The sequence below is a fragment of the Amblyraja radiata genome, chromosome 1, assembly GCF_010909765.2.
Source record: "Amblyraja radiata isolate CabotCenter1 chromosome 1, sAmbRad1.1.pri, whole genome shotgun sequence".
Lineage (NCBI taxonomy): Eukaryota > Metazoa > Chordata > Chondrichthyes > Rajiformes > Rajidae > Amblyraja > Amblyraja radiata.
The window spans coordinates 87,804,970-88,093,327 of record NC_045956.1 but is presented as its reverse complement, the minus strand read 5'-3'; the positions used below and the strand labels follow the sequence as shown (position 1 = coordinate 88,093,327).

The window sequence follows — 288,358 nt, the reverse complement described above, 5'->3', positions numbered from 1 at the left end:
TTATTAGATATCGTTATTATATAGACAGACACTCAACATCTACCCAGGCGCAGTGGTTATAAAGCAGGCAATAGATTAATCCATGATTAACTGGGTGTAAACTTCTGATATCTGCAGTTGGAGATAAATGTAGATACCAGTCTCCCAATATAATTAGATTTAAGCATCTGATAAAATACCAAAAATGTATGCATTCCTTTTTGCACCCATTTCAAGTTTACCTCAAGATCTAAATGAAGTCTTTCAACATGGTCACTTCAGCTAGATTCCAGTTAGTACTCCGAGTTCTCCAATTCAAGTTGTGGTGCTTTTTAAAGACCTTGACGTCAAGGTCACTTAGGTCACAAATGTATGGACATATTTATTTAAATTTGATTAAGGGACTGCCTGCAGTTTAGGTTTGAGGTATTAACTTCTGACAGGCCAGTGCGTTCTTCCCCAAAGGCTGCTGACTGTTCTAAAAACATTTCCAATGATCACTCACACTAGAATTTAAAACTTTGCGTATCATGCAACATGATGCTCAGAAATGAGTGAACTTGAGATTCTGATATTCAGATCTTTTGGCTTTGAAATTAAGTCTAGTTTAGTTTAGTTTAGAGATGCAGCATGGAAACAGGCCTTTTGGTCCCCCAAGTGGCATCGACCAGCGATCCCCATACACTAGCACTATCCTACACACTAGGGACGAGTTATGGGCCTGTCCCACAGGCAATTTTGCAGGCGACACTTCACACTGCCATCCAGCTTTGTGTCATCTGCAAATTTGCTAATGTTACTTTGAATTCCTTCATCTAAATCATTGATGTATATTGTAAATAGCTGCGGTCCCAGCACCGAGCCTTGCAGTACCCCACTAATCACTGCCATTCAATGTGATCACCCTCAAGCAGCTGCGCCACTGGGCTGTCCCTTGTTCGGTTGTTGACATCTCTCCAATTGTAGGTGCATTTCTTTGCTGCAACTAATGCTTCTACTCCTGGGAGTGAAATGTCGGCCCACAGGTTTACAAGATAAACGTTTACATGGGTCAGCTTTTGCAAACCGATGTGCTGCATAATAAGCGAGTTCAGTATTCCGTATTCAGTATTCCGACTGTGCATGCCCAGGTCAAAGGTCACTATGCATAAACATTGCTGGAAAGCAGTGGAGCTGTGCACCTTCATTTCTTCCTTTTTTTCCAGTTTTTATTCTTTGAGGTAAGAAAATACTGCTTTCAAACTATGAATTAGTTGTACTTATTGTTCATTTGTTAAAAGCTAAGATTATTTTGTCGTTTTTATTGCTTTATGCTTTGGTGAAATCGTGCACGTTCGTGATCGGAGGTCAGACACGAGTCTCTGGAAATGCAGGCACTGTTCAGTTGTTGCTGGGCCATCCCGTGCCCGTCCCCTCCCGGGTGTCCCGTCCCTGTCCGGGGGCAGCCGGAGGTGTCGGGCCGGGCTTGCAGCCGGCGCGGGGAGGATGCAGCTGAGTTGTTGCAGCTTTTTGTGTGTATCCCCGTTGATGGCTGGTGCTCGGCTTTCACCGGTGCCGGGAAGGCTGGCTTGATGGCTGGCGGTCCCCGGCCCATTGGGGAAGGGGTTCCTTGGGAGTTGGACTGGAGTAGGTGCTTCTTTTCTGCGTTGGCTGTGGGCCTGGGGCCGCTGGTGTCGTCGATCTGGGGTCGCCGCCTACGTTTCGGGCCACCTCCTGGGCGGGGATGGGACACTCAGTGGGGGAACGGGGTGGTTCAGTGGTGGTTCGGCAAAGCTTGTGGCACCGGGGACCCGGTTCGATCCTGGCTGCAGATGAGGCATGGGTCTGTGTGCGCGCTCTCCCCTGTCTCCCACTCGCATCTGCTCCCTCTCTCTCTCTCTGCCTCCTGTTACACCCTGCTGTCCCGCAACCTGTTCCTTTGTGGGCATGATGAGTTGACCATTTACTCAGTGTGGCGGCACCTTGTGGCTGAGGCTCACCTGCAGTCCGTCTGCCTTTTTTTCTTTTTTTTCATCTTGTTATAGTATTTTTTCAGTTTATTTTTAGTTGCGTATATGTGGGGGGGGGGGGGGGGTTTTTAACTTTTTAATCTCTTCCTTGGAGAGAGACGTGACCTTTTTCCTTGTCTTGTCTCCGTTTTGCTGGGGCCTAACATCGTGGAGCTGGCAGCCTCCAAACGGAATCAACCTGAAGGCTCCAGTCACAGAGCCTACGGACTCATCTACTACTCACCTACCATCATGGAGCTGGCTGGCGCGGAGCCTGAGGTCGTGCGGAGGCCGAGGTGGTGCGGCGGCGGCGGCGACTCGACTGCGGAGCTACGGAGGCCTCGGCCGCAGGCCCTGTGGACGGTAAAATCGGAGGCTCGCAGGTCCCTGGTGGGAGACCAATTTACGAGAGCTCCCGCATGGGCAACTTCACCCGCCCCGAATCGCGGGGTTTGAATCGGCCCGTCGCAGGGTCTGACATCGCCCGGTACGGCTTAATTGGCCGCGGGACTTACCAACGCCCGCCGGGGGCTTTAACATCAGGAGCCTCGATCGCCTCGACGCGGGAGAAGAATATAGAACAGGGAAGAGAAAAGACTTTTGCCTTCCATCACAGTGAGGAGGTGTTTGGAGATTCACTGTGATGTGTGAAACTGTGCTAATTGTGTATTATATTTATTTTATTGTTATGGCAGCAGGGAACAAAATTTAGTTCAAACCTCTGTCCGTTTGAATGACAGTAAAGGCAATTTGTATTTGTATTTGTGTTTATGGGAGTCTCTCTCGAATCGAGAATGTCATTGCTCATTCGTATTCATAGATGAGGCAGAAGAATTCCATTGCCTTGAAATTAGCAGAATAGTGAAATTTGACATAAAATATAATTGTTGTGTTCGAGTCTAGAATACATTAATTTTCCTATAATGTGACCACACGGCACCCCCGTTCCTCAGATTAAATATATTTTTACACATAAATTATGAAAAAAGATAAGAATTTATACACAGTTTCTTCAGCCACTCTTCATTCGCTTTTTCTTTATGGTGAATTACCTTTGACAAATCCCATGATTCCTTGCATTTTTTGGAATACGGAACTCGCTTATTGAATGAATGAATGAATGAATGAATGAATGAATGAATGAATGAATGAATGAATGAATACGTTTATTGGCCAAGTATTCACATACAAGGAATTTGTCTTGGTGCTCCGCCCACAAGTGACAACATGACATACAGTGACAGTTAGGAATGACACATAAAACATTAAACATTAATAATAAAACATTATTGATTAAACATGTGAATTAAATAAAATACCAGAGCATAAGGAGGCGACAGATTTTTGGTTATTGAGTAGAGCTACCATTCATGGAAAAAAAGATTTTTATGTCTGGCTGTGGCAGCTTTGACAGTCCGGAGTCTCCTTCCAGAGGGAAGTGATTCAAAGAGTTTGTGGCCAGGGTGAAAGGGGTCAGAGATGATCTTACCTGCTCGCTTCCTGGCCCTTGTAGTGTACAGTTCATCAATGGAGGGAAGGTTGCAGCTTGTGGGAGTGGCGGCGCCTAACGGCAGCGGCTCGACTACAGTCGTCTGTCTTTTTTTTTTTTATTTTTTTTTTATTTTTGTCTTGTTAAATGTATGTCTTTGAGTTAGTTTTTATTATTTTTTTAGCTGTGTATATGTGGGGGGTGGTGGGGGGGGGGGGCTGTGGGGGAAACCGTTTAAATCTCTTCCCTGTGCGGGGACCCGACTATTCCCTGTCGGGTCTTGGATGTCATTGGGCCTAACATCGTGGAGCCAGCGGCGACCTCCGGCCAGGACTAACCTGAGGACTCCAGTTGCAGAGCCTGCGGAACTGACATCACGGAGCTGGCCAACTTCGGAGCGGGAAGAGCTCTTGTGGCGTGCGGCTGCGACCCGACTTTTGGAGTTCGGAGGCACCGGCCGCAGACCCGGTGGATGGGAACATCGGGAGCTCGCAGGTCCCTGGTGGGAGACCGCTTTTCCGAGCTCCGCAACGGCGACTTCTCCCGCTGGAACCGCGGGTTTAAGGACATGGAGCAGGGGCCTAACATCGCCCGGCGTGGCTTAAACGGCCTCAGGACTTACCATCGCCCGCCGGGGGCTTTAACATCGGAGCCCCAGTTCGCCTCGACACTGCAGTTGGACTGCTGAACCACGGGAGAAGGAACAAAGGGAAGAGATAAAGACTTTGCCTTCCATCACAGTGAGGAGATGTTGGAGACTCACTGAGATGGATGTTTATGTAAACTGTGTTAAGTGTGGGTCTTGGATTGTTTTGTAATGTAAAAAACTGTAGAAATGAAATTTCGTTCAAACCTAGGTTTGAATGACAATAAATAGCATTCTATTCTATAACCTTCTCAGCTGATCGGATGATTTGCTGCAACCTCCGGATGTCGTGCTTGGTGGCTGAGTCAAACCAGACCATGATGGACAAGGTGAGGACAGACTCTACAATGGCAGTATAGAATTGTACCAATTGCCGCAGGAAGTACATCCTCTGTTGTGCCATTTTGACTGTGGAGTCGATGGTGGCTCCTCACTTAAGGTCCTTGGAGATGATGGTTCCCAGGAAATTAAAAGACTCCATGGATGTGACCGTGGTGTTGTTGATGGTGAGTGGGGTCAGGGAGCTCTCCTAACGTCTACTATCAATTCCACTGTCTTAAGAGCATTGAGCTCCAGATTGTTGCAATGGCACCAGGACGCCAGCTGTGTCACTTCCTGTCTGTAGGCAGATTCCTTCCCATCCTGGATCAGTCCAATCAGGGTTTTGTCATCCGCAAACTTGAGAAGCTTAGAGGAGTCAGTGGAGGTGCAGTCATTGGTGTAGAGAGAGTAGAGGAGAGGGGAGAGTACGCAGTCTTGTGGTGCTCCTTTGCTGAGGGTTTGCGGGTCTGAGATGTGCTTTCCCAGCCTCACATGCTGCTTCCTGTCTGTCAGGGAGCTGGTGATCCACCGACAGAGGGGTTCAGGCACAGTCAACTGGGAGAGTTTGAAGTTTAGTAGCTCTGGCACAAAGGTGTTGGATGCAGAGCTAAAATCAACAAGCAAAATCCTCGCATAGGTCCCCTCGTGGTCTAGGTGCTGTAGGATGAAGTGCAGGCCCAGGTTGACTGCATCATCCACAGATCTATTGGCCCGATATGCAAACTGCAGAGGGTCCAGGAGGGGGTTTGTGATATTTTTCAGCTTGGCCAGCACAAGCCTTTCAAGGGTCTTCATGACTACAGAGGTCAGTGCGACAGGCCTGTAGTCATTAAGACCAGTAATCCTTGCTTTTTGGGGTAAAGGAACAATAGTGGAGGCTTTGAAGCAGACAGGGACAGTACAGGTTTGCAGGGACTGGTTGAAAATGTCTGTGTAGACCGGTGCCAGTTGTTTGGCACTAAGCTTGAGGATAGAGGGGGAAACTGGAGATTTCCGGCTTTTCTGACTTCTGAAAAGCCTCTCCACCTCCTCTGTTTTTATTGTTGATGATGGAGAAGTGGTGTTGTGCAGCACAGAGGGGATGGGTAATTGGGTGTTAAGTGGTGATTGGAGAGGGGTGGGTTGGAAAGGGTCCAGTCTTTTCAGACTGGAGTCTTGCTTTAAGTATGTGTGAAGTGGTGAATGGGGAGGTGTGGGTGTAGAAGGGTCCAGTCTTTGCAGACTGGGGTCTGGCTGTGTTGGTTGGGGAGGGGGGGAAGGGGGTACCAGGGTTACGTTTCTGATTTTCAAACCAGCAGTTGAACTCATTCTGGTCGTTAGTCAGCTGACGATTGTCCAAAGAGCGGGGGGCTTTCCTCTTGTAACTGGTGATTTCTTGCAAGCCCTTCCAAACTGAAGAAGAGTCATTAGTTGAGAACTTGCTCCTCAATTTCTCATAGTACGTTTCCTTGGCAGCTCTGATTCCTCTTCTCAACTTGTACTTGGCCTGCCTGTAGAGGTCTGCATCCCCGCTCCTGTAGGCCTCCTGTTTAGACTGTCGGAGCTGTCTGAGTTCTGCAGTAAACTAGGGCTTGTTGTTGTTGTACCAGGTCCGGGTCTTAGTTGCAATGCAACTGTCCTCGCAAAAGCTGACATATGATGATACAGTGTCCATATACTCATCAGGCTTGTGGTTTCTTTTCTGAACACAATCCATGCAGTCAAAGCAGGATTGTAGGTTCTCAATGCACTCGCTTGTCCACCTTTTCGTTGTTCTGACCACAGGCTTAGCAGGTTTTAGTTTCTGCCTGTAGGTCGGAATAAGGTGAACTAGACAATGACCAGAGAGACCCAGACCCGCCCGGGGAACAGAGCGATATGCGTTCTTGATTGACGTGTAACAGTGGTCATATTTCAAATTTGAATCAAATTACTGCCGCTCAAGCCGACCAATCACATCTATCGGGAAACTATATTTCTGATCTGAAAATTAATTTTTAGAATATCAGTAAAATTTGGTTCATCCTTATGAAGAAAGAGGGAAAGAAAGATTTTCCAGAAATCACATTAGCTATAAATGAGTTTTCATTGGTTGCACATTACTATAGAAGTTAAGTTTTTCACTCATTCATTGAATAATTTACAGCAATGGATTAACATAGAGGAAATGTTGGTCTTAAATTTTTAATAATACTTTATAATGACAACTCAGATGGCTAGCCTGGTTAGATCATCTGTCTGAGTGAGACGCATTTAGTGATCAAAAGCCAAACAGCAGTACGGATTGGGAGAGGACTTGACCAATTATTGGACTTCACATGTAGCCATCCATTACAGGAACTGAAAATTCTGGCTCTGGTTGGGAAATCTACCATAGTTAATGGAATTTTCATGAATATTTTATTATAATGTTTTAAACTATATGCAATAAATATCTTTTCACAGGGAATTTGAAATAACAAAACTTTTGGACTCAGAAGCTTCAGGGACTTCATATATCTATTACCCATATCTAAATACAATGTAATAAATAATGCCCGAAATTCAGCATCAATTTATTTTTTGCTTTTCCATTTCTTTGTAAACTTATACAACGATACTTATTTAATCTACAGCTTTATCTGAGTATCTAATTACATCAATTCCATTATCAACATTATTTCATTCCACCTTTGGTTGACTTTACAATCCATTTCTGTGTTTTTTAATGTTAGCTAAATCCTCGTGCATGCATGCACACACTAAATATTCATTAATTTACCTCTTTTCCCTGAGAGTAAAACTGCAGGGGGTCTGTTCGTAATGTACCTATAAATTTGTACTAATCTACATCATATTTTCTTCACTCCTTGCCTGTCTCAATTCTGATTCTCTCTCATTCTCTCTTGTCTTGTTACCAATAATTAAAATTATAGGGGGATGCAATACGGAAGCAGGCCTTTACACCTGTCCCACCATCAACCAGCATTTAGATAAATCCTACATTAATCCTACTTTTTTTAAATTCTTCCCTCATTCTCGTCAATTCTACCCAGATTCTACCTTTCACCTACACACGATGCAATTTACAAATGGCATTGTGGATTTTGTGTATACAAAATCATGAGAGGAATAGATCAGGTAGATGTACAGTATTTTGCCCAGAGTAGGGGAAATGAGGATCAGAGGACATAGGTTGAAGGTGAAGGGGAAAACATTGAATAGGAATCCGACGGGTAACTTTTTCACACAGAGTGTGGTGGGTGTATGGAACAAGCTGCCAGGGGAGGTATTTGAGGCTGGGACTATCCCATCGTTTAGGAAACAGTTGGACAGGTACATGGATAGGACAGGTTTGGAGGGATATGGACCAAATGCGGGCAGGTGGGACTAGTGTAGCTGGGACATTGTTAGCGGGTGTGGGCGAGTTGGGCCGAAGGGCCTGTTTCCACACTGTATCACTTTATGACTCTATGACTATAGCAATGAAACTAGCAACTCTCACTTCTTTGGGGTGTGGGGAGAAACCAGAGGATGTGGAGGAAGCAAATGAAATCACAGGGAGAAATTGCAAACACCACACAGACCGCTCACAAGGTTAGGATTGAAAAGAGATGTTGTTCTGCGACGCTGTGGCTCTAGTAACAGTTCCACTGTGACACCTTTAGACTGTTCACATTTTTAATGTTAGGGTTCCAGGAGTAACAATTAATTCAGATACCTAAGCCTAAAGTTTATTGTAGTACCACACTAACTACTTTGATAATTAAGAGACTCTTTTCATTTGCCGATTAATTTATAAGATGGGGAATGCTCCCAGAAATCAAAGGATACAAATTTATAAAAGTTTGTAATTGATCAACCACTTTTTCGTAAATTATTTTCAAAGGCCTTCAATAAATTTGTATTGATATTTTAACTAGAATCATTTTTGATGACTCTTAGAAATAATGTTACGTTGTCTCAATTGAATAAAATAAAATGGGTTTCTTTTGGTATTAGACAATTTTACTGTAATATAAATATTGCACTTTAACTTCCCCATTTGTTTTGAAATAAATGGCTATGAAAATAATTCAAAATACAAAGGAACTATGAAAGTGACCCAGTGTCACAATTCATATTAAAAGAAGCCTTCAGAGAAACCTAAACAAATTGTGTTTGTGAGCCTTCTCATAGAATCTGGCAGCTCCGAAGTTTGAAAGTTAAATTTAAGGTTACTAGTTTAAGATAGCAAACAAATAGTGTAAATAGTTCGCATTTGTCTGAATGCATGAAGAACAAACTTAGTATCAGACACATTCACATCATGCTTATGTGCTTTATTGAAAATAAGACAGGCAACTGTTTAATGATTGGAATTTTCTTTAGAAGAATAAAAAAACATGTTGAGCTAAATTCAAGTTAATTTGACCCGAGGACTTGCTATATACCAATTAAAGTTAAGTTAATTTGAGTTTCACTGCACCTTAATCGGTACACGTGACAATAAACTGACCTTTGAACCTTTAAAGTCATAAAAGAATATGAGCCTTCAGCAGCTTATATTACCCACAATTTAAAAGTGTTAGACTTCAAATGTCAGAAACAGGAGCATGTAAGAACAGGGAAAAAAAGGGAGTCAGTTATCAATTGTGGTTGAGGAGTTGTTGTGTAGGTGAATGGTACTGTGATTGTCAGTTTTTTTGAGGCTCAGTCCCATTCAGGTATGACTGATGGAATGAGAAGTTGTTTCAATGATTAGACACACATTGATCATGATACGTGTCATTTGTGTTGGTGGGGTACAAAAGTGCAAGGACTTTTAATGCACAGTCCCACTTCGATCGCCGGAGCCATATGGAGTGCGGAGATGGTCCCGACATCGCGCGGGGCTCCGAAAAACTGACCGTGTTCAAAATTCCACGCGGCAACGGACTGCCGGCCCGCAGCCGCCTCAACGCCGTACGTCACGCGCAAACTTCACGCGGACTTCGCTCGAACTTCATGTCACTCACTCGACCTCCGCGCAGCCCCCGCTTCTGGTTTGGTCGCGCTTGCCGCATGCAGTCGCATGCTCATGGGACAGGCCCTTTAGGTCGCGCTTGCCGCATGCAAGATGCATGCTCATGGGACAGGCCCTTAAGGAAGTGCCATTTGTACGATGATGCGGCAGACATCGTTTGGAAGGAAATCTGAAGATTCATATGCACTCAGGAGGAGGACACAGACTGACTTGAAATAAATTAAGTCATCACACCAACTCATTCAAAGCAAAGGTATACTTCCAGGTTATTACATTTCTGTGTCTAACAATTTCATTGACTAGCCACCTATACTGCATTAATAAGCTGCATTACTGCATTAAGACCATTAGTAAGTTATCTCCAGTCTACTTAAGGAAGTGCAGTGCTTACAATATCTTCATCCTTTGTTCTCCAGAACCTCAGAAGATTTATTTCACTCCTTTTCTGTTGTGAATTCAATGTACAAAAAAACAGTATACATGTATTATGGCTGGAATTTATTTATCTCAACTTGGTGAAGTACTAATGTATATTGTGTGGCAAATTTTAAAATATAGTGAAATGGAAAAGGGATAGTATTGCAGAATTACAGTGAGTGTATGGGAAAGCATTAGTACATGAGTGGTAACTTGCTTTGTCTCAAGTTTTTCAGGAATTATAGGTTATAGATTTGACTATGGAAAGGGATGGAAGAATGGGCAACAACACAGATGGAGGGAATTCACACCCACAAAAATTCGGGAGGTAAAGACTCATCAGACGGAAATTATGAAGCTACCCCCACGAAAACTCAGGAAGCTTGACAAGATTCTTGGAAGAAACATCATCGTCTTGTTGTTGTTAATAGAGGGAGACTGTAATAGACACACATATGTATATCTGGTTATTTGATTAACGGATTATTTGGTTATCATAAATGATGGTTTATCATATATGATAAAAGGAAGGAATGTTAATTCTTGCCAAATTGGAGAGGCCAGGACATTAAAATTGAGTAAAGGTTTCTGGGCTGCTAGGCCATTTGGTCAATTTAAATGTGTCTTCTGCAGAAATAGGATAAGCTGCAGAATGGTGCCAGTTTGTCTAGAGCCTAGATAAGAGCTGCAGGAAGAGAATGAAACATCTGCAGATCCTGACAATTAGGTGCAAATTGCATGGAATGGATTGCATGTATGCAAACCAGACATATACATTGTACATAACATTGCAAAGCTTTACTTTGCTAGATGATGATTAGATTAAGTGTTGAGCCTTGTCTGGGTTTCTTGAATATCTGGGCAAATGTTGGTATGTTTGCTTCCTTTCAGAAGCTCCGTTTGAATACATTGTATTAGTCACTGTATTATTGGGTTAGGGAAATGTCTATCATGTACTGTGTTAATTGATATCTGTTATTGGACTGTATAGAGACCACCCCAATGTGGTTCGGCCCCTCAAGGTTTGGGGACCTATAAAAGACCGCTCACACAAGGTCCCGTGTCGATCTTCTGGGAGAACGCTTAGGACTGCGTGACCTTCTGGAGTGTCTCTGCTTGAGCGAGGCTAAAGAGGGCTTGGTCAGGCAGATACGAAGATTGAAACAGTGGTGGTTAGGTATAGTAGTGGGAATTGTAATTGTGTCTTGTCAAAATAAAGATTAGTTGCACAAGTGCTTGACAGTGATTTTTGACTGAAACTAGACTGGGGAGGAAGCTTAGAACGAGCTATTTACAGAACAAAATGATGGCGCTAAAGAAGAAGCGCTAATTAATACATACATTAAACAATTAAGGTAGTAGTAAGGGGGCGTGTGTAACCACACAAGGACAAAGGAGGGAGTTTATATCTGTAGCCAGAGAAAATGGGTGAAAAACTAAATAAGTACTTTACATTAGGGAGATGGACACGGAAGATAGTGAGGTCTGGGAGGAATATGCTGATATTCTGCAGAATAGTGAAGAAAAATGATTTATGTGTTTTTTTTAATAGTGGAGATTGTTGAAGTTTGTAAGATAAATCGTTGTCTTCTTTAGCTATGTTCCTTTGTTTAAGAAGGGCAATGGAGACCAACCAGGAAATAATAGGTCATGGATAGACAGGCTGATTAGGGATAGTCAGCATGGTTTTGTATGTGGGAGATCATCTTATAAATATGAAGAATTTGAATGTGAGTTATTTGAAGAACTAAGCAAAAAGGTTGATGAGGGCAAAGCCACAGACAGCATTGGTATGGGCTTCAGCAAGGCATTGGATAAGGTTCCACATAGTAGGCTGCTCTGGAAGGTTAGATTGCATTGGATCCAGAGAGAGCTAGCCAACTGGATTAAAAAATGGCTTCCTGCAAAGAAGCAGAGGGTGATGGTGGAAGGTTGTTTTTCCGACCGGAGGCCTGTGATTAGTGATGTGCTGCGCATAATGCTGCTTGTTGTTAATAGTAATGATTTAGATGAGGCCATACAAGGCATGATTAATACGTTTGCAGATGACACTAAAGTAGGTGGTATCCTAGACAGTGAAGATGGTTATCAAAAATTACAACAGGACCTTGATCGGCTGGGCAAGTGGGCTAAGGAATGGTTAATTGGATTTTGGGAAGTCAAACCAGGGCAGCATCTTCACAGTGAATGGCAGTGCCCTGGGTAATGTTGTAGAGAGAGGGATGTAGGTCAAGTGCATATTCCCCTGAAAGTGACATCACAGTTAGATTGGGTGGTAACAAAAGGTTTTTGGTTCATTGCCCTTTATCAGTCAGGATATTGGGTATAGATGTTAGGACATTATGTTACATTTGTACAGGATGTTGGCGAGGTTGCCACTGGGGTACTGTGTTCAGTTATGGTCACCATGCTATAGGAAGGATGTCATGAAGCTGGAAAAAATGCAGAGAAGATTTACGAGGATGTTGTCGGGACCTGAGTGACTGAACTACAGGGAGAGGTTGAGCAGGCTAGGACTTTTTTCCTTGGAGCTCACGAGGCCGACGGGTGGTGTTATAGAGGTACACAAACTCATAAGGGGAATAGATAGGTTGAATGCACAGAATCTTTTACCCAAGGTAGGGGAATGAATGAATACGTTTACTGGCCAAGTATGTACACATACAAGGAATTTGCCTTTGTGCTCCGCTCGCAAGTAACAATACGACATACAGTAACAATCAAGAATGGCACATAAAACATTAAAAATTGATTATAAAATGTTACAGTTTAAACATGTGAATGAAATAAAATACCAGAGCAAAAGGAGGCTACAGACTTTTGGTTATTGAGTAGAGCTACTACTCGTGAAAAAAAGCTGTTTTTATGTTTAGGTGTGGCAGCTTTGACAGTCCGGAGTCGCCTTCCAGAGGGAAGTGATTCAAAGAGTTTGTGGCCAGGGTGAGAAGGGTCACCCTGAAGAATGAAGAACGAGAGGACGTAGGTTTAAGGTGAGAGGGGAAAGATTTAATAGGAAATTGAGTGGCAACATTTTCATTCAGAGGGTGGTGGGTATATGGAACAAGTTGCCAGAGGAGAGAGTTGAGGCAGGTACTACAACTGCATTATAGTAAACTTGAGCACTTGGTCAAGTATATGAATAGGAAAGGTTTAGCAGGATACAGGACAAATACATGGTCGGCATGGACAAGTTGGAATGAAGGGCCGTGCTCTATGTATGACAGTAGCAAGGAAATTATGGGAGATAAATTTTAGGGATAGGCTTTACACACATTTGGAAAAGCATGAACTTATTAATGATGGTCAATGTGACTTTAGATATGGGAGGTCATGTCTTACAAATTTGATAGAGTTTTTCGGGGGTGACGAAGATGATTGATGAGGGTCGGGCAGTGGATGTCAATATGAAATTCAGTAAACCAATGGACAAGGTTAAATGGAGGACAAATAAGGCATATGGTATACTTACTTTTATAAGTAGGGCCATTGAGTATAAAAATTGGGAAGTCATGTAGCTGTATAAAACTTTAGTTAAGCATCATTTGGAGCATTCTGTGCAGCTTTGCTTTCTGCATTACATGAAGGATGTAGAGGCTTTGTAGAAGGAGCAAAGGAGTTCCACCACAACCTTTCCTTAATCATCATTGCTGGCTTTGATTTGTTTTCGAATTGTGTTTTGCACAAATGTCTTAGTTTTTGTAAACACTTGTTCCCTTTACTGTTTTGCAGAATTTTATGAATAATTTATATACAGTTCATGTTTTAGTGCATTTACCTGAATCTACAGTATGTGCCATTGATGCGGCTGTCACCCATTCTTTCTCTCCAGAGATGCTGCCTGACGCGCTGAGTTGCTCCAGCATTTATGGTCTATCTTTGGTGTAAACCAGCATCTGTAGCTCCTTCCTAAACATTCCTTCACCACAATGTTACCCGGATTATAGTATATTCAGAAAAGGATGAAGTTGAACAAACATGGATTGCTTTCTTTTGAGTGTCAGAGGCTGAGGGGTGACCTGATAGAAGTTTATACATTTCTGAGAGGCATAGATAGGGTAGATATTCAGAGCCTTTATCCCAGAGTGGAGTTGAGGGCATACATTTAAAGTGAAAGGGTGAAAGTTTAAAGGGGGTGTGCAATGCAAGTCTTTTCACACAGACTGGAATGCACTTACAAGGGAAATGGTGAAAACCGAAACAATAGCAATCATAAAGAGATCATTAAACAAGCACGTGAACAGACAGGGGATGGAGGGATATAGACCATGTGCAGGCAGATGGGATTTTTGTTTAATTGGCATCATGGTTGACACAGTACAGGGATCTGTTCCTCCCCTGTACTATTCTATTTCCTATGTTCTATTAAGGGTAGCCAAGAAGTTATTAAGTGGTTGAGCAGGCTTGAGAAACCAAATAGCCTACTCCTGATCATGTTTCTATGTTGCACACTGATGAAGTTTTTGAGGTGCACCATCAAGGGCGATTCTTCATACAATCTGGTGTGTAAATGTGATTTTTGTTTGTCAGCATTTATTTAATGCACTACTGAATAAGTGTAAAATAATAGAAAGGATACAGATTTAAATGATACAAGCAGCCAGTCTAATTTGTCCACACAAAGTACACGTTAACATTAAAGCAATAGTTCCCAACATTAAAGAGATGTTATGTTACATTAGCCATTTGGTATCGGCTCGAGGGACGGCTTACCAGCAATATTTATGGAGACTGATCTCTTCACATATTTTCCAGTTAACCCAGCCAGCACTCGCTTCTTTGCCAAGAGATCAACAGGTCAGTCTTGGCTGCAGCAGCTTAGATTGCTTGCCAATTGGAGATCATGCGATACGACTCAAGTCAGCATGGATACTTCTTTAGGCAGTTTGTTTTTTTGTTGTCCATTTCAAAACATTCTATTTTCACTGCAATTTTCTGGAAAACCGTTCATTGAAAAAGATAATAAAAATATGGCTAATTTTATTTGCATTTTTATCAATAATGTTCGTTTCTATGTTAAAAAAATAAGACACCTTGTGCTGTGGCCAATATTATGCTCTTTGTGAAAACATGACTCTCATGACGAGATTTCACACAATCTTCAAACCAAATCCAGCATCTTTACTTATAACTTCTTCTTCCACAATGTCCTTCAATTGTCTCTCCCATTTTGTGGCCATAAAATTCTACCTTCCTTGGATGTTCATGTCAAGTCACGTCAAGCCTATTGTCATATGCACCATGAGGTACAGGTACAGGTACAAACAAAATCTTGCTCGCAGCAGCATCACAGGAACATAGATAAATGCACACATATTAGATATCAATTACTCATAAAACTCTGCAAGACAGTAAAGAGAAAAAGTGTGCAAAAAAAGACATGAATGCAAAACACAACTAGAAAATAATCTTCCCTCATATTGGCTGAGATGGGTAATCTTGAATTATCATGAGTTTACTTTCTGATTCAAGGATGATGGCATGGTGAGCTATCTTAAAATGAACTTTAAGTGGCAGTTTCCAGCAAAGTGAGTCTTCACAATGTTTAGTTTAGTTTATTATCATTGTCACGTGTACAGTGGAAAGCTTTTGTTTACATGTTATCCAGTCAAAGAAAAGATTATACATTAATCCAATCAAGCCATCCGCAGTATACAGATAAAGGATAAAGGCCACAACGTTTAGTGCAAGATACAACATTGTAGTCCGATAAAGTTCAATTAAAGATAGTTCAAAGGTCTCCGAAGGTCTGGTCAGAAACAGGTTGCACGTGTGTTAATGGTTCACAGTACAGAGATCAAATTCATGTTTGTCTGTGAGTCCCCAGGCTTTGGAAATTCGGCATCTCTGCCCAGTCATGCTACTGCTCTGTTGGGAAATAGGTGAAATTGCTAGCTCTGCCAGAATTATGCATCTTTGACATGCTAATTACATCTGTGCACAGTTGATTGGCAACTGCTAGTGATATTTCCTGTGTGATTTAAAAGTTAGGTTGCTAAAGTGAGCTTTACTTGGATGTAAGCAGTGTAATTCCCGAGGTATTAATCCCAGAAAAGCATGTGACAGTGATAGTTTACTTGGTAAAACAGTGCGCTCAGCACACTAAGGTAGATTTACTTTCCCATTCACACCTAACATCCCATATGCTCACTTTATATGAGTAGGCAACAGGATCCATATAAAAATGTAGAATTGGGAAGAAATGGAAAGTAAGATGCCACTTTTACTACAAACATTAGATTAAAAGCAGCATAAAAGTAATGAATAGCTGTAAAACAACCCTTGCGATGAAAATAAAAACGCTTTCTCAATCAACATATAAGTAAAGCAGAAATGTTCTCTCCAATCCGCTTAAAGGAGGTAAAATGACTTCTGACAGGACACAAAGGGTTAAGTAATTGGATTGTCTTAGTTAGCTGGTTATGTTGTAAATGCCAATCTCTTTCTAAACCATTTCACTCTGTAGCTAGTTTAAAGTGGGGATGAAACTTGTCCCCAGATTAAAATAACAAATGGAGAACTTGAATAAAATATTTCTGCGATTTCAGATTCAAGTTATGCTTCTGAATAAATGTATGAGGATTTAATTCTTCACGTAGATATCTGGCTATGGTAACCACTATCTTGAATTGACTGTACGTAAACAAACCTTGAATCAGTGTCAATTGGCAAACCTCTGTTCTAATAAGTTTTATGTGTCATTATGTTTAAGAAAGAACTGCAGATGCTGGTAAAATCGAAGGTAGACACAAAAAGCTGGAATAACTCCAGGTGAGGCAATTATTTGCCATTATTATGACTTTGCTCAGGAATCATCAGAAATTGTTTTATACAGTTGGAACAGCTCTTTGAAATATATGATTATGATGTATTTTCCATGTGAATTTCTCCAAATAATGGGCCATGAGAGGAAATATATGGAGAAAGAAATATAACCCATAGATTAATATGTCTTTCACAAGATTAATTTCTCCACTGCTTTAATTTGTAAAGAAAATTGATATAAAACGAGACCTCACATGTTATAAATTATGGTATTGGTCACTACGTTTTGGATCCAGTTCAAAATCAAAGTTCTAAATTAAAATATATGTGTTATCCAACATCATTGCTATTAGGGTCTATCAAGAAGTAAACAGGGCAGATTTATTCAAAACCATTTAACTGCCTGAAATGTATCATGCAAGTGTTACTTATGAACTAATATTTATTATGAAATGAAGTGGTCCTATTTCAACAATGGAACACAAATGTCGATCTCTTGCACAACTATTACGTTTTTAAATTATGTTTTTGCATTAATGCCTTGTTTTTTACAGTCTTCCAATTGCATAAATGTATGCATACATTTTATGCACAATGTACGTATAATTTGTATATAAATTGTTTTCGTGGGTTTGAACATGTGCCTGTGATGCTGCTGCAAACATGATTTTCTACTGTAGCTCAATGCCAGTGTGCATATGACAACAAACTCGACTTGACTTGGCTTGGCTTTATAAGTTTCCTCTGGTATTGCACTTCTTTAAGATCGTACTATGCTCAATTCATGTTTTACAATAAGTAACCAATTAGTTGCAGTTTGTAAGAATTGGTCTGATGATGAATTATTGGCGTTAGATATTCTTCAAGTTTTTTAAACTGATGTTGGTTGAGTGATAAATGTTCGTCAGTCTACCATAAAAAGTAATTATTCTTCAAACACTGTGATGGAACCTTTTACATAAATTTGCAAGAGCAAATTAGATTCAAATGTAATGTCTCATCTGAAAGATGATTCACATATTGATAATGTATCATAATGATGTACTGTTAAAGAGAATGTACGAATTTATATGCATGTACCCGGACGTGGAGCCGACAGACAAGAAGCCGAAGCAAAGAAGTCGACGCCAAATAACGGAATGGAAACGAGGCCAAAACGCCAATAACCGAAAGTCCGAAGACGAAACGCCTACTAACCAAAAGGATGGGACGCCTAAATGCAAACTAACAGAAAGGGCGGGACGCCTAATTCCCAAGTAACCAAAAAGCTGCGTCGCCTAAATGGTCAGTGACTGTGGGACGCTCCCGTGGGTGGAGATGGAGGAGAGAGAGAAGGGGGAGAGAAGGAGAGAGAGAGAGAGAAGGGAGAGAGAGAGAAGGGAGGAAGAAAGATGGGGGAAGAGAGGAGGGAAAGACAGAGAGAAGAGTGGAGAGAGAGGAGGAGAGAGAGAAGAGGGGAGAGAGAAGGGAGAGAGAGAGAGAAGGGAGAGAGAGAGAGAGAGAGAGAGGGGAGAGAGAGAAGAGGGGAGAGAGAAGGGGGAGACAGGAGCGTGGGGTTCATTTTCCCACACAAGCCATAGGTGACTGGGCAATCTGAGCCCAAGCACCAAGTTGAAAGCGGCCGAAGGTGTGTATTCCTCGGGACAGCCCCCACTCTCCCACGGCCACCCTCCGCGGGCTGCGGGTCGGGTGGAGCGGAGGTTTGGGACAATGTTCATGCCTTCACAGTGATGTGATGAACGTGCGGGTCTGGACCAATCGCTGACAAGTCCCGCCCACCGGCAACGTCAAGTCCGTTATTGGACTTTTCTGTTGAGCGGCTGTCGGTCCTTTGGCTTGCAGGCGACACCGCCTTTCGGGTAGGTGGCGTTTCGACAGAGCGGCCATTCGGTAAATTTGCTTTTAGGCGACGCAGCTTTTCAGTTCCTTGGGTTTTAGGCGTCGAGCCCTTTCGGTTAATTTGCATTTAGGCGTCCCATCCTTTCGGTTAGTAGGCGTTTCATCTTCAGACTCCTTCGGCTTATTGTCATTTCGGCCTCGTTTCCATTCCGTTCTTTGGCTTCGACTTCTTTGCTTCGGCCTCTCGTCCGTCGGCGCCACGTCAGCACACGGTGTTATTCAAAACTGCGTAGGTCATGATCCATCCACAACACAATAATCATATAAAAATAAGATCCTGGATGCTTTACGCTTTGATAAATATGCTTCAGTGTACAATGATAATAATTTTAATGTCGGTCATCAAATGCAAGAGGTGCCTTACTGAGCAATGAGTGAAAATTAGTCTGTCAATTAGGAAAAGAGAGGAAGAACAAAGCTGAGAAGTCATTATTGCTGAGGACGATCTTAAGAAACATATGAGATTTGGGGGGGAAATGATAAATATGTGTGAAGAGACCACCAAAGCACAGAGTCCGTGCAAATGGCAGTGACCACGTTGGAGAAAAATAAAAGACATAAAGGTTAGAGACCAGGTTTTCCACCATTGACTCCATCCACACTTCATGCTGCCTCGGAAAAACAGCCAACATAATTAAAGACTTGTCCCACCCTGGTCATTCTTTCTTCTCCCTGATCCCATACGGCAGAAGGTACAGAAGCTTGAAAGAGCACCATCAGACTCAGGAACAGCTTGTTCCCCTCCGGACTATCAAGCTTCTGAATGGTCCTTCCAAAAGCAAGTGTATTGTTCGATTCACATCTACCCCATTGAGGACATTAAACATTGTCTACGAACCTGGACTCTCCTCTGCACTGTATCTTCCCCTTCGCTCTATCTCTCGGTTTTGTCGTCCAGATTTTAAAATTTAGTGAAAAAATAAATCTATAAAAATCTCCACTTTTCGCGAAACAGTGAGGGTGGGACTGATGATCGAGGGCGCCGATTGGATGAGAGAGACGTCGGTCAGCAGGCAATGGGGAGGGGGGTGACCATGTTGATTCAGCACGAAGTGTCGGTCAGAGGCGGAAATAGGGGTGTGGGACTGAGGATAAAGCATGGTCATTGGAGGAAGGAGACGTCCTGGTGGAGCAAAGATCATAGTGGAGCTTGAATCAGCCCGTTCACGGGGCTTTTCATTGCCCGGCGCGGCATAAAATCGGCCACGGGATCTTCCACCGCCCCGCGGTCAAATTGTTGCATCGAGGCGATCGAGGTTCCTGATGTTGAACCCCCCGCCGGGCATTGAAAGGCCCCGCGAATGGGCCGATTGAAGCCCCATGATTCGGGGCAGACGAAGCTGCTGTTGCTGGAGTTCGGAGTCAGTCACCAACCAGGTCAGCTTCCGATGTTATCATGCACAGGGCCCACGGCTGAAGCCCCCAGAGCCTCGCGCGTGAGTGTGTGTGCGCATGCGCGCGCGGCGCTAAGAAATTGTGTCCCCCCCATGTTGTGATAGCGGTTTCCACCCCTGTCTCAATGTGCAGTATATCTGATCTGTTTGGATAAAGTGCAGCAACACAGTGCACTGTTTCTCGATACATGTGACAATAGAGGAGCAGGAATTAGTGGTGGCAGGAGTTATCTACAGAAAACTGGGTCAAGTTATACAGTGAGCTGGGAAATATGTCAATCAATTAATCAACCAGTTTTATTCATCACATATGCAGTGAAATGATTTTGCCAGCTGCGGTACAATAAAAAAAGAACACACAATACACAATAAAATTAAACACAAACATCCACCACAGCATTGTTCATTGTGGTGGATGGCACAAAGTACAGTCAGTCCTCCTCCATTGTTCACCCATGGTCGGGGTCATCAAAGCATTTAAAGGTAATTTGTCGGAATAGGAGAACCCAGTAGCATAGAGTGGAGTGGTGGAGATTGGAGTATTGATGTGAAATAGATGTGGCCCACAGAACATTGGATAAACTGCAGTGTGTAGAAGGTGTAAGTGTGAAAAATAATGAACAGACTGTTGGAGAAATTGAGCCCTGAGGTCAGATAAGAATTTCCCTAGCAGAGCAACAGCTGATGTTACCGAGCTGAGAAAATAAATGCTTTGATAACAGATTGAGTTTGGGGATAAGTGCTGAGATGAATGATGCCGCCAATAAATGTTGCCAATCCAAAACAAAAGGCCAAACATCTCTCCTCTCAATATTTTCTGGATACCTATCAGTTTATAGCATGTTTTACAGTACAATCCCCTTCCCTGCTGGCATCCTGCAGTGTTAAAGGTGATGGGGATTAGAGTTTAGATGTAAAGTGAATGAGGGTGGGACCCACAAGAGTAAAAAGGTAAATTAAACTGAAAAAAAAAATTGTGTATATTTATTGTGTATATCATTCAGCAGGCAAGGGGTAATTCACCATGTAATATCCCTAGTAACATTATTAAAGGAAGAATAATATGCTTCATAAATGAATATTTGAAAGTAAAATAACAGAAATGGATGAAGATTTGTACGACAATCCAGTGTGCCAGGATGAGGTGTGGTTTATGTACTGTAGCACCCTCTTGTGGTCAGTTCACAACTGTTAACGCAGAAGCAAAATATTGTTGACACTGGAAATCTGATCTAAAGATATTCAGCAAATAGACAGCATGTGTGGCAAAAGTAAAACAGTTAAACTTTCAAGGCAATAGCCTATCTTTGATGACAGGATGAGGTATTTGTGTAAAAGTGGCCAATAGGATAATTGAACATTCATCTGTTTGCTTACATATCAGAATTAGGAAATGTTGGAGGTGTTACAGATATTTAGCAAGTACAGAAATTCAGAAATGTGGTTTGGATGAAAGAACATCCCTCCCCTCTCTACATCTTAAAAGTTGTTTTCTCACTTTTCCAATTCTAACGAAGGGTCATTAACATGAAATCTTAATTCTGTTTCTCCCTCCACAGATATTGGCTGACTAATGACTGTTTCTAGCACTTTCTGTTTGTAATTTTAGGTTAAATTAATTTATGATTAATAGTAGGCCCCAGACTGGTCAATAAAAGACTAAAACATCCAAGATAGACGCAAAATGCTGGAGTAACTCAGGGGGACAGGCAGTGTCTCTGGAGAGAAGGATTGGATGATATTTCGGGTCAAGACTCTAAAACATCTAACCATATATGTTTAAACACTCCATAAATTTCTTGGTCACTCTTTTTTTTAAGATCCATGTCTGTCCAAACTTAGTTAAGCTTCTCACCTCCATACATTGAGTTTGGTTACAATGCAAAAGTTGCCAATTGTCATTGTTGCTGCTTTTGTTTCTCCATACTAACATTATAGCTTTGAGTTTGGATAGGTATGCAAATGAACATTCCCAATCACCTTCAGGAGTTGCACTTAAGGATGAGACATTTATGTGGCAGTGGCCAGCAAGATGAATGAGGGTTTGCCTAACAGCAAATTGTTTTTCTGAGCATCAATTAGGGAGAGTTAAAGCATGTTAATCACAACTTGTATTATCTGAGGTCAGTTGTTATAAAGCCAAATGCAGAATAAGATAGGTTAATCGGCCAAACAACCTGACACTACTCAATTTAAATACATTTTATCATCCAATCTGGGTACTCACAACTCAGTACTGCTGTTTTCTCTCAGGTCACATTTTACCGCCAAGTAATACTGACATGCATTACCCTCACTGGTTTCTGATTGTTCTGTGCATTCCTAACATTCTTACAACAACAGACAATCTAGATTTTCATTTGCTCAGCCTTGATGTAAAAGGCACACATGCGCTATTTATTTCCTCAAGAAACGCGAGAATTTTAAAACTAAAAAAAAAGCCTTCCTTTACGTAGCATTTTCATAAAAGAGTCACAAATATATTAGTAGAATAGTGTTAATTGTGCCATAGATGGAGTACTGTGTACAGTTCTGGCCACCCTGTCATATGAAGGATGTCATTGTATTGGAAAGGCAACAAAAAAGGTTTATGAGGATGTTAGCGCGTCTGGAGGGTTTGAATTATCGATATAGGCTGAATAGGCTCGGAGCTTTTTCCTGTAGAATGTTGATTACTGAAATAGAGTGTTATAAAATCATGAGGGGCGCAGATAGTGCAGCGTATTATCAGAATAACAGAGATTAAAACTAGAAGGTTTAAGGTGAGAGGGGAAAGCCAACTTTTTCACACACAGGGTTATAATGTGGAATGAACTAACAAAGGAAGTGGTAGTGGCAGGTTTAATTCCCACATTTAAAATACACGATGGTTACATGGATAGAAAAAGATTTAGAGGTTAAAGGTCAGGAGCAGGCATGTGGGATTAGATTAGTTAGGCAATTTGGTCAGCATGAACAAGTTGGGCCGGGGAGCCTGCTTATGTGTTGTATATATCTCTATAGCTCTGAATACAACAACTCTGAGCAGCTTATTTTAATGTGCCACAATTTGCTCACCACAGCAAGATAACTGTTCATTTTACTGTCTGATGTTTCACTTTTGCAGAATGCTGAGTAGTATTTTCATTACTGAAGCTGCCCAGGCCCTTGTCGGTAAGGCCCTTACCAAAGGCAAGACCTTACAGACATATGTGTCATCACAAGGTGTGTCCAGAACAAACCCTAACCACATAAAGCGTGAGTCAAAACCTTGGCTATACCATGACTCTGGATTAGCTGGTTTACAAATCTTTCTAAAACATTGAGATCTAGATATTTCATTCGAGATCCGATCACACTGTTACTTTCAACACAATCAGTCCAATGTGGCTGCACAAATGACAAAAAGGGGGCAAGGAAAGAGCATTCACGTCGCGGCCCTGTTTCTACTCATCTTTCCACCACCACGCACAAGAAGCGCAAGGCAGACACCATTGTGCAGATGCCAAGAAGTGCGTTCAGCTCTGACTCAACAACTTCTAGTCTTGTGTGTGGACTCGACAAGAAGAAAAATAACAAAACTGCAGCTGAAACTTTCCTTAATTGCAGTTAGTATTGCGTCAGTAGTTCAACCAATTGCTTCTGGTTATGTTTTACACATAACCAGAGTACTTTAATGATTCGGACACCATGTGCTGGAGTAACTCAGCAGCTCAGGCAGATCTCTAGAGAATGTGGATAGGGGACGTTTCGGGTCAGGACTCGTCTTATCCCCACCCGAAACGTCACCTATCCATATTCTCCAGAGATGCTGTCTGACCTGCTGAGTTACTCCAGCACTTTGTGTCTTTTTGTGTACATCAGCATCTGCAGTTCCTTCAGCCCACCGGATCCGTGCTGACAAGCAATCGCCGCATGTTAACACTCTCCCACATACACTAGGGACAAATTTCATATTTACCAAGCCTATTTACCTACATACTTGTACGTCTTTGGAGTGTGTGAGGAAACCGAAGATCTCGGAGAAAACCCACGCAGGTCACGGGGAGAATGTACAAACTCCGTACAGACAGCACCCGTAGTCGGGATCGAACCCGGGTCTCCGGCGTTGCAAGTGCTGCAAGCACTACCACTGAGCTACCATGCACCACCATACCATGATGATTATATATGCAAATTTATTTACATCATTTTGTAACATTCCGATTGCTGATCACTCCAAACACAATTATGTTTTCTTAATATTACACAGGATGAACTTCGCTAACAAGAGAATTGCTTGCATGAAATCATTTCTATCCATCCCACCACCCCGACACCTAAAACCATGAGTTTTGTGCACTTGGATTTTGTCCTCCAATTCCCAACCTCACCTGACTCTTAATCCACCCTCCCTTCACTAGACCCAATGCACCAGGCTATCGATCATAGATGCCAGACCTCTAAAATCTCAACCACACCTTTTCCCCATGAACTCTCGATCCCTTCTTTTCATCCTCACCCATCATTTCCCCCCATCTTCTCCAGTCCACAATCTCTAACCACAGAGGCCTTGAACACTCAACTCAAATCTCCCGCCCATCACCAGAGTAGGATTAGGAAAACCTTGCTCCATCTACCTTTGACTTCCTAGCAGCACCCACCATCTGGATCCAATGACACCTGGATCCAGATTGTTTATGTTTAGAGATACAGCGTGGAAACAGGCCCACCGAGTCTGCGCCGACCAGCAATCCCCGCATATTAACACTATCCTATACGGACTCGGGACAATTTTTACATTTACCAAGCCAATTTACCTACATTCCTGTACGTCTTTGGAGTGTGGGAGGAAACTGAAGATCTTGGAGAAATCGATCAAAGCAGGGTCTCTGGCACTGCATTCGCTGTAAGGCAGCAACTCTACCACAGCGCCACCGTGACCGCTCTGCACCACCGTGACCGCTCTGCGCCACCGTGACCGCTGAAGATTGAGACAATCAGCACTGCTCGGTATTATGACGATGGATCCACAACATACACAGTTATAGGGCCCTTTATGTCTGTGCACTGTTAGGGCAACACTCTTCTCCAAATTAATGAAGTATGTGCAGAATTAAAATGTTGTAAAACTTCAAATTAATGCAACAAAATTAATACTTAAAATTGATTGAAATATTCCAGCACAGCTAAATGTGAAATATTTCAATTACATGAGGCTTATCATAGTCCTTCACAGCTATTTATCTTTATTGAAATGAATGGAGCCCACTGTTTATACACCAGCTATAAATTGAAACAGGATGAGCAGGCTGATTCAATGTTATTACCACGGGGAGAAGCATACAGTAGGAAGTTGACATTCTGTGATTAGACACAAGGAAGTGCAGTTGAAATAAACATGGCTTGGGAGCTGTCAAGAGTGTTAGATATGCTTTGATTTAAACATGTGTGGAAATCCTGAACTTGCCTACATTTATTTAGGGAACAGCAGCAATTCCACATGGGGAATTTCTCAGAAAAAAACAAGATAATGGGTTTGGAAGTGCTTGTGATCAAACCAGAAAAACAAGATATTTCAAGATTTAAATGTAAAACAGATACTTCAAACAACAATAATAACTGTAAATATTTTCATTTTTAACAGGTTTGGTGTATCTTTCTGTCCTGATCAGTTGTTAAGACGATACACCTATAGTTATTGTACATCAACATGTATAAAGACATGCAACTTTTTACCAACTCCAGTCTGTATATTCCCATTTATACTTCTTAAAGTCCTTCGTTTACAAACTCATTCGAGTTTAATCGGGAAGGATTGGGCTTTAATCTCTCTGCTGCGGGAATGTCAAGCATTCGTAAATCAAGCAATTCATTGATAATAGGGAAGCTCTTACAAAAATATTATTTAAATGGAAATATATGACAACTTACACTTGAGTATTACAAGTATTAACGTGAGCGATGACAGAACAAGGAGCAGCAGAGTAATGACACTGCCAATACTTGAGGTTAGTTAGTAACAAACAGAAAATGAATGACCATCAGTTTGGCAGCACAGGTCTATAACTATTGGCTTCTTACCATTTAATCGTTATGTTGTATCTATTTCTTATAATGTCATCCAAGATAGGGGAGTGGTTGACTAACAGAAGCCAGATAAATGGAATACATGGGGCATTTTCAGTTTGGCAAGGTATAACTAGTAGGATGCCACTAGCATGGGTGGTTGCACCTCAACTACTTACAATCTGCTTTGATGACTCAGATGAAGGGATCAAATGTAGCCAAATGTACTGATGATACAAAGGTTAGAACTTGTGATTATGCAAAAAGACACATATTTTAAGTAATGAACAAGCAAGTGGCAGATGGAATATAACATGAAAAATGAGAGGTTTGAAATCTATACATAACTAAAACTCTGATCTTGTGCTCTTCCATTTTGCGTGGTTTTTCTATTTGCGCAAAAACAGTACACGATAGCGCTACGATTTTTTGCCACCGTTCGTCACCATTTTCCTGTGCTGCAGTGCAACAGGTTTTATTCCAATCAGTGGTATATTTTAAAAGTTATTAAGGTTGAAAGATCTTAAAAACCATGCATGCACAGATTGGTCTCTTCTCCTGTCAGTCAGTGCCACGCAGATTGGTCTCCTCTCCTCTCCGAGCGGCGGCTGTGGTGGTGTGGGCAGAGGGAGGGAGGGAGAGTCAGGTTGCAGGGTGGCCGAGCAGTTTGCGCGAAGTTTGAGTAACTCACACGCACACACAATGCAAACTGGCCCAATCATCAAGTCAACGGGATCTAAACCACAGCTAACAATGAATGACCTGTGGAGGAAGGAACTGCAGATGCTGCTTTTTATGGAAGGAGGGAGGGGGTGACGGAGGTTAGGGGAAAGGAGAGGGAGGGAGAGGTGAGGGAGGGATTGGGGGAGGGGAAGAGGAGAGGGGATAGATCCTGGTGAGGTGAGAAGGGAGAGTGGGAGGTTTGAGGGAGAGGAGGGGGTAGGGAGGGAGTGGGGGGAAAGTGGGGGAGGTGAGGAGGGAGAATGGGGAAGAGTGGGGGAGGTAAGGAGTGGAGAATAGAGTGAGAGTGGGGGAGGTCAGAAGGGATAGTGGGGGGGGATAGGGGAGGTGAGGAGTGGGGGATAGAGGGACAGGACGGGAGTAGGGGGTGGAAGAGGGGGGGAGGAGAGGGGAAAGAAGAGGGAGAGTGAAGAGGAGGGGAGGGAATGCTGGGGGATGAGAGGAAATGAGCCGTGTCTGCGCAATTGGGGGCTATGAATGAGTGGTGGAATATTGCATCGGGGGAACGAGTTACGTTGGGGGAATGGGTGACTGGTGGAATATTGTGTTGGGGGAGCAGACTAGTAAAGAATTAAAAAAAACAACCTATTATTTAAATGAAGTATGACTGCAAAACATTGTGGTGCAAAGGGGTCTAGTGACCCTAATACAAAATATTAGCAGACAGACACGGCAATTAATCAAGCCGATTCATAATTTGGTGGATAAAAGCTGGAAAGTTTTGATGCAACTTTACAAAACATTGGTGACATTTCACCTGGAGTAAAGAATGCAGTATTGGTCTCCAATCTTAAAAAATGATATACTCGTATTGGAGGGAGTGGAGACAAGGCGATTGATTGATTCCTGGGATAAACATTTTGATATATGAAGTGAAGTTTAACACGTTGGGCAGTAACTCATTGAATTTTTGAGTCTAGAGAATGAGAGATGAAACCTGAAAGATTCTGAAAGCATTTTTCATGGCGGATGCAAAGATGATATTTTCCCCATGACGGGATCTCGAACTAGGAGGGTGGAGGTGTCAGAACAAACACTTAACCATTTAAGATAGAAATGAGGAAGAATTTATTACCACAGAGGGCTGTGAATATCTGGAATTCTCTAACCCCAGTGAGTTTAGGAGGTGATGTCATTGAATGTAGTCAAGGTGAGGTCTGACAGACATTGGAAATACAAGGTGGTATGAAGAAAGAGTGACAAAAGCAGTTAGGTCAGCATGCTCTCATTAAATGACAAAGCAGGCTCAAGTGGCCAATAGGCCTATTTCTGCTCTTATTCCTTATCTTCCAATTTAATCTACTAGGACGTGCCTTGCTCCTCCTGGATTTGCCACCATATGGAACTAGATGATTTCTGGGGGACTATTTGGGCAACAAAAAGAGCAAGTTAGCCACACACTGTCTCACCCATTGTATCTAATCAGTAAATTAATGTGTACTTTCAATCACTCTTGGAAACTGGGCTGCTTTGCTTGGGTTTTACATTTTCGATTATAGTACCAAAGTTCTAGAAATAAGGTTTTAGACTTGCCCATTTAATCAGGATTTCTTGGGCTTGAGTAGAATGCAGGGTAAGAGAGGGAGCTGAGAAGTTCCAGCGATCAGAGAAATTTCATTCCTTTCAATAAAGAAGAAGTAACAGCAGTGGAAGAACTACAATAAATAAAAGCTGCAAGGGGAGCTGCAGGGCAGCATGGTGGCACAGCGGTAGAGTTGCTGCCTTACAGCACCGGGGACCCAGGTTCGATCCTGACTACAGGGGTGCGGCTGTACGGAGTTTGAACATTCTCCCTCTGACCTGCATAGGTTTTCTCCGAGATCTTCAGTTTCCTCCCACGCTCCAAAGACGTACGCATTTGTAGGTTAATTGGCTTGTCGTAAATGTAAATTGTCCCTAGTGTGTGTAGGATAGCGTTAATGTGTGGAAATCGCTAGTCGGCGTCGACTTAGTGGGCCGAAGGGCCTGTTTTCATGCTGTATCTCTATACTATACTAAACTAAACTAATAGTAAACAGTCAAAGACCAACATTTAAATAATTAGTATTGTTCTTCATCAGCATTTTCAAAATGAATTGGTATCCTGCAATCGTAGAGATGCTTGGCACAGGAGGGGCCATTAAACCCATTACATAATGTTATTTTTTTAACAGAGGTGTCCTGTCAACCTTGTTCTGTCATTATTCCTCCATGGCGCTGCAATCAATTATTTCTCCATTACCTATCCAATTTCCTTTCTGAACTTGTTTCCACCACTTATATAGGCAATGAATTGCAGATCATGGCTACCCTTTGTTTAAAAAGCTTTTTCTTCACAGACTCCTTGCCTAAAATTTTACGGCTGCAGTCCGTCATCTTAACCCATCTGATCATGGGAACAGCTTCCCCCTATTTTCCTGTCGAAGCCAGTAATTCACTTCTACACCCCTGTCATTCTCCGCTTAACCGTGTTTGCTCAAAGCAGCTTCTCCACTATCATTCCTTGTGAAAGTTTTTCAGCTTTGAACCACACGAGTAAATTTTTTCTGTATCTTCGCCAAATGTGACACTGCGAATTGGATACAGTTGTCCAGTTGTGACCCAATCAGTGTTTGCACAGGTTCAATATCCCTGTCCTTGTATTTTTGAATCCCAAGATCCTACCTACTTCATTAACAATGCCATCAGCATGCCCGGCCATGTTCACAGATTTATGTACCCATACCTGCAGGTGCTCTGTTCCTTACATAATTTAGAACTGTGCATTATGTCTATGTTGTCTCTCTTTTTTCACATGTTTGGACCAGGAATACATCATCACAATGTTACCTCAATTATTCATAAAGTACATATCAATATTTCTGGAGAAACTTTCATAGTTCTGAATTTTGGGGATAGCAACAGAATTGGGAGAATAATGTGCGGTCATTATGAATTGTTAGAAACAGAATGAGAAGAGCAGAGGGAATAGTGGAGACTGGGAGAGAATTGGTCGGGCTGCTTCATTGTTTCTTGAGCACACATTTTGATTTGATTTGTTTTAATAAACTGGGATCCCCACAGACAATCTGTGCAAGAATAGACATGATATTTAATTTGCATGTTTGACAAGTTAATGGGGAAAATACCATACAGGTTACAATCAATAGCAGTGAACAAGAACTAAATTAAATGTGTGACTTTTGGAATAGCGTTTGGGATTACAAACTTAATAATAATCCCTTCTAATATTGCAATATTTTTCATAACTCTCTTAGTTTTGGGAGAACAACAGATGCAGTTCTCTTTTTCAAAAGCTATCAGGAACTGATTCAAATCAAATTATGAAAAGATTTTGTAAGCATTGCAAGAAATATAATTGATTTATCAAAAAAAATCCTTGGCAACTACATATTACCTGGTAAACTACGGAACATAAATGACTATTTTTGGTTTAGTAAGTGTCTATAAACCACCAATGATTTCCAGTGAGAGGCAAAGCTGAAACAATTCAATTTATTTAGATAAAATAAATGATTTACATTTCTTTGTAATTTTGCCAGTCGGAGACAACAATGTGGAATTAAATCGTCCTCGTAATGACAATCACAAACTATCGGATTACAATTACAACCCATCTGGTTCAATCATTCCCTCAGGGGAAAAAAACAAATCTGCCACCCGTAAAAGATTGGCCTATTTTGGGAAAGCAAGTACCGCTTTTCCTCTCATGAGAAATTAATGTTCCTCAGAAAGTTAGAAATAAGACCTCTACTCTCAGATGGGCTTTCTGATCAGAATCCTTCAACATGTATTCTTGCCTCTTGTGACCCTCAGCCTTTTTTCCTGTCATGGCAATTAACAAAGTGCCTACTTATCTGAGCAAGTGATTCTCCATGAGGCACAGTGGTTGTACCATCAGACAATTGAAATGTGTCTTACGTCCTCCAAAATGTTCTGTTCCCTAAATCTCACTAAGCAATTTAATCACCAACAAATCTGCATATTATTGAAATGCCCCTTCAACAGTGCAGACTTGTAACAGTGGAGAACTATTCCAACAGCTAAATGGGAAAAATATTCATTTCTGGGCAGTATATTCAATTAGCACATGTAATAGTGACATTTGGCATGAACAAATATTAATATCACTAACTACCTGTTGCACATACATCTGTATGCATCCTGAGCAGTAAAATATAATGTAACAACAGGAAGCAGATAATTTCTTGATTCACCACTCCATGTTCTTATACTGTGGCCCGACTTGCATGAGCAAAGAGTCCAATAGTTCTTTCAAGCTTATATCCTTGGCACCCATGAGAAACTTACTGATTATGTAGAGGATAATACTTTGAGTGTAGAATGTATTTCATGCGCTACCCAGTAAATAAGGAATTTATTCACACCTGTAAAACAAAGTTATGTGTTCTACCCTAAGTACAACTGTTCAAAACTGAAATTTCTCATTGCGACATTAAAAATATAGAAAATTCTTTAGATCTGCTTCCATTCCATCAGACATACAGTAGATGAACTAGTTTTCAATTGAACGCCTGGCAAAATGTACCAGACATTGAGTTTAATTGTTTTCTTTAATTTTTCCCCATGGTATGAAGGCTGACCTTAAAGGTAAACATTGATTCTTAGAACAGCTGTCATTCCTACTGTTAATAGAGTAATATCATTGAAATTGCTTTGATAATCCCGTGCTCTGATATATGCATTTTGTCTCAAATCTTTTCCTATTATCTTGATTAGTTATTGTCAATATGCTCAAATTGGAGAAAACAATAGCCTGATGGGCCTGTCCCACTTAGGCGATTTTTCCACGGCCTTCCGGCGACTGTCAAGTTGCCGGCAGTCGCCTGAAAAACTGGGAACTGGAACGGCGACTGTCAGAGTGAAACACACACAAACACATCGCATCTTTCACCAGCCCATGTGAATTTTTTAGACAGCGCTCCCCCTGGTTCCCCCGTCTAAAACATTCACACGGTGCAAAGCCAAGGTGATACAGACACACACCGCGATGAACAGGATGGTTGGCGCTGTAAAAAGATGGCAAAAGCACTGTGTGCGGTAAGTCCTTTAAAAGAGGGGGGGGGGGGAGAAGGGAGGAGAAGGAGTGGAGACAACTTTTAAGAAGCCAGAGATACACGACTGTGAAGCTCGGCGGACATTTAACATTATCGGTTATCCTTGGTTCTGAAAACCACTGCTTACCTTTTTTTCCCAATGAGCCAATGAAATTCACCGGTCAGCACTGGCTCCAACCTACGAGAACCTCCGAGAACCTTCGACCTCCTGGCAACCCAATAGGACCTCCTGGCGACCCACTTACGGCTCGAGAATTCTCGCTACTCTCCATGGCGGCTTCATTCTAGTCTCCGCTAATTTTTCAACATGTTGAAAAATTCACAGCAACCATTATGAGGCCGCGACTAGTTCCCAAAATGCGGGTACTCTTCACGAGCATGAAGGCGACTCCCTGGCAACCACCCGTGAACATGTGGCAGCCATGTGGCAACTGCATAGTCTCCTGCAGTCGCCTAAAAAGTCGCCTAAGTGGGACATGCCTATAAAGAATCCCTTATTCTCAACTCTTACTCAGTACTAAGTGCCAGGAATTAATTTTGAGATGAAGAAAGTAGTATTTATATGCAAAAATGAAGGACAGCAGCAACACACATGTATATACACATCACCAAATGTGATTGCATCTACAATTTGCTGAACAACAAAAGTGTCAGCTGTTTAAGTTCACACATTAGAAAATGAGGATAAGCTTCATCTCCTGCAACAGAAAATGGATAAGAAACGTCTGTTACTGAGGAAGTTTCAAAGTCTACTGAGGTAAACTTTATCCAGAAATAAATAGGTGGCTAATTTGTATGGAATTTTCCATCAATGTAACAAGATAAATTGATGCCGCCCTGACATTAATGGTAAGAATGGAACTACAAAGGATTATGAAGTCATAGCAGGAAAGTGATGTGACGAAGTTGCTTATTGATGAGAATTGGAAACTAAGTTGGGATTTGGTTCATCGGAAATGTAACCTTGTTTTACCAGGTTTGTTAAATGTGAGAGACACGCCCAGTGAACTACCCCTCAAACTTGATGGTCACCTACTGGTAAACTGGGACAGCAAGAAGCCCTTAAGGGACAAAGAACACAGAAATGGAGGAACTCAGAAAGTTGAGCAATATTCTATAGCTGCAGATGCTGCTTCAATGTTTCAAGGTCAGTTTATTGTCACGTGTACCTTCTTCTTCTTGCGTTTGAGGCAGCAGAAGTTATGTAACGCCTTCCAGACGCTGTAGCCAGTTCAATGTGCTGTTGTCGAGGGCCGTGAGGTCTACACCTCCACCAGGGGTACCAATTAAATTACAATTAAGTTACAGTGATATTCAAATTACCACACAGCCATTCTAAAAAAAGCAACAAGACACACAACTACATAAAAGTTAACATAAACATCCACTAAAGCAGATTTCCCTCGTTCCTCACTGTGATGGAAGGCAATAAACTCCAACCTTCATCCTCTTTATTCTCCCGCGGTCGGGGCAGTTAAACCATCTGCAGTAGGGGCGATCAAAGCTCTCGTGTCAGGGCGAAGCTGCTGCGGCTTGGAGTTCCCGAAGTCGGTCTCTGACCAGAGACCACGAGCCCCATGATGTTAAAGTCCGCAGGTACCCATGGTGGAGCTTGGAGGTCGATTCCTAGCCAAGGGATCGCGAGCTCCGTGTTGTTAAGTCCCGCAGGCACCCGCGGTGGAGCTCTAGAAGTTGGTCTCCAGCAAAGGCCGCCAACTCCTCGATGTTAGGCCGCAGTGCGGATGGAGATACGATACAGAAAAATATTGCATCTCCATCGAGATAAGAGATTAGGAAGAGTTTCCCTCCAACCCACTGCCACGTAAAACAAGCTAAAGAACTCTAAAAACATACATTTAACACATACAAACAAACAACAAAAGCAGGAAGGGACAGACAGATTGTTGGTGAGGCAGCCATTGCTGGCACCACCCGGTAGATAGCTTGACCTGCTGAGATCCTCTAGCAGTTTGATTTTTACTCCAGATCCTAGCATCTGCAGTCCCTAATGTTTCCATTCTTAAGGGACAATTTTGGCTGCAAAGCATGATGCAGACTCAAACTGAGCCAAGAACAATCCGTCGAATATGTCTTCAAGGTTTAATTCGTTTCATATGATATATTCTTGACTGTTGTAGATTGTTCTGCCTTGCGGCAATAATTCATCACCTAATATGGGAAGCTGTTATCTCACTCACACAGCAGAGGGAGCCCTTGTTCTAACCAACAGCAGTTGATCAGGGGTTAAGCACATTTTATTTTGTGATCAGTTATTCCTCTAAGAAATACTGATTTAAAACACCACAAATATACTCTATTGTAGATATAAAATGCATAAGTAGTTCATAAATTTACTGAAAAGAATGCCAAAAACAAATTCCTTACACACTGTCAGCAAATGAGATTATAAATTCGTTAGAAGCAATGCACCTTAGAAATATTTACACTGACTTTTTATAGACTTGTCAAAATAGTATATTTTATAGATCATCTGAGTACTCCTATTTTCATGACCCCACAAGTAAAGATTATTTTTACACTTTCCTATCTTCTGATTTCATCCCAGGCCTATTCCTGCTCCGATGCACCTGGTGTCATAGCTATTAAGCCACCCGGTTGAGTTCACTATTTAAAATTGCAGTCTGGATTCAGTGACGGAATTTAGCACAGCTAAAGAATCTTCAGCCAAATGCCCTTGCCATCTGTTCAAAATAGCTGGTTAAAATTAGAAGACAGCATGAACAAGATGGGATGTAATAAAGGAAAAGTTGCCTGCTTGCCTGTTTTCCACTCTTTGTATGGTGTTAAAAACATCCCCTGGTGTTTAACTGAATGTTGTCAGGATTGATGTTGTGATGATTTGTATGCTAGAAGGTTACAGATGTTTTAAAATAATCTTAGCTGCCCATCAGCCAGATCAAAGTATGCCACAAATGGCCGATGTCTCTCATTGAGTTATGTAGCACAGAAACAGGACCTCCAACCCAGGAAGTCTAACACAACCAGCAAGCATCCGTCAACACAAAGCCCATTTTTTTTTGTCCCCACATTCCCAGATCCCACTGCTGATCCACACGCCAGCGACAATTTAAGTAGCAAATTAAACTACTAGCCTGGGCTGTGGGAGAAAACTGAAAATAACCCAAGCATCACAGGGAGAATATACAAACACCACACAGACAGTTCCAGATGTCACGGTTGAACCTGTGTCACTGGAGCTGCATGGCAGCAACTCTACTGCCTGAGGCAATGCCATAAGAGCCATAGAGAAATACAGCACAGAAACAGGCCCTTTGTCTTACGCTGACCATCAACCGCCTAGTTACACGAATCCTACGTTAATCCCTCAGAGTTTTAAGATTTCCCATGTTCTCACCAACTCCTTCAAAATGTTACCAGTCACCTACATACGAGGGATAATTTACAGTGGCAAATTAACTTACCAATTTTTTGCATGTCTTTGGGTTGTAGTGGAAATCCATGCTGCCACAGGGAGAAGGTGCAAATAGAGGCAGGACCTGAGAGCAGGATTGGACCCAGGTCTCTAGCGCCGTGAGACAATGTGTCTTCTAGCTGCACCACTGTGCTGCTTCAGTATTTTATGTCTGTCCTGCCACAGAAAAGGACCTGCCTTTCCCAAGCAGCACCTGCTGGCAGTTCCAGAGCCAGGTTATGAAAGGTAAAGACTGGTGTCGCGCATGGTCTTCCAGCACTTTGTGGAATACTCTGCTTTGACACATTTCCAAGCTTAATTGCTGTCAAAACTGTCAAAGAACTGGGACGTTTCTGGCATTCACAAACATACAAAGAGTATTAAAAATTCATAATTTTATATAATAGTTACTACTATCATGGAGCATGGAGCATGTTATATAATAGTTACTACTATCATGGATCATGGAGCAAATCAACTCCTACCTCGGCAAAAACCTGGACCCACTGCAGTTCGCTTACCGCCACAACAGATCAACGGTGGATGCGATCTCGCTGGCCCTCCACTCCGCTCTGGACCACTTGGACAACAAAAACTCATATGTCAGGTTGTTATTCATCGATTACAGCTCGGCATTTAACACAATCATCCCCTCCAAGCTGGTTACCAAACTCGCAGAACTGGGTCTCTGCGCATCCCTCTGCATTGGATCCTCGACTTCCTCATTCACAGACCACAGTCTGTTCGTATTGGTGGAAATGTGTCAGCCTCGATAACAATCAGCACAGGAGCAGCTCAAGGCTGTGTGCTCAGCCCCCTGCTGTACTCACTCTATACTCATGACTGCGTAGCCAGTCACAGTGCGAACTCCATCATCAAGTTCGCTGATGACACCACTGTTGTGGGACGTATCACTGCTGGGGTTGAGTCAGAGTATAGAAGATAGATCGAGCAACTGTCCATATGGTGCCAGCGCAATAACCTGGCCCTCAACACCAGCAAAACCAAGGAACTGATTGTAGACTTTGGAAGGAGAGGGAGGGGGACCCACAGCCCCATTTATATCAACGGGTCGATGGTTGAAAGGGTCAAGATCTTCAAATTCCTGGGCGTGCACATCTCTGAAGATCTTTCTTGGTCCGAGAACACTAATGCAATTATCAAGAAAGCTCATCAGCGCCTCTACTTCCTGAGAAGATTACGGAGAGTCGGAGGACTCTCTCTAACTTCTACAGGTGCACAGTAGAGAGCATGCTGACCGGTTGCATCGTGGCTTGGTTCAGCAATTTGAGCGCCCTGGAGAGGAAAAGACTACAAGAAGTAGTAAACACAGCCTAGTCCATCATCGGCTCTGACCTTCCTTCCATCGAGGGGATTTATCGCAGTCGCTGCCTCAAAAGGGCTGGCAGTATCATCAAAGACCCACACCATCCTGGCCACACACTCATCTCCCTGCTACCTTCATTTAGAAGGTACAGGAGCCTGAGACTGCAACAACTAGGTTCAGGAATAGCTACTTCCCCACAGCCATCAGGCTATTAAACCTGGCTCGGACAAAACTCTGATTATTAATAACCCATTATCTGTTATTTGCACTTTATCAGTTTATTTATTCATGTGTGTATATATTTATACTAGACTAAATGGGACCCGTTGGGTCCCAGCATCACACGGGAGGGCTGGTCACCAACACAATATTCCACCTCTCCACCAATTTCAATACTGCTCGCCAGTGGGGGGGGGGGGCTGTCTGTTGCGCTAGTATGGATGTTACGGGCTGACGGTACTGGTTTCCAGAGGGCTAATATAGACATTGTGGGCCGTATGAATGCTTGGGCAGGCATCCAACTGTTGCAATGATTTTAAAAGCCAAGCCAAGGCAAACAATTGGGCTGCAGCCACCAGACAACCAAAATTCATTTTGTGAACACAAACTTGTTTAAAAAGGCGAGGCAAACAATTGGGCTGCAGACACCCGACAACCAAAACTCATTTTGTGAACACAAGCTTGTTAAAAAAGGCGAGGCAAACAATTGGGCTGCAGACACCCGACAACCAAAATTCATTTTGTGAACACAAGCTTGTTAAAAATGGCGAGGCAAACAATTGGGCTGCAGACACCCGCAACCAAAATTCATTTTGTGAACACAAACTTGTTAAAAAAGGCGAGGAAAACAATTGGGCTGCAGACACCCGACAACCAAAATTCATTTTGTGAACACAAACTTGTTAAAAAAGGTGAGGCAAACAATTGGGCTGCAGACACCCGACAACCAAAATTTATTTTGTGAACACAAACTTGTTAAAAAAGGCGAGGCAAACAATTGGGCTGCAGCCACCATACAACCAAAATTCATTTTGTGAACACAAACTTGTTTAAAAAGGCGAGGCAAACAATTGGGCTGCAGCCACCCGACAACCAAAATTCATTTTGTGAACACAAACTTTTTAAAAAGGGCTGCAGCCACTTTACAGCCGCATCGAGGGGACTCACCGTGGAGTAGACGTGCGTTCAGTGTTATTTGCAGCTCAGAGAGCCGTGACCATCTCGCTTCCTGGTCTGGCAGAGACTGAGTGAGGCACGACACTTCCTGGTTTTATAGTCCCTCCCCCTGCTGCCAGCGTGGGGCAGCAGAGGGAATGGGGAATTTTGTAAAAACATTAATATCTCTCTGATTTTTCATCGACGGAAAAAGTCCTCCGCACTCATACGGCGGAGGGGGGCTCCGAGCGAGGTGGCCAAAAATGACGGCCGTAGGTGGCGGCATTCTCTCGGAAATCGCAGCACAGTTGGCCAAAAGCGGTCAAGATCAGAGATTTAGTAATATAGATAGATTATGGTATATGGACACACTTATCTGTTTTGTAGTAAATGCCTACATTCTGTTCTGTGTGCTGAAGCAAAGCAAGAATTTCATTGTCCTATACAGTGACACATGACAATAAACTCACTTGAACTACACAAAATGAACTTTGTAAAAGTAAAATAGACAAAATAGGAGAAAACATTAAGACATTAAATTCACTTAATTATATTTGAATAGATTTAAGTTAAATCAGCTAATTTAAAAAAAATGTAATAGACATGGCACAGGTTCCCAGACTTCACTGCGAAGAAACTTTGGGCAGCTGACATTCACCCACCAGACTCCATGAAGAGGGCAGCATCAGGGCAAAGTCAGAAGGGCAACACTGTGAGGATCTTTCAGGAAGTTAATTTGTGTAAGTGGTATTCAGATGTAATCCAAATTGTCAACCCAGCTCTTTCTGCTAAATGGCTGCACAGCGAATGAAACACTGGAAATCCCAGTTTCCAAAAGAAGCTTGTCAGAAACAACTTTCAAGTTCTGCGCCAAGGTCCAATGTCGACCACTATTATGTGAAATGTAGGTAAATAATGATTCATTTCTAATTAAGCACCAGACCGAATGATATGCAAGGAGACCTTCAGAGAATGTTATTGAAACAAATAAAATATTACATGCTAATGTATTAAATTATAATAAATGATCAATTCTTCACCTTTCCATTTATTTCTTCAGAGACATTTTTACCTCCTTTGGTATACACAAAATTCTGAACTCTAATATCACTTGTACTTGGAACTGACAATTCCAGTTATTAGGATGACAGTACTGCAAGGCCCAGCTCCTGTAGTTCCTTGTCCTCTCATCCTCACCATTATTAAAGAGACAATTGAACTCCAGCATATTTAGACCAATTCTACATTATTCATTCCTGACTCAATACCTCCCTCGGAAAAAAACATTTTTATTCACGACAATCCAAGAATAATTAGCACATCATTGAGAAATATCCAAATTATGCAAGAATTTCTGCATGTGGATTTTCATTACTTGAAAAATTCTGAAAAATTAAGTTTCTTTGAACATTTCCAAAAAGTCAAGAGTTTGCCTCCATAGTTTTTTGATAGAAAGTGAAAGAAAATAATGCATGAGGTAGATGAGTCAATTTGGTTGCTTAACTTAACGTTCTCCTTGAATTCATCTGTACCTCAAAAAAATAATCAGAGTTTAGGTTACCAAACAGCAGCATTTAAGGGCGCCGACTCTATTACCATTTACTGCAAAGCCCAGAGAATGGTGAATGACATCCTCAACTGTGTGAACTTTCATCTCCAGTCTCCATCTCGAACAAGGATTCCCATTCCATTAACTTGCACCTTGAATGTAATCATAGCAATAGAAAAGCTGCTGTCAATATCTCATGTAACCAAAAGCTCAGATGACATCCCAGGAAACAAAATGATGCTCTTCTGCACAGCACCTTCAGGCAGCCTTGAAAAATTATTGGTGGTCAGATCATTGGATCATTGGAGAAGAGTTTCAACCCGAAACGTTGCCTATTTCCTTCGCTCCATAGATGCTGCTTTTGTTTCTCCAGCATTTTTGTCTACCTTCGCTTTTCCAGCATCTGCAGTTCCTTCTTAAACATCATTGGAGCAAATTATTGGGTTATTATTGAGTTATTGAACACACTCTATTCCCTGAACATCTAAGGGAAATTTTGTAGTAGGAAGTTGTGTCTGCACACCCTGGCAAAAGTGTCCAAGAGCACTGTGCATTGCAGCTTCTTTCAGATGTAAAAGATCCATCTATCACTAATGGCAAAAGCGGACAAGAATTCAAGTGTACAGAACCTTCTTTTTAGACAAACAAATTCAGGAGATTATATCTTACTGCTCCCATTAACTCTTGTAATGCAAAATGCAACAGATACGTTCCCAATTAATCCCAGTGAATCAAAATCTCACATTTGACCTCAGATTTACATCAAGTATCCAGTGTAGCATTGAGCTGAATAATCAGTCAAGGTATATTTCAGTTATCCAATTTTTTTAAAATCTTCTTTGTGTACATGGCATAAATGCTGAGCGTTTCTCTGTCCATTGAATTCTCTTTGTAACGTGTGCCGTGGTGCATCTTTACTTTCTTTGTTATAATGTTTTGTGATGGAAAAATAAGCGTTGGTTACCTACTGATTATCAATGTAAGTCACTGGAGCTAGATGTGGTCCATGATCTATTTATTTAAGATGAATGCATGTGCATGCAAGTGCTGGTGTCATAAGTGATTCTGCACACAATTGATCACAACATAACTATTTGAGTAGCACAGCTAATTGGTATGGACGTGGTGGTTACAAATGTGAGGTAGTTTTGCCTCCATGCTATTTTTCTGTAGGTGGGCCTTCTGGCTGCTAAACCAATGACCTGTGTGTGACCATACCACTGAGGAGTTATGTAGCCATTCGAGCTATTTAACTCTATAACTGACACCATGGTTTATTAGTGACTCTTTCGTTTCTTGAACTTCAAATAGGTTATCCTGTCTGTATTGGTGTGAAAGAGCACTATCGCTACTATTGTGGTATTCATTAATGCAACTGTTATAGTGGATGAGGCTCCATTGCTGTATACCATTGACAGAAATGCTACTAGTAGTAATCTATATTGCAGCTTGCACCCATAAAATAAAAAAACAGATATAATTTCCTGCTCACCTATATACTCTCAAATACCTACATAATATGCAGCTTCAAAAGGGCCTGTCCGACGAGCATGCGACTCCATGCGGCAAGCGCGACCTAAAGGGCTTGTCCCACGAGCAAGCGCGACCAAACCAGAAGCAGGGGCCGCGAGGAGGTCGAGTGAGTGACATGAAGTTCGAGCGAAGTCCGCGGGAAATTCGCGCGTGATGTACGGCATCGAGGCGGTGCGTACGGCGTCGAGGCGGCTGCGGACCGGCAGGCCATTGCTGCGCGGAATTTTTTCAGAGCCCCGCGCGATGTCGGGACCAGCTCCGCACAATTTGGCTCCGGCGATCGAAGTGGGACTGGCCCCGCGAGGCCGTACGGCTCAAGCGACCACGTTAGGTCGCGCTTGCCGCATGGAGTCGCATGTTCGTGAGACAGGCCCTTTAGGTCGCGCTTGCCGCATGCAGGTCGCATGCTCGTGGGATAGGCCCTTAACTCCTCGAACATCACTTGGATTGGTCCCTGTGAGATCTCCATGTCCTTAGCATATGAAAGACCTTTGGTGCTAACCTATTGGCCAGCAAGTTTCTGATCTTGCAGCGTCATTTCCATTTGGTACTTTGAAAGTTCCTCTTCCAAATGAATATTTGAACCCTTGTGATGGATGCACCTGGCCTGATTGACACTGAAATTATCTTGAGAAGCACAGGCTAATGTGCGAGCAAATAGATAATCATCTTGACTAGATCCTCTGATCAAGCAAAGCCAATGTATATTTAAGAATTTACTCCATTCCATCTTAATGTAATACTGGGATTATATTCACAAGCAAATATAAATGGTATTAAATGTAAGATCTCACTCATGCCTGCAGATTATATCTGTCTGTAAGTGGAACCTTGCAACTGCCTTTCAAACCCGAGCCACTACAGTACACAACTTGTGATAAATCATAAAGACATTGCCTAATCATGTGCATGTGAAGGAAAATGGAAAATTCATTATTATTAAGTAGACTTTATTTCTGTGCAGCTTAAATCTATTTACCAGAGTAGTTCCATTACACATGGGACGTATGCCAGAGAGCAAATTCATTAGATTCAATACATACGTTGATTGATATACTGTTCTAATTCCAAATATCATGGTAGGTTTAACATAATATAACTTTAATATTAAATGTTAGGATGACTTTTGCCAGAAGTGAGCTAATTATGGTGAATTCAAACTGACGTGTATTGTGCTGCCAAAATGGCTGCAGATATAATTGGATGAAATATGAATTGAGATCAGTATAAAGGCATAGCCATCACTTGCTGAGGGCTATTTCTGTTTTCATCTTATCTTAAAATATGAAAGTATGTTTTTGTTTTGACTGCCTGGATGGCTATCTGGCCAACTTGCTCACCAGCCTATCTGCATTAAATTCAGTCCAACATTGACTTTAAATTAACCCCCTGCTGATGAACTTGGAAGATTTCACTGTGCTGTTAGTATAGTCACATATTGCCAACATGCAAATACAATTGTTACTCAGTTTGCGACAGAGCCAAATCATGGGTAATAACCATTTATTAAAAGTAAATGGAAACATTTCAATCCATTCAAATTTCCCAGCTCCATTAGTTCCTCCTCCCAAAAAAAGTGTCACATTTGTCAAATTTCTAAAGACTCTGGTAATGTTCCAGCTTCTGTCAGGGACCAGCAAAGTCTGTTTCAATTGATTAATTTCAACACCCAGACCAGCCATGAATGAGTTCTTTTTTCTCCTGTCATTTTTGAGATTATCCATTTTTTCTTGCGATGCCAAAACATCTATTACAGTGTGCTCAGCTTCGAGAATCATTTCTGTTTGAGAGCTTATTATTTTACACAGTAGTATAACTTCTCATAGCTGAACTATTATTTTTACTAATTTTTGGTGAGGCTTTCAGGTTTGCAGTAAGCAATAGGGTTCATCAATCCTCACTGACGCTAATAGTAGATGAAATATCTTCCTTATCACAGTGACATTTGGCCAATAGGAACAAAAGGTCAAATTGAAATTATGGGAAGTGGTGACTTTGGGAACTATAAAAACAAATCGTTGGAGTGACTACTATATGCCTTACAATCTGGTATTATTTATTATAACAAAAGCCATTACTGCCATACCAGTTGAGGAAGGAAACTATATTCCCTTCTTGCGACTGTTCTTGTTTCCTTGTCACATGTTATTCTTATTGATCACCACTGCAACTGAGCATGTGATTGTAATAGCAAATGATTCCAATCCCATTTCATTCGCAAACTCATTTTTATCAAATTAAACAAACAAAAATGGTTTCATGCTCATACAGAGAAGAAAAGAAAAGACGATACAGGGTAAAGTAGTCACTTTTATGGATATTATGTGATATTCCTTGAAAACACTATAATATCACATGAAGTAGCAGTCAGGGTACAATGTCCAGCATTTAATAATGATAATAAATACATTTCTGCTCTCCATTGAAAATCATCAAAATGATGTTGGGAATCTGAAATAAACAAAAATAAAATGCTGGAAAAACTCAGCAGGTCATATAGCATTAGTGGAAATTATTTCTGGCCTTTATAAATCATTGCAGAAACTTTGTAGTGGCAAAGCCACATGTCAGTTTTTAAGATATTTGAGATTTCTGATATAAAACACCACCTTCTGCATTAATTAATTGATTACACGTAGATATGTGTGATTTAGTTTAGTTTAGTGTAGAAAAACAGTGCGGAACCAGGGCCTTCGGCCCACCGAGTCAACACCAACAATCGATCCCTGCACATTAACAAAATCCTACACACAAACTAGGGACAATTTACACATACACCAGGCCAATTAACCTACAAAGCTGAACATCTTTGGAGTATGGGAGGAAACCGAAGATCTTAGAAAAAAACCCACGCAGTCATGGGGAGAATGTACAAACTCCATACAGACAGCACCCGTATTCGGGATTGAACCCGGGTCTCCGGCGCTGCAAGCGCTGTAAGGCAGCAACTCTACCGCTGCTCCACTGTGCCGCACAGTTACAGAATGACCCCACAGTCTTCAGACCCATTGATGACCACACAAAAAGTTCTGCATAGATTTAACTTTATTGGTGCAATGCAGTACACCCATGTACTGCTGATTGTGCAGTTTCACATACTGTATCAGCACACAATCACAAGGTGCGATTTCTAGAGCTTCTGAGCGAGAGAATCCAACCGGCATTGACTGAAGTGATCTTGCATCTCTTTAAAAAGAAGGTCCCATAATCTCCAAAATAAAAACGGAAAGTGCTGGAGAACTCAGCCAGTCAAAAGATTTCGAGGAATGAGAACACTGGACAACTTGGGTCAGGAACGCTTCCTGAGATGTGGAAGAAGCGTGTAGAGTTTACAGTTTTCATAAGAGCTGGAGGTAGGAGTGAGGTGTAAGACAAAAAACTACCTGGAAATTCAGTGAGACAAATCAGGTGATAAGAGGCATATGTTTTCCATAACCTCCAATCTCTCTGGAAGTCACTGAGCCGATCATTTGATTGGATGTCCGCCTATCACTCACCAATAGTTTGTGACCGCAAAGACTGCCACTCGCCATTTGCCAATAAACCTTCTCGGTGCCAAATGGGGTTGGTAGGTTGAGCCTGTGGAAAGATCAGATGCACTTGCCAATCTCCAGGGTGTGGGGAAAACCACTTGTCCTGTTTCCTCGGCACCGATAACGAGCAAAGCTCAGCCCTGCCAGGGGATTGACAACAAACTAACGACAAAAACTCTCAGAAAACTCAGCAAACTCTCAGTACGTCCTTTGTGAGAGTGGGGTGGGGTCGCTCATCTTCTCTCACCCTAAACAAGGGCACAGCTGTGAAATGATGTCAAGGTTTTGGATGCCAATCACTGAAGAGGGAGGATACACGGCCTGATAATCTGACATTCTCAGGACTTTGCTGGTGCTGGATGGGAAGATTTTCCAGGCTGTTCGATGTTAGTCCTATTAATATCCCAACACAATTTTAATTTACCATTTTAAAGATTTTACACAGGAATATAATTAACTTCCCAGAGAACCGTGTGAATTTAAAGGCTGGCTAGACACTGGACCCTAGTGTGTTCAAAGGGCTGGAAATAGAACCCTGGTGAATTTAAGAGCAGCACAGAAAACAGAGCCCCACTGAATCCATAGCGCTTGGTGACTTTAAAGGGAGCACAGGAACCGTAGCCCCAGTGAGAGCAGGAAACAGAGTCCTGGTGAGGTTAAAAGATCGCGGGAAATAGTGCCTGTAGGTTTAAAGTGAGCATGGGAAATGGGGCCCCAGTGAGTTTGGAAAGGAAAGGAAAATGCATCCGGTGAGCAAATGCTAATCCATCAAGAGTTCTGAACAACGATAGTGAGTTAGTGCATTTTTACTGCATTTAGAAACTGATCATGCAAGATCATGTTTTGTCCACTTTTAAATGCAGAAATACCCCTGATCCCCACTCTGCATTGTGCCTCTTTCCTGTAATCATCCCTACCCCTTCCAGCTATCTCCATCCCAGAACACCCTATCCCTCACACCTCTCAGGTGCCAGAGTCCCAGATGGAATCATAAAGCCCAGTCCTTCCCAGGATCTCACTCCATCAGGAGTCTCTCGCCATTCAGGGATCCAGGTGGGCGGAGAATCCTCAGCAGCGACTGGGTCACTGAAAGAACAGGCAGTCCACCAATGTACAGCCCAGGAGATTATGCTCTCAATGGAGTGGCAAGGCCCTGACACGTTAGAAAAGTGAAAGGCTTGGTTGTTCAATGATTCACCAAGAACTCTGCGGATGGCACCACCCTCTGACCCAAGGTGGACATGCGCCTGCCCGCAAGTCGAACAATCAGTCGAACAAGTCGAGGTCCAGTCTTTGTTTTATAAAGTATTTCTGATATTTATGACAAACACCAGATTCTCAAGCACCACACCAAGCAATATCATGTTCAGGGTGGAGAATGCTCTCCAGTCCAACGTAAAAGTAGTGGTGAAAGAAAGTGGTCAAGAAAATTAGAACCAACAGAAGGCTGCACCTTGAGAGAGGTTCAATGTCCTTCTGCCTGCAGTTAAAGTCGATGAAAACCAACAACAAACCCTTTTGACCAAAACTCACACACACACATTTCCATCGTTCATTCAGCAGCAGCCTCAATACATCACCAATCCGACTGAACAATCATAAGGCATATCTTCACACACGTTTCGTTTCTTGGCAGTAGAATACACATCAAACAGCTTTCACATACTGTACCGCCAGCCCTCTACACACGGCAGGTAGATCATGTAGGCGCATTGCTTTCTGCTCAATCATGCCGCACAAGTCTGGCCTGCAGAAGAAGTGACACATAACCAGCTTCAACAACAGCATAGTGGTGGCTGAATAACTGTGTGTGCAGCCTGACTGCCCTGGAATAAAGGCAGCAGCTGCCACACAGACTGTGGCCAACAACAATGCACTGAAGATTTCTGTCAGATTTATTACAGAAGCTTTTTTCCCACATCTTTCTTCACTCCTCTTCAACCATTTTTCTCTAGTAGAAGGTGCAGATGGTTTGACTATCCATCTATCACTTACTCCATTCTCTTCCCAATCACTACCCAGTTTTCTCAGTGAACTCCAGAGTGGACGATAGTAACTTTACGGCAGGATATGTGGTTAGTGATTAGATACAGTTGGCCTGTGGTTGGGACTCCGTGGAGGGGAGAGAGGAAGGATAGCTTACATGACAACCTCTTGCAGGGTGAGGTTGTGAGTGCTGCTCTAGCTCCTAAAATGCGTGGAATTTTTCTTGACTTCGAACTAGTGTTTTCCTGCTTGGAAATAGCAGCTCATCCATGCCAACACATGTGGATTGAGACATAATGGAGCATTGATGGATGAAGTCTTGGCATAGGCATGCAGCGTACTCAGAAGCCAATGTCTGAATACACCAGTGGGAGCTCTGGCTTTCAGTCTCGGACTGTTGAGGCCCCACTATGGAGCAATGGGAACAATTCCATGGATTGTGAATAAGCAATCGTCTGTCATGGAAGCAGCATTTGTCAGGTTCACTCCAACAGTACCCTCATTGTTGGCCTTCAGTCAGTTGCTCCAGACTGTAGCTGATCATTTGGAGAAAGTGCAGTGAGAAGCCAAGTCACCTCAGCTCAGAATTACTCAAGTCATCTGTCACAACCTGCAGCCTCCTTCATGCAAGGAAATAATTCTGCATCAGTTTGCTAATCCCCACTTTTGCACCTAAGTATTGCGATGGTCAAAGACACATGAACGAGTGGCACCAGGGGTTTACTAAAGCATGATTGACACGTTGAAGAATTTGGTTTCACAAATTGTGGCAAAATGGCATTGAAATGATCGGTGGCATTGGAAAAGTATTGGTATGGAGATTTGAGTTTCTCTCTACTAGTGTACATACATAGAATGAGCACGTGGCTGGTATGCCAGTGTGCAATGATTGTCTCTGATTGCTCGTGGGGAGGTGCTGAGAAATACTTATTGACCATGCTTGTGGTGAGCTGAATTAAAGTTGTAATGTAGTGATCATGAGGAGTGACAATGTCTTTACAACTCAAAATGATATTAGTGCTGTGATGGAACATTTGGTAAATAATTGTCATTTGTAAATGGTGTACATTGTTGCCTCTGTGCATTGGTAGTGGCTATCAGTTCAAAATAAAGATAAGAACTAAGCAGGGCGATTGACCTGAATGAAGTCAAGCTTCTTAAATATCTTTGGAGCTTCAACCAAGGTAAGCAGAGAATATTTTCCAGTGTGGTTGGAGCTGCACGTGGAACATATTTTTCACCATGTCTAACTTCTGTCTTGTAAATAACATTAAAAAAAATGTGAAGTCAAAAGTTAAGTCTCTCAGTGAAGAATAGACAACCTCAGAGATGTTGTTTTATTTTCTCATAGAAATAAATTAATTACTGGATTGAGGTCAGTTTCTGGTTAATGGTGGTCCTTGGGAAGCTGGCAGTGGGAGACTGGGCAATGGTAATTGTGTTGATTGCATAATCATCAACTGGTACTTGTGTAGTGAAAATATTCATTTCTAAATTATCCTACATCTGAATATTGTCAAGGCCCTGGAATGTGCAGGCATGGTTGTCTCTTTTTCTGAGCTTCTTTTCAGTGGACTGTTATAGATTGGCCCATGAGTACTTCCAGGCACACCCGTTGGAGAGGGAATCTGTGGATCCACTATAACACATCTGATAGACAAGAACAATGAGTGAAATGTGGAAGGCATGGACTGCTTTGGAATGACAGTCTTCAAAGCCTCCGTGGTGTACAATCATATCAAGACAATTTGGACTCTCCTAGTTGCGGCATGCTATAAAGGTTGCAAATAAGGTTTGCTCCCTTAACTTTTAACTTTTGCTTACCACTCTTTGAATGTTACTTGTTATTACTTGATTTCAAGGCCTAACTTCCCTTAAAGTGTTGATAACACTTTTATACCTTTTAATTGTGTAAAGGATGGAGACAAGAGGGAAAGGAGCTTCTCCAAGGAAGGAGCGTGGGAAAGGTACAGCTTCTGACTGGTATCTTAGAAGCAATATCGAAAATGAACGATGAACTGAAAAATGAAATGAAAACAAGATTTTGCAGTTTGGAAAAAATGGTGAAAGAAATTTCGAGCAAATTGAAGGAAGTTCAAGACAAGCTGATTATGTTACAAGATGAATCTCGTGTACAGGAGGACCCAATTGATAACTTGGGAACCCTGGGCCAGGAGAGAGATTTGAAGATTGAAAAACTGGAACTGAGAATGAATGAAAATACTCGGGCACTCCAGCAATACAAGATTAAAAATATGGATCTGGAAAACAGAAGCCGTCGGCAGAATTTGCGAATTACAATACAATACAATACAATATTACAATATTTACTCAATGTCATTTGAACCTCAGTGAGGCTCAAACAAAACAATTCCTACAAGACACACAAACAATTCAATTCACACAATCATCCATCACAGTGAATCTCCTCCTCACTGTGATGGAAAGCAAGTCTTTTCTCTACCCTGTACAAGGAAAGAGCGTTCACGTCGCGGCCCTGTTTCAACCAATCTTTCCACCACCACGCACAAGAAGCACAAGAAGCGCAAGACAGACACCATTGGGCAGATGCCAAGAAGTGTGTTCAGCTCTGGCTGAACAACTTCTAATCTTGTGTGTGGACTCGATAAGAAGAAGAAGACCCGATGTTGAAGCCCCAGGCGGGCGATGGTAAGTCCCACGGCCATAAAGGCCGTGCCGGGCGATGTACGGCCCCGCTCCAGGTCGTTCCAACCTCGCGACACGGGCTGGAGAAGTTGCGTTGCGGGAGCTCCGAAAAGTGGTCTCCACCCGGACCCGCGAGCTCCCGATATCACAGTCCACAGGCCTGCAGCTGGAGCCTCCGAGCTCCGGAGTCGGGCCGCAGCAGCGAGCCACCACCACTCCCCACGCTCCGAGGCCGGCCAGCCCCACGATGGTAAGTAGTCCGCAGCTCCGCAGGCTCCGCAACTGGAGCTTCCGGTTGGAGGCCGCTCCACGTTTCCCCCGCCCCCCCCCCCCCCCCCCCCCCCACACACATATACACAGTTAAAAACAATATAAAAAAACACGACAACTACATTTAACTAGAGCAAAATATATAAAAAGACAGACAGGCTGTAGGGGCCGCTGCAACGTGAGTCCCATCGCCAACCAATTGTTGGTTTGCCGGAAGGTCAAGAAGGAGATAATGTTATAAAATATGCTTCTTAAATGATAAAGGAGACTTTCAACATCGAGCACTATGAAAATCTTCCAATTTTGGATAACGCACATAGGATCGGGAAGAAATCTGGTCCCCAAGATAAACCGAGACATTTGATTGTTCAGTTTCACTTCTTGCAGGTGAAGGAGAATATCCTCCAGGCAGCAAAAAAAGTTGGGCATGGTTGAATATGAAGGATGTAAGTTTCGGTTTGTTCCTGAATACAGCCATGAGCTTTTAGAATTAAGAAAGTCTTTCCATAATGTAATGTCTGAGTTGTTTAAGAAAAAGTTGCGCCCTGCGTTACTTTATCCAGCTAGACTGTGTATACGACTCTTTAATGGTAACAATCGATTTTTTAATAATCCTCAAGAGGCTTCCGGCTTTCTGGAGGCTTAGGAGGGTGAAGCCGTGACTGGGAGCTACTGATAGCTGATTAAGTTATAATTGGAGATTTACTGTTCCTATTTTGACAATATATCATTTTGTAATGATTAAGAATTTAATTGGATGAGTTGGGTTTTTTTTAGTTTACTTTTTAGAATTTTAGTATGATGGGATCAAACAGCAACTTTTATCTTCTCTAAGATACTGTTAATTTAATGTAATGGTATTATATATTAATTTTTAAGATTTTCTTTGTTAGGTTTTCTATTTTTAAAATTGAAGGAATTTTTTTTTCTTCCCTGTCTTTAGACAAACAAAGTGAATGCAGTTCTTGTTTTTCATATTCTGACCTTGGATAAATAATATTAAGTAGCTCCTGTGTTCCACAGTTAACATGTACTTTTTAACCATAACATTAGTTTTGTTTTGGTTATTGAGTGGTAAATATGCCTTCTTTTTATGTTGGGTGCTGTCTTTAGGAGAGATGGGGGCAGGGAAGGGATTAGGTAGCGTACTGACTATCTACTGGTCAGTTTCTGGCTTTGTATGGGTGTGGGGGGGTCTTTCACTTCTACCGTAGTTTTTTTTATCTGTGCAGAATCTGAACTACAAAAATGTCTGAAATGTCGTCACTTTTGGCTCTGCCCTAGATTTCTCTCCTTCCAGTATCATGAACTATTATGCTTTAAGAAATTAACCTTTTACATTCCACATGATTTTTACAAACAATATGGATAAAGTTATTAACTTCCTTTCATGGAATGTGAATGGTTTGAACCATCCCATTTAGAGGACATTTTTTTTTAAAGTTCTTCGTAGACTAAATGCTCAGATTATCTTTGTTCAGGAAACTCATGTAAGGCAAGATGACAATCAACGATTTTTCATATTTTGGAGAGGACAGCAGTTTCATTCAAATTCACAGGCTAAGGTGAAAGGAGTTTTTACTTTTATTGACTCCTCAATTCCGTTTGTTCATTATGAAAATTTCTGATTCCTATGGTAGATTTTTGGTGATTACTGGTGTTCTTCATAACCAAAATGTTACTGGTTGTTCTTCATAACCAAAATGTTGCTATGGTGAATGTTTATGCACCAAATATTGATTACCCTGAGTTTTTTAAACAGTTAATCGCATCCTTTCCTAATTTGGTGGAGATTTTAACTGCTGTTTGAACCCCTCGATGGACAGATCTGCATCTGATCATGTGCTTCCAAATAAATCAGTTTGATCTATTCTTTTTTACTTGACACTGGAATGTTAGAAGTCTACAGATTCTTACACCCAAATGACAAAGAATTCTCTTTTTTCTCTCATGTATATCATAGTTACTCTAGGATTGACTACTTTATAATCGATTCTCGGTTAGTTTCATCAGTCACTGCATGTGAGTATGATGCAATTTCTATTTCTGATCATGCACCATTGAAACTATCAATCAAACTACCTGATTCCAAGTTTAGTGCTAAACAATGGCGATTTAATGCTACTTTGCTTCAAGATCTAAATTTTGTCAATTTTATTAAAGATCTGATTGTTTTTTTCTTCTTAACAAATTCTACTGAAGGAATATCCAATGGTGTAGTCTGGGATGCTTTTAAGGCAAATATTCGTGGACAAATTATTTCATACTTCGCGGGATTAGAAAAACAAACTCAAACTGAAATACCTATATTGGCTGATGAGATTAAAGAAATTGATAAAAAATATTCAAAAGCTCCTAGTTTAGAGCTCTATATGAATTGAGTTGAACTTCAATTGGGACATGATTTGTTATTAGTATCACCGATTGGGAATCAGTTACTTAAAACCAAAATTCAATTTTATATACATGATGAAAAATCGGGTAAATTACTCGCTAATCAGTTGAAAGTGGTGTTGGCCAAGTGTCAGATTACTAAAGTGAGTAGACGGGATGGTACATTGGCTGTAGACCATGATGAAATTATTAAATCCTTTCAGGAATTTATACCTCCCGATATCAATCAGAATTTCCTACTGATTCCAATATAATGCATGAGTTTTTAAAGAAACTGAACTTGCCAAATTTACCACATAATGAGTCTCTGTTGTTAGATGAACTCATCACGGAGGAAGAAATACAGAAAGCAATCCTTTTGATGAATTCTGGTAAAGCTCCTGGTTTAGATGGGCTCACATTGGAATTTTTTAAGTATTTCTCAAGTTTACTGTCTTTCTGGCTATACAAGATTTTTAAAGAAGCCTTTTTAATGAATAGATTACCACAATCCTTTTATGAAGCATTTATTTCTTTAATTCTTAAAAAACACAAAGATCCTATAGAACTGACATCATATAGACCTATATCACTGTTAAATGTAGATTACAAAATTTTTCCAAAATATTAGCTATGAGATTGGAAAATATTTTACCGCATATTATTTCTGAAGATCAGACAGGTTTTATTAAAAATCATTACTCATACTTTAACATTAGTAGATTAATGAATATTGTATATACAGCGTCAAATATAACTTCAGAATGTGTCATTTCACTTGATGCTGAGAAGGCATTTGATAGAGTAGTATGGGAATATTTATGCAATACATTTGAAAAATTTAAGATTGGTCCAAAATGTATTTATTGGATCAAGCCAATATATCATATACCTCAGGCTTCTGTACTTACCAATAATCAGAGATCCCCTTTTTTCAGGTTATTTCGAGGTACTAGACAGGGCTGTCCTTTAAGGTGTGTGACGGAGAGAAAGGGTGGAAATTGTGGAGTGCAGAAGAGTCAGGTACGCCCTCTTGGGAACTGTCTGGGAAGATGATGTTTCCAGTCCGAGCGGCGGACAGGTCGGTGGCTCCAATCCTAGAGATGGGACTCGACCGAAGAGACCGACGTCGGGCAGAGCCCTAGTGGTGGGTGACTCCATTGCCCGATGAGTGGACAGGAGATTCTGTGGCGGCAGACGAGATGGTCTGTTGCCTCCCTGGTGCCAGGGTTCAGAATGTCACGAGCCGAATTCAGAACATCCTCGAGGGAGAGAAGGTGAACAGCTGGCAGTAGTTGTGCACGTAGGCACAAACGACATCGGGAAGAAGAGGAAGGAGGTTCTCCAACATGACTTCAAAGAGTTGGGAAGAAGACTGAAATGCTGGACTTCTAGGGTGGTTATCTCTGGATTGCTTCCAGTACCTCGTGCAAGTGCGAACAGGAACAGGGAAATAGGGGATCTGAATGTGTGGCTGAGGGGCTGGAGCAGGCAGCAAGGATTTAGATTTATAGACCACTGGGATCTCTTCTGAGGTAGGGGTGGCCTGTACAAAAGGGACGGGTTACACCTTAACTGGAGGGGGACGGACATTCTGGCAGGCAGGTTTGCTAGGGCTACACGTGTGGGTTTAAACTAAATAGTGGGGGGTAGGGATTGACAAATTGGGAGTATAAAGATGGAGTTGAAGGGGAAGTGGCTACAGGAAAAATTACAAAAGATTCTCGAATTAATGGGAAGGAAAGCTCGAGAATCGACAATCAAACCGATATCTTGGGGAAAAAAATACATTTGAACCCTTATCTAAAGGGCTTAATAACGACTATTTATGAATTGATTTTGAAATTTAAAAAGGATACATTTGATAAAATTAAGAATGAATGGGAAAGAGAACTTCAAATTTCTTTAACTACAGAGAAATGGGAGAGGATTCTTCAATTAGTTAATACTTCCTCAATGTGTGCAAGACATTGATACAATTCAAGTGGCTCACAGAGCTCATATGTCAAAAGATAAGTTGGCTCGTTTTTATGGTCAAATAAATCCTACCGGTGACAGATGTAATTCTGAAGTGGCCTCATTGACTAATATGTTTTGGTCCTGACCACTTTTGGAAAAATATTGGTAATAAATTTTTGATACTATCTCTGTAGTTTTAGGTATTGATTTACAACCTCATCCTATTACTGCATTTTTGGGCTACCAATGTTAGATTCTATTCATCTGTCTCATTCTGCCCATCGGCTGATTGCTTTTACCACATTCATTGCCAGAAGATCTATTTTATTTAAATGGAAAGATTCAAATCCTCCTACCACACTTCATTGGTACTCTGAAACGATATCATGTTTAAATTTAGAAAACATTAGGAGTGACATTGTTGAACCCTTGGTTAAATTTGATAGGACTTGGGGAAGATTTATTCAATATTTTCATATAACATAAACTGTCCCCTCTCCAACTGTTATAATACATTTCTTTACTGGTATAAGGTGGAATGGACTTGACGACAAACAGGGACTTAAATTGTTGAAACTCTTTGCTGCCCAGATTCTGTTTTGCTTTTTTTTCCTCTTTCGTTTAGGGGGATTTTGTTTTTTCATTTTTTCTCTATTTTTTCTTTTTATCTTTTTGTTTTTATACATATGTTTTCTTTTAAACACTTAACTATATTTACATAGAGACCGGGAGGTCTATATTCAATGTGTATTTTGACACTGGACTCATATTAGATTATACCTGCCATTAATTTAACCCTGATCCCTATAGATCAATATCACTGTGATGTTTATCATTACTTTTTTGTTGTTTTGTGTTTGCTTTTGAAAAAAACAAATAAAAAGATTTTAAAAGAAAGAAAGACATTTTCAGGAAGACACACGGCTTTGCAAAATCAGGTATGCCATAGCCTTTGCACTTAATGAACTGATTAGGGTTCCTGTACAACATTTATCATGTGCAGGATTGCAGTCTGTGATTTGTTTGAATCATCAAGTTCAGATTATGTTGTATTCTCAGACATAGGTTTTGCAATGCATGGTTTGTCAGGTCTTTCAGATCCAATCTTTTTATAATGAGAACTTGATAATTACGCCGCTTCAAATATCATTACCTCAGAAAATCAGTCTGTTCAAGCTACCTCCTCTTGTCAATTCAAGGAAAAAGAAGAATTAATTTCTTGAATGGAGATTTACTCTGAAAATTCAGCAATACAATGTGAACAACAACATGACAAAACAGGAACAAAGCCCAAAATAAAAGCATTACAATGTACTTCAGTTTCAGCTTCATCACTTCATATTCAATGTATCACATGATTTATGTTAAACATGGAGGACACATGCCATTAATCGAAAACATTTAGTATCTGTGAAATTTGGTTTGATAAGAAGTAGCAATTTCCATTCAGTCTGTTTTTTTTATTTTCTCTTATTACGCTTGCTTTAATGAAATGACTTAGGGAACAAATAAAAATTGATTTAATCAACTCTTGTACCTGCCTGAAGGGAGATCTGAAAGAAAGCAAAGCAATGAATTGTGAAACAGCAGAGGATGTCCATTAACTGCAAATGTAAAAATCATTCCCTAATTTATTGGAATGTTCCGATTATATTGTACTCTCAGAAGTTTTACAATGCATCATTTATCTGGATTAGCAGGTTAAATATTTTTTATGACATGAACTCCATAATTCTACTGCTTAATTATCGTTGTCCTTTTCTTTTTAATATTTGGATTGTCCATAAACCGATGTCAACTATGGCAAAGTCGAAACAAGTTAACCTTAGTCACTACTAATAGTTTTACAAGATGGCCAGTGGTTTGGTTATGGCTATGTGACTGGAATTTTATAATGAGTTCTGATATCCTGCAAAGTCTATGAGTCATGTAGGAAGGAACTGCAGATGCTGGTTTACACCGAATATAGACGCAAAATGCTGCAGTAACTCAATGGGACAGGCAGCATCTCTGGGGAGAAGGAATGGGGGACGTTTCAGGTTGAGACCCTGTTTGAGGCAGATTTAGCTTTTAGGGTCATATATCCTGATCTTAAAACCAGGCTTTGTTTTAATGGGTAATTAGAGTTAGAAAGTAACTCATTATTGCTGCATCCTGCTGTGACACCAGTAAATTTTGGTGAGAATGTTGTCACTTCTGGTGAGAAGCCAATAAACTGAGGCAGCCTTTGAAGGGTAGGATTAACTGCCCAGTCATCTAACGAGAATCTCCCAATCAGTTGGTGCAGTTGAATGAATGAATGATTTATTGTCACATGTGACAAATCACAGTGAAATTATTTTCTTGCATATCCAATGTATGTAAACAGTCGCCAATAAAGGACGCTTGCAAAGTTACAAAGTTACAAACTACCCCCGCGCCAGTTCCCCCTTTGTTCTCCCCCCTCCCCCATGCCGGGTCCTCCATTGTCCATTGTTCTTTCCTCGCCCTCACGGCGGTCTCTCCACGCCAGATCCTCCTTTGTTCCTTGCCCCGGCAAAAGTGTCCTCACTTCCACGTGGTCCATCCTCATCCGTCGATCGGCCATGCGTCCATCGCTGCCGGGTCTCCTCCTGTCGCCTCCGTGGTGCCAACCCAGGCAACAGCCGCGGACTCCACAGACCCAGGACCTGTCGACTTGCGAGGCTCCACCTCCCACCCGCGAGGCCCAGCCTCCGATCTTCGACCCGCGAGGCTCCAGCCCGTGAGCTCTGACCCGCGAGGTTCCGGGTGATGGTGAGATGCTTTTTATTTAAACTACTGCAGCTGAAGGTCCTTCCACAGTGTTATTGAAAAATGATTTCCAAATCTCTGACTCAACAATGGCAGCGAAAAGCTCAGAGGTATTCCAAATGGATCTCCTGCCTTTTCCCTTGAAAAAGCAGAGGTTACGGGTTTTGGATAAACTATTGGACCTGATGTCCTGCACTTGCTTTGAAGGAAATGAACATAGGAAAGAGTGGATTGCTTGCTTGTCTATCAGTAGGGTACATTTTTACTTATTGGGGTGGAACAATGAATGTCTGAAGAAGGGTCTCGACCCAAAACGTCGCCTTCTCTCCAGAGATGCTGGCTCACCTGCTGAGTTACTCCAGCATTTTGTGTCTACCTTCGATTTAAACCAGTATCTGCAGTTCTTTCTTACGATGAATGTTGTTGGATCTCCCCTCATCATGATGTAGAGAGTTTTCCATCACACTCCTGAATTGTGCTTAATAGATGGTCAAAAGGCTCTAGCATCTCAAGAGTTGAGTTACCTGTAACAGAATATCCACATTTGTACTTTTATTTGTGTTTATTTGTCTTAAGGTTTATAGTCAACAACCCACAGGATGGATTCAGCAAGCGATGCCAACAGTTATCAAAGTGAGGTAGTTTATCCCTATTTTGGATGGTAATTGTGTAGCAATTTAGTGTTGCAGCAGCTGCTTGTCTTATATTATATGGTTATATTGTCCAGGTCTTATTGCTTGCAGGCAATAGCAGTTTCATTATCTGAGAAGCAATGAATATATTTCAGTGCAATAAAATTGAACTGTGCAAACAACACCAAAACAAAACCAATTTCTGATAAGATTAAATGAAAAAAACCCCATTTAAGCTCTAAAGTGGTGCAATCTTGGCTGACAAGAAAAAGTCAAGGTATTTTTAAATCCAAGGAAGAAGCTTATAAAAGCTCCAAGAAATTGATAAGGAGAGGGAAGATCGACACGAGGCTCCATAGATACGCAAAAAGGAAAAGATTAGAGAGGGCAAATTTACAAACAGAGATTGGTGGATTTATATTATGGACCAAGAAAATAGTGTAGGAATAGAAACCTACGTTGTGTCACTTTTCATGTCATCGTCGTGGCTATCCCTTGAGGTCGAGGATGATGATCTACGTTCTGTTGTTTTTATGGTCTCTCAGGTGGCTTATGAGTCCAATCCTGGCTTTGAAAGTTCCTCGGCATTCAGGACAGGTAATTCCAGATGGCAGATCGAGCTTTGGTTGTTGCTGCCTTTCTTACCGTTTTCTTCTCTTATCTTCTAGTTCTGCACATTTCTTGGCTTTGAAGGTCGCTGTTCCTTCTTGGATGATGGTTCGCCAAAGTTTTCTGTTCTTGGAATTGGTCTCCCAATTGTCGATGTTGATGTCGATTTCACATTTCTTCACGCTGGCTTTTAAGGCGTCTTTGAATCTCTTCTTTTGTCCACCTCTTTAACGTTTGCCTTCTTTAAGATGGGAATAGAAGGTTTGCTTTGGTAGACGCTCGTCTTCCATCTGAACAACATGATCGACCCATCTTAGTTGGTTCTTGATGACGAAGGCTTCGATGCTAGATGTTTTTGCTTCATTCAGCACGCTGACGTTGGTTCTTCTGTCTTCCCAGCTGATATTTAAGCTGCTTCGAAGACATCATTGATGGAGCATTTGAAGTGTTTTCAGATGGTGTCGGTATATTGTCCAGGTTTTTGATACATACAGGAGTGTTGGAATCACCACTGCCTTGTACACTAACATTTTGGTGTCTGTTCAGATGTCACGATTATGAAAGACTCTCGTTCGAAGACGTCCAAAAGCTGTTCCAGCACACTTAAGACGATGTTGGATCTCGTCATCAAGGTCGACATTGGAGGAGTGGTGACTTCCAAGGTACGGAAAGTGATCCACATTTTCCAGGGTTGTTTCACCAAGTTGAATTACAGCTATAAAGCTGTAAGAAGGTGCAAAAAAGAGTCCTGTCAGAAACTGCCATTTGTGGCAGAGTCTGGTGTGGTGATGCAGTAGCTGCACCTGGTGCTCCATTATGGAGCACCAGGTGCACCAATGTGCCACATCTGGTCGAGTCGCTGCCTCACAGCCCCAGAAACCCAAGTTCAATCCAGATTATGGTGCTGTCTGTGTGGAGTTTGCACGTTCTCCCTGTGACCTTGTGAAGGGGAGATCTTACGTGATAAAGCTATCCCCTCTAGTCTTGGGGAAAGGCTCTGAATGTTCACTCTATCTATGTCTCTCCTCAGTTGCTGACACTTTAGAGGGAACAATGTAAGTTTATTCAACTTTTCTTTATAGCTGCAGGAAGGAACTGAAGATGCTGGTTTACACTGAAGAGAGACGCAAAATGCTGGAGTAACTCAGCAGGTCAGGCAGCATCTCTGGAGAAAAGGAACAGGTGATGTTTCAGGTCGTGACTCGAACACTCGGGTCTGAAGAAGGGTCTCGACCCGAAACGTCACCTATTCTGTTTCTCCAGAGATGCTGCCCGATCCACTGAGTTACTCCAGCATTTTGTGTCGTTTTTATAGCTTACAGTATACCTTCTAATCCAGGCAGCATTCCAAAAAAACTTATTCTGCACCCACTCCTAAGCCTCCAAATCCTACAGTTAATGGGGCAAACAGAATTGCACACAATACTCCAAATGCGGCCTGATCAAAGTTCTATAAAGCTGCAAGGTGGCTTCCTGATTCTTGTACCTCAATGCCTTGATCAATAAAGGTGTATCTACTTGTGTTAGGTAGGTTACTTAAAATTGGAGAATTCAATGTCTATGCCATTGGTTGTAAGCTACTCAAGCAGAATATGAGAAGCTGTTGCTCCAGTTTGCATGTGGCCTTGCTCTTGCAATGGACAAGGCCCAGGACAGAGAGGAGAGTATGGGAATAAAATCCAGTAGGATTTAGTTGGCCATGCGCAATGTTTGGTGAAGTTCACTGAGTCTATGCTTGGTTTCTCCAATGTAACGGAGACAACATTGAGATAGTACATGAGGTTAGAGGAGATGCACATAAACCTCTGTCTCACCTCAATGGACAGTCGGATTCCTGGATGGAGGGAGGAGGTGTTGGGTTACATCTCATGTGGTTGCAGGGGAAAGTACCTAGCCTCTCATTTGCATGTAATCCTGCCATAGCAATAGAGGAAACCCAGGACAAAAAGATTAGTATGGGAATGGGGAGAGGAGTTAAAATGGTTAGCAACCAGGAGATCCAGTAGGCATCAATGAAAAATATTCTTGAAGTATCTGGGAGATTCTGAAAACAAGCTAAGTTTAAAGTATTGCTTGTAGGACATTCCAAATATAGAATATTGTGATTGAGGAAATGTTTGATGAAAGTTGGCATGCCAAAGAAATCAATAGATTCCCCACTTAGAGTGCTCTATTGTTACCATAATTGCCGAGGATTTCTGAGATCCTGATTCGCAAAATACCATGAAAATTGCCTGAACCTTCTTGGCCATGAACTTTGATTTATTGGTACACACAACTAAGCAAGATAAAGTTTGAGTTCCCTATTGCTGCATTTCTGTTTTTATCTTATCTAAGCCTGTCATAAATGGTCGTTGTTATTAATTTTGATGTTACAATTAGATGTTGCAAGACTAATTGACTCTCCATCAGAAAAAATCAGATTTCTCCAAGTGAAGTCCAAGTAGAGTCCTACAGCACAGAAACAGACTCTTCAACTTGTCCATGCCGACCAATATTAATAAAGTTAATATAGCAACTTTAGTACATAACTTTTAAAAAAATGTGGTCTTTAAAAATTTGATAGAATAGAATCACTGTGAGCATATCCATTCATTGGAATATAGGTCCTCCCATGCTGTGAACACCCAACTTATGTACAACCTCTACATATGAACAAGCTTTTGGGAGACCGGCGGGATGAAATTGCCTTCGCTGCCGTGTGGGAACTCGGCAATGTTACTGCATCTTGCAATGTAATCTTGAATGATCGAGTTAAATGCCCTAGCTTATCTACACATCGGCCCTTGGTTGGCCTATGTTTTTTTTAAATATATTGTCGTGCGGCCATATTTCCAACTTGTGAACTGTTGGGGTTTTACGAACAGTTCTCAGGAACACAACCCTGTCCTAACCTGGGGAGGATCAGTACACAAAACTGGAGGCTGTCAATATAATAGAGTCGCCAGAGAGCAATTGGGATATTCACAACTTCTTCTTTAACCAGAGAATGGTGAAAGTGGAACTTGTTTCTGTGAGTAATGGATGAGGAGGATAGCATAGGTGTGTATATTCAAAGTGAACCTTGATAAACATATCACAGACCTTCACAAAGGTATTTTCACCCACCCCTTTCCCCATCATTTTAAAGTAGGCTTTATCCCCATTTTTTTTTTTTACATTTCTGATGAAAAGTTATTGACATTAAATATTTACTCTATATACACAGATGCTGCCTTAGCAGCCAAGTATTTCTAATAATTCTCGTTTTCATATCAGATTCCCACAGCTGCAATATTTTGCATTTGGATAGAAGAATTCAACTAATGTACCCGTTCTCGATTCAGCTGTCAGACCTCTAGACAGAGTGCTAATAAAGTTTCTGACCAACTTTCTATTTTCCACATATTTCATTTTATAATGTGCCATGAGCTATTATATTCAGTCATTATGTAGCATAAACACATTTTCCACTATACCCTTCAATTCTGCATCAAAGTGTTATTCCAAGTAATATTTCCAAGTTACATTCCGCGTATGGAATCATTTCAATTCTGAAAATAAATCCCTTCCCATTATATGTGAACTAACTTAAATTGATATTCTTGTGTATTTATTGTATCCATATAAGGGGCATTTTCTCTGGTCTCTGTTCCTTTGCAAGTCCTGTGCAAGTCCTTCAAGAGCACAGTGAGCACAGACATATGGAAGGAGTTTAATGGGCAGTGGCATCAGGTTCATAAGACAATTACATTTTCTGCACTGCTCCTGCAGGGTGGGTAGTGCTCCCATTAAGTTACTAATATCGGCTGCATCATTAAGAATAAGGAGTAAGCCATTTGGAACAGAGATGAGGAAACACTTTTTCTCACAGAGTGGTGAGTGTGGAATTCTCTGCCTCAGAGGGTGGTGGAGACGGGTTCTCTGGATGCTTTCAAGAGAGAGCTCGATAGGGCTCTTAAAAATAGCGGAGTCGGGGTATGTGGAGAAGGCAGGAACGGGGTACTGATTGGGGATGATCAGCCATGATCACATTGAATGGCGGTGCTGGCTTGAAGGGCCGAATGGCCTACTCCTGCACCTATTGTCTATTGTCTATTGTCATCCACGATCTGACTATCATGAGGGACCAGCCCTTCAAGAGTGTGGAGCAGCAGGAAAAGGGAGGTGGCAGACAGTGAACGGAGGCACTTGGATGTTCTATTCAGAACATTAAGGTGGATCCTATCATTTACATTAGGATGCAGAAGGTCTGTTGTTACCTTGTGTTTAGAGTTCAAGGTCACAAACATTTGGTCATCTCATTATCTGAGGCTGAGCCAAATAACCAGAAGTATGACAAATTCAGGCACAAGCTGAGAGATAGGAATGCAGAACCTTACCACCATTCAGTCTTGGAATGGTCGCCTGCAGCTGTTTGTCCTTTAATCCTTTTAGTCTGTCAAAAGTTTTGTTTTGGAGGTCTTTTAGTCTTTTTATGTGGGGGATGGGGGGGGGGGGGGGGTGGTGGCGGGAAGGGGGAAACTGTTTTCCAAAGTCCCTACCTGGTCGAGGATGCGTCTTTCCTCCGAGCCGCATCTTCGCCCTCTCCTCGCGGTCGACCATCTGGATTGGCGCGGCCTTTCCTGCCGGAGACCGGCCACAGCTTCAGCACAGCAACGGCGCAGCATTGAAGTACCATCGCAGAGCGGGCGATGCCCTACCGGGGTCGCCCTGATGGAAGGCTGATTTATCGCAGTCGCTGCCTCAAAAAGGCTGGCAGTATCATCAAAGACCCACACCATCCTGGCCACACACTCATCTCCCTGCTATCTTCAGGTAGAAGGTACAGGACCCTGAAGACTGCAACAACCAGGTTCAGGAATAGCTACTTCCCCACAGCCATCAGGCTATTAAACCTGGCTCGGACAAAACTCATTATTAATAACCCATTTTCTGTTATTTGCACTATCAGTTTATTTATTCATGTGTGTATATATTTATATTATGGTATATGGACACACTTATCTGTTTTGTAGTAAATGCCTACTATGTTCTGTGTGCTGAAGCAAAGCAAGAATTTAATTGTCCTATACAGGGACACATGACAATAAACTCACATGAATTTGAGCTTGAACTTGAAGCTCCGGAGTGCTGGGCCTGCCAACTATAATACCGTGGAGCTGTGGTCTGCTTAAAATAAAGTAAATAATTAATTATATAAACAATAATTAATTGTATATCAGTGAATATTCTGTTTAATGGATCACCATTAATTAGAAAAATGTGATTGCTGAGATCTATAATTTATATTACTAAAAGTCTGATCTTGACCACTTCCTGTAGTTCTGTATATTGATTTTAGAAAATGCTAAAGGAAGAGAGAAGGTGGGAGACAGTGAGAAAGGGGGGGAAGCATGGAATGCAAACGTCCACGGGTGTTGTACCTCTTGTGAACAGGTTCACCCACTTAGGAGCTGTCGGGACAGAAGACGTTTTTACACTGAGCGGCGGACTGGCTTGCGATGCGAATAGGGCTGTTGAGCCAAAACCAAAAAGGGCAAAGTCAGGCAACGCCATTGTAGTGGGAGGCTCCATTGTGAGAGATATGGACAGGCGTTTCTGCGGCAACAGACGGGATTCGAGGATGGTGTGCTTCCCTCCTGGTGCCAGGATCCAGGATGTCACGGACAGAGTGCAGAAAATCCTCAAGGGCGAAGGTGAACAGCCGGAAGTGGTAGTGCATGTCGGCACAAACGATGCCGGAAAGAAGGGAATGAATATTCTGCAGCGTGACTTCAGAGAGCTCGGAAAAATGCTGAAAAGCAGGACCTCCAGGGTTGTTATCTCCGGTTTGCTTCCAGTTCCTCATGCTGGCGAGAGCAGAAACAGGGAGATACGGGACCTAAATGTGTGGCTGAGGAACTGGTGCAGGGGGGCAGCGATTTAGATATTTAGATCACTGGGATCTGTTTTGGAGTAAGGGGGAACTGTACAAAAGGGACGGATTGCATCTTAACAGGTGGGGGACCAGCATTCTGGCAGGCAGGTTTGCCACTGCTACACGGGTGGTTTTAAACTGAATAAGGGGGGTGGGGTGTCGAATGGGATCGTTGAGGATGGAGGTAAAGGGAAAGGGTTTCTTAAATGTGTGAGCGTAGAGACAGAGGGGTGTAAAATGAGGGTAGAAGCAATAGGTAGCAAGGTGAAAAGTAAAAGTGGCAGGCAGACAAATCCAAGGCAAAAATCAAAAAGGGCCACTTTTCAACATAATTGTATAAGGGGTAAGAGTGTTGTAAAAACAAGCTTGAAGGCTTTGTGTATCAATGCAAGGAGCATTCGTAATAAGGTGGATGAGTTGAATGTGCAGATAGCTATTAATGACTATGATATAGTTGGGATCACGGAGACATGGCTCCAGGGTGACCAAGGCTGGGAGCTGAACATCCAGGGATATTCAATATTCAGGAGGGATAGACAGAAAGGGAAAGGAGGTGTGGTAGCGTTGCTGGTTAGAGAGCAGATTAAGGCAATAGAAAGGAAGGACATTAGCTTGGAGGATGTGGAATCGATATGGGTAGAGCTGCGAAACACTAAGGGGCAGAAAACGCTAGTGGGAGTTGTGTACAGGCCACCTAACAGTAGTAGTGGAGTTGGGGATGGCATCAAACAGGAAATTAGACATGCGTGCAACAAAGGTAAAACAGTTATAATGGGTGACTTCAATCTACATATAGATTGGGTGAATCAAATTGGCAAGGGTGCTGAGGAAGAGGATTTCTTGGAATGTATACGGGATAGTTTTCTAAACCAACATGTAGAGGAACCAACGAGATAGCAGGCTATTCTAGATTGGGTATTGAGTAATGAGGAAGGGTTAGTTAGCAGTCTTGTTGTGCGTGGCCCCTTGGGCAAGAGTGACCATAATATGGTTGAGTTCTTCATTAGGATGGAGAGTGACATTGTTAAATCAGAAACAAGGGTCCTGAACTTCAAGAAAGGTAACTTTGAGGATATGAGACATGAATTGGCCAAGATAGACTGTCAATTGATTCTTAATGGGTTGACGGTGGATATGCAATGGAAGGCATTTAAAGACTGCATGGATGAACTACAACAATTGTTCATCCCAGTTTGGCAAAAAAATAAATCAGGGAAGGTAGTGCATCCGTGGATAACAAGGGAAATCAGGGATAGTATCAAAACAAAAGATACAAATTAGCCAGAAAAAGCAGCCTACCAGAGGACTGGGAGAAGTTCAGAGTCCAGCAGAGGAGGACAAAGGGCTCAATTAGGAAAGGGAAAATAGATTATGAAAGAAAACTGGCAGGGAACATAAAAACTGACTGCAAAAGCATTTATAGATATGTGAAGAGAAAAAGATTAGTTAAAACAAATGTAGGTCCCTTGCAGTCAGAAACAGGTGAATTGATCATGGGGAACAAGGACATGGCAGACCAATTGAATAACTACTTTGGTTCTGTCTTCACTAAGGAAGACATAAATAATCTGCCGGAAATAGCAGGGGACCGGGGGTCAAATGAGATGGAGGAACTGAGTGAAATCCAGGTTAGCCGGGAAGTGGTGTTAGGTAAATTGAATGGATTAAAGGCCGATAAATCCCCAGGGCCAGATAGGCTGCATCCCAGAGTACTTAAGGAAGTAGCCCCAGAAATAGTGGATGCATTAGTGATAATTTTTCAAAACTCTTTAGATTCTGGAGTAGTTCCTGAGGATTGGAGGGTAGCTAATGTAACCCCACTTTTAAAAAAGGGAGGGAGATAGAAAACGGGGAATTACAGACCATTAGTCTAACATCAGTAGTGGGGAAACTGCTAGAATCAGTTATTAAAGATGGGATAGCAGCACATTTGGAAAGTGGTGAAATCATTGGACAAAGTCAGCATGGATTTATGAAAGGTAAATCATGTCTGACGAATCTTATAGAATTTTTCGAGGATGTAACTAGTAGAGTGGATAGGGGAGAACCAGTGGATGTGTTATATCTGGACTTTCAGAAGGCTTTCGACAAGGTCCCACATAAGAGATTAGTATACGAACTTAAAGCACACGGTATTGGGGGTTCAGTATTGATGTGGATAGAGAACTGGCTGGCAGGCAGGAAGCAAAAACTTCCTGAGGAGGCTCAAGAAAGCTCACCTGTCACCACAGATCCTGACCAACTTTTACCGCTGTACCATCGAAAGCATCCTGACCACCTGCTTCACGGTATGGTACAGCAGTTGCACCGCAGGTGACAGGAAGGCACTACAACGGGTGGTGAAAACCGCTCAGCACATCATCGGTGCCCCGCTCCCTGCCATGGATGCCCTCCACCGAAAACGGTGTCTGAGACGGGCCGGGAAAATCATCAAGGACCCCTCCCACCCTAACCATGGACTGTTTGCCCTCCTCCCATCAGGGAGGCGGTACAGGAGCCTCAGCTCTCGCACAAGCAGGATGAGGAACAGCTTTTTCAATAACACTATTACACTGCTGAACTCGGAGTCCCGTCGCTAGATTTCTTTAGTCTCTCCCATTTGTATACAGTATTTGCCTATGTACCAGTTTTTTTCTAATCCATCCACATTCCACACATTGTTAACCAGTACTCTTTTACTCTATTGTATGCTTATTCTGTATTTTTATTTTCTACTTCTACTATCTTGCACTATGACTATGACCAGACGCTAAACTGCATTTCGTTGTACCTATACTTGTATCTGTGCAATGACAATAAAGTTGAATTGAATTGAAGAGTAGGAGTAAACGGGTCTTTTTCACAATGGCAGGCAGTGACTAGTGGGGTACCGCAAGGCTCAGTGCTGGGACCCCAGCTATTTACGATATATATTAATGATTTGGACGAGGGAATTGAATGCAACATCTCCAAGTTTGCGGATGACACGAAGCTGGGGGGCAGTGTTAGCTGTGTGGAGGATGCTAGGAGGCTGCAAGGTGACTTGGATAGGCAAATGCATGGCAGATGCAGTATAATGTGGACAAATGCATGGCAGATGCAGTATAATGTGGATAAATGTGAAGTTATCCACTTTGGTGGCAAAAACAGGAAAGTAGACTATTATCTGAATTGTGGCCAATTAGGAAAGGGGGAGATGCAACGAGACCTGGGTGTCATGGTACACCAGTCATTAAAAGTAGGCATGCAGGTGCAGCAGGCAGTGAAGAAGGCGAATGGTATGTTAGCATTCATAGCAAAAGGATTTGAGTATAGGAGCACGGAGGTTCTACTGCAGTTGTACAGGGTCTTGGTGAGACCACACCTGGAGTATTGCGTACAGTTTTGGTCTCCTAATCTGAGGAAAGACATTCTTGCCATAGAGGCAGTACAGAGAAGGTTCACCAGACTGATTCCTGGGATGTCAGGACTTTCATATGAAGAAAGACTGGATAGACTCGGTTTGTACTCGCTAGAATTTAGAAGATTGAGGGGGTATCTTATAGTAACTTACAAAATTCTTAAGGGGTTGGACAGGCTAGATGCAGGAAGATTGTTCCCGATGTTGGGGAAGTCCAGAACAAGGGGTCACAGTTTAAGGATAAGGGGGAAATCTTTTAGGATCGAGATGAAGAAAACATTTCTCACACAGAGAGTGGTGAATCTCTAGAATTCTCTGCCACAGAAGGTAGTTGAGGCCAGTTCATTGGCTATATTTAAGAGGGAGTTAGATGTGGCCCTTGTGGTTAAAGGGATCAGGGGGTATGGAGAGAAGGCAGGTACATGATACTGAGTTGGATGATCAGCCATGATCATATTGAATGGTGGTGCAGGCTCGACGGGCCGAATGGCCTACTCCTGCACCTATTTTCTATGTTTCTATGTTGCCTTTGGTTTGGAAATCCTAATTAAAGTTGCCTTGCCTAATTAAAGTTGCCTTGCCTTCTAAATAATTGAAAGTCTAATCTTGACCACTTCCTGTTTGCGCTTTATATTGATTTTAGAAAAAACGCTACCACGTACGGCTGTGATTTTTGGCCATCTTACTCAGAGTCCACCTCCGCTCATCAGGTGCCGAGGATTTTTCCCATCGATGAAAAATAAGTTATTAGTGTTTAAAAAATGTTGAGATTCTCTCTCCTGTCAATCACGCCATGAAGGCCACGCCCCTTTTGGTGGGGCGTGGGGAGGGACTATTAAACCCAGAAGTGTGGGCGTTGCTCAGTCTCTGCAAGATGGAGGAGGGAGAGGTCACGACTCGCTGTCTTTAGTGTCCTTGCACTCTGCTAGAAGTGGTAAGAAACTGCACTTGAATTTGGTGGCCTTGTACCATGCTTGAAATGGAATTTCAAGGAATAGCCGTGAATCAACTGCCAGCCCACCAGCCGTGTGTGAGTGAGCTGACAGCACAACAGGCTTGAGTGACTGAGCCGCCAGCCCAAGAATCCATTCGGCCCATAGTGTGCATACTAGTCATCTGGAAACAATAGACAATAGACAATAGGTGCAGGAGTAGGCCATTCGGCCCTTCGAGCCAGCACCACCATTCAATGTGTGGCTGTTCATCCCCAATCAGTACCCCGTTCCTGCTTTCTCCCCATATTCCCTGACTCCACTATTTTTAAGAGCCCTATCTAGCTCTCTCTTGAAAGCATCCAGAGAACCTGCCTCCACCGCCCTCTGAGGCCGGAAATTCCACAGACTCACCACTCTCTGTGAGAAACAGTGTTTCCTCGTCTCCGTTCTAAATGGCTTACTCCTTATTCTTAAACTGTGGCCCCTGGTTCTGGACTCCCCCAACATCGGGAACATGTTTCCTGCCTCTAGCATGTCCACAGCCTTAACAATCTTATATGTCTCAACTAGATGCCCTCTCATCCTTCTAAACTCCAGAGTGTACAAGCCCAGCTACTCCGTTCTCTCAGAAACCAGTCCCTTCAGCCCACAACACCCATACTAGCGCTCCAGAAAGCCCCCCCCCCCCCCCCCACTGGCCACCAATATTGGAATTAGTGGAGAGGTGGAATATTGCGTTGGGGAACTAGCCCTCCCATGTGATGCTGGGACCCAATGGGTCCCACTTAGTCTAATTTTCCATAAATATTTCACAAGTTGCAGATGCTGCACATCTGCCATCTCTGCAGTGAAGCCTCGGCGGCGGCAGCGGTGAAGCCTCGCGACGATGGGAGCCTCGGCGGTGGTGAAATCTCATGGGTTGACCCACGGTTGACGGTCGATGAGAGCGTGGAGGACCACCGTGAGGTGGGGAGGGGAAGTGAAATGGAGGACCCGGCGTGGGGGAACTGTCGTGAGGGAGGAGAGGGGAGAACAATGGACAATGGGGAGGGGGGGGGAAACAAAGAACTATTTGTATACATTGTGTATGCAAGCAAAAAATATCACTGTGCCTGGTCACATGACAATAAAGTATTCATATTGAATCTTTGATAAATGTAATTATTATTTATATAATTAATTTAATTTGTTCAGCCCTGCCCATGTTTACAAACCAGTCCCCCAGCTCTTGCACTTTTCATCAGGAAATTGGGTTTTGATATAAGCTGACTTGCGTCAGTGCAGCATCTTTACATGGAGTGCACTGAACATGCGGGGGTTAACCTCCTGAATGTGTAACCGAGAGGTCTGGTGTAACAATTGATTTAAAATGCTATAATGTCTGCTGTGCAATTTTAATTCAGTTAATAATCAGATATTTTTTTTAAAACAACTTTTCAAAACTAGTGGATAATTGTGAAAACTCATGTGGCTTAGGAACAGGAATACTTTATTGTCACATGTGACTAGGCACAGTGAGATTCTCTGCTTGCATACACAATGTATACCAATAGCAGCCACCTACGACGCTGACAAAGTTACAAAGCACGCCGGCTTCTCCTTTGCTCTCCCCTCTCCCCCCACCGAGTCCCCAATGTCCTTTGTCCCCCACCGCTATTGTCCATTGTTCTCCCCCACATCCCCGCTCACGGTGGTCCCCCCACGCCAGGTCCTCCATTGTTCTTCACCACCTACCTCACGGAGGTTCTCCACGCTCTCATCGACCGTCGACCGCAGATCGATCCGTGAGGCATCCCTGCCGCCACGAGGCTTCTCCGCCGCCAAGTCCTCATCGTCACAAGACTTCACCGCTGCCACAGCCTCACTCTCACCGTCGAGGCCTCCATTGTCAAGGATCTCCACCATGTAGGCAATCCGCTCTTCCCGCTGCTACCATTGGACAGCCAGGTCCCACGCGAGCAGGTTCACGAATAATTATTTTCCTACAATCCAACGGTTATTGAACCAATCCACATAACTCCAGGTCCACATCGTCAAAGGAAAGCTATGAACCACTTCTTACACTACGATAGACTTTATAAGCGTAATGTGTTCTTTCCTGAAGTCTTTTTCTTTTTATTGTCTTGCAGTATTTATATGTAATTTATGAACAATTTATGTATCATATACATTTTGGTGTTAGTCTATGTGCGTGTAATGTTGTTGAAAGCAATATTTTCATTGTACCTGTACCTTACTGGAATTGTGCATATGACATTAAACTCAGCTCGACTTGCTCTGGCATACATGTGACACCAGACCACAACAATGGTTTGGCAAGTCACTCTTATCAGGGAAATTAGGGATGAGCAATAAATGCAAGAGTTCCTGACATCGCCCATAACAGTATGAATATAAGAAAACATAATTATTTTTGGTACGTACGGTCAAGCTCTCAGACTAATTGATTGCAGTCGCCTATGCTGTGTTGAGGTTAAGCTTCTCCACGATAAACACATTGAGGTAGACGTTTGTTTTCAAACAATATTCACTATTTTAGCGGGTTTGTGCTCAATTTCCAGAATATGGTTCATTAATTTGGTTGTAACTAAATTTCAAAAGCCGAGTATACTATGCAACTGCAGCTCACTTGTAAATTTAAAATTGACCCCTCTAGGTCTGCATACATGTTGAAGTCGCGTAGAGTGCAATGCCATCTTTGATATATGCTATGATTTTTCCAACAGTAGTCATTATTTATTTAATTAGGTTTCGGCTCAAGCTCAAGGCTTTACTCAGGAGGAACTGATTATGGTACAATTACTAGGCAAGATGCTGATCTCCCACTTCCAATTATGTGGTGACATACTTCTTTCAACTCTTTCCCCTGACTGGTTACAGATGCAATGATCTGAAAAACAGCTTAATTTTATCCTGGCATTAAATTCCCAAACACGATCAAAAGGGAGGGACAGGGACACCACAGCACAAAGGATGTCAGTGAAATTGGAATAATAGAAAAATGTGTTATACCTGGGGATTTCACTCTTCCACAGCATGTTGGGTCATGGTCATATGGCTAAGATTAGATCAGACCAAGTATATTCCTAATCAAAATATTCATATTGAACAGGCTTCTCAGGATACCCATATGGTTTAACAAATTAATTATATAAGGTGGCACTGAATTATGTAAACAAGAAATATGCCAGGACCAATCTCCGTTCTCTAGTGAGTTGGATACGATATTCCAGCCTGTGAATGGCATATAGGAAAGAAATTAAAACTATTATAGTGTTGTATTATGAAAATTTGGCCAATTTCATGGGATAAAGTTCTATCGTATATCAACAAAAATAAAACAAAATTAAGTTTTGGGTTTATTTTAACTATTTTGTGTCATGTGCTTTTGTCCACTATTTCAAAATATTTTGTTGGATGAACCCTTATTGCCTTCTTTCTCTAGGGTTGATGTTAGGTTAAAGTCAACAGATGTTTGGGCAAGGAACACAGATTTCCTTCACAGATTGTATTGGTTGTTTGATCCACCATCATACGATCCACAGAATTTTCAGTTGGTGACAGAATAATAACACAGTAGATTTTGTCTTGTGATTTATCGGATAGATAACATTCAATAAATAATATTAGCAGAAATGAAAAGTTGGAACAAATATTTTTACAACTGATCTAGTTATGTGTATATCATAAGTTTTTTTGAAACTTAACCAGAAGCTGCTGGAAATACATTGTAAGTCGATAATAATATATAATAATAATAAACTTTATTTATAGAGCGCTTTAAACAACCGCAGTTGCCACAAAGTGCTGTACATGAGAACTCATGGACAAAAAAGCTATTACAAACCATTAAAAACCGTAAAACGAAGGACTAAAAACAGTAAAAATTAAAAGACATTAAAAGCACTAAGAACAGGAGCAATGTCTCAGCCAGTGTCGAAAGCCAGAGAATAAAAATGAGTTTTTAGGGAGGATTTGAAGATGGACAGTGAGTGATAGACAATAGACAATAGACAATAGGTGCAGGAATAGGGCATTCGGCCCTTCGAGCCAACACCGCCATTCAATGTGATCATGGCTGATCATCCCCAATCAGTACCCCGTTCCTGCTTTCTCCCCATATCCCCTGACTGCTATTTTTAAGAGCCCTATCTAGCTCTCTCTTGAAAGCATCCAGAGAACCAGCCTCCACCGCCCTCTGAGGCAGAGAATTCCACAGACTCACCACTCGCTGTGAGAAAAAGTGTTTCCTCGTCTCCGTTCAAAATGGCTTACTCCTTATTCTTAAACTGTGGCCCCTGGTTCTGGACTCCCCCAACATCGGGAACATGTTTCCTGCCTCTAGCATGTCCAAACCCTTAACAATCTTATACATTAAACTTCATCTTCAATGCATCTGCCCACTCCCCCAACCTGTCCAAGTCACCCTGCATTCTCATAGCATCCTCCTCACAGTTCACACTGTCACCCAGCTTTGTGTCATCTGCAAATTTGCTAATGTTACTTTGAATCCCTTCATCCAAATCATTGATGTATATTGTAAATACCTGCAGTCCCAGCACCGAGCCTTGCGGTACCCCACTAGTCACTGCCTGCCATTCTGAAAGGGACCTGTTAATCCCTACTCTTTGTTTCATGTCTGCCAACCACTTCTCTATCGATGTCAGCACTCTACCCCCAATACCATGTGCCCTAATTTTTCCCACTAATCTCCTATGTGGGACCTTATCAAATGCTTTCTGCAAGTCCAGGTACACTACATCCACTGGCTTTCCCTTGCCCATTTTCCTAGTTACATCTTCAAAAAATTCCAAAAGATTAGTCAAGCATGATTTCCCCTTCGTAAATCCATGCTGACTCGGACCGATCCTGTTACTGCTATCCAAATGTTCGGCTATCTCATCTTATATAATTGATGAGATAGCCGAACTCCAGCATCTTACCCACCACCGATGTCAGGCTAACTGGTCTACAATTCCCTGTTTTCTCTCTCCCGCCTTTCTTAAAAAGTGGGATAACATTAGCTACCCTCCAATCCACAGGAACTGATCCTGAGTCTATAGAACATTGCAAAATTATCACCAATGCATCCACGATTTCTAGAGCCACTTCCTTAAGTACCCTGGGATGCAGACCATCAGGCCCTGGGGATTTAACAGCCTTCAGTCCCATCAGACTATCCAACACCATTTCCTGCCTAATGTGGATTTCCTTCAGTTCCTCTGTCACCCCATATCCTCTGGCCACTACTATGTCAGGAAGATTGTTTGTATCCTCCTTAGTGAAGACAGATCCAAAGTACCTGTTCAACTCATCTGCCATTTCCTTGTTCCCCATAATAAATTCACCTTTTTCAGTCTTCAAGGGCCCAACTTTTGGTCCTACTAATTTTTTCCTCTTCACATACCTAAGGAAGCTTTTACTATCCTGCTTTATATTCTTGGTTAACTTAACTTCGTACCATGCAGAATGCGGATGAGGGGTCTGACAAAAGGTCTTCTATCTGAAATATTAACATGTTTTATTTGCACAATGCTGCATGAGTGGTCGAGGTGTTGTTAATTTGCATAACAGCCTCTTGAAAAAACTTTTCTAAGTATCTGTGGCTTGAACCCAAAGGGCATTATGTTTAAAATCAAATGCAAAATCACTCCATTTATAGCTCACTTTTGTTCCATAAGAGTGCTCTCAAAGTGCATCACTTCACACTTCTCCATATGAATTCCAATCAAACAATTGAATACGCCGAAGAAGGGTCTAGAACCAAAAGGTCGCCAATTCCTTCTCTCCATAGATGCTGCCTCACCCGCTAAGTGTCTCCAGCATTTTGTGTCTACCTTTGATTTTACCAGCATCTGCAGTTCTTTCTTAAACAATTGAATTCGGTGGGCGGCGCGACTCACGTCGCAGCGGCCTCTGCAGTCCGTTTGTCTTTTTGTTTTTTTTTGTCCCGTTTTTATGTAGTTTATTGTAGTTCTTATTATTTTTTTGATGGGGTATGTGTGTGTGTGTGTGTGTGTGTGGGGGCGGGGGAAACTTTTAAAATCTTTCCCCTGCACGGAGAACCCGACCTTTTCCCTGTCGGGTCTCCGTTGTCGTTGAGGCTGCAACGTGGAGCGGCCTCCAGCAGGAACGTCCTGGGGCTCCAGTCACGGAGCTGCGGAGCTACTCACCATCATGGAGCTGGCCGAGTCCGGAGCGGGTGGAGCTGTGGTGGCGCGCTGCTGTGACCCGACCCCCGGAGATTCGGAGGCTTACCACAGGTCTGGCAGACAGTGACACCGGGAGCCCGCGAGTCCCTGCTGGGAGACCGCTTTTCGAGACTTCTGCAACGGCGACTTCACCCGCCCGAGTCGCGGGGTCGAGGAGTGCCTGGAGCGGGGCCTTACATCACCGCCCGGCGCGGCTTCAATGACTGCGGGACTTTGCTAGAGCCCGCCGGGGGCTCCAACAACAAGACCCGGAGCGCAGCCTTGCATCGCCCAGCGTGGCTTTAATGGCCGCGGGACAATTGCCATCGCCCGCCGGGGGCTTTGACTCTGACATCGGGAGGGGAATGGGGAGTGCAGGGGAGAGATAAGTTTTTTTGCCTTCCATCACAGCGAGGAGGAGATGCGCTGTGATGGATGTCTGTGTAAACTGTGTTGTGTCTTGGGTCTTTTTTTTCATGTGTATATGACTGTAGAAACAACATTTCATTTGAGCCTCTATGAGGTTCAAGTGACAAATAAATTGTATTGTGTTGTGAATATGCTGCATATGATGTTTGTATCTTTTTTTTGTTATGAAGCTGAATGTCGGAAACATTTAAAGAACTGTTCAAATAAACTCTAAGGTTTACAACAGGCAAAGGTCTGCTCCCAGTTGCAGTAGCTATTGAAATCTATTTAACTTCTCAGCAGAGTTGGAGGCCCAAGACAGGAGAGAAGAGCCTTCAGCACCAACATAAGGTAAATTTAGCCATGTATGGACTGTTGGTGGTTATTCCGAGATGGTAATGGGTAGACTGGGTCAGCAAGACCTGGCTCAATATGCATGCACATTGAATTTGCTGCACTACAAACATAACAGAAAAGTGTATCCTGCAAATGCATTCACTTTTACAACAAATTCCAATTCTAATACTATGCCAGCTTAAAACAAAGCCAAATGATCTTGAGTAATCAAACTCCTCAGAAAAAACTGCTTTAACAAACATCTCAATCAGACATGATTCCCATGACTAAAAATTAAAAATATCTTTAATTATCTACCTCCACAAATAAAGGTAAAGTGCTTTATATTTAATAATCACCAGGAGCATAACAGAGTACTTTCCAATTGCCAAGACCTACATGTAGGTTCAACACTCATGAGAATGGACTCATCCATGATAAAGCACCTTAACCACTATCCTAGACATTCATTCATTCATTCCCTCCATCACTGCACACAGTGGCTGCAGGTTGTATCGTTTACAAAGTGCATTGCAGTGACTCGACAGACAACTGACAGCATCTCTTAAAGCCATAACATTTGCCAAAAATAAACACACCTGGAGGTCACTTTACAAATCTCACTTTATTCTAATTTGGAAATATATTTAAATTTCTTTGCTGGCACACTGGCAAAACTGTGTAATTCTAGAGGTTCATCAGAGTTTGCAGCACTGGGCAATAAAACCCTAGCTTGCCACCAAAGCCCAGATCCACCCAATTATCAAATCATCACAGAAAATAACTTGCGAGTGTGATAATTAATTGCTTCCTCTAATCCATTGTGCAAAACTGTATGAGAGGAGAGGGAGACAAAAATGCTGGAGAAACTCAGCGGGTGAGGCAGCATCTATGGAGCGAAGGAAATAGGCAAAGTTTCGGGCCGAAACCCTTCTTCAGACTGATGTGAGGGTGGGGGGGAGGGAAGAAGAAAGGAAGAGGAGGAGCTAGAGGGCTGAGGGAGAGGGACTTTGGTTCACGGGAACTGCTCCTGTACATCGAACACGCAGATCAACCGGACTTTGAATAATGGCATCAAAAATGGCGCGCCTGCATGCGTAATGTATTGAAAAAGATTTTCACAGCGCAGTTGCATATATGACAAATAGAGCTCCATCGAACCATTCAAGACAGATTTGTAAAATACAATTTTTGTCTAACTGGATACTGCTTTTTAAGGAAGTAACAGATATGGCTGATCAAAATGATGCATTAAATGCATGCCGACTTTCAAAAGCTATTCAGCAAAGTGCCACATATAGCATAGCGATGTTACAAAACCTACCTTCAGCGGCGCTGCAGATCTGTCATGGGCTGTGTGCGCGACTTTGGCGCCTTTGAGGGGTGGGGGGGGTGGATTAAAATGCAGGTTTGTATCACTTGTCGGAGAGGGATTTCCTCGGGCTGCTAGTCGATGAAGAAAAATCGATTGGACTTCCGTTCCCGGTTTTTTTTTTTTAAATCGCTGGCCAATTTAATAGTTGGATTAAAGTAAAAAGCGACATCGAACGCCCTCAACGCCTACAACGTGATGGATCGCATAAACAGGACAAAACAAAGGGTAAGTCGTTTAATTTACATATAATCTTGCTTCTTGGGGTGGCTTTAATCTAATTTTACATTGCGAAAATGTTATTTGGGCCCCATATGATTCGGCAGTGTCTTTCCTGCCGATATGGGGTTCAAATTCACGGCAAATGCAATGTTCCAATCGATCACATTCCAGAAACACCCACTCGCAAGATGATTTAAATCCTCTTTTTTTTTGGACAATCATGTCATAAGAGCATCTAAATCGTCTATATTTTGTGTAATTGTCTATCCATAGTCAATATTTTTATACTAAATATCCACAACAGGGTTATTGTGCAAAAAAAGAATAATTTTGATTATATTGAAAGTGGATGTTTCTAGATTAATTTATGGGAATTAAACATTACATTCCTTCCATCTGGCATATAAGTTTGTGAGAGTGAGATTTAAAAATCATGTTATATTGTGAATTCTTGTGTGAATGGGGTTAGTTTGTTATTTGGATACTTAGGCTATTTAAAAAATTATCCTTTTCTTAAGAAATGGAATCTACAGGACATTCTTAATGGGAAAGTAGTGGGCAGAAAGGCATGTCATGCGTGGTTTGTGAAGCAGAACATGGCAACACCGTAGACAGTGTCGCGGACAGTTATGCACATGAACAGTATGGTGAAATGGCTGAAGCCTTGCAGATAGAGTTCATATGGAGACGTGCAAAGTGATGTACTGTGGGAGCAGTGACGGAAATCATTGTCAAAACATGGAGGGGATCGGGGGACTGGGGGACACAATTTCTTGGCGGCCGCTCGCGCATGCGCACACTCACAAACACACGCGAGGCTTCGGAAGCTTCAGCCGTGCGCCCTGTGGACGGTAATTAGCTCGGGATTCTTCAAGTTTCCAGCCCCGCGACGTGGCTGCTTCTACTACGGAGCCGTTACCGTTAGAATGCGTCAATTAGTGCAGGTCTGTACCACAGATTTAAAAAACACTGGACATCGTGCTGGACAACATAATATAGGACAGGACACTCTCAAGCTGCTTGATGCCCGGTGTTTTTTAAATCTGTGGTAGCTGTAGTATGGAAACCGAGCAATATATAAATTATCTGCAATATATACAACCTGTGGAAGTGGCGGCGCTGTGATACGGCTGCGGCTCGCCTGCAGTCTGTCTGTTTTTACTTTTTTGTGTTGTTTTTTTTTGTCTAGTTAAGTAAATTTTTTGGTTATTAGGTGGTGTTATGTGTGTGGGGGGGGGGGGGTGAAACAGGGCTTTCTGTCTCTCCCTTCGGGGGAATGCAACTTTTTTTGTCGTATCCCCCTTCTCTTCCCCCGTCTGTGCTGAGGCCTAATGGCGGAGCTGGCGGCCTCCAACCTGCGACCGACCTCGAGGATCCGGAGGTAGAGCCAGCCAGGACTCACCAACGCGAGGCTGGCCGTCTTCGAGCTGTGGCGACGTCCGGGCAGTGGCACGACTCGGTGCTCCGGTGAGGGCGGACGGCACGGGGCTGAGGCACTCCCGTGCGGGCGGCACGGCTACCGGCTGGAAGGCGCTCCCGTGTGAGCTGCCTGGGTCCCGGCTGGAAGGCGCTCCCATGGGGGCAGCCCGGTGCGGGGCTGAGACGCTGCCGTGTGGGCGGCCTGGCTACCGGCTGGAAGGCGCTCCGGTGAGGGCGGACCGGCTCCCGGCTGGAAGGCGCTCCCGTGGGGGCAGCCCGGTGCGGGGCTGAGACGCTGCCGTGTGGGCGGCCCGGTGCGGGGCGGAGACGGTGCTCCGGCGGCTGAGGCGGCGTTCTGGCGGCGGCGACCAGGATCCGGGGCTCGGCCGCGGGCCAGTGGACGACATAGTCGGGAGCTCGCAGGGCACAGGCTGGTGCCTGTTTTTCCGGAGCTCCCGTTGCAACAGCTGCGTCCGCTGGACTGGAGAGCGGCAGCTTCGACCACCCCCGGGCCGCGGAGCTTGAACCGCGGGACTGATACCATCGCCCGGTGGGGTATCGCCTCGGCGCAGAGGGAGAAGAGGAGGGAAGAGACAGTAACTCTAAGACTTTTGCCTCCATCACAGTGAGGAGGTGTTTGGTGAACTCACTGTGGTGGATGTTAATTTGTGTTTATTGTGTGTTGTTATTATTACATGTATGGCTGCAGGCAACAGCATTTCGTTCAGACCGAAAGGTCTGAATGACAATAAAGGAAATCTAATCATCTAATCTAATCTAATCTAAAACTTTATATTCTTGGATGTATTAAACATTTTTTCCCTAATTGCCAGCTGTAAAAATAGAGCGTGTCAATTAGTTAATAAAATTGCTTTATAATCTGCAGAATGCATTTGGCTCCTGTAATTGTGTGTTTTGTTGCCTTTGTTACTGTCATGCACGAAATTTTGTTCAAACTTGTTTGAATTACAATAAAGGAAATTCAATTCAATCTACAGGTGGAGATTCCCTCTCTCTATCTGCCAAAGGCATTTTAGATTCTCATGTGGCACTGGGATACGGTTTATAGGGTGAAACATTTAGCTTGTGTGTTTGCCAACATGTGGATAGCTCACCGCTGAAGATGACGTCAGTGATTGTACTATAGCAGTTTGGAAACTACTTTGGCATTGGGCTTGGTTTTCTTGCTTGAGCGCTTATCCTGATGTTATAGCACAATCACTATGTGTCTTAATGGTAAATCATAATTGATATTAGCTCGATGATACTGAGCATGTTATCAAACCAGGAGACGCCAGGAACTGCAGCAAACCATAAACTGCTGGAGGAACTCAGCGGGTCAGGCAGCATTTCCGGAGAAGGGAATAGGTTACATTTTGGGTCTGAAAAAGGGCCTCGACCCAAAACGTCGCCTTTTCCTTTTCTTCAGAGATGCTGCCTGACCTGTTGAGTTACTCCAGCTTTGTGTCTATGAAAGAACGTACTCGTTCTTTTCTACATTGTTCCACTCCAAATTAAAAACTAAACTAGAAATTGAACAGCATTGTATGTTTTGCTAATTATCAAATGATTGGGGCGTGGAACATAGGTTCTCACAAACATTGCAACAGCGGGTTAGGCTGTTAATGTTAAACAGCATTAGGAAAATAGCCAGCCCGGAAAACAAAACCATTGCGGTTTGAGTTGATGAAAATATAACTGTTTACATCATTCATTGTGTGGGAAGGAACTGCAGATGCTGGTTTACACCAAAGACAGACACAAAACGTTGGAGTAACTCAGCGGGCCAGGCTGCATCTCTGGAGAGGAGTGGGCGATGTGTCTGGTCAGGACCTTTCCTTCACAAATGCTGCCTGACCCGCTGAGTTACACCAGCATTTTGTGTCTACTATTTGCACCATTAGTGTCAGTGGGACGATTCTTACAGACTCGCCTGTACCCTGGGAGGTGCATCGAATGTTGTAACTTGTCTGCCCTGTGTATCGGTTGAGTTTTTGTTTCAGACCGTGTTTGTTCGTGAAAGTGATCACTAAAAAATGCAACCGAGTGTACCCTTCCCGATTAACATCGTGTCCCCCCACCCCCACCCCCCTCCCGGAGCATGCGGCTTTGCTCTCAAAAACATCTACCAAGTAAAAGGAAGAGACTTTGAGACTAGCCCGGGCCTCCAGCGATAACAGGCAGAGCGAACTAAATCCCCAGGAGAATATCGATACAGCGAGCAACAACTTCGAAATAGGACCGTGCTCTAAAAACAGAGCAAGCTTTAAAACTCGCTTTAAAACACGCGTTTGATTTCCACAGCGTGTATCAACAACTGTTCCGATCAGTCACAACTACACGTTAAGTTAGAAAGTGGAGCAATATTGAGTCTACGCTGCACGCAGTATTGAAAGTAAATTATTCATCCAAACAGCAGAAGATAGCGGTTTGAAGACCCGAAACATCACCCATTCCTTCTCTCCAGAGATGCTGCCTGTCCCGCTCAGTGACTCCAGCTATGTGTGTCTATCTTCTGTTTCTGGTGTCCCCGCTGAGTTTCTCCAGCAGTTTTGTCTACCTTCGATTTTCCAGCATCTGCAGTTCCTTCTTAAACAGTATTTCATCAAGTTGAGATAAACATTAGATACTGCAATTGATACTGGAAAATCATGCTATAACAATATGAAGTTGTATCTCATGATTAACTAGCTAAATCTAGAACGAGGTGAAATTGATGAAAATGAGACCGAATCTTACTGAATCTAACCTAAATAAGTGCAAGTCCCAGGTAAAGTATATGATTAATTAACATTCTTTCATGATATCACTGAACAAGAACGGACTGCTCGCACATGATATGGTAGATTTTCTGCAGTTTCCTCATGCAATAATATTCATACAAAAAATAAAAAAGTGAAATGAGAAAAGATATGTAGTTGATCACCACTTAAAATATACCTTTTGGAAAGTGGTACCCGCACGAAAAATGTTCTTTGTTTCTCCTTTTGAGATGAAGTATTGTCTGGATGCCTTCTCTTCAAACATCTCCGCATTGGACCGTCAGGCATTTCGATGTTCACAAAAGGTCTGAAGAAGGGTCTCGACCCAAAGACCCAAGCCTATTCCTTCTCTAGGTAAATCTACCTCCAAAGTTCAAATGATAATTGTACCCACATCTGACTGTTTAAAAAAAAATCCTATAGGATCTTTGTTTAAATGCATCTCCCGTTAATTTTATTCAAAAGAAAGCATCATACTTGAAGCAAGGTCAGTTCACACAATTATATTATAAGGATTAATGAATGCATATTGATCTAGCAGTTAACAATGACAGTTAACACATCGTTTTCGTGAAGTGACCTTGCTTCAAGTATTTCTCGTTCCTTTGAATAAAATTAACGGGAGGTCATTAAAACTCAGATGCAGGTACCTGTACAACGATTTGAGGCGTTTAACACTTCATTCCTTGGACTCCCGAAAACAATGTGACACAATTATACTTACTAAGGATGAAGGAATGGATATCAGTGTAGCAGTTAACAGTGACATAGACAGTTAACACATCGTTTTTGTAAGTCAGAGGAATGAAGTGATGAACGAACGACTCGAATCGAACAACTTGACTCGAAACGAATGATAACTTATTAAACATACCTTACAAAGCTTGTAAAGTTGGGGGGGGGGGGGGGGCGTCCCCCACCTCTGAAAACATGGAGGGGACACGTCCGCCCCTGCCCCCACCCCCAGGGATTTCCGCCACGGTGTGGGAGCACTCGTATGGAACAAAGGTGAGGTATAAATGGCGTGCTTTTGCATTTGATTTTAAACATAATGCCCTTTGTGTTCAAGCCACAGATACGTAGAAATATTTAAAATCTGGAAAAAATGAAACTATAACTAAAAATAATTAAAAATAACAAAATCACTCTATTGTACCTTAAAATATATATTTTAAACAATCAGAGTGCAATTAATGTAAAACATGCCAACGTCCCTCATTCAAACCTTTCTTCCTCATGCGTATACAATACCAGTTCATATAAATATGATTGTGAATTCTGTGCCAGCTTTAATCCTGCATTGGATCAGTGAACAGATTACGTAGTGTGATGGAGGGAAACTACAGCAGCTTCCTGCTCCATCAGTGCACCCCATGAGATGTGGTATAGTGCAAATGGAAAACAGCCAGCAGAACTTGGCTAGCAAACCCAGGACTTTCCACATTTGCATGGGAGTCTCAAACTTGCCAAATGTTACCTATTCCACCTACAATTCCAATAAAATCCAGGCCAATTTTAAAACTTTAGAAAATACTGGTTAGCTATAGGTTGAGCATTTATGGATAATTCAGGAAAGCGCACATTATAGCGAGACACGTGTTGTCAAACAAAGTGATCTTTATTAGGTTAACACAGAACAGCTCTCAGAAACACAAGGGACAAAGGTGTTAACAGCTGTATATATACCCCAAGGGAGACCCGTGACCCGCTCTCTCCTGCCAAACCAAGTCACATGACCCAACCCCCAGAGCTGAGGATTCACACCATGAGTGGCTAACCACCAGGGGCTGCTACAAGACTCCCCCCCCAAAAACCAGAGGCACAGAACCAAAAGATAAGACAAACGAGGTGTTGATCCCTCACATCGACTAACAGTGATTGATCCCGCAGGAAATCGATGTTACTGAGCAACGGCTGGGATACGTCGGCAATGGTGAATGACCAGGTAAAATGTAAAGAACCAAAAATGAGCGGGATGGTGCAGGCACCATAAGTCCTTATGGTGCTGCCATTCGCGGCAGTTAACAAGGGCCCCCGCTTCCCAGAATGAGTGTCCACCTCCAATGGGGGCAAAACACGGACTTCCGCCCCTATGTCCACCAGGAATCATCGTCCTGAGTGCCGGTCCCATACGTACACAGAGAGTGGTGAATCTCTGGAATTTTCTGCCACAGATTGTAGTTGAGGCCAGTTCATTGGCTATATTTAATGTGACCCTTGTGGCTAAAGGGATCAGGGGGTATGGAGAGAAAGCAGGTACAGGATACTGAGTTGGAAGATCAGCCATGATTACATTGAATGGCGGTGCAGGTTCGAAGGGCCGAATGGCCTACTCCTGCACCTATTTTCTATGTTTCTATGTATAGGCGGTGTATCTGGCCGACTACCGAGGTGATTACTGGCGGCCAGCCCCGGCATTTCCTGGAAATGAGCAAAGCAAGCGGTATTGGTGGGCCGCGGAACACCAGCACCACTTCATTTACCAGCTTCCCCCGAAGCGGGAGACTCAGCTATGCCCCCCGAGGGCACGGCCCCTGTTCGCTGTGTTTTCCAAGGCGCTGTCGACACCAGATTGTGCTTGGACAGCCACAGCTCGTCGGCGCGTTCTGCTAGCTGCAGGGGATCGTCAACGTTCTCACCTGAGAGGAGCACGCGGATGTCGTCTGGCAACTGCTCAAGGAAGGCGTATTCAAAGAGCAGGCTGTCCATCAGCATGAGCATTTCGCTCATGAGGACTGTTGTGTATTTGGGTGTTTGGAAATGACTTAAAATAACACTCAGATACGGGAGTAAACTAACAAGCTTCTTTATTCCAGGACGCCACCTTGAGTCTCCCCCGCACATGTGCACAAGACATAACATATGCTAATTATATCACATACTAGATGAAGTGGGACCCGTTGGGTCCCATGTTCACACGGGAGGGCTGGTCCGCCGACACAATATTCCACCACTCCACCAATTCCAATATTGGTGGCCAGTGGTGGGGTTTTCTGGAGCGCTGGTATGGGTTCTTGGGGTGGCAGCTCAGTCCCTCAAGCCTGATCTGCTGGCAGCTCACTCACGGCTGGTGGGCTGGCAGATGACTCATGACTATTCCTTGAAATTCCATTTCAAGCAGGGTGCAAGGCCACCAAATTCAAATCCATGTTCCTACCATTTCAAGCAGGATGCAAGGCCACCAAATTCAAGTGCAGTTTCTTACCACTTTGAGCAGGGTGCAAAGCCACCAAATTCAAATGCAGTTTCCTGCCACTTGAAGCAGGGTGCAAGGACACCAAATTAAAGAGCAGTTGCCTACCACTTCAAGCAGGGTGCAAGGCCACCGAATTCAAGTGCCGTTTCCAACCACTTCAAGCAGGGTGCAAGGCAACCAAATTCAAGTGCAGTTTCATACCACTTCAAGCTGGAACCAAGGCCACCAAATTCAAATGCAGTTTCATACTACTTTCAGCAGGGTGCAAGGCCACCAGATTCAGTGCAGTTTCATACCACTTCAAGCAGAATGCAAAGTCGTCAAATTCAAGTGCAGTTTCATTCCACTTCAAGCAGGGTGCAAGGCCACCAAATTCAAGTGCAGTTTCATTCCATTTCAATAATGATGCAAGGCCACCAAATTCAAATGCAGCTTCGTATCATTTGATGCAGGGTGAAACCACCATAAAACCAACAAAATACCAAACTCACAGTTCAGTAGACATTCAGTGTGTTCAGTTGATTCACAGCTCAGACAGAGTCATGAACTCTCCTTCCCCCATTATGCAGGGATTGAGCCACACCCACACTTCCGGGTTTTATAACCCCTCCCCCTCCCACCGGAAAAAGTGTGACTTTCATGGCGTGAATGACAGGAGCGAGATTCTCAACATTTTTTAAACACTAATAACACTTTTATTTTTCATTGATGGGAAGAATTCTCTGCACCTGCTCAGTGGAGGGGGGCTGAGTAAGATGGCCAAAAATCACAGCTGTAAGTGGTAGCGTTTTATCTAAAATCAATATACAGTGCAAACAGGAAGTAAGTGCATTTGCAGTAGTGTCTTTTAACTTCAAGCTAAAGCACCCAAGCCGCCATTTGCAGAAAGTAGTGCCTTTCGACTTCAAGCCAAAGCACCCAAGCCACCATTTGCAGTAAGTAGTGCCTTTCAACTTCAAGCTAAAGCACCCAAGCCGCCATTTGCAGAAAGTAGTGCCTTTCGACTTCAAGCCAAAGCACCCAAGCCACCATTTGCAGTAAGTAGTGCCTTTCAACTTCAAGCCAAAGCACCCAAGCCACCATTTGCAGTAAGTAGTGCCTTTCAACTTCAAGCAAAAGCACCCAAGCCACCATTTGCAGTGCCTTTCAACTTCATGCCACCATATGCAGTAAGTAGTGCCTTTCAACTTCAAGCCAACACACCCACACCACCATTTGCAGTAAGTAGTGCCTTTCAACTTAAAGCCAAAGCACCCAAGCCACCATTTGCAGTAAATAGTGCCTTTCAACTTCATGCCACCATTTGCAGTAAGTAGTGCCTTTCAACTTCAAGCCAAAGCAACCAAGCCAACATTTGCAATACGAAGTGCCTTTCAACTTCAAGCCAAAGCACCCAAGCCACCATTTGCAGTAAGCAGTGCCTTTCAACTTCAAGCCAAAGCACCCAAGCCACCATTTGCAGTAAGTAGTGCCTTTCAACTTTAAGTCAAAGCACCCAAGCCACCATTTGCAGTAAGTAGTGCATTTCAACTTCAAGCCAAAGCACCCAAGCCACAATTTGCAGTAAGTAGTGCCATTCAACTTCAAGCCAAAGCACCCGCCACCATTTGCAGTTGGTAGTGCCTTTCAACCTCAAGCCACCATTTGCAGTAAGTAGTGCCTTTCAACTTCATGTCACCATTTGCAGTAAGTACTGCTTTTTAACTTCAAGCCAAAACATCAAGCCACCATTTGCAGTAAGTAGTGCCTTTCAACTTCATGCCACCATTTGCAGTAATTAGTGCCTTTCAACTTCAAGCCAAAGCACCCAAGCCACCATTTACAGTAAGGTGCCTTTCAACTTCAAGCCAAACCACCCGCCACCATTTGCAGTAAGTAGTGCCTTTCAACTTCAAGCCAAAACACCCAAGCCACCATTTGCAGTAAGTAGTGCCTTTCAACCTCATGCCATCATTTGCAGTAAGTAGTGCCTTTCAACTTCAAGCCAAAGCACCCAAGCCACCATTTGCAGTATGTAGTGCCTTTCAACTTCAAGCCAAAGTACCCAAGCCACCATTTGCAGTGTAGTGCCTTTCAACTTCAAGCCAAAGCACCCAAGCCACCCAAGCCACCATTTGCAGTAAGTAGTGCCTTTGATCTTCAAGCCAAAGCACCCAAGCCACCATTTGCAGTAAGTAATACCTTTCAACTTCAAGCCAAAGCACCCACACCACAATTTGCAGTAAGTAGTGCCTTTCAACTTCAAGCCAAAGCACCCAAGCCACCATTTGCAGTAAGTAGTGCCTTTCAACTTCAAGCCAAATCACCCAAGCCACCATTTGCAGCAAGTAGTGCCTTTCAACTTCAAGCCAAAGAACCCAAGCCACCATTTGCAGTAAGTAGTGCCTTTCAACTTCAAGCCAAAACACCCGCCACCATTTGCAGTATGTAGTGCCTTTCAACTTCAAGCCAAAGCACCCAAGCAACCATTTGCAGTTAGTGCCTTTCAACTTCAAGCCAACGCGCCCAAGCAACCCAAGCCACCATTTGCAGTAAGTAGTGCCTTTCAACTTCTAGCCAAAGCACCCAAGCCATCATTTACAGTAAGAAGTGCCTTTCAACTTCAAGCCAAACACCCGCCACCATTTGCAGTAAGTAGTGCCTTTCAACTTCAAGCCAAAACACCCAATCCACCATTTGCAGTAAGTAGTGCCTTTCAACTTCATGCCACCATTTGCAGTAAGTAGTGCCTTTCAACTTCAAGCCAAAGCACCCAAGCCACCATTTACAGTAAGAAGTGCCTTTCAACTTCAAGCGAAATCACCCAAGCCACCATTTGCAGTAAGTAGTGCCTTTCAACTTCAAGCCAAAACACCCGCCACCATTTGCAGTAGGTAGTGCCTTTCAACTTCAAGCCAAAGCACCTAAGCCACCATTTGCAGTATGTAGTGCCTTTCAACTTCAAGCCAAAGCACCCAAGCCACCCAAGCCACCATTTGCATTAAGTAGTGCCTTTGAACTTCAAGCCAAAGCACCCACACCACCATTTGCAGTAAGTAGTGCCTTTCAACTTCAAGCCATAGCACCGTCACCATTTGCAGTAAGTAGTGCCTTTCAACTTCAAGCCAAAACACCCGCCACCATTTGCAGTAAGTAGTGCCTTTCAACTTCAAGCCAAAGCACCTAAGCCACCATTTGCAGTATGTAGTGCCTTTCAACTTCAAGCCAAAGCACCCAAGCCACCATTTGCAGTAAGTAGTGCCTTTCAACTTCAAGCCAAAGCACCCAAGCCACCCAAGCCACCATTTGCAGTAAGTAGTGCCTTTGAACTTCAAGCCAAAGCACCCAAGCCACCATTTGCAGTAAGTAGTGCCTTTCAACTTCAAGCCAAAGCACCCAAACAACCATTTGCAGGCAGTGCCTTTTTACTTCAAACAAACCATATTTTCATTTTCAAACCACATTAAGGGGACTCACAGTTGAGTAGACATTTGTTCAGTGTTATACAGAGCTCAGAGAGACATGACCCTTTGGCTTCATCCATCTTGCAGAGACTGAGTGAGGCACACCACTTCCTGGTTTTATAGTCCCTCCCCCTCCTTCCAGCAGGGTCAGCAGAGAGAATGGTGATTAAAAAAAACACATTAATATCTCTCTGATTTTTCATCGATGGGAAACATCCTCCGCACTCGGAATGCGGAGGGGGGCTCTGAGCGAGGTGGCCAAAAATGATGGCTATAGGTGGCGGCTTTCTGTCGGAAATCGCAGCACAGTGGGCCAAAAGCGGTCAAGATCAGAGTTTTATTAATATAGACATCACATTGCTCCCCCTTTAACTTGATGGCAGGTAACACCATTTATATAATATACACCACACTGCTCCCCCTTTAACTTGGAGGTGGGTAACACCATTTCGATTACATTAAATATAATTAAATATAATTGATTAACACACATCATCTTACATTACATCCTCATAACTGTAATAATCGTATCTAAACTTATACTTTTTCATTCCACTCATCTTCATTAAACCAAATACATTACCCCTTGCTTTATGTGTTATCATTTTCCGTTCCTTTATGTGTAAATTGCGAACACTTTCTAATCTCTCTAGCTCTGCCTGTATCTCTGCTTCTTCCCTTTTTAAATGTCCTAATCTAATTTGAAAATGTCTTCCTGTTCCTGATATTCTGTGTTTCATTTTCTGGTTCATGTATTTGCTTTGTTTTCCTCTTTGTAGATGGGATCTGACCCATGGCTGCAGGTTTTCGTTTTCTAGCAGCTTCCTTTGTCACTCAATTTCCTGGCACTGCGTATTTATCTGCTCTTGTTGTTTAATGAGATTCTGCAATACATAACCATTTGTCCATTGCTCAGTGAAGGGAGTTCCATGTAGCAATGTTACAAAATTTTGAGATTTTAAAAATCAAGTCTGTAATTTATCCCATCAGATAAAGCATAAAATGAAGTTTAAATTGTCACCTAATTCACTTTCATATCTTCAGTATTAAAACAGTTATGGCCATTTTCATACTCGGAAATTAGCATCTTGTTCCCTATTGCTTTTCCATTGACTTAACACAAAAGCTGTGACCGAGGACAGTCAAATGGCCATAACTTTCTTAAAAATTAAGAGAACTAAAATAAATGTTCAGTTATTATGGATTGAAGCATTCTGAAACAAATATGAAACAATCTTACTTAGATGACTTGAAATTAAAGCATATAATTAGTTAGTTACCTAATTGTAGCTAATTACAAAATTCAATTACTAGATCTAAACATCTATCAATTTCTTAAGAATAGATTAACAGTTTTAAATAGCCTAAGTGTCCAAATAACATTCACACAAGAATTCACAATATAACATAATTTTAAAATCTCATTGTCATGGGTTTATAGGCCAAATGGAAGGAATTTAATGTTTTATACCTGTAAATTAATGGCCATTTAAATCAACTTGCGAGTGGGTTTTTCTGGAACGCGACCATTTGGAACGTTGCGGTTTGCAGTGATTTAGACCACCATATCGTCATGAAAAACACTGCCGGTATGGGGACTAAATCACCGTTTCGCAACTTAAAATGTGAACTAAAGGCATCTTAAGGACCACTTTTATACATAAAAATAAACAGCTTTCTTTTACCTGTCACCTACATGAAATCCGTCCCCGTTGTCGCCGTTGACGGCTTTAGAAGCTGATTTTAAAATGACTCCAGCGGTGAACGAGTCGGGCGATTAAAAAAAAAAAATACACAGAACGCCCGTCGGAACGATTCTTCAGTAAAAGCTTGCACTCCCACCAAGTAAAATCCAAGACAAGGTAGGAAAAACACGTGTTTTAACCCCGCACCCCCCTTCACAGGCGCCAAAATCGCGCACACGGCCAGTGGCAGAATTGCAGCGCCGCTGAAGGTAAGTATTGTAACATACCTACTCCATGCTGGACTATAGTGAAGTGTCCTAATCACAATCGGTCCTGCATACTTTTGTCTCGACCGACAAGCCTCTCTTCTTTAGACTTTTTTATTAACAGGTTTTTGGTCACTGTCACACATTTATTTAACTATTCTTTGTATCGTTTAAGCCTTTTTTGTTGTTCATCTATTTGTCCACTTAAGTCACATCTCTAGTTCTTCATCAAGAAGTAAGATCTATATTGTCTTTGCAGTACAAAAGTGGCTTTGAATTGCGCTCCATATAGTTTTCTTACTGCATAAGCATGGTAGTGAGACTGCACTACAACTGCTGCATAATTCAGTTTGAGGAAGTCTCTCCTATATTGTTAAAGCCTTTTGTATCGTTTCAGCCTTTTCTGTTGTGCATCTATTTGGCTTCTTAGGTCTTTCCTATACCAATTCATACAAAGTACTGACTGAACTTTTACAGTAGCCCTCTTTTGCTTAACCCACTGCCTATCCACCATTGTAGGCAGCCTGAATGGTAATGGTTGCATACCTCATTGACTGATATTGCACAAACAGGGAATGCCCTATATTGCATGCTTTGTACCATCTCTGGATCGAAATGACTGCTTGTCGCATAGCTCTGTAGCGTACCCTTGATCGGTAATCATGGTATGCAGCTTGCAGAGTGACTACAGCCGCCTTTTGCATCAAGAAATGCTTTCTAGTAATGCACATCATTAAGACTGACTTGCTGCCTTGACTTTCTCAACCAATTATCTGGCTTTATTCCCGCGGTAGAAGGCCTGAATACAAACCACTGCTTTTCTCATACTATTCTAATGTCTCACTTGGACATTTCTTATATGGCAACCTTTGTATCGTTGCTGTACCGCAATGGCAGACCAGCGTAGTTTCTTGAAATACTGACGCTGTTTATGCATCTGATAATAAGTCTGCATTTGTGCATGCACCGCAATTGCTTTCGAACAAGCATTCCTCGGTAGGCAGCCTGAAGCAGTACAACGCTTCTGCGTACCCTCATGTAAGTCTTGCGATCACTTTCCATTTGAAGGTGTGTCCTATAATGGGTTTGTACTATTATAGCTGCTAATTTCATTGCCCTGTATGGACGGTATACTCTGTGCCTTCTAAATGCTGCTTATATTACCGTTGCTGCCTTCTTTTTGTTCTGTATCTCTCTCCGTACCTTCATACCCTTGAATGCAGCTTGGATAGTTAGGGTTGCCCTCTTAATTGCAATGTCCCTTTGCATTTGACTTTTGTCCCTTTGCCTTTGACCTTTGGCCTTTTGCACTTGACCTTCGTCACTTTGCACTTGACCTTTGTCGCTTTGTCATTCACTTTTGTCACTTTGCCCTTGACTTTTGCCACTTTGCACCTCCTGTTTGTCCTTTGAGGGACTCCCTGCCCTCTTTAGTTCAGGCTCCTTGCCTCTGGATGCCCTTGGAGGTTTTGGCAAGAAATGAGCCATTAATTCCTACTTACACTCCTCGTACATTTTGTCTGTGGGCTTTGCTGGCTGCAGTAACATACGTAAGGTCTGATAACCCTCTCTTCCTAAGCCTAATATGAACCATTCTCTCTTCTTCTCCTCTGCAGTGATATAATTGGAAACGAAATAAGCCTCCAGGACTTCGGTCCATTTCTCAAAATTACACCCAGAATCTAACTGGGGCACCTTTCCTACAATTTGAAAAGCCATGCTACCCTGTTGCTATTCAGGTGCACTATCTTCTGTTCTCTCACTGTGTTTTCTGCACTGGACTCAATCCTTTTACACACTAAAAAGTGATCCAGCACACTGACTATTACTAATTCTTATAATAATAGATTTATACTATTAACCAACATTTCATGTTAATAGCCAACTAGAACATTTTAAACCATATTCCTTCTATGCACACAGATTTACTATTAATAACAGTGACCATTGCATAACATTCAAACAGTCCCGGTTTTACTTTGAAGGATTTCACCAGTCCAGCTTGTCGGCCTTTGGACTCGGCGCCTCCTCGACCTCTCGAGTTGCCCCCACCGTTACTTTTGAAGATGCTGGAGGATTCTCTAGAGCTTCTCTAGAGGATACCGTTACTGCTGGCCACTCCGGACCTCCGCTGCTGCCTCCGCTGGCTCCACCGGGCCTCACAGGGCCTCCCGGGCCGCTGCTAGCTTCACTGCTGTTCTGGCTGTCGCCGACTCCCGCTACTCCGCCGACTTGCTTGCCTGCTGTCTCCTTTGGACGCCCTGCGGAAGGTGAGTCTCTGGCTCTCCACGGCTCCGCCCGTTGCTGGCTCCACAGCGCGGCCTCACTCTTCTGGGCCCCAATGCTCGGCTCGTCGCTGGCTCCACGGCCCGCCTGGATGCTCGGCTCGTTGGGTCTGTGCCCCGCCGTCGGGGGCTGGGTAAGCGCTGTGTCCTGCTTCTCTCGCGCGGACCCGCTTCTCACTCGGCCGCCTTTCTCACTCGGCCCAAGTGCTGTGTGCTGTGTGCTTGAGTGCTGTGTCCTGCTTCTCTCGCGCAGACCCACTCTTCGCTCGGGGCCGGACTTCCTCTCACGTCCGGGCTTTCCCCTCTCTCGGCCGCCTCTTGCGACCGGGCTTTCTCGGCACTTGGCCGTTACTTGCACGACCAGGCTTTCTCTGCTTTCTCCCCCCACCGGGCTGACTGTTCCCGGCTGGGCTGAAGACTCGGCTTTCGTCGGTGGCTTCTCTGGACCTGTCCGTGGCCTGCATGGTACTAGGCCCTCACTCGACGTCGGTGGCAGCTCCTGGGCCTGGCTGAGCGTTACACAGCCCTGGAAAACGTTCCAGGACATTCGAAGTCGGTGGCGGTCACTGGAACTGTCCGTGGCCTACACGGTACATGGCCCTGGAACTCAGATGCGGAAAACCCGGGGGGGCCAGAGGGGACACGTCCCCTCCATGTTTTGAGAGGTTTTTGTAATCCGGATTTTAAAACCCGGTGAAATCTCTGCTTTCTGCAAGACAGTGGGGGTGGGACTGAAGATCGAGGGCGCCGATTGGATAAGAGAGACGTCGGTCAGCAGGCAATGGGGGCGGGACATATATCAGTGTGATGATTGGAGGAGTGGGGGTGGGTGGGACTGAGGATAGAGCGCGGTGATTGGAGGAGGGAGACGTGGCACAGACCTGCGCCTCATCTGCAGCCAGGATTGATCTGCAGCCGGGTCTCTGGCGCTGTCCTGAGTGCCCCCCCCCCCCACGGGTGGCCAGAGAGGTCGGCAGCAAAGATCCTCCGCTATAGGATCTTTCGTCGGGAATTAGATGGGCCAGCGCAGAGAAAGAGCGCTAAACCCAGCTAACTCTGCCTGTCCTGCCAGGTGAGCCTACAGCCCTTCCTGGACTTGCGGGAAATTACGGCCAGCGCGGAGAAGCAGCGCTGGTATCCCGTCAGTCCAGACAGGGCTGTAGTTAACCCGGTGAGACATGCAGAGTTGAGCTGCATTTAGCACTGGATTGAGCCTCCGAAGACTCGCGCGTGTGTGTGTGAGTGTGCGCATGCGCGCGTTGCCGCAAAAAAATGGTGTCCCCCATCCCCTCCATGTTTTGATAGCGAGTTACGCTCTTGCTGGAACTCACCCGAAGTCGGTGGTGGCTGATGGGGCTGGCCGTGGGTTGACACCGTCGCTGTTCTGCTGGTTAGGCTTCCAGCATTCGGCTGCGTTCTTCGGTGACACTTACTTACTGCCCCACTTGTTTTCCTTGTGCACTTGCTTCCCATTCCGACCTTTCTTTTATTTGCCGCCAATTCAAAACCATTTGACGCCAAATCTATTTGCTTGGTGCCGTTCCACTTTGTTTCCAAACACATCCTCTTCTTTTTAACTTTTTTTTTTCTTGACATCCCTTCTTCTTTGTTCTTTTATCCTCGTCGCCAATTGTTGTGTATTTGGGTGCTTGGAACTGAATTAAAATAACACTCAGATACGGGAGTAAACTAACAAGCTTCTTTATTCCAGAACGCCACCTTGAGTCTCCCCCAGCACATGCGTCCCCTCGCACAAGACATAACATATGCTAATTATATCACATACATCACAAGGACCGATGGCTTGCAGTCGCTGAGCCCGCCCATGTGGAGGAGCCGATCAATCCAGGCGGCTGAGCCCGAAGGTGCGGAGAAACAGTGCCTTGAGGCCCTCATACTTATCAGCAGCTGGTGGCTCACGTAGGTAAGGAACCAAGCAACCGGCCGTCTCCTAATCGAGTGCGCCGACCACGTAATAGTAGTGGGCGTCGTCCGCTATGATTTGGCGGATGTGGAACTCGGCCTTGGCTTGCTACAACCACACCAGGGGCTGTGAGGTCCAGAAAACCGGCAGCTTAAGTGTGACAGCATTTTGTTGGGCCGGATCGGGGAGGAGATGGGGGGAGGGGGCGGGGAGGGGAAGGGGAGGGTAAGGGGGGGAGGAAGAGGGGGCAGAGAGGGGAGGAGGGGGATAAGGGGGAGTGAGAGAGAGGGGATGGGGAGAGAGGGGGAGAGTGGTGACGTAACTTGCCCAGCGTATGGAAAACAGTGCCCAGCAGGCTGCACTTGAAAACTATGCGCAGCGGGCCGCGAGTAGCAGCTAATTGTTGACTGTCATCAAACTCGTTAAACTTGTTAAAAAGATTTCAGATTTATGAACAATTTTAATAAATAACTCAAGAAATAATGTATCAAATTTTCAGATAGGCGATTTTTGACATCATGGCGTAAATCTCTATCGGAATATGGTAAAAATTTCCCCGTTAGCGCGTCGTGTATTTCGAGGATGTGAATCACAGCAAACAGCACACAAAAAATACACACATCCAAGATCAGAATTATTAATGGTTACTAGACCAGTGCAGAAACCGTTGGGTCTGTTCCCCCAACGCTCGGGGTTGCGGTGGGGGGGGGGGGGCGGCATGCAGCGTCACACACACACACACTAACCACCCCCACACACACACTAACTACCCCCCGCACACACGATAACAACTCCCCTTGATATTGTATTAATATTATTCATTTGCTCCTTTTACTCCATAAACGCCCTATCCACTGACGCATAGCCCCCAACTCGCAGGCGCATCTAGAGAGGGGGGGGGGTAGAGAATGAGGGCAGAGAGAGAAGGGGCAGAGACAGAGAGAGAGGGGCAGTGACAGAGAGAGAGGGGCAGAGACAGAGTGAGAGGGGAGAGAGAGCGGGGAGGAGGGAGAGAGGGAGAGAGGGGAGGAGAGAGGGAGGGCTGAGAGAGGCGGGGGGGGGGGGGGGCACAAGCAAGGTGGGCCATGAGCAAAGGTATTGTGTGGTCAGCAGCTGGGCAGCCGTTATATTTTTTTTAATGTCAGTTTGGTGATAACTTTAGTAAATAACTCGTGAAATAATTAACCAAATTTACAGAGGATTTATGAAATCATAAGGTAAATGTCTACCAGAATATGTAAACATTTCACCGTTATTGTAAAGTCAGCAGCTGGGCAGCGGTCAGATTCTAAAAAAAGGTCAGATTGGTCATCAATTTTAATTAAAGTCGGGGAAATAATTGACCAAATTTAGAGGAGTGGTTTTCTAAAATCATAAGGAAAATTTCTACTGAAATATGTAAAAATGTCCCCGTAACACACGCACACACACACACACACACACACACACACACACACACACACACACACACACACACACACACACACACACACACACACACACACACACACACACACACTCACACAGTTTTAAAAGTATATAGATAATCCATGCATTAGTCACCTCCAACAAGACTGCTGACATCCACTGGTCTCTGTTGACTTGACAAAGGCAATTAACACTGGCACTTGCATGTAGATTTAGTCACTGAGAGAAATTAATTGAAAGGACTGAATAAATCTATGATGGTTCAAGTGATTAGAAGATAGGAATGATTCAATTAGTGTCTCATGGTAGTGTCAAGCAAAGATATTTACTCACAGCATTATATTTCACTTGCACAGAACTGCGGCATATATATTTTTAGTATCTTTATGGACTCTAACAGGTTATGCATCTTAGGCATTCTGTAATTGTGAAAGAGGATCAGTTTAGGATTGATGGACAGCAATCAAATAAAATAAGCATTTTATCTGGATGCCTCAGAGTATGGTTTAGGAACAACTCCACCCAAGATCGCAAGAAATTACAGAGTATTGTGGACGTAGCCCAGACCATCATGCAAACCAACCTCCCTTCCATTGATTCCATCTACTCTTCACGCTGCATCAGCAAGCCCCCGGAATAATCAAGGATCAGTCTCAGCCTGGTCATTCTCTCTTCTCCCCTCTCCCAAATTCACAAGTTATAGAATTCGACCATTCAGCCCATTGAGTCTACACCGCCATTCAATCATGGCTGATATCTGTCCCCAATCCCATTTTCTTGACTTTGCCCCATGACCCTTGACACCCATTCTAATCAAGAATTTGCCTATCTCTGCCTTAAAAATATCCACTGATTTGGCCTCCAAAGCCCTCTGTGGCAATGAGTTATACAGATTAACTACCCTCTGACTAAATAAGTTCCTCCTCACCTCCTTTCTAAAAGAGCACCCTTTAATTCTGAGGCTTTGACCTCTGGTCCTAGACTCTCCCACCAGTGGAAATATCCTTTCCACATCCATTCTATCGATGCCTTCATGTTTCAATGAAGTCTCCCCTCAACCTTCTAAACTCCAGCAAGTACAAGCCCAGTGCTGTCATATCGCTAGAATTTAGAAGATTGAGGGGGGATCTTATAGAAACTTACAAAAATGTTAAGGTGTTGGACAGGCTAGATGCAGGAAGATTGTTCCCGATGTTGGGGAAGTCCAGAACAAGGGGTCACAGTTTAAGGATAAGGGGGAAATCTTTTAGGACCGAGATGAGGAAAATATTTTTCACACAGAGAGTGGTGAATCTCTGGAATTCTCTGCCACAGAAGGTAGTTGAGGCCAGTTCATTGGCTATATTTAAGAGGGAGTTAGATGTGGCCCTTGTGGCTAAAGGGATCAGGGGGTATGGAGAGAAGGCAGGTACAGGATACTGAGTTGGATGATCAGCCATGATCATATTGAATGGCGGTGCAGGCTCGAAGGGCCGAATGGCCTACTCCTGCACCTATTTTCTATGTCTATGTTTCTATATGCTCATCATATGCTAACCCACTAACTAGTGGGGTACCGCAAGGCTCGGTGCTGGGACTGCAGCTATTTACAATATACATCTATATAACTAAATGTCTCATCTTGACCACTTCGGGTCTGCGCTGTAGGTTGATTTTTAGAAAAGACTACCCTATATCGCTATGATTTTTGGCCATCTTACTCACAGTCCTCCTCCACTGAGACAGCCCTGAGGATTTTTCCGATCGATGAAAAATATAAAGGTTATGAGTGTTTAAAAAACCTTGAGATTAGCTGATTGGTCCTCTCGCCTGTCAATCCACCATGATGAATGTATCACCCCTTCCAGTGCGGGGAGGAGGGAGGGGGGGGGGGGGTAGGACTATAAAACACCGATGCCTGGACGTGTCAGTCACTCTGGAAGAACGCGAGGGAGAGGCCACAACTGTGATTCTAAGCTGTGAATCAACTGAACTGTGAGTCTGCAATGTACTTGCAATAAATTATTTGTTAGCCCTTAATGAAAATGAAATGAGTTGTTTGGCCTGCCCTGTGCTTGAAATTGCACTGGAAATGAAATGAAAATGCAATGAGCTGTTTGGCCTGCACTGTGCTTGAAACTGCAATGGAAATGGAAATGAAATGAAAATGCAATGAGCTGTTTGGCCTGCCCTATGCTTGAAACTGCAATGGAGATGGAAATGAACATGCAATGAGCTGTTTGGCCTGCCCTGTGCTTAAACCTGCACTGGAAATGGAAATTAAATGAAAATGAAATGTGCTGTTTGGCCTGCCCTGAGCTTGAAACTGCAGTGGAAATGGAAATGAAATGAAAATGCAATGATCTGTTTGGCCTGCCCTGTGCTTGAAATTGCAGTGGAACTGGAAATGAAAAGAAAATGCAATGAGTTGTTTGGCCTGCCCTGTGCTTGAAACTGCAGTGGAAATGGAAATGAAATGAAATGCAATGAGCTGTTTGGCCTGCCCTGAGCTTGAAACTGCAGTGGAAATGGAAATGAAAATGCAATGAGCTGTTTGGCCTGCCCTGTGCTCGAAACTGCAGTGGAAATGGAAACAAAATGAAAATGCAATGAACTGTTTGGCTGTCCTGTGCTTGAAATTGCAGTGGAAATGGAAATGAAAAGAAAACACAATGAGCTGTTTGGCCTGCCCTGTGCTTGAAATTGAACTGGAAATGGAAATGAAATTGCAAGAAGCTGTTTGGCCTGCCCTGTGCCTGAAACTGCACTGGAAATGGAAATTACATGAAAATGCAATGAGTTGTGTGGCCTGTCCTGTGCTTGAAACTGCAATGGAGATGGAAATGAACATGCAATGAGCTGTTTGGCCTGCCCTGTGCTTAAACCTGCACTGGAAATGGAAATGAAATGAAATGCAATGAGCTGTTTGGCCTGCCCTGAGCTTGAAACTGCAGTGGAAATGGAAATGAAAATGCAATGAGCTGTTTGGCCTGCCCTGTGCTCGAAACTGCAGTGGAAATGGAAACAAAATGAAAATGCAATGAACTGTTTGGCTGTCCTGTGCTTGAAATTGCAGTGGAAATGGAAATGAAAAGAAAACACAATGAGCTGTTTGGCCTGCCCTGTGCTTGAAATTGAACTGGAAATGGAAATGAAATTGCAAGAAGCTGTTTGGCCTGCCCTGTGCCTGAAACTGCACTGGAAATGGAAATTACATGAAAATGCAATGAGTTGTGTGGCCTGTCCTGTGCTTGAAACTGCAATGGAGATGGAAATGAACATGCAATGAGCTGTTTGGCCTGCCCTGTGCTTAAACCTGCACTGGAAATGGAAATTAAATGAAAATGCAATGAGCTGTTTGGCCTGCCCTATGCTTGAAACTGCAATGGAGATGGAAATGAACATGCAATGAGCTGTTTGGCCTGCCCTGTGCTTAAACCTGCACTGGAAATGGAAATTAAATGAAAATGCAATGAGCTGTTTGGCCTGCCCTGAGCTTGAAACTGCAGTGGAAATGGAAATGAAATGAAAATGCAATGAGCTGTTTGGCCTGCCCTGTGCTTGAAATTGCAGTGGAAATGGAAATGAAAAGAAAATGCAATGAGCTGTTTGGCCTGCCCTGTGCTTGAAACTGCAGTGGAAATGGAAATGAAAAGAAAACACAATGAGCTGTTTGGCCTGCCCTGTGCTTGAAACTGCACTGGAAATGGAAATGAAATTGCAAGAAGCTGTTTGGTCTGCCCTGTGCCTGAAACTGCACTGGAAATGGAAATTACATGAAAATGCAATGAGTTGTGTGGCCTGTCCTGTGCTTGAAACTGCATTGGATATGGAAATGGAAATTACATGAAAACGCAATGATTTGTTTGGCCTGCCCTGTGCTTGAAACTGCAATGGAAATGAAAATGCAATTAGCTGTTTGACCTGCCCTTTGCTTGAAACTGCAATCGAAATGGAAAATAAACGAAAATGCAATGAGTTGTTTGGCCTGCCCATAGCTTGAAACTGGAATGGAAATGGAAATGAAAATGCAATGAGTTGTTTGACCTGCCCTGTGCTTGAAACTATAATTGAAATGCAAATTAATTGAAAATGAAATGAATTGTTTGGCCTGCCCAGTGCTTGAAATTGAAATGGAAATGAAATGAGTTGTTTGGCCTGCCTGAAACCACTTATTTCGGCCCACAATGCCCCTATTAGCCGAGAAACCAGTCCCTTTTGCCCAAAATGCTCGTAAGCCCAGGGGGAGCATTTTGGCCCAAAAGACCCATGCCAGGCCAGGAAAAGTCCAGCAAAAGTACCTTTCACTGTTATTTCACTCAGATCTATTTATTTATTTTTAAATTTTATTTTTATTAGAAGTACTGTAAGTTACAATAATACACAACACATATGTCTTAATACATTTTTTTGTACCGCTTCATTTTTTGAGCTTTAAAAAAAAGATAGAAGTAAAGGAAGTAAGGAAAGTGCGCAAGAGTCGTGAAGGTTCAGGAGAGTGTTGAGAAAAGAAAGCCCCTTAGAAAAGAAGTTAGAGAAGGAAGTAAAGAAAGAAAGTAGACCCTAGAAAAGAAGGAAAAAGAAAGGAGAAACAATCGCTCTATTATAACATTAAACTCCGCAGAAAGGGGACTACCAACCAAGTCTGTTTTTGTTGGGGTTTTTTTTACCCCCTGTTGCCAGATCCTGGCACCTTTTATTTATTTATTTTTTAGATTACTATTGCACCTTATGCTTGTAATAGTTCCAAAAACGTAGACCACGTCTTTTGGAAGTGGTCTGCTTTGCCTGCTAAGAGGAATCTCATCTCTTCCAGATGTAGTGTTTCAAACATATTTGATATCCACATTTTTATTGTTGGTGTAGGCGCATTTTTCCAGAATTTAAGTATGAGCTTTTTTCCCATTATTAGCCCTTAATTGAGTAAATTCTTCTGAAACACGTTTAGTTCAGGGTTACCTTCCGATATTCCAAAAATGATCCATTCTGGTTTTGGTACCAGTTTTATTTTAATTAATTTTGTAAAGATGTCAAATATTTCATTCCAGAATTTTTGGATTTTTGTACAAAAAACAAAAGAATGCGCTATGGTAGCTTCTTGACACAGACATTTATCACAGATGGGTGAGACATTAGGGAAGAGTTTATTTATTTTAGTTTTTGAATAATATAGTATATGTAATGTTTTGAATTGGATGAGAGTATGTCGTACGTTGATCGAAAATTTATGCACCTGTAGTAAGTGATTATCCCAGCTCTCTTTTGAAATTTTTATAGCTAATTCTTGTTCCCAGTCTCTTCTAATTCCATCAGTTGTGGGTATTTCTATGTTTAAGATGATGTTATATAAGTACGATATTAGATTCGCTGATTCCGCCTTTGTCTTCATTGCTTCATCCAGTAAGTCTGTAGGCATATTATGATAGTCTTTTGTGTATTTTTTCAGATAATCACGAATTTGAAGATATTTAAAATATTGATTCTTTTTCAAATTATATTTCAGTTGTAGTTGTTGAAATGATAGTAATTTTCCCAATTCATACAGATCTCCGAGCGTTTTGATTCCCATTCTTTCCCATTGTATAAATGATTTGTCTATAATTGATGGTTTAAACGATGGATTATTAACTATTGGTATTAAAAGAGATAGGTTTCTTAATTTTAGATTCTGTTTTATTTGTTTCCATGTTCTAATTGTGCTATGTATAATTGGATTTTTATTATAATTTTTGTTATTCAGATGTATTGGTGAGAGGAGAGTCGCTCCTATATTACACATTATAATATTACATATTATAATATTACATATTATATTACATTATAGTCCTCTCTTTCCATTACAATCCAGTCCACCTGCTGGGCAGAATTGTCCAGCAGGTGAATCATATTTTTAATATTTACTGCCCAATTATAATACATAAAGTTAGGGAGCGCTAGACCACCCAACTCTTTTCGTTTATTAAGGTGTGCTCTTTGTATTCTATGGGATTTATAATCCCATATAAAATTTGTAATGTCTGAGTCCAATTTTTTGAAAAACTTTTTTGGGAGATATATATGTATTGATTGAAATAGGTATAGGATTTGTGGTAAAAATATCATTTTTATAGCGTTTATTCTGCCTATTAGGGACATCGGAAGTGTTTTCCAGAATTTAATCAAATTATTTAGTTTCTTAAGTAAGGGATTATAATTGGCTTTAAACATATCATGGTAGTTTCTAGTAATTTCAATTCCCAAATATTTGAATTTTTCTGTGGCTATTTTAAAGGGGAATTTCCGGAGGTGTGTTGAGTCTTTTGGTTTTATCGACATAATTTCACTTTTGCTTCAGTTTATTCTATATCCCGAGAAGGATCCAAAGTCCTCAATTAAATTGAATATGTTTGGTATACTAATTTGTGGTTTTGTGATGTACAATAGTACATCATCGGCGTATAAAGATATTATGTTATTTGAGTATTTTGTATTATAACCATAAATATCCGGGTGTGTTCTTATTTTTTCAGCAAGGGGTTCAATTACCAAAGCAAATAACAGCGGTGATGGTGAACATCCTTGTCTATTGCCCCTTGATAATTCAAATTTCGTGGATAGTATATTATTAGTTATTATTCTAGCCGTGGGTTTGTTATATAATAATTTTATCCATGCGATGAATTTCTCTCCCATTTGGAATTTTTGCAATACTTTAATCATATAATCCCATTCTACTTGATCAAACGCTTTTTCTGCGTCCAGTGAAATGATAGATAACTCTTGGTCATGAGATTTATGTGAGTGCATTATGTTAAGCAAGCGTCTCAGATTATTGAATGAGTGTCTCTTAGGTATAAATCCTGTTTGATCCTCATTTATCAATCTACTAACATACTTGCTTAGTCTTCTGGCTAGTGTTTTCGCTATTATTTTTTGATCCGTATTTAACAAAGCAATAGCTCTATATGATCCTGGTTCTTCTATATTTTTATCTTTTATAAGTATTAATGTGATCGTTGATTCTCAGATTAAAAAAAAAAAAAACCTTTGGCCCATCAAGCCTGTACTAGCCCAGGAGGAGTCCCTTCGGTCCATCAGTAATTATTCCCCTTGCAAGTATTAAACCTCACCCCAGTATTTTTCTCCCTCCCTTCATTGACTCCAGGCCAGGATAGACTTTCCTCCTTCATTGCTGTGATCTGCAGGAAAAGATGAAACATTTCTAAAATTCATTCTCCACCCTCTCCCCCATCTCTGCACAGAGTCTCTCACCTGTTTTGGGCAGAATTTCTGGCAGTTTCTGAGCTGCCAGCCCACCAGGCCTGAGTGACTGAGCTGCCAGCCAACCAGGCCTGAGTGACTGAGCTGCCAGCCCACCAGGCCTGAGCGACTGAGCTGCCAGCCCACCAGGCCTGAGTGACTGAGCTGGCCGCCCACCAGGCCTGAGTGACTGAGCTGCCAGCCCAATAATCCATTTGGCTCACAATGTCCATACCAGCCCACAATGTCCTGAAAATCTAGGTAAACAACATCTACAGCCTTCTCTCTGCCTGTCCTGTCATTAACTTCCTCAAAGAACTGCAGTAGTTTTGTCAGGCAAGATCTTCCCTTCACAAAACCATGCTGACTTTGGCATATTTTATCATGAACTTCTAAGTACTGCGTAACCTTATCCTTTATAATTGAATCTAAAATCACCAACCACCGAAGTCAGACTAACTGGCCTATAGTTTTCGCTCTTCTGATTTGCTCCCTTCTTGAACAGCGGGGTGATATTCACAATTTTCCAACCTTCAGGAACCACCCCTAACTCTAGTGATTCTTGAAATTTCACACCAAATGCCTACACAATCTCTGAGGCCACCTCTTTCAGAACCCTGGGGTGCAGTCCATCCGGTCCAGGTGACTTATCCAACCTCAGACCTTTCACCTTAGCACTTTCTCCTTATTAATCGCCACTTCGCTAACCTCCACCCCCTGACTCTCTAGGATTGCAGGCACTGCTGGTGTCTCCCACTTTGAAGATTGATGCAAAAAAGTTAATTAATTCCTCTGCCATTTCTTGATTTCCCGTTATCACTTCTCCTGCATCATTCTCCAGCGGCCCAACTCCACTCTTGCCTCTTTTTTACTCTTTATATATCCGTAGAAACTTGCTATCCTCTTTTATATTATTGGCTAGCTTACATTCGTACTTCATCTTTTCTCTCCGAATTGTCCTTTTAGTTACCTTTTGTTGTTCTTTCAAAATATCCCAATCCTTTGGGATTTCCACTAATCTTTGCAATGTTATGTCTTCTCTTTTGCTTTTATGTTGGCCTTGACCGCCCTTGTCAGCCATGGTCATCTTATTCTTCCCCTGGAATCTTCCTTCCTCTTTGGAATGAAATTGTGAGGGATAAGACAAGCCGAACGGTTGTAGTCACCGACCTTGTGATGGGCCGAGTAACTGGAAACACCAACCTTGTGATTCGAACAAACAGTCAGACCTTCAGAGCTGTTGATAACATTGTCCCATAACAAGATGAGGTAAGGAATGTAGCTGACAACACAGAAGCTATTCTTTAGGTCAAAGGCAATTAAGTAGGTTAGGGCACAGATACTGCGCATGCTTAATCAGTTAAATGAATATTAACTTTACGCCCCTCATGACAAAGAACCTAATTTAAATGTACATGCGATGTATGATGTGGGAGGAGAGGGAATGATTGATGACGCACGGAGGAGAGGGTTGGAAGATTGTGAACCTCGGTACCCTGATTGGAAGGGGTCAGAAGGGGAGGCGTCCGATCAATAAAGACTGTATACTGAATTGTATAAAACAAGATGTTTTTCCTTTGCTCGGTGTGTCTCAACTTGGAGAGGCACCCGATTCTGCAGACTCGCAAATAAAGCATTTCTTGTTTCCACGATTTAGTCTCTGAGTAGTGATTGTGAGCACAAACAATATATCTCACAAAATGATCCTGTACTTTCTGAATTACCTGCAGAAATGCCTCCCATTGCTGCTCTACCGTCATTCATATTAATGCCTCTTTTCAGTCAATCTTTGCCAGCTCCTCACTCATTTCACCCAGAGTTGTGAATCACCCAGACAGTTGTGAATCTGTGGAATTCTTTGCTGCAGAAGGCAGTAGAGGCCAATTCACTGGATGTTTTCAAGAGAGAGTTAGATTTAGCTCTTTGGGCAAAGGGAATCAACGGATATGGGGAAAAAGCCGGAACGGGGTACTGATTTTAGATGATCAGCCATGATCATATATGGAATGGCGGTGCTGGCTCAAAGGGCCGAATGGCCTACCCCTACACATTTTCTATGTTTCTTTGCCTCAGTAGTCCCCTATGCTCAGCTGTGATACTGACACATCCAAATTCACCTTCTTCCTTTCAAAACATAGGTTAAATCTTATCATATTGTGGTCACTACCTCCTAGTGGATCATTTACCTCAAATTCTCTTTTAAAATCTGGTTCATTGCACAACACTAAATCTAGAATTACCGTACCCATGGTAGGCACCACTACAATAGACAATAGACAATAGGTGCAGGTGTAGGCCATTCGGCCCTCCGAGCCAGCACCGCCATTCACGGTGATCATGGCTGCTCTATGAAACTATCTCGGAGGCACTACAAATTCTCTCGCTTAGGGTCCAATGCCAGCCTGATTTGCCCAGTCTACCTGCATATTAAAATCTCCCATGACCAATGCCTTTCCTACACGTCAATTTTATTTCCTGATGCAACTTGTAATACCCTATCCTGGCTGCTGTTTGTGGGCCTGTAAATAACTCCCATTAGAGTATTTTTACCCTTGCAGTTTTTCAGCTATGCCCACAGGGACTCTACATCTTCTGATCCTCCCATCAGGAAAGGGACACAGATGTTTGAAAATGCACACCTCCAGATTTAGAGTTTCTTCCCAGCAGTTATTGGGCAACTGAACTGTCCTCTCAACATCTAGGGAGCAGACCTGAACTTCCATCTACCTCACTGGAGACCTTCAAACTATTAATCAGACCTTATTGGATGTTATTTTGCAGTAAACTTATTCTCTTGACCCTGTATCTGTACACTGTGAATGGCTTGATTGTCTGACTGGATAGCATGCAACAAAAAGCTTTTCACCTCGGTACACGTGACAATAATAAACTAAACTAAACTAGATCATGATGTGGATTATTCTGAATGGGTCATGAATAATGTCACAGCTCTTGCTTTCTATTTTGTAGATTTTTAATAGGTCTTCTTTACCATTATGACCAGGGCTCTCTGCACTCTACTCATGACTGCATAGCCAGACTCCATTATCTCAAGTTCGCCGACGACACCACTCCGGACGAGTCAGAGTATAGAAGTGAGATCGGCCTTGGTTCTTGGTTCTTGGTTTCTTGGCCCTCCAAAATATTCCAAATGGAATTTAAACTGGAGGTGATGAAGGGAGGTCTCTACTTCCTGAGAAGGTTACGGAGAGTCGGTCTGTCAAGGAGGACTCTCTCGAACTTCTACAGGTGCACAGTAGAGAGCATGCTGACCGGTTGCATCGTGGCTTGGTACGGCAACCTGAGCGTCCAGGAGCGGAAAAGGCTGCAAAAAGTTGTAAACACTGCCCAGTCCATCATCGGCTCTGACCTCCCTACCATCGAGGGGATCTATCGCAGTTGCTGCCTCAAAAAGGTTGCCAGCATCATCAAGGACCCACACCATCTTGGCCACACACTCATCTCTCCACTGCCATCAGGTAGAAGGTACAGGAGCCTGAAATCTGCAACATCCAGGTTCAGGAACAGTTTCTTCCCCATAGCCATCAGACTATTAAACACAACTTCAAACAAACTCTGAACTATAACAGCCTATTGCACTTCATCTGTTTATTTATGTGTGCGTATATATATATATATATATATTATATGGTATATGGACACACTAATCTGATCTGTATTTATGCCTACAATATTCTGTTGTGCTGCAGCAAGCAAGAATTTCATTGTCCTATCTGGGACACATGACAATAAACTCTCTTGACTTGCACTGTCATTTATATCCCATTGGAATAGTCTTAAATGCTTTTTGAGTCTTTCACTGTTGCCTTATTTCTAAATCCATGAAATTCCCATATTGAATCCCAAAGTGCAATTCCTCAAAAACTAATACCAATCACAGAATCTGACTCTTATACAAAAACAACCGGGTCAATTCATTCATCACTTCGTAACTAAATTAGAAAATAAAATGAGACTGTTGTTTTCATCCCTCATGACTTCAAGACGTCTTAATTGATTTGCGCGCAACTTTGATGAAAGGTAATTGACCTAAACCGTCCACTCGTGTTTCTATAATTTGGAGAATCAGTGCACATACTGTAAACATATTTTTGAAATATCTATTTATATATATTATATGGGATGTCATGAAAGGGTCATGAACCTTGTTACATGTCTTGCTTCCATCTCTCCTATTGCTGAACGCGTTGAGTTCCTGCAGCACATGAAGGGCCCTGACAGAAAACATCGTTTATCCCCTCTTCAAATGTTAATTGACCCGCTGAATCCCTCCAGCACGTCAACCTGCGAAAACTCTTGGCGTGCTTTGACTGGGGGATAAAAGTTGATTGGAACAGTTTAAAGACTGAGTACAACTGATAAAGTCGAGAACCCTCCCGGACTTGTGGGTTCCTGTGTCCAGAGACGTTAATAAATACCATCCTCGTCTAGCAAGTCGCCGATTGCTTTGTTGGGGGTGAAGCCGGGCGCTCACCAACGCCAAGGCGGGCTCGATCCCGACGTCCTGAGAAACAGCGCAGCGTGGAGGCGGCCGCCCGGTCGGAAATGGGCTCTTCGCTGACGGGAAGTTTTGTTTCCAACCATCGAGCTGACCAAAGATCATAGATGACTGCGTAAACAAAAGACCAGTAGCCAACCGTCTGCACGGCTCGCAACTGCTCGGCGGGGGTGTGAAAACCAACTCCAATCCCCACCTCCCTCCCACCAGAAAATCCCCAGGAGGAAAACAAAGGCACCAAGTGAAATTTGCGCCCACTGCGTGCGTTTTCTTTGCTAATTTTTCTTTGCTAATCCCCCCTCCCTAGTTGCAACGTTTCCAGCCGAGCTTTCCCAAACACGGGCGAGGAGGGGAGGTATCTGTCCTGTCCTGAGGTGTGAGGTCTGCGGGCGCCCCTGCAGGTGGTTCGCTGGGCCGGTGTGTGGGAGGTGCGGGCAAGGCCGTGGTGTGAATGATCGGGATCCCTTTGTGTGGCAGCAGGCTCGGCTCGGCTCGGCACTGCACGGCACTGCTCTGCGGCTGCTGTACCACTGGTGCGGCCGCCCACTGCCGTCTCTGCTGGATACAAGCGGCCAAGAAGACGCTTCTCCACTGTCCCGCTGGCACAAAGGATTGCGGACTGAGGACTGATTCCGGGGCTGCTACAGTCATGATGCGGGGAGCCCAGTCCGGCTCCGGCGCAGGCGGTGCTTCCACGGGCATTTAAGTTTTGCCTTCGGACGCGTGGATGTTTTGTAGCCGGACGTAGTGCAGTTTCGGACTTTGAATGGAGAATCACGGCGCATCATCGCAGGGGCCTGGTGGTGGTTGTTGGGTTTTCTGCCCGTTTCTTTTAGCGATATAGAAGGCGCCCACAAAAGTTTGCTGCCTTGTACTGAGATTTTTTTTTTTTTTACGGCGGCCCAAAAGAAAATGAAACCTCGCACTGCAGACGTGGAGTTGTCAGGGGTGGTTTTGCTGCTGGTGGTCGGGGCTTGCGTTGCTGTGCCGAGTGGTTGCAAGCACTTGGATGAACGTCCGAAAAACGCCTGGAAGCTTTCGTCCGCCGCTGTCCCGCCGGCCACCCCAGTCCCCGGGGCAGCCGACAAGAAAGTTGTTTGCACCAATTTGGAGCTGACAGAGATTTTCCCACTCGACACCCTCCCCAACAAGACAGTTACATTGTAAGTATCGCAACTTCTCATGTTACTACATGTAGAAAAATATATCGGCACGGACACTTTGTAATGTAAAGGTTTGAAGTTGCGGCCTTTTGGACGTCGCCATCGGCGTGTTTCTGAACATTTAATTCTAGGATTTGAGAGCCCATTTAATTGCTAAGATATGCATGCCATTTAATGAAGATGCAAAAAAAAGTCACACATAAACTAGAGCAATACATCAACATAGTCGAAAAATTGAATGAAACTCGAGAGGCGCTGCACCTCATCGATGTAAACTTAGTAAAAACTCAGTAACCTCTAAACAGAATAGAGGATAGACACTTCGGTGAGCAAGAGCTGAGGAGACATTGAACTGAGCCTCTTCCACCTCTCAGGTCACTGTGAAAGATCTCACATCCGTGATGGCCACGAGGATTTTCATGGATGTGGAATGTATCCCTGTTATCCTTTTCAGAGTGGATTTCTCAACTCACACTTTAAACAAAGATATTCTGATCGTCATGGCAGTGTGGCATGGTGCTTGTGGAAGTTTGTTGCACTCAAATTGTTCACCGTTTTTTTCCAAAACATGTTAGTATAAATTATAAAGTAAACATTTAGTTGTTCCATTGCCATTAGATAGGACAACTAAACACTTGACTCTTGATTCTTAAATCAAGTGTACCTAAATGAGTTGACAATGTTTGGGAAAACGGCTCTATACAATCATGGTTTTAAAAAGGGCCATTCAGTCGTCTGCTGAGCAAAATCTAATTAATAAAATCAATCAAGATCGTGAAACACGGTTACCGAGAATAGTACGATTTGCACTCGTTTCTTTTTAATATATTCAGCCACGGCACTTTAGAAACCCACTCGCAGCTTCTCCTGCGAGGGTGACGAATGCCTAATCAACCAATGCATAAAAATGGAATTAGTTAGGCTATGGAGAAAATAATTTGCTGTGTTATGGGAGAATACAATTGTGAGATTGCACTACTAAAGGTTGACATAGATTCGATAGAGTAAATGACAGCCCTCCTATAATTAATTTCTATGATTGCCTGATCATCGAATAGTCCATTCACCATCATGTCATTATAAATTCTATCAGATCAACAATGTAAAAACATTTTTGGGGTTTTGGGTGGAATGCAGTGACTGCAAATATAGAATATTTTTTCCTAGGTTACAGTTCCCAAAAACCTTCATATTACTAAACAATCCAAATTATTCCTGCACATTAATGAGTAGCTAATTGCTTTGGGGAATTATTGGCTACAGACTTTGACGTTTTAAGTACAATATCTGTAGACAATGGGCAACAACATTGGAGTGAAGTTTTGACTGTACCTGCTTACATAAGTGGATTTGTGTCGTCATTTTCACATCTGGCTCAATTTAGCATATATTTATGTGTAAGAAGGAACTGCAGATACTGGTTTAAACCAAAGATAGACACAACAAGCTGGAGTAACTCAGCAGGACAGGCAGCATCTCTGGAGAGAAGGAATGGGTGGCATTTCGGGTCGAGACCCTTCTTCAGACATAATCAGCATATATTTATCATTGATAAGAAGCGGAAATTGTTTTGCAGCAATATTATATGTGTATAATGAATGCAACCTAGAATATTTAAAATACATTTTGAATAATATGTGATAGGAAGACTTTTCATGAATGATATTGAATTAATTTTCCTTCTTGATTTTAATTGTACAATGAATGTTCTACTTGACCAAATCCGACAATGCTTTAATAACTCTAGATTTACATGCTTAAGTCAACAATACTCAACGTGGTGTAGTGGACTGAAAATGATAGAGATTATTTTTCATATAGAAATAACACAGCAAGCTGCTAGCAGGTAATTAGAAAAAAAAAAACACAATAAAATCAGTGCGTTCACCTGAAAAACATTTGTGGCTCGCCTCTCAAATAGAATTTAGGTGTGCCATCTTGGATTCATCGCAATATATTACCAGTCTTGTATTTGTAAATATAAAAACAAGATCTACATCAGGCCACTTGGGGACATCTAAACTCATTCACCCAGCAGCATATCCTTTAAGTATCTGAGCATGAGAATCTGATAAAGCAAAGAATAGCCAATAACTGGAATTCCATCGTCACAAAATATTTGACAAACTGCTTTATACGAGGATGCAATTTTTGACCTCCCACTCTGCAAATGTGAGTCTGAAACGCATCAGAGAAACAAAGTTCATCACTTGCATATTGTAGAGATGATTGAGCTAGGATGGCAGCAGTGGTGTGATACAGAGTTTAGAGATCCTATGTCCAGCAAGGTATTTATTAGAGGTAGGATGTGAATTTTCATGGCTTCACAAAATAAAGTTATTTGAACTAATCTGAAATGTTGCAATTTCAATGCTTAGTCATGGGTCGTTGAGATGGTTTATGATAATAAATTGGATAGATAATGGATTGTTTACAAATAATTATGGTCTGGAATATCAAGAGATATTCTGGGTTGACCAATTAACATAGGGATCCGGAGATTTTACTTTTTCTCTGGCATAATAATTTTGAAGGCATTTACAAAACTGGGTATAGTCCTATTCTTTAAGTTGAAATGAATGTTTATGAAGATGCAGGCAAATATGTTATCTGCAGTCTGGGAAAGCCAAAGGAAAAGATTAGAGATTGGGAGTTTACAATGAGGCATTCTTTTAGACACTAGTCCTCTCTTTCACAATTTAGACATTTGGGCCAATGAAATGTCTGTATCTGTTTATTTGAAGTGTTGACTGTGCAGCATATATCAGATGCAAGAGGCAGGCATTAGCATTGAACAGTAAGCTACATGCCTCTAAGCTTTGGCTTCCACCTCCGGATGGGCTTCCGGTTGACTAAATATCCCCCAGAGATGCTGGCAGCAGGCAGTTCTGTGAGTGGCGTGCGCACCAAACCTCGAGCACTTCTGGAATTCTGCAGTCTGAAGAAGGGTCTCGACCCGAAACGTCACCCATTCCTTCTCTCCAGAGATGCTGCCTGTCCCGCTGAGTTACTCCAGCATTTTGTGTCTACTTTCTGGAATAAAACAGCCATTTAGACAATAGATAATAGACAATAGGTGCAGGAGTATGCCATTTGGCCCTTCGAGCCAGCACCGACATTCAATGTGATCATGGCTGATCATCCCCAATCAGTACCCCGTTCCTGCCTTCTCCCCATATCCCCTGACTCCGCTATTTTTAAGAGCCCTATCTAGCTCTCTCTTTAGGTAATGCTCCATAGGTAAATAGAGAAAGTCTGCAGGGGTCCGAGTGGTGGTTACCCAGCTTGGACACGTGCTTCACGGCTCAAGTTGTCATCCCTCGCTTGACGTGGGAGCTGCAGTTCTTTCCTGTTTAAGACCATATGCCTGGGGGGGGGGGGGGGGTTCATTTGATCCCTGGCATTTGTCCGTCACTAATTTGGACCGCAGATGGGGCGCATAAAACCCGGCATTGTAAATGTGCGTAATGTAAGAATGGTTGACAATATTCTAATAACTGATGCCTTTACTTTATAAGTGAGAGTGTAAATGCAGGAATCTGTAGCAAAAAAAAGTTGAGCAGCTGGAAGGAAGGAATCCGATGGGCCAGGTAGCATCTGTGGAGGGGAATAGACAGTTGACCTTTCTGGTCTAGTGGAGAGGGTATACAAAAATGCTGGAGAAACTCAGCGGGTGCAGCAGCATCTATGGAGCAAAGGAAATAGGCGACGTTTCGGGCCGAAACCCTTCTTCAGACTCAGTGGAGTGGTCTGGAACCAGTTCTCTACTTGTATTACAATATTGGAGATCGCTTAGTATCAGTCCTTTTGTTGTGATGGCCACCGACAGTCCTGTTTGGGGCACTCTGGCCTCCTCCTTGGCCCTTATTGGATCATCTGCCTCATTTCTGGCTGCCCCCGAGACAGCTGACCTTTCTGCAATTAAACAAAAGCAAACCCTTTCCTGTTTTGTCTATTGTTTATATACAAAATAGCCTTTATTCAGAAGAAAAAATGTATACAAAACTGAAAACTTTTCATACATTCTCTGTCTATACACTCAATAGTTCCATACACTGGTGTTTGCACTTATCTTGAAAAAAAAAACACCCTTGCTGCTCATCTCTGGAGTGATATTCCTCTCCTTGTTTGAGGGGTGTTCCCACTCGACTCTATCCCTCAACGTCCTGCCGTGGAAGGACTCTAATCTGTAGTCCTCTCGCACAGACCCTTTGTATTGGCTGTACCAAGTCCGTTAGCTACTTCTACAGTATGGAATGCGCAACTCGGCAACATTCCCTGATGGACATCTCACTGTGCGAGATGACCAAAGGTTTCGGGCAGATCAAAGAGCATCTTTCACCAGGTTAATGGTCTCCCAGCAGCACTGGAAGTCAATCTCCCCGGGAACTGTCTTTAAATCAGAGAGTCCACTGTTACAGAACTGTTTGGGATGAACTGTGACAAGGACCCTTGCGTCCTTCTCCAAATATCTATTTCATCTGAAATTTTATGAAGCGAATTGTACAATGTTTGTTGTACCATATGTAAAACAGAAGCAAGGACAAGTCGCTCCCTGGCCACTCCCTCTCCCATCAGGCAAAAGGTTTAGAAGTGTGGAAACGCACACCAACAGATTTAGGGACAGTTTCTTCCCAGCTGTTACCCGGCAGCTGAATCATCCTACCCCAACCAACCAGAGCAGTGCTGAACTAATAGCAATTCTTATCTTTGAATTTGTCAGATTATTTATTTGTGATGTTAAATATTCTGTTACCGTCCAATTATAGGATAATACCACACAACCTAAATTACTCAGTTTAACAAACTGCTTTCATGTTCATTTGCATTAACATCTGTGCTGTTTGTTGAACTCATTAGACTGAAGAGCTAGTTAGATATTGTAAAGACTGAATATAGCATGCATGAAGATATTTCCATTTTCTATCATCATGTGAAAACAGTGTTTTTGATGTGTTAACTTTCAGAAACCATTGACATTATCTTTCATGTCAAACTTAAAGCCAAGGAAGAGGTTGCCAGACAATAGAAAGGTGTGCTTAGTCATTGGGAACTGTTCCGGTTCAGTGGTGGTGAATGGAACCTCAATCTGTGGTTACGGTTCTGTGTTATTAATGGCTGTTTTGAGGATATTGTTATCAGATGATAACCATCTGTGGGAAGAAACAGTCTGCAGATAAAGATATTAGAGGAATTTAGATTTAAACATTGATGAATAAAGACAAGGCTAAGTGTAAGTTTGAAGTTATACTGAAAGAATAAGGTTGTGTGGTAATATTGCAAAATTAACTTGTAAATTGTGTATATATCTGCTGCAAATTATATACAATAGAAGACTGATTTATTCTGCAACGAGTCCATTTGAAAGTGTGTTCACTGTCAACCTGTTTACCGAAAGGTACCAGGTTGTTTGAAATATTAATGATGACACAACTAAATATTTGGAGGTGCTTTGAATATTCATAATTTTCAATGTTTACTATTCCACTTCAAAGGTTCAATTTAGACTAATAGAAGAGAAGCAAAAAACAGATATTTTAAGAGTCCAGTTAAAATTACAAATAACTGTTTATTTGGTTAAAGGAATACCACAGTGGAAAGTTTAATGATGTATCTATTTTTGAATCTGCTTTGTAACTTTGGCATCTAACACCCTCAATTGGATCAACAATCAGATTGCATTTAGTAGCCTTGATTGAAGTAATGGCTCTGTCCCACGGTACGAGTTCATTCCAAGAGCTCTCCCGAGTTTAAAAAAAAACGTAGCGGGTACGTCGGAGCTCGGGGGCGTCTCTTAGCGCTAATGGTAGGTACTCGGGAAGACTCGCTAACGGCAGGTAAGCACGGGAAGACTCGTGAAGATTTTTCAACATGATGAAAAATGTCCACGAGAGCCCCGAGTACCGACGAGTGGCCATTACCGTAAATCTCCGAGTTCGAATCAGGGCAAACTCGGGAGAACTCTTGGAATGAACTTGTACCATGGGACAGGGGTTTTAGTATGACTTTTTTTTAATTTGAAGGCTTAACCAGATATAATTGGATGACTGATCTTCTTTCAACTAAATGAATATCTAGTAATTTGCAATTTCCAGTTCACTCATCCCTCTTCACCCCCTCTCCAGGTACTTCCCCTGCAATCACAGTAACACCTGTCCCTACACCTCCTCTCTGTCCAGGGAACCCAGCGGACATTCCAGGTGTGACTGAGGTTCATGCACACCTCTTCAAATCTCAACTACTGCATTGACTCCTGGTGTGGCCTCCTTTATATCGGTGCGACCAAGTGTAGACTAGGTGACCGTTTCATCAAACACTTCAGGTCTGTCCGTCAAGGCTTGCTGGATCACCGAGTAGCCAGCTGCCCTTCCTATTCCCTCACTAACCTTTCTGTTCATTGCCTAAGTGAGGCCACAATCAAACTTGAGGATTAGCACGTATTCCATTCAGGTAGTCTACAAAATCAATGGTATGAACATTGAACTCTCCAGTTTCAAGTAATATCCCTCCCCCATCTCTTTCCTGGGCTCACCCTCACCCCGTGTGCACACATTTCTCCCTTTTCCCCTGACCACTCTGCTCCTTTCCACTCCTCCATTGTGCATTCATGTCCCATGACTGAGTTGCCTGCTTCTCTTTATCCGCCGTCCCCGTCCCCTTGCATCCATATCCCATCCTGTGGTTTTACATTTCCTTCCTCCTCCTTATCTGACACCCTTTTAACTTTTCACCTGTCTTTCCCAGTTTTCTATTCCATTAGACTGAAGAAGAGTCCCAACCTGAAATGTTATTTGTCCATCCCATCCTCAGATGCTGCCTGACCCGTTGAGATCCTCCAGCTCTTTGTGTGTTGATCATTGGTTAAAAGATCATCCTAGTTTTAAGTTACATTTCCGATATTATAACAATGACTACATTTCAAAAGTACTTAATTTACTGTAAAGTATTTTTGATAACTTGAGATTAAAAAGGCTACAGTACAAACAGAAGTGAGCCATAATGTCCTTTGCTCTCTTTCTTTTTTATATTATTTTGTGCTCTTTCTCATTCCCCTTCCTTCTCTTTCCTTCCTCTCATTGTTCATCTCAACCAAGTCTTATCAAGTTAATCATTGAACGTATCGTATGTTTTCTCTAAGAGACATTCTTGGAGTGTTGCACCTAGCCATATATAAGGTATAGAGACAAAGAAGCTGTAGACAGGAGAAGCACACGCACACTGTCATGTCTGTGCCTGCTTGTTGCTAGATCAGACTAGAATGATATCCACTGGCCTGATCTTTCCTCATACCCACCTGTTCTTCTTTGCCAAAAGGTTTATTTACTTTTCAATTAAGTTAAATCCGGTCTGACTCCATTCATTATTGTGGAATTTTTTATGATTCTATAGTTTGTTTCTCTTAACCTCCCTGAAGTTATATTGTTGATGTCTCATTCTTATCTCTTCAATGATGGAAATTTTAAAAATGAAGCATACGCACGAGACTAGGTCAATTTTAGCTGCTTGTGAGCAACTGAAAGATTTTAAAAAAAAACAATTGTAAATGTCTGGGATAACTGTTCCTTGTGGTGCATTAAAGGAAGGCAGGCACTAGCAGAGCAGTCATTTGAGAGTTCCATTTCGGGAGAGGTGAAGTGCTGTGTTTGAGGGTACGCATTGAGGCTTTGGGTCGAGAGGTTTTGGCCAGGAGGCTGAGCAGTAGGTATCACCAGTTTCACTTTTAGTCTTGGTGCTGGTGGTATGATAGTCATGGCAGTGGTATTGTCCACCTGCAGGATGTGGGAAGTCCTGGAAACTGAGTCCCCAGTGCCACTGAGGACTACACCTGTGGGAAGTGCATCCAGCTGCAGCTCCTGACTAACCGCATGAAGAAACTGCAGTTACAGCTGGACAATCTCAGGATCATCTGGAAGATTGAGAGTGTCTTAGTGAAGTGATCGCACCTGAGGGGCAGGCAGAAGGTAGATGACTGACCACCAGGAAAGGGAGTGGACAAAGAGTGCAGGAATCCCCTGTGGCCATTTCCCTAAAAAGTTTTCCCTTTTAGAATTTATTTTGGGGGGGAAATTATCATTCGGAGGAGAGCAGCAGTGTCAGTCAGGAATGTGTCACCAGCTCTGAGGCACAGCAGGGTAGAGTGACGTCAGATTTGTGATAGCAGACTCATTATTCATCAGTTAAAGGGACAGAAAAGATATTATGTGATGAGACCCAGGATAGTGTCTTGCCTCTTGGTGCCAGGGTTCAGGATATCTCAGAGTGAATGCAGGACATTTTCTAGGGGTGGGCGAGCAGCTAGAAGTTATTGCACACCTTGACCCAAATGACATAGGTCGGAAAAGGGATTTGACCTGCAGAGTGACTATAGGGAGTTAGGCAGAAGTTAAAACTCAGGACCTCGAGGGTAGTAATCTCTGGATTACTCCCTGTGCCATGTGCTAGTGAGGGTAGAAATAAGAAGATAGGATGGTTGAATGCATGGCTGAGCAGTTGGGGCAAGGAAGACTGGTACAAGAGGAACAGATTGGACCTGAACTGGGAGGGATGCATTAATAATAATAATAAACTTTATTACGGACTCGAGGTCCAGACAAGGGGCAACATTACATAAAATAAAATAAAAAATGCACTGCATATTAAATATCATAAAGTACATATAAAATCTTAGTATATCACTTATAAAAGCATCATAAATTATATTTTAAAAAAACACAATACATAAGTTAAAAATCCAGATTAAAAGAATGATCAGTGTCCTACAAAGAGACAACGATACCAGTGTCTCCACAGCTGGGATTCATAGCGTGTAGTGCTAACCCTTATGTTTGACAAGGCCACAATAATTACATTTTTAGAGTCATTTATCCTGCAAATGAATTTATACATGTGATGTCTTCGGATAGCTTCTAAAGTAGACTCCTGCAGCCACAAACATATTACTGGCACTACACCATCTAGGTTTCCTTAGCAGTGTTCTCATGGCATCGTTATATGCCACCTTTAGTCTCTGCAAACTTGTCTTTCCATAGTTCGACCACAGGTGCGCAGTGTAGAGTGGTGTGCAGTATACTCTAAATAGCGACATCTTAGAGAACGGGAATTGTCTAAATCCCATTATCGTGGCAGACAGTTTTGTAAGTCCTACTATGGAGGGTTTAAACTATAGTGGCAGGGAGATGGGATAAAATGCAATAGTAGGGTAGGTGGAAGACTGGAAGGCAATTCAGAAATCACCAACAGGGCAGCATAATGGGGAGCAGTGATCGACTGTTTGATTAATTGCTTTTATTTCAATACAAAGAAAGACAGTTTAGGTGGATAAACTCAGGGTGTGGATAGGTGGAACTCAGAATAGGGTATTGTAGCCGTTATGGAAACCTGGCTAAGGAATGGACTGGATTGGAATGTTTCAGTATATTGGTGTAACAGGTGAGATGAAGGTGTGGATAAGAGAGGTGAAGAAATTGTTTTATCGATTAAGGAGAACATCAGGGCAGCAGTCCGAGATGACATTAACTGAAATAATCCAGTGAGGCTATAGGGCGAGGATGAAATATAATAGAGGAAAGATCACGTTGTTGGGATTGTACTATAGGCTTCCAAATGGTCAATGGGATTTAGAAGAGCAGATATGCTGGGAGATTGCAGACAGCTTCAAGATTAATAGAGTTGGCATTGTATGATATTTTAACTTTCCCAATATAAAGTGGGACTGCCATATTGCCAATGGCTTAGATGGGGTGGAATTTATCAAACGGGTTCAGGAATGTTTCCTCTGGCAAGGTGTTGAGGGTCCGACAAGTAAGGGGGGGGGGCAAAGATTGACCTATTCTTTGGGAATTGTGCAGGGCAAATGACTGAAGTGTCAGTGGGTGAGGACTTTGGGGACACTGACCAAAGTCTACTTATTCTACAGGTTATTCTACATTCTACTTATTCTACAGGTTGCAATAAAGTTCCTTTATTCACATGAAACTCACAGAGTAAACAGTATACACATAATAATGATAAGTACAATAAGTACAGCGACAAGTTCAGAAGAGCAGAATGATGCAAGATTGTGGTGCTATCTGAATTAGTGTAAAGATCATTAAAGTAGATTAACAAAATAACCAAATGAGGTCGAGTTCAGAATGTGGCATGTTGATAGGCATGTGGCAGCACCCCTAGGGAAGGATTATGAAAGATATGAAGAGTTCAGGCACCGGCTAGCAGCGGAGAAGAAGCTGTTCTTGAACGTTGACATCTATACTTTCAAGCTCCTGTATCTTCTCCCAAAAGGACAAAGAGAGAATGGGAATTGCCTGGATGGAAGGACGTGGCGAGCCGGTGATAGACTGGGCTGTATTCATCACTCTCTGAATGTTGAGTAGTTGCCATTAGCAGGCTGAGATGCATCCTGTGTTTACTTTCTATAGTGCATCTGTAGACGTCAGAGAGACTCCTCGTGATCTTTTGATTGGAAAGGAATTTCTGTGAGGAACAGAGGGGTAGATGATCATGTGCTTTTGACCTAATTGTGTTTAGTTAAATGAGTTAGTTTAATTTCAGTGACCTTTTACCATATTTCACTTTCTCAGGATTGATAGGCAGGTGAGCTGGGAAAATGGCTTAGCAGAGAATCAGTGTTGTTTTTGCTGTTTTATGCGTGCTAGCATGCAAGTCGTTGCCATGTAGGATTATGGCATTTTTGAATAGCATTTTGATCATGGTAGATACAGGACAGGTGAATGCACATATTGGGGATTACCAGTGAGCCTCTTGATATTGCACTCTACTTTCAAGTATGACTAGGATATTGCCATATCATTTAAAGTGTGCTCTTTGCCTTGCATTTCCTATTAGTCTCTGTGAAACATAAAATGCTATTGAGCTTTTGTTGCATTAGCTGGAGTTATTTGTCCTCGATGTGACCTACATTGGTGCGGCTGCAATTATTCCTTGCTAGTGAGAGTGCACCTATTGGAACCACTGCTGTGATGCTTCTCCAAGTAGTTATTGTATAAATAATTTTAGTTGGTTAATACCAACTTTAAAAAAATGGTTGTAGTAATTGGGTTGTTGTCTAAATTGAAAGGAAGAACTGAGTCTAATGATTTGCCCTCCTGTCAACCACAGTGGTCGAGATCTCTGAGCGAGGTGATTTTGTGGTTTCAGAGAAAAATACTTTTGAATCCATCATTTTGTTTATTCATGGGGTGCATATTTATTATGAACTAGACTAAGTGGGACCCGTTGGGTCCCAGCATCACACAGGAGGGCTGGTCATCCAACGCAATATTCCACCTCTCCACCAATTCTAATATTGGTGGCCAGTTGGGGGGGGGACTTTCTGGAGCGCTAGTATGGGTGTTGTGGGCTGAAGGGACTGGTTTCCAGAGGGCTAGTATGCAAATTGTGCGCCAAATGGATTCTTGGGCTGGCGTCTCAGTCAAACAAGCCTGTTGTGCTGGCAACTCACTCACTCACGGCTGGTGGGCTGGTAGTTGACCCACGGCTAATCCTTGAAATTCTATTTCAAGCAGGGTATAAGGCCACCAAATTCAAGTGCAGTTTCATACCATTTGAAGTAGGGTGCAAAGCCACTAAAGACAGCGAGTCATGACCTCTCCCTTCTCCATCTTGCAGAGACTGAGCCACACCCACATTTCCGGGTTTTATAACCCCTCCCCCCCCCCCCCCCCCCCCACCGGAAAAGGTATGGCTTTCATGGAGTGATTGACAGGAGAGAGATTCTCAACATTTAAAAAAAAAACTAATAACACTTTTATTTTTCATTGATGGGAAGAATTCTCTCCATCTGCTCAGCGGAGGGGGACTGAGTAAGATGGCCAAAAATCACAGCCGTAAGTGGTAGCGTTTTATCTAAAATCAATATACAGTGCAAACAGGAAACATAGAAACATAGAAACATAGAAAGTAGGTGCGAGAGTAGACCACCAGGTCCGTCGAGCCCGCACCGCCATTCGCTCATGGCTGAACACTAAACAGACACACTTACCCACAAACAGTAGACACAAGACACAGAACACAAGACACTACCCTCCCCTTTATACCGCTATCACCCCTCTCCACCCCAAGAACCGCGTGATCTCCTGGGGGAGGCAAAAAAACCGGATAAAAACCCAGGTCCAATTCGGGAAAAAAAATCCGGGAAATTCCTCCCCGACCCCAATCCAGGCGATCGACACTTGTCCAGGAGATCACTCAGGTCTTACTATACTAACCATACCTAGGTCCATATCCCTGCCCTCTCCCCGTAGCCCCTTATCCCCTCGGCAGCTAAAAAAACATCTATTTTAGACTTAAATATATTTAACGTTTCTGCTTCCACTGCTCCCTGGGGCAGTGAATTCCATAAATTAACCACCCTCTTGGTGAAGAAGTTCTTCCTCATCTCAGTTTTAAAAGAGCCCCCCCTTATTCTGCAACTATGTCCCCTAGTTCTAGTAAATAAGTAAGTGCATTTACAGTAGTGCCTTTTAACTTCAAGCCAAAGCACCCAAGCCGCCATTTGCAGTAAGTAGTGCATTTCAACTTCATGCCACCATTTGCAGTAAGTGGTGCCTTTCAACTTCAAGCCAATGCACCCAAGCCACCATTTGCAGTAAGTACTGGCTTTCAACTTCAAGCCAAAGCAACCAAGCCACCATTTGCAGTAAGTAGTGCCTTTCAACTTCAAACCAAAGCTCCCAAGCCACCGTTTGCAGTAAGTAGTGCTTTCAACTTCAAGCCAAAGCACCCAAGCCACCATTTGCAGTAAGTAGTGCCTTTCAATTTCATGCCACCATTTGCAGTAAGAGGTGCCTTTCAACTTCAAACCAAAGCACCCAAGCCACCATCTGCAGGAAGTAGTGCCTTTCAACTTCAAGCCAAAGCACCCAAGCCACCATTTGCAGTAAGTAGTGCCTTTCAACTTCATGCCAAAGCAACCAATCAACCATTTGCAGTAAGTAGTGCCTTTCAACTTCAAGCCACCATTTGCAGTAAGTAGTGCCTTTCAACTTCAAGCCAAAGCAACCAAGCCACCATTTGCAGTAATAGTGCCTTTCAACTTCAAGCCAAAGCTCCCAACCAACCATTTGCAGTAAGTAGTGCCTTTCAACTTCATGCCACCATTTGCAGTAAGTGGTGTATTTCAACTGCAAGCCACACCCAAGCCATCATTTGCAGTAAGTAGTGTCTTTCAACTTCAAGCCACACCAAAGCCATCATTTGCAGTAAGTGGTGTCTTTCAACTTCAAGCCACACCCAAGCCATCATTTGCAGTAAGTAGTGCCTTTCAACTTCAAAGCTCCCAAGCCACCATTTGCAGTGGTCTTTCAACTTCAAGCCAAAGCAACCAAGCCACCATTTGCAGTAAGTCGTGCCTTTCAACTTCAAACCAAAGCTCCCAAGCCACCATTTGCAGTAAGTAGTGCCTTTCAACTTCAAGCCAAAGCAACCAATCCACCATTTGCAGTAAGTAGTGCCCTTCAACTTCATGCCACCATTTGCAGTAAGTGGTGTCTTTCAACTTCAAGCCACACCCAAGCCACCATTTGCAGTGCCTTTCAACTTCAAGCCAAAGCAACCAAGCCACCATTTGCAGTAAGTAGTGCCTTTCAACTTCAAGCCAAAGCAACCAAGCCACCATTTGCAGTAATAGTGCCTTTCAACTTCAAGCCAAAGCTCCCAAGCTACCATTTGCAGTAAGTAGTGCCTTTCAACTTCATGCCACCATTTGCAGTAAGTAGTGCCTTTCAACTTCAAGCCAATGCACCCACGCCCCCATTTGCAGTAAGTACTGTATTTTAACTTCAAGCCATTGCACCCAAGCCACCATCTGCAGAAAGTAGTGCCTTTCAACTTCAAGCCACACCCAAGCTTTAGAAACAATAGTCATTTTTTTTGCAAGCTTTAGAACCAATAGAGACACTTTTTGCAAGCTTTAGAACCAATAGACATTTTTTGCAAGCTTTAGAACCAATAGACATTTTTTTGCAAGCTTGAGAACCAATAGACATTTTTTTGCAAGCTTGAGAACCAATAGACATTTTTTTGCAAGCTTTAGAACCAATAGACATATTTTTTGCAAGTTTAGAACCAATAGACATATTTTTGCCAGCTTTAGAACCAATAGACATATTTTTGCAAGCTTTAGGACCAATAGACATATTTTTGCAAGCTTCGAACCAATAGACACTTTTTTTGCAAGCTTTAGAACCAATAGACACTTTTTTTGCAAGCTTTAGAACCAATAGAGACACTTTTTGCAAGCCATAGAACCAATAGACATTTTTTGAAAGCTTTAGAACCAATAGACATTTTTTTGCAAGCTTTAGAACCAATAGACATTTTTTTGCAAGCTTTAGAACCAATAGACATTTTTTTGCAAGCTTTAGAACCAATAGACACTTTTTTGCAAGCTTTAGAACCAATAGACACATTCTGCAAGTATTGTAGAACCAAAAGAGACACTTTTTGCAAACATTTTAGAACCAATAGACACTTTCTGCAAACATTTTAGAACCAATAGACACTTTTTGCAAACATTTTAGAACCAATAGACACATTCTGCAAGCATTTTAGAACCACTAAGGACACTTACATTTGAGTAGACATGTGTTCAGTGTTATTCATAGCTCAGAGAAACGTGACCCTCTGCCTTCCTCCATCTTGAAGAGACTGTGTGGCACACCACTTCCTGGTTTTATAGTCCCTCCCCCCTGCCGCCAGCGGGGGCAGCAGAGAGAATGGGGAATTTTGTAAAAACATTAATGTCTCTGTCATTTTTAATCGACGGGAAAAATCCTCGGCACACATGCGGCGGAGGGGGGCTCTGAGCAAGGTGGCCAAAAATGACGGCCGTAGGTTGCGGCGTTCTCTCGGAAATCGCAGCACAGATGGCCAAAACCGGTCAAGAACGGACTTTTAGTAATATAGATAGATGATATACATTTGCTACATTTTCTCTTCTGCAGATTACATAAATATTTTTAACTCACCCCCTCCATGACACACTGGTCAACCTGAGGAGTACCTTCAGCAACAGACTGGTTCCACCAAGATGCAGGACAGAATGCCACAAGAGATCCTTCCTACCTGTGGCTATTAAACTGTACAACCCGTCCCCCTTCTGTCATGGGGTAGACTGAGACTGCCCCCCCCACCTCAATCTTTGCACATCCCCAAAGCCTCACCACTCTTCACTTTATTTTCATGTTTCATGTATTTTGTGTTTTCATGACTGTTGGCAAATTAATTTTCTTCCCGGGATAACTAAAGTTCTATCGTATCGTAAACCGTAGTTTGTAGCTTGCTGAATAGCATTTAAGAAACATTTAAATAAAACTTAATCCTGATTTCCTTTATCTTTAAAAGTGTGACATTCAGCCAATGCCTCTTGCCACTGGTATATCCAAGTTCAAGATTAGCCCATATGTTCCTAAATTATCTTCATCATCCAAACAAATAAATTAAAAAATAACCCCAAATGAATGTTAAGCCAACTTGGCTAATGATTACTTCATTTATTTTTGTTGAACAAAATTATTACAATACCACTGCTCAATCCAATGGCAAAGATTTCTTATTTATTGCTCTGCTTTTCTGGGCACAATGGGTCAGATCGCCCTGCTGTTTGTGCATGCCCTCACCCCCTCCACAGTTCACATAGCCACACATACAATTTGCACCTGGGTGCTTCCATTTGAGTCTTGATCATGGTGGCCAAACCACAAGATAACTAGCCCTCCGATGGTGAAATCCAAACTCTCTCTCCCCCCCCCCCCCCCCCCCCCCAACCTCCTCCTGGCCTGGAATGATCTGTTGGTCTTTTGGGAGCTTGTTACCCTTCAATAGCCTTTGAGCTACTTTTAGAAGCTTCTGATATTAAGGGAAATTTGCAAACAATTGAAATAGATCTTTATTAAGTTTTAAATGAATTAAGTTAAATTATTTAAAAAAAAAAATAGTTTAAGCTACTAGGAATTAAATAAAATGCAACGTTTAGCACACTTGCCTGCACCTATCTGCTTAATGAAGGGCTGTAAAGCCTTTCAAATGAATAGGTCACGCGCTTTTCACCAAACATCCCAGACTCACCGCTCATGCACTTGGCATTCATCCCATCAGCTGAGCACGTTTGTGCCCTGTCCTGGGTTTTGGTCAGCCCTGTGACATGGGGAGGTCAGATGTCTCTGTCTTCCGCATTGGAATGCACAGAAGCAGAAGTATGGAGCAAGTTAACGTGCCTGGAGGGTCTCTGTGGTACTTTGGGGAACCCTTTGGTTAGCTGCATCAGAATTTTAGCCTATTAATTTTTCTCAGTTTTGTTAATTATTTCAGATCCTGCCACTTTTCCTGTTTAATATCAAAGCCAATACTTAAATTTATTCTCAATAAAAAGTGTGACTTTTTCACCTTGGGTGGTCTTACCATCATTTTCATTTTTATATGTTCTATATTGTTTGAAAAGCTATATTTTAAATTTTATTGAAATACAAGTAACTCTTGTATACACGTCCTTTGAAGCTCTGTTCAAGAAAGCTCTGTTCAACTCTCTTCTTTTTCTACTCTTTGCTCCCCTGGTAGCTAGGTGTCAGGTTAAATTAGACGTGATCCTTCCTGTCTTCAAGTAACATTTGACACTTCAATTAAAGCTTCTTCCCATTGGACCAGAAAGCTTTTAATTTAGCAATCAGGTTTAGGATGCAGCCTAAAATGGTTCCACTCTGATATTATACTATTTTGTAGTGATTGTAGGCTTTGAAGTCTAAAGGAAATATAATCTAGCTGTTCACATCACAGGCCATTAATCAAATTGTGTACCATTCATGGTGATATAAATTGCCTTTGGAAGGGAAATGTGAAAGTGTCTTTTTTACTTGCACTTTCCGATGTTTTACTGTGTCACCCTTCACATGAAGTTGACCTGTAGCATCTTTAAAACTTGACTTCTCCACCATCAGCTGTAATGAGGTATGTTAGATACATATATCACACCACATTAACCAATGGTAATGGTAACCATGAATATCCTGTTTTAGGATTGTAGGTTTTTCTGTCTAGTGTGTATGTCATTTGTTGTAGTTTGGGGAAACAGAAGGCCCACGAAGGAGAAATGTTGAAAAATGTCATCCTCAAAACTAAAATAATGGAAAGTACTTGTGACTAGTGCTGTTGGAGTAGATTTAGTTCAAATACAGTGCTTAAACAGGAGACATCTCTGGAGAGAAGGAATGTGACGTTTCGGGTCGAGACCATTTCTTAAGACTCACCCGGCCCGACCTCGACTCGAAATGTCACCCATTCCTTCTCTCCAGAGATGCTGCCTGTCCCGTTGAGTTACTCCAGCATTTTGTGTCTACCTTCAGTTTAAACCAGCATCTGCAGTTCTTTCCTACACGCTAAAAAAGGATAGTTCAGTTAAATACTTTAATTATTGTTGCACTTCCTTTGCAATCAATTTATCCACTCCAGCCAGTACATATATTGATTGTGGAAATTGTTGGTTTCATTTGACATATTGCCAACAAATAGATCTATTTATAAAATAATAATAACAGTGCAGTTTGCATACTTTTTGAAGTCTTATTGTAAATTGGTTGTCTAACTAAACAATGAAATGGGTTTAGCCCTTTATGGTTGGCTGATGAATGCACATTATTCATGGTAACTTTGTTCATGTGAACTGGAGCTCATTCAGTGTGGTGCCAACTCATTAAGTACAGGCTGCTAGATGCATATCTTCATGTTTCTTTCCAGACATGATGCTTAATATTTTTGTTTGATTAAAATGATCACTGTTTGTGAATGATTTTAATGTTGCAGAAGAGTCCTGGTTTATCTTGAATGTCTCTTTATCCAGCAAATTACTTTTTGTATGGAAACCTTGTTTTTTATAGCTCAGCTTAGAAGAAAGCAAAATATCAGGTTCCTTTTAAGTGGTTGAAATGTCAGGTGTAGGATATGAGTGTACAGCCAGTGGGTGAGCAGTATAATCTGGTTTTAAAGTGTTTTGTATTCTACAATTAACTATATTCATTGAAAATAAGAACATAGAACATGGAATTGTTCAGCATAGAAACATGTCCATGCTGACCTTGATGCTAAACCAATCTCCTCTGCCTGCATGTGATCCATATTCCTCCATTTGCCGGTCTAAAGGCCTCTTAAATGTCACTGCCATATCTGCGTCCAGCATCACCACTCGTGGCAGCACATTCCAGGCACCCACCGCTCATTGTGTAAAAAAAAAAGCCTCATCTCTACGCTCACTGCACACAATAATCCAAATACAGCATAACCAAAGTTATATAAAGCTGCAATGTAATTTCCTTACTCTTCTACTCAATGCCTTGACCATTGAAGGCCAGCTTTCATTTTTGTTTTAGAGATATAACGCGGAAATAGGCCCTTCGGCCCACTGGATCCGCGCTGACCAGCGATCCCCGTAAATTAACACTACCCTACACATACCAGGGACAATTTACATTTATACCAATTAACCTACTAGCCTGTACTTCGTTGGAGAGTGGGAGGAAGCCGAAGATCTCGGAGAAACCCCACGCGGTCACAGGGAGAACGTAAATCTCCGTACAGACAGCACCAGTAGTCGGGATCGAACCCGGGTCTCGGGTGCTGCAAGCGCTGTAAGGCTGCAACTCTACCGCTGTGCCACCTTTATGGGTGGCGAATCTGTGGAATTCTTTGCCTCAGAAGGTTGTGGAGGCCAAGTTAGAGGGATATATTTAAGGCAGAGATAGATAGATTCTTGATTAGTACTGGTGTCAGAGGTTATGGAGAGATGGCAGGAGAATGGGGTTAGGAGGGAGAGATAGATCAGCCATGATTGAATGGTGGAGTAGACTTGATGGGCCGAATAGCCTAATTCCTTTCCTATCATTTATTATCATAATTTTTACCACTGTCTAGTTGTGTTGCCCGTTTCAGGGAGTTAAGAGTTTGGACCTCAAGATCCTTCTGTAAGCAATCATATTTTGTTTGGATGACATGATTAATGTAGTAACACATGCTGCATCAAAAACAACCATTCAATTTATTTGATCTCTTTGTATTTCACCCTATTTGCTAGCAAATACTTCTATTATGATTTTTCTCCTGCACTCTGATTCATGGGACTGCTTTAACAAAATATAAATTGTAATTTTGTAAATGCTGATATCACTATTGAGGCATTTACTTTACCTCCAGTCAGCTCCTAATTTTGGAAAGACGTGGCCTCTCCTAATGTGCACTTTCAGTTTACGTTGCAATGCAGTTCAATGTATACTTTTGGTGATGCTGCGCTTGTTGTGATTTGCATTTCATCGGATTGCTGAGCATCACCCAGACAACAAAGGGGCTTCTAAGTATGGAATTGCAAATGCACACTTACAAATGCAGATTCAGAACAAATGCCAACCTGGCAGTCAGCTATTTTTTATTGTACGAGGGGTTTACAAATCTCTAAATGATGCAAAGATGTTTTACTGGGGTAAAAAGGAAGGAGATTGTAAATGGTGAAAATTTGGACTAAAAGAAAATTGGGAATTGGGGGAAGTCAAGTCAATACCTGATAGAAAAAAGGTTCACGTTTCAGGTGAAAACTTTAAGTAGAATTGTTGATTTCCTTCTAGTTTGTAGTTTTTTTTTAGTTTAACGGGAAGATTCACACATGTAGAGCTATTTAGGAATCATTGCAAAAGGCTCACAACAAGCCTTAACGAAGCCAGTTAATCCACTATCCAAAGTCTGTCAATCTCCAACTTCAGCAGGATGCTCATAAAAGTGTTAGTTAACTGAATTTTCTGTTTTGTTTGCTTCCATTCGTGATTACCAGATTGTATTGATTCTCATTTCTCCATAATTGGTCCTTGTATTGGAGAGATAGGTCTGTACTCAAGCAGAAAACAGTATGGAAAAGATATTGCAAGATATTTTGAATTTTCTTCTCTTTTTTTGTATACATGTTAATTTCTTTAATAATTGTAACCCGATAGGATTTGGAAAAGGGGTAGACTGGTTTCTGTTTTTAAATATTTCCTCTAGAAATATTTGCCTTCATAGAAAACCATACAAAAAGTGATAGCTAATGCTATTATTACTTGCTCAGTCTTTTGCTGGTGCACATTTGGGACTTTAAGCTGTTTATACAGCTGTTAACTATTTTAGCTTGCTCGTGCATCACAGTTATAGTCAAGATTGTTTCCTGTTTGGATTTAAACATGTGTCAATCTGTTACAGTTAAGTTTCTCTCTTCAGTGAATTACACTACCATTAGTTTATGCCTGAACTTTCTGAAAAAGCCACGTATAGGCTCTGAAGCTAAAAAAAAACGAAGCTCTGATATGAATGAACTACTGTATTGGAGCTGTTACTCCAGCTTTTTGTGTCTATCTTTGGTTTAAACCAGCATCTGCAGTTCCTTCCTACACATACTGTATTGGAGACTAATATATCAGTTGAGATTTTAGATTTGGACTTTTGAAGAGCACTAACAAGCAGCTGTTTTATCCAAGGGTATTCAAACTTTTGATGGGATATGTAGGACCTTCTGTAATTAATTTTGCATTGTTGTTTGATGTAATTATAAAGTCCCCTTTGAAAATTCTGTCTGAGTTGATTAACTCCATAACAGCAGCATAAGTGCACGGTTGTATTGCGTCACATCTATGTTTCATTTATAGCCTGGATCTAGGGTTGGGGCCCGAACCAAGGTTGATGTTAAATGCATCGAGACTGACATGAGAACGTAGTTTCACTGCCCTGATCTTCATAGACATTTACACTGACACCTGATTCACACTCCTCATGTTTATCATTGGTGTGAACCTGGAACCACTTTGAGCTACAAACTGAATTACATATAGCATAGCAAGTGAATTTTAGTTTTGTTTGATCTATGCTTATACATATGAATTATGTAACTTTATTTCACACTGGTAGGGAAATTACATCCTATGAATATGTAAAAGGTTTTATTTATCAAGTCTTTTAAATTTTACACTGAAACATATGCAATATGTTTTGTGAAAAGTTATGTGAAATACATGTAAGGAATGTGTTCAAATAATAATCATGGAAGCTGTTTCTTTAAAAAATCTAAAAAAATCTAAACTGCAACAGAATGATTTTGATTTTGCTATTCCCAAAAGATCTTCCAAGCAGCTGCTGGTGCTTTGTTATTTTCAATCCTGCAACATTACTAATGTCGAGATAAAGGTTTAGCCACTTGGTTATTGTTTTAAAACTGGAATAACTCAGCAGAGCAGACAGCATCTCTGGAGAAAAGGAATAGGTGACGTTTCGGGTCGAGACCCTACTTCAGACTGAGATTCAGGGGAAAATTGTTTTAAGCAGATAATATTTTGTGAGCTAGTCTGCTTGGTTATTATAGATTTTTCATGGGAACCCATTGTAGAGCTGGTAGTCACTTTGTGTAACAATCCCTGTCGCTGTTTGTCACCATCATTTGGCCTTTAAGGTATCTTCCGCTTGTCTCTGTTTTGTTTCCCCTTTATTTGTTTGTCTTCCTTTCTCTTTTTGGTTCCAGGTAATAGACTGTAATTAAGGTGAGGCTGTGGGACTAAAAGTCAAAGGCTCGTTTTAAACAGCACAGGTGGCCATAGACGATATTTTTAAGTACACCGTGAACGAGTGGTTAATTATCACTGGTTAATGGGAGTGATATTTTTCCATATAATGTGAAGGTCCCATAGAGGCAACATTGCAGTAGAATAGACTATGCATTATTGGTTTCAAGTCAGATGCTAGCCTGAGGTACCAAGAATGACACTTATTTATTATGTAATGTGAGAAATAGTTATTTATATGCTCTCATTTGTATTGGGTCAGTTTAAGGAAAGAAGTTCACCTATAGTGAATGTAATTACTGGTTGATGGCAAAATATTCAAGATAAAATTAACATTGAACCCACGTTGTCCCTCTGTGAGCTTAATCAACCAAGGTACTGCAACCTGTATCATAACTTGCTCTTTTTGCAAAGGTTCCTCTCCTCACTGGGAATTCTGTGAGATTTTCGTATTGCTACCACCTTGTAATTCCCACTGCTCTCTTAATTCTTTAATCATGTTTTACCCAGACCTATTATCACAGCCACATGTCCTTCCTTGGTACTTGCCTTTGCTGCCTGCTTGTCCTGCATGTCTATTTCAGAGTTGGAGCAGCAGTGGGGGGATTTCAAAAGGAAGCTGTTGGATTTGCACAAAATTGGCTAATTGAGCAGCCAATAAAAGGAATGCAAAGTGTAGGGGAGTGGCCTGTTGGGAGAGAAGCCTTGCTGAGGTGAAGTGCTGTGTGGAGAGTCAGTGTGAGGCTTTGGCTCGAGGCTTCATAGTGGAGGCTGAGGAGGGTGACAGGTGGTAAAGGTGCTGTCTGCCGTTTCTTGTATGTTGTACTTTTTCTCCCCCTCCTGGTTTCATTGCAGCAGAGATGGCAGGTAGAATCGTGCAATGTTCCTCCTGCAGGGTGTGAGATTTTAGAGAAACTGCTGGTATCCCTGATGAGTACACATGTGGGAATTGTGTCCAGGTACAGCTTCCTATTGGGGAACTGGAGCTGCAGCTGGACAACCTCAGGATCATCTGGGCGAAGGAGGATTAGCAGCTGAATGTTCCAGGGTATACGTACTACAGGAGAGAGAGATCTTCTGAGATCTTAAAAGAGGAGGAGGTATTGCTCTATTGTTTAAGGGGAGTGTCATTGGCAGTAGTCCGAGACAACATTACTGATGGCTTGTTCAGTCGGGTTTTTTGGGTGGAGCTGAGAAATAAAGAGGGGATGATCACCTTGTTGGGAGTGTACTAGCGCGAATCTCTGCCCAGCGAGGCCTGTGGACATCGGGAGCCGTGGACTCCGGTGGAAGGTGGCCGATTCAGAGGTCCAGGCCGCTGAGGATGTTCTCCCATTCGACGTCGGAGTTCCATCGTTCCCGGCGAGAGGGCCTGAACATCGGGCCGCCCGTGGCAGCGACTACGGGTGAACATTTGGGAACATCAGCGAGGAGGTTGACTGGACTTTGGTTCCTTCCCTCACAGTGGGGAACTTTGGTGCCGCTGTGGGGATGTTTGTGTTGTGGACTACTGTGTTCTGTGTTTTTGTGGGGGTTTTTAATTTTATTTTTTGTATGAGTGTAAGGGAATAAGAATTTAGTTGTCTCTTAATTGAAGACAATGACAATAAATTAAATCAAATCAAATCAAATCAAATACGCCCCCAAATACTCTGGGAGCTGCAAGACTAAAATAAGTGTCGTTTTAGGGGATTTAAATTTTGCCAGTGTAGATTGGGACTTAGATTGGATAGAAGGGATTAGACAGGGTGGAATTTGTCAAATGTGTTCAGGGAAGTTTCCTCGGGCAAAATGTAGAGAGCCCTATATGGGCTAGGGCAAAGCTTAGGAAATTGGGATGGGCTGTTGTCTCCATGGGTGAGCATTTTGGGACCAGCAACCACTGTTCTATTAGGTTTAAAATAGTTATGGATCAAAACAGGGTGGGCCCTCAAGTTAAAATTCTGAATTGGAGCAAGGCCAACTTTGATGGTATTAGTCAGAGACTTCCTAAATTTGATTGTAGTAGGTTGTTTGCAGGCAAATGAACATCCGGAAAGTGGAATGCTTTTAAAAGTGTGATGACAAGAGTTCAGGGCATGCATATTCTTGTTAGAGTGAAGATTCAGATTCAGATTCAACTTTAATTGTCATTGTCCGTGTACAGTACAGAGACAATGAAATGCATTTAGCATCTCCCTGGAAGAGCGACATAGCATATGATTTGAATAAATATTTACATTAGCATATATACAGACATAGTGTTTTTCCTGTGGGAGGAGTGTCCGGGGGGGGGGGGGTGATTGGCAGTCACCGAGGTACGTTGTTGAGTAGAGTGACAGCCGCCGGGAAGAAGCTGTTCCTGGACCTGCTGGTCCGGCAACGGAGAGACCTGTAGCGCCTCCCGGATGGTAGGAGGGTAAACAGTCCATGGTTGGGGTGAGAGCAGTCCTTGGCGATGCTGAGCGCCCTCCGCAGACAACACTTGCTTTGGACAGACTCAATGGAGGGGAGCGAGGAACCGGTGATCCGCTGGGCAATTTTCACCACCCTCTGCAATGCCTTCCGGTCGGAGACAGAGCAGTTGCCATACCATACTGTGATACAGTTGGTAAGGATGCTCTCGATGGTGCAGCGGTAGAAGTTCACCAGGATCTGAGGAGACAGATGGACCTTCTTCAGTCTCCTCAGGAAGAAGCGACGCTGGTGAGCCTTCTTGATCAGAGTTGAGGTATTGTGGGTCCAAGAGAGGTCATCGGAGATGTTAACACCCAGGAACCTGAAGCTAGAAACACGTTCCACCTCCGTCCCGTTAATGTGGATGGGGGTTTGCGTGCCGCCCCTGGACTTCCTGAAGTCTACAATGAGCTCCTTGGTCTTCTTGGAGTTAAGGGCCAGGTTGTTGTCAGCGCACCATGCTGCTAAGTGCTGGACCTCCTCCCTGTAGGCCGACTCATCGTTGTTGCTGATGAGGCCAATCACCGTTGTATCATCTGCATACTTGATGATGGTGTTCGTACCATGTACAGGTGTGCAGTCATAGGTGAAGAGGGAGTAGAGGAGGGGGCTCAGCACACAGCCCTGTGGAACGCCGGTGTTCAGGGTGAGGGTTGAAGAGGTGTGCTTGTCTAACCTAACGGACTGTGGTCTGTTGGTTAGAAAGTCCAGTATCCAGTTGCAGAGGGAGGGATCGATGCCCAGGTTACCGAGTTTGGTGATCAGTTTAGATGGTATAATGGTGTTGAATGCTGAGCTGTAATCGATGAACAGCATTCTTACGTAAGTGTCTCTGTTGTCGAGGTGGGAGAGGGCGGAGTGAAGTGCCGTTGAGATGGCATCCTCCGTACTCCTGTTCTTGCGATAGGCAAACTGATAGGGATCCAGTGTGGGGGGTAGGCAGCTTTTGAGGTGTGCCAGGACCAGCCTCTCGAAGCACTTGGTGATGATGGGGGTAAGTGCAACTGAGCGGAAGTCGTTGAGGCTTGCCGCAGTGGAGTGTTTTGGCACTGGCACGATGGAGGTGGTTTTAAGGCACGTGGGGATAACTGCTTGGGCAAGTGTCAGTCCAGACGTCTGTCAGCTGCGCAGCACAGGCCCTGAGCACGCGCCCGGGGATGCCGTCAGGGCCAGCAGCTTTACGTGCATTAGTCCTACTCAGTGCCACGTATACGTCGTAGGGGGTGAGTGTGAGGGGTTGGTGATCGGCAGGGAGCACAGCCTTGATGGCTGTCTCTAGATTGTCCCTGTCGAAGCAGCCATAGAAGTGATTAAGCTCCTCAAGGAAGGAGGCGTCGCTGGATGTGGGGGTGGTGTTGGAGGGTCTATAGTCCGTGATGGCCTGGATGCCTTGCCACATGCGTCGGGGGTCGGAGTTGTTGTTGAAGTGCTCCTCAATCCTGAGCTTATGGCAGTGCTTGGCCTTCTTGATGCCCCTCTTCAGGTTAGCCCTGGATGAGCTGTAGGCTCGAGCATCGCCTGACCTGAAAGCGGTGTCCCGTGCTTTCAGCAGTAGCCTGACCTCGCTGTTCATCCATGGCTTCCAGAGCAAGGTAGGTGGGAGTAAGGAATCTTGGATGACAACAGAAATGGAAGCATTGGTCTGGAAAATGAAGGAGGCATGGGACAAATATAGGCATCTGGGATAAAGTGTGCAAGTGTGTCCCTGGAGGAGATTTAAGAACTGAGGAGCATACTTAAGAAAGAAATAAGGAAGGCGAAAAGCGGGGCAGGAGATAATGCCAGCAGATAATATTAAGGGAAATCTAATGAGGGTAATTAGAGAGAGAACAGGGCCCCTCAAAGATAAGCGGTCATCTCTGTGTGGAGCCCCAACAGATGGGCAAGGTCCTTAATTAGATTAGATTAGATTAGATTAGATTAGATTACCTTTTATTGTCATTCAGACCGAAGTCTGAACGAAATTGAAGCAGTCATACATACAATACAATACAATAAAAAACAACAATAAACACATATTAACATCCACCACAGTGAGTCCACCCAACATCTCCTCACTGTGATGGAGGCAAAAGTCTTAGGTCTCCAGTCTCTTCCCTCCTCTTCTCCCTCTGCGCTGAGGCGATACCCCCCGGGCGATGTTACAACTGTCCAGCGCCTCAAACACCGCGGCCCGGGGTGGTCGAAGCTGCCGCCCACCAGTCCTGCTGACGCAGCCGCTGGCCCGCGGCCGAACCCCGGACTCAGGCCACCGCCGCCAGAACACCGTCCCAGCCACCGGAGCACCGTTCCAGCCCTGAGCCGGATCGCCCTCACGTGAGTGCCGTTACCGTCTCAGCCTCGCGCCAGGCCGCCCCGACTGGGCGCCGCTCCTCCCTCAGGCTGGGCCGCCCCGACTGGGCGTCGCTCCTCCCTCGGGCTGGGCCGAGTGAGTTTTTCTCCACTGTTTTTACCGTGGAGAAAGGCATGAAAACTGCAAAACTTGGGAGATTGTTAATGGAGATGTCTTAAGGGTAGTCAGTGTATGGTAGAGGAGGTGCTCGGTAGATAAATCTCGGTGCCTATCAGATGTATCTAGGAAGGTAGAGAATATATCTAGGAAGCTAGAGAATATATCATTGGCTGAGATATATATGAATAGTCATTAGATACAGGCGAGGTACTGGACGAGTGGCTAATGTGTTTTTTATTTAAGAAGGGCTGCAAGGAAAAGCCTGGGAACAATAGACCAGTACACCTAACATCTATGGTAGGCAAGTTACTTGAGAGTTTTTGGAGGGATGAGATATATGTGCATTTAGATAGATGACCTAATTAGGGATAGACACAAAATACTGGAGTAACTCAGCGGGACAGGCAGCATCTCTGGAGAGAAGGAATGGGCGACGTTTCGGGTCGAGACCCTTCACCAGTCTGAAGAAGGGTCTCGACCAGAAACATCACCCGTTCCTTCATCAGTCTGAAGAAGGGTCTCGACCCGAAACATCACCCATTCCTTCTCTCCAGAGATGCTGCCTGTCCCGCTGAGTTGCACCAGCATTTTGTCTATCTTCGGTTTAAACCAGCATCTGCAGTTCCTTCCTACAAATTAGGGATAGTCGGCGTTGCTTTACATGTAGGAGATTGTGTCTTATGAATCTGAGTTCTTTGAAGTAACCAAAAAGATTGATGAAGTTAAACCTCTAGACATTGTCCATATGGCAAGGCATTTGATAAGTATTGCCTGGTAAGTAGCCCTGGAAGGTTAGATCGCCTGGCATCCAGGGAGAGCTAGTCGACTAGATAGAGAATTTGCTTCATGGAAGGAAGCAGTGGTTGATGGTGGAACAATGCTTTTCAGATGGTGATTAGTGGTGTACCTCCGGGATTGTTGCTGGGCCATTGCTGCTTGTAGTTTATATCAACAATTTGGATGAGGATGTACCGGGAATGATTAGTAAGTTTGGAAATGACACTAAAGTGGGTGAAATCATAGATAACAAAGATGGTTATCAAATATTACAGCAGTTTCTTGATTAGTTGGGTTTGTCGGTTGGGGAATGGTTAATGGAGTTTAATGCAGATAAGTGCAAAGTGTATTTCGGGAAGTCAAACCAGGGCAGGACCTTGGAGAGAGTGGGGGAGCAGAAGGATCTAGGAGTGCAGATACATGGTTCCTTGAAAGTGTGTCAGAGGTAGTTGGGGTGGTCAAGAAAGCTTTTGGTACATTGGCCTTTGAATGTCAGGGTATTGAGTATGGAAGTTGAGATGTAATATTATAGTTGTAAAAGCGTTGGTGCAGCTGCATTTGGACTATTGTGTTCATATTTGGTCACCTTGCTATATGAAGGTTGGCTTTAAGCTGGAAAGAGTGCAGTGAAGATTAATGAGGATCTTGCCAGAGCTTGAAGGCCTGAGTGAGAGGCAGAGCTTGGGCAGATTTGGACTTTATTTCTTGAAGTGCAGGAGGCTGAAGAGTGATCTGATAGTGATGCATAAGATCATAAGGTGAATAGATAGGGTGAATAAACAGTCTTTTACCAAGAGTAGGGGAGTCAAGAACAAGGGAACATAGGATTGAGCTGAGTTGGGATAGATTTAACAGGAACCTGAAGGGGAGCTATTTCAGACAGAGGGTGGTAGGTATATGGAATGAGCTACCAGGGGAGGTAGTTGAGGTAGGTGACTATAAGACTATAAGAATATTTAAATACATTTTTGAACAGGTACGTGGATAGACAAGTTTTAGAGGCATATGAGCCAATCACATGTAGGTGTGACTATTGTAAATGGGTCATCTTGGTCAGCATAGGTAATTTGGGCCAAAGGGCTTGTTTCCACGCTATATAACTAGACCCTATGGCCTCCAGCTCAATTTCCAAGCCTGGAACAGTTTTTCCTCAGTGTTCTACGCTCTACCCCAGCGGTCTGCAACCTACGGCCCACGGGCCGAATCCGGCCCATAACCCAAATTCATCCGGCCCGCAGGTGTATTTTGTTTTCCGCCATCTGGACTTCTTTAGACTGCTAAATACTGTTAGCCAGCACCATAAAGATGTGCTTTAATGCGCCTAGCAATCCTGTTTGCTGATACAAAAAATCGGAACTGATATAATCCCACGAACTGGGCAAAAGGTTAGTTGGATTGGTGGGTGCAGTTCCACTGATGTAAAAGTACAGTTGCCGCGGTGCCTGGTGCTCAGCGCGCCCCGGAACCTTCCGTCCCCGCGCTTCACCCGGGGGAGGGTCAGGGCCAGGGTCAGGGCCGCCCTCCTCAAAGATGGTGGTACTGCTGGTAAGTGATCGTGTGGACGCGGCGGACAGGAATCCAGCGGTAAATGGACGGGACTGGACCTTGGAGAGGGAGGGAGGGGGATTGGGGAAAGAGAGGGGAGGAGGGCTAGGAGAGAGGGTGGGGGGGGGGGGGGGAGGGGTGGGGGAGAGGAGGGCAGGAGAGAGAGGAGGGGGAGAGAGGGTAACAAAGGGTCTGCACGAAGTTTAGGACAGAGAGGGGTGAGGGTAGTTTCAATACCAGTGTCTCAAACTAACTGCTACGTTCAGTAGACATAATATTGCTTAAATATTTAAATATATATGTGGCCCACCATCCGCTTACAGACATGGTTCCTGGCCCCTATGCAGAAAAAGGTTGCTGATCTCTGTCGTGCATCAGTACATTCTGGCTCTCTCTCATCACTCACATTACTCTGGGCCTTGTTCTTCAAAACATGCCATGGACCTCTACTCTTCTTCATCTTCTGCCAGATTCAATGATTACAACAAGCACCCCCTCCTGATATCCACCAAGGATTGCAAGATACAATACAATACAATTCAATTTATTGTCATTTGGACCCCTTGAGGTCCAAACGAAATGTCGTTTCTGCAGCCATACATTACAAACAAATGGACCCAAGACACAACATAATTTACATAAACATCCATCACATTGCTGTGATGGAAGGCCAAAAAAACTTATCTCTCCACTGCACTCTCCCCCCCGATGTCAGAGTCAAAGTCAAAGTCAAAGCCCCCGGCGGGCGATGGCGAATTGTCCCGCAGCCATTAAAGCCACGCCGGGTGATGCAAGGCCGCACACCGGGTCTTGATGTTAGAGCCCCCGGAGCGCGCTCGCAGTCCCGCAGCCATTCCAAGCTGCGTGGGGCAGTGCTGAAAAGCCCTGCTCAGGTGCTCTTCAACCCCGCAACTCGGGCGGGAGAAGTCGCCGTTGCGGAAGCCCTGAAAAGCGGTCTCCCTCCAGGGACCCGCGGGCTCCCGGTGCCGCCCGCCAAACCCACAGTTGCAGCCACCGAATCTCCGGGGGTCGGGTCGCAGCAGCGTCCACCACAGCTCCACCCGCTCTGGACTCGGCCAGCTCCGCGACGGTGAGGTGAGTAGTCGGCACCACAGCCCCCGGTCTTCCTGTTGGAGGCCGCTCCTCGTTGCAGCCCCAACGACAACGGAGACCCGACAAAGAAAAGGTCGGGTCTCCCGTGCAGGGAGAGATTTAAAAGTTACCCACACCACCCCCACCCCCCCACACACATACCCCAACAAAAATAACAAAAACTACATAAAAACATAAGACATAAAATAATAAAAACGCAGACGGACTGCAGAGGCCGCTGCTGACGATAGTCGCGCCACCCACCGAGATACGTATCCCCTTAAGTTCATACGCCTACAAAGCAGGAGATCCTGACACTGGAGACTCGAAGAATGATCGTAACTTGAAACATTGCCTATCTATTTCCCTCCACAGGTGCTGCCTGACCTGAATTCCTCCAGCATTTTGTTTTTTGTACAATTTGATCTGTTGTAAACTACTTAATGTTGGGAATTTTCTTGTTGAGTTGGATTGTTATTGAACTGCATCTCAACTTGTCTTTTTAATGCTCTTATCTATCAAAATTAGTTGATGTTAGTCATGAAGATTTTGGTTAACTCAGTACTTGCAGCATTTGGTGCAAAGGTTTATGCTCTTTAAAAAAAAAAATAAAAAATGCATGTGTATGGAAAAAGTAAATAAAGGAGGGGGGAACCTTAGCCAGTGTATACTGGTTTTAGAAAAAAGTAACACATTTACAAGCACCTTTCATAACCTCAAGATGTCTTCAAATACTTTAACCTAGGTGAAGGTGACCATTCACTAACAGCATCTGAAAGGAATTACAGGAAGGAAGCTAACGTGACATGTTCTGAATGGACAATAGTTGAAATTTTGTGCTGTGGTATAAGGACTTCTTCAGTTCCACAGATCCTATAGCAAGCTCTGCTATAGGATCTTTGATCAGTTCTGTTTGTGGTGAAAGTAGAGGGAGGCAGGAACAAAGATCTTAGAGCAGAGCTCTGCTCTAAGATCTTTGGGCAGGAAGTCTCTCAATGGGAGTGATAGGTTAGCTGGAAAATGAAGACTTTGTTGTGAGAAAAGAGCGAACAGCACCATCTTCTGGACACCCACTCTGCAAGTTCAAAAAAAGATGAGTATAGCACAAACAGTTGTCACACAGGAATGACAAAACCTTGACAAAGATGAAAAGACAAAGGAAATTTAATGTGTCGCGGATGTACAACTCGTGATCATTCTCCAGCATTTTTGTGTACCGTGATCATACAGTGGCTGATCTACTAGTCTATGGGTTAATAATGCACTGGGTTGGGGGAGGGGCAGGATGTGAGATGGTCTGCTGAGCAGGAAGTCTTTGTTTCCTGGCTAAATCCTGTATGCTGGCCTGGCTGCATTTTGGTGATTTTTTTTATCCCCCCTCTGGTTTGCCTCCTCCATTCTATGTGCCCATCTAAAAGCCTCCTTATATGCTGCTGTCGTATCTGCCTCCATCACCATCCCCAGAAGCATGTTCCAGGCACCCACCACTCACTGTAAGGGGAAAGAAAACTAGCCTATCATGTCTCCTTTAACCTTTTCCCTCTCACCTTAAAGCACTTGTCTTTGACATTTACACCCAGTAAAAGAGGCTCTGACTATCTATTTCTCTCAAAGTTTTATATGGGTCTACCAGGTCTCCTCTCCGCCTCCAGTAAATCCAAGTTTATCAAACCTCTTATAGCCAATACCCTCTGTTCCACCATTCTGGTGAACCTCTGCACTTCTGCACTATTTTCAAAGCATCCACATCCTTCCTGTAATGGAGCAAACAGAACTGTATGCAATATACAAATGTGGCCAAACCAAAGTCCTATATAGCTACATTATGACTTTCCTGGCTCCTATACTCAGTGCTCCGAACCATTAAGGAAAGCACACCGTGTGCATTTTTACTGCTCTATCTAATTACGATATGATATGTTTCGATAGAACTTTATTTATCCCAGGAGGGAAATTAATCTGCCAATGGTCATGAAATACAAGATACATGAGACAACAAAATAAAGTGACGAGTGGAAAGGAGTGGGGATGTGCAAAGAGTGGGAGGTGGTGGGGGAGGGGGGGGGAGTTGTACAGTTTGATAGCCACAGGGAAGGAGGATCTCCTGTGGCGTTCTGTCGTGCATCTTGGTGCAACCAGTCTGTTGCTGAAGGCGTTCTTCAGGTTGACCAGTGTGTCATGGAGGGGGTGAGCTGTATTGTCCAAGATACTCCACAGTTGGAGGAGCATCTTCCCCTCTGAGACCACATCCCATGAATCCAGGCACATTCAGAGAGCTGTGGCATTGGACCCCAAGATCCAAGTACATTAATACTTAGATTATTGACTGAATTTGGCTTTCACAAGTGCAGTGGTGGATTTGAAATGGGGTGTTTGCAGTAAGAATCTCAAATTTTAATTTCTGAAACACTATCTCGCCCTCTAATCTTGGGGCTAATTACTTCATTGGAATGTAGTGGCATTCATTCTGGTGGTCAGATTGATTTGATATTGGCGAGACAGATGGACACTGGACCGGTTACTGCTCTGAAAGGGAAATTTGGTGAATTTCTAGAGACAGGCTGCAAATGTTGCCTATTTACTGGGAGGTTGTTAGGGGGGGGGGGGGGGGGGGGAGGGGGGGGGGGGGGAGGGAGGGGGGGGGGGGGGGGTGTGTTAGACAGAGCTTAGTATTTGATACATGGAACCAGATGAGGAAGGGATGACGGGCATGTGTTTGAGGTGGAACGAACAGGTCAACCAAAGGAAAATAATTAAACAGCTTGGGTGGATATGTACGAGGGTTATGGGCAGATGGATGGGATGAAAAATCCCGGTAATGAGAGGAGGAGAGAACAGAGGAGAGAGAATGGACAGGTGGGAGTAGAAAAGGAACATGGAATTTGGGTTACCTGAAATTTAAAAATTCCGTTGTGTTGTAAGCTGTACAATGGAATGTGAGGTGTTGTTCTAGTTTACATTAGGCCTCGCCATGGCAGTGGAAGAGGTGGAGGACAGACTGCATGGTGTGGGAATGGGAATTGGAAGGGGAGATGAAATGACTTGCAACCAGAAGCTCAGGGTGACCTTGGTGGACAGAGTTCAGCTACTCTCCAAAATGGTCACCATTGTAGAGTAGGTCACATTAAGACCATTGAATACAATAAATAGACACAAAATGCTGGAGTAACTCAGCAAAACACCCCTTCCATTTATTTTTGTATACTGGCTAGCTTACTTCTACACTGTCCTGATGCAGGGTCTTGGCCCACAACTATGACCATACGTATTGCCTTCACAGATGCCTGACCAGCTGCATCCCTTGCAGCAGTTTGTTTCTTCCTCTAGATTCCAGCAACTGTAGTCCCTTGCCTCCAGCAATTAAAAAAAGCCTTGCAGAATTCCAGCACCTAATCTCTCCCCCCCCCCCCCCTTAATGCAAAAGTATTGATGTCTGTGGCTATTTTTAGAATGATTAATCTCCAAAGCCCACATATGGTTTTCTGTTTTAACGGGTGAGGCAATTGGTTCAGACTTTGCTCAGTGGAAAAGTCATTATCTGGATTTATATATTTGATTTGAAATTTATAGGTAATGAAATATTACAGCATTGGAGGAAATAGTTAGATGAAATTTCCTCTGCAGGATAGGCTGGGCAAGACAAAACTATGGTGTTGACGACCTGTTACTGTGGAGAGTTATTTCAACACGTTGGTTGTTTGCATTTCCATTATGTAGAGAGACACTAGAATTTACAATGGAAAAATTGACATTGAACAGGCATTATGCATGCACACACATGCATTCATATACCAGTATCGAATATCTGAACTTATTTTTAAGCTTGTTGGTAATACAGTGATCAATAAGACATTCAGAACATTCAGAATAAGTATTCAGAGTGTTGTTTTCAGAGCCTCTCTTGCAGACTGGTCAAACCAATAACTATGCAATATATAAGAACAAGGAACTGCAGATGCTGGTTTATACCAAAGAAAGACACAATATGGTGGAGTAACTCAGTAGATCAGCAGCAGCAGCCCTGGAGAACATGGATAGGCAGTGTTTTGGATTGGAACCCTTCAGACTGATTTGAATATCAATATACTAAGTAAATATAAAAGCAGTGTATTACTTAATTGAAATTGTATATTCTCTTACTTGTTGCCAATGGAACATATCAAATATTGAACTGAAATCGATAGCTTTGCACCTACCTGCTAATGTAACATAAACTTTGGTTTAATCTGAACCTTGCATAGTTTATAATGCTCATCATTAGCTAAACATTGTAACATCCTATACCAACATCCAAACTGTTTTCCTTTATTTCATTTTAAAAGTCTTTATGCTATGTCACCCAACAGTTTTTTAGTATTTTTATCAAATAATAAGATTTTTCTTTCGGATCTGGGTTTTAGCATTTGTCGGCACAGAGCTTGTACTCACTGGAGTTTAGAAGGATGAGGGGTCTCTTAATTGAAACATACAGAATAGTGAAAGGCTTGGATAGAGTGGATGTGGAGAGGATGTTTCCACTAGTGCAGGTTCCTCCAAATTTTCAGCATGAGGGCCACATTATATATTTGGCGCATTTTTGCGGGCCATAGGAAAAAATAAAGAAATGTCACACAGACGCAGACTCACACACAGACACAGACTCGCACATATAGGCTCCCTCACACTCCATCTCTATCTCTCGCTCTCTCTCACACACATGCGCACTGTGATCACCCCTCAGCAGGGCTTGAAATTAGCGATTGCCCGGGTGCCACTGACCACTTAAAGCACCGCCGGGCAACCTAAACACCGAGTCATTTTGCCTGGCTTGGCAACCAGATACCGATTTGTACCGAAGATAGACACAAAAAACTGGAGTAACTCCGCGGGTCAGGCAGCATCTCTGGAGAAAAGGAACGCAACGTTTTGTGTTGGCGGTGACGGCTGTATTGCGTGGGAAATATACTAGGTGCGGGGTGAGGAAGGGTCGGAGCGAATGACGGGCCCCGAACAGCGGCTCCATCTCCTCCTCCCGCCCCCCGCCCACCTTGATAGCGGCCGCTGCTTGCAAATCCGCTAACGGCGCTTTTAAAACAAACCCCTCCCGCACGCCGAAGCCGTGAGGAGGGAGGGAGGGGGAGGCCTCGGTGTGCGGGAGGGTTTGTTTTAAAAGCGCCTTTAGCGCATTTGCAAGCAGAGGCCCTTATCAGGGCGGGCGGGGTGCGGGAGGAGGAGGAGATGGAGCCGCTGCTGCCGCTGTTCGGGGCCCGTCATTCGCTCCAACCCTTCTGAAGCAGCTGCACCAAACATACTATAGCTATAGGATCTTTGAGCTGCACCGCTCGGCCCCGCACCTCGCTGTTGGCTGGCGGAGGAGGGAGGTGGTGGCGATGAGTTCCCAACGGCCAAGGCAGCGGGGTGATGTTGCCCCGGAGCGGAAGCTGTTCACGGGTCACCCTCATGAGGGGAGACCGCTGCACACCGACCCTGGCCGACCTTGCCGCCAACCAGCCTGTTTCCGCTCTGTATCTCTAAAGCCACGCTACCACAGAACCCGCTAAATAGCCCGCCACACGGAATGTGTTGAGCTTGCTGCGGGCCGGATAAAATCTCGTGGCGGGCCGGATATGGCCCGCGGTCCACAGTGTGGAGACCCCTGCACTAGTGGGAGAGTCTAGGACCTAAGAATTAAAGGACATTCTTTTAGGAAGGAGATGCGGAGAAATTTCTTAAGTCAGACGGTGGTGAATCTGTGGAATGTTTTGCCACAGAAGGCTGTGGAAGCCAAGGCAGGGGATATTTTTAAGGCTGATAGATTCTTGATAGTACGGGTGTCAGATATTATTGGGAGAAGGCAAGATAATGGGGTTAGGAGGGAGAGATAGAACAGCTGTGATTAAATGGCGGAATACTACTTGATGGGCTGAATGGCCTAATTCTACTGCTATTACTTATGACCTTATGTACCGAGGTTCAGTAAAAAGATTTTGTTGCGTAGAAACTAGTCAGTGGTAAGACTGTACATGATTGCAATCGAGCCGTCCACAGTGTACAGATACAGGATAAAGGGAATAACGTGAATAATGTTTAGTGCAAGTTAAAGACAGAAATGTCCAATCAAAGATAGTCCGAGAATCTCCATTGAGGTGGATAGTAGTTCAGGACTGCTCTCTGACTGAGGTAGCTTCTCTCTAGTTGTGATTGTTTCAGAGGGCTTTGGTATTCCCAAAAGTCAGAATGTTTGTTGGGTTTCCTACTGATCATGAAGGGACCTTCGTTGTTGTGTGAAGCCCCTTGGGCAACAGTGACCATAATATGGTGGAATTCTGCATTAGGATGGAGATTGATACGGTTAATTCAGAGACTAGGGTCCTGAACTTAAAGAAAGGAGACTTTGAAGGTATGGGACGGGAATTGGCTAGGATAGATTGGCAAGGGTTGACGGTGGAGATTCAATGGAAAATATTTAAAAAGATGAAAAATTGTTCATCCCTGTCTGGCGAGGAAAAAAAAGGGGAAGGTGGCTCCACCGTGGCTAACGAGGGAAATCAAGGATTGTGTTAAAGCCAAGGAAGTGGCATATAAATTGATCAGAGGAAGCAGCAAACTGTACGACTGGGAATCATTTAGAACTCAACAGAGGAGGACAAAGGGGTTAATTAAGAGGGGCGAAAAAGAATATGAAAGAAAGCTTGCGGGGAATATGAAAACTGACTGAAAAATTCTGTAAAAAGAAAAAAGATTAGTGAAAACAAATGTAGGTCCCTTACAATCAGAGACCGATGAATTTATAATGGGAAACTAGGAAATGACAGAACAGTTATACGAGTACTTTGTTTGTATCTTCCTTAGTGAAGACCGAACCAATCTCCCAGAAATACTAGGGGACCGAGCATCTAGTGGCAGGGAGGAACTGAAGGGAATCCACATTAGTCAGGAAATGGTGTTAGGTAAACTGTTGGGACTGAAGGCACATAAATCCACAGGTCCTGAAGGTCTGCATCCCAGAGTACTCAAGGAGGTGGCCCTAGAAATCGTGGATGCATTGGTGATCATTTTCCAATGTTCTCTCGACTCTGGATCAGTTCCTGTGGACTGGAGGGTAGCCAATGTAACTCCACTTTTTAAGAAAGGAGGGAGAGAGAAAACGGGGAATTATAAACATTCGCCTTGCATCGGTAGTGGGGAAGATGCTCGAGTCGATTATTAAAGATGTTATATTAGTGCATTTGGAAATCAGTGACTGGATCGGTCAAAGTCAGCAAGGATTTATGATGGGGAAATCATGCTTGATTAATCTTCTGGAATTTTTTGATGATGTAACAAGTAGAATGGATAAGGGAGAGCCAGTGGATGTGATGTATCTGGACTTTCAAAAAGCCTTTGATAAGGTCCCACACAAGAGAATAGTGTGCAAAATTGGAGCATGGTATTGGGGGTAGGGTATTGACATGGATAGAGAACTGGCTGGTAGATAGGAAGCAAAGAGTAGGAATTAATGGGTCATTTTTCAGAAAGGCAGGTAGTGACTAGTTGGGGTTCCGCAAGGCTCGGTGCTGGGACCCCAGTTATTTACCATATATATTAACGATTTAGACGTGGGAATAAAATGTGATATCTCCAAGTTTGCGGATGACAGTGGGTGGCAGTGTGAGCTGTGATGAGGATGCTATGAGGCTTCAGGGTGACTTGGATAAGTTGGGTGAGTGGGCAGATCTATAGCAGATGCAGTATAATGTGGATAAGTGTGAGGTTATCCATTTTGGTGGTAAGACCAGGAAAACAGATTATTATCTAAATGGTTAAGAAAGGACTGCAGATGCTGGAAAAATCGAAGGTAGACAAAATTTAGCTGGAGAAACTCAGAGGGTGAGCCAGCATCTATCGAGCGAAGGAATAGGTGACGTTTCGGGTCGACTAATGGGGGGGGGGGGGCGGGAAAACGAAAGGAAGAGGTGGAGACAGTAGGCTGTGGGAGAGCTAGGAAGGAGAGGGGAAGGAGGGAGAAAGCAAGGACTACCTGAAATTAGAGAAGTCAATGTTCATACTGCTGGGGTGTAAATTACCCAAGCGAAATATGAGGTGTTGTTCCTGCAATTTGCAGTGGGACTCATTCTGGCCATGGAGGAGGCCCAGGACAAAAAGGTCGGATTCAGAATGGGAGGGGGGGTTGAAGTGCTGAGCCACTGGGAGGTCAGGTTGGTTAATGCGAACTGAGCGGAGGTGTTGGGCGAAGCAATCGTCAAGCCTGTGCTTGGTCTCACCGATGTAGAGCAGTTGACACCTGGAACAGCGGATGCAATCGATGAGGTTGGAGGAGGTGCAGGTGAACCTCTACCTCACCTGGAAAGACTGCTTGGGTCTTTGGATGGTGTCGAAGGGGGAGGTAAAGCGAGATGTCTAGCATTTCCTGCGGTTGCAAGGGAAAGTACCGGGGTGGTTTGGGTGGGGACGTATTGACCAGGGAGTTACGGCGAGAGCGGTCTCTGCGGAAAGCCGAAAGGGGATTAGATGGGCAGATGTGGCCAGTGGTGCGATCCCGTTGGAGGCGGCAAAAATGTCAGAGGATTATCTGTTGTATGCTACGGCTGGTAGGGTGGAAGGTGCGGACAAGGGGGACTCTGTCCTTGTTACGAGTGGGGGGATGGGGAGTGAGAGCAGAGTTACGGGATATAGAGGAGACCCTGGTGAGAGCCTCATCTAGAGTAGAAGAGGGGAATCCCCGTTCTCTAAAGAATTAAAACTTCGATGCCGTGGTTTGGAACACCTCCTCCTGGGTGCAGATGCAGTATAGACGGAGGAATTGGGAATAGGGGATAGAGCCCTTACAGGAAGCAGGGTGGGAAGAAGTGTAGTCCAGAGAGCCATGGGAATCAGTGGGTTTATAGTAGATGTCGGTCAGAAGTCTGTTACCTGCGATGGAGATAGTGAGGTCTAGAAACGGTAGGGAGATGTCGGAAATGGTGTCTAGAACAGATTAGGAAAAGGGGAGATACAACGAGACCTGGGTGTGCTTGTACACCAGTCACTGAAATTAGGGGGGATGCAGGTACATCAGGCAGTGAAGAAAGCTAATGGCATGTAGGCCTTCATTGTGGGAGGATTTGTTTAGGAGCAAGGAGTTTCTACTGCAGTTTTACAGGGCCCTGGTGAGACCGCACTGGGAGTATTGTGTGCAATTTTGGTCTCCTAAATTGAGGAAGGACATTTTTGCTCTTGAGGTAGTGCAGGATAGATTCACCAGGTTAATTCCCAGGCGGGACTGACATTTGATGAAAGAATGGGTCGAATGGGCTTGTATTCACTGGAATTTAGAAGGATGAGAGGGTATGGTATAGAAACATATACAATTCTTAAAGGATTGCACAAGCTAGATGCAGGAAAAATGTCCCCCATGTTGGGAGAGTCCAGAACCAGGGATCAAAGTTTGAGAATAGGGGGTAGGCCATTTTGGACTGAGATGAGGTAAAAAAAAAAAAGAGTTGTGAATCTGTGGAATACTCTGTCACAGAAGGCATTGGAAGCCAATTCACTGGACCTTTTCAAGATAATTAGATTTCGCTCATGGGGCTAAAGGAATCAAGCGATTTGGGGAAAAAGCAGGAATGGGGTACTGATTTTCGATGATCGGCCATGATCATATTGAATGGCGGTGCTGACTCAAAGGGCCAAATGGCCTATGGAAGTTATTATTTTTTGCCGAATAGGTACCTGCACTATAGACTAAAATATTTTGACGTCCATATAACCATCTTAATTCTGTTTCACTCTGGGGCAAAATTAGTAATGAAAAGGTGAAGCAGTTTGTATACTTTTGTAAAATTACTAAATATTCTAATTACCCAGGCCTTACCTTCAGGGTAACAATCGATAGCTTCCTGTGTAATTATGTGCTACTGAAATTTGTACACCATAATTAACTGGAGGAAAGCCCCCAGCTGCTGTTGTGTAAATCCTAGTAACAGGGGATATCTGCAGCTGTGAGTTGGGAGTTTGAACTCGGTGTAATGACCTGCAAACTGCACAATTAAAATTAACTTTGCTTTGATTTAGAAATAGTGCAGGGTGGTCCTGACTACCATTTTGCAGATCTCCTTTTAGAAGATGTCAGTCCCTGCATCATAGTAATGAATCCAGTGAAAGGAAGAAAAATGTATTGCTTCCAATCTGCATTCTCTTTACTTCAAATATTTGCTCTGGTATTCATGCACATTAACAGATACTTATGGTGTAGAAAGTGATTTATGATCAGATATGTTCATGTAATGAACAGTTAAAGTTGTAATAGGATCCCTTGCACCCAATCAACCTCCAGCAAATTCACTTTTTAAGATGTAGAAAACAAATTAAATTTGAAATTCTAGATGTATTTATTTCTACAACTGTATTGGAATTACATCACAATATTTGTTCAGTAGTCGGTTATTTTTCAATTTTAGCTTTTGGAAGTTGGAAGAAGAATGAAGATGGGGTGGTTGAGAAGAAAAGTATTTGATTATGATAAAATTTTAAAGGACTCTTTATTTCTTCAGCAAGGTAATATTACCTCAAAAGGTCCAATAGGAAATGCTGCTGCTGAATGTGTATTGGTTTTCAATAGGGGGGTTGCACGAAAGGTCACTGGGTCATAGGGCTCGACGCACGGAGCCGCTAAATCCAACTGTAAGACATCCGTCACTTACGGTATATGTTATTGATGCTAGAAACGCGTACTTTCCTACCTGTTAAAAACCGCCAAAATGTTGAATTTTTGCGCTGAAAAAAATTGTGGGATTTGGGGTAAGTGTGAGAGACATGTACCCAACTTTAGAATTCCAAACGTGAAGCGAAATGAAGGTATAGAGAAGCGAGAACTGAAGGGACTACAGCAGCTAAAGTGCTTGGTAAACATTGAAAATATTGGGAATGATCGCGTTTGCTCACTGCATTTCATCAAGTAAGGCATTATTTGTGTTTTTTCTTGATTCCTTTGGTATCTTAAAAATTCTCAGAAGTGATAAATCTGGCTGTAAATTTTTCTTCAGATGCGTTTTCATTTTGTATGTAAAAACCCACGGGAACCATGGGCGATTTAAAAAAATTACAGCCTGATTTATCACATCTGAAACTTTTTAGATGCCAAAGGAATCAAGAAAAAACACCTTAGTTGATGAAATGCAGTGAGCAAACGGCCAATGTTCGCCAAGCACTCTGTCTGTTGTTGTCCCTTCAGCTTTCGCTTCTATCTGCTGTCATTTCTCCTCACTTTTGGAATTCTGAAGTAGGCTAAATGTCTCACACGCTTATCCCGATTTCCATAATTATTTACAGTGCAAAAATTGATAATTTCAGCGGGTTTTAACGGGCCCGCTACGCTGGAAGCAATGGTAAGTGCCTACCTGCAGTTCATCGCCAATCCATTTGGAGTAGCGTAGCAACAGTACGGGTCATGGGTCGTGACCCGACTGCCGTGAAACCTCCCTATAACAACAGCCAGAGTGATTAGCGAACATTGGCCGTTTGCTCACTGCATTTCATCAACAGTAAGGCATTATTTGTTTTTTTTCTTGATTCCTTTGGCATCTAAAAAGTTTCAGAAGTGATAAATCTGGCTGTAATTTTTATAAATCGCCCATGGTTCTCGTGGGTTTTTACATACAAAATGAAAACGCACCTGAAGAAAAATTTACAGCCAGATTTATCACTTCTGAGAATTTTTAGATACCAAAGGAATCAAGAAAAACACAAATAATGCCTTACTTGAATGAAATGCAGTGAGCAAACCCGATAATTCCCAATATTTTCAATTCCGATATCTGCACGGCCAATGTTTACCAAGCACTTTAGCTGCTGTTGTCCCTTCAGTTCTCGCTTCTCTATACCTTAATTTCGCTTCACGTTTGGAATTCTAAAGTTGGGTACATGTCCCTCACACTTACCCCGACTCCCACAATTTTTTTCAGCGCAAAAAATCAAAATTTTGGCGGCTTTTAACAGGTAGGAAAGTATGCGATTTTAGCATTAATAACATATACCGGAAGTGACGGATGTCCTCCAGATGGATATAGCGGCTCCATGCGTCGAGCCCTCTGACCCAGTGACCTTTCGTGCAACCCCCCTATAGAAATTTCATGAAAGTTCTCCTCGTCACTTATTTTTGCTGCAGTAAAGAGTGCAGTTACATGCAAAGAGTGATTGCTGTTTCCAGAAACTGAGAGACAACTGGTAAATAAACATCTGATTCCTGTTCTGTTAGGGGTTCGGAGATAATAGAGGGCAAGAAACACCTTTAGTATATGTAGGTGGCTGGTCTCGCACTATTTATCACTCTTGTTTCTGTTGAGATTCCTGATACTAAATTACAGAGCAGATGATGTTTTGAGGAGAAATGAGTATGAAGGTCAGGGGAGTTAACTAGATACATAACTGAAATTATTCATGCAAAATACATTGTTTGGTACTGATATAAGCAGTCAGAACCTTTCTTCGAAGGGTGCAAATGTCAAGGACTAGAGGGCATCGCCTTAAGGTTAGTGGAGTAACATTTAAGGGCATTTATGTGGAAAGCATTTTTTTTTACACTGAGTATGGTGGGTACCTAGAATGCATTACCATATATAATGGTGGAGGCAGATATGATAGTGTCATTTAAGAGGCAGAGGGGATTACTTTAATTTGGCATCATGTTCAGTGCAGAGAATGTGGGCTGAAGAGCCTGTTCTGTGCTGTACTGTTCTATGTTCTATGTAGTGCCATATAGATGTATAGTAGGGAAGTACAGGTGCACAACCTTTTATCCGGAGTTCCGGAAACCGAAAAGCTCCGAAAACCGGACATTTTTTCCAGGATGTCGTCTGCACACCAAAGCTCGCGTTTGGCGCCAAATTTGACCCGAAACGACCCACGGTCAACCCAGGTCTGTACTACTGTAGCGGCTGCCTCCTCCCCGGAGACCGGGGAGACACTTAAACATCTGTAAATCATTGCTTAAATGTTAGTCAGTTAGTTTATGGCTTTTATGTGAAGGGGGACCCGCTGGATTTGGAGCGCCACGCAGCTAGGGGTAGAGTTCGCTGGGGTCGGAGCTACAACCGGTGCCGGACGCCCGCAGCCCCAGCTCCGCGATGTTGGGAGTCGGCGGCCACAGCGCTCCGGAGCTTACTGCACGGCGACCCGGTAAAGCATTGCCCGCTCCCCGCCTCTCCGACCAGGTAGGGGACTAAGAATTAAAGTTTCCCCCTTCACCCCCCCCCACCACCACATAAAATCCCTCCAAACTAACTGACTAACATTTAAGCAATGATTTACAATGATTCCCCGGTCGCCGGGGAGGAGGCAGCCGCTCCAGACTTTTCAAGCCGCCCGCGCTACCTACCTAATCTACGCTAAAAATCTTCCATTCCAAAATCCGAAAAATTCCGAAATCCGAGAAGTGTCTGGTCCCAAGGCTTTCGGATAAAAGGTTGTGCACCTGTACTGCTAAATTACTAAAGTCTTGAGTGGAAGAACAGAGTATTGAAACATTGATAATATGTTGACGCACGTTATCCTGAACATGCAGCAATATTCCAACTTTTGAATGAATTCACATATTCCCTTCAAAGCTGCTGCATTCATAGGAGATTCTCACTTAACACTTTTTTGGTAAATGTTATCAATGGTTTGGATACACCAACATATGATATCATATCTTTCCTAGCAATATTTAAAATCTGCCGTTATCAGCCTGTTCACAATACGACCCCATCTCCAATCTCCCTTTCCAGTCAATTATTTGCACAGTTTGTAGCTTAGCAAATCCAAGCCCTTCTTACCTGAAGGTATTTGTTTGGTTCCATAAAAGGGCAACAAAGCATTGGTATGCCATTGGTAGCTATTGATCTTTGTTTTTTATATTTTCTCTAAAATCTCAACCTGCCTCAGAATAATATTTGGAAAAGGTGATGGCAAATAGTTTTTTTTTCCAAGCTTCAAGTTGCATTTCAGGATTTGTGATGGGGCAACCTAGATTCTCAGCCTCATAATGGAACTCGAATGTAGCCGAATACCAGTGTGTTTTGAGGACCCTGATTATTGACACAGCTAAATAACCCTTAACACAACCATAACTAACTGCTATTATCTTATTGATTACTCTTTTGGGCAATCTGATGGCTTAACAAAACAGAAGTCTGAATGTCCTCATTCTTCAGGGAACGGGGTTCCCCTCCGCTACTATAGATGAGGCTCTCATCCATACCCCGTAACACTTCTCTCTCTCCCCATCCTCCCACTCGTAACAAGGGCAGAGTCCTCCTAGTCCTTACCTTTCACCCCACTAGCTGTCACATACAACAAATAGTCCTCCGTCATTTTCGCCAACTCCAACGTGACCCCACCACTCGCCACATCTTCCCATCTCCCCCCCCGACTACTTTCCGCAAAGACCGCTCCCTCCGTAACTCCCTGGTTAATTCTTCCCTTCCCTCCTGCACCACGCCCTCCCCGGGCACTTTCCCTTGCAACCGCAAGAGATGCTACACTTGTCGCTTTACCTCCCCCCCCCCCCCCCCCCCTCGACTCCATTCAAGGACCCAAGCAGTCGTTCCAGGTGCATCTCCTCCAACCTCATCTATTGCATCCGCTACTCTAGATGTCAGCTGATCTACATCGGTGAGACCAAGCGTAGGCTTGGCGATCATTTCGCTGAACACCTCCGCTCGGTCCGCATTAACCAACCTGATCACCCGGTGGCTCAGCACTTAAACTCCCCCTCCCATTCCGAATCCGACCTCTCTGTCCTGGGCCTCCTCCATGGCCAGAGTGAGCACTGGAGGAGCAGCACCTCATATTCCGCTTGGGCAGCCTGCACCCTAGCGGCATAAACATTGAATTCTCCAATTGATACTGAGTCAAGCACTTGTGCATCTAAATTTTATTTTGGAAAAACACAATAACAGTTCCCCACTACTATACCTAATCACCGCTGGTTCGATCCTTGTAACTGCTTGGCCAAGCTCTTGTAGCCTCGTGCAAGCAGAGACACTCCAAAAGGTCACTCAGTCTCAAGCGTTCTTCCAGAAGATCGACACAGGGCCTCGTGGGGGCTACCTTTTATGGGTCCCCGAACCTTGAGGGGCCGAACCATATGGGGGTGGTCTCTTTACAGTCCAATAACAGATATCGACCAACACAGTACATGTTAGACATTTCCCTAACCCAATAATACAGTAACCAATACATTGTATCCAAACACATTTGCCCAGATATTCAAGAAACCTAGACGAGGCTTAACCCAATCAACTTCTAGCAAAGTAAAGCTTTGCAACAATATTTACAATGTGTACCTTTACAATGTGTATGTCTGGTTTGCATTCACCCAATCCGTTTCATGCAATATACACCCAATTGTAAGAATCTGCAGATGTCCCATTCTTTCCCTGCAACTCTTATCTAGGCTCCAGACAAGCTGGCCCCATTCTGCAGCTTGTCCCATTTCTGCAGAAGGCACATTTAAATTGACCAAATGGCCTAGCAGCCCAGAAGCCTTTATTCAATTTTAGTATCCTGGCATCTCCAATTTGACCAGAATTAACAATCTGAAGAAGGATGTTCATGTCATTAAGGGAGTGCAAACATGGTTAAAGTGCCCTCCATATTGTTTGGGACAAAGACCCATCATTTATTCATTTGTCTCTGTACTCCACAATTTGAGATTTGTAATAGAAAGAAATCACATGTGGTTAAAGTGCACATTGTCAGATTTTATTAAAGGCCATTTTTATACATTTGGGTTTCACCATGTAGAAATTACAGCTGTGTTTATACATTGTCCCCCCATTTCAGGGCACCATAATGTTTGGGACGCATGGCTTAACAGGTATTTGTAATGCTCAGGTGTGTTTAATTGCCTCCTGAATGCAGATATAAGAGATCTCTCGGCACCTAGTCTTCCCTCCAGTCTTTCCATCACTTTTGGATACTTTTATTGTTGTTTATCAACATGAGGACCAAAGTTGTGCCAGTGAAAGTCAAAGAAGCCATTATGAGACTGAGAAAATAGAATAAAACTGTTAAGCCCCTGTCTCACGGTGTGAGTCCACCCACAGGTGATCCAGAGTGAAAGAAAAAATCAAACTCGTGGTTTTCTACGAGATTCCAAGTTTATGTTCACGAGTTTAAACGAGTTCCCACGTGTATGTTTAAGTTTGCCGTTTACTTCTCATTTCTGCGATGTACCAAGTTCCCCTCCCGAGTTACTCTTGAGCCAACAACGACTACCGACGTGTGGAAAAATCATCACATGGTAAAAATGATGCCATGCAGTTTTTTTTCACTATAAAAAGCCTCCCATGTTTAAATTTCTTAGGGTTTCGGAATCAAGGGATATGGGGAGAAAGCAGAAACTGGGGACAGATTTTGGATGATCAGCCATGATCATATTTAATGACAATGCTGGCTCGAAGGGCCGAATGTGATCACTTCCATTATGTAGAGAGTCTCAGAATGTTAATAGAGATTCCATTCTGTTTGCATTGCACTTTGTGCAGGGATCAAATCTTAGCCCAAAGTGGACATTAGGCTGCGAGGGTTGATTTCAAAACATCAAATTATTTCAAACAGTGTTTTATCCGAACAACGGATCAGGGCAGATGCCAGCCCCTTTAAACATCACGGACAGCTCAGTGTGAAGTGGTGCTGGAATTATATATATGAAATAGTCTTGGGAATTTTATTATCGATCCTAAATACTCTATTTAAATTATAGGTCGTTTAGTTTGTTGTGAAGTGGCGCCGGATTTAACAGCTCAGTCTATTAAAATTGAATTTATCTCACTGAACGAAAACATGCAATATGTTTCCAGGCAAATATCCAGTGGTTGAGAATTAAAGAGCAGTCATTTCAAACAGGCGATAGTAGTCAATAATACGGTAACCGAATGATATTTATTAATTGCTAGAGAGGACGACGTAAACATGGTGAGGTTAGTGAGCAGCCTCTAACATTAACCGCTCCTCGTACTGTTCTGTTGTGTACGAAGGAACTGCAGATGCTGGTTTACCTCGACGATAGACATCAAAAGCTGGAGTAACTCAGAGGGTCAGACAGCATCTCTGGAGAGAAGGAATGGGTGACGTTTTGGATCGCGACTCTCCCGGTTGCTACCTGGACCTACCTGATCTCCCGGTTGCCAAACACTTCCCATTCCCACGCTGACCTTTCTGTCCGAGGTCTCCTGCAGTCAAGAATGAGGCTAAATGCAAATTGAAGGAACAGCATTTCATATTTCGCTTGGGCAGCTTACAGCCCAGTGGTATAAATATTGATTTCTCTCACTTCAAGTAACCCCGGCATTCTCTCTCTCTATATCCCTCCTCCACCCAAGTCGCACCAGCTGCTCGTTTTCACCCAGCGAACAATGGTTTGTTTCCTTTACATAGTAACTTTTTTTGCATTCATTGTTCTTTATCTCTCTACAATACATCATCATCTATATCATCTATATCTCGTTTCCCTTACCAGTCTGTCGAAGAGTCTCGACCCGAAACACCCATTCCTTCTCGCCAGAGATGCTGCCTGTCCCGCTGAGTTACTCCAGCTTTTTGTGTCTATCGTTGCCCTTCTTCAGACTGTTCCGTTGTATTGACCGAAAACAAACGATGTGACAGTACCGGCAATTTAATGAATGAAATGGAGACAAGGGGGATTAAATGGACTTGGAATAACTGGGGCGGTGGGGTTTTATCGAAAAGTGACTACATGAAATCGGTGGAAGGAAACGGGCAGGCGAGGTTTCGGGTCAGGGTCCTTCTTCAGACTCCATGACCTGCTGAGTTCTTCCAGCTGTCAAATGGAGACATGGGGGACCACAGATGCTGGCATGTTGAGCAAAACACAAAGTGTTGGAGAAACTCGATGGGCCGAATGGCCTAATTCTGCTCCTATGACATGAACTCACGAAGTGTCAAAGTAAGCCAGTGGGTCAGGCAGCATCTGTGGAGGGAGTGGATAGGCAATGTTTCGGATCGGGTCCCTTCTTTTCGAGCCGAATCAATGTCTGTCCATTCCCTCCGCTGATGCTGCCTGTCCCACTGAGTTACTCCAGCGCTGTGTGAGTTCCTCCAACACTTTGTGTGTGTTTTATGGTCATGATTCCAGCATCTGCAGTTTCTTGTCTCTACATAAACTAGGCCTCAGCAACACTGAGTGTACTAACCGGTAGATTATGTTGCTGCTGCCAAAACAACAGTTGGCAATGTATGCACAGTAGATGTCACATTGCGTGGGAAACGAGGTCTCCAGGGAGACAGAGGCAAAGTGCTGGAGTAACTCCACGGGACAGGCAGCATCTCTGGACATTTATAAAGCATTACATTTTGGAACACAAGGAACTTCAGAAGCCGGTTTACGAAAAAAAAACAAATTGCTGGAGTAACTCAACGTGTCAGGTAGTATCTGTGGAGAACATGTACAGGTGACCTTTCGGGTGAAAGCAGAGTCTAAAGTTTGAAGAAGGGTCCCGACCCGAAACGTCACCTATCCAAGTTCTCCAGAGATGACTAATCTTTAACGTTTCACTTCTGGCACTCAGGCCAAACCCACGGTAGACTCATGAGTCACTACGGTAAACTCACGGGCTACTACATTCTTACGAGTTTAAAAGTTTAAAATTTTCACTTCAAGAATAAATTTGACTCATGGAAATCTTTCATCATGTTGAAAGATTTTCACGAGTTAACAAGTTTCCCGTGTACCTGCCGTTAGCGTTACGAGTCGCTAAGTTACATCCACGAGTTCCGATGTTCCCGCTACGTTAATTCTACGTGATTACCACGAGTTTGATTTGTTTTAAACTCGGGATCACTCGTGGGTGGACTCGCACCGTGAGACAGGGGTTTTAGAGACATCAGCCAAACCTTAGGCTTACCAAAATCAACTGTTTGTAACATAATTAAGATGAAAGAGAGCACTGGTGAGCTTACTAATGGCAGAGGGACTGGCATGCCAAGGAAGACCTTCACAGCTGATGACAGAAGAATTCTCTCTATAATAAAGAGAAATCCCCAACCACCTGTCAGAAACATTTTTCCGGAGTCAGATGTGGATTTGTCAATGACTACTGTCTGCAGAAGACTTCATGAACAGAAATACAGAGGCTACACTGCAAAATGCAAACTACTGGTTAGCCGCAAAAATAGGATGGCCAGGTTACAGTTTACCAAGTACTTAAAAGAGCAACCACAGTTCTGGAAAAAGGTCTTGACAAAGATTAATTTATATCAAAGTGATGGCAAGAGCAAAGTATGGAGGAGAGAAGGAACTGCCCAAGTTCCAAAGCATACCACCTCATCTGTGAAACACGGTGGTGGGGGTGTTATGGTCCGGGCATGTATAGCTGCGGAAGATACTGGCTCACTTATCTTCATTGATGATACAACTGCTGATGGTAGTAGCATAATGAATTCTGAAGTGTAGAGACACATCCTAAGTTCAAACAAATGCCTCAAAACTCATTGGCCAGTGGTTCATTCTACAGCAAGACAATGATCCCAAACGTACTGCTAAAGCAACAAAAGAGTTTTTCAAAGCTAAAAAATAGTAAATTCTTGAGTGGCCAAGTCAATCACCTGATCTGAACCCAATTCAGCATGCCGTTTATATGTTGAAGAGAAAACTGAAGGGGACTAGTCCTCAAAACAAGCATAAGCTAAAGATGGCTGTAATACAGGCCTGGCAAAGCATCATCAGAGAAGACACCCAGCAACTGGTGATGTCCATGAATCACAGACTTCAAGCAAAAGATGTGTAACAAAATACTAAACATGACTCCTTTCATTTACATGACATTGCTGTGTTCCAAACATTATGGCGTCCTAAAATGGGGGGACTATGTATAAACACTGCTGTAATTTCTACATGGTGAAACCAAAATGTATAAAAATGGCCTTTATTGAAATCTGACAATGTGCACTTTATCCACGTGTGATTTAAAAAAAAATTATAAATCTCAAATTGTGGAATACGGAGGCAAATAAATAAATGATGGGTCTTTGTCCCAAACATTATGGAGGGGACTGTATTAGAATGATCCTTTGGACGGCAGGATAGAAGAATGAGAGGGGATCTTACAGAAATCTGTAAAATTCAAACGCGACCCAACAAAATAGTGTAGAAACAAAGATCACAGCACTGTATGCCATTTAGAACTGAGTTCAGAAGAAATATTTTAACCCAGAGGATGGTGACTTGTGGAATTCTCTCCCACAGAAGGAAGTTGAGGACAAGCGGTAGACGTAATAATCAAGGCACATTAGCTGAAGGTGGGAACAGGCATTGAAGTGGATATAAGGAAAAGGAACTACAGATGCTTGTTTGTACTAAATATTGGCTCACAATGCTGGAGTAACTCAGCGCATTAGGCAGCATCTCTGGAGAAAATGGATAGGTAACATTTCGGATCTGAATCTTTCTTTAGACATTGAAGTGCCAGCCAGTATAATGTTGAATATTGGAACAGCGTCACTGCTGACCTGTTAAGCATGGTTTGGGAACTAACCATATCTTATGAAAGTAATGCCAGCCCACCAGGCCTGAGTGACTGAGTTGCCAGCCCACCAGGCCTGAGTGACTGAGCTGCCAGCCCAAAAATCCATGAGAAAAGGGAGAAAAACAGGAAGGAGGAGAGAGGGTGGGAGGGTGGGAGGGAAGGGGTGAGGGAGGGGGGGAGGGAGGATGGGAGGTAGGGCGGGCAGGAGGGCGGGCAGGAGGGAGGGCGAGAGAATGGGTTGAAAGTCATAAATAATGTGAATCAGATGCATGTGCAGAGAGCATGAAGTAGTGATGTTGGCAGCAGGGCATGCTGCGTCCCAACTGTTAATAAACACATTGTAATGTCTGTCCAAGATATGCATTAGGCCATGCTGCCCATATAAGTAGTCCAATTTAAAATCCTGTGCATGTTTAAAATCCTGTGAACTTTGAGTAGTTCATTTTTGGGGGGAAATAGAATTTTGAGTCTGAATGGGATAGAACAGCAGAACAATTTGAGGATACACATTCTCAAGTGTTAAAACGGATTGGAAAACACAGGCAAAGTACAGGAGTTTTAGAGGCAAAGGTAATTTGTTGACAAAAACAAAAACATGCTGGAAACACTTTGCTGGTCAGACTGCATTTGTGGGAAGAGAAACTGTCCACTTCTCAGGTTGGAGACCCTTCATCAGAACTGAAAAGGAGACACAAGCTTGGGTGGGGGTATCTCTGAAAGTGTAAAACCAGGGTGACTACGAGGATAAGCCGTAAACAGTTCTTGGGCAAAGAGTGAATGGAAGCAGGGAAAGGGCAAGAATATAAAATAAGTTGGACAAAAGATTGTGGGAGCTGTGAAATATAGAGCAAGAGGACAAGCCTGGCAGGTCAGTCTGGGTATGTCCCCCACTCCCAGAGAGAGGAAAATAAAACAACCAGAGGTAATCTTACAGATGGATGAATAATATTGACAGAGAACCAAGTTACCTGAACTGTAGAAGTCAATGTTAATTACAGAAGGCTGCAATGTGCCGAAAAGGAAAAGTAGATGCTGGTCCTCAAACTTGCATTGGACCTTGCTGTCAGTACAGGATGCCACAAATCCAGACGTCAGACTGGGTAGAATTGAAGTGGGAGGCCAGGGAAAACACGAGGTCACCCCTGTGGACTGAACACAATGTTTATGTAAAGCGATCACCCAATCTGAATTTGATTTCTCCCATATACAATTAATATACAATTAATTGTGTTGACTTAATTGTAATCACTTAATTGTATATTATTTTATGTACAGTCTGCTTCGATATTAAAGATGCACTAATTGTTTGAAGTTCTACCCAATGCTTTATATGATTGAAAGTAAGTTCATTGTCCTCTCGGTGACTGCCATTTTGGACTGAACTTTCTATTGAGAATATGTGGGAAATGTAATCCCGAACTCTGGTTGGCTTTTTAGTGCTTAGTTCATCATGTTATTTGTCTGAATAAAATATAATCTTGCTTTGCTTTTAACATATCATTGATGTCAATCTGCTGATATAATGTTTTAAAACATTTTCAGAGGAACAACTTCAAGCTACCACTGTGATAAACATTTATCTTGAGACATTTCATCATGTATTGAAATGGTATTTTGTCTCGGTCCTTATCCAACTGGAAGGAAACCAACTAAAGCTTTTAAGAATTAAAATCAGAATTGTTAGGCAAACTGAAAGAATTTAACAATATATACGATCCTTATCAATGCTGCAAATTCCGTGAATAAATGTGGGTACTTTGTAATGAGATTTTCTTTTGTCAGTTCCTTTAATGATTTAAAAAAAAATAATTATAATACTTGGTGCTGGAATAACAATTGGCTCATTTCATCACACAAAGTATGTATTAAATTTGACAACCTTTGACTGCCTCTTAGCAGGGTAAAAAGTGCCACTTTGAACAAATGTTTTGTATTACTAGAAAGTATAATGAAGATAATGTGCCAACAGCAAGGGTCTAACATAATTGGTTATCTCTTCTTTGAGCACAAAAGGCCCCAGAAAGATTGTCATTGTGTGTAAGAGGAATGCTGTTCATTTGCTGGTGTTTTTGCCCAAATATATATTTTACATTGTTTTAGTGAGTTACTGATTTTTCACTCATTGCCTAGCAACCTAATTTGGCAAGTGATGGGGTCTTGTGTTGAAACTTACAGAAGAAACAAACAGAACTCCCTCTACACTTTACTGCAAAGAAAACATAGAGGAGCAATTGTATCTGAAGCTTTACCAAGGGCATTCTGATTACACATTTGGATTGATGCAGAATGTTGAGATTAATTCCAGGACTTTTTTGTTCCTAATATAAACCTGGAACGCTGCCACTAACAACTGTTGAGATCTTGTTCCAGGTTTTATCAGACAGAGCGCCGCAAACCTAACCTCATTTTCTTTATATAGATAATAAACAGTAATGCGGACTAGGCGATCCTATTCCTAGATGCTGCTCTCTGTTGAATAGAACTCCGTCCCAGAGCATGCAATGTGATACCCTATGCATGTTTGACTGTCTTGGGATGTTCCATTGGAGAACTATTCTATCCAACACTAATATTGCTTGTGGTGGGTTGTAATTTTTACGCCTAGGTGCATTTTTCAGCTATCTCCAGGCATTGTATCAGTAAAGAAACAAGGACGTACAGACATCGGTTAATACACTAAAAGACACAAATGTCGGAGTCTCAGCAAATCAGGCAGCATTTCTGGAGAGCATGGATAGGTGACATTTTGGGAGCAGACCCTCCAGACTGTTTGTTGGGGGGCAGGGAGGGGGGGGGGGGGGGGGCAGAAAGCTGAAATATGGGAGAGGCAATCTTTTCCTTTTTCTCCACGTTTTGTCCCGCCTCTGGCTTTATCCAGCTTTCTTCTCCCCTCCCCTCCTCCGCCCCACAGTCTGAAGAAAGGTCTCAACCTGAAAGGTCACCTATCCATGTTCTCCATAGATGTTGTCTGATCTGACCCATTGCCTAAATGAAAATTGTCAACAGGTCAGTCTGGATCTTGAGAAAGAGAACAAAAGATGATGTCAACATAATCAAAAACTTTTCCCCCCACCCGGTCATTCTTCCTCCTCTTTGCTCCTGAACGGCAAAAGGTACGGATGCTTGAAAGCGCACACCATGCTTGGGATTAGCTATTAGGCATTTGAAAGGTCCTTCCGTAAACTGGGGAATCGTCCTATTCAACTCTACCCTGTTTTGGACATTAGATTTTGTCTATGGAACTGATGCACTCCAATGCTGAGAACTATATTTTGCATCATCTGTATCCTTTATCTTGCATTTAGAGTCATAGCGTGATACAGTGTGGAAACAGTCCCTTCAGCCCAAGCTGCCAACATGTCTCAGCTACACTGGTCCCACCTGCTTGCGCTTAGTCTATATTCCTCCAAGCCTGTCCCATCCATGTACCTGCCTAACTGTTTCTTAAACGTTGGAATAGTCCCAGGTTCAACTACCTCCTCTGGCAGCTTGTTCCATACACCCACCACCCTTTGTGTGGAAAAAGTTACCGCTCAGATTCCTATTAACGCTTTTCCCCCTCACTTTAAACCTGTTCCTCTCATGATTTTGTATACGTCTATAAGATCACCCTCCTTCTCCTGTGCCCCAGGGAATTGTCCCAGCCTACTCGACCTCTCCCTGTAACTCAGACCCTCCAGTCCTGGCAACATCCTCGTAAATCTTCTCTGTACCCTTTCCAGTTTTACAACATTTTAACCTATAACATGGTGCCCAGACTGACCACAATACTCTAAATAGTCTCACCAACATCTTAAACAACACTAACATTACCTACCAACATCTATACTCAAGCTTGACTTGATTGTATTTATGTATAGTACTCTTTACGCTAATAGATACTCTTTACTCTAATAGAGCAAAGGGTGTTCTGTATCCTCTATAGTATTTGCAGCTGACTTGATTATAGTATTATATTATCTGATTGGATAGCATGCAAACCAAACATCATGGTCTGGGATCTGGGAAAAGAAAAAACAAAGATTCCACTAATGACCAGCCATAGCTTGGACTAGAGTGTTCCCATTGCCATAATCTTTGATTTGGAGGAAATAAGTGAAGTCGAAGGGGAGTTAGAGGTTAGGATTTATCGACCCTGGCAGGGTTATTTATAATAATATAAATCGCTTGAGGTTTCCTTGCCATTATTCGGCTGTGAAGCAATTGATCAATAATAGGGTCTAAGTTTTAATTAGATTCTTAGTTATTGATGCAAAGGTAAAACTAGCTTGCCACCTTGAACAGAGATGTTGGAATATTGGATCTAACAACTACACAATAAAATCAGAAGGCCATGTCAAGCATCTCATGCTATTTGTCTGTTATTCATTTGTAACAGTGATCAAATTAATTATTTCATTTCTGAACTATGAATGTGGAGCAACACAAAGTGACCCATTTACTCTGAATTTAGAATAGTGCACATGCGGCAGATTGATCTCATGATATGCAGCATTGATTATTCACGTTTTCTTGACCTTTGTCACAGATAATAAAACTAGTACACTGCTTCTGCCCGGTGAATAAGATGGGTATTGATTTATTATTGTCATGTGTAATTAAATATAGTAAAAAACTTTATTTTACACGCTATCCAGGCAGATCATACCATACAAGAGTGCAGTCATAACGTAAATGGGTATAACAAGTTGTGCCAGAAAAAAAAGTGTCAAATATAGTTTCTCAGTTGCAGAAAAAGTGCAGATAAAAACAATGTGCAAGGGCTGCTGTGAGATAGATTGGAAGATCAGGAATACATCCTTCACATTTGAGATGTTCATTTAAGACTCCAATATCAATAGGAAAGATGATGTTCTTGAATTTGGTGGTACATGTTTTCAGGCTTTTGCAACTTTTGCCCAATGGGAGAGGGAAGAAGGAGGAATGACTGAGGTGTGATTGACAATAGAAAATAGGTGCAGGAGTAGGCCATTTGACCCTTCGAGCCAGCACCACCATTCAATGTGATCATGGCTGATCATCCAGAATCAGTACCCCGTTCCTGACTTCTCCCCATATCCCTTGACTCAGCTATCTTGAAAGCATTCAGAGAGCCAGCCTCCACTGTCCTCTGAGGCAGAGAATTCCACAGACTCATAACTCTCTGTGTGAAAAAGTTTTTCCTCATCTCCGTTCTAAATGGCTTACCCCTTATTCTTAAACAGTGGCCCCTGGTTCTGGACTCCCCCAACATCGGAAACATGTTTCCTGTCTCTAGCATGTCCAAACCCTTAATAATCTTATGTTTCAATAAGATACCCTCTCATCCTTCTAAATTCCAGAGGGTACATGCCCAGCCGCTCCATTCTATCAATGCATGACAGTCCCGCCATCCCGAGAATTAACCTGGTGAACTTACGCTGCACCCTCAATAGCAAGAATGTCCTTCCTCAAATTGGGAGACCAAAACTGCACACAATACTCCAGGTGTGGTCGCACTAGGGCCCTGTACAATTGCAGTAGGACCTCTTTGCTCCTATACACAACTCCTCTTGTTATGAAGGCCAACATGCCATTCACTTTCTTCGCTGCCTGCTGTACCTGCATGCTTACTTTCATTGATTGATGAACAAGGACCCCCAGATCCCGTTGTTCTTCCCCTTTTCCCAACTTGACTCCATTTAGATAATAATCTGCCATCCTGTTTTTGCCACCCAAGTGGATAACCTCACACTTATCCGCATTAAACTGCGTGTGCCATGCATCTGCCCACTCACCCAACCTGTCCAAGTCACCCTGCATCCTCATAGCATCCTCCTCACAGTTCACACTGCCACCCATTTGTCTCATCTGCAAATTTGCTAATGTTACTTTGAATCCATTCATCAAAATCATTGATGTATACTGTAAATAGCTGCGGTCCCAGCACCGAGCCTTGCGGTACCCACTAGTTACTGCCTGCCATTCTGAAAGGGACCCGTTAATCCCTGCTCTTTGATAATGTTGGCTGCTTACTGAAGGCAGCTTGAAGTATACATGGAATCATTGCGGCGTGAGGGTGGTCTGCGTAATGTACTGGATGGAGGACATCGACAACTCACTGGAACTTCTTGCCGTCTTGAGCAGAGCAGGTACATTCAGACACCTCCTCCTATTTATCCTTGGACCATGATCCCACAGACGAGCACCAGGCCTTAATCTTAGACACCATTTCTGATTTCATCACTTCTGGCTGTCTGCCTTCCACAGCCTCCAACCTTATCATTTCCCAGCCCCGCACAGCCCGGTTTTACTTTCTCCCCAAAATCCATAAACACAACTGCCCTGACAAACCCACTGTTTCTGCCTGCTCCTGTCCCACGGAAATTATTTCCATGTACCTCGACTTGATCCTATCCCCCCCTCCCCCTCCCACCAGTCCAATCTCTCTCTACCTATCTCCAAGATACCTCACATGCCCTTCATCTCTTTAATGACTTCCGCTCCCCGAGTCCCCACTCCCTCACCTTTCCTATGGGCGCCCGGTCACTCTACATACCCCACCAGGAAGGCCTTAAAGACCTCCGTTTCTTCCTCGGCCGCAGAACCATCCAATTTCCTTCTACTAACATTCCTAGCGGAACTGGTCCTCGCCCTCAACAACTTCTCCTTTGACTCCTCCCACTTCCTCCAAGTCCAAGGTGTAGCTATGGGCACCCGCATGGGCCCCAGCTTTGCCTGCATCTTTGTGTTGAACAATCCCTGTTCCAGGCGTACACTGGCCCTATCCCCGAACTCTATCTCCGTTATATTGATGCTACCTCCTGCACCCATGCAGAACTCATGGACTTCATCAACTTCACCACCAATTTTCATCCTGCACTCAAATGTACTTGGACCATCTCTGACACCTCCCCTTTCTTGATCTCAGTTTCCACCACAGGTAATAGACTATTGACTGACTGACGTCTATTACAAACCCACTGGCTCCCACAACTATCTTGACTACACTTCTTCCTACACTGCATCCTGCAAAGACTCTATCCCCTACTCCCAATTCCTCCATCTACGCTGCATCTGCACCCAAGATGAGGTGTTCCATATAGGACATCCGAGATGTCCGCATTCTTTAGGGAATGGGGGTTCCCCTCTCCTATCATAGATGAGGCCCTCACTCGTGTCTCGTCGCTACCCCGCAGCTCCGCCCTTACTCCCCTCCCCCAGTCACAACAGAGACTAGTCCTCCTAGTACTTACCTTCCACCCCATTAGCCGTCCTATACAACACATAATCCTCCAAAATTTCCGCCCCCTCCAACGGGATCCTACATTTTCCCATCTCCACCCCTTTCCGCCTTCCGCAGAGGCCGTTCCCTCTGCAACTCCCTGGTTAACTCATCCTTCCCACCCAAACCACCCCCTCCCCAGGTACCTTCGCTTGCAACCACAGAAGATGCAACACCTGTCCCTATACCTCCTCCCTCGGTTCTGTCCAGGGACCCTGACAGTCCTTTCAGGATAGGCAAAGGTTCACTTGCACCTCCTCCAACCTCATCTACTGTATCCGTTGTTCAAGTTGTAGACTCTTATACATCAGCGAGACCAAACGCAGACTGGGCGATCGTTTCACGGAATACCTTCGCTCAGCCCGCCTGAACCTACCTGATCTCCCGGTTGCCGGACACTTTAATTCTCCTTCCCATTCCTACGCAGATCTTTCTGTCCTTGGGTCTCCTCCATTGTCAGAGTGAGGCAAAATACAAACTGGAGGAACAGCATCTCATATTTTGCTTTGGCAGCTTACAGCCCAGTGGTATGAATATTGGTTTCTTTCACTTCAGGTAGCCCCGCCATTCCCTCTCTCACTATCCCTCCCCCACCCAAGTTGCACCTGCTTCTCGTTTTCACCCTACAAACAGCTAACAATGACCTGTTTCCTTTATCCTCGGTACTTTTTTGCATATCTTTTATCCATTGTTCTTTATCTCTCCACATCATCATCTATATCTCGTTTCCCTTATCCCTAACCCGTTTGATGAAGGGTCTCGACCCGAAATGTCACCCATTCCTTCTCTCTGGAGATGCTGCCTGGCCCACTGAGTTACTTCAGTTTTTTGTGTGCGGTTTAAACAGCGTCTGTAGTTCCTTCCTACACAAGTACATTATCTAGTGGGATGTAATCAAGTTCAAGTGTTCAAGTGAGTTTATTGTCATGTGTCCCTGTATAGGACAATGAAATTCTTGCTTTGCTTAAGCACACAGAAAATAGTAGGCATTTACTACAAAACAGATAAATGTGTCCATATACCATGATATAAATATATACACACATGAATAAATAAACTGATAGTGCAAATAACAGAAAGTGGTTGGTAATAATCAGAGTTTTGTCCGAGCCAGGTTTAATAGCCTGATGGCTGAGGGGAAGTAACTATTCCTGAACCTGGTTGTTGCAGTCTTCAGGCTCCTGTACCTTCTACCTGAAGGTAGCAGGGAGATGAGTGTGTGGCCAGGATGGTGTGGGTCTTTGATGATACTGCCAGCCTTTTTGAGGCAGCGACTGCGATAAATCCCCTCGATGGAAGGAAGGTCAGAGCCGATGATGGACTGGGCAGTGTTTACTACTTTTTGTAGTCTTTTCCTTTCCAGGGCGCTCAAATTGCCGAACCAAGCCACGATGCAACCGGTCAGCATGCTCTCGACTGTGCACCTGTAGAAGTTAGAGAGAGTCTTCCTTGACAATCCGACTCTCCGTAATCTTCTCAGGAAGTAGAGGCGCTGATGTGCTTTTTTGATGATTGCATTAGTGTTCTCGGACCAGGAAAGATCTTCAGAGATGTGCACGCCCAGGAATTTGAAGCTCTTGACCCTTTCAACCATCGACCCGTTGATATAAATGGGGCTGTGGGTCCCCCTCCTACTCCTTCCAAAGTCCACAATCAGTTCCTTGGTTTTGCTGGTGTTGAGGGCCAGGTTATTGCGCTGGCACCATATGGACAGTTGCTCGATCTCTCTTCTGTACTCTGACTCATCCCCATCAGTGATACGCCCCACAATAGTGGTGTCGTCAGCGAACTTGATGATGGAGTTCGCACTGTGGTTCGCTACGCAGTCATGGGTATAGAGTGAGTACAGCAGGGGGCTGAGCACGCAGCCTTGAGGTGCACCCGTGCTGATTGTTATTGAGGCTGACACATTTCCACCAATACGAACAGACTGTGGTCTGTGGACGAGGAAGTCAAGGATCCAGTTGCAGAGGGATGCGCAGAGACCCAGTTCTGCGAGTTTGGTAACCAGTTTGGAGGGGATGATTGTGTTAAATCTGTGGTGTATCTGTAGAAATTGAAGAGTCATTGGGGATATGATGAGTTTTTTTGGTTATTTGGGGGAAATTGAGATGTTGGTGCGCTTTCTTGCTCATAACATCAATGTGGTTGGACCGGGACAAATTATTGGTGATATGTACACTTGGGAACTTAAAGCTCTTGACCATCTCCACTACAGCACCATTGATGCACACTGGAGCAAGTGCTCCATCCTGCTTCCTGATGTTGATAACAACTTATTTGCTTGCTGGCGTTGAGGAGAGATTGTTGTCCTGACAACATGATACTAAGTGTTTTATTTCCTTCCTGTACTCTGTCTCTTTATATTGCAAAAATCCAACCCACTGCAGTGGTGTCAGCCACAAACTTGTAAATGGAGTTCTGCAGAATTTAGCCACATTGTCATAAAGGTGTGGGGAGTATAGCTAGAAAATAGAAGCTTAAATAACGGTTTTAAAATCTGCATATTGAAACATTATGTTTTGCACCATTTGGCAATCGACTAATCCTGGTTCTATTCCCCTCTTTATTTTTCCATATTCATATTTGTTCTTTAAATTTGATGGAATCTCCTCCTATAATTACTATTATAACGTTTTACGATGTTTAATGTCTTTCTTTCTCATTGCTTTCAAACTTAAAGATTGTGTTCTATATTTTGGCTCAAGTCGATTTCCATCTATTCTCCTTTTCATTGTGTGTCTACTTACATCTGGCTGGTCTGGTCACTGTACAATTCCAAGTTACTCCAACAGGAAATTGTTCAATTTTGGGGAATACTTGTGACTAATAAATTTAAATTGGATCACACAGATCACATTTTCAACTCAATGCAAAGTTAAATTCAGAAAAAGAAATACCAGGATAGTAGTCTTCTATATTCAAGAAAATAGTTGAATTTGGCACATGGCAGAAAATTACTGGAAGCTGAATTATTGCAAACAATGTTGTGAAAGTGTTTATGCAAGTGTTAAGCTTGATTTAGCCAATTATTTCAGTTTCTTCGATTTTAGTTAAAGAAATAAATGTTCCCATCGAGGGAACATTGTATTTTTTCAGATGTGAAATGATCCTCTTAAAGATGAGATAATTTGTCTATCACAGCTGCCACCGACTAACCGCCATGGGAAAGAGCAAGGATAAGCTTCCTTTTTGGGTTCTGGTGCGTTAATCTCTGCTCAAATATAAGTATCAAGCCAGAGGCTCGAATTCTAGTCATGAGAGTTCTCTTCTGATTTGGAAAGCTAAGTGATGTGCCTCCAGCTGCCTTAAAGTGATTAACACAGACTGTTTACAAGCAAAATGGAGACATCTCATTTTCCTACTAATTCTTACATGGGTATGCATTTCACAGACACACACTCTTGACTAATAATCGGTTCCAAAGAAACAAGCTGGAAATTTTTTGGCAATATTTTACTGACTATTAAACAGTGTGGTGTATCATCCCAACTTTATTTTAAAATATAAAAACTGAAAATGCTAGAAATACTCACCATTCATGGGATGAGAAACTGTCCTGATGAAGATTCTTCAACCTGAAATCTTAACTCTGTTTCTCTTCCCCCTAATGCGGACTCAGCCACTGAGTACTTTCAGCATCTTTTGCTTGTCTTATAAATTTCCAGCAGCTGCTTTTTTAATTTTTTTAATTTTTTCACTGTTTTTCAAAATCCCATGAAGATTTTCTAATTCAGGCTACCAGACAACATTGTTGAATTTATCTGCATAATACTGTCAGTTGGTGTTTAGACCTATTATGAGATCCCATTACTGCTGGGACTTAACTTTGCGGGTGGAACCTCGGGAGTCAGCTCTCATAAAGAAACATACATTCTACACAAAGCTGTATTCTTCCAGCTAATGGTGAGTATTACAGCCCTAGGAATAGATGCTGTGAAGATGAGGAAAGGGAGGATAAATGCCTCTAAAGGTTCTGAAGGATTTGGACACACTGTGGGGAAATATTAGCAGCAGGAAGGTACACCTCTGAACAAAGTGACCAAGGAGATATTTTTGGTGCTCCTGGCAGCTCTCTGAGAAGCTTAATAAAGCATGAATGGAGATTTGGAATACTTGCACTTTCATCTGCAATTCTAGTTTATTATCATGCCCATTCTGTCACATTCTGTGAGTTGAAGAAAAAGTACATGGAGTTTTCAGTCCTTGAGCAACAATAAACTTTGAAATGTGGCAGAGATCATTGGCAGCAGTCTGGAATGGTCGTGAGGCTTGGAAGGTGAGAGCCAGCATCGGCCTGACCCGACATTGCAGGAGTTCATGTGTACATGACAGCTGTTTTAGTGAGGGTTGGATGCTGCATGTGTTCAGGTAATGAATCGTATGATGAGCTTTTCCGTAGTTCCTCTCATAAGGACTCCATGGATGACTGACATCTACAATGTCTCTGGCCTTTCAGAAAGCCAATGGTATGTTTAAGACAGATCTCATTTTGGAAATCAGTTATCAGTGTAAGAAAGTTGTTGTAGGCAATCAGTGAAGCACTGGAGCAACCTGGCAAAAAATGCATTTTGCATTTGCCTCTTATTTTGTGTAATTTTTGGGGAAATAGATTAAAGTTGGTTATTCTGTCAGTAAACAATATCTCTTGTTTTTCCAGACAAGAGTAGTTAATAATCACGCTGGAGATGGATATTACACTCTCCACTGCTGCAGACATCATTTGATGTGAAGTTTTTCTTTTTACTGGAATGATTTTCTAGTGCTAATGAGAACCCTATCCAAATTAGGAATCTAGTCTGCTGCCAGATACACTAAAAGCCTATAATCGGTCTTGGTCGAGATTTGCTGGTGTGAGACTGGTAAATCGCTTGGACTCCTACATCGGCATAGCCTTGGCATTAGTTATGCTGAACCCTTGCGATCTGTCTGCCAAGGCTTGTTGGAGCTCCTGATTACAAGTCATTTTAACACCCCTTCACATTCCCATACCAACGTTTCTGTCCATCCTCCTCCATTGCCAGAGTAGTGGAACAGCACCTTATATTTCACGCTACTGACATTGAATTCTCCAATTTAAAGTAATAACCTCCTACCCTTCCCCATACTGATGTGCACCCATTTCTCCCACCACCCTAGTCAGCCTGATTCTTTCCCCTCCTCTGTAGGCTCATTGTTCATCCTTGAGGCATCCATTTCTCTTTTATCTCCACTTTTCCCTCCCCTGTCCCCTTCTCCCCATATCGTCCCTCCAGCTTTACATTTCACTTCTCCTCTTCCTTGCTTATCTGAAACCCTATTGTCTCCTTTGTGCCTCCAACCTTTGTTGCTCACCACCCATTGCCTATCACCCCCGCTCTCCTGTATCCACCTATCACTTGCCAGTCTTTGCCCAGTCCCACACTCTTTTCCCGATTTCTCCTACCAGTCCATCAGTCTGAAGAGGTTCCCAACCTAAAATGTCGTCTGTCCATTTCCTTCCACCAATGCTGCCTGACCTGACGAGTTCCTCCAACTGTTTTTTTTGCTCAAGATTCGAGCACCTGCATTTTCTTATGTCATCAGATCTTCTGGCCTGTTGGAAATAACTCCTATTAATGCTCCCAACTACTACTAATCCTTTGTTTCAGATGTTACAAAGCACTATAATATGTTTTCAAGTGAACCCAGTAAGTTAATAAAGAGTGCAGTTATTGGAAACACACAGAGCTAAGGGGAGAGCAGGAATGGTGGGGTGGGGGGAGTGAGCTGCTTGGCGAGCGGAAACTGGGTGAGGGGGGGGGGGGGGCACAGAGCTGAGGGGAGAGTGGGAACAGCAGAGAAGGGGTAATCTAACAATTTAGCTTTGAAGCTCAGCACTACTACAATTATCACCTAGACTTCAGCTACCTAATTGCACCAATCACAAAAATACTGTGTTTACTAGAAGAGGTTAAGAATTCCTTTGCAACTAATTCATTTCCTGATCTCCAAAGGTCTTTTCACATTCTATTATGAGTGATTTAGCAGTATGATGGGATATTCTCCACTTGTTTAGCTGAATCGACGTCAGGCACCCTCAGGAAGGGAGATGCTCGCCATGAGAGTGCAGCCCATTTCATTGGAATTGCACGTTGTTTTAATTGTTCACTTTCTCCACCAGCAATGCACATGGTGCTGGTAAATACAGTGCCCTCCATAATGTTTGGGACAAAGACCCATCATTTATTTATTTGCCTCTGTACTCCACTGCTAAATATCTTACCGAATGTTAGTAAGAATAAATAGTAACATTATCTTGAAATCAATAATGTTCTCTAAATGAATAATTAAATCTACCTATGGATCGATTAGTGTGGTGACAGCAAGACGACCGATGTAATACCAATTAAAAATAGAAGAGTTGTTAGAGTAGCAAGAGTGGTACTTGACAGGTTCACATTGAGTAAGATTAAGGCAAGTAAGCAAAATGGAGAGATGATTTACAGATCAAGCAAAGGTGGTAATGACCACACAGGTCAAAGGCGCTTTGGTGAGTTTTTGGATAAGAACCATTTCATGACACAATTATGACAATAACAGAGACAGTGCTGCGATAATAACAGCGGGGACGCATGTCGGGGCCTGATCAACCCCGGCTGGGTCGCCTGGGCGAGGGTGTCTGATGTTGTGAGACCCTAAACACCCGATGACCCCAGGTCACATCACTGAGGATGCGTCCCAGCGCATCTAGAAGATGTATGTTTTTCACACTGAAGTCTGGCTCAGCCAATGGCACCAAGGAATAGACTGGGTGACAACCAAGAATAGTTTGGTGACTATTGGAGAGACAGTTGACGGCACGGAAAGACGGCACCCGGGACAGGCTGGGTTAGCTCCCCAGTCTGTGTCTTTCATGAGAAAGACACCCTATAAAGCTACGGAAAGGCCTAATGAACCACCGTGGCCTAAAAATCCATCAGGCAAGAATGAAATGCCCGTAGAAGGAGAAAGAGGTGCAGCGCACAGGCCTTGAACCTGGTGAGACGCAGGAGGAGCCCGGCCAGTACTCACCCCTCCACAGAGCCCAGTCCCTCCACGCACTAGAGTCTCCCAACCCCTGCAGAGTAGTTATTAAGATGGCTGATCCGTGGGCGGTTGCTGCTAGGACGCAAGTCGGGGCCTGATCAACCCCGGCTGGGTCGCCTGGGCGAGGGTGTCTGATGTTGTGAGAACCGAAACACCCGATGACCCCAGGTCACATCAATGAGGATGCGTCCCAGCACATCTAGAAGATGTATATTTTTCACAGTATTGCAGGGTCAGAAATTCATGTGGAGTCTGGGAATCTGCACAGGATAAAAGTACGATTGCACTTGGTAGTCTGTTGGTTCTTTTAGGAACATAACTATCATGACAGTGGACCTAATACCAGGGCTTTAATTTTTATAACAGCTAGGTTGGACTAAATTACTAAAGTTGTGCTCAAAAAATGAATAGCCATTGGGCTCAGTACACAAGTGATATAATTTGAAGCCTGTCAAATTCAGGTCCGAGAAGAGGATAGAAACATTTTTTGCAGTACTAAAGCAAATTCTTTAATCAGTTGTACATTTAATTTATTCAATTTGATCAACCATCAGTCTGAAGAAGGGTTTCGGCCCGAAACGTCGCCTATTTCCTTCGCTCCATAGTTGCTGCTGCACCCGCTGAGTTTCCCCAGCAATTTTGTGTACCTTCGATATTCCAGCATCTGCAGTTCCCTTTTGAATAATTTAATCAATTAGTGAGTACTCTTGGCTAAAATTTTAATTTTGTTTTTGTTTTTCACAGGATCCTCAGCAACAACAAATTAACAGAGTTGAAGAATAACTCGTTTGCAGGACAGAGGTATCTGGAACGATTGTAAGTAGTAATTAAAAAAAATATATACTGTTATGCATATGAATCGTCATTTGACAATGTTTCTGAAACCAAGGCCGCTTTTAAAATAAATATTCCAACTTCGGCTATTTCCTTTGATGTGTTTTCTTTACAGAGCTCCAAGATATCAGATACAATTTGAATAAAATTGCTTGGGGCTTAGAGTGAAATGAATTTGCATTTTAAATATTTGAGGGATTTTGACTAGATTAACTTTTTATATCTCTGGTGCACAACAAACTGCAACCGATAGCAACAGATCAAGTGGAATATAGCATTGTGGATTAGCATTGCAGCCATCCGGAATTAGTAGAGAAGAGTCAACTATAGTTTATTCCATGCATTTGACCTTGCTGGGTACAAATGCTTGGGTACCAATGTGTTGGGAATGTCAGTTGCTAATTTAAAACAAACAAAAGCAGGTGTGAAAAATCATTCAAGAAGGCTGCTTTGTTTTTTAGTAAAAAAGATTTAACAGCTGGTGAAAAATTCTGAACTATGTGAGCAAGGGCTTCCAGCTGTGACCTTATTTGTAGACAACAGCAGATGCCCTATGCCTTGAAATATGTCTCTTGATTGCCAACTTCTGACCCTCAACGGAAGCGCACACACACACACACACACACACACACACACACACACACACACACACACACACACACACACACACACACACACACACACACACACACACACACACACACACACATATGATCTGATTGAGTTTCACCTTGTGGTTCAATAGTGAGTGGGTGATAATATGATGAGAAAATTATGTGCAGTTTTTCTTAGATGTAATTATAGTTTCAAGAAACATTATATCAAAACTGATGAAAATGTACATTTTCAAAGTATTACTCAGATTAATTTTTACCCACAACTGCATTACCCAGATTAATGTTTTAATCTGTTTGTCATTCAGGCTATTAAACACTACAACCAAATAAGCTCAGAACTACAATAGACTATTATTGTTATTATTGCACTATTATTGTTTGTTTTTTGTGTGTATGTATGTATATAAATGTATTTTTGAGTTATATTGTTTGCAGTGTACTATGTTTACAAATTATGTTGTGCTGCAGCAAGTAAGACTTTCATTGTTCTATCTGGGACATATATGACAATAAAACACTCTTGACTTGTTAAAAACACAATTTCTTTTAAGTTTAGTTTAAGATATGTGTCTTTTCAATACTGCACACAAAAATGTGACAAATGGGGTCAAATTTCCTTCAAAAAAGTTAACAAGCACTTTATTGGGTTCATGACTAACATAGTATCAACAACAAATATAAGAAAAGATTGCACACATCGATTCCACTTCATTCACATGATCATTTAGTAGAATGCTGCATCCATCTGAGTGGACACCGCAACACGCGTTACACAAACGTCCGTTGCGGTGGACACTAAAAGATTTGGTGTCCCAGAAAACAAACGTTAAATTATTAGCGAGAACTAAGCATTTTCACAAATGTGATCTAAATGGTACATTACCTTATGGATTTGAGCTATCGATGGCCGATGATTCGTCAGATCGTTTGATTTGGGCTGATTATTTTTGTAAGTAAAATGTCTCCGTAACGGTCGTTGCGGAGCTTCCAGCAGTTGACACGAAGGAATGAAGTTAGCGACTTGGTTATTGACTAAAAAATTAATCTGGGTAATGCAGTTGTGATAATACTTTGAAAATGTACAAGAGGCAGTGTATTGCCAAATTGAAAATCGGCTCAGTTTCTTAGTTTTGAAAACCGATTTATGTCAAAAAATGTTTTTTAATTGATTTTAAAAAGTCGGAAAATATATCGTAAACGGTCGTTGTGTTCTTGACACCACGATGTTTTTGATATATTCAATTGGAAAATAAGAAAAAATAATTAACTCACCCATAGATCTCTACTACCGTAGGATACCTCGTGGGGTGTTTGAAAAGCATTAGAAGTTTAGAGCCTCCGTGGATTAATTTACGGATGTACCGCTAACGGCAGTTGTGACAATGGACACCAAGCGACCGTTACGGGATCTTTACTGTACTGTATTACCTCTTTTACTATATTTTTCTCCTAGTATAGATGAAGATATTTCCCTAGATCATTATCAAAACGTATATGTATGAGGGGCCGTATGAATATTTATGAATTAAATATTAATGAGTAAATATGGCAGTTTTTAATGTCACACTATTGGTGTCCAAAATGGTGGAAAAATTATGAACATTTGTCTGTTATGAAAAACGTTTTTGACTTTCGGTCTTGAAGTTATCTGAGTTATATCTGCTATTTATAAGGTTTCACATGATGGTTAGATTTTTGTTAAGAACAGTGTATTGGTGTAAAAAAGTGAATACTAATCTTGTTTGTCAAAAACCCTCCAGTATTGTAAAAAGACACATATGCAAGAAATGGTAAATTATAGGTCTTGTAGTTATGCTGTAAAAAATGATGGAGGTGGGAGTGGTTTCAAATCATTATAGATACATTATTTAAATTGTGCTTTAATACCCAATTTTAATTCAGATTAATTTTTACATACCATTAAAAGAGTGATTGAGAGGAAGGAAACCCTAGTCATATTTTTATGGTCAAAGTGAATGCTCGGTTTCTCAAGGACATTGACTCAATTCAGATTTTTTTTCTCTAAAAAAATAAGCCAGTCATAATTTCCAACTTGATTGATAAAATATTGCACAGTTACGCATCCAGTAAAGCACATAAAACTTTAATTGATGTAGTTTATTCTCGGTTCAACAAAAATAGATTGGCAGGCTAATTAAATGCTAGTTAGCAATTCTGCAGACCTATTAGCGATCCCTTAATGTGCCAGCTAAATGATCTGCAACAATTGCCATATCTGCAGTTCGCTGATCTGTCATATGCTGTCTTAATTCTATTTAGCTTGGAGATTTTGTTTCACTACAATGCCTTGTGAATTGATAGATGAAAAATATTTCATTTTTGTTGTCCTTTTGTAATTTCATGTTAAACATAAAAGATAATTTACCATGATGCAATCGTGGTAGAGTTGGTTTCAAGGCAAGAGAAGCCCTTGATTGTCTACTGTACTTTAGAAACGTAGAAACATAGAAAATAGGTGCAGGAGTAGGCCATTCGGCCCTTCGAGCCTGCACCGCCATTCAATGTGATCATGGCTGATCATCCAACTCAGTATCCCATACCTGCCTTCTCTCCATACCCCCTGATCCCTTTAGCCACAAGGGCCACATCTAACTCCCTCTTAAATATAGCCAATGAACTGGCCTCAACTACATTCTGTGGCAGAGAATTCCAGAGATTCATCACTCTCTGTGTAAAAAATGTTTTTCTGATCTCAGTCCTAAAAGATTTCCCCTTTATCCTTAAACTGTGACCCCTTGTTCTGGACTTCCCCAACATCGGGAACAATCTTCCTGCATCTAGCCTATCCAACCCCTTAAGAATTTTGTAAGTTTCCATAAGATCCCCCCTCAATCTTCTAAATTCTAGCGAGTACAAGCCGAGTCTATCCAGTCTTTCTTCATATGAAAGTCCTGACATCCCAGGAATCAGTCTGGTGAACCTTCTCTGTACTCCCTCTATGGCAAGAATGTCTTTCCTCAGATTAGGAGAACAAAACTGTATGCAATACTCCAGGTGTGGTCTCACCAAGACCCTGTACAACTGCAGTAGAACCTCCCTGCTCCTATACTCAACTTTAGTGGGTGAACTGCATTAACTTCGGGCATTTTGTTTGTTAGAGTCTCTATTAAAGATAAAGAAACCAAATCGGAGGTCTCAGAAATTGACCACCTTTAATGGGCAACACAGAGGCACAGCTGGTAGAGATGCTGCCTCACAGCACCAGAGACCTTCTTGAACTTGGGTAGATACCAAATGCTGGAGTAACAGCGGGACAGGGAACATCTCTGGACTGCCAGACCTTTGATGCTGTCAGGGTGGAATTGGCATGTTTTCCCTGTATATTACAATATACATTCATGATTTAGATGAAGGGATTAGATGTAACATCTAATCCCTTCATCAGTTGTCCTTCTGCAGTTGTACAGGGCCCTGGTGAGACCACATCTGGAGTATTGTGTGCAGTTTTGGTCTCCCAATTTGAGGAAGGACATTGAGGGAGTGCAGCGTAGGTTCACAAGGTTAATTCCCAGGATGGCGAGACTGTCATATGTTGAAAGAATGGAGTGACTGGACTTGTATTCACTGGAATTTAGAACGATGAGAGGGGATCTTATTAAAACATATAAGATTATTAAGGGATTGGACACATGAGAGGCAGGAAACAAGGTCCTGATGTTGGAGGAGTCCAGAACCAGGGGCCACAGTTTAAGAATATGGGGTAGGCCATTTAGGACTGAGACGAGGACAAACATTTTCACCCAGAGAGTTGTGAATCTGTGGAATTCTATGCCTCAGAAGGCAGTGGAAGCCAATTCTCTGGATGCTTTCAAGAGAGAGTTAGATAGAGTAGCGCTCTTAAAGATAGCAGTCAAGGAATATGGTGAGAAGGCAGGAACAAGGTACTGATTGTAGATGATCAGCCTTGATCACAATGAATGGTGGTGTTGGCTTGAAGGATCTAATGGCCTACTCCTGCACCTATGTCTATTGTCTATTGACCGCATGGGTTTCCTCTGATTCCATTTCCTTCCTCATCCCAAAGATATGCAGGATTTGTGGGTTAATTGGCCTCAGTAAATTTCCCCAAACGTATAGGGAGTAGGCAGAAAGGGAGCTTCCGTTGAGCGCTGCGCAGCCGACCAAGACCGGGCTCGGCCGCCAGCAGTGCAAGGATCGGCCCGGCAAGCTGCACGGTTGCTTCCCGGCGAACCGTGGCTTGCTACTGCGGTAATGAGAATAGGCCCGGAGAGGTTGCCACCAACTTTGGCCTCTGCTCGAACTGGAGAGGAGGAGGATGGACCAAGGGCCAGTAAATGGACCGGTGGCGAGAAGCAGGGCTGGGTCTCAATGGTGGACAGGGACGCTGGAGGCCCTGCAGCAGCATGGGGCTCTGCCCAACAAGCCAACCCAGGAATTAGTTGGTTAACCTATGATGAATGTTTCTCGGCACTGGGCCTGGACTCACTGGAGTTTAGAACAATGAGGGCAGATCGCATTTAAACATACAGAATAGTGAAAGGCTTGGATAGAGTGGATGTGGAGAGGATGTTTCCACTAGTGGGAGAGTCTAGGACTAGAGGTCATAGCCTCAGAATTAAAGGACGTTCTTTTAGGAAGGAGATGAAGAGCAATTTCTTTAGTCAGAGGGCGGTGAATCTGTGGAATTCATTGCTACAGAAGGCTGAAGAGGCCAAGTCAGTCACAGTGGATATTTTTAAGGCATAGATAGATTGATTCTTGTTTAGTACAGGTGTCAGGGGTTATAACGAATGCTGAAGAGAGCCAGGCGTGAAGAGGAAGGACGATTCGCGGGATGACCAAAATGGAGGAGGAGGCGGCTGCAACAGGCCTATTTGGCCAGCTGCAGCTGGGACTATAACATGTTGCCAAAATGGCGCCTCTTGTAGATGAACTCGGTGGGCTGCTCTGTGCATACTGCATTAACTGGGGTACTGTCATTGTACTTATGTATGGGGATAGTCTTGTATGCAAACAATGTATTTCACTATATCTAGTATAAGTGACAATAAAGAAACCATTGAACCTTCCTTTGAGCTCGAAAGGATGAGGGGGATATTATAGAGATGTGCAAAATTATGAGAGGAATAGATCAGGTAAACGCACAGTCTGTTGCTCACAGTAGAGGAATTGAGAACCAGAGGAAATAGGTTCAGGGTGAGGGGGGAATGATTTACACAAAGGGTGGTGGGTGTATGGAAACAGCTGTCGGAGGAGATATTGTTAAGAAACATGTAGACGGGTACAGTGCCCTCCATAATGTTTGGAACAAAGACCTATCATTTATTTATTTGCCTCTGTCAGGCAGGTGGGGCTAGTGTAGATGGACAAGTTGGCCTGAAGGGCCTGTTTCCATGCTGTATGACTCTGACAGAATCCTGGACATTTGTTGTCTTACTTTTCTAGTTCTAAGAATGAGTCATTGACCTGGAATACTGACCTTTTTTCTCTTCTCTCTGGTGCTGTTTGACCTGTTTTGTGCTTCCAGCAGTTTCTGTATTTATCTTGGAAGATGTTGGATGTCCTGGATACATCTCTCATTCCCGCAAGGGGGAGTGTCCCATCACACTCCTCTGATCTAGTCTCCAGATGCTGGGAATGCTTTGAAGTGACAAGATGCCCATCTTCCGACTGTCTCTTGCCAATGCAGTATTTTTATGGCTGTACCAGTTGAGATTCTGGCCAATGGTGGACCCCATGGTGTGTTTAAGATGGAACTGCAGATGCTGTCTGAAGAAAGGTCTCAACCCGAAACTTCACCCATTCCTTCTCTCCAGAGGTGCTGTCTGTCTGTCTCACTGAGTTACTCCAGCTTTTTGTGTCTGCCCCGTGATGTTGTTTAGTTTAGTGATACAGTGTTGAAACAGGCCCTTCAGCCCACCGAGTCCGCACCCACCCAGCGATCCCCACACATTACGGACAATTTGCAATTACACCAAGCCAATTAACCTACAAACCTGTACTTCTTTGGCGTGTGGGAGGATCTGAACTGAAGATCTCGGAGAAACCCCACGCGGTCACAGGGAGAACATACAAACTCCGTACAGACAGCACCTGTTGTCAGGATCGAACCCGGGGCTCTGGCTCTGTGCGGCAGTAACTCTACCACTGCACCACCGTGTTGATGGGGAGGCTCTGCAATGAGAGGTCATTAAATGTCAAGGATAGGCTGTTGAACTTGAATCATGGTCTGGTACCATGCATGTTACCCACCATATTCCAAGCATGAAAGTAGATCTTGCACCGTGCAGCGATTTCTAAGGATTTGTGCAATCATAGAGAAATGCTCCTGATTCTAAATTCATGAAGAAAACCTATTGACGAGACAGCTGAAGATGACTGGTACAAGGGCACTGTCCCAAGCACCGTCTGCAGTGATATCCTGAAATGATTGGCATGCAGCAACCACAGCCTTCTTCTTTAGTGGGAGATGTATGTCTATTGATTTCAATTTTACCCAAGTTCCTTGACACTTCACTTGGTCAAATGCTGTCTCAATGGCAAAGGCAGTCGCTATCAACCCACCTCAGGGATTCTGCTCTGTGTATGTGTTTGGATCAAGTCTGTAATGCCCCTGTCCCACTTAGGAAACCTGAACGGAAACCTCTGGTGACCTTGCACCCCACCCAAGGATTCCGTGAGGTTCCCGGAGGTTTTGGTCACTCTCCCTAATGGTCGAAAGTGGTTTCCGCGTGGTCGAGGCTGCTTCTATGTTCCTGCGATTATTTCAACAAAACCAAAACCGGCCTCGACTACAAAATAGGTTGCCGTTTGGTCGAAGCCAGTGGAGTGGGGTCGCTATTTACTTACAGGCAGTCGAAGGCAATCTCCTTCGCTGACCGGCCATTTTGATTGGCTCATTGGAGTTTTCAGCAAAGATCCTGTAGGATCTTTGATTTTCAGGACCTAGAAGATCCGCCGGAAGATAAAATGCCCGCTAACTTTATTAAACTTCTTAAAACTGTCTCCACTCCTTCCCCCCCCCCCCCCCCCCCGTCTCTCTCCTTCTCTCCCCCTTCTCTCCACCCTCTCTCCCCTTCTCCCCCCTTCTCTCTCCCCTTCTCTTCCCCTTCTCTCTCCCCTTCTCCCCCCTTCTCTCTCCTTCTTTCCCCTTCTCTCCCTCCCTCCCGCGCTCTCTAAAGGACTTACCATGCTCTGTGGCAGCCGTTTACCTTCCTCTTCATCGCGCAGACACCGCTCCTCCGCTGTCCCTGGTCCCCACCTTCACGATGTGTATATGTGTGTGTGTGTGTGTGTGTGTGTGTGTGTGTGTGTGTGTGTGTGTGTGTGTGTGTGTGTGCGGTCGGTAGCAAAGATCCTGTAGGATCTTTGGTCAGTAGATGCAGCTCACGCTTCAGTCGAGGCTTTTTAAGCAAGTGACCAAAACCTCTGGCGACTCATGGAAACCTTGGGTGGGGCGCAAGGTCACCAGAGGTTTCCGTTCAGGTTTCCTATGTAGAACAGGGGCATTATGAGTTCTGGAGCTGTGTGGCACAAGTGACAATCAGATGGCATTGGTGAGCAAGTTATTGTTGATTGACATAATTGATAATCCATCATGTTAATGTTTGTCCTGCAATTTGTGAAGAGATTCTATCTGGATAATTTTCCAAATGGCTGGGTTAATGTCATTGTTCTAACTGTGACTGACTTCTGACTATGGGAGCTTTTTTTACAGTATATTGTGAAAACCTAAGCCCACAAACAATTATGCAGATAGATTACGTCAAAAAACAATTTTCTCCTCCTATCCAAGCGAACTGGGTCGGTTTCATGAATTTAGAAAAGTAAAAGTCAGAATTACCTGTGACAGATCAGTCAAAATTGAAGAAGAAAATAGGTTAATTAACAAGTTGCAGCCATGATCATATTGAATGGTGGTGCAGGCTCGAAGGGCCGAATGACCTACTCCTGCACCTATTTTCTATGTTTCTATCTAAGAGGAGGAAACCAAGTGGTAGGAAGAAATGGAGAATTAAATGTGAATTTAGTTAACATCTGAAATGTTGAAGGTCAGTGTTCAGACCAGACAGTTCCAAGGAGCTAGGGAGAAGGATAACAAAATTTCCCTGAAGCTTCTAGTGATTTTTTCTTCTCTTTTTGGACCTTTTCAATGGACAAATGAGATAGCATGGGAATTATAATATCAAGCAGCTGGTAGATCGGAACAATTTATGAACTTATGAACAAAGCAAGTGCTTCACAACTTGGTTGCAAAATCGACATTGGTTAGAATATCCGCATGTGGAATGTATGTCTTTTTTTGAAAGAACAAATGCAGCCATTGAAGCATAGTTAGTATTCCACCCAGTGGCAATTCTCGTTTTTAATCTAATCATAAACTATTTCTGATACTTCAAAGAACCAGTTTATGGACATCAAACAACATCAAGAGAAATCTTTATCCTACTCTTAAATATTCTCAGCCTTCTGGTGCCCTGTCTTTTCACTCACATATGATCTGACTTTTTCTCTCTTTTCTCCCTCCTAAATTTCCTTGGCTAATATAATTAATGTGTTACATATTGATATTAACTTTTACAACTGGCAAAACATATCAATTTTGCTTTCGGGTTTCTTGTTACCTCAACCTGAATTGCACGAATGTTAACAGTTCATTCAACACGAGAGGAAATCCTTTGAGAAAGAAATATTGCTTCATGGGTAAGAGCCGGCATCCGATCTGAGCTGAAATAAGTATTCAGGATCCCTCAAAGGAGAACCAACCCCCCCCCCCCCCCCCCCAACCCCCCCCCACCCCTCCCAAATAATAGTGCTTCAAGCGATTAAATCTAAGATACAAAATATTAATCAAAAGAATATTGGGCATGATTATTTTTGTGTCTTAAACTCATTTTTAATTGAAACCATAGTTTTCAATTATATGGTAAAAATGAAGCCCGAGGGATTAACCGCTAAACAAAAACTGATGTGAAGCAAAACACATTTTCTTTTATTGAAAGGAGAGTGAAATTACATTTCCCTTAGATCATTTATTTTAAGGACCTTCAGAAACTGAATTGTAAAGCATCTACTTAAAAGTGATATCTGTTGCAGTAATTTTTTAGTTTGAGTTATTACTCGAAAGGAATTTTTTTAAATTTAGTTGTGTGTGTGTGTGTGTGTATCTTTCTGAGTATAAGGCTACATTTAGTTTTAGCAATGCAGCGTGGAAGCAGGCCCTTCGGCCCATTGAGTCAACGCTGACCAAAGGTCACACGTGTACAATCGTTCTATTCGACACAAGGACAATTTACAGAAGTCAATTAACCTACAAACCTGCATATCTTTGGAATGTTGGAGGAAACTGGAGCACACAAAGGAAACTCCATGAAGTCACAGGGAGAATGTACAATCTCCTTCCATACTGAAAATACAGTTGGGATCGAACGCTGGTCTCTAACATTGTAAGGCAGCAACTCTGCCACGGCACCACTGTGCTAATCTTGGCCATCCACCTTCCTCCATTTCTCCCTTAAAACTGGAAACCCCTTATTTTGAAACATTGACCCCAGTTTTAAGTTATCGCTTGAGATAAACACAGCTTCAGTATCTGCCCTATCAAGCAGCTTGAACTCTTGTACTTATGATAAGACCACCTTTTTATTTTTTCTAAACTATAAATCCAACCTGCTTAATCTTTTCTCAAAAGACCAACTCTTCATTCCAGGAATCAATCTTGTGAACCGTCACCAAACAGGCTTCAAAGTATGCACTCACCCTTAATCATTAGTATATTAAAAAAACACAGTAGTTTGTAATCTCATTATCAGGAATATCATTGTTTAACCATATTGCAGTATCAAATGTAAATGCTTATCATACCTCTCTGCTTTCTGTCCTTGGGTAATTTTTAACCTGTTTACTGTAACTGACCATTCCATGCTCTTCAATTTTGCCAAACAACATTTTAGTTGTTTTTTTTCAGATCCTACCAGAAAATTCATATACACCCATTTACTATTCAGCAGTTGTCCCTGGTACGTCATTAAAAAATTATGTTTAGTCAAGCCTGCTTTTCATTTAACAAATCTTTGGTCGATCTATCTTTAACTCGTATTTCTCTGATATTAAGTTGATCCCTAATTATTATTTCAAAACCCTCCATCATTGTGGTTATACTGATTGCTCTGTAGCTGACAGGCTTGCATTTTTTTTATGACAAGAGGAACTTATTTGTGATTTCCTTGTGGCACTTGCCCTGTATCAAAAATGGTTTGGATGGTTCAGGCAAACCCTTCTGCAATTGTGGTCTGTAGGATACCTGTCCAAATTGAGACACTTAAGAGGCTTGAGATTTGTTGTACTTTTAATTTTCTGATTCAGGTGTTGTGACAAAAACACACAATTACATTTCAGAAAGATTTGTATTGCCCAAACCATACAGGCTACACCATGGTAATCTCTTGCATATTTGAATTCTCACTTTTTATTTTTAATTATGATCTCTGAATTTTTTCAGCTGACTTTAGGCGAGCTGGTTTATTATTCTTCCTTTTGAAATAAACAGTTAAAGATTTTGGACAGAGTGCAGGAAGGGACTGCAGATGCTGGTTTAAACCGAAGATAGACACAAATTACTGGAGTAACTCAGCGGGTCAGGCAACATCTCTGGAGAGAAGGAATGGTTGATGTTTTGGATCGAGAACCTTCAGACTAGAGTCAGGAGAATGGGAAACTTAAGATATAGACGATTACGTAGAAAGATATAGAACAAATGAATGCAAGATATGCAAAAAAGTAACAACGATAAAGGAAACAGGCCACTGTTATTGATCTTCATAACAAGAGGAGTTGAGTTTAGGAGCAAAGAGGTCCTTCTGCAGTTGTACAGGGCCCTAGTCAGACCACATCTGGAGTATTGTATGCAGTTTTTGTCTCCAAATTTGAGGAAGGGCATTCGGTTCACGAGGTTAATTCCCGGGATGGCGGGACTGTCATATGTTGAAAAAATGGAGCGACAGGGCTCGTATACACTGGAATTTAGAAGGATGAGAGGATACCTTATTGAAACATATAAGATTATTAAGAGATTGGACACACTAGAGGCAGGAAACATGTCCCCGATGTTAGGGGAGTCCAGAACCAGGGACCACAGTTTAAGAATAAGGGTTAGGCCATTTAGAACAAAGATGAGGAAAAATGTTTTCACACAGAGAGTTGCGAATCTGTGGAATTCTCTGCCTCAGAAGGCAGTGGAGGCCAATTCTCTGGATGATTTCAAGAGAGAGTTAGATAGAGCTCTTAAAGGAGTCAGGGGATATGGTGAGAAGGCAAGAACAGGGTACTAATTGTGGATGATCAGCCATGATCACAGTGAATGGCGGTGCTGACTCGAAGGGTCAAATGGCCTACTCCTGCAGCTATTGTCTATTGTCTATTATCTGTTTGCGAGGTAAGAACGAGAAGCTATTGTGACTTGGGTGGGGGAGAGATGGAGAGAGAGGGGATGCAAGGGTGACTTGAAGTTAGTGAAATCAATATCCATACCACTGGGCTGAAAGCTGCCCAAATGAAATATGAGATGCTGTTCCTCCAAGATATTATCTGGTCTTATGGAGACATTTGTCATTAAGGAAATACCCCGTGAAGGAGTAAATGGGACTTGAATAGTTATAAAACCTGGGTATCATGGACGATTTTGGCTGAAGGACGGTTTTTCATGCTTTTTGACAATACATATTGAACAATTGAGACTGTAATCTGGTATCTCCTTTCCCAGAAGTGACAATGAATTAGGACAAAAGGAGGCCACACATCTCCTGCTCTGCCATTTAATATCTTGACTGAACTGATTGCAGCCTCAATTCGGCAATTCCCACCATAATTAATCTTTTATTCTATTGCATATCAAAAATCTATGCACCTCTGTGTTAAAAAAAATTCATTGGCTTTGAGGAAGAAGTTTCCAAATATTCTGAGACCCCTTATTTTTAAACATTAATCCCAGTTCAAGAGTCTCCCTCTATCCACAAGACATGTTACTTTTTAAATTCGATTTTTTTCAATGATCATTTTCGTTCACAAGACATTTACTAAAATAGGAACAGTCTCCAATAATGGAAAAAAATACTATTTCTTATTCAGTGGATTTTGTTCCATTATGTTGTATTTATTTTGTTTTAATGTTTTTGAATAATATATAATAGGCTACTAGACTTAAGGAAAACAGCTTAACCTGTCTCAAGTTAAGTTTCTAATTAGCAATGGCAAATCACTATCGCTGAAAATGATCTGTATCAAACATACTTTCCTTGAAAGATAAATGAAAAACAGATTTATTACACCGTGTGACACTTGGGTTTACTTTTTAACATGTTGATACCTATCAGTTATCTGTAAGGATTTGTGTTTGTGAAATCAGAGCTGTATACCAGGTATATAATAGAGATCTACCCTAAAGATATTTAGGTGATGTAGGGATTATCATTCTTGTCTTTAGATCTTGCCGTGGTAATGTGCCCCTATTGTGCCAATGTAAACGCTTTCCATATCAAAAGACTTTTCCTTCGTATTCACATGAAATAAGCAATGATTCCACACCTGATTCCACACCTAGTTGTAACTGGATTTATTGTTCTCCCATCTCTTTCTGATGTAGACAGTATTGTGAAAATTGTATCTGCTTCCTGTTATGAAGTAATGTTAAGTTCTGCGATTATAGCAACAATCTGGCTTTCTAACTTTTCCAGATAATTTTAATGGAACTAATTCACATTTCTGCTAAAAATACTTTTTCAATATCAACTGTTCTGTACTTTTGAATATAGATGGAATTATTTTTGCTGTGATGACCTTAAGGTTCAGGTTGTACCAGCTTTTCCTTATATAATTGAAGAGATTGAACAAGAGAGCCTTGAGCCATTGATTTTCAATTTTTTTAATCAATACAATCTACGTCGAGAAGCTAGAAACAGAAACAGATCAAAACATTTACCCGTTTGACCAGTGGGAAATGGACATTGTGCAACTATCGTATGATCAGCGACTGGGAAAGGAATGCACAACCTGCTGGCTGGCGGACCTGCATATGATGATTCAGGCCTGATATCATTACATTACAGATGTATTGCGTCTGTCTCATACTTGGTAATATTTAGTGTGCCAAACGAGACAAGCAGCTGTCATAAAATGTGAAAGCAAACAGTAAGTTTGGTATTATCTAAATAAAGGTGGAAATTGATTCTGCAAGCACTGATGGCATCGTAGAAAAGCCTCCATGGATGACGAATGAAGAAGTGGATGAGACACAACTTGAAGAAACCAAATGTCACCAGGTTGGTTTATAGAACCAATGACAACTTGTAGGACTGACAGAATGCTGCTGTCGGTCATTAAGGAGGGAAAAGGTTAAAATCATTACATTGTAAATACTGCTTAACTCAAAAAGATAATCAAACACCACAGCTGTAAATAAAAATATTTTGTTGGTAACTGTGCCCTATAGGAATTTAGACAAAATAAGCCTCTCCAGTGATTCATGAGAGATGAGCATATGATAAAAAGGGTGTTTAGTTTAGTTTAGTTTGGAGATACAGCGCGGAAACAGTCCCTTAGGCTTACTGGGTCCTCGCCGACCAGCGATCTCCACATATCGTGTAACTTGGTAATTTACTTCAATTATCTAGCTGCATGACTTAACAAACTTCTGGGTTCAGAGTTTTTCATTAGTTAACTCAGGGGTCGGCAACCTACGGCCCACGGGGCGGATCCGGCCTGTAACCTCTAAATAAGCAAACTGTACAATCTGGAGTTCAAGATCATCTTTAATGCTACCCATATTATAGCGGTACAGCAGGTTGTTAGTTGCTAGTTCATCGTTACCGCTTCCAAGACTGATCAGTATAGGAAGTGGGTGTTAGTATGAATCATACAATAAGGTGGGGTTAGTGATGCTACTTCTACTATGATTGGTTCACATGCAATAACCAATCTACATCCTTCCCCGTAAAGAGCGAATATAGTTAAACACACATGCAACTTACATGATACATAATTCAAACATATTCTCCATATCTGTCAGGCGGTCTACTAATACCAGAAAAGTTAGAGGGAGGCGGTGAACCCGGAAGTAAGAAAGCAGCAGGGTACACCCGTTGTGACCGACAGGAGGAGCATGTGGGAGGGGTAGTGTTGTTGTTAGTCATAGCCGCCGGTAATGGTGGGGTAAGGGACATGCTGGAACTAGTGGTGGCCACGGCAGCAGACGGCTGGAACAGTAGAGATGGAGCGAAAGGATCGGCTGGTGGGGGACGTGGTTCCTTCACTGCCAGGAAGTGTTGGCGGCTCCGACAGTACAAGGCACCATCGATGTCAACAAGGTAGGATCGAGGTTCTTTGGATGGACCAACAATGCAACCTAAACGGGAATCGGTCGGTGTTTGTAGTCTGTTGAAACCCGCCAGGTTTATGGTCTTCTCAGAGTCAAGCTGTTCGCTTAATGGACCAACAATCTCAGACATTCGATAGGCATGTATTGCTTGCTCAAGGGTTAAATCAGCATTTCGCAGTAACTCAGTCCTGAGCTTCTGATCAGCCATACCACTGACAAGTTTGTCACGTATTAATTCATTCGTCATGATTTGAAAATTACATCTTTGAGCCATATATTTCATGTCACAAATAAATCTTTCTACCGGCTCATCAGGAAACTGGTGTCTTGCAAAGGATTTGGCTCTTTCTAAAATGCGGTTCGAGGGTAGGTTGCATAGTTCACGGAATTTACGCAGTAAAACATTAGGGTCACGCATAGACTCGGCAGGCACAACTACCTGATTGTTGTCGTCACGGACAGCTGGTGCGTATTCAAAGGTCCGAGCTCTCATCATGGCTTCGGGTCCCGCAAGGTTAAGTAGGAGGGAAGTCTTGACAGCGTCTGGTTCATTTCGGTGGATGATATTGATGTAGTGTTCGTAATCAATTTCAAAGAGTCTCCATCGTTCCCCAATGTCAGAATCAAAGATAAGCTGTGCAGGCTTTCTGTATGATTGAGCCCTAGTGAAGTTAGAAAAAACTGATAAACAGAAATAAAAACCGATAAACGGTGTCATTAAGCTTGGAGTAACCAGTGGGTTACTACAAGCTTAATGACACCATGTAAATAAACAAACTGTACAATCGAGTTCAAGATCATCTTTAATCGGTACCCATAGTAACGCGGTACAGCAGGTTGTTAGTTGTTAGTTCATCGTTGCCGCTTCCAAGACTGACCAGTGTAGGATGTGGGTGTTAGTATGAATCATACAGTAAGGTGGGGTTAGTGATGCTACTTCTACTATGATTGGTTCACATGCAATAACCAATCTACATAACCCAAAATCATCCAGTCTGCAGGCGTTTTTTTTTTTCCCAATTCGTTTTCGCGACCTGGGCACCTCAGCCTGTCCCGGGCCAGGCAAGGGACCTGCGAACAGCACAGCACTAATTGAAAAACACGTGAATACTAATGTGAAAAACAACACTAGTGTCACACTATGGCGATAGATGTGGCCCGCCATCCGCTCACAGACATGGGTCCTGGCCCCTATGCAGAACAAGGTTGCCAACCCCTGAGTTAACTAATCTCCATCCAATATATGAAATTGTGAATGGATTGTGGAATGGAATGAATCATTGTGCTGGATCTTATACTTCGGACATAAAGATTAGGCCAACTAGCTGTTCACGTCTGCTTCTCCATTCAGTAAAATCAGGGCTGATCTTTTACCTCAGTTCCAATTTTCTGTGCTATTTCATATGCCTTGATACCCATAACATCCAGAAATCTGTCGGGCTCTGCCTCAGATGTACTCAGCAAGTGAGCCTCCATAGCACTTTTAGCTTAGTTTAGTTTAATTTAGCGATGCATCGCGGAAACAGGCCCTTCGGCCCACCGAGTCCGCGCCGACCATCTATTCCCATACACTAGCATATCCTACACACACTAGGGACTATTTAGAACTTTACCAAAGCCCTACAGACCTGTATGTCTTCGGAGATGTGGGAGGAAATCGGAGCACCCGGGGAAAACCCACACAGTCATGGGAAAAACGTAAAACTCCGTACAGACAGCACCTGGTGGAGCCATGATCGAACCCAGGTCACTGGTGCTGTAAGGCAGCAACTCTACGGCTTGCATCTGTGCCGCCAAGGGTGGAGAGTTTCAAAGATTCATGGGCCTCTGGCAGAGGAATCTTTTCCTCCCCTTGTCCTGAATTGTTGACTTTTCTGTTTTCAGAACATGACCCATAGTTCTAGATACAAGGTGAATATAGTCCAGTCCAGTCCATCATACAAACCAGACCTCCCACCATTGACTCCAATTACACCTCACACTGCCTCGAAAAGCATCCAACATAATCAAAGACTTGTTACATCCCGGTCGTTCCTCCTCCCTGATCCCATCCGGAAAAAGCTATAGAAGCTTGAAAGCATGAACCGCCATACTCATGGTTCATAACTCCCCTCTGTTGTCACACTTTGGTATTGTCCAATTCACCTGTACCCCATTGCAGATATTGGACATTGTCTGTGGAACAGGTGCTCTACAATGCTGAGAATGATATGCTGCACTCTAGTGGTATTATGTAAATTATATGATCTATATTCTATCAATACAGATCATAGATTGCATGCAAAACAAAACCTTTTACAGTACCTCAGTATACATAACAATCATAAACCTACTTGTATCTAGCATGTCACGGGACATAAAAATGTCATGTTTTAAAGGCTTCTATTAGATTGACAGGTATAATGAAATCTTAAGACTCAGATGAAGAACATTTTAATATGAGTTAAAATTTGATAGTGTTCCAGTCACCTGTACCAGAGAAGGATTTGTTTACAGATAATCGTAGGTTTTTCAGTTCCAGTTGAAACCATTTAACCTTTTTGGTTTTCAATACTGTTGGCAATTAGTTTTGATTTTTTTTGTTTTTCTAATGGCTGATAACGACACTAAGCAGCTAAACATTTGTTAACTGAGATCTGAAGGGGGTCTGAAGCCCATTTCTTTCAAAATGTGGCACTTTACAGGGACCATTTATGATAAACAAACCATTGACCATTACTCGAGTGTTCTTTCTATAGAAAATGTCACACATTGATTTCTGTTAGCTTTTGTGTTCCGACCCAGAATGGATCCACACCGTCCAGTTATATTTTATGGTGTTGATATTTTTCATGTTAAGATGATGTTTAGATTACGGTAAACCCTTGTGCCTCTTTATAATGGATTTTGATTTTTCGCGGACTGACCTACCTCATTGGGTTCCTTATGGGCCTGTCATTTACACAACATCATTTACGCGTCATGACGCGCACGTCCTGATGCGCACGTGATGCGCGCATGGTGTGTGGTGACGAAGGCAGTGAAGCGCGGTTGCGCGCGACGCCCCAGGATTTTGTGATTCACAAAATCTTTGCGCGCCACCTGCGTGACTAGCAAATGATGCCCAAGTGGGACAGGCCCGTTACTGCACTCTCTGCTCGCACCTCTCCGGCCGCTCACAGCCTCAACTACCCCTTGCGCCTTCTCCAGCTCGCGCTACTTCCAATCCTGGCCTTCTGCCACATCCACCAACTCACACAGCTTCCTCTGCCACGTCTAGGCTGCGCTGTCCCATACCTGCACACTGGCCATCCGCGCATGGACTTTGACTCCGCTGATCCTCTCCTCTCCCCCAGTCGTCAGCAGGTTGGGGCGGTCAACTCACCTGGATTCCATGCTCAGTTCCAGACCATGCGTCTGATGAAGGGTCTCGACCTGAAACGTCACCTATCCATGTTCTCCAGGGATGCTGGTTACATGGTTATAATGGACAATCGCCACTATCGGACTCCACTTCTCCCCTCCCCCCACTACCCGTGGTGCATTATAATGAGGGTTTACTGTATTCGTAAGTGAATTCGGCAATTAAGTTCCTCTCAAGAACTTCAGGGTCTTATTTATGCTGATACTCTTGTCCAACTATGTGAGGTAGAATGTTTGTAATCTTGATGATATATTTTACTCTTGAAACATTTTACTGTAGGAAAGGTGGTGTAATTGTTGCACATCGAGAGACAGATGTCGTCTTTTGGGGGAGATGTTAAAGGAATGTTAAAGGATGTAAAAGATGAACGCGATTTCATTGTCCTTTTTATCAAGATGAGACTGCTGCAGAGGTCCTCTTGAACCAGCCTAATTAATGGGTGAGTGCAGTTCCTGTGGGTTCCCCCGTTTACTGAACCCCCAGCTCCGTACGTGTGGCCCCACAGCGCGTCCACCTCGGCCAGCATGCCCTTCTGGTGGTGATAATGGTGGGGAGCAGCACTGCCCTGCACGCCGCCCGGGCTGCCTTCAGCACCCCCATAGCACCGGCTCCGTCAGACCGTCCGCTCGCTTGCTGCAACACCGGCAGCCTGACAGCCCGACCGACCCCTCGCCACACCCACCGGAGGCCTGGCCAGACGCTCACCAACCCGGTGGAGGCCCGGCCTGACGCTCACCAACCCAGCGGCTCGACGCTCACTAACCCGGCCGAGGCCCGTCCAAACGCTCACCAACCTGGCAGAGGTCCGGCCCGACGCTCGCCAACATGGCGGAGGCCCAGCCCGATGCTCACCAACCCGGCGGCCGGACGCTCACCAACCCGGCGGAGGCCTGGCCCAACTCTCACCACCCACCGACGGCCCGACAGCCCAACCGATCCTCCACAGTTTCCATCGGCCTACCAACAAGCCTGACTGACTGACCCTAACCCTAGCTGTACATTTGTTATTTAACATTTTTATTTAACAGTTCACATTATAACTTTATAAAGATAAATCAATTGAGAAACAAAATGAACAGCAAGGTGAGCATCACCTTTATTCCTTGGAAATCTTGTTATTGTTTTGATGTAATGAGGAGGCAGCCATGATCCCAGGGTCCTCACTGCCTAGCGACCATAAAACAAAGCGCGGGTTTGGTCAATTTACATCCGATCTCAATGTCAAACGTGCATTGATTGGGCAATTACTACTCAGAAAATTTGAGGGTTTTCTCATATTTCTTAAAAATCAGCATGTTTTGGTCTTGACGAGTTTCAGGTATGATTTAAATAATATTTTTACACAATATGTTAAACATTTAGGTAGTTCCGTGAGTTGGGTCACAAACCTGAATGAAAAAGCTCCTCGGCTCACAGCCTAATTTAGTTGGAGCTTCATGCACTTCACTTGGCTGACTGGCATCCCAACCCAATAACAGTAATTGTACTTCAAAATGCCAGTGAGTTGCATGTTATAACCTGGAATGTCTCAGAGGTGAACATGTGCTGTTTAATTATTTCATCTTTGCACCATTTAATGATAAATGAGATAAGAGTTTACATCTGAAGAATGGATGCTGCGTAATGTTTATTTACATAAGCTTTAAGTTTGTATTGTGACTTTTCAGTTCAGTGGTGCAGCTGCTTTTCGATGTATTCTGAATTAATTTTCAATGGACGGTTCAAAGGTAATTCAAATTTTAGGGCTTTCTGCTTATTTTTGGTATTTGGCAATGATCTGACATTTATATTCATTCAAGTTATATTTTTATTGTTGGATGATATAATATTTTAGAGACACAAAATAATGAAATTTGACAGTGCAACAGATTAAAGAGACCATGATTAGGACCTGTTCATGTTGTAGAATTGTTTCAATGGAAAATAGTCTGAAGAAAAGTCTTGACCCGAAACGTCGCCTATTTCCTTCGCTCCATAGATGCTGCCTCACCCGCTGAGTTTCTCCAGCATTTTTGTCTACCTTCGATTTTCCAGCAACTGCAGTTCCTTCTTAAACATCAAGCTTTTCAACGTTGGATCTCCCCAATTTTTGTTGTTCTGTTGAGATAGTCCTGTTTTAGAGAAAAGACCATTCATACATAATGAAGATTTATTACAGGCAAAAACAAAAGGTGTAATACTGTAACTAATATCAACAAGCTTAGTTTGTTTTAACAGTATGCCTTGAGAATAACAGCAGGAATGAAAAGTATCACTGTTTCTTCAAGATTCCTTGAGACTGCAGACTTGTTTAACATAACAAACACTGGGAAAGTTGTCTCAGAGTCTTGTACAATTACCCCATTCTATGTAATTTTGTCTGAGGCGCCATACGGAATTGCATTTTGTGTCTATTTTTCTGCATCAACATTTATCAATGAAATTATATCTCCTATTTGTCATTAGGTCCAAGCTGGTACACATATAAATGAGGATGAGAACACTTCTTTCTTTGTATATCTTTCCTCTGCCCTGGGAATTTTCAGGCTTCAATGTTTGTCAGTAAAGCTGCAAAATACTGCATCGGGGTATTTAATCAAACACGTTCAATCTTTGAGCAACCATCCGAGAGCACTAGTTAAATGTCCAATTGAGTTGCTCTTTTGAAATGTACACATTTCAGGCACATGACTGAGGACTTTTGTGCTCGTTCATTCTCTCTCTCTCTCTATCTCTCTCTCTCTCTCCCTCTCTCCCTCCCCCTCCTATCTGGGGAACTATCATATTTCAAATGGACTTCTGTTTGAAACTACTTACTTTCCAGGAGGACTCTGTGTAGACTGTCGCACTGTTGGCACTCCATGATGTTTCAGTGCAAGGCCTGCAGGCTAGTGGCAACTCTCATAAATTACTCCAGCCAATGCTTTGCTAAACTTTCCATCCGATCTATAGGCTGCTATAGTTGGTTTCAAAGGTGGAGGGGTGACTGATGAGGCCAATCTTGGAACTGCAGAGGTGAAGAGCAGGGGCAAAAGCGTTGCAGGCATTCCAAGTCTCACCCCAAATGTTCCTGCACACTGAGCAGTCGTGGGCCAGGGATTCTCAAGAGTTAATGTGGATATTGGGTTTTTTTTAATGGAGGCTTTTAGCTTGTCTTTGAATCTTTGCCATTATCCACCGGGTAATCTTTTACCGTGAGAGAGCTTGGAATAGGATGTTCATTTTGGTAATCAGGTGTCAGGTAACCAGGTGTCAGGTGGGCTGCTCGATGTAGCTCAGAGTGTCGCTGAGTTAAGCCCCTGTCCCACTTTCCCGAGTTACTCACGAATTTTCCCGAGTTTTCCCTTTGATTCAAATTCGGAGAGTGTCCGTCGCGAGTCTGGAGGAGTCTGTAGATATTTTGTAGCGCCTCGTAATGCCAGGCGTAGGTACTCGGGGCATCAGGTAAGTCGGGACGTTTTTTCAGCATGTTGAAAAATGTCCACGAGTAAAAAAAATAGCCCCGAGTACCTACGGCTGGCATCTCCGAGTTTGAATCAAGGGGAAATCTCGGGAAAATTTGTGAGTAACTCGGGAAATTGGGACAGGGGCTTAACTAGGGGCAACATGCAGATATTGATTCACATATCTTTATGGTTAACCTGGAGAATTTTATGGAGACACAACTTTTGGTATCCTTGCAGGAGCTTGAGATGGCTGCATAGTCAGTTCAGATCTCAGGAGCCTAAAGGAGGGGAAGGATCACTGCTGACTAGAAGACAATGAATTTTGTGTCATTTTGGGTCTACCTCAATTGTTTCTCCACCCCCCCCCCCCCCCCATCCCCCATCCCCAGGAGGCTGAGCAGCTTCTCTTTGAATCCACCTCCAGGCACCGTGGACATGATCTTTGCTGCACGACTGCAGTAGAATTGTGAGAAATGGCACCATGGATTTTTACTTGCGGCAGATACCAAGATATCAACTCTGTTGATACCAACTCTTTCGTTGTTGATGAGAGAATGGATCGACTGGGCTTGCATTCACTGGAATTTAGAAGGATGAGAGGGTATCTTATAGAAATATTCTTAAGGGCTGAGACAGGCTAGATGCAGGAACAAAAAGTGTGTGGCATCACCTGGTGGTCAGAGCTCTTACTGTCGAACCCTCGTCAGTGGTTACGAGGACTGTCACGTGACATCATGGGTTAAGGGGAGTGTCCTGCTACATCAGCAGATCTTACCTAGAGATCACGAGTCAACACCTTTGCTCAGCAGCAGCAGCAGCATTGACTCTTATGTTAGTGAGTCCCAAACGCACATGTATGTTAAATTTATCTCACCAAATAAAGTAATCGTTTGATCACAAAATTTGGACTCGCTACATTGGTGACCAGTGACGATCCAAAATGGGATTTTGACGTCTGCAACAGCCCAGCCCTGCTGAACGACCGGCTCTACCGTAATGTATGCTGCCGACGACTGACTCAACATGCTCCAGTGATTGGTCTCGCCGTTCGCAGGCCGCCCGGGTGGATGGGCGTGATCCGGGCCTTGTTTGAATGCCACCAATCTCTCCCGCATGGCCCACCCGGAGCCGACCACCGGGGCTGAGAGGCCGCGGCTGCCGCCGCTCCCCCAGCAGCTGCTGCAGGAGCTGCGAGTATATCAGCCCTCCGCCCCTAGCATCACTGGCACCGGCACTGCTGGCCCCAGGAGCGGGGAGAGAGCGGGCCCGCCCGTCACCCCACCGGCCACTGCTCAAGGCCTAGCGTCCCGATGGAGCGGACCTACCTGTGGCGGCTGCCCGAAGAAGTCCTTCTGCTCCTCGCTGGGGCGGATTTCGATGATCCCCGGCCGCTGGCTGCCCGTCTGTAGTCGGGCTGTAGTCGGCCCAGCAGCGGGGGGGGGGAGGTCTCGCATCCCGGCTGCTTCCAGTCTCTGCCGGGGCGCAGCAGCGCGTCTCCGACGACACGAGCAATGGTGGCTGGAGTTCCTACCTGCAGCGGTGGGGTGAGGCGATGCCGGCCGCCCAACACGCATCCGGGAATCGCTTCGGTCGGCTGCCAGTAAAGGCCACCTCGGTCAGCTGCCAAAATGGCCGCCGTGGTTGACTAGCAAAATGGCCGCCGCGGCCACATGGAAGCGACACTCGACCTGCTCTGACCGGCGTCAACAGCGCCACTTCGGGTCGGACGGTGTCACTGCAACCTCCAGTTTTCCAGCTTCCAGCACAGCTTCTCATCGGACCTTGGATTCCTGAGCCTTCCTGCACCATTCGCACTATAGACATTGGACAATTCGATCCATTGAACTTTTAGTTTCCTACCACTTTGGACTTTGTATTATGTTTGTTCACCGTAGTTTGATTTTTTAAAAACTTTTTACACTGTAATGACCTCACCGGGTTTAGCTATTAGTTTATTCTTATTTCTTTGTTGCGTTTTCTTTGGTTTGCATTGTTGCCGAAGTCGCCCGTGGTCGCGACTCGTGGCCGGGGGCGCACGACCCGTTGCAGGGGCCACCTTCGACCATGTTTGCGCACCTTCCAGTAGAAGGTGAGCGCGCTCTATTTCTTCACGAAGTTTGGACTCGCTACAAGTGTGGATTTCTGTAAAATACAAGATTTTGTTTTAAAATTAGCTCCATAAAGATTTTTCTTAGAGTGCAGTACAATGCGTGCAGTGCAGCCTTTGTCACGGAAGGGGCTTTTCTCTGCTGTCGAGAATTGTTTAGCCCTCTGGTTAAATCATTAGCTGAATGAATTCAACCCCAGCGCCTTGCAACAATGAGTGACCTTACACCTTTGTTTAGTCTCTCCTTCCCTTTTTCACCTATCTCCCCTTCCCTTTTTCACCTCCTTCTCCACTCAATAGAAAATAAATAGCTTCTGGTATTTGACTGATGCAGAACTGAAGATGGAGCATGTGGATAAAGATATCGCTGTCCCGAAGCAAAACCTTTCACAATGGAAGATTGTTTGCAAGAAGGATTACCTCAAAATGATGGTCTCACAGCTACTTAAAAAGAGAACTAATCACAAATGAAATTATATGCTGAAATTGTTAATTTGGCAAATTGAGAATCCCTTTACGTTGTATGCTGATGTGTGTGTGTGTACAACAATGAAGCATGAATTTAACTGTTCAATTCGACTGCTACCGCTGATACAGAAACACGAAAGAGTTGGAAGTACTGAAGAAGGCCATTAATCTGTTCCAGTTTAATTTTAAAAACGTATATTTTTATTTGACAACTTGTGCAGCATCCTTTGAAACTTGCCTTATGACAAAATATGTTAATCAAGCAATTTGCACCTAGAAGCTTTAAATTGTCAGCAAGGATGTTTCAGATGCAATGAGTTAAAGATGTTGGGCTAAAATATTAAAATGGGAATTGTGTAAATATGAGCCATTATTTTGTGTTATTATTTTTGTAACACAAAAATATTAATGTTGACAAAACTATGATAATGCTACCTGGTGACTTTTTATTATGGAGCTATGGAAACGTGAATGTAGAGCTGGTGATGTCTGTGCATTGTATAATGTCACTACATTGTAATGTGCTGCTGGTGTACTGTATACTGTGTACTTGGATCAAAATGTAAATACAATTAAAGGAAAAAGTTAGGTAATAAAAAATAAAATCTTATTCCAATAGTGAGCTTCCAGTTTTGTGTATTTTGGATCCCAGTGAAAAATCACTTAAACATCTGATGCTAACTATGATCACTTTGTCAATGCCTGAACTTAAGTGATGACATTCCCATAATTTCCCAGTACAATTTACCCTTTCCTCAATGTTTAATCGGGTGAACATTGTAACAGCTAGCAGGTTACCATGTTTGAAACAAATCTGAGTTTCTTATGGTTAATTAGTTGATGAAAATAGTGTGTGGCACGTTGCTTTTGTGCTGCCCACACATGAAAAAGCTCAAAGTATTTTCAAATTAAAGTGTTTTCAAAGCGATATCTAATTGTCACATTTTGCCTCTTTTTCATTCACAACTGGTGAATATGTGTAACTCATAATTTGACGTGCTCTATAGCTCCTAGGCAAGGCTTTGAGAGCAAAAGACCAGCAAGTTGTGTCTTAAGTCTCTTGTCTCCACATTCCATTACTTTTATCTGGGTTCTGGTATTTTCAGCCACTATCATATTTTGGAAGTGTATCTGATTTGGCACGTCTCAACAAGCCAAAATTGAGCACTTACCACTATCACAATGAAGTTTGTCATTCTGGGAATGCACTGCCACATAATGCAAGGCTATCAAAGATTGCTTTTCAGTGATATGTTTATGCTTGCATGTTGGTCTCTTGACACACTGAATCTTTGAAGAACTTGTTATTAAGTGAAATGACTGGCAGCTGTGAGAGAATCATTTTTGTGACAGCTTCAAATTTGAGATGCCTTTAGTTTTTGTGTCTAAATATGTGTGAGCTGAAAACTCATATTTTACTTTTAACAAATTTTCTTAGATGGTAATAGAAGATAATTAGTTTAAGAGCTGTACAAAATGTTTACATTTTTTTGGGATCACTTTATTTCTGTTTTCCGGTTCCGAAATCATAACAAAAGCACTTATCTACATATTACTTGCTATTTTTACAAAGATATGTACTTTTTCCCCATATTACTTCTGATATGTGCTTTAAATATATAAAATTTAAAAATATATTTGTCTTACTGATTGTGCTTGTTTAAAAAAAAAAAAGACGACAAACACATTATTTTGTTACATTAAACATCTCCCAACAATAACTACAGTTATAAGTTAGTAGATCTAGAAGACCTCCAAAATGTTATCAATAAATTTAGAAAAGTTTTTATCAATTAATACACTGGAGTCAAGTATACACTGTTAGAAAATAAGCTATCATGAGCAATGCCAACTCGTTGATGACTTGGAAAATCTCTCTATTAGATCAATTGGATAGGAAAAGTGAAAACTACATTATAACTAATAAAGTGTTTAAAATAATGTTTGAATTTTTTAATTTTTTTGCAGAGATATGAGGAACAATCTCATCAGTAATGTAGAATTGGGTGCTTTCTGGGGACTTTCAGCACTGAAAAGACTGTGAGTATTGAAACGTATGCATACCAGGATGAGGCATCCAAAACTAGGCTATGGCTTCATAGATGCAGAGATAAGAGTTCAAACCCAATACAGGAGCTGGGAAATTTCTTTTCAAGTAACTTGGAAGCAAAATTAAAATTTAATTGCGGTAACGGAAGACTTTAATCCACTGATTGTCAAAATAATCCATCTGGTTCAAGAGAGGAAATCTGTCTTCCCCACCTTGTCTAGGCTTTATGGCTCGAGGCCTGTCAGTAATTTTTTTCCGACCCAGTTCAATGGTAACCAGAGATGTTGGCCATGAATCGCAACACAGCTAACAATGAGAACATCCCAATGAATGTATTATAAAAACCATTGTGATTTCAATGGTTGGGACAAGGAATAGAAAAATGTTGTTTTGGAGCAACTTTCAGGTTGAAAATCGCATCATCTAAAGGAGGATGAAATGAGTAACAGCTGAAAGATCATTTGTAACTGATTTAAATGTCTTTGTTTTAACTTTAATGGATTGGAAATAGGTGGGGTTGATAATTGGCATTTTGTCTAAATCTGACTATTTAACCCTTTCCTGCCCCCCTGAATTAATAATAAAATGGAAATTATACTCAAAATTTCCACTCTCCTGTAATAATGATCTAATAGTATGATGCTTTTATACTAGCATCCAAATATTATTATGTCTAAAATATGGATTTTCATCATTTATAATCCTTATGATCTGTGCAGCTCAAACTCTTCAAATTAGACGCCATGAGTACCAATAATTAAAGCTGCACCCCCAAGTAATTTGTTTATTTCTGGTCATCCATTGACTTGTTTAGATACTTCTCAGTACAGACTAAAGATGAAGTCGTTCAGCCATTCAAATTGCACAGATCTGTTCATTTAACGTGTGAGTGTTGATATATTGACTTTTAAAAACAGCATTTTCTCATTTGTCATGATTCCATTCTTTCCTAATTTTAACGTTTTAAAGTCACTCATGGTGTATGTCTAGTGTTTTTTTTTAATTTAACCATTGTGGCTGCCTTTATCAGAGCTTTGCCGACTGAGGTTTATTTCCAGCCTCCAGGGCTGCTCTTTATTTCCCTTTTATGTACACTTGTTCAAACTGGTGGATGTGCAAGGCATTGAGTATTGGTTACTTTAAATCCTTTTTTGCTTTATGACTTTCTGGAATGGATCAGCAAAGGGATGCCTGAGCAATTTCTACATAAAGATTTAAAATTCATTCTCATTTATTTGCTTAGAAAAATATATTTTAAAATTAATAATTAAAAAGCTTGCAGTAGTGATGGAAATGCCTAGAATATTACTTGAAGAAAAAAGCTTCTATGGCGGTTAGTCTCATGCAAATGGATAATCGGTTTTGTTCTTGAACAAATGAAGACAATTGTTGAGATTTTTCAAGTATTGTTGGGAGTCCACTGCCTGATTTTGCTCCCCACATTCTCTACTGCCCCAGCCCAACAAGCATATTTTAGTAGAATTCGCAAGGTAGATCTTGTTGCTTTGGATGGTTCCAATGTCGAGACCATGAATAGCCCTCTGACAACAAAATGTGAAACGTGCCTGAGCCAGTACAAGCTTCTCCATGAATCTCCTCTGAAGCATTTGACAGCTGCCACTTGGAATTAGAAATGCGAAACTGCTGTCAAGATCTGGTCCAATCTAATCCCCTGTCTTCGGTTGGGGAAGGCCTGGTTTGCTTCTAGTTCTTTTTGTGAAATCGTGAAAGAGGACCACTGAGTCAGAGGAAGGTTAGTAGAATAGAAAAACGTACAGAAGGGAACTGCAGTGGAAATGTAGGATGTGATAACAGAGAGAATGAAACACAATATAGCTGGTGGAATGTTGAGCAAAAAACAAAGTGCTAGAGGAATTGAAGAGGAGTCCCAACCCAAAACGTCATCCGTCCATTCCCTCCACAGATGCTGCCTGACCTACTGAGTTCTCCATCACTTTGTTTTTCATTTTGCATACAGAATGAGATGTGAGCATGTTAACGGTGGTAAGTTCTGGATCCAAAATGGCGAGGGCCAATGCAAGTCAGCAAAACAACACCCAGCCACGATACTGCTCAAAAAAAATATTGAAAGTTGGTAAAGTCATAAACCCACTTGTTAAAATTCCCCATTTGGAAGCAATTAAAAATGAAAATTTTAAATTGAACTAAAACTTTTTTCACTCAAAAGCATTTGTTTAAGAGAATATAATGAAGTCAAAAAATGAAAGTTACCTTCTCAGCAACCATTTCTCTCCACTCAGATGAAGAGACTCGCGTACATCTAACCTGGCAGAGGTTCAGCAAGTGGATTCTTCACCTTTAATGCCGGAGAATTCAGCCTGTTTGTGTTTTGCCCTTGCTCTCGACAGGAGTACTTTGTTTATTGACACAGGTGTAAATAACTGGAATTTTGATGCAAATTTTCTGTAATTTCTCAGAAAACCTAGTATGGAACATTTAAGTAGGGACACAGAACATCTATGGCCAACAGAACACTCTGAGAGAATGCCCATTGCCAGGTTGAAGAGGTTTTGACATCACTTAGATAGCACTGCCTGCCTATCTGGCATCCACTTCATCCTGATGTATTAACAAATGTGGCTGGAAACATACAACTAGCCAAGCAGCATATATTGAGAGACTTTGTATCCCAAAGGTCAAGCCCATGATACCTACCGTGACCTACTGTCCAAGAGTAAAGATTGTTTTATTGTCGTATGTACTGAAACGGAAGAATGAAATTCTTACTTGCAATAACGCAATATATTTGTAAACACAGTACTGAATAAATAAAATAATAAGTATTTTTTAAATGTTCATGAAATAAAAAATCCTATAAAGTAATAAAAAAACAATGTCTTTAGTGCAACCAAGGCAGTTGGTAGTTTAGTTAGAGTTTTGTAGTGTTTGATAGCCTGATGATTGTGGGGAAGAAGCTGTTCAGGAACCTGGACGTTATAGTTTTCAGACTCCTATACCTTCATCCCGATGGCAGGAGTAAAATGAGAACGTGGCCAGGATGTTTTCCTAAATGATTGTCTATTATGAAATATTGTATGAGACTCAGTGCCTGAAACAGGCACACTGTCATAGTGGTCAGTGGCCAGAGAGTCAGTGAGCCCATTAATATGCATTCATAAATAAAAATTGAACCAAGTGTAAAAAGGGTGGACAGGCAAAGAAAGGGGTCAGTATTTCTTCAGAAATCTGTGCTATGAGTGAAACAAAGGGTCCACTTCAAACTATTTTGTCATAATGATTACGAGGAGAACTGAGGAAATGATTCAAGATATTCTGAAGGCCTCCTTAAGATATTATGGCATCCTCGTTGATTCAAGAATCTCTAGCCCATGATTGTTCAATGTAATGACAGAGCATTTGACTTGGCTCTGGGATCCTTTAATCTCCTCGTTGAGTGTAAATGGAAGTCCAGCAAAAATAGTCTGCATGCACCGCCTCTCTTACTGCCCCCTCACCTGTCTCATCAACCAGCATCTGGCCTGTCTTCGACAGAAGCTGCAGATCCCACATTCGCCCAGCAGCTGCCTGGAATGGTAGCAAGTCATCTTCAGCCTGACAAGGTTCCTTGAAAAGTGGTTGTATCTTAATTTAACATCTGTCAAAACAGCCACCCGTGGCTTCTGTTTAACCTTTCAGCCTAAAGATGCCAGCTTCAACCAGTCAGCATGTTTTGATGTGGAAAGATCTGATGGGAATCCCTGTCATTGTGCTTCTGGATACTTTTGGGAGCTGGACAGTGGTGGACCTTCTGGTCTAGAAGTGAAAAATCCACTGAAATGAAGAAAAAACTATGATGTTTAATGTCTGCCATCATAAAATGAGATGTTCTTTAATAGTAGGGAATAAAGACTGCTATTGCATAAATTATTTGATATAACTGGTGAATTATTCTTAATTTTTCTTGCAGGGATTTATCTAGCAACAAGATAAGCTGTCTAAATGGGGAAATGTTCAGCGGCTTGTCAAATCTTATACGATTGTAAGTAATTAAAATCTAATTATAATTTTGTTTTAAAATGGTCTGTAAATTGATTTTGATTTGATTCTGCATTCAAATATAGTGTTCTGAAAATCCTGTTACCACTAAACTACCGCAAAACAATTCACTTCAGCGGTACCAAGTTTTGCTGAATTTTGAATTCTTACCACTCTCGAGGAAAGAAAGTTATTTAGATATCCCTTCCATTTATGAAGACTTTTTATTAGATTGTCTTTACAGTATCTGTAAAACAAGGCTGGTTAGTGCATTTCTTCTAATAGCAAACTCTTCAGAGTACTAAAATTGATGAGATGGGGCAGTTCAGGGTTTTACTGCCCCACTAGAATTATAATTTTTCAAATAATATGTCTCATTTTTCTTGGGAAATTGTAATACACCTAGTAATTTTAAAATTAATTTGCCCATTGTATGCATATTGTTCAATTTTATACATGTACTAGACTAAGTGGGACCCGTTGGATCCCAGCTTCACACGGGAGGGCTGGTCCCCAACACAATATTCCACCTCTCCACCAATTCCAATATACACTCACACACACTCACACACACACACTCACGCACACTCACACACACACATACACACACCCTCCACCTCACATACACGTACACTCACACACATACACCCACTCACTCACACACACACACACACGCACACACTCACTCACACACTCACACACACACACTCACACAGACACACACATACTCACACACACACACACACACACACACACACATTCACACACATACACTCACACACACATACACTCACACACACACACATACTCTCACACATGCATCCGGGGTTTTATAGTCCTGCCCCCCCCCACCGGAAGAGGTGTTACCTTGATCGTGGTGATTGACAGGCGAGAGGGCCAATCAGCTGATCTCAAGGTTATTTAAACACTCATAACTTTATTATATTTCATCGTTGGGAAAAATCCTCGGGGCTGGCTCAGCAGAGGAGGACTGTGAGTAAGATGGCCAAAAAATGCAGCGATACAGGGTAGTATTTTTTCGAAAATCAATATACAGCGCAGACAGGAAGTGGTCAAAATGAGACTTTTAATTATATAGATTTTTTTGCAGTATTACTCAGTGTTGCCCATTCCTCACAATTGTGTGTCCTCTACAAATCGAAAAATAAGCAGTGACGATATTTCACAATCAATTCTTTTAGCTTATTCTCATTTTTCAGGAACATTTCAGGAAACCTCTTTTCTACACTGTCTGAAGGGATATTTAAGGACCTGCAGATGCTGAAATATGTGTAAGTTGGCCACTGATTTTATTTCCTTCTTAGTAGTTCCTCACAAAGCTGTCTGTGTTAACTTTCCACTTACTAAATATATGTTTACAAATTAGAACAGTACATCACAAGAACAGGCCCTTCAGACTATAATATCTGTGCCAAAAATAATGCCAAGACCAACTCTTATCTGCATGCACATAATCCATATCTCCCCATTCCCTACATATCCATATGCCTAGGTAAAAATCTCTAATATGCCACTATCATACCTAAATTCTGGTATAATGTTACAAGAAACACATGCTATGAACTTTGGTTGTTTACATGAATCAAAATGTTTCTCTCCAAAACAATTTACTTACCTTTATTATAGAATAAAATGTGACAGTTAAATTCATTTTTGGACTGTTGCTTGGATAAATAAAATCAAGTTAATTGATTTTTGTGTCTTTGATAATCAAAGCTACAAAATAATTTATTTGGCCATTTGTTTTGCATGATGAGCAGATATTAACGTTTATTTTTTGGAAACAGTATATGTACCTCTTCATCGTCAAGAGGGATTAAAATGTAAAGTAGTATTTCTAAGTTTGTTCTTCTAATATATATATATCACTGTAACTGTAGTAGATTTGCATTTTCTACATAGAAAAAAGTGGAGATGGTTTAATATAGTTTCTATGTGGTTCACTTTTAATTATGGTGGGAAAGGGCGAAATCTATCCTCCTGTTTATATCAATCAAGGATTATAATCCTATAGTATAGCATTGAAGAAATCAAATATTTGCTGTATTTTCTATACAATGTTTATTTTCTCTCCAATATGGACTGATTTTAGATGGACAAACTCATGACAAAAGATGAGTTTAAAGGATATGAAACCCCTACAGTGTCAACTCTAGCCCATAACCCCTTGTCCCTATTGACACAATTATTTTTAGTATGCTATTTTCTAAAGCTTGTGGTTTTACAGCAGAACTATCGATATCATGGTTTCATAAAAATCACTAATCATGTAAAAAAATCTGCACAAATTTTGGATTTCTTGAAGTTCTCATATTATCATAATTTCCATGCTAGTATATAATGACCTGAACATATTACAGTAACTGTACCATAGTTTTAGTGTCCATGTACCATTCTTATAGAACTGTACAAAATCAATAATTTCAAACCACAAAATTAGAAAATCTTTTAGATTATACCATAAAGATAATTGGATAAACAAAAGATAAACTTAAGCACCAGTACTGTAGACCAATCAAACATATGTCATGCCTGTTCATGGAAAACATTGATCTCAATGCTTTTTAAATTTGTATGTGTGGGTGAATTGAGGGGGCAGTGTCTGTAAGGTAAGATCTGTTTAAAACAAATGCATTTATTTTTTTAATTTATCATTGCCAGAGAATTTCAGACAGACTATCTGTTATGTGATTGCAACTTACTATGGGTGATACAATGGATAAAGACCAAAAATGTAACTGTCAGGGAAACTAAATGTGCCTTCCCAAAGTCTCTGCAGAAGCAGCTTGTGATGAGTGTTAAGAAAGAACTTCTGACTTGTGGTAAGTCCATTGCTTGGCTTTGAAATTACACTATAATACTAATGTGATATTTGCTGTATCTTTGTTATACCAAATTAAAGTGGATAAAAATGTTGTTGTTCAAAACTTGAAATAATTATTCATGTAATTATTACAATACTATTAAAAAGGTAAATTTTGTTGGGAATGCCTCCAGTAATTAAAATATTTATTCTGTTTCTGTAACTTGTGCATGTTTGGAGATAATTATGTAAAATATTATTTAAAAAGGTAACAACAAAACATTGAGAAAATCATAATATGGTCTCCTGGAGTCAACATAGGGTTATTAGAATCATTTGAGGTTGTAATGATCTGGATAGATAAAAGGTATTTAATGCATTGGCATTTGATAAAGGGACACAAAATACTGTTGCACAAAATAAGAGCTCTTGGCATTGGGGAGAGTATATTCTAAATTATGCATTAATTAACTAAACAATTGAACAGAGATCAATTGTTCACTTTCAGGTTGGGAAGGTTTAATTAGCAGGATGCCATTTGGATTAATTCTGAAAACTATTTATAATCAATATTGATGTCTTAGGTGGTGGGACCAGGTATATTGAAGCTAAAATCAAAAAAGCAAATGATATAAATCTGAGATTTAAAAAATGAAAATACCATAAATAATCAGATCAGTTTTAACATTTCAGGTCAATATTCTTTCATTAGAACAGAACTAATGCAAGGTGGCTGTCCTCAGATGCTAACACTGTTTCTACCTCCACTGATACTCCTGACCTGTTTTATCAGCAAATCTGCCTTGTGCCTAATTAACTAATAGCACCTAAATAGAAAAGATTCTTCAAAAGTACACGTTTTAAATCATTCAGTAGAATTTGGCAGATTATATGCAGAATTGGGAAGTTATCCACTTCAGTAGAAAGCATTATAAAGCAGATTATTATTTTTAAAAGATTAAAGAATTCAGTGGGCAATTACAGCAAGTAATTAGAAAGGCAAATTGGATGATAACTTTTATTGTAAAGGGGACAGAGTTAAAAAATGTTTAAAGAATGCTCCAACTATCAGGGTATTGGTGTGACTACATCTTGCATTGTGACTACCATTTGTCTCTCCTGGCTTGAGGATACATTTGTATGGAGGAAAGTGAGATAAAGTTCATTAGGTGGACACCTGAGAATTGGAACTTGTATTACGAGAGAAACAAACAAAATGATTGGATAGATGTTCATTAGAACTGAAGAAGGAGAGGTGATCTCATTAAAGATATGAGATTCTGAGGAATCTTGACAGGATAGATGTCAAGAGGCTATTTCCTCGTAGAAATGTAGAAGCATTGGATGCAGATTCAGGATAAAAAGGGTTGCCCATTTCATGTGGCGATGAGGAGGAATTTCTTCTGAAACAGGATTGTGAATGTTTAGAACTGTAATACAGTGAGCTGATAAAGTGGAGTCTATAAAAGGATTCAATTTTGAAATAGTTGAAATGTGTTGCCTCGAACACATTAAATACTTTTAGTTTTAATGTAGTCAAGGTAATGGGCAGGAAAATGCAACTAAGTCTGAGTCAACTCTGTCATGAACATCTTGAATATTATCCTAGGCGTGTGGTTCCATATATTACTAATACTCCTAGAAGTAATGTCTGATTCCAATGAGAGTTTCCTGAGCAGGCAGTTGTGGAACATAAAATCCAACTACCTCACTAATTAAGCAAGACACCATCAAATGTTTTTGAGGGTATCAGCACTGGGTGTTAGAGTCGTACAGTGAAACAGGGTGATAACAGGCCCTTGGGCCCAACTTGCCCACACTGACTGACCAACATGTCCCAGCTACACATCCCACCTGCCTGCATTTGGCCCATATCCCTCCAAACCTGTCCTATCCATGTACCTGTCTAACTGTTTCTTAAATGGTGGGATAGTCCCTGCCTCAACTACCTCCTCTGACAACTTGTTCGGTACACCCACCACCCTTTGTGTGAAAAAATTACCCCTCTGATTCCTATTAAATCTTTTCCCCATCACCTTAAACCCATGTCCTCTGGTCCTCGATTCACCTACTCTGAGCAAGAGATGCTGTGCATCTTTCTGATCTAGTCCTCATATATATTATATTAGGTATCAAATATATTATGTACCAAAATATATTAGCAGGGCTCTAAATTAGCGGTTGCCCGGGTGCCATTGACCACACAAAGTGCCGCCGGGCAACCTAAACGGCGAGTCATTTTGCCCGGCTGGGCACGCAGATACTGGTTTATACCGATAGACACAAAAACTGAAGTAACTCCGCGGGTCAGGCAGCATCTCTGGAGAATAGGAACGTGACGTTTCGTGTCGGCGGCGGCTGTATTGCGGGGCAAAGATACTAGATGCGTGGTGGCGAAGGGTCGGAGCGAATGACGGGCCCCGAACAGCGGCAACAGCGTCAGCAGCGGCCGCGACAGCGGCTCCACCGCCTCCTCCTCCTGCACCCCGCCCAGCGAAAGGAGGCCTCCCTCTCCCTCTCTCTTTCTCCCTCTCTCCCTTCCTCCCGGCCTCGGCGTGCGAGAGGGGTTGTTTTGAAAGTGCCGTTGGCGGATTTGCAAGCAGCGGCCGCTATCGCCCAGATAACGGCCGCTGCTTGCAAATCCACCAACGGCGCTTTCAAAACAACCCCTTTCGCACGCCGAGGCCAGGAGGAGGGAGGGGGGAGAGGGAGAGAGGGAGAGGGAGGACTCCTTCCGCCGTCTGAAGCAGCTGCACCAAAGATCCTATAGCTATAGGATCTTTGAGCTGCACCGCTCGGCCCCGCACCTTGCTGTTGGCTGGCGGTGGCGAGGAGATCCCAACCGCCACCCCCTTTGGCGGCGGCACTTTGGCGTTGGACTGGGACGGCCAAGGCAGCGGGGCGATGTTGTCCAAGGAGCGCTGACCTTCCTTCCTCCCCATCTCCTCTGCCCCTCCCCCCCCCCCCCTTCTCTCTCTCTCTCTCACGTACGCCCCACCTCCACCCCTCTTATCCTGGGATACCTCCTCTCCATCCCGCACTGATCCCCATTCCCTTCTCTATTCAGTCCTCACTGACATCCCCTGTGCTCCCCTCCCCATCTACCCCCCCCCCCTCCCCCCCCCCACAAATCTATTCATCACCCTACCCACCTCACATTGATTCTCCTGCCACCCCCCCCCCCCATCCATTCTACACTGGTCCCCCAATTCATCCTGTACTGACCCTCCTTCCCATCCATCCTGCACTTCTCCCCCCATTCATACTGCATTGATCATCCCATTCATCCCGTACTGACCCACCCTCCATTTACCCTGCACCAATCCCCCCCATCCATCCTGTAGTGATCTCCCCATTCATCTTTTACTGAACCCCCATTCATCCTGTACAGACCCTCCGATCCACACTGTCCTGACCCCCTCCCCCCCCCCCCATCCATCCTGTACTGACCCCCCCCATTCAAGAAGAATGGGGGGAACAGTCTGAAGAAGGGTCTCGACCCGAAACTTTGCCTATTTCCTTTGCTCCATAGATGCTGCCTCACCCGCTGAATTTCTCTAGCATTTTTGTCTACCCCCATTCATCCTGTACTGATTCTCCCGTTCATCCCGTGATCTCCCTATTCATCTTTTACTGATGCCTCAATCATCCTGTACTGATCGCCTCTTGGTGTCCTGTACTGATCCCCTCATGCATCCTGTACTGATCCCCTCATTCATCCCGTACTGATCCCCCCATTCAACACCACTGACATCCCCTGTGCTCTCCCCTCACAATTTTACATACTCCAAACAACACGTACTAATTCACCTGCCTCAATCCATCCATTCCGCACCGATTGCCTTCTCAACCGCTCCCCCCCCCCCCCACCCCGCCATCTATCCACCCTGCACTGATTCACACACCCCCTGACCCTATTGTGCTTCATGGTCTTCAGAGCGAACATTGACTATGTTTGATAACGGAATGCAATCAAATGTGTTTTAATTCCCAATGTTATTATTTGTTTTGACACCTTTAAACATATTACCAAAAGAATATTTGCTGCAGTTATGTCCTTTGGCCATCTCTTGTCAGTTAGTGTAATGTTTAACCTGTCAGATGGGTATAGTCGGTTTTAACAGCTATTATCATAAAATGCCTTTAGAAATTTCCTTGCAACCTGTATATTTTGTTATGGATAAATTATGTGGGAAGCCAGAGTGTTTCTGTGCCAATAGCAATAACGACCCATGCTATGGCCATGTCATGGTAATTTTCGGTCTTTCACAGAAAACATGCTTGCATCAATCCGTAGTGTGCATGGTTAAGTATATATGTTACCATGGTCCAGGATTTAGTGACACAGGTTGATCATGCGCTGAATAATCCAACCACATTTTTGTTTGGAAGTGGAAAGAACTAATAGAAATTGCATTAATTGTAATGTGTAAAATGAGTTGAGATATTGTATTATAATTTTGCTGCATGTCATTGCGGTATATATCATGTCTTGATTGGTGAATATGTTTAGTTTGTGAGTTATTTGAAGCAGAAATAATATGTGAATGTAGACAAAAGTACTGGAGAAACTCAGCGGATGCGGCATCATCTCTGGAGCGAAGGAAATAGGCAACGTTTCGGGCCGAAACACTTCTTCAGACTGATGGGTTTAGGCTTGAAACGTTGCCTATTTCCTTCGCTCCATAGATGCTGCTGCACCCGCTGAGTTTTTCCAACACTTTTATTTACCATCGATTTTCCAGCATCTGCAGTTCCTTCTTGAACATAATATGTGAATGCTTCATTGAGCATAATTACGACTGGTAACTATGCATTTCGTCCAAGCACATTATCGAACGCGTCATGCAATCCGTCTTAAATGACCACCTAAACTGTCATTTGGCAACCTAAAAAGCTGTCAAGGTTGCCCGGCTGGCAACAGGGAAAACAAGTTAAGTGAGAGCCCTGATTAGGTCCCATTAGATACTAATATATTAGGTACCATGACACTCAAAATATTTAAAACTGTGCTGCAAGGTGTAAAGGGCCTGTCCCACTTAGGAGACCTAAACAGCAACCTTTGGTGACCTTGCCCGCCACCCACAAAAAAATCAAGGTCGAGGTGACCTGCAACCTCCTACCACCTCCCACGAATATATTGAAAACCTTCCTCGACTATGAAGAAAACTGGCTTCGACTAGACCTGCGACTAAAAAATTATCAATTTTTAAAACGGCAACCTATTTTTAGTCGAGGCCGGTTTTAAACATGATGAAAAAATAGCAGCAACCTAGATGAAGCCTCGACCACGCGGAAACCACTTTCGACCATTAGGGAGAGTGACCAAAACCTCCTGTGACCTCATGGAACCATGGGTGGCGGGCAAGGTCACCAGAGGTTGGTGTTTAGGTCTCCTAAGTGGGACAGGCCCTTAAGTCACTTTACTGACTGCATTCTAATGATTTGAGTTGGCCGCTGGTCTGGCCCATTCCTAAACTGCCCTTGTTCTACTTCTGTAATCACTGATAATGTCTGCTGTCCAAATGTACATTTTTGGCTGTCCTACTTCTGAACAATGGGTAAAGGATGCACTGTAATTTATTTAGAACCAGCCAGGAAGAAATCTGTCCCCTTAAATCCTTATGTGCCTTGGGTGCTCAAAAAGCTGAATATTGTAACAATAGTTATTATACATTAAAAGAGAGAAAATAACTAAAGCTTTGGGATTTGAGATTCATGGGCTGAGGCAAGGCCATCTAAGTCGGAGGGTAGAAAACAGGCATTTATTAACCTTTATGGTTTATTACCCTGTGGGCAAAGACAGGCTGTGAGGACTCTAGTAAGAAGTAACACGCTGTATAATCTTTGACAGATTGCAAATTATATTGAGCAAGAATATTGCTGAAGGTAAGCTTTAAAGGAATGTTAATATTTCTCAAGAGAAGCTCCATTTCAAGTACGATCGTCATACAATCTAAATGTCAAGGCACTGTATCAGCAGTGTGGAACTATCTGCACCACAGGGATAGCAGCTGTCCTAGAAGGTGTTTTATTCTGAGAAATTCTCAGCCCAGAGGGGGAGAATGTAGAAAGTAGCACTGATTTATCATTCTGTTCTCACCTTTGCTGTTGCATTCTTATCTAAGCAAAGGTTACGTAGAGCATACATTGAACAGTGCAGCTTACAATGTCTGTGCTGAACATAATGTCAAGTTAAACTCATCTCATCTACCTGCAAGTGATCCATATTCCTAATTCCTTGCATATTCATGTTTATATATCTAATAAAAGTCACTTATAGGCCATTATTGTATCTGTAAGGTTGTGGATGGAATTAATGATTGTCTGATTCCAATCAAAACCTACGACATGTTTAACAAAATACAAAAATTAACATTCAAATGAGAAATATAGAAACATAGAAAATAGGTGCAGGAGTAGGCCATTCTGCCCTTCGAGTCAGTACCGCCATTCAATATGATCATGGCTGATCATACAAAATCAGTACCCCGTTCCGGCTTTTTCCCCATATCCCTTGATTCCCTTAGCCCTAAGAGCTAAATCTAACACTCTCTTGAAAACATCCTGTGAATCGGCCTCCACTGCCTTCTGTGGCAGAGAATTCCACAGATTCACAACTCTCTGGGTGAAAAAGTGTACCCTCATCTCATTCCTAAATGGCCTACCCTGCATTCTTAAACTGTGACCCCTGGTTCTGTACTCCCCCAACATTGGGAACATTTTTCCTGCATCTACCCTGTCCAATCCTCTAAGAACTTTATATGTTTCTAAAAGATCTCCTCTCATCCTTCTAAATTCCAGCGAATACAAGTCCTGTCGACCCATTCTTTCATCATATGTCAGTCCCGCAATCCCGGGAATTAACCTGGTCAACCTACACTGCACTCCCTCAATAGCTATAATGTCCTTCCTCAAATTAGGAGACTAAAATTGCACACAATACTCCAGGTGCGGTCTCACCAGGGCCCTGTACAACTGCAGTAGGACCTCCTTGCTCCTAAACTCAAATCCTCTGGCAATGAAGGCCAACATGCTATTAGCTTTTTAGCTGCCTGCTGTACCTCCATGCTTACTTTCAGTGACAGTGATATATTGCATCATTTAGAGTGGTGCACTGATTCAACTGATAGACCAATTACCTCAGCTCCAGTGATCTAGGTTCAATTGTGATCTCTGGTGATGTCTGTGTGGAGCTTACAGATTCTCCCTGTAAAGGTGTGGTTTTCCTCCATTAACCCAAAGAGGTTCAGACTAGCCGGTTAGTTGGTCAATGTAAATTGCCCCAAACATCGAGATGAGTGATAATGTAGGTTGGAAGGAGGAGCAGGTGTGTGATTGGTGGGGATGTGGATAGAGCAAAATGGGAATAGTGTAAGATTATTATAAGTTGATGCTTTGCACAGACTTGGTGATCTGAAGGCCTTGTTTCTGTTTTGTATGACTCAATGACTCTAATGCATTGCTTATTGATAAAAAATACATCCATTGATGCTCCTGAACACATCATTAGTGATGTAACCTGGGGTCATTGGGTGTTTCGGGTCTTTCAATATCAGATACCCTCACCCAGGCGACCCATCCGTGGTTGATCAGATCACGACGTGTTCAGGTGACATTCGCTCCTCCCCTTGGACCTCCTCTCCTGATCCAGAGTCATCTCGAGGCCTTCTCCGCTGCCTCTGTGGTGTTCTTGATGGCTCTTCTCCTCTCCATTCCGTTGATGCCCAGTGCACTCAAGGCTTTGTAGAGCGATTGCCCTGCAAACCCTCTGCAGCCAACCTCGATGGGCATACACCTTGCCTTCCAGCCCTGCTTACGGTAGTCTATGACCAGCTCTTCATACTTGGTCATCTTCCTCTCGTGGGCCTCCTCCCGATGGTCCTCCCACGGCACTGTCAGTTCCAACAAGACGATGCTTTTGGTCGCCTCTGAGACCAGGAGGATATCTGGCCTCAGGGTGGTCATGGCAATGTGCTGTGGGAACTTCAGCTGTTTCACCAGGTCTATGGAAAGCTGCCAGTCCTGCGCAGTCGCCAGGATTCCTGACAGATTCCTGACTGCTGTGGTTCTTGGCAGCTGCATTCCGGCCTTCACGAAGGTGATCATCTGGATGGTGGGGCGTTCTCGTCTGCAGCTGCTGATTCCCATGCTGATGGCTTGTGCATTGGGTTTAAGAACCTGGTCGTGATGCCAGGTGTACCGGCCTTGCCCAAGAGCCTTTGGGCAGCAGCTCAGGATGTGTTCCAACGTCCCCTTGCCTGAGCATTGCGGGCAATCTGGAGATTCCGCTTTGCCCTAGATGCAGAGGTTCGATGGGCTGGGCAGGACATCGCACAGCCTGGACCAGGAACTTGATGCGCTGTGATTCAGCCTGCCAGAGCTCAGTCCATGTGACTTTTCGGTCCATGGCCTGTTCCCATCTTGTCCAGGCTCCCTGTTGCCTCAATCCAACTGCTCTGGTAGACCTCTCCTCCTTCCGCTTGGCCTTGTCAAACTGGGGAGTTGAGAAGATTCCCAGGCCAGCTCTTCCCCGAGTCACTGCTCCCACCAGGACGTCAGGTTATTAGTCCTGCTCTCCAAATTAATTTGCTAGATCGGGCAGATGTATTCTTAGTACTTTTCATTTAGTGTATAATAAATGTCATTACCCTAAAACTGACAAACTGGTGCACTCAGGACGTCGGTGCTGGCCTTGTAGATTTTCCAGACCATTGGCTTCTATTCTATTAATAGCCCAACACACTTTTAATTCACTTGTGTTTTTGGATGTTACACAGTATTGTAATAAACCTTCCAATGAACACAGTGAGGTATAAGGGAGTGACACATATCTCCTTATGAGCCAGATGCCAATCAATTGGCATTTCAGAATGATCATAAGGTCACGTGATGGGAGCAGAATTAGGCCATTTGACTTCCGGTGGCGCTATGGAGTAGGAGAGACCCGCGCCAACTAGCTCCGGGAAAAAAAACGCTAAAAACGGGGGGGAAAGACAGGTCCTACCTGCTGAAAACGGCACCGATTGTTTGCAGTAAGTTTGTGACGTCATCAGGCGCGCGACACCGGCAGTATGTCGACACAGCATACTCCCCCTCCCAAGGCGAGAAAAACCGGCAGGGCTAAAGAGGTAGGCCCAACTGAAGCCTCGGCCTCCGTTTTAACAGCATCCCAAGAAGATATCTCAAAGAAGAAAAAGACTGAAATGGAAGAATTAAAACATTTTCTTGCACAGGAAATCTCTAAGTTAATGGAAGAACTAAAAAATCTTAAACAGAACTTCAAGGAAGAGCTGAAATCTTTTTTAAATGAAATTAAAGAACAAATTAAAGAAGAGGTTACAGATACTGTACATGAAGTTCTGGAAGACTGGAAATTAAATATAGAAGAAAATCTGACTCAAAATATTGAAGAAGTAAATGATAAACTGAATTCGATGGAATCTAGATTTGATTCTAAGTTGGAACCTATCCTCCAGACATTAAATCAACACCAAGAGATTGTAAAGGAACTAGAGGAAATTGCTGAGACAAACACCGAAACTACAAAAAAACTTATCGCCGAGAACAAACGCCTATCAAAGTTATTGCATCAAATAACCGAAAAATGTACTGACTTGGAGGGACGACAGAGGCGTCAGAATTTAAGAATCGTGGGCGTCCAGGAAGACAGAGAGGGGAGTCGTGACCCCCGTGAATTTGCTGCAGAGCTACTGAAAAAAGTCTTGAACCTGGATCAAGCACCATTACTTGCCCGAGCGCACAGAGTATCGAGACGTCGCCCACGGGAGGGCGCCCCTCCAAGACAACTGATAGTGAAGGTGCAATATGACCATGTTTTGGATGATATGATGAAGAAAATTGTCCAAAGTAGAAATCTCGTATGTGAAGGAGATAAGATTAGTATATTTAGAGATTATCCTGTGGAAGTTGCCAAGAAGAGAGCGCTGTTTACAGAAACAAGAAGAATACTGAAGAACATAAAAAATTTGAGATACGGACTGTTATACCCCGCAACATTAAGAGTTACCTACGAGAAGAAGGAACACTTCTTCATCAAGCATACAGAAGCACTTGAATTCGCCAAGAGTATCGAGGATAAGACCGAAGATTGAATAATATTCAACACTCAACACTTACCTGGATATTGTTATCCCGCAGAGAAGATATGGAACTCTAAACTCTAAACTATTATATTTAAGAGCTGCCCAAAATCTGCAACAAGAATTGGGCAAATATCTTGCTACTGATATATAATATTTACATTTTAGTACTAATTTCTAACAACTATTAATAATCATGAATACTAATTAACACTAATTATTGCTAACTGGATCAACTAAGAATTAACTAAAAGTATGAAATATAAGTAAAGTGCGATCCAGGTATTTTATAATTAAAAATGTATAGTGGTTCTCTCTCTGATATTTTTGATTTTGATTATTCTTTGACAAATGTTTATGTTATACGAGACTAACATTTCAATTTGAGACTAATAATTATATCATTAATGGAATATAACCATTATTTCCTTCCCCCCCCCCCATAAATTGCTTGCACTGAATTTGAAACTTTTCTTTTAAGGAAAGTACGGAGCTAGTAATTTTTTTTTTTTTACCAAAAGCTACGGAAGTCCTTAGATGCTTAGCCACATTAGGGTGGCTATCACTAACTGCACTAATCTTAGTTGTAGTTTTTTTCTTTTTCAACCTTTTACACATTACTAATACAATGTTTTACTACCTCTTCTACCTTATAATATATTATATCTTGTATTTGGAATGGAATTACATATTTTATTTAGGGAGATATATTCGGATGGAAAACAGACGAGACTTAAAATTCATCTACCTGATGTTCGAGTATAAGGTAGGGTTGAGTGTGCTGAGCCAACTGCTCTAACCACTCTAATCACAAGATGCAAGACGTGAATAGGAAAATTGGGGGTGAAGGAATTAAATTCTGTAGTTGGAATGTTAAGGGAATTAATGAACCTATTAAGAGAGGCAAAATGTTAGCTCATTTAAAATCATTGAAAACAGATATAATATTTCTCCAGGAGACACACCTTAAAAAGGAAGCACAACATAGATTGAAAGCAAAATGGATTGCTAAAGCGTACCACTCCTCATTCTCACATAAATCTAGAGGGGTTGCAATATTAATTCGTAAAGGTATACCCTTTAAACATATGTCAACGATAGAAGATATTGAAGGCAGATATATTGTAATAATAGGGGAGTTATACTCAAAAAAGGTGACTCTCCTTAATGTGTATGGACCAAATTTTGATAGCTCCCTGTTTTTTAAGAGAATACTTAACAATATCCTGGAATGTACACAACAAAACTTAATAATCGGTGGAGACTTAAATTGTACATTGGATGCTTATTTGGATAGATCATCAACTCAAAGAAAACTAAAATCTCAATCAAGTGAATTTCTAAACTCATATATTAATACTACCAACATTAAGGATGTTTGGAGAATTGAAAACCCATCGGGTCGAGAATATTCATTTTACTCACCAGTACATAAAACTTATTCAAGGATAGATTATTTTTAGTAGACTCAAAACTTATCCCATTTACCTATAACTCGCAATATCATAATCTCAGACCATGTTCCACTAACATTTATGATTAAACTAAACGGAATGGTAGAGACACAGTCACAATGGAGACTTAATCCCCAAATCTTAAAAGAAAAGTTATGTAATGAATACCTCGTAAAACAGATTAATATGTTTTTTGAGGCTAATGATAGCCCTGAAATCTCTGCCTCCCTTCTTTGGGAAACATTTAAAGCATTTGTGCGAGGAGCATTAATCTCTTCTCAATCATTTCTTAACAAAGAGAATAGGGCCAAACAACAGAAATTGGAAATGGAAATAAGGCAATTAGACATAGAAAATGCAGCAGCACCATCCATGATAAAACACAATAAAATTGCAGTACTGAAATATAAATTGACAAGATATACTCAGACCAAGTTATAAAACTTTATCAACATACAAAACAATTAAAATTTGAATTTGGTGATAAACCACAAAAACTATTAGCGCGACAACTTCGTAAACTGGACGGGGAAAAAACAATTTACAAAATTAGAACAGACAAGGGAGAAACACTAACACTGCCTAAAGATATTAATGATAGATTTTTACAATACTATCAAAAATTGTACTCATCTAAAATGACAGAACAATCAGCAGGAATGGAAACATTTCTACAGAAATGTAAGCTTGCGGGTTTAGATCAGAAAGAGAGAGAATCACTGGGTGCTGAAATTACGATAAAAGACATCGAAGAGTCAATTAAATCTTTAAAAAACGGAAATGCTGCAGGTCCTGATGGTCCAAGTTCTGAATTTTATAAAAAAAATTATGATCTGGTTTCTCCACGCCTACAGACACTGTACAAATATGCTTACACTCAACAGAAACTCCCAGAAACTCTAAATGAATCTACAATCATACTTATACCAAAAACGGATAAGGATCTTGAAGACCCAGGTTCATATAGAGCAATAGCCCTTATAAATACTGATCAGAAAATATTAACTAAAATTCTATCTCATAGATTAAGCTTAGTGATTAATAAATTAATACACCCCGACGAAACAGGTTTTATTCCAAAACGTTATTCATTTTATAATCTGAGAAGACTATTCAATATTATATACTCCAATAGAATTCCTAATGCAGATCTAGCAATTATTTTGTTAGATGCTGAGAAAGCATTTGACCAGGTAGAATGGCCATATTTATTTTTGGTGATGGAAAAATTTTAATTGGGAGAGAAGTACTGTACATGGGTTAAATTGTTATACTCTAATCCAACAGCTAGAATATTAACAAACCAAATGTTATCAACTAAATTTAATCTCTCTAGAGGTTGTAGACAAGGATGTTCACTATCCCCACTATTATTTGCTCTTGCAATCGAACCCTTAGCAGAAAGCGTTAGAACCCATACAGGAATATACGGATATAACACTAGAGACACAAGGAATAACATTTCCTTATATGCAGATGATGTACTAATATATATTACAAAGTTAGAAACTAGTATTCCGAATCTATTAAATTTAATAACTCAATTTGGTCAGTTTTTAGGATATAGAATTAATTGGAATAAAAGTGAAATCATGCCAATAACAAAACTCAATCTACATACATTACAACAATCCCCTTTTAAAATAGTTAAAGATAAATTTAAATACTTAGGAATCTATGTAACTAAGACATATACCTCTTTATTTACACTACATTTTCCACCCTTACTGAATAAACTACACAAGAATATTCAATACTGGAAAACACATCCCATTTCAATGCTTGGTAGAATTAATGCTATAAAAATGATCATCTTACCGCAACTACTGTACCTATTTCAATTAATCCCGATATATATCCCAAAAACTTTTTTCAAAAAAGTCGACTCCATTGTTACAAGTTTTATCTGGGATTATAAGAATCATAGAATAAGTAAAAAACATTTATGTAAGTCAAAAATAAATGGAGGTTTGGCTTTGCCAAATTTCTTGTTTTATTTCTGGGCAGTCCATATTAAAAACATGAATTTCTGGCTGGAAGAAATGGATCAACAACCAGATTGGTTAAGGATGGAAAAGGAAGACTGTTTACCTTTTGAAATTGGTCCGATCATATTTGCCACCACAAAACTGCACAAAAAAACCTATAAGGAAAACCCCATAATACATAGTGGAATACGAATTTGGAAACAATTTTAAAAAGTTTTAAAGTTGAATAATATACCACCATGCCTTCCCATTGTAAATAATCCTTTATTCAAGCCATCCTTTTTGGATAAGGGTTTCACACAATGGAAAAATTATGGAATTAAAAAGATTGGACATCTTTATGGGAAAGGCACTTTTCTTTCATTTCAGGAGTTACAACAGAATCATGGACTGCACTCAAATAATTTCTTCAGATATCTACAAATTAGAGATTATGTTAAATCTAACACACAAGTCTACAGGACTAGGGAACCAGAAATCCTTGATGAATGTTTGAACAAGCATCCTAACACTGAAAAATTAATAGCTTATATTTATAACACCCTCCTAAACAACGAGGTACCACCGACGGAACCATATAGACACACATGGGAAAATGAATTAGGTCATCCTATAACAAAAGATTTGTGGGATGAAAGTTTACAACATATACATCAATGTTCGTTAAATGCCAGACATGCTTTAATATAATTTAAAGTCTTACATAGATTACACTACTCTAAAATAAAACTAAATAGAATCTTCCCACAAATCTCTCCTATTTGTGATAAATGTCTACATCTAGATGCTAATTTAACACATACGTTTGCAAATTGTATAAAAATTAAACATTTCTGGACTGATATTTTTGAAATAATTTCAGAAGTTATTAATACAAAACTGGATCCAAACTCAAAATTAATAATACTTGGAATATCAGAGCAAAGTTTAACACTCACAACAAGCCAAAGAAATTTCCTCGACTACAGTATAATAACCGGGAAAAAATTAATATTAAAATTTTGGAAAGGCCCTACAACCCCCACAATTAAAATGTGGATTGTGGAAATGTTGGAGACCCTATATCTAGAAAGAATTAGACTTGTCTTAATGGACAAACAAGAACTTTTTGATAAAATATGGGCTCCATTCATTAATTATCTGACGGGATAGATTGGCCCAGCACGAAAACCCAACTGAAACTTGAACTCAGGATTAGATGAAAAGTCATACTTTGTAATCTACGAACCTATCTCCAATGACGTATTATAAGTAATCCATTCCACCTTTTTTGTTTTTTTGATATTTGTAACTCTTTATTCTCTCTTTCTCTCTTTTTCTATGTAAAAAAACCCACTAGAAGTAGAAGTAATCGACAATTGAAAATTTTAATAATGTATGACTGATGTATATGAAAAGTTTTTTTACTATAATATGAACTATACTTTATAATATGGCTACTTCTAATTAAAATATTATAAAAAAAAATTTAAAAAAAAGAATTAGGCCATTGGCCCATTAACTCTACTTCGCCATTCAATCATGGCTGATCCATCTCCTCCTCCTAACCACATTGTCCTGCCTTCACCCCATAACCCTTGATGGCTTATTGCTGTTTCACTGTGTTGGATTCTATAAGCTAAATGAGTCTATAGTTGTGAACTATTTTTTTTAACTAACTTTAATTGTGTTACAGATGCTCCTCTTGAGCTGCCATCCTTTCAGTTGAGTCCTTCCCATCGTCAGGTGGTGTTTGAGGGGGACAGTCTCCCTTTCCAGTGCATTGCTTCTTACATTGATCAGGACATGCAAGTTCTCTGGTATCAGGATGGAAAGATGGTGGAAACTAATGAATCCCAAGGAATTTATGTTGAAAAAAATATGGTTCATAATTGTTCCTTTATTGTAAGGTAATACAGAAACTTGCATCATTGATAGCTTGCAATTAGAAGTAAGAATATTTATTTCAAGAGTGTTTTGCATTGCACTCATTGATTAGTTTTGTAGAACATTCAATTCTTTGCAAAGAACATATGTATTGTTGTTTTATGGAGATCAGATAATATACATTTTTTAAAGTTTTCTTTTTAAAATATTTTCAGGTAACTAACTTGCAATATGTAAAAAAAACCACAATGGGAATTTTAAATTCAGTTAATAAATAAATTTAGAATAAACATTTGCTCAAATCCAAGCGATTCAAGATTGCTACAAAAAATGAACACTGGCTTTGCCAGAGATACTCACATCCTTGAAAGAATTTAAGAAGAAACATTTTTGCACCATACTTGGTGTGGTTTGCTGTATTGTTCATAAATCTTCAGATCATTGATCAAAAGAAACTAATCATAAATGCATAAGATATGTTGTTAAGACCTAGAAATACATATTATTTCTTATCCGTAAACTTGTCTTTTTAAATGAAGATGATGATGGTCAGTGCAAGTTTATACTATTACTGCAGAATTTAAGCATGTAACACCAGATTTTCAGAAATATGCATACTTGGCTTAGAATCTAAAGATTTTGACCTGTCTAAATTATACTCTTTACTTGGTGATTTTAACATTCAAAAATACTTTTTTTGCATATGATAGCCTTGAAAGCACAGAACCATTGCAAAAATGAGTCAGTATCTGGAAAGTTTAAACTTTAACATCTACTGAACCTCACATGCCTGCAGTTAATACAAAATGTTGTTTATAGAACTGCTGTTTTATTCAAACTTGAGCATTCTTACCTGTGTTTCTGTTGATTGCTAATGAAACTGTTTCTAAATGCAGTACACTAACTATTTCAAATATCCAAATGGATTCGTCTGGAAACTGGGAATGCCATGTCCAAACCAAACGTGGAAACAACACAAAACAAGTCAATGTCGTCGTCTTGGAAAGCTCGGCTAAGTACTGCCCTCCAGAAATGGTGATGAATAATAAAGGGGATTTCAGGTAAACTTGCATTAATTTACAAAAGGCTTGCATAAGGTTTCATCACTGCGATTACATCCTTCTATTAATAGAATTAAAATGCTTTCTCTAAAATTAGACAAAATCATTGGTGTGATGAACTAGCTCATAATCATTGACTTCCAATGTCCTAGTAATAGTTTCTTGAACACTTATCCGCAACACTCATTCTTTCTTTTGCAAGGAATCCATGTAGAGGCAATCTTGATACTCATTACTGTGATATTGATACTGTGCAGTACAAGGACTTGCCATAAAATTGTGGCCCTTGTATAAGGTCCACCTACAAAAATGCTGAAAAATCTTTAATAATCAGTTGGCTTATCAAGATGTCAAAGCTTTGAATGTTACTAATGTATTCAGAAGCATTCACAGATTTATTCAAAATTGATCAAACAATTCCACTTTTGAAGATATCTTAAACATGAAAATAAATGAATATATAATTGGATTTAATTATTTGCAAGTTATTTTGTGTTTTAATTTGATTACGTCTAAGATGGCTTTTATTCTGAGCACCTAGTTATTAATAATTACTAAATTTCCAAACATTGATAGTGGCATTAAAGAAGATGGACAAACAATGATCTGATTGTAATGGTATAATGTTCTTTGGTTACCAAACTTTTTTGTTCAGCTTGCAATTTGGATTGATACATGGAAGGAAGGAATGTTGAATTACTTTCAGGAGTTGCTGTTTTACAATGAAGTTAAAGCCACCAATGTACACAAATCCAAACATTTTTAATTTGCATAGGCTTAATGTGCTAAGCTGCTATTCTGGGATAACTAATAATTAGTTTCGTGAGTCCAGTGTTAGATCAGGGTATTTTAATTTTGTTTGATATTCCATGTCTGAACAAAAATAATTTAAATGTCTGTAATATACACTGGAATATGTAAAATGTGCTCTGTGATCTAGGTTGGTCGCATAATGCTAACTTTAGAGATTATGTTCATTAATAGGCAAAAACTACATTACAAGTTAGCATTTTGAACTTTCGTGTCTTCAGAGTTCGGAGATGAGAGGGCAGCAGAGTTTGGCTGTGTATAGCACAAGATTAAAGTTGGGGAAATGCAGAATTTGTATTAATTACATGGAAATGGTTAAAGCAGGGGTGGAGGAGAAGTTGTACTGAGGCCAGTGGGTGAAATGGTACAGGAAATAATTTTAAATTTGAGTTGATAGACTCACTCACCAGTGTAGCTGAGTGAGCAGACGAGTAAATGATAAAAAGGCTGGGGCCTGACAGTAGGCTTCAGAGCTGAGGGCGAACTCAGATTTACACAGGGTAGTAGATGGATTTAACGGAATAGGTTGCTAATGTTGCAAAGTGGTATCTCTAAATCACAAGCAATGCAACATATAATTTGCTAAAAACATTTACTTATGCACTTAATTATCTTGAATCTCTGTGTACTGCAGTTGTTTGGGTCAAATTAGGATAACATGCCTATGGAGATAAAATTTTGGGGGAACATGGTGTTGAATAAAGTTAAGGAAAGAAAATTTGGGAACTGGTAAAGAGGGAAGAAATCAATCCAAATTCCCAACCTGCCTCAACGTGTGAGATTCTGCTCCTGTTAACATATTTTTAGCCAGTATTTTGTAAGCAATAGGCTCCGCACTTTTGAGCATAATTCTCTGCACACAAGACCACAACAATGTGCAGGTCGCTCTCGAGCAGGTACATTCCACTAAATCAAATGATCTCCTCAACCAATTCACTGTATCGCTTAGATTTTTTTATTGAAAATTAGAAATATAACATTTGTCCTTTTGCATATAGTTTTCTTAGAATCTTGTACATTCCTTTTTGTTGCATTTATCACAGGTTTTTACCCTTTCAACAAAAATAATATATCAAATTATTTTGTATGATAGTTTTCCAATTTATCATCTGTTACATATTTTCAGAAGCAGGGATGAAAATAATCCAGTTTGAAGAGATTAAATTTGAAGAGATTAAGATTTGTTTGGTGCATTTGACGAGCTCCACAATACTTAGAATCTGTGATATTTTGTATTTTAGATCATAGAACTGCATTATTGCAAACTTGTCTTTATATTTTTCTCAGTTGCAGAAATCAGAATACCTTTTTTTTTAATATGCTACAGTACCTTACCATTACATAGAGGGAGGGATATGGATCTTTTGCAGACAGCGGAGATTAGTTTAACTTGACATGATGTATAGCAGGGTCATTGTGGCCCAGACGGGCTGTTCCTGTGCTGTACTCTTTTATATACTGATCATTTTATCTCACTGGAGGAAATGTCAATAAATATGCAGCACTGTCATTGATCAGCTAGGTTTGGAATAGCTACCTTCTGTCAAATAGTTGAATGTGTTCATTAATATGGTGTGGACATTATACTGTATTTCTGTTTTAAGCCCAGTGAATAGATTGAATTAAATATTATTCTGTGTTCAGGTGGCCTCGTACACTGGCTGGCATTACTGCCTACCTGCTCTGTACCCGATACTCTGCAAGCACTGGTATTTACCCCGGCGGCTCTCAGGATGAGAAGGCTTGGCGCAAATGTGATCGAGGGGGCTTTTGGTCCGATGACAACTATTCTCGATGTCAGTATGCAAATGATGTTACACGGGTTCTTTACATGTTTAACCAGGTAACCACAGTGAGGCCTTTTGTCTTAGACAACATATCACAAGCTGTATAAATATTCAAGCATAAACATATGTTGCAAATTGACTTTAATAATAATAGTAATGGCAGGTATTTGTATTGCTGTAGCAATGCCCTGTCCGATAGTCATACCTTTGTTGGTGAAGAGCAGTTTATTTCTGTAAAGCATCACTATTCTGCAGATTGCAGTTTGTTGGTCACTTTGACTCTGCATGTATCTTCTTGCCTTCAATACCAAAGTTTGGCAGCTTAGTTATCACACTGGGACATGAGCCCACATCCAGACTACAAACCAATACAACAATTACTTGTATTTCTGTATCCCCTTTTAACATGTTAAAATATTCCAAGCAGCGTCATTGAAGAATCATTGTGCTGATTTTGACAATACATTGTGGAAGGAGGTAGTGGGGTACATGCCCAAAATCTGTACTGGCTTACTTTTGATTCATTGAGGAAATTTCAGTTTAGAACCTCAACAGCTATACGGATGGGAGTTATTGGATGAATAGTGCGTTTGGGGATGAGCTGGTCCTTAATTGGAGGACTTATTGTAACAATGAGGGAAACCCCGAGGTGTTAAATAAATAAATAAATAAATAGACACCAGGGTGAAAATTTAAATATCTAGCTTTATTTAACCATGAACAAGTATAAATCAGCAAGAATAGGTGGGAAGGGATGGGTTAACCAGGGAGTTTCAATTGTGGTATTGCTATGATCTACAATTAAGTGGGGATGTGGGAATTGCCAGGACCGCTCACAGCCAGATTTGTAGTGAATTGTTTTTGGGGCGGGCATGGCTTGCATGGAGTGGAATTTATGTCATCAAGTTTACAAAGGGTAAAATGATAGATACTGATCCATTGTGACAACCAGTTTGGACGTTTTTTTCAGCTCCAGAATAACAGGCAGGCAGGCAGCGATAAAGCTCTCTTGGTGTAGAATGACTGAAGGGATGGGACATTACTTTAGGGTCAGAGCTGATATTAAGGGTGCAAACACTGATTTGATATTTGACAGATGGAAGAAATCAGGATGAAATCATGGTAAAAGAATAACATTTGTAAAGGAGACTGAAGGCATATTTCTAATGTTCCTGACGTTGGGGGAGTCCAGAACCAGGGGCCACCGTTTAAGAATAAGGGATAGGCCATCTAGAACGGAGATGAGGAAAAACTTTTTCACACAGAGAGTTTTGAATTCTCTGCCTCAGAGGGCAGTGGAGGCCAATTTTCTGGATGCTTTCAAGAAAGAGTTCGATAGACCTCTTAAAGATAGCGGAGTCAGGGGATATGGTGAGAAGGCAGGAACGGGGTACTGAATGTGGATGATCTGCCATAATCACAGTGAATGGCAGTGCTGGCTCGAAGGGCCATATGGTACCTATTGTGTATTGTCAAACTTAAATCTGCAGAATTTTTTTTTTGTTCTTCAGCCAAGTAGATATTTCAAGCAAGCAAACACTGGAAGGGTCAACAAAGGAGTTGGCAAGATTGAGCTTGGTTGCAGAAATCAACACTGTTTTGGGTGATTTTGTCAGAAAAATCATATTTAAATAGAAGATATGCTTCAAACTTTGCATATAAAAGTAGACACAAGGAATTCCAGATGCTGGAATCTTGCATAATTCAGCCGACTCGGCAATGTCTCTGGTTGTGGATGTAGAAGTTTTGGGTGTTATGATTAATGCTGATAATAGGGATATTTTGACTTTTGGATGAATCATCTTCCTCCTTCTGGTACATATGAATTAATACATTCTAGTAGCATAGTCAATGCAAAAGCATATTTTACAATGCACAACACAGTGTGAAATGAAATGCAATTAATTTGAGACCTGTCCTCGTGAAGTATTTTTGCCTGTACTCAATTCATAGCATGTCTCCCTTTTCTCTGGGTGAAAGAATATAAAAGAGAGATGGCTTTTTATTATATTTATGGCACTCTCTTTGCAATTGCTTTGTCCATCTGCTACAAGAAGGTAACTTTCTTGACATTTTACATCTGCATTTACCTTTTATTTTAATTAAACAGATGCCTTTGAACCTTACAAATGCTGTGGCAACAGCACAACAACTCCTGGCTTACACAGTGGAAGCAGCAAACTTTTCAGATAAGATGGATGTCATTTTTGTGGCTGAAATGATTGAAAAGTTTGGCAAGTTTGCAGAGAAATACAAGGAGGTGGGATGCTTTTTAATGATTTAATTATATAATATACCTATCAATATTTAAATATATTAGAATTAGAAAAAAAATGGATACACGTATCCAAAAAAGTGATGGGATGTTTAGCCCATGAATGGATTATATTTTAACTTGTACAAGAGTTACTTTATACAATGGTCTAATTTAAGAATGTTAGATTGATGGATGATGGATTATTTTGCTCCAAACTGCTGCACACTAGCTTGCTAATGAACACATCTTCCCAAACCTACTCTTATACTTTTTGTCCTTGATCTCTCTGATAGAAATGGAATTCCTCGCTAACTTTGGGAGGCCATATCCTATATTGTATAATCCTGCAATTAGCTTTGTTTTCTCTGAGATTTCTGAACATCTACTTCTCAAATACATTTAATCTTTTTAAAAAAATGCTCATTAGGAAATTAAGGGGTATGATCTGCAGAAGAGCAAACTGCATGATTGAAATGTAACTATTTATTTAACTAATATTAACAGTATTTTGAAATTATTTAACGAATTTGACTGTGAACAAAAGACAAATATAGTGGTACATATTACCAATCTCTATTTTCTGTATCTACAAAATGTTTGAAGAGTTATATAAATTATATTTAATTTCTGCCTTGCAGTTGTTATAATTGTTCAGTCTGATTGTCATCCAGTTTGATGTCAGCATTATTCCTTAATGCCACAGATACATTACAGATAGCTCACTATTTTGTGAGCTGATGCAAGGCAGTTGCAAATTCACTACTGTAACAGCACAATTGAATGGTTAGGATGGCAGGAAATGTTGTTTATGTATTTAAGTTGCTTGGCATTTGTCTCAGTGAGAGATTAATTAAATGTCCTTGCTCGTCCAGCAACTATCAGACAACTGTTTTGTTGCTCATGGATTTACGTTGCTTAAAGAAAAATGACATTCTTTACAAAGTTTAATGTTTTGTTTGGTTAAGACCAAACTGATATGGTGGAAGTAATTCATGTAATCTGTAAATATCGTAAAGATTATATTTCATTTCATGGCACTAGAACTATTACAAAAGTTCAGGTATTAGACAACAGACAGTAGACAATAGGTGCAGGATAGATGCAGGAGTAGGCCATTCAGCCCTTCGAGCCAGCACCGCCATTCAATGTGATCATGGCTGATCGTCATGATCACGTCTTGTCTTGGCATCCAATTTGTCAAAGGAAATGCAATCATACCGTGAATATTTTGTACAGAGTTATTTAAAACAAAAATAAATTGTTTGTATGTTGTGCCAATGTTTACTAGTTTTTCACTTTTGTCACAGATGTGGCTGCAATAGTTTATACTGTTCAATCGCCTGGAGACATTTTTCTGTCAAGGGATTACATTTGAAAAATAATGTTTATTCCTTTTAGCTTGGAGATGTCATGGTGGATATTGCGAGTAACATCATGTTAGCAGATGAACATGTCCTCTGGATGGCACAATGGGAAGCTAAAGCCTGCACTCGAATTGTTCAGTGTTTACAACGGATTGCTACTTACAGGCTAGCCAGTGGAGCTCAAGTTTATTCCACAGTAAGAATGGTGTCCTTAAAATATTCTGCAGCTATTGTGTTTTCTGCATCTGTTAAACAAGTCCACAAAAATTGTTCTTGTTTGTCTGGTAAACAACAGCCATCTAGCCATGCTAAGCCATCTAATTTTATTATAAAATAAAGCATACCATGTCACCTCTCTTTTTATCATGACTTCCCACACCTGATAGAGGTGTTGATTATTTATATATGTGTGCTATAACATGCTTTCACAAGTTTTAGGAGTAGAATTAGGCCACTCGGCCATAAAAATCTACACCACCAATCATGGCTGATCTCTGCCTCCTAATCCAATTTTCCTGCCTTCTCCCCATAACCCTTGACACCCGTTTTAATCAAGAATTTGTCTATCTCTGCCTTAAAAATATCCACTGACACCCTCCACATCCCTCTGTGCCAATGAGTTCCACAGATTAACTACCCTCTGACGAAAGAAGTTCTTCCTCACCTCCTTTCCAAAAGAGCGCCCTTTAATTCTGAAGCTATGACCTCTGGTTCTAGACTCTCCCACCAGTGGAAATATCCTTTCCGCATCCACTCTATAGTATGTCTTTCATTATTCTGTATTTCTGATGGTTATTTTTCTTGCAGTATTCTCCAAACATTGCAATGGAAGCTTCTGTGGTGAAAGCCAATGGCTTCACTGGGTTGACCTGCACCGTGTTCCAGAAAGTCACCATGGCAGATCGATCAGGACTAGCTGACTTTGGGCGAAGAGATCCTGATGGCAACCTAGATAAACAGTTCAGTTTTAAGTGCAGTCCTGGCAATATCAGCAGCACACTTTCTAGTTTTGTAATCAAGGTAAGCAGGCAATTAGGTATACATCACAGTCATGCACATGTTATTATTTTATATTATGCTTTATATTTGCTCTGATAATATTTGCTCAGTGACTTATATTCAAGAAGTGGTTTTGCAAGGAACAGTAAATTAACACTGAAACTAGGAGTTTTTTTTAGAAGGAATGCCCGTGAATATTGGCAAAAAATGTTGTTAATGTTATTGAATTGCCAGTAATTACTGGCAAAAGACATTTGGGGTTTATCTTTTCAACGTCATTTAAGACTGTTTTAACGTTGCTAATTATTTATAACAAAATATTGCAATACATTCAAGGAGCAAGGAAAGATACCTGCAAGGAAAGAGAAGCTGCGTTGGTGCCTTTCAGAGTTTTCACAATGTTTACTATATTCTTCTATACTTTGAATTATGTAGTAAAATTATTTACTATAAATCATACTTAAATGATAGTTAATTGGAACTATGTTATTAATTTCACAAACGGTATAGATTTTTGTTACGGTAAACTAGAACATTACCAACCTACTTGTGTGGTTTGGGGAGCTCTTGAGAGCTAAATGTCAAGACACTCGTGTAGTCCCCAACCTAGACAAGGGTAGTTTTAATTATAGCAGGAAAATATTGCATCGGCCGGCACCGACATTGCTTGCTCCTTTCTCTGAATGTTTATTCAAAAGTGTGAAAGCAAGAAATTTGGATAATTTGTTTTTTATAGACCAATTATCCAGTGGCTTAATCAAGCAGGACAACTATTTTAATTAACAAAGTCCTGCATTGAACTTAGGCAGTGGGAACTTGTACCAGATAGGAACAGTTCAGGGGAATGGCATCAAGGCAGAATGTAACGTGGGTTACAAATTCCTCGTATGTTGCAAAACACTTGGCTAATAAAGTATGATTATGATGTTATATACCACTGCTGTAGGAGGTTGTGTAGTAGAATGGCTGTATATTTGTTAGAAGGAACTAACAAATAGTTCTATCCCACAGGGATTTGTGATCTTCTTGTCATGACTTTGAAAAAGCAGAGAACTGTGTGCAGTGAATGTACTGCAAAACTTCCAAAAAGGAGGGCAATTCAATACCTTCGTACAAAGGATGATTAAAATGTGAAATTATCTCACATGAAATAGTCGATATTGGTTAATCAATTTTATTAATAGACAATAGACAATAGGTGCAGGAGTAGGCCATTCGGCCCTTCGAGCCAGCACCACCATTCACTGTGATCATGGCTGATCATCCACATTCAGTACCCCGTTACTGCCTTCTCAAAGCATATGGAGCCAATGCAGGTGTATGACGGCAAAGATTTGGTACACTTAGGAGTGAAATGTCTTGACAGTTTGGGTTGGAATATATTTGTTTGCCTTTTTCAAGCATGCTATAAGAGCTTCAAGTGAATTGTGTCCTTAAAGTGGTCCAAACTTGAGGAAATTTTAGCTCCACTGGATTAACAGCAATAATGTGAAACTAGGCCATATGATGGGTGTAATCGTGATCGAAGTGATCACTCTACACATGACTAACCTTACACTTACATAAATTTATTGTCCAAATTAATACCAATCAATGTATCATTCCACTGATTTAACTGTGGTTAGTACTAGGTAATAACAATTGCAGGACAACAAATTTGTGCTTATTTTAGAAATTCCAATCATTTAAATTGCTTTTTGACTTCAATCAACCCTTCTGATTAAAATAAATGTAAAACATTGTGAAATGAGTAAGTTGTGTATCTGAATTTTCTTTCTGCCTCTTCAGTTGTTCCTGAAGACTGACTCAAATTTTCTAGATTACTGCTGAGCAGTTTAATTTTGTACAGTCTGAATCCTGTGTCAGTGGACCATTAAATGGATATCTTTATTTGCCTGGAAAAATGTGCAAACATACTTCTGCAAAATAAAGATGTTGGTACTTTGAGCGAGTTAAATGGATAGGGATGGCAGACCAACATTGGATAGCTGATCGCCCTTGTGTGATGGTTAAATATTTTCCTAAAATTGCTGTGATCATTCTTCCACTTCATGGTACTTCGTAGGGCTTCATTGCCTATAAAGGATTTTGGATCATGCACAAGGTGTAAAATGTGGAATGTAAATTCAAGTATTTTTGTTTATTTTCACTCTGCAGTATCGTGTGATATTCTCAAAGATGATACTTCTCACTCACACAGAATTTAAATTAACCAAGTTCTTTTTAAATCATTGTGTTTGTGTCTCTTTACTCTTTTTGGCAAATGACAAATCATAATCATTTCTATGTGAAACTTCTAAAACTATTTATTTGAATACTCCATAGAATACCATAGCAGAGGCATCTATTCAATTGCCACCATCCTTGTTTTCCCAAAATCCTGTATCAACTCAAATGGACGATGCAGTCTACAAATTACAGCTTATTGCTTTTCGGAATGGCAAACTTTTTCCAAGCACGGGGAATTCTACAAATTTGGCAGATGATGGAAAGAGACGGACTGTGGCCTCTCCAGTCATCTATACTAAGATAGGTAGGGAGGTACCCAAATTTAATTTCTAATTTCTGTTTTTGATAAATACTTTCAGCAGTTATGAGGAACATAAATAATTAAAATGTGGAGTATAGAGTGTTGGAGGGGTGATTTATTTATTTCATTGCATTATTGGTATTAGAATTTTAAAAATCATCCTTGCCATAGATAAAAATTGGGCTTTTGAATTAAAAATTCACAATCGCAAATGTGAACTAGCAGTGCAGGGGTCCCGACCCTTGATTAAACACAAAATATGACTTCCACCGTACTAATTCTGATTATCTTAGCATTTAGACAAAGAACTTCACTGTAGAGTTGTAATATTAGTAAATGTGCCAGTTGGTTACAAGCAGATATTTTGAAGAAATCATAAATCATTTTAGAGGTGGTTTGTTGTTCCTAAAGGGAGAACTATTTTCATGAAATCATTAAATAGACGAGGAGAAAAGGAAACCAGTGCTTTTGTTTTAATCTTCACCCTCGGTAGGCAGTCATTTCTAGCTCATCATTTGTACAATTTCAATTATAATTTTGTCCAAAGAGAAAAGACTATATATCTGTATCCCAGACTCCACAATCTTACTGGTGACATGCCTCCACCAGTGTGGAAGAATGGTGTTAGTAAATCCATAAGTACGAAAAGTTAATGCAGCTTTTAGATATGCAAATTTATGCTCTTGGATCTGCAGCTGCTAATTGATATTTGCTTTCCTTTAAAAGATGACACCAGTGTATATACTCTCAGTCAACCTATCACTGTGACGCTGCGTCGTATTGCACATGGAGTGGATGCTATTGCTGCCCACTGGGACTTCAACCTTCTGAATGGTTATGGAGGATGGATTTCTGATGGCTGCCAGATTATCACATCGGATGAAAATGTCACCACAATGCAATGTTATACTTTGAATAACTATGCAGTGTTGATGGTAAAGTCTTGATATTGCATGTTAATGCATAGAAAAGGTTTTTTTTCCTTTAGTTCCTTTTAAGCTGTCAATAAATAATGCTATACATCCCCCAACTGATGATTTTTAAAGCAATACTAACTAACTCATTGCAGCCACAGACTGGATGCCAATGACTTCAGAATTGTAGCACTCTGGATAGTCTATCTTCCTTCCTAATGCATGCAACAGCATACCCAAATTCAATATTATACTTTCATTACTACAAATGGCCCAGAGTAATGGCTATTCAGTTCGTGGAAAATCATCCTCAAATAATTCACAAATCACTGCCTAAAAATTGAGAAATTGAATAAAATCTGCTCACTAAATTTGTAAGAAAAATAAATAAACACTTGTTTTTCAACAGTTTCTTGATGCATGTGCAGATGATATAGCTTTGAATTATGGAAAATCGTAATACGAACCATTTTCTAGGAATGCATCACCCCATCTCCCCAAATGCATGGGTCACCCGTCCAGACATTGTCTACTGTACAAGTCTCATTAAATTGAATGGTGCCCTGCCTATTCTTAAATTTTGCCTAGTCTTTCAGTTCATTAAAAAAAACCTCAAGATGTTATCTTGCAGCTGGTTATGAGACTGCTGCTTTTATAAACTGTATAACTATGTTATTTGTGGCATTATTTGTGCTGTTGTTTCCTTCATCCTCCCTGACAAATATATATTTGTATCTTTAATTCTGAATATTGTTTACCCATCAGGATTTGACCAGTGCTGATTTCCTACAACAATCTGTTGCCCTATTGCATCCAGTAATATATGTTGCTGCAACTATACTGCTCACTTGCTTGGTCATAATTATCGTAAGCTACATATATTACCACAGGTAATGCTTTTTCTAACAATCAATGTTATATAGGAATTGTGGCGTCGTTTCAAGTAGTGCGATTGGTATAATTTGAATAAAACAATCTCAATGCAAAATCATTTTACTGCAGATTTTGAAACTGCATTGTTTAAAATATGTGCTCAACAATGTAGGGCTCGCACTGGTTATCCATTTCACTCTCTAGTTTAAAAGTGGGAAAATGCACATCAATACAACCCAATGCCAGACGCCCAAAGAAAGGTCCTATCACCTATCCATATTCTCCAGAGATGCTGCCGAACCTGAGTACTCCAGCACTTTGTGTCATTTTAAGTTAAAATGCCCTTCAGATTAGCTGACTCTTTGTATGAGTTGAGGGTCTAAGTTTGTTTTTGGTACAGAAATATTATTCGAATTGACGAGGTTATTTGGTAAAAATGCTGATAATGTGTTCTGTAATGGCAGTGTGGTCCGGATCAGCAGAAAGACCTGGCACATGTTGGTGAACTTCTGCTTTCACGTTTTCCTTACGTGTGCAGTGTTTGTAGTTGGCATCAATCAGACCAGGAATATTAGTGTTTGCCAAGCGGTAAGTAAAATCATTTTCATTTATTTCTAATTGCCGAGTAATTACAGGATTATTTATAACAGTAGAACTATTTGTTCAAAATAAAATCTCAAGTAAAATTAAAAATTGTGAATGAAATATATCTGAAGACTAGTTGATTGGAGAGAGCATTGATCTGTAATTTCAGATAAGTGACAGTAATCATTTTATTTTGGAATGGCTGGATATTATCACCACATTTCTGTGACCATAATTTTGTTCTCATTCAACTAAGGGTGGTCAGTGCTGCAAGGTAAAAACTGTTTAGATATTTAGTTGGGGATGTCGTTATATTAGCATTCCTAAAGTAAATGAAATATAACTTGCCGTTAAACAAGTTGAGTATCAAAAGATGTCTCTCAAATCTCCACCAATGACGGTTTCCAAACCATGCAATTTCTCTGATATAAACGAAAGCTAAATTGGTAATTGGTAATTTTGTGCTGTAGACTTGTACCATTGGAAACAATGCAAAGGAAGGAAGGTTTGTAATTTTAAATAACACAAGTACAGTAAGCAAATTGGTATACTTGCAAATTTTTAACAGTGCATCAACAACAATACGTTAACCTAACTATTACAAAACACCATACAAGGACACAAAGTGCTGGTAACTCAGCAGATGAGGCAGCCTCTCTGGAAAACATAGACAGGTGGCATTGTACCTCAAAACCTTTCCTCACAAAACTTAGCTAGTTTTGAAGAAGGGATTTGAAACAAAACATCACCTATCCGTGTTCTCGAGAGATACTGCCAGACCTGCTCACTCCAGCACTGTGTCCTTTTGTGTATTACCCCGCATTTGCAGTTTTTGTTGCAACAGAACACCACATTTTCACTTTAGTCATGCTATCACTTTTATTTGTTTGCCATCAGTATCCAATATTCTTGTGTAAAAATGTGGCAAGAATGTGTCCTTATTTTGGGCATAAGTGGGATGAGACATTGTGGCGGTTCCTGGAGAGTAGGCCATTCCCTGGTTCATCCCCCTCGGCACTTGATGGACAGGTCCAGGGGCGGCTTCCAGCTACGAAGATAAGAGCAGGGATTTTTGGCGCGAGACCAGTCTTCAGTCTCTCACTAAAGCGGAGAGTAGTGTGCTGTGCTCATTATAGCCTCTACAGAATTTGCCTGGCTCCTCGCCTTCATTCTGGGCTCTCTCACACACCCGCTACAACATTACCTTTTAAGAAGGTCACATCTTTGATTTATTTAGCACCCAAATATTAGGAATTTCTACCAATGTGTGAATGAGTTGACAGTAACAGTTCACCCTAATTCCATGAATTATTGCTTTGATTAATTTTTACTGGATCTCCGTACTGGGTCCAGCTGTTGATTTTACTTTTCTCATCAGCTTATGTTTGTTTTTAGAATGACAGATTTTAAATAAAGCCTATTCTTAAATTGAAGTTGGGATAGAGAATTCCCATTTGAGCTTCATTGTGATGAGAATGGAGCAAAAATGACATTTGATAAGAATGCAGCATTCTTCCTCAATACTGCGAGCCACTTACATACTAGAGTCGCTTGATGTGGGAAGAAATTATTACATGTTAAGAAAACTGGGATTTATAGTTGAAATGTAGAAGCTGAATAAACAAAATATAGCAAAAATGGTTTGGTTAAAATATCAAAGAACCAAGTATTGGTTCTTCAAAATGTGTGTTCTTTATTATTGTATCGCTGCAGACAACCCAAATTTCCACCAGCCTGGCTGTGTGGCAATAAATTATATCTAATCTAATCTAATGTATTTGAGGAACTGCCAAATGTGAAGATAAAAACATTGTGGTTCTCTATAGACACTATCTATTGTCTGTGTTTCATTGTTAAATATGTTTCTCACTGTAATGTTTTATTCTGAGACATAAACTCATTATCACCGCAAGGCATCTCACAGTTTTATGACTGGCTTCCAGATTATATATTTCTATATTTTCTCACGTGTTAAATCTTTACAATAAATGTAGGTTGGGATAATTCTACACTATTCTACACTTGCCACCATCTTGTGGGTTGGTGTCACAGCACGAAATATTTTCAAACAGTTGACGAGGAAAGCAAAAAAATCTCAGGATCCTGAGGAACCTCCTCTCCCACCTCGGCCAATGTTAAGGTAGGCAATGTATTTCATGTTACACCACACTATATATCTAGAGTTAAAAGGCAGCTGCAGTCTTGAGTTTAAAAGATTGCAAGGTAATTACTTTCCAGCAGACAAAATTCTGAGAGAACCTGGTAGAGTGAATGCAGGAATACATTTTTCCTTAACTATAGTTTACAGAACCAGGTGTCAGTCGCAGAATAGTCAGTCAACTATTCAGGATTGAATGAGTAGAAAGTCTGGCACTCAGTGAGCGTGAATCTTTGAAACAATAGTGTTGTGGGGATTCATATTTAAGACAGTGTCAATAGATGTTTTCCATATCGAGGTATCCAAGGATATGTATTCCTGCAGGAAAGTGGCACCTCATTAAAAGATAATTTATGATCATATTGAATGGCTAAACAGGTTAAATGACCTAATTGTTACTTATTTGAGTTTGTACTTAATCATGTAGACCTTTTGAAGCTGTTCCATTATTATAAATGTGAGTTGATAACATGTTTTTGATAAGTGCTGTTTGTTCGGAGGAAGATATCCCCATTTAAAATTAATTATTTCATAAAGTTAGGAATGCACCTTTTGATCTTGCCTTGGGTTAAAGTCTTGAACCTTTCAAGAAGAATCATTTGATTATAGGTTTTCTGGCTTGTGTAAAAACAAGTAGATACTGGTTAATTTCACACTGGTAATTTTCATTCTAATCTATTGAGGAAGCATCATAATATAAACTAGTGGCCAGCACGGTGGTGCAGCGGTAGAGTTGCTGCCTTACAACACTTGCAGCGCCAGAGACCCGGGTTCAATTCCAACAAAGGGTGCTATCTATGTATGTCCTCCCCATATGTATGTTCTCCCCGTGACTGCGTGGGTTTTCTCTGAGATCTTCGGTTTCCTCCCACATGCCAAAGACGTACAGGTTTGTAGGTTAATTGGCCTGAGTTTGTATACTTGGTATAAGTATAAATTGTCCCTAGTGTGTGTAGGCTTGTGTTAATGTGCGGTGAGAGTGCTGGGTGACTTGGGCAGGTTGGGGGAATGGGCGGATGCATGGCAGATGATGTTTAATGTGGACGAATGTGAGGTTATCCACTTTTGTAGCAAAAACAGGAAGGCAGATTACTATCTAAATGCCGTCAAGTTGGGAAAAGGGGAAGTACAGCGGGATCTGGGGGTCCTTGTTCATCAGTCTATGAAAGTAAGCATGCAGGTACAGCAGGCAGTGAAGAAAGTGAATGGCATGTTGGCCTTTATAACAAGAGGAGTCGAGTATAGGAGCAAAGAGGTCCTTCTGTAGTTGTACAGAGCCCCAGTGAGACCACACCTGGAGTATTGTATGTAGTTTTGGTCCCCTAATTTGAGGAAGGACATTCTTGCTATTGAGGAAGTGCAGCGTAGGTTTACAAGGTTAATTCCCGGGATGGCGGGACTGTCATATGCTGAGAGAATGAAGCAGCTGGGCTTGTACACTCTGGAGTTTAGAAGGGTGAGAGGGGATCTTATTGAAACATATAAGATTGTTAAGGGTTTGCACACACTGGAGGCAGGAAACATGTACCCGATGTTGGGGGAGTCCAGAACCAGAGGCCACAGTTTAAGAATAAGTGGTAAGCCATTTAAAACACTTTTTCTCACAGAGACTTGTGAGTGTGTGGAATTATCTGCCTCAGAGGGTGGTGGAGGCAGGTTCTCTGGATGCTTTCAAGAGAGAGCTGGATAGGGCTCTTAAAGATAGCAGAGTCAGGGGATATGGGGAGAAGGCAGGAACGGGGTACTGATTGTGGATGATCAGCCATGATCACATTGAATGGCGGTGCTGGCTCGAAGGGCCAAATGGCCTACTCCTGCACCTATTGTCTATTGTGATCTCTGGTCGGTGTGGACTCAGTGGGCCGAAGGGCTTGTTTCCGCACTGAATCTCTAAAACTAAAAAGTTTGAAATCAATTTACCAAACCAGGAAAGAAAGCAGGAGAATATTTCTGATTTGAATCAAAGTGGCTGCGAATATAAAATTCACAAGGAATAGATGAGAAAAAATGTAAAGGAGGATTTATAATGAACTGTCGACATGGGAAGGGGAAATCAAATAGAATCTTGTGCTGAAAGAGTTAGAGGAGAATAACTATGAGGAAGTTCATATAACTATTGCATGCATATGTTGAGATAAATAGTATGCAACGTACAAAAACAGGTTATGTATTTCTGCTAACACTAATCAAAATATTGTATCTTGCTTTCAAATATACAGTGCCCTCCATAATGTTTGGGACAAAGACCCATCATTTATTTATTTGCCTCTGCACCGCACAATTTGAGATTTGTAATAGAAAAAATCACATGCTCATAGTCATATTTTAATAAAGGCCATTTTCATACATTTTGGTTTCACTGTGTAGACATTACAGCAGTGTTTATACATAGTCCCCCCATTTCGGGGTACCATAATGTTTGGGACACAGCAATGTCATGTAAATGAAAGTTGTCATGTTTAGTATTTTGTTGCATATCCTTTGCATGTAATGATTGCTTGAAGTCTACGATTCATGGTCATCACCAGTTGCTGAGTGTCTTCTCTGGTGATGCTCTGCCAGGCCTGTATTGCAGCCATCTTTAGCTGATGCTTGTTTTGGGGGCCCGTCCCCTTCAGTTTTCCCTTCAGCATATAAAAGGCATGCTGAATTGGGTTTAGATCGATTGATTGTCTTGGCCACTCAAGAATTTACCATTTTTTAACTTTGAAAAACTCCTTTGTTGCTTTAGCAGTATGTTTGGGATCATTGTCTTGCTGTAGAATGAACCGCCGGCCAATGAATTTTGAGGCATTTATTTGAACTTGAGCAGATAGGATAGACACATAGAAACATAGAAATTAGGTGCAGGAGTAGGCCATTCGGCCCTTCGAGCCTGCACCGCCATTCAATATGATCATGGCTGATCATCCAACTCAGTATCCCGTACCTGCCTTCTCTCCATACCCTCTGATCCCCTTAGCCACAAGGGCCACATCTAACTCCCTCTTAAATATAGCCAATGAACTGGCCTCGACTACCCTCTGTGGCAGGGAGTTCCAGAGATTCACCACTCTCTGTGTGAAAAAAGTTCTTCTCATCTCGGTTTTAAAGGATTTCCCCCTTATCCTTAAGCTGTGACCCCTTGTCCTGGACTTCCCCAACATCGGGAGCAATCTTCCTGCATCTAGCCTGTCCAACCCCTTAAGAATTTTGTAAGTTTCTATAAGATCCCCTCTCAATCTCCTAAATTCTAGAGAGTATAAACCAAGTCTATCCAGTCTTTCTTCATAAGACAGTCCTGACATCCCAGGAATCAGTCTGGTGAACCTTCTCTGCACTCCCTCTATGGCAATAATGTCCTTCCTCAGATTTGGAGACCAAAACTGTACGCAATACTCCAGGTGTGGTCTCACCAAGACCCTGTACAACTGCAGTAGAACCTCCCTGCTCCTATACTCAAATCCTTTTGCTATGAAAGCTAACATACCATTCGCTTTCTTCACTGCCTGCTGCACCTGCATGCCCACTTTCAATGACTGGTGTACCATGACACCCAGGTCTCGCTGCATCTCCCCTTTTCCTAGTCGGCCACCAGGATGCGTCTATACACTTCAGAATTCATTATGCTACTACCATCAGCAGTTGTATCATCAATGAAGTGAGCCAGTACCTTCAACAGCCATACATGCCCAGGCCATAACACCCCCACCACCATGTTTCACAGATGAGGTGGTATGCTTTGGATCTTGGGCAGTTCCTGCTCTCCTCCATACTTTGCTTTTGCCATCACTCTGATATGTTCATCTTCGTCTCATCCGTCCATGTCCTTTGTCCAGAACTGTGGTTGCTCTTTTAAGTACTTCTTGGTAAACTGTGACTTGGTCATCCTATTTTTGAGGCTAACCCATGTTTTGCATCTTGCAGTGTAGCCTCTGTATTTCTGTTCGTGAAGCCTTCTGCGGACAGTGGTCATTGACAAATCCACATCTGACTTCTGAAGAGAGTTTCTGATCTGTCGGACAGGTGTTTGGGGAGTTTTCATTATTATAGAGAGAATTCTACTGTCATCAGCTGTGGAGGTCTTCCTTGGCCTGCCAGTCACTTTGCGATTAGTAAGCTCACCAGTGCTCTCTTTCTTCTTAATGATGGTCCAAACAGTTGATTTTGGTAAACCTAAAGTTTGGCTGATGTCTCTAATTCTTGTTTCTCAGTCTCACAATATCTTCTTTGACTTTCATTGGCACAACTTTGTTCCTCATATTGATAAACAGCAATAATGGTTTCCAAATGTGATGGAAAGACTGTGGGAAAGACTAGGTGCTGGGAGCTCTCTTATACCTGCATTGAGGAGGCATTTAAACACACCTGAGCAATTCCAAACACCTGTGAAGCCATGTGTCCCAAACATTATGGTGCCCTGAAATGGGGGGACTATGAATAAACTTACAGCTATAATTTCTACATGGCGAAATCAAAATGTATAAACATGGCCTTTAATAAAATCTGACAATGTGCACTTTAACCACATATGATGTTTTTTCTATTACAAATCTCAAATTGTGGAGTACAGAGGCAAATAAATAAATGATGGGTCTTTGTCCCAAACATTATGGAGGGCACTGCAAGTTCAGTGTGTTACAAAGTAACAGGCCATTTACTTATTAATTCAGCAGGATTTAGTAAATTGTAATTATTATGTAGCCATTATTCATTTAGAAACAAAAGATGAGAAACAAAAACTCCAAGCAAGAAATATCAAACTGCCCTAATGTGCTAAAATTGCATTTAATTAACAATACCAATACAAATGTCCATCACACCATTGGTTGGTCTAATTTAAATATCATCAAGGGTTACATGCAGTTGTTTAACATTTTCCCTCGTGATCATATCTTTGAAGGTTCTATCTAATTGGTGGAGGAATTCCGATCATTGTGTGTGGCATCACAGCTGCAGCTAATATTAAAAACTACGGAAGTAAAGTGAATGCACCATAGTAAGTAGTGTTTTATTTTTCATGCTCAAATGTAATGCTGAGGTTAATAGTTCTAGGTAGTTGGTGTTAAGTTTCATTGGAATTGAGAAGAACTGGAGAAAAATAAATTTTCTAATATAATATTGCAAAATGTCACACTGAAAGAAAATAGCTGATTGGATTTTGTTTTGTTCTCAGTCAGTTTAATACTTTGTTAGTTTGTACTTTTCCTTTTATTTGATGAAATGCATAGAGCAGGTATTTATGATAATTTAGACTTTAGGTCAGACAAAAACCATTCAGTGTATCATTCAACAACTGTGTACTTTGAGTATTCATAGAAATTGTTTAGTGATGGTTATATTACAGGTCTGAAACAAGGAAATGGCTTTATTATTCATAAAGGAAATCAGTAAATCAGGCTTTGTTGACTTGGCCTGGGAAAATATATCATAAATCCCAAGTGGTTCACAAAACAAGAGCATATGTTATGCCTATCCAGTATGATGGGTACCTGCTACCACAAAATAGAAATTAACTATTTATTGTGAGTGGAAGGCATTTTGAGAACAGGATCCACCATCACCTGCTGATTATTTACAGATCTCGAAATAGTCTCTTTGGTTGTTAGGTTTTTATTAACTTGGTTTTGTTCTGAGTGCACTAATTTTAACTTTGTAGGCTTGCACAATGAAGTGATTATCTTTGTAACCAATTTATAATGTTGGAAGAGTCAACATTATGTTAACATTGTGAACACAGTGTTTAATGCACAATTTTACAAATAGGTTTTATTGAAATAAATAAAGGAGAAAGCAAGAGTAGATTTATTTTGGACACTATTACATTTAGAAAGCTACTGCTAACATTTGAAAAGCTTTGATTACACTGTGTTTGCTTTGTTTGTGTAGATACAGTACCTCGTTTAATACTGAGGAATAGCCTTCCTTCTATCCTCAAAACCAACTGAGCAAGTTAACTGACATCATTCTGTCAATATGACCCTATAATCAACTTCCAGCATCTGATGAGTGTACCAGCCAAGATTGTAGTAATCAACATGAGATACCACATAGCAATGGCAACTCAATTATTAGCACACAGAAATAGGAAAAAAATCCCAAAGCACCATACAGCTATATCAAGGGTTAGCCAATGTTACCAATGCTTGGCTAAGGATTGAAAATGTAAAAAAAATAGCATCTGATAAGCTTAAAAACAGAAAATATTGGAAACATGCAGCAAGTTAGTCTTCGGAAAGGAAAAAAAATAACATTTTGGGGGGAAAAAACCCTTCATCAGTAATAATCGTGCTCATGGAGTAAAATGAAAGGAGATGGAAGAGAGGCTGGAGGCAACAAGAAAAAGAGTTTAGGAAGGGAATATACTAAAGGGGCTGTCCCACTGCGGTGACCTAATTCGCGAGTTTAGGAGCGTTTGAAAAAAATGTCATGCTGAAGACCTCCTTCGACTATGTTGAAGACCTCCTTCGACATTCTTCGACTATGTAGAAGACTAGCTTCAGGAAAATTGGACTCCGAATTGTGGAGAGTAAAGACGACCTCCTTCGATCTCCTTCGACCTTCCTTCGACTATGTTGAAAACTATCTACGACTACCTTAGACTACCTTCGATTACCTTCGACTACCCTCAATTACCAACGAATAACATGCCGACCTACTTTGACTAAATCTACGAGTAAATAAAGTATCGATTTTTTCCATGGCGACCTTTTTTTTAACTTGCGGGCATTTTTCAACATGTTGAAAATACGCCGCGATCTAGCTGAGGCCTCGAGTATGCAGGGACTACCCTTGAGTATGAAGGAGAGTTACAAAGACCTCCTAGGACCTCGTGTCGACCATGCTGCGAGTATGAGCCAGAACTCGGGGATTAGGTCAACGCAGTGGGACAGCCCCTTAAGGCTGTTGAAAGTAGGGAGGGTAAAGATTATGAATGGCTTTGAGGTGGAGGATTAAAATTTTAGTTTAAGTGCTGGTCGACTGCAGGGATCAACATTGAGCTGGCACAGAACTGATTGATAGATAACTGGGGGCTTTGTTCTGAGATAGGTAATGTTTTAGAATGATTGAGTATCAAACTGAGATGCAATGATTGAAGTGACATGTGCTCTGGTGAGAATGTCTCTGTAGATGATGCTGTCAGACAATTCAGGCTTCCTTGCTTGGCTTCATTGAGAATGCTTATTTGTTTTAAAAGGGAAAGTTGCATCATCTAGTGGTAATAAACATGAATTGCATGGGTCATATTATCTTCCTGAAAGAGAAGCTTTATTAAGGGGGATGTATTTTAATTTGTTGTCTCTGCATTTCACTGGCATTGTAGATTTACCACACATTATAGAAACTGTGGGGAATTTAATTCTAATCTAAAATCAAAATATCATTATGATGAAATAGGTTTTTGGCTGATAAAATTGGTAAATAATAAAGAATAAGTTTTGGTTGAATTTCATTTGTCCTGGTGTTTGGCAAACTGTCCAGTGGATAGAAAATTAATACAATGATCTTATTAGATTCACAGACAAAATAACTACATTTACACTACTCTAATCTACATATTAGAACATAGAACAGTACATGAATAGGCCCATCAGCCCACAATTTATGTGCCGAACATGTTGCCAAGACCAACTCTTATCTGCCTGCACATAATCTATTCCCTGCACATCCAAATGTCTCTTTAATGCCACTATTGTATGTGCCTCAACCACCACCCCACCCCCAGCAGTGTACCAGGCACTCACCACCCATTGTGACTTCCGGAATCTCAAACTCAATGCCCTGACTTATGCAAGCATACCATATTGTGAAGATAAGGGACTCGTCTCACGGAGTGCATCCATTCTAAAGTGCAAACATGTCACATGGGAAATTATGTATCAATATATAAATGTTTCCTTTTGAGGGAGCACAGTGGATAGTTAGGGAATATGTATGATGAGAAATATTAAAAACGTGATTAATGCATTTTATTTCCAATCCTTCCAGCAATACCTACCAAAGATCACATGAAAGAAATAAACATTAGTTTATAATGTTGACAAATTAATTCTGATTATTCTGTGGCAATTTTCAATGCACTTTACCAGATCTATATTACAATAGTACAATAGACACAAAATGCTGGAGTAACTCAGCGGGACAGGCAGCATCTCTGGAAAGAAGGAATGGATGATGTTTCGGGTCGAGACCCTTCTTCAGACTGTCTAAACTTTGACTCCAGCACTTTGTGTCTATCTTCAGTTTAAACCAGCATCTGCAGTTCCTTCCAACACAAAATATCACAATAATTTGATAACAAAAATATGTGACATTATTGAAAGTTTGATAACAATAATATGTGACATTATTGAAAGTTTCTTAAGAAAGTGGATTGACTTATCTAAGGTTAATTATCCACTCTGATTTTTTTTGATAGAATCACAAATATCCAAACCTCTTGAAAACATGTGTTTGCACCAACACACACAGCAAATGCTGACACTATTACCAGATTCACAGACAAGATAACGACTTTCCTTTGACTCTATTCTAAACTAAGCATTGTAAAGATAAGGGATTGATGATACTGTGACTGCCTCCTTTTTAAAGTCCAAAATTGTCATTATTGAAATGATGCATCAAATGTGAACATTTTCCTTTTGATGAAGCGCAGTAGAGTGGTTTTGGGGATATGAGTTCCGATGAGAAATATTAAGTAATTTTTTTCAAATACAATGGACCAAACCCACATTCACAGTTTTATTTTGGTTGATCTATTCCATCTGTTCAGTTTTATCATTTGAAATATTTGGATCAATGGGAAAAATTACTTCTATGAAAAATGGGAGAGGATCAATGATTTTAAAAAAGTAGGAAAAAAATCATCTTTATGGTATGCAATAGATATCACAACTACTTATTTGAAAATTGGATACTGTAATTTGACTTGCTTTGGATATTTTTTGAAAATACACTATTTTGTGAATTTATCCAAATGTTTTGCTGAATTAAGATGATTGCATTTGAATTCAGCTGATCAGTACTTGTATTAAAATATAATTACATTTTGTCTTCCAGCTGTTGGATGGCTTGGGAACCCAGCCTGGGCGCCTTTTATGGACCTGTCGGGTTTATCATCTTCATCAACTGCATTTACTTTCTTAGCATATTCGTGCAGCTTAAGCAACACCCTGAACGGAAATATGAACTGAAGGAAGCAGTGGAGGAACAGCAGCGTTTGGCAAGTGCAGACCGTGGAGAAACTAATGTTAACGATTCAACATCAACATCACAAGCAAATTGTTCTGTGGTTTCCTCCTCCGCACTGGAGAATGAACATTCATTTCAAGCACAATTGCTGGGTACATGTTTGTCATTGTTTATGTACATTGCCCTGTGGGTATCTGGTGCATTAGCAGTGTCCCAGTACTACCCTATGGACCTCATATTCAGCTGCATATTTGGGGCCACAGCTTTGAGCCTGGCTGCATTTCTCATACTTCATCATTGCATTGGCAGAGAGGACATACGGCAGTGTTGGATGACTACTTGCTGCCCAGGGAGGAGTACTTATTCCATTCAAATTAATGTCCCACCTACAGATCCTGGTCACGCCAATGGTGAAACTTCAAAACTCACCAACAGCAGTACAGAATCCTCCTGCACAAATAAGACTGCTTCCAGCAATAACAAGCTATCCCAAGGATGTAAGCTAACTAATCTTCACGCTGCTGCAGTACAGAACCAGCAGGTTCATTTGGAAAGTAATTTATCCACACAGCTTGACAACAGCCTTACAGAACATTCAGTGGACAACGATCTGAAAATGCACGTGGCCCCTGTGGAACTGCCGTTCCGTTCTAATGGACAAGTGAACAGGCATCATAAAAACCGGACTAGGGCCCACCAAACTCATCGTCACAGCAGGCTGACTGTGTTAAGAGAATATGCATATGATGTACCTACCAGTGTGGAAGGAAGTGTGCATAATATCCAGCCGAGGAGCAGGCACAGTAACCATGAAAGTCGTCATGGGATTAGGAAATCTCGCTCCGCTTTTAGAGACCGCCATCAATGCGGCAACCAACCCGATGGTAGTGATGTCTGTTACACACTGCCACAATGCAATCAAAGCACAGTAAAGAATGGAGTTGGTGCCAGTAGAGACAGCAAACAAAAACCTATTGTGGTTGAACATGAGAACAGTAAGTCTTATGGGCTTAACTTGGCGAGTCAAAATGGACTGCTGAAAGGCAGCGGTCAGGATGTCCCCTTGCTCGGTGCAGACACCACTGGAAATGTCAGAACTGGATTTTGGAGAAATGAAACTACTGTGTAGTTTACAAAAAATCAATTTTATTAAATCAAAACTGACATGCATTCCTTTCCAGTTAAAATTGTAAAAGTTTACAGAATTGTTTTACATTGTGTATTGAAACTGAAGGTACGATCGTGATCTAATATGTGAAGCTATAAGTTTCTTGTATCTAATTTTATATCTTTTTAAGAGACCCAAGGTTGCCATTTTTGTGAAGTCACAATGAGAATAGTTTCACAGTTTCTATTTTTGTAGCATTTAGTCCTGTTTTGTTAAACACTGCTGGATGTTCTTATACCTAAAATTGCATGAGAAATGGAGCTCAGAAGCATTGGGCAATATCTACTTCTGAGCGTGTAATTTTCTAAATAATAAAAGGTTTGCCTTGTGATATGATTATAAGAGTCTTGAGTATTGAAGAAAGTCAAGTTGATTAAGCATTTTTTTATTGTTTGCTTTCAATTTTGGGCAAAAACATGTTAACAAATCTATTCCTTAAGTATTTGATCGTTGTTATTTTGTCTCATTGATTTTGTGGGTGAATAGATACATGACTAGTTTTGAGGAAAAGACCAGAAAACGTATACGTTAGTGTTGTGAAAGTTAGTCTAGGTATGATAGCATTGGAATTTCCAGTGCCCTCCATAATGTTCGGGACAAAGACCCATCATTTATTTATTTGCCTCTGTACTCCACAATTTGAGGATTGCAATAGGAACAAATCACATGTGGTTAAAGTGAACATTGTCAGATTTTAATAAAGATCATTTTAATATATTTTGGTTTCACCATGTAGAAATTACAGCAGTGTTTATACACAGTCCTCCATTTCAGGGCACCATTATATTTGGGACAGAGCAATGTTATGTAAATGAAAGTAGTCATGTTTAGTATTTTGTTGCACATCCTTTGCATGCAATGACTGCTTGAAGTCTGCGATTCATGGATATCACCAGTTGCTGGGTGTCTTCTCTGGTGATGCTCTGCCAGGCCTGTATTTCAGCCATCTTTAGCATGCTTGTTTTGGGGGCTAGTACCCTTCAGTTTTCTCTTCAGTATATAAAAAGCATGCTCAATTAGATTCAGATTGGGTGATTGACTTGGCCACTCAAGAATTCATTATGCTACTACCATCAGCAGTTGTATCATCAATGAAGATAAGTGAGCCAGTACCTTCAGGAGCCATACATGCCCAGGCCATAACACCCCCACCATCATGTTTCTTCTGTCATCAGCTGTGGAGGTCTTCCTTGGCCTGCCAGTCCCTTTGCGATTAGTAAGCTCACCAGTGCTCTCTTTCTTCTTAATGATGTTCCAACCAGATGCTTTTGGTAAGCCTGTTTGGCTGATGTCTTTAACAGTCTATTCTTGTTTCTCAGTCTCATAATGGCTTCTTTGACTTTCATTGGCACAACTTTGTTCCTCATATTGATAAACAGCAATAAAAGTTTCCAAAGGTGATGGAAAGACTGGGGGAAAGACTAGGTGCTGAGAGCTCTCTTATACCTGCATTAAGGAGGCAATCAAACACACCTGAGCAATTACAAATGCCCGTGAAGCCATGTGTCCCAAACATTATGGTGCCCTGAATGGGTGGACTATGTTTAAACACAGCTGTAATTTCTACATGGTGAAACCAAAATGTATAAAAATGGCCTTTGTTGAAATCGGACAATGTGCACTTTAACCACATATTATTTTTTCTATTACAAATCTCAAATTGTAGAGTACAGAGGCAAATAAATAAATGATGGGTCTTTGTCACAAACATTATGGAGGGTACTGTCTTTACATGTTTTCCCCCATTACTAACTGGAAAAGGGAAGAATTAGTGGGATTTATGTGGCCTGCCATGGTTCACCGATCACAAGTCACTTCTAACCTTGGAGGGTTTCTGTTGCAGCACTCCTAATAAGGTAAAAACATAGTTTGATCGCACTGTCTGTTACAGGCATTTGGCTGCCAATGTAAAAAAAACACTTAAGATTCAAGATTCAAGAGAGTTTATTGTCATGTGTCCAGATAGGACAATGAAATACTTGCTTTGCTTCAGCACAACAGAACATAGTAGGCATGACTACATAAGTAAATTATGGGTGGATTGTGGCCAATGTGGAGCATTGTCCCACCATATATATGCATCCTCTAAATAAGAATACACATGGCTGTACGGGGAGCTATAAACACAGTGTTCAGTACGTGTCTTTCCATTCTTTTTCTCTTAATAAGGGTATATATTCAATCAATAATTCGATTTGCTGGGAATGCCAACTCGGATCTTTCAGTTCTTCATTAAGTTTTAGGTCCAATGCATACACATAGTATTTTACTACTGAGACTGAACACATTTCAAAATTTGCATGTTCATGCAAACCTTTTTTTCTGTAGAATATGGAGTTATGAATAATCTTCAAAAGGTGGAAGCCACAAGTGCAGGAAGATATTAACTGCAGGGTGGTTTTACTGAGCCAGTAATCTTGAGTGTATTATTTTTTTATGATAGGTTTGCAGGACAAATCTAACTGATGTCCTATGAAATTTGGTGAATGTGGGGCTGCGGTCAGAATGTTGTGGTTTAAGCTACTTGAGCAACTTTCTAGTGGCACTGTGGAATGGGGACCAGGAATTGAAGCAGTACACATACACGGGTATATATTGACGGAACCGAAGAAGAGAGGGTTGAAAGCTTCAAGTTCTTAGGAGTAAATATCACCAGCAACTGCAAATATCACCAGCACCAGCAATCTCTTAAAGATAGCGGAGTCAGGATATGGGGAGAAGGCAGGAACGGGGTACTGATTGTGGATGATGTCAGCCATGCTGACTCGAAAGGCCGAATGGCCTACTCCTGCACCTATTGTCTATTGTCAACTTGTCCTGGACCAGCCATATCGAAAGAGCTCCAAAAGAGCATGCCAATGCCTCTACTTCCTTAGCAGGCTTCGGAAGACCATTATTTCCCCAGCAACTGTCACCTACAGATGCGCTGTACAAAGCATTTTATCGGGATGCATCACAACATGGTTTGGGAACAGCTCCATTCAAGACCGAAAGAAATTGCAGAGAATTGTGGACGCAGCCCAGCCCATTACATAAACCAACCTCCCTACCATTGACTTTATCTGAACTTTGCGCTGCCTCGTTAAGGCCACCCGCATAATCAAGGATTAATCAAGTCAAGTCAAGTTTATTTGTCACATACACATACGAGATGTGCAGTGAAATGAAAGTGGCAATGCTCGCGGACTTTTGTGCAAAAGACAAACAACCAAACAAACTATAAACACAATCATAACACATTCTTTTACATAATAAATAATGGAAGGAAAAACGTTCAGTAGAGTTAGTCCCTGGTGAGATAGGCGTTTACAGTCCGAATGGCCTCTGGGAAGAAACTCCTTCTCAACCTCTCCATTCTCACCGCATGGCAACGGAGGCGTTTGCCTGACCGTAGCAGCTGGAACAGTCCGTTGCAGGGGTGGAAGGGGTCTCTCATGATATTGTTCGCTCTGGAGTTGCACCTCCTGATGTATAGTTCCTGCAGGGGGGCAAGTGAAGTTCCCATAGTGCGTTCGGCCGAACGCACTACTCTCTGAAGAGCCTTCTTGTCCTTGGCAGAGCAATTCCCAAACCAGATGGTAATGTTCCCGGACAAGATGCTTTCCACCGCCGCTGCGTAGAAGCACTGGAGGATCCTCGGAGACACTCTGAATTTCCTCAATTGCCTGAGGTGGTAAAGGCGCTGCCTTGCCTTACTCACGAGTGCTGAGGCGTGTGATGCCCATGTCATATCCTCGGAGATGTGGACTCCCAGATATTTAAAACATAATGTTTAGTGCAATCTCACCCCACACACTTCCTCTTCTCCCCTCCCATCAGGCAAGAAGTACCGAAATGTGAAAATACACACCTCCAGATTCAGGGACAGTTTCTTCCCAGCTGTTATTAGGCAACTGAACCATCCAGTCACCAACTAGAGAGTGGTCCTGAGCTACCACCTACATCATTGGAGACCATAGGACTATCTTTAATCAGACTTTACTGGACTTTATCTTGCACTAAACATTATTCTCTTTGTCCTGTATCTGTACACTGCAATACTTGATTGTAATCATGTATAGTCTTTCCGCTGACTGGCTAGCATGCAACAAAAAGCGTTTCACTGTACCACCGTACACGTAACAATAAGCTAAACTAAACTAGAGTTAATATCTACCCATTAGAAAACAGTATATTCATGGAAGATGTAAGGTGGTTTCCCCAGGTATTTATGTTTCCCCACTCAGGGCCTCATTTGGTTTGGTAAATTGGTCACATCAAAGGGAATCAGGTGACTTGGGGTTCACAATAAGGCTGTAGCTTTGATTTAAAAAAAGTCAAATAAAAAAATAACTTCCCTTGAAGCAGTCAATGGTCACATCCATTAACTTATTGGGCTATAAGCTCCAAGCTCCTATCTCACCCAGTCTAGGCAGCATTACCAAATTTTCCCACTTTTGTTACTGATTTCTATTTTGATGCAATGTCATCCATCTAGCTGTAGTGTAGAAGTCATGCTTCTGTGTCTACTTGACACCTCTTAACGTGGGAGTTTCCCATTAACTTCTCCCTGGGACTCTATATATTTTCTCATCCACACACTGTTTCATAGTGACATTATCGGAAAGCTAAAACCAGGTTCCACTCAATCAGAAGTGATCATTAAGCACCCTTCTCTTGACATTTCAATTCTGGATAATCTGCCAAATTGCTACCCAATATACATCACTGCGTTCAGGAGTTTCCTGCAATTACATATTGTGAAGAATGAGCCCATTGCCAGTTTTTGTCACCAACCCAAATCTGTTACTCTGTTGCTCAGTGACACTACTTCCAACTATTGGAAATGACAAAACTGTCTGCAATCCTGATGCCATTTTCTAATCCGGCTTCTGATTATGAGCCACCACAGATCACTTGATTGATTGAACTGAAAGATACAGCATGGAAACAGGTACTTAGGCCCACCGTGTCTACGCAAACCATTGGTCTACTGTTCACATTAGTTTTATGTTATCCTACTTGTTCATCCACTTCTGACATGCTAGCGGCAATTTATAGAAGCTAATTAACCTAAAACCAGCATATCTTTGGGATGTGAGAGAACATGCAAACTCCACAAAGTGCAAGGTCAGGATTGAACCCAGGTCTCTGGAACCATGATGTGGCAGCTCTACCAGCTGTACAACTGCACAACTCTTATTTTCACTTCTGTAACATTATCTAGTTCAACACACTGGCCTCTGCTCATTTACTGTTGAAATAATCATCCCTACCTTGGTTTCCCTTTTTGCATTCCTGTCTTCCTTCGTGAACTCCAAAATTCTGCTTATGTTCGTAGGGGGCGCTGCAGTGGCAACAGCCTGTCAGTAGCGCGTTCGTTTTTTCAACTTTTTTAATTTTTTTTAGTATGTTTTAAAGTATGTTTTTGATGTTTCTCGGTGTGTTTTGTGTGGGGGGTGGTGTGGGGGGGTAAGGGGGAAACCGTTTCGGCCGCCTCCTCCACGGAGAAGCAATTTTTTTCCAGGTCGCCTCCCCCGTGGCCTAACAGCAAGGATCGGCGTGGCCTTTCCCGGAGACGCGCCCGGGGCTTCAGCGGCGGGCGCAGCGTGGACTCGCGGCGTGGAGCGGGTGTGCCCTCGCTGGGGCTCGCTGAAGGGAAGCGCTCCGTTTAGCTGGCCCGGGGCAGCCGGCAGCCTGAAGCCGCGGTCTGCACAGCTCCAGCTGGCGCGGCGTCTACAGCCCGGGATCCCTCGTGGGGGATCCGGGGGAAGAAGAAGCCATCACTAACGGCCCGCGGCCAACTTCTACCGTGGGTCCGGCATGGACTTACCATCACCCCTGGAGGGGAGCTTCGACCACCGGCCCTGCGGTCTGCGGTGCTTCTGGCTGCGGCGCGGCGGGAACCTTAAATCTTCGACCGCCGGCCTGCGGCCTACACCAGCCTGAAGCCGCGGTCTCCGGTGGGGAAGAGCCGATCCTGGACTTACCTTGACTTTGACTTTGTCCCTTACCATCTGGACGCCCGCAGCAACAGCTGTGGAGGGTGGAGGTCCCGACCACGGGGGGAAATGGAGGAGTTCTGGCCAAGTTATGTGCCTTCCACTACAGTGATGAATGCTGTGGTGGATGTTTGTGTTAAATTTTTATTGTGGTTGTGTGTTCTTTATTATTGTACTGCTGCTGACAACCCAAATTCCACCTGGTTGTGTGGCAAATAAATTCTATCAAAAAAAAATCAAAAAATCAAATGTCCTCACACCAAATTCTGTTCAGATGCAGTCAGTGACTAAATTAACAGCTCTTTTCTTTTGATTTGGGAATTCACTGTGATTAGCACTAAGCCATTTGTGGTGGTTTGCAGAATCTAACAAAGATCTAGAAGTAAAAGTACATGTCCAACAAAACTTTAAGGTCTCCTCACTTGTGTTCTTGAAAAATATTCTCCATTCTCTGTTTCATTTTTGCACAGATGCTGCCTGACCTGCTGAGTGTTTCCAACATTTTAGTTTTTGTTTTATTTCTTTGAATTTAGACTTTCCATTATGATTCCCAGTTTTTGTTATAACTAAAATCTAGTGGTGGTTTGTTCCAGCATTTGGCCTCTCAAGGGAATGACAAATTGTTGATGAAATCGCAATGAGATTGTTTTTATGTATCCAGCACAAGAAAGATTAAAACAGCTTTGCAGATTTGAAAAAAATCCTTTTGGGATCGCTTGTAAAAGGTCAAATCATACATCATTTTGAAGGAGATAAAATGTAATATCAACACATTAGATATTTCCTCAATGTATTTTCAGCAACACTCCCTGGCCTTGCATTGTAAGACTGCATTGTTAGGTACAGCAGGCTCATCATCATCTAAGAACTGAAAGTTCTCTATTATCTAACTTTCCATGTGTACTGACCAAGGCAGTTCTGAATACCAAAGGCCATCAGTGCGCAGAGTTTCTCTGAGAGTTGTAGCTGAGCTTCTTCGTCTTCTTGCGTATGGCGTGCACAGCCTAAAGTTGTAGGACAACTTGTTCTATTTGATTGTGCACACTAGGTTGATTCCATTCGTTGAAACAGGGCGGATCACGTGAAGATTGCAACTTCCCACCCCGTAGCTGAGCTTGATGTGATGGATATCTTGCAATGAAAATCACCTTGATTTTCATCATTCTGGCAGCAACATTTTCAATGGCCTCACCTTTAGTGCTGAAGTTAAATTCCTAAACCTCTCACCTTACTATGAGTCTCATCTCTTTTCCGTAGCTCCTTGAAGCCCATCTCTGTCCTCTAATATCTCTCAAAACTGCTTGCCATCAAATAATCTTTGGAAACACGCTATGAAATGTCTGAGTATAATTTTAGGGAGAAAACCAAAACAAAAAACAGCAGATGGTGGAATTCGTAAATGAAAAGAGAACTTGATTGAAAAATTATCAGATAGCATCAATAGGGAGAGAAACAGCATAAAATAGTTCAGGTTGATGACCTAAAGTGCTCACATACAAGATCAAAGACCTGAAATGTTAATCTGCTTCCCTCTTCACAGATGCTATCATACGTGTTGTGTATTTCCAAAATGTTGGTGTTATTCTAATAGATGAAAGTATATGGAATTAGAGTCGTACATGACAGACTAGGATAAAGAGCCCACATATCCCTGCAGATCTTTTTTGTCCAGCTACACCAATACCATTTGCCCACATTAGGTGCCTAAATGTCTCTTAAAAACCGTGATTGCATCTAATTCCACGATCACCTCTGTTAGCGAGTTCCAGACATCAACCACTGTTTAAAAAAACATATCCCTCAGATCCCCTTTAAAACTCTTTCTACAAACCTGTGCCATCATTTCTAGCACCCAGAACATTGGAAAAGACCATCTTGTCTTGAAATTCATACAGAAATATAAGCTCAATTAGCATTGCAGTATTATGGGTAAGCTTCCAGATGCTATATTTTTGCAGTTTCTTTATATTTTTGCGTTAAAACTGTAGATTGGACTATTTCAACAATTGCTGCCAAACTGAGCAGTGGATATAACAAAATATTTTTATTTTGACAAAAGGGTGTCTAAAATCATGAGGGGATAGATAAATGTACAGAATCTTTTACCCAAAGTTAGAGAATCAACAGGGAAAAAATATAAATTTAAGTGAGAGGAAAGATTTAATAGTAACCTGAGGGGCAACTTTTTCCACACAGATGCTGGCTGGTAGGTATATGGATTGAGCTGGCAGGGGAGGTAAGGAGACAGGTACTACAAGAACATTTTAAAGGCATTTGGACAGGAAAGGTTTAGAGGGATATGAGGCACATGGACAGGTGGAACTCGCATAGATGGGGCACCTTGGCCTGCATGGGCTTATTTCCGTGCTGTATGACTCTGACTCAAAAATAAAGCAAATTACATATCTGGATATTTAGGAGCTCCTTCCCAAATCTCTTGCCAGTGCTCAGATATACAGATGTTATGGTATCCGACAAATACTGATGTATATTCCATTTTGTAATGTTGTACCTCATCGTAGTGGACTAAAAATGTACATTAATTCAAGTAAGATTCAAAATCATTTTAGGAGCCTGAAGGGCCTGTCCCACTTTGCAATTTTTTCTGCGACTGTGACTGACGCCCATAAAACCGTCAATTTGCACGACATACACACTGACATATGCTGTCCTGCGAGTGACGCCCGGTTAAGGTTAGGGTTAGGGACAACAAATGGGCTGTAAAATATTCTTCCTTCAATACATGGATTTTAAACAATAATATATTAAAATTAATACAATAAAATCAATTGTGCAAATGAAAAGATAGACATCTATTCATTTGCTCAATTGATTTTATTGTATTAATTAATTGAGTCGTTCAGTTTTATTTACAAATGTATTGGTCCGCTTCCAGATCCAATCAACGTCTCAAATTTCAACTTTTCACAAGGATGGATTCAGTGAATGTAGATTGAACTCCCCTCTCCCCTCCGCCCCCTCCCACCCCCATCCCTCCTTTTCCACTCCCCCCACCCTTCTCCCCTCCCCTCTCCCCCCTTTTCCCTACCCCCTCTTCCTCTCTTCTCCCCTCTCCACTCTTCTCACCCTTCTCCACTCCCCCCCCCTCACATCCCCTTCTTCCCCTCTCCCTCCCTTCTCCCATTCTCTAACCCCCCCCCCCACTTTCCCCGACGCCCCCCATTTGTGAACCCAGCCAGCGACCAGCAATCCCCCGCACACTATCCCACGCACGCTAGGGACAATTTATACAAACCTGTGCGCCTTTGGAGTGCAGGAGGAAACCCTAACCCTAACTCTAGTTTGATAGGCTTGGTATAAGTATAAATTGTCCCTAGCGTGTGTGTGATTGTCAAGTCTTCTAATGTTTTTGTGCAGATTCCCCGCTTGAAAGGGATCTGATTCATCCACCCCGAAATGATGAACTGGATTTCACTCAATGACCAAACACTTCTTTTCCATTTTTTTTCCCCCTTTTTCTTTTGGCAGATTCAGCAATTAATTTACAGTTCCACTTGATTTATTGCTTCAGCCATTACTTTGAAGGCATTTGGATGTTGTAGGTCTTAAGGTATTTAACAGTTTAGTCTTTTAGCAGCTGAAAATCCGGCTGCTAATCGGGTGCTGTAGATAATCAGTCCTGCATGCCTTTGCTGGCAATCGCGGCAGTTTTTAGGACAGTCTCTTAGATTATACTGTTCAAGTTTTAGCCGCAAGTCAACTTCTCTCGCGGGCCTGTCCGCTTTTCTGTTCACGGTCGGGCTGACTGATCCCGACCGGGCTTTCTCTGTTTTCTCTCCCCACCGGGTTGACTGTTCCCGGCTGGGCTGAAGACTCAGCCTCTGTTGGTGGCTCTCTGGACCTGTCTGTGGCCTACACGGTACTAGGCCCTCACCTGACGTCTGTGGCTGCTACTGGGGCTGGCCGTGGGCTACACGGTCCTCTTGTCGGTGGCTTCTCTGGACCTGTCCGTGGCCTTCACGGTACTAGGCCCCCACCCGACGTCTGTGGCTGCTGCTTGGGCTTGGCTGTGGGCTGCACAGCCCTGGATACATTCCAGGTAAGCTGACACCGTGCTTGGTGACCCTTACTGCCCCTGCTTGTTTTCCTAGCTCTTCCCTGAGATATTGCTTCCCGTTCCTACCTTTTTTCTTTTTGGCGCCAATTCAAAACCATTTGGCTTGGTGCTGTTCCACTTGTTTCCAAATACTACGTCTATTTTTAACTTTTGTTTTCGATTCTTCTAGCTGGCCTTGTTCTTATCTTTGTTCTTTTATCCTTGTCGCCAATTGTTGTGTATTCGGATGCTTTGAACAGTCTTGAATAAAGGCTCGGACACGGGAGGAATCATACAAGCTTCTTTACTGCAGGACGCCACCTCCAGTCTCCCCCTGCTCATGCGTACTTGCCCAAGACATCACAAGACACCAATTACTTATCCTAATTATCCCATACCTAACACTCTTCCCCCTTTAACTCCATTTCACCATTTAATATCCCTGCATTGAAGGAAGAATAGTTTACTGCCCATCTGTGGTCCCTAACCCTAACCGGGCATCACCCACAGGACAGCTTACCTCAGTGTGTGACCGGGTGTACAACATGAGACACCCAGATGTCGCATAAAATGTCGCCCAAGTGGGACAGGCCCTTAAGTTACCAAAGAATATGCATATCAAGTAGATACATGGTTTTGTCATATCATTTTTCTTGAAGTTCACTTTAAGCTCTTGCTTTGATTTTGTTTTTATGCACATGGAATTAACTGTTGCACATGCACTGTTGACTCAATTTAAAAAAAGAAATCTGAACAACTAGGAGATATTGATGGATGTTCCTGGGGTAGTGAGAGGAACAGGGAAAGATGCGACTTATACTATTGTTTTAAGAGTAGTCTGTAGTGGCCTGGGGTAGGTAATCATGAAAGGTGGGCAGGCTTAAGGCCCTTGGTGGCCTATTCCTGCACCTACTGTTCTTTTTTTAAAGGGTGCACTGGAATGAACAGATTAACTGCAGAATTTTTAAAAAGCAACAAATCAGGACAAAGTACTGGCAAAACGGCTACCATTTCAGGAGGGAAACTGGAAAGAGGAAATGTAAATAAATAATAGATTTGCAAGAATATTTCAGGTAATTTCAAGTCTCAAAAATCTACACAGGGCTGCTGAGAGGTTTTTTAAATGACTTTTTTCCTTCGCCATAAAATGGGCTCCGCACGATTCAATAATTTAATGTATGAATTTGCTTTAGATTACATAGTGTGCAGAAATCAATGTCAACAATTCTAAATTAAAAATAAACTAATTATTAACTAATGCTTTCAGTTTTCAGTGAGAGACAGGAGGAGGATTTTATGGTCCTTATGATTTTATGGTCCTTATTTCCATGATTTATCATTGAATATTTTTTAAATAAATTCCATGATTTGACCCCAAAAAATAGGATTGCAAAATTTAATTATGCATAATTTTATATTGTGTGTCCAAATGTGTTCACATTGAGTACTATGTATGTGCCCCACAGATAGATAAAGAAACATTTCTCAACACAGCTTAATTTCTTCCATAATTAAGTGTGTGGTGAAATTAGAGATATGGGCTGTGTCTTTAAACTAAACTAAGCAGAAAGACTACTAAAGCATGAGTCAGGTAATGAAAATGGATGTCTTACAATGTCACTGTTTGTTTGATCTGCCATATGTGTCAATGCTGCCTTGCCCTATGATGTGCATGCCAAACTCAATTGGGGGTTTGATATATAGACAATAGGTGCACGAGCCAACACCGCCATTCAATGCGATCATGGCTGTTCAATCCATCCACAATCAGTAACCCGTTCCTGCCTTCTCCCCATAACCCTTGATTCCGCTAGCCCTAAGAGCTCTAACTAAATCTATTTTGAATGCATCCAGTGAATTGGCCTTCACTGCCTTCTGAGGCAGAGAATTCCACAAATTCACAACTCTATGTAAAAAAGTTTTTTCCTCATCTCAGTTCTAAATGGCCTACCTCTTATTCTTTGTTATGCGCTCCCTCTGCTGGTGTTAATTATGTACTAACCTGTTTCTCTGATTTCCATTAGTACCTCCTGCTGCCTGGCTGCTCCTGTACCTGATTGGAGGCTCCTGGCCCAAGCTGCATCACGTGAGCCTGATGACGGAGCCTCAGCTTAAAAAGACCATGTGCACTGGCAGTCCCCCTCTCTGTCTCTCTCTTCCCCCTCAGACTGGTGGCAGCAGTCTGGTGTTGGTTTAGTTTGTTTGATTGCATAGTGTTCTTTATGTAACTCTTCATTCTGTATTAACTTATTTTGCTTGGGAAGGATGGGACTGGCATTATTGTTTTCGTGGTTTTGTTTCAGGTTTATTTTCACACTGAGGCAGGTTTAGAGTCTCTGGTCCGACGACCCATTGAGTGGTTGGCCAGAGCACCCTTTATCTTTTGTTTGCCATCCCCTCCGACCCCTCTTTGTTTGTTTGATCCAGGTTTAGTTCTTTTTGTTAGTGAAAAATAAATAATTTTTCCATTTGAACCTGGTTTTGTATTATGTTATTGGCCTTTGAGGTATTTGATTTTGCGGCCGTAACATTCTTAAACTGTGGCCCCTGGTTCTGGACTCCCCCAACATCGGGAACATGTTTCCTGCATTTGGCAGAACACTGGCACACTCCACACCATCTGGCACTCGTTGGTTCGTGGGGAAGGTCTTGTGACTTGCCCCTGTATTTTGTGAGATATCACTTTCTTCTTTTCTTTCACAATTGGTGTGGAAACCCTTCGGGAATGGATAGCAAGTTACCTGCTGACAAGGGCTGGGAGATTCCACCTGTCAGCAGCACATTCATGGTTTGGCTTTGCTGGTGACCAGGCAGTTAGAAGATGAAGGCAGTCAGAAAGAGAAGATTTACAAGGATGTTGCCAGGACGCAAGGGTCTGAGTTCTAGACAGAGGTGAAGCAGGATGGGACACTATTCCCTGGAATGCAGGAGGATGAGGGGTAATCTTATAGAGGTGTATAAAATCATGTGATGTATAGATCAGGCAGATGCACAGTTTCTTGCCCAGAGTAGGGGGATCGAGAACCAGAGGACATGGGTTTACATGAATGGGGAAATATTTTATAAGAATCTGAGGAGCAACCTTTTCACACATAAGGTGCTGGGTGTGTGGAACGAGCTGTCGGAGGAGATAGTTGAGGCAGGGACTATGCAATGTTTAAGAAGCAATTAGACAGGTACATGGATAGGACGGGTTTAGAGGGATATAGACCTAACGCAGGCAAGTGGGACTATAAATGGGACATGTTGGTTGGTGTGGGCAAGTTGGGCCAAAGGCGCTGTTTTCACACTGTATGACTACGAATCTATGACTTCTTAACTTACAGTTAAGAATCATTGGAATGGTAGCTTTGTATTCCTTAGAAAACTGAGGTTTAAGGTTTGATCCAATTAATGACAATTAGAAGGTAGGATTAAAAGTTCGTGGAAATCTATAATTTTTCCCATCACAGGAGGACTATTAAAGTTTGATCAATCAAAAAGTAAAAACCAATTTAAATGTATGGATTCAAAATACAAATTAGCTAAGCTCTAAGTAAACTGAACAGAATCAAGTGGCTGAATAGTCCAGTCCCATCACTCTGCTCCTGATTCTTGTTTATTGATCCTGAACTTTCCTTACTACTCCAAGTGGATCGAGATCACATATAGAATCCAATCATCATTGCTGCCGAGAACAATGATTACTGCACAGACTAAGCCTGGTGTAACAAACCTGCTTTGTGCAGCTCATACTGCAGCTGCATTTGGCTATATTTTACAAATGGCTGTAACGTAGCAGGTATAGCAACTAATGTAGTTAATACCGTTATCGTGTGACCATTATCTTTAAATTCTTACAGCATAGTCAAAACAAAAAGACAAATTTTGAGAACAATTTCACAAGTGAGAGAGAGAGAGATGTTGCTGTATTTTAATTTTCAAAGAGAAAATGTGTTTAAATCTAACTGGTAAATGTTATATGATTGCAGGAGGTTTGAATGATTGTGGAAAAATGTATGAATGTTAAAGCAGATGCCTATCAGAATAAATGATGTTTCAGGGCATAGCTTTAAGGTGAGATGGATAATGTTTAAAAGAGATATGAGGGACAAGTTATTTTCTTACACAAAGGGTGCCGGGTGCCTGGAGCGCATTGCTAGGGGTTTGTGGTGGAGGCAGATACAATAGTGGCATTAAAGAGACTTTCGGATAGACACATGGATAAGCACGAAATGGAAGGATTACAGGGGGATAAAAGGTGGACTTGGCATCATGTTCGGTACAGTCAATGTGCACTGATGGGCCTGTTCCTGTACTGTTCTATGTTCTATCTGTTTTTAATGAAAATTAGAAACGGCATGTAGAGAGTTTATGAAATGATAACGTTTACTCGGAGCAATTCATAGTTAACTAAATATGTAACAAACCACACAATTGCTCAACAGGTCAGGCAGAATCTATGAGAAGAGAAACAGTAAATGTTTCAGGTCATAGGATCTTCATCAGAACCGAGAAAGAGTCTCAGGATAGAGGAGATAGGTGGAACAAAGTGGGTTTTTCTGATAAGGTGAAATAATAGGACTCAGTAAAATCAGTTTAAGCTTCATCTTTGTAATGTGTTGTGAATGTTGAATAGTCGCCGTAATTCTTTTTTAGTTTAGCCTAATTGGACTTGCCCTACTGAATGGAATATACGAGACAAAATAAATATATCTCTCGCAAACAGATAGAAAAAAAAAAAAAATGCTGAATGAACTCGACGGGTTAGGCAGCATCTGTGGAGGGAATGAGGAGACATCTTGGGTCGGAACCATTTTTTTATTTCTTGAGTATAAAGCAGGGTCCTGATCTGAAACATTGTCTATTCATTCCCTCCATTGATGCTGCCTAACCTGTTGAGTTCCTCCAGCACTTTGTACTTTGTTCAAGATTCCAGCATTTGCAGTTTCTTGTCTCAACAGATGGAGCAAGTGAGTTATCTGAATTTATAGTATTAACTATTGAATATTCTTTAGACTTCAGAAATACAGCACGGAAACAAGTCCTTTGGCCCACTGAGTAAACGCCAACCGCTAATCACCCCATACACTAATACTATCCTACACACTAGGGCCAATTTACCTAAACCAATTAACCTAGAAACCTGTACGTCTTTGGAGTGTGGGAGGAAACTGGAGCACCCTGAGGACCCACATGGTCACAGGAAGAACATACAAAATCCAGACAGCACCCGTAGTCAGGTTTAAACTTGGGTTTCTGGTGCTGTAAGGCAGCAACTCTATCACTCCTGCCGGCTGATCTGTACCCAGACAGAAGATGAGTGTTTCTCCCTGAGCTTGCATTGGTTCTCATTATAACAATGCCACAGACCATAGTCAGAGAGGTCAGAACATGGTGAGCTGACAATATAAAGTGACAGGCACACAGAAGCCCAGGGTCACTCCTGTAGACTGAGTTCAGCAGCTCTGCAAAGCGATCACTCAACCTATTTTTTGAAGTCTGTGCAAGTGCAGGAAGCTGCACCAATGTACCATGTCCATTCACTGGCCCATGTACCAGTGAATGAGTTGGGTGGTGGTCCCACATTGAAACAAACATTCTTCCATGTATCCCACACAAAAAAACTGTGCTACACCTCTAGTCCATGTATGTGCCCATGGCTATGTCTTTGATTTGGGGAAAGTGACGGAAGTTGAAGTGAGGACGTTCAACGAGGTGTCTGAATGTGTTGGTCGAGGAGGTCACTGATTGAGGAAGAAGGACTTCATGCTCTCCTGATGTGGGCTAGAGATGTAGTGGAACTATACATCAATGATGAAGATAAACTGAGTGGGACCATACCGTTGTGACTGAGATGCAAAGCATGGATGTAACTGCAATGGGACTGGATGAAAAGAGACAAAGAGAGTTAAGATAAGAAATGTTTGATGGGACAAAAACAAGCAGAAACTATGTGTCTGTCTGCTTGTGGATCTTGGGCGTAAAGTGGAAGCAGGCAGGGCAGGGCAAGGCTGGACACTGCAGGACTGTGTGGGTAAGACCTCTTGAGGTAATACAATCTGCACTCTAATTCAAAGACAGCACACGGGGATATTTAGCATTCTGACTAACTTAAACGGTGAACTCGCAATGAGGGTCTGGGGAGGAGATTGGTAACACCTAGCTGATTTATGACTCTGCCTGTTCCGCTTATATTAGTTTTATTTGGTGAAAATAGCTGGTGAGGAGAAAACAAACTAGGTCCGCCAAAAGATTCAATCATAATTATTACTTTTAAGTTAATTCAAATTGAAAATATAACGAGAATGTGAAATGTTGCATTTTTTAAACTATTAGTATAATAAAAAATAAATTGTATGAAATAGTTTACATAATTACTGTGTATTTGGCAAGTGCAACAGCCAACTTCCTCAAAGGGGAAATGTTTGAGTCATGCCCTTAATCATTTTAAACCCAACTCAGATTTGTTTTACACCTTGATTAGAATAGAATGCAATTTATTGTCATTCAAACCTAGGTTTGAACGAAATATAATTTCTACAGTTTTCTACATTACAAAACAATCCAAGACCCACACTTAACACAGTTTACATAAACATCCATTACAGTGAGTCTCCAACATCTCCTCACTGTGATGGAAGGCAAAGTCTTTATCTCTTCCCTTTGTTCCTTCTCCCGTGGTCCAGCAGTCCAACTGCAGTGTCGAGGCGAACTGGGGCTCCGATGTTAAAGCCCCCGGCGGGCGATGGTAAATCCTGAGGCCGTTTAAGCCACGCCGGGCGATGTTAGGCCCCGGCTCCATGTGCTCGATTATGCATTTAAAATGAGAGTAAGGTTTATTAAAAGCATGCTGTTTATTCACTAAATTTAGGAATACTACTATAAAAATGTACCGCTACCACATGAGGTAAAGTATTTTGTCAAGTGTGTTTTGTCATATGTCTCAAAACAGAACAATGAAATTCTTACATGCAGCAGCAAAACAGATATGTGAACATATGATAGACGCAAAAAGCTGGAGTAACTCAGCGGGACCGGCAGCATCCCTGGGGTAAAGGAATGGGTGACGTTTCGGGTCTCAAAAGTGCTGGAGAAACTCAGCGGGTGCAGCAGCATCTATGGAGCGAAGGAAATAGGCAACGTTTCGGGCCGAAACCCTTCTTCAGACTGATGTAGGGTGGGGGGGGGGGAGAAGAAAGGAGAAAGGAAGAGGAGGAGCCCGAAGGCTGAGGGAGAGCTGAGGGGAGGAGACAGCAAGGGCTACCAGAAATTGGAGAACTCAATGTTTATGCCACTAGGGTGCAGACTGCCCAAGCGGAATATGAGGTGCTGCTCCTCCAATATCCGGTGGTGCTCACTCTGGCCATGGAGGAGGCCCAGGACAGAGAGGCCGGATTTGGAATGGGAGGGGAAGTTGAAGTGCTGAGCCACAGGGAGATCAGGTTGGTTATTGCGGACCGAGCGGAGGTGTTCGGCGAAACGATCGCCAAGCCTACGCTTGGTCTCAGCGTTGTAGATCAGCTGACATCTAGAGCAGCAGATGCAATAGATGAGGTTGGAGGTGATGCAGGTGAACTTCTGTCACACCTGGAACGACTGCTTGGGTCCTTGAATGGAGTTGAGGGGGGAGGTAAAGCGACAAGTATAGCATCTCTTGCGGTTGCAAGGGAAAGTGCCCGGGGAGGGGCTGGTGCGGGAGGGAAGAGAATAATTGACCAGGGAGTTACAGAGCGAGCAGTCTTTGTGGAAAGCAGACATGGGGAGAGATGGGAAGATGTGGCGAGTGGTGGGGTCACGTTGGGAGTTGGTGAAAATGACGGAGGACTATTTGTTGTATGTGACGGCTAGTGGGGTGAAAGGTGAGGACTAGGGGGACTCTGCCCTTGTTACGAGTGGGGGGATGGGAAGAGAGAGCAGTGTTATGGGGTATTGAAGAGATCCTGGTTAGAGCCTCATCTATTGTAGGGGAGGAGAACCCCCGTTGCCTGAAGATTGAGAACATTTTCGATGCCCTTGTGTGGAACACCTCATCCTGGGAGCAGATTCTGCGTAGACGGACGAATTGGGAGTAGGGGGTGGAGTCATTACAGGAAGCAGGGTGGAAAGAAGTGTAGTCTAGATAGCCATGGGAGTCAGTGGGTTTATCGTGGATGTCGGTCAGAAGGGTCTCGATAGACGGGACAGTGTTCATCACTTTTTGAAATCTTGTTCATTCGTGGACATTCAAGTTGCCCAAACAGGGCATGATGCAACCACTCAATACGCTCTCTACTGTACACCTGTAGAAGTTCAAGAATGTATTGAAAGGAACTGCAGATGTTGGTTTACACCAAAAATAGACATAAAGTGCTGGAATAACTCAGTTGGGCAGGCTGCATCTCTGGAGAGAAGGAATGGGTGACGTTACAGGTCAAGACTCTTCTTCTGTACCATCAATGTGCTGGTCCAGGACAGATCTTCCGAGATATGCATGCCCAGTAATTTGATGTGTAGACTTTGTCCACCACTCTGTCCAGTCAATGAAGACAGGTTTGTTGATCCTTAACCTTCCTCTTCCAAAGTCAACAATCAGATATTTGGTTTTACTGCTGTTGAGAGAAAGGTTGTTGTTTTGGCAACATTTGGTCAGTCGATCGATGTCCCTCATATACTCTAATGCCCCTGTCCCACTTAGGAAACCTGAACAGAAACCTCTGGAGATTTTGCGCCCCACCCAAGGTTTCCGTGCGGTTCCCGGAGGTTTTTGTCAGTCTCCCTAATGGTCGAAAGTGGTTTCCGCTTCTTCTATGTTCCGGCTATTATTTCAAAAAATTCAAAACCGGCCATGACTAAAAATAGGTTGCCGTTTTAAAAATCGGTAATTTTTTAGTCGAAGTCGGTTGCGATGCTAGTTGAAGGTGGTTGCCGGAGGTTGCAGGTGGTTGCTGGAGGTTGCAGGTAGTGGAAGGTAAGACCTTCCACTACCTGCAACCTCCGGCAACCACCTTCAACTAGCATCGCAACCGGCTTCGACTAAAAAATTATTAGAAGTAAGTACAGTCATATGGCACCAAAGTGCCTAATATATATTTTCATAATACATTTTATGTACAACTTCTTCTTTTTTTTTTTGTTACATTGAAAAAAGATTAGAATAAGAAAAAGAAGTTAGATAGTAAAGGATAGAAAGATGTGAAATATATAGTGTGTGAAAAAAGAAAACTAGTAAATGAAGAAAGTTGAGAGAGAAAATAGAGAAAATAAAATAAAATAAAAAAGAAAAGGAGATCATTGTTTATAATCTTGACGAACCCTCGTCCAGTCCTGAAACAGTTATTTTTTACAATTGTGTTGCACCATATGATTCCAAAAAAACGACGAATGGAGACCAACTCGTTATGAATTGGTCTGATTTATCCATTAGGAGGAATCGCATTTCCTCAAGATGAGCGGTGTCCAACATACTTGCAATCCACATTTTAAGCGTTGGTATTGATGTACCCTTCCAAAATTTAAGTATTAATTTTTTTGCTATTATTAAACCATAGTTAAGGAATAGATTTTGAGATGTGTTCAATTTATTCCCATCTTCCATTACACCAAATATAATCGTTTCAGTATTAGGTTCCATTCTTGTCTAGGACTGCAGTTATAAGGAGAGATTGGATGGGCTGGGTTTATTCTCACTGGAGCATAGGAGGCTGAGGATCTGCCCAAGAGGTTTCTAAACTTATGAGGGCAGGACTAGGACAGATAGTCAGAATCATCCCTTGCAGAGGGAACTAGCAAGGATTTAAGGTGAAAGGGGAGGAATTTAAAAGCAATCCGAGATATATTTTTTCATACTGGTGAATATCTGGAATAATCTGCCATAGGTGGTAATGGAGACAGATACAATTACAGGATATAAAAAGGCATTTATAAAGATACTAAGATATCCTCTCTCATTGCTCCCCCTCTGTGATTCCTCCTTCACTCCGAAATGAAGAAGGGTCTCGACCCGAAACGTCACCCATTCCTTCTCTCCAGAGATGCTGTCTGTCCCGCTGAGTTACTCCAGCATTTTGTGTCTACCTTCGGTTTAAACCAGCATCTGCAGTTCTTTCCTACATAAGAAATATATAGTGGGATATCGAACAAATGCACGCAAAAATGGGATTAGAATAGAAAACATGGACCATATATGTTTTATGGGTCTAAAAATAAATCCCTAAATACATTTGTCCCTCTTGCCTTGGTACCCGTTTGATTTGTGTTGTCACCAGTTTATGCTGGTGCTTGTATTTGATTTGTAGCGTGTAATCAGATTAATCTCAGATCATTAAAGATCCACAACCCTCCAGCAAAGTACTTAGAACTTCTATTGAAATAAATATACCGCCAGGCTCACCGACTATAATGAAGAATAATGTTGGGGAAAAAATCAATTTGGGTTGTTACTACATTTGTGGACTTACATTATTTGTTTATATAATTAGTTGCTTATAAAGACAAATGTGGTTAGATGCTGCTTGGATCTCGGAAGCATATAATTAGAGCAAATGAGGAAACTATTATCAAAAGGAATGAGCTGGTGCTTACAGTATGTACATGGAAGCAAGGGATGTGCGTTTAAATATAGCACTGTGCGAGTCTGATGTAAGAATTTCATTGTTCTATCTGGGACATGTGACAATAAAACATTTTTGACTCTTGATGACCCACAAGTATTATTTTCATGTGTCCTCCCATTCAAATGTCAAAATCTTAATTTAATTTACTGTACAATGACTTTCTTCGTGGAGATGAGAGATTTTGAACCATAAAGGCTCATGGGAACATTTCCTTTGCCATTTAATATTTGTAGCACATTCCATTTCCAAGATTCTTCTATACATTATAGATTCATAGTCACACAGCACGGAGATGGGCCCTTCGGCCTAGCTTAACAATGCTGATCAAGGTGCCCCATCAACATTTGTCCCACCTGCCTGCGTTTGGCCCATACCACTCGAAATATTTCCTATCCATGTACCTGTCCAAATGTATTTTAAATGTTATACAGTAGTTTCTGCCTCAACCTCTGGCAGCTCATTCCAAATAAGTTGCCCCTCAGATTCCTATTAAATCTTTTTCCTCTCACCTTAATCCTATGTCCTCTGGTTCTCTGGTTTTTATCCTATTCTGGGTAAAAACCCTGTGCATCCACCCTATCTATTTCCCTCACGATCTTATACACCTCTATGTGATCACGCTCCACTGAATACAGTGCTAGCCTGCTCAACCTCTCCCTATAGCTCAGGCCCTCAAGTCCTGGCAACATACTTGTAAATCGTCTCTGCACTTTCCAACTTAATAACATTTTTCCTACAGCAAGGTTTGACCCAACAGATTTGTCAACATCGGTCAATTATAGCAACAAGGTGCCAGGAATGTACTAAAACCCTGCAAGGCACTCTACACCATAGTCTGCAAACCAAATATATGACTGATACAGATTCAAACAGTTAGCAAAAGCTAGATTGAAAAGAGATTTTGAGGGGAGTAAATGAAGATAGATGGAAAACAAATTTAAGGAAAGAACTTCACTGCTTGAAGGCGAGAGGTCAGTGCCAGGATTGTGGTGATCGTGCACGTCCGACCGGGAAAGCAGAAGGTGCTCCTCTCCCTGTGCAATATCCAGCCTCTTATGGACACGATGTATAAATGGCTGATTCTATTATGCATCTGATGAATGGGTGGCATAATGGTCCAGTGCTCGATGCTGTTGTCTTACACCTTCAGCAGTCTCGGTTCAATCCCAAACTTTGGGTGTTGTCTTTTTGGCATTTGCACGTTCTCTCTGTAGCATGCAGGTTTCCCAGGGATGTATTGGTTTCCTCTCACATCCCAAAGGTTAATGGCCACTGTAAATTACATGTTGTATAAGCAAGTGCAAAAAAGAATCAAAGGGGAACTGATTGTAAATCTTCTCTGCAATCTTTCCTGCTTCACAACATTTGTCTTATAGCAAAGTTTGTCTGAACAAATTTGTCAATATCAGCCAATTACAGCAACAAAGTGCCAGGGATGTAGTAAACCATTGCAAGGCACTTCACACGATGGTCAGTAAACCAAAAATATAACCGATACAGATTTAAACAGTAAGCGAAAGCTTACTGTGGGAGAGAATACGTTCCAGCGTTATGGGGAATACGAGGAGGAAAGGGACTAATGGGATTGGTCCGATTGGATGTGGCATAGACTCAATGGTGTGAATGGGCTCTTTCTATATTACAAGTAATGGTGACCCGCAAAATGCTGGGAGCCGGCAAAGATAATATGACTGAATATTTAAAGGTAAAGTAGTGGAATACAGTATGGAAACAAACTCTTCAGCCCAACTGATCCATGCCAACCAAGATGCCCTGTCTAAGCTAGTCACATTTACCCACGTTCGTCCCAAACCTCTCTACACCTTTCCTATCCAAGTACCTGTCCAAATGTTATTTAAATGTTATTATAATACCTGCCTTAACTACCTCCTTGGGCTACTCCTTTTACTTACTCACCACCCTCTGAGTAAATGTTTTCCCCCTTGGGTTCCCCTATCAAATCTTGCCCCTCTCACCTTAAACCTATGTCCTCTAGTACTTGATTTCGCTACCCTTGGAAAATATACCCTTTGCATCACCTAATTGCTTAGCACTTGTGCAATGTGCAGGATTCTTGCCATTTATCAGCCTCTGACTTTTTGTTGTTCCAGTCATGCTGCATGCAGTCACAAGGAGCTTCAGTCAGGAACTGCAATTGGAATTGAACATTGATGCGACCATCATCTATCATCCTCACTTCAAGGCACATGGAGAAAATGTCAGTGATGAAGCAGTGATGATTATACATTGTTAATTTATAACCCAACAAGTTATTGTTTATATCCTGTGTAGGAACTGCAGATGCTGGTTTAAACCGAAGATAGACACAAAAATCTGCTGCAGTAACTCAGCGGGCAGCATCACTGGAGATAAGGAATGGGTGATGTTTTACTGATGAAATATTGATGAAAAATGTTTTCGAAGAGTCGGAAGCAAAAGATAGAAGGAAAGTACATTCTGAATCCATTTCCAATCTGTTGATTACAGAGACTAAGGTAAAAGTTGGCAGCTGATTTTTTTTCAGGGAGACAGGCAAATATTTTATATTTGTCAGTCAGGCTGAGTGCCTCTAAACCCAGAAGCAGCTAGGGTTTTTGAGCCTCCGCAAAGATCAATGCATGCATTTAAACAAAAAAGGATTGCTACCAAACTATAGGAGTTAAAGCCTTGAATATTCATGCCGATGGCATAGACCCATTTGTGACGTTTGGTTTGAGCCAAATTCATTTCATCCAACCAATGAAGAGGAGTGGAGGGACTGCTTTATGGTTCAATCACATGCCAGCAAAACACAGCCAGCAGAAGGGTGGGTTAAACCTTTAAGAGGTGGGTTGGAGCCAGTTTCTCAAGCACTAACAACAAATTGAAGTAGAGCAAAGGGCAGGGTGCTGCTTTGTTGCATTTTATTTATGTCATGGAAGCTCAATGTCTCTGATTCAGCCCACAAGTTTCTGTGGCTACTGAGTCTCAGCTTACACAAAAACCTCAGTGCTCCAATGAAGGCACTGGAGATAAGGTATTTTCACCAGGAGGCACTTCTGCTACTCCCAGCATCCCGAGCTCTCCTGTGTCAAAACCTACTTGTACAAGTCCAACCACCTCTCCGTCTTTGGGCAAAAGGACATTCCCTCAGATTGGACCCCAAAAGTCAATCAAAATTGCTTCCAATTCTGGTCTGGGATTTGAATAATTCCCTTAGATTTGACCTCATCTCCTCCTTGGAATTCAGTTCATAGACATAACTGATCTTGCAATCTACTGCGGAATTGCCCTGCTTGACTGAAAGACAAGCCCATTACATAGAACCCTGGGCCTGGAAGGCAAAGGAAAATGCTGTTGAGATGAACCTCATTGAAATCCAAAGAAGGTTACACAGTGCTGATGCAAATCGGTGGATCTGTCTGAAGAAGGGTTCCGGCTCAAATCGTCACCTATCCATGTTCTCCAGAGATGCTGCCATTGAGTTACTCTAGCATTGTGTCTTTTTTTGGTAAACCAGCATTTGTTACCTTTTGTAGCCTTGTTTCCTCAAAATCCAATTGCAGTTTTCCACACAAAATTTCAACATTTGTTCTCCCTTGTTTCTGTATCCCATGCTAATAAATATTGTGTATAATTTAGTCATAATACAAGGGTTAATATTAGATCATTATTATACACATGGCATTATAGATAAGTGCTCCTTGTTCTGTATTAAGTTTAAACGTTTTACATTAATTCTACATCCATTAAAATAAATGGGTTTATCTATATTTTTCAGACAATATGCACCTTGTTAGTAGGGTGGCACAGAGAAAAACATTTTGACCATTCCATATCACAATCAAGTAATTAAGGTTGTTAATCTAATTTTGATTAAATATTTTATTTTACAACACACAGCAAGTGTTCAGTAAGTAACTTATCTAGCTGCAAGATTGTGTTTTACTATGCCAAATTTAACAGATGCCATGGTCTCAGCTTCTTGAATTGGGGAATTGTGTTCATGAGTGTTGTTTTAAAGAACAGTTCCACAGTATTAAATTAAGAAAATGTAGAGATTAAATGTGAGTGAGAAAGAAACAACAATATTTATAACACACTTAAAGAGGAAAACCTGCCAAACATTGTGAGAAGGTCGACAAAAATGCTGGAGAAACTCAGCTGGTGAGGCAGCATCTACGGAGCGAAGGAATAGGTGATGTTTCGGGTTGAGACCCTTCTTCTTATGAGACTTCTTTTTTGCTCAAAAGTATTTTTTGCTTTGCATACATTGGTTTTGTTTGCTACTGGGGACTAAAAAGGGAAAAATAGCATGATGTTCATTTTCAAATCTATATTTTAAATTAAATGTACAATCTGCATATTACATTTTTGAATAATTGTCATATACTCTCTAACAGTTTTATAAAAGAAAGAAGATTCCATTGAGTGCTGACAGATATGGCCGAAATGATGACAAACTATCTGCTAAATAGATGGATTGAGTATGTAAATTGGAAGTACTTTTAATAAGTTGATTCATCATGAAAACAACAGTGATAATGTATCTTACTTAGTTTGTCACAGTGAAGTGGAAGAGCAAAATCTATGCTTGCAATATCAATCAATTCTGTCCAGAATCTAATCCAATTTACTTCACATGATCATGTATCAATGGGCCTTTGTTCTGATATTTGGCAAAGTAATGAAAAATACATATGCTAACTCCATACATCAACCAAGGTTCTATATTTTTAACCTGCCTAACCTTAACACCAACCTAAGACTTAAATTGTAAATTGAAATAAATAGCATAAGTAATAATTTTATTGGGATGGAGTTCTGTACTCCCCAAGTCTGCCTCCAGAATGGCCTATTTTTGATTCTGAGATAAAATTTCCTTGCGTAAATTCACTAATTAGTAGATTTTATCTGGCCAATCAATTTCTTTCAAATAATTGTGTTGATCAAATCTTATCCCTCTACATTCCAAGAAATATAAGTGCAGTCTATATCATCTCCCTTTATATTTTATATTTGGAGCCCTAATAATATTCTGGTTATTCAATTCTGCATTGTTTTATAATGAGTGAAGGAATGTTTGTAACTTATTTAATTAATTGGTAAATGTCTCAATAGCAGACAAAAGCATTTGATCATAGAAAGCTAAGGTTTCACAGTAATTTGGCTGGAAATTAAATATACCAGGGTCCCTGCATTTAGAAAGGGCCAACAAAGGAGATAAGATGGGACTATTGTGGGAATGGTCCAAACAAAGAGAAACAGGAATTAAAAACAAATTAAGTTGCTTTTAGCCAGTAAGGATAAAAACAAAAGAAATAACAAAACGCCAAAATCACTTTAACATAACACAAAAGCACCCATTAGCGACAATTCAACTGGAAAGAGATTTCATAAAATATAAAAGTCTGTAACAATTTTAATACAATAGCTTTAAGGAGTTTGAATCAAGAACGCCCTAGAAAAGTGAAATATCCCCAAATTTTCTAAACCAGAATATCATTAATCTTTTTAGGGTTCAGGCTGACTTAAGTCTTACCTTCTGAAATGAGACAGGTGATTTAGTAAATTTATAGTAAAGCACCCTTTGGGGAAAAGTGATAAAATATGACAACATTTAATTCACATTTCAAGAATGACAGAATCAAAACAAAATTAGTGCCTTGAGCTGAACGCCACGAAAATAGCCAAAACAGATGCTAAAATTGATTGTGAAATTCTATTTAAAAGAATTTACCAGTAGATAAATTCTGCCAATATATTAGATAGATTAATAATCTCAACAAATGTACATATCACTGAGAAATGAAAACAACACAAATAAAAGGATTCACTAGCTACTGAGAGATGTTGTGGAGTATATTAGACCAGTGCTCAACAAAGGTATTTTCATCACATTTTAAGCAGTTTGTAAATCTTACACCAATAGGAAGATAATCTCTCTGACATTCCAGAACTTCTGAGGTACATCAGAAGCACTTTTATACATTATGATCTAGCATAATCATAAACACACAACCTTCCATTGATTTGTCTTTGATGTGGATACATGTGAGGTTATCCACTTTGGTAGCAAAAACAGGAAGGCAAATTATTATCTAAATGGTGTCAAGTTAGGATAAGGGGACGTACAATGGGATCTGGGGGTCCTTGATCATCAGTCAATGACAGGAAGCACGCAGGTACAGCAGGCAGTGAAGAAAGCGAATGGCATGTTGGCCTTCATAACAATAGGAGTTGAGTATAGGAGCAAAGAGGTCCTTCTGCAGTTTTATAGGGCCACACCTGGAGTATTGTGTGCAGTTTTGGTCCCCTAATTTGAGGAAGAACATTCTTGCTATTGAGGGAGTGCAGCGTAGGTTAACAAGGTTAATTCCCGGGATGGCGGGACTGTCATATGCTGAGAGAATGGAGCGACTGGGCTTGTATACACTGGAGTATAGAAGGATGAGAGGCAATCTTATTGAAACATATAAGATTATTAAGGGTTTGGACACGCTAGAGGCAGGAAACATGTTCCCAATGTTGGGGTAGTCCAGAACCAAGGGCCACAGTTTAAGAATAAGAGGTAAGCCATTTAGAACGGTGACGAAGAAACACTTTTTCACACAGAAAGTTGTGAGTCTGTGGAATTCTCTGCCTCAGAGGGTGGTGGAGGCCGGTTCTCTGGATACTTTCAAGGGAGAGTTAGATAGGGCTCTTAAAGATAGCGGAGTCAGGGGATATGGGGTGAAGGCAGGAAAGGGGTACTGATTGGGGATGATCAGCCATGATCACATTGAATCACGGTGCTGTCTCGTAGGGCCGAATGGCCTACTCCTGCACCTGTTGTCTATTGTTATGTATTACATCTCAAGCAGTAATTGAATTTCCTCTCATCTGACAATTCCTGAAGTATTTATCCTATCAAGAATCATATCATCTGATTTACTCATTAACTCTGGTCTGAACCCCTTGATATCTTTATGCTCACATTCACTCATACAGAGCAGACTTTAATTCTTATCCCAGGGCATCCTGCAGTAATTAACTCCACATCTTTTTACATTGGGATCAGCATTCTCTTCTAACGCATGGTTGTTTTGTATTATTTATCTCTTGAGATTTGTATTTGGCCTGGCATCAGTGCAACTTTGGACAAGGGAATTGTCTGAAGAAGGAATGGAATGGAATATACTCTAAGTTTCTGAGAGGAATTGGCAAGGTGGCTTCCGAGAGTGTTTGTGTGTTGTGATTTTCTATAATTTGTTTTTTCCATAGCAATTGATAAATCTATAATTTACAGTGGTCACTATTCAACTGGCAGTTACGGATGTCAAAATGCAGTCGCAGTTTCAGAAATTTGCAAAAGTATGAAAAGGAAAATTCTCAATGACCTACTGTAATACTGTGTGGCTGGCAAAAACTCTGAAATAATTGCCTAAATTATTACAACATAAGGTTGGGCAATTGTTTCAGGAATATAGCCTGTTTATTTAAAGCGTTCTTGAAATCTAACATCAGTGTTGACCTTCAAGACAATCAGTCAACATGAATAAAGGATGTACCTCATGAAATTCTATTATTCTAATACCTGTGATATTGAAGGCATACTTCAAATAGGAATGAAAAATGTTTTTATGCAGACAGAACTATGCTGCCAATGGCAAATCTCCATTCATCTGTAACTATATCTTCACACCAGCTTTCAAAGATTTCCCCATTATAGAGGTGATGCCCACAGCAGTTTTCTACTAGCCTTTGACATTGAATACATTTTATTTCACCCACGTTCTGCATTATTGTCAATTTAAATACATAATTGCTTTCCTTGCAAAATCTGACTATAAATCCATGCAATTGTAGAAACAAGAATGCAGCAATACATCTTTAGTATAGTTTAGTGATACAGCGTGGAAACAGGCCTTTCGATCCACTGAGTCCATGCCAACCAGCGATCCCCAGACACTAACACTATCCTACATATACTAGGGACAATTTACAATTTTACCAAGCCAATTAGGCTACAATTCTATACGCCTTTGGAATGTGGGAGGAAATTGGAGAAATCCCACGTGATCACAGGGAGAACGTACAAACTCCATACAGACAGCACCCATAATCAAGGTCGAACAGGGGTCTCTGGCACTGTAAGACAGCAACTCCGCAGCTGTGCCACACAAAACAATTTCTGTGGCAGATAACGTGAAATTATTTTGTGTATTTATTCACTGGATGTGAATGATGTTGATAGGGCCAACATTTCTTGCCCATCTTTAACAGCATCTAAAACTGGAAAATTTGTTAGACCATGTAAGTCAACCATTCTAATGCCTCTTAGGTTACACGTAGCTCAAACTAGGGCAAAGCATAGTAGATATCCTTAGGTATATTACTGAACAAACAGGTAGTTTCATGGTCAATATTAGAGATGATTAGATTAGATTAGATTTACTTTATTGTCATTCAGACCTTTCGGTCTGAACGAAATGCTGTTGCCTGCAGCCATACATGTAATAATAACAACACACAATAAACACAAATTAACATCCACCACAGTGAGTTCACCAAACACCTCCTCACTGTGATGGAGGCAAAAGTCTTAGAGTTACTGTCTCTTCCCCCCTCTTCTCCCTCTGCGCCGAGGCGATACCCCACCGGGCGATGGTATCAGTCCCGCGGTTCAAGCTCCGCGGCCCGGGGGTGGTCGAAGCTGCCGCCCTCCAGTCCAGCGGACGCAGCTGTTGCAAAACAGGCTCCAGCCTGTGCCCTGCGAGCTCCCGATGATGTCGTCCACTGGCCCGCGGCTGAGCCCCGGATCCAGGTCGCCGCCGCCAGAACGCCGCCTCAGCCACCGGAGCACCGTTTCCGCCCCGCACCGGGCCGCCCACACGGCAGCGTCTCAGCCCCGCACCGGGCTGCCCCCACGGGAGCGCCTTCCAGCCGGGAGCCGGTCCGCCTTCCCCGGAGCGCCTTCCAGCTGGTAGCCAGGCCACCCACACGGCAGCGTCTCAGCCCCGCACCGGGCTGCCCCCACGGGAGCGCCTTCCAGCCGGGACCCAGGCCGCTCACACGGGAGCGCCTTCCAGCCGGTAGCTGTGCCGCCCGCACGGGAGTGTCTCAGCCCCGCGCCGTCCGCCCTCACCGGAGCGCCGAGTCGTGCCGCTGCCCGGACGTCGCCACAGCTCGAAGACGGCCAGCCTCGCGTTGGTGAGTCCTGGCTGGCTCTACCTCCGGACCCTCGAGGTCGGTCGCAGGTTGGAGGCCGCCACCTCCACCATTAGGCCTCAGCGCAGACGGGGGAAGAGAAGGGGGATACGACAAAAAAGTCGCATTCCCCCGAAGGGAGAGACAGAAAGCCCTGTTTCACCCCCCCCCCCTCCCACACACATAACACCACCTAATAACCAAAAAATTTACTAAACTAGACAAAAAAAACAACACAAAAAAGTAAAAACAGACAGACTGCAGGCGAGCCGCAGCCGTATCACAGCGCCGCCACTTAACCTCTTAACCACTTAATGTTAGCAGGAATGATAGAAACAAAGAACTGCAGATACTGGTAATTATTATACAATAGGACAGTGTGCTGGAATAATTCAGCAGGTCAGGCAGATCACTTGAGAGCAATGCTAGGTGATGTTTCAGGTTGAGACTTTTCTTCAGACTGATTGTAGGGGAGGAGAAGAAAGCCGAAAAAAGGGAGAGGCAATACAAAGCGTGGCAGGAACCAGGTTGACACAGGCGAGGGGGGATTATGACAGGAAGATAATTGGAATGATGTGCAGAGACAAAAACAGTAGATGTGAGGTTTGAAGAGTTACGGATTGTGAGGCTGGGGTAGAGGGGTGAGGGGGAAGGAGAAAGGGGGTTTGTTAGAGGTTACATAAAACTGGACAATTCAATGTTCATACCGTTGAGTTGTAAGCTACCCAAGCGGAATGTGAGGACTGTTACTCCCATTTGCGTGTGACCTCATGGTGGCAATGGAGCAGGCCCAGGAGAGAAAGGTCAGTAGGGGAATGATAATTAGAATGGTTCACAACAGCAATTACGGCACAGTGGTGCAGTGGTAGATTTGCTACTTTACAGCACCAGAAACCCGGATGCTGTCTATATGGAGTTTGTATGTTTTCCCTGTGATCTCGTGGGTTTTCTCTGGGTGCTCGGGTTTCTTCTCACACTCCAAAGACATACAGGTTTGTAGGTAAATTGGCTTCTGTAAATTGTCCGTAGTGTGTAGGGTAGTGCTAGTGTATGGGATGATCGTTGTTTGGCATGAACTTGGTGGGCCAAAGTGCCTGTTTCCACACTGTATAAATGTCTAAGGTTTAAACCAGGAGATCCAGTAGGCCTTGGCGGACCAAGTGCAAGTGTTCTGTGAAACAGTCGCCGAGTCTGTGCCTGGTCTCGCCAATGTACAGGAGGCCACATTGAAAACTTCAGATGTAGTGGATGAGGTTAAAGGAGATGGATGTGAACGTTTGTCTCAACTGGAAGAAATGTTGGAGTCCCTGGATGGAGGTAAGGGATGCACTATTGGGACAGGCATTACATCCCCTGTGTTTGCTGGGGAAAGTACCTGTGGAGGGGCAGGTTTGGGTGGGAAGGAATGAGTGAACCAAAGAGTTGCGGAGGGAAGGCAGAAAGGGGTCGGGATGGGAAGATGTTACAGGTGGTGTGACCACATTAGAGGTGATGGAAATGTCAAGTATGAAGTGTTGGATGCATCGTTGAGCACATTCACTGTAGCAACAACTGAGTACGTTCGGAAGTGTAATCAAAACCAGGGAAGATCCATAATCATGACATTCCACTTGCAAACTGACTGGCAGGCACAATACTCAACTTTATGGAGAAAATGAATAGTCATGTCACAATACCAACATACCTCTATTACCAATAGTGGTCCATGATAATTACTGATTTGTTGTGAACACTTGTCGATGGTTGAAACCAATAGTAAAAATCATATTAATGTGATCCGCAAAGTCGCAGGTTCTACTTGTGAAGCCAACAAGGAGATATTACTGACCTCCTCTCCAGTATTCGTGTGCATTACCACTGAGTACAGAGAAGTAAACTCCAGACCAACACAATTGCATGGCTTCCTGCCAAATATGACCGCTTTTTCTGCTTATTACCACCAACTGTTCTGCCCTCAGCTGAGTGGTAACCCTCCTTATTGAGCGCCTTTGAGCATTACTGATGCTAACAAAGGCACTGCATGTACTCTGGGTGAGAGACTTCATTGTCTATCGATTGGATCGGTAGAGACACCCTTGAATGAGCAGGTAGAGTCCTGAAGGACATCGCTGCCAATTCAGCTCTGATGCAGGTAGTAAGATAATAACTGACGTAGCCTTGTCAAATAAGAGTGAATTTAAATTGGTGGCTTATTTCTGTGCTCAATTTTGGAAAGAATTGGGATCAATGTAGCTGATTGCTAGTCATTTGAAGCTGTCATACTTATTTAATTGTTTCAGCTAAAATAACTGACCTATTCATCAGAGTTGGAAACTTTATATTGCTTTCCAAGCAGTGTTTGCACTTGCTCTTGAAATTTTTATGAGACACTCATAGTTATCAGCCCATCATGATTAAAATGGATACAGAGTTCCTCTGTTTCTTTTATTTAATTAGGTCTGGTACATATCAAGTGGTCTAATATGTTTTTTTCTCTTCTTGAGAATGTAAAAACTAAAATAAACTTTAAGTTTCCTCAATCGTATTTTAAAATAAAAAGGGACTACGTCATGGATTTCAGACGATCCATGGGTTATAATTGCCTTTATTTATATCCCAGGCACCTCCTGGTATCTCACCCATTTTAAGATCATTGTGTCATAACCAATTATATCAGCACAATGAGTGTGTTAACCATTTTTCCAGTTTATTCTCCTACATTCCAAGCAACTACCCTCAGAGTCTATTACTAACTAGACCAAGTGGGACCTGTTGGGCCTCATTCCCCCAACGCAATATTCTACCACTCACCCGTTCTCCCAAAGCAACCCGTTCCCCCAACGCAATATTCCACCACGCACCCATAGCCCCCAACTGCGCTGGCGCGGCTCATTTTCCCTCATCCCCCAACACTCCCTCCCCTCCTCTTCATCCTCCCTCTTATCTCCTCTCTCCCCCTCCACTCCCTCCATCACCTCTCCCTCCATCTCCTTTCCCCTACCCTCAATCACCCCCTCAGTCGCTCCCTCCCTCCCAAATCCCTCTCCTCTCCCTACCCCCCTTGACGTCATTGTGAGGTGGATGCTGCTGTTTTGTGTTTTATGTAAATGAGATCCCATTGCGATGTCATTGTGGGGTGGAGCACTGCTGACAGGCAGTTTATGTAAATGAGATCCCATTGTGATGTCATAGCTGCTAACTGCCACTGCAACTTCAAATTACCGTATTTCCAAGCAATGAAGACGTATATTTTTTACCCAATAATAAGGCACGAAAATTTACCGGCGTCTTGGAGGCTGAAGGTTAGGTTGTTAGCCAAAAAAGATAGACTTGGCTATCCCTCAGTACAGCAACATCAAGAACGATGTTGCTGTACTAAGGGATAGCCAAGTTTATCCCTCACTGCTGGCAACTGATGGGAAGTGGCTGTAAAGTGGGAAGCGGCTGTAAAAGGACAGCGCTGCTGGGGGAGGGGGAGAGTTCCTTTCACAACGTGTGGGGAGTCTGTCAGCAACTCACTCACTCACCGCTGCTCCGGGCGCTGAGCCACCGCATTGTGGCCGAGGAGGGAAGTAGCTCGGGTGGATGCAAGCGGCCGCCAGGACTGGACAGCGGAACTGGCCGCCACCTCAGTGCCTTCTGATGGCCCGCTAGCTACGATGTCCTTCGGCACAGGCGCAACCGGTGCAGGTGGTGGTTGGCGGGTAGTTACTGGGTGGAAGACTGGCTGCTCCGTCCCGGGCTCGCACTCTCTCTCTCTCTCTCTCTCTACTAGTCCCGGGGGAAGGCGACCTGGATGCTACAGCCAGTCCCGGGGCAGGTGATCTGGGAACTGCAGCCAGTCCTGGGGCACGCAGGCGATGTTGCCGACCCCTGGACTAAATCAAACTCTTGATCCTGTCCCGCCATCCTTTTCTCAAAATTTAGCAACTTTAATTGGGGGTGCGCTTTGACGCAGGTGCGTCTTCATTGCCGGGAAATACAGTAATTTTCTCAAACTGGATTTTGTAAAGTTGAAAATGTGAATAACTTGTATACCATCATCTGAACGGAACTTGATATACCACACCACAGGACAGGATATGAGATGTATAAGTACATAAGTAGGTCAGAAGTAGTATTTTGGAGAGTCAGTATTATACAGGATGGGAAAAGGCCCTTTATCCCAACTTGCTCATTCCGACTAAGGTGCTGAACTGAGCTAGTCCTACTCGCCTAAGTTTGGCCCATATCCCTCTAAACCTTTGCTATCTATGTACCTCCAAACGTCTTTGAAATGTTGTAATTATACCCTTCTCTACCACTTTTTATGGCAGCTCATTCTTTACACCCACCATCCTCATCCTGCCAGGGATGACCCTGTAAACCATGTGTGCTAACTTTTTTGGCCAGCCTACCATGTTGGACCATGTCAAAGTCCATGTTGCCAACATCTACCATCCTCCCGACATAATTTGTCTTGGTCACTTCTTCAAAGAACAATCAAATTCATGAGATTAGTTCATGAATCAGTCGTTGCTTTAGCTAAATGCAGATGGATACTCTCAGAAACCCTTCCAGTAACTCCTCCCTTCCCACCTCCTCTCCCCCCACCCCCTGCTCCCACCACTGACATTAAGCTCCACCTTGATCACATCTGTAGCATCTATACCCTGGAATATTGAGCAGTCATCCCTGCTCATCATTCAACCACGTTTCTGTAATAGCTATATCATCAAAATCCCATGTGCCTATCCATGCCCCGATTTCATCTGCCTACTTGCGTTAAAATACATACAGATTAATCTTATACACCTTCCTCACTCCTTACTGGGTTTGCTCAGTTTAACTTCTCTATTTGCATCAACTTTCTCATATGTTACACTGCCACTTTGGGTGCCACTCTCCTGTCACACTAACTTATAATCATGAGTATCTTTAGCAAATCTCCCTATCATGACATTTAGAGATTTAGATGCAAGCCACATTTAGTGAGGCAAGACACAAGGACATTAAACTGTCATGAACAATATTGACACATAGAAGTGACTGCGCAAGAATAATAAGGGGCGTCTGGGTTTGCTTTCAGACAGAATATGGAGACAGGAGATGAGCTGATAAATTACTGAGCATGGAGGAGATTAATCCAGGGAGTTGAAGTAGTCGGATTAAGGTGACAAAGCTGTGCTGGAGAATTTGAACAGCATTCATTTGGTGTTCTAACTCTATTTCACTCATTCAATGTTTTATCAACACTCCGTTCACATACTATTTTTGAACCTTCAGAATTACTTTTCAACTTCCTAAAAGCAGACAGTTGGAGCTCTATATCTTGCTGAACTTGTGTGTGTGAATGTGTGTTCATTAACAGTAATGAGTACACATCTCCATAACAATCACAATGCTATTTCTGAAGTATTTCCATAATTCCCTTCTGTTACATTATCATAAAACTCAACTATGGTGCTTTTAACATTTTATCTCATTTCTTCACCCATTTTTATTGTCCATCTCTGATTGTCTCCAAACCGAAAGGGGTAGTTAAGAATCAACTGCTTTGATAAGTCTGATGCGACAAATAGGCCAGACCACGGAAGGATGGCAGATTTCCTGTCCCAAAGGACATTAGAGAAGCAAATGGGTTTTTAAATAACAAATTTGGCAGGGCAGTGCTTGTCATTATTGAGGTTAGCCTCCTTACTCATTCCAGATTTATGAATTACTTGAATTTATATTCCCAAAGGCCCTTGTGGATTCAATCCACCCTACCTATTCTAAATGATGATTGTAATGCTGCCAATTGATTGCCTCTCCGTTTTGTGTAAGTGTAACTGCCGTAAGCACGAATAAATAAGCATAGCAGCATCATTGTTTTAAAATGTTCTTGTGGAATGTTTGGTGCATTACAGGTTATTAAACTGCATTGGGTAATAACTAATATTTGAAGATCTGGTCTCCTATTTAAACAATCCTGTTTTAATTTTAATATAATTAACACCACACTGCCATTAACATTAATATTCATATTATAAATCAAACTATTGCAATTAAATGGTTGATTACTTTCTTTGGTTATGTTTGTACATAGACAACTTCTGGGGTGGGAGATTGCAACCTTCACGTGGTCCACCCTGTTTCGACGAATGCAATCAACCCGACGTGCGCAATCAAATAAGATCAAATAGAACAAGTTGTCGTACAACTTTAGGCTGTGCACACCATACGCAAAAAGACAACTTCTCATTTACTGCAGCATTTGTATTTTAGTGTTGAATTTTTTTGTGGTAGCCATTTCACTCATCTTCCCATTTATACATGAAGTCTCAAATCATCCCTGCAAATTATATATGCTTTACATTACACCATAACGAGGACAGAAATTTAATGTGCTTTACGCGATTTTGTGTGGATTGTTAAAGAATAATTAATGAGATTACCATGGAAATGTTCCAGTTAAATACTCCATTGCTTAAAGATTGGCCATTACGTTTTTCCACATTACATCAGTGACCATCCTTCAAAAAAACGTAATTGGCTCAGCATACTGTGGCACCTCCTGAAAACATAAAATATACAAAATAAATTTAAACCTTTACTTCTTGGATAAATCTTTACTGATCAATTTATGACTCATAGTTATTAAATCAGGTTTTGCAAAATCAAAAGAACAATGCATAAGTAATGATTGCTGTACCTTGGCCCCAAGCAGTCCAGATTGTTGGCCTCTAACCAATCTACTTTACTCACCCTGGTGTACTCTAAATCTATTTCATTACCAAAATGCCAGGGAATGGCACACTAATTTTTATTTCATTTAAATTAGACCTTGGTCAAATTTCAATCAAGCTTTGGCTCATTTGCAGCTCAAAAAAATAGCAATCATCCATTTTGTTGCATCAATTAATTTTTTGACATACATCTACAGAAGAAACATTTATTGGAACACAATTTAAATAATGAAACCTTGATCATTGCTTTATATGACTAAGGTTATTGCTTCGTAGAAACATAGCAAAATAGGTGCAGGAATAGGCCATTCGGCAATTTGAGCCAGCATCGCCATTCAATATGATCATGGCTGATCATCTAAAATCAGTACCCTGTTCCTGCTTTTCCCCTCATATCCCTTGATTCTAATCCTAAGAGCTAAATCGACAGTAACTCAAGCCTTTCAAGCCTTTAATGCATTATGAATAATTAGATTGAATTATATAACCTTGCAACTGCACAAGTAAATACCATAAAATCTATTCTAATACAAGGGCTTAGGAAATAAAAGCGAAGGTATTTTGAAAGTATCAACTTTAATAATGCATTCAGAATTTTGACAGAGCTGTTACAACAGAGCATGTATCAGAACTAAAAGCAGCAGTGGCCCATATTCCCCACAGATACTGCTCTGTTATCCACTGCAATCATGGATTGATTTTTAATCTAGCCCATTCCCAACTCGTGCCCATATGTTTTGCAACAAGATCTTGATCGGTTGGGCAGGTCGACTGAGGAATGGTTGATGGAATTTAATACAGAAAATTGTGAGGTGTTGCATTTTGGGAGGATGAACATGGGCAAAACCAGCATAGTAAATGGTAGGGCTGGGGAGTGTTGTAGAACAGAGGGATCTAGGAGTACAAGTATATAGTTCATTGAAAGTGGCAACTCAGGTAGAAAGGATGGCCAATAAGGCTTTTGACACATTGGCCATCATCAGTCAACACGTTATAGAGGTTAGGAGGTTATGTTGCAGTTGTACAAGACGTTTGTGAGGCAACACTGAGAGAATCTTGTTCAGTTTTGGGCACCATGTAATAGGAAAGATGTTGTCAAGCTGGGAAGGGTGCAGAGAAGAGTTACGAAGATGTTGCCAGGACTCAAGGGCCTGAGCTATAGAGAGAGGTTGAGCAGGGTAGGACTCTATTCTTTGGAGCGCAGGAGGTTGAGGGGTGGTCTTATAGATGTATACAAAGTCATGAGAGGAATAGATCGGGCAAATACAGAGTCTCTTGCCCAGAAGAGGGGGATCGAGAACCAGAGGTCATAGGTTTAAGGTGAGGGGTGAAAGATTTAATAGGGACCCGAGGGGTCTATTTTTCATGCCAAGGGTGGTAGGTGTATCGAACGAGCTGCTGGAGGATGTAGCTGAGGTAGATACCATTGCAACATTCAAGAAACATTTGGACAGGTACATGGATAGGATAGGTTTAGTGGGATATGGGCCAAATGCAGGCAGGTGGGACCAGTGTAGATGGGACATGTTGGTCGGTGTGGGAAAGTTGGGTCGAGGGGCCTGTTTCCACGCTGTAAGACTATGACAAAGCATTCGGTTCGGTATCCCATCGCATACGGTGCAGTTGTAAACATACAAAAAGCATTTCAAAACTTCGAATATTTACATTTATTTTTAGAAAAATAGAAATTAAAAAAAAATTTAAATTAAGTTAAAGCAATTAAAAAATAGCAAAGTACCATTTCCCTTGGAATCTTTCTTCACCATTCTGCTCCTGCATCAGGTCAAACCTGACCCATTCTGTTTTATCAGATTCTTTAATGTGGGTGTTGCTGCAACAATACACATCAGCATGAGACTCCTGGAGGGGATTGAATCTGGAGAATAGTTGAGAAAGAGCTGGGGAAGAACCATCTCCAGTTCATTAGTAATTTGGGGGTGGGGGAAAAAGCCGATTCCAGAGTTTTTGGCATTTTCCCATGAATTGCAAGCAACTGGATCACTGTTCAAGATAATGATTGCCCAGACACCAATATAATAATCCTAACAAAATGGAGCACCAGCCGGTATGGCTCCATGCAGGAAATGTGCGATGACTAATGCTGCTTCAAAACCTGATTTACACCAAAAGCTCAATTTCACATTCACATTCAAAGATCCCAATTTCCTTTGCCTCATGTCACAATTCGAAACTGTCATGCAAGGGAAGTGAATTGATCCAAAACTCTATAGAATGACATCTCAGTCTAAAATATATGTAGATAATTTTCAGTCAGTCAAAGAAAAGGTTTAAATTGTTCTGACAGCTGTGAAATAAGCTTCATTGAAGCAGCATTTCGAAGATGATAAATCTAATTCCCCGTGCTATCTTGGAAGTGTGGCATAATAATTAAATCATTTTGTTAGCTGAAGATTATAGACTTAATTTACTTTCTTCATAAGCTGTCATGCAGTTTGTAGATAAGGTTTTGAAAATTAGTTGATTTTAAGCTATAAAAGGATTATTAGTTTTTCCTTTGCTTTGTTAAATGCAATTATTCAATGCTATTATCCACAAATAAGCATAGTTATATACTTGAGTTATGCAATTAATATAAATATAATTAATATAAACTGGCATTATAACATTATTCTGGTTTAGACATTTAGCATGAAGGTACGCACAAAATGCTGGAGTAACTCAGCGGGACCGGCAGCATCTCTGCGGAGAAGGAATTGGTGACGTTTAGGGTCGAGACCCTTCTTCAGACTGAAGAACTGAAGAAGGGTCTCAACCAGATTTAATAGAAAGCTGAGGGGCAACTTTTTCCACATAGCTGGGCGATGGGTTTATGGAATTCCTGGTGCAAAGTTCCTTGTGCAACCAAGAGAGTTTGTAGTTTGAAATTTTGTTAGTGTTTTTAGTGTTCAATAGACTGATAGTTGTTGGGGAAAAGGCTGTTCTTGAACTTGGAGATATTGGTTTTCAAACTCCTATACCTTCTTAGACCAACACAGCATAGAAACACTTGTGTAACAAATTAGATTTGATTAGGGAGCTTAAGGTAAAGGAATCCCCTAGGAGGAAGTGACCACAATATACTTAAATTCAACCTGCAGTTTGAGAGGGAGAAGATGAAATCAGATGTATTGGTATTACAGTTGAGTAAAGTTAGCTGCAGAGGAATGAGGGAGGAGCTGGCTAAAGTTGATTAGAAAGCGACCCTAGCAGGAATAAATGTGGAGCAGCAGGCGGGAATTTCTGGGAGTAATTTGGAAGACGCAGGACCTTTTCATCCCAAAGAGGAAGAAAGATTCTAAGGGGAGAATGAAGCGACTGTGGCTGACAAAGAAAGTCAAAGATAGCATAAAACTAAAAGAGAAAGCATATAATATTGCAAAGATTAGCGAGAAGCTAGAGGATTGGGAAGCTTTTAAAAACCAACAGAAGGTAACTAAAAAGGTAATACGGGAAGAAAAGTTGAAATATGAAGGTAAGCTAGCCAATAATATAAAAGAGGATAGTAAAAGTTTCTTCAGATATAAAGAGAGGCAAGAGTGGATGCTGGACCACAGGGAATTTTTGCTGGAGAAGTAGTAATGGTAAATAAACAAGTGAATTGAATAAGATTTTTGCACCAGTCTTCACAGCAGAAGACACCACAACCTGCCTGAAATTGAGAAGAGTTGGGGGCAGAAGTTAGTGGAGTTTCTATTACGAAGGAGAAGGTGCTTGGGAAGCTGATCGGTCTGAAGGTGGACCAGATGGACTACACCTCAGGGTTCTGAAAGAGTTAGTTTTAGAGATTGTGGAGGCATTAGTGGTGATCTTTCAATAATCACTAGAGTCAGTAGTGGTCCCAGAGGACTGGAAAATTGCAAATGTCACTCCGCTGTTCAAGAAAGAGGGGAAGCAAAAGAAGGGAAACTATAGGTCGGTTAGCCTGGCTTCAGTGGTTGGTAAAATTTTAGAGTCCATTATTAAGGCTGACGTTTCCAAGTACTTAAAGGCAGATGATAAATTAGGCCAAAGTCAGCATGGTTTTAGACAATAGACAATAGACAATAGGTGCAGGAGTAGGCCATTCGGCCCTTTGAGCCAGCACCGCCATTCAATGCGATCATGGCTGATCATCCCCAATCAGTACCCCGTTCCTGCCTTCTCCCTATATCCCCTGACTGCCATTTTTAAGAGCCCTATCTAGCTCTCTCTTGAAAACATCCAGAGAACCTGCCTCCACAGCCCTCTGAGGCAGAGAATTCAACAGACCCACCACTCTCTGTGAGAAAAAGTGTTTCCTCGTCTCCGTTCTAAATGGCTTACTCCTTATTCTTAAACTGTGGCCCCTGGTTCTGGACTCCCCCAACATCGTGAACATGTTGACTGCCTCTAGCTTGTCCAAGCCCTTAACAATCTTATATGTTTCAATGAGATATCCTCTCATCCTTCTAAACTCCAGAGTGTATAAGCCCAGCTGCTCCATTCTCTCAGCATATGACAGTCCCGCCACCCCAGGAATTAACCCTGTAAACCTACGCTGCACTCCCTCAATAGCAAGAAT

The 288,358-nt window shown here is 42.0% G+C and overlaps 1 protein-coding gene across 2 annotated transcripts; it reads left to right on the top strand.

Annotated features, from left to right (window-relative positions):
- Positions 1 to 105,479: 105,479 nt before the first annotated feature.
- adgra3 (adhesion G protein-coupled receptor A3) lies at positions 105,480 to 247,689 on the top strand. 2 transcript variants are annotated; one of them, XM_033026348.1, is made up of 20 exons: positions 105,480 to 105,493; positions 107,259 to 107,531; positions 172,932 to 173,003; positions 199,363 to 199,434; positions 203,373 to 203,444; positions 204,661 to 204,732; positions 206,123 to 206,283; positions 221,485 to 221,698; positions 222,572 to 222,736; positions 225,191 to 225,389; positions 227,444 to 227,593; positions 228,989 to 229,150; positions 229,762 to 229,974; positions 232,279 to 232,486; positions 233,210 to 233,418; positions 234,163 to 234,287; positions 234,735 to 234,858; positions 236,850 to 236,995; positions 241,896 to 241,991; positions 246,053 to 247,689. In XM_033026348.1, the coding sequence occupies exons 2-20, from the start codon at positions 107,281 to 107,283 to the stop codon at positions 247,311 to 247,313; spliced, it is 3,972 nt and encodes a 1,323-aa protein (XP_032882239.1). In that variant the 5' UTR covers positions 105,480 to 105,493; positions 107,259 to 107,280; the 3' UTR covers positions 247,314 to 247,689. The 2 variants fall into 2 exon arrangements, with proteins under 2 accessions (XP_032882239.1, XP_032882231.1); XM_033026340.1 differs by lacking the exon at positions 105,480 to 105,493 and having other exon boundaries at positions 106,162 to 107,531.
- Positions 247,690 to 288,358: the final 40,669 nt, after the last annotated feature.

Coding starts and splice junctions, on each gene's coding strand:
- adgra3 (XM_033026348.1), top strand. CDS start 107,281: ATGAAACCTCGCACTGCAGACGTGGAGTTGTCAGGGGTGGTTTTGCTG. Junction 227,594..228,988: donor TTGCAGAGAAATACAAGGAG/GTGGGATGCTTT, acceptor TATTCCTTTTAG/CTTGGAGATGTCATGGTGGA. Junction 234,859..236,849: donor ATATTAGTGTTTGCCAAGCG/GTAAGTAAAATC, acceptor CAATAAATGTAG/GTTGGGATAATTCTACACTA.